This window comes from Triticum urartu, chromosome 5A (genome assembly GCF_056163025.1).
Source record: "Triticum urartu cultivar PI428250 chromosome 5A, HENAU_Tu73, whole genome shotgun sequence".
NCBI lineage: Eukaryota > Viridiplantae > Streptophyta > Magnoliopsida > Poales > Poaceae > Triticum > Triticum urartu.
Window position 1 is genome coordinate 167355865 of NC_141877.1, and position 288358 is coordinate 167644222.

Genomic DNA, 288358 nt, shown 5'->3' on the forward strand with positions numbered 1-288358 from the left:
GCCGAGCCGACTTGTGGGGGATCAATCCCCCCTCCACCAGGTCGTCGAGGTCGTCCTGCATGATTGCCGAGCGGATCCAGTCGCCCTGGATCCAGCCCGTCGGCAGGCTGGACCTTGACGAGGATCCGCCACTGCTGGTCCGCTTGCCCTTCGCCTTCGCGGTCGCCTTCTTCGCGCGTTCCAGCGCCGCTGTCTTACCCTTCCCCATGGTGGCAGATCGAGCTCGAGCGGAGGTCCGGCGACGAGGCAGAAGCGAGAGTGGCGGAGAGATCGGGAGAAAGAGAAGAGAGAATGGTGGTGTGCGGAGCAGAGGCCTTGCCCGAGACCTTTTATAAGACCTTCCGCCGAGTGGCTGACTAGTGGACCCAAGCGATCTAAACAAATCCCGCAACAGTCGCGCATGCAGTACGTGGCGAAAAAGGTGGCGCGGGGATCGAGGAGACTTACCTAATCCGTCCCAATGACCTCGTTTCCTCCCGTTTGGCACGCTTCCCAAAATTCGAATCCCGCGAGATCCGCAGAGAGCGGAACAACCTGTCAGACTGAAGACAAACACCCTCTACATCATCATTCGGAATTCAACCATGAAAGTTCACTCGACAACAACCAAGAATGGACCAAGGCGACTAAGAAAGGAGTCGACGTCGTCTCCTCAACTCATTGTTTCAGGACAAGGCATATTCATAGCACAAAGAGTGGGTCAGAAGTGTTCTCAACCCCTTCCTCATTCGAACCCTGATCCATTCGGGGGCTAATGATGAAGCTATGTACCTAGGGTAGGGTCATGGACCTGTCCAGCATACCCTCCCCGAGGACATCTTTACAAAGAATCAGAAGTAGTCAAAGAGAAAATATCATCCACTCGACCATGAAGATGTGCTCACTCGACTTCCTTGAAGACACTCGACCACCAGAAGACGAGAAGCCCTCCACTCTGCAACGGTCGCGACTTAAACCATAGCATTATGGGCATTTATAACACTTTATTGTAGACGTTACCAGTAACGCCCCACCTTTATGAACATTGAACCCTGTGTAACGGAGGGGAGCTGGGGTCCTGGCGCACTCTATATAAGCCACCCCCTCCTCTGGGACAGGGGTTCGCACTTTTGTAAACACACACACACATATAATCCAGTCGACCGCCTCAGGGCACCGAGACGTAGGGCTGTTACTTCCTCCGAGAAGGGCCTGAACTCGTAAAACTCGTGTGTACAACTACTCCATAGCTAGGATCTTGCCTCCTCATACCTACCCCCATTCTACTGTCAGTCTTAGATCCACGACAACTGGTACTGATGAAATTGAACTGCACAGTTCATACTTGCACATATAGAACATCACGTTGTGAATAACCGGAATAAACAAGGTATACTATGAACAACCAAAGATAGCATTTGAAACTGGACATATGCTAACTACAAACAACCTAACAATCAAAAAACTTTAAAAGAGGCATATGCTAGCTATAACAGGCTTAACAGCAAGCAAATATATGCATTCCTATTGGTATGTTTAAAACTGGATTGATGAAATGTACCGCACAGTAAATAATTGCGCATATAGAGCATCACATTGTGAACAACTGAAATAAACAAGGCATACTGCAAACAACCAGATATAGCAATTAAAACTAGACATATTCTCACTACACTACAAAAGGGACTCGACAAAACAAATCATGGGTTTCCCCCCTGTGAAGAGGCACGACAAAACAAATCATGGGTTTCCTCACTTGTCACAGATGGGCTCGTTCCCGTGGGAAGAGCACGGATGCTGGATGCGCTCCATGTTGTCATAGATGGGCTCCTTCCCCTTGGAAGAGCACGGTTGTAACACTACAAAAAAATACACTTCTAAATGATACATGTTTGTCACAGTAGGTCGCTTTTTTTGTCATGCATGTACATCCATGACAAATTTATGACAGAATCAAGATAGTCATACCTGTGCTGTCGTAGAAGTGTTCCATGACATTACCAAAATTATCATCACGGAAGTGTCCACTTCCATGACGATAAATCGCGCGTCACAGAAGTGCTTTCATCAAGGGTGACCGACACATGGCATCCACCGTAACGGAACACCGTTAAGCTATCGGATCGGGTTTTGGATCCGATAACCCGTTAACAGCCCCGACCAATGGGGATTTTCCACGTGTAAAATCATCATTGGCTAGAGGAAACACGTGTCGGCTCATCGTCGGGACAGATGTCATCCACTCACTGAATAGAAGGCGCCTATGATACGTCGACACGTGGCACGACCCAACAAGTTTAAATGGGCCGGCCCAACTAAAGGCCCACAAGATTTTGCGGACCAAAATGGGCCGGCCCAGCTAAAGGCCCACGAGATTTTGCGGACATTAATGGGCTGGCCCAGATAAAGGCCCACAAGATTTTGGGGGCCATAATGGGCCGACCCAGGTAAAGGCCCACAAGATTTTTGTGTGCCGCAATGGGCCGGCCCAGGTAAAGGCCCACAAGATTCTTGCGGATCATAATGGGCCGGTCCAGCTAAAGGCCCACGAGATTTCGCCAACATTAATGGGCCGGCCCAGCTGTAGGCCCACAAGATTTTGAGGACCCTAGTAGGCAGGCTGAGGGAGTCCTGGATTAGAGGGTGTCTGGATGGCCGGACTATACCTTTAGCCGAACTGCTGGACTATGAAGATACAAGATTGAAGACTTCGTCCCGTGTCCGGAAGGGACTTTCCTTGGCGTGGAAGGCAAGATTGGTGATACGGATATGCAGATCTCCCACCATTGTAACTGACTTTGCGTAACCCTAACCCTCTCCGGTGTTTATATAAACCGGAGGGTTTTAGTCGGTAGGACAACATACATAACAACAATCATACCATAGGCTAGCTTCTAGGGTTTAGCCTCTCCGATCTCGTGGTAGATCTACTCTTGTACTACCCATATCATCAATATTAATCAAGCAGGACGTAGGGTTTTACCTCCATTGAGAGGGCCCGAACCTGGGTAAAACTTCGTGTCCCTTGTCTCCTGTTACCATCCGGCCTAGACGCACAGTTCGGGACCTCCTACCCCAGATCCGCCGGTTTTGACACCGACATTGGTGCTTCCATTGAGAGTTCCTCTGTGTCGTTGCCGTCAGGCTTGATGGCTCCTACGATCATCAATGGCGATGCAGTCCAGGGTGAGACCTTCCTCCCCGGACAGATCTTCGTCTTCGGCGGCTTCGCACTGCGGGCCAATTCACTTGGCCATCTGGAGCAGATCAAAAGCTATGCCCCTGGCTGTCAGGTCAGATTTGGAAGTTTAAACTATACAGGTGACATCCGCGGGGACTTGATCTTCGACGGATTCGAGCCACTGCCGAGCGCGCCGCACTGTCACGACGAGCATGATCTAGCTCTGCCGCCGAACAGTGCCCTGGAGGCCGCACCCGCATCGGCTTCGACCCTTAATTCGGAGCCAACTACGCCGATCGAGGATGGATGGTTGGACGCCGCCTCGGGGGCCGCGATCCCAACGGCGATCGAGCCGAACACCAGCCCCACACTCTGTGAGACTCGTGACTCCAAGGAGCCGCACTCCTCTCCAGACTCCGAACCCTCTGCGCCCCTGCCGATCGAATCCGATTGGGCGCCGATTATGGAGTTTACTGCCGCAGACATCTTTCAGCACTCGCCTTTCGGTGATATTCCGAAGACACTGAAGTCTCTCTCTTTATCAGGAGAGCCCTGGCCAGACTACGGTCAGCAAGGTTGGGATTCAGATGATGAAGAAATTCAAAGCCCACCCACCACCCACTTGGTAGCTATGACGCCCCCGATTCAATCGTACACTAATCATACACGCAAACGTGTACGATCAAGATCAGGGACTCACGGGAAGATATCACAACACAACTCTACAAATAAAATAAGTCATACAAGCATCACATTACAAGCCAGGGGCCTCGAGGGCTCGAATACAAGAGCTCGATCATAGACGAGTCAGCGGAAGCAACAATATCTGAGTACAGACATAAGTTAAACAAGTTTGCCTTAAGAAGGCTAGCACAAACTGGGATACAGATCGAAAGAGGCGCAGGCCTCCTGCCTGGGATCCTCCTAACTACTCCTGGACGTCGTCAGCGGGCATCACGTAGTAGTAGGCACCTCCGGTGTAGTAGGAGTCGTCGTCGACGGTGGCGTCTGGCTCCTGGGCTCCAACATCTGGTTGCGACAACCAGGAAGAAAGGAAAGGGGGAAAAAGGGGGAGAAAGCAACCGTGAGTACTCATCCAAAGTACTCGCAAGCAAGGAGCTACACTACATATATATGCATTGGTATCAACTGGAATAAGGCTAATATATGTGGGCTGGACTGCAGAAAGCCGGAATAAGAGGGGGATAGCTAGTCCTTTCGAAGACTACGCTTCTGGCAGCCTCCGTCTTGCAGCATGTAGAAGAGAGTAGACTGAAGTCCCCCAAGCCGCATCACATAGAATAATCCTAACCGATGATCCTCCCCTCGTCGCCCTGTGAGAGAGCGATCACCGATTGTATCTGGCACTTGGAAGGGTGTGTTTTATTAAGTATCCGGTTCTAGTTGTCATAAGGTCAAGGTACAACTCCAAGTCGTCCTGTTACCGAAGATCACGGCTATTCGAATAGATTAACTTCCCTGCAGGGGTGCACCACATACCCCAACACGCTCGATCCCATTTGGCCGGACACACTTTCCTGGGTAATGTCCGGCCTCGGAAGATCAACACGTCGCAGCCCCACCTAGACCAACAGAGAGGTCAGCACGCCGGTCTAAACCTAAGCGCCCAGGGGTCTGGGCCCATCGCCCTTAGCACACCTGCACATTGCGAACGCGGCCGAAAGAAGACCTAGCCTAGTGGCCTTCCAGTCCAATCCGGCACGCGCCACTCAGTCGCTGACGTCACGAAGGCTTCGGCTGATACCACGACACCGGGATACCCATAACTACTCCCGCGTAGATGGTTAGTGCGTATAGACCAAATGGCCAGACTCAGATCAAATACCCAGATCTCGTTAAGCGTGTTAAGTATCCGCGAACGCTGACCAGGGCCAGGCCCACCTCTCTCCTAGGTGGTCTGAACCTGCCCTGCCGCTCCGCCTCAAAGATCCACTCGCGGGTGCTCCTCAAGCCGACCCGTCTTTAGTCACCACATGTATCCTGTATAAAATATATAGTATATACCCGTGATCACCTCCCGAGTGATCACGGCCCGATAGTATAGCACAGCAGACGGACAAGAATGTAGGGCCACATATGGAAACACTAGCATCCTATACTAAGCATTAGGATTGCAGGTAAAGGTAACAACAGTAGTAGCAAGGACAGGCTATGCATCAGGATAGGAATAACGGAAAGCAGTAACATGCTACACTACTCTAATGCAAGCAGTATAGAGAAGAGTAGGCGATATCTGGTGATCAAAGGGGGGGCTTGCCTGGTTGCTCAGACAAGGAGGGGTCGTCAACACCGTAGTCGATCGGGGTACCAGCAGCAGCGTCAGTCTCGTAGTCTACCGAAAAGAAGTAACGGAGGGGGAACAAAATAAATAACAGAGCAATCAAATGTAACACAAAGCAAGACGCGGCAATACGTTGTGCTAGGGGTGACCTAACGCAGGGATAGGTGATACCGGCGAAGGGGGGAAACATCCGGGAAAATATCCCCGGGGTTCCGCGTTTTCGGGCAGAGGAGCCGGAGGGGGAAAGTTGCATGTTTGCTATGCTAGGGATGCGTGGCGGATGAACGGGCTGCGTATTCGAATTCGTCTCGTCGTTCTGAGCAACTTTCATGTACAAAGTATTTTCATCTGAATTACGGATTAAAAGATATGATTTTCTAAAGATTTAAATCATTTTCTGATTTTAATTATATATTTAATTCCAACATTATCCAAAACAGTGTGTGATGACGTAGGCATGACATCAGAGTGATGTCAGCAGTCAACTGTGCAGTTGACTGGGTCAACTATGTGTGGGTCCCGCATGTCATTGACTGATTAGGCTAATCAGGGGTTAATTAAGTTAACTAGTAATTAGGTTAATCTAATCCTGATTAATTAATTTAATTAATTAATTAATTAATTAATTTAATAATTATTATTTATTTAATTATTTTTATTTTTATTTTTAATTCTTCTCTCTTTTTTTTATTAAAACATTTTGGGCATGGGGCCCATCTGTCATAGGCCCCAGGGGGCCAAACCGGAACGGGCGCTACTGGTAACGGGCGCAGGGGCGCCCGATAGGGGCCAACCCGGGCGCTGGCCTCGGGCGAGACCAGCGGCGCGACGGGGCCAGCCCGGCCGCCGGCGGCGAGGCAGGAAGGGGCGTGGGGCGAGGTCGGGCCGCGGCGACGGGCGACGGGATCGGGGGTGCAGGGCGACGCGGGATCGGCCCCCTCCCCGATCCAGAACCAGCCGAGCGTGGGGGGGTGCTGGGAAGGACGGTTGAGGAGGAGGGCGCTGGGCGGCGGTGGCGATGGTGAACGGCGGCGGGGCGATGGGGATGGCCCGATCCGATCTGGATCGGATGAGAGGGAAAGACGAGGGAGTGGGGAGGTGGTTGCGGTCGTGGGGAGTGGGGGCGTTAGGGTTTCGGGGCAGGGGGGTGGGGTGGCCTATAGGCCAGGGGATGGCCGGCTGGGCCACGGCCCAGTTGGGCCAAGGGGTCCAGTGGGGGGGTCTCCTTTTACCTCTTTTTTTTGTTAGTTTTCCTTTCTGTTTTTGTGTTTTCTTTTCCTTTTATATATTCTTTCCTGCTTTATTGTAGTTGCATTCTATTTTAGTAAAACATACACTTAGTATCTAAATTAGTATTACAACCTAGTCCATAGTCACAAAAAGTTTAGACCCCAAATAACTTAGTTTGACATTTTATTAATTACCGAAGTTATTCGAATAATCATTTTTACTACTGTTTTATTCATCCCATAGTATTTAAACATTTTATAAATGTGTGGTTTTCCCCCATAATTATCTATGCAATATTTGGTTCACTCCGAACATTTTAGTTTTAATATTTGAAAACTTTTATTGTTTGCCTAATTTTGAATTTGAATTTGAATCGGTTTCGAACTAACTGGAGATTAGCAACTATAAATGAGGTCACGTGGCATCATTAGCAGAGGATCACTGTAGCTTAATTACCCGGGCGTCACAATTCTCCTCCACTACAAGAAATCTTGTCCCGAGATTTAAGCGGTGGAGTAAGGGGGCGAAGGTGTTGGTAGCGAAAAACCTAACGAGTCTTCTCGGTCTTGGCTGCCCTTACTAAGAGGTTGATCCCTTTCGTTGATGTCTTCATTTCACTGCTTCAAGTCACCATGATCAATTGTCATCCTTTCTTCGGGATATCCATCGTACTTATGAATAGGTAAGGGGCAGCTCTACAACGATAGGATGTTATAAGGGAAAATCTTCTGGGGGGTTTCCCAAGTATGAACATATGAGTATCTCTCGAGTTGAACAAATGAAACACATCGAGAGCAAAGTAAGACGGTGCAATAAGAAGTTTCAAACGGATAGGCAATCGTTCATTGCCTGAAACAGAGTGTGAATGGGGTTCAGAGCAACGGGAATAAGTATTGTGTCCGATACCAGAATTGATCACTAGGAAGGTGGCTCGCAAATTACATTCGAAGTCAAGCTCTAGGAATAACTTTGGCAACAGGGTGTATAGGAGAGTCAGGTTTCGATCTTGTAGAACTGTGGGTTATGGGCCCACAATGTGGGTTAAAAGTAGGAAAAGCGTTGACGTCTTGCACCATCATGCAAGCAAGGCATGTCAGAGGATAGCCTATCAGTTATGTCGGCAACAATGTCGGTACCAAGGGTGAGGGACGAAGAGAACCATTTTCCTGCTCGTTGAACGAGGCGGACCAATAGGCAAGGTTCTCGTCCATCGGTGGCTACCAGAATGTCATCAACAATAGTAACAGGGTCTTATTGACAGAGTCGTACAACCGAGGTGTTTATATAAGCAGCGAATCATTACTGCTTAGATCATATAAACCACGAGAAATTTTAAACAAGACAATGGAAAGGAAAATGTGATCATCAGATTTAAACAGAACAATGGAAAGAAAAATGTGTTTAAACACATATGTCAGGGGTATATCCTTCGCAAAGTCAAGCAGAGCATGATATCCAAGACAGGACATAAGGTAGAAAACCCTTTAGGTAAGGGGAGAGAGAAATTTCATGACATTACCCATACAACAGTGTTTGAATAGTTGATAAAGGAAATTTAGCATGGTGCTTCAAAATGTGCAGAGTACCATAGACATGCTTCGAGATAGCATTGACAAGGTCATCAAGTAAGGTTCAGAATTTGGATGCACGAAGGATCCATCAGGAACAACTTGTAGAATAAGTTTTACAATTTCCGCATGGAAAGATCGCTAACCTTGCTTAAGAAGGGAGCTATGACAATAGGTCCTCCGGCCAGGTGTACTAGGCATGACACCACCTTACCAGGTTATATAAAGACCAATGTTATGACTCTTGGAAAAGGTTCCAACCATCATATCTGACCGAGATTCAGATCTGATTGGTGTCAGGATAACTCAGACTCGGGATGCCTGAGAAGAAATGTGTAACACACATTGTCGAGATGACATTGTAAGATTCTCGGGAATTGAACTATGGAAGCGAGTTCCGAAACAAGAGTTCTCCACTAATCCAAGGAGAGATGAGGAGGTGGCTGATGGATTCAGCAACATTTTGTCAAGATTTCCAAAAAATGAATTTCCACAATCAGGTGAACAAAGAGATATCATTTGTCGGATCAAATGATATAATGATGTATGCTTGAGGAAAACATACACAGTTAAAGGTGCACCCGAAATATGGGCTTACGTAGAATGATCAATGTTAGAATGGTGGTTCAACAACCAGTAGTCTAAGAATGAACGGCCGACCATTAACTTCAAAGCAATAGGGTTGCTAGAAGGAAAGAATCCAAACAACACCGTTCACTTGTTGGAATCAACACGGGGACCAAGAAATAATGGTGATGGTGAGAAGTATCACTATACCAAGAATTCTTAAGAGGTGGAGTAATCCTCGTGACATTCTTGTCATAAAAGATGGTAATACTCCAAGGTAAAGAAGAACAAATGCTGGATAGCAATGAACTCAAGGTACAACACAGAACACGGACAAGTTTGTGTTGGAGGGAAGGCAATAAAGTGGTCGATGACAAAACAACTCATCGAGGGCAAGGAAGGTATTTCTCATCATGAATTCAATTGATATCCTGGAAGAACTCGGAATGCTGATGATGATCACGACACATTTGTCGAGAGATTTCATGAGGATGTAATCGATCAGCGATGACATCAAGTCAAAGGAATGATGAAGCAAGAGGTCAATGGAAGCACAGATACGACACAACTCGAAATCAAGCTTGCTTTTCAAGGTGAATTGATATGACAAGGAAAATCGACGTAAGCTTAGCTCATCGTCGAAGTGGTGCTCCGAGAATAAGGTCCAGGTAGCACAGTTAAAATCACCACGACAATGATATAGCCATACAAGCTAGGAATGGTGTGGTCGGATACAAACTCGTACTTAAAGAAGATTATCAAGTGTCGTTGAACCGTTCTGCAGACTCGGTTCAGTTATCGGTGTTTTTGAGTGTTTATTGACTCAGAGCCCGTGGAAATTGGATCAGTGCGAATGTAGCACTTGATGAAGAACTCATAAGAAGTTATGTAGTTCCATGATAATCTCGAGATACCAGGGGGTAATACTCGAAGACGGATCAAAGTAGAGGTTGGATTGGGGTATTGCTCTATAGAAGACAAGTGCTTAAACTTGCACGAGAAATGGTATTTAAAGGAGAACATGGTCGGAACCACAATTGCAAAAGGCCAGATCCCAGATATACGATGAATTTATACCAAAGGAATAATTAACTTAAGAGAAGCTTTAATGATAAATCTACATCGTGTCCATGGGCATGAACACAAGGTTTAAGGTCGACTCCCACTTCTCCAATGCATAACCTTTCATTCACTTCTCGCTTTGATAAAGGCATTAGTGTTGAAAGTTTTACCTGGTGAAATACTAGATGAGTATGAATCGTGAAAACTTCCGAGTTCACACATATAAGGGAAGGCATAGGTTCAACCCGTCAGGGTATCGTGGAATCATATACCACAAATTTCAAGAATAATAACACAAGCTCGATAGTAGAGCATGCTTGAGAAAGCAGAGGATACAATTTACCAAAGGCATTATGTATCCGAGGAAAAGCTCACAGGCTTATTGAATATGAAGGATGCTGTCGGATAAAATGCAACAAAGGATCTGGTGGTCCACAAGGGATCTGATGTGAGCATCGGTACTCAACTACAGGAAGAAGAATGCAAGGATATCGGATTATAGAAACATCTGACTAACTCATAGCTCAAATACAAAGGAATTATGATTTCCAAATGAAGGGATCAGAAGCAAACGCTCTGATTAAGGATGGATAAGCTGAGCAGGCTTAGGGGTACAATCGATGGCGATTTGATTGGTCGAGAACTAGCCCATGTTTAAAATGACGTCTGAGCTGGAAGGATGAATTCTAGGACCTGATTGAGGATTGCGAGCCTTCGCAACTTGTCGAATCAATGGACTCAAAATGATAGTGTCAAAGGATGCCAATAAGATTACTAGACTTATGAAATTAACCATAATGCAAGCGAGCACGAATTTCAAGAACAACAGGCTGTTGAGGATTTTCTGAAGATTGAATGGTATTTCGAAGACTGATGTGAAATACTTGAAACAACTGTGGATGAGCAAATACTCAATAAGTGCGAGAAACTATTCATATGGGTATTCAGGTGGCAAAGAACTGCAAGGCAGTGGCACGAAGTATTCTCGGAACAATAGAGAATTTCGGGGTATCTTGTTATAACAAGATCAACTGGAAATAAAAGTAAGAATGACAAGTGCATGTAGCTATATATAGGGGTAGCGATGATAGGGAATTGCAAAAGCAATGCCACAAAGTCTCAAGAGAACATCGGAGAGTATCTTCGGATTCTTCTGGTGCAGCAGACGATCATCTGTAATAAGGGGCTCTCCGGGAGAAAGTATTATCGAGAACCTAGAGTCAGAGTTAGTAAAATTGTCTAACCCGAATAGAAGAGAGTTCAGAGTCCCAGAGTAAGGATCGAGGAGTAAAAGATCCTAATACCACCCAGATGGCGACGTGGGCCCGTAAGACACACAACCATGTTAGTAAAGGTTTTTTTTAAAATGTCTAGACTCAACTTCGGCCAAGGAGTGTGGAAGGGGGATTCCTACAGACAGTCGGCTCTGATACCAACTTGTGACGCCCCCGATTCAATCGTACACTAATCATACACGTAAACGTGTACGATCAAGATCAGGGACTCACGGGAAGATATCACAACACAACTCTACAAATAAAATAAGTCATACAAGCATCATATTACAAGCCAGGGGCCTCGAGGGCTCGAATACAAGAGCTCGATCATAGACGAGTCAGCGGAAGAAACAATATCTGAGTACAGACATAAGTTAAACAAGTTTGCCTTAAGAAGGCTAGCACAAACTGGGATACAGATCGAAAGAGGCGCAGGCCTCCTGCCTGGGATCCTCCTAACTACTCCTGGATGTCTTCAGCGGGCATCACGTAGTAGTAGGCACCTCCGATGTAGTAGGAGTCGTCGTCGACGGTGGCGTCTGGCTCCTGGGCTCCAACATCTGGTTGCGACAACCAGGAAGAAAGGAAAGGGGGAAAAAGGGGGAGAAAGCAACCGTGAGTACTCATCCAAAGTACTCGCAAGCAAGGAGCTACACTACATATGTATGCATTGGTATCAACTGGAATAAGGCTAATATATGTGGGCTGGACTGCAGAAAGCCGGAATAAGAGGGGGATAGCTAGTCCTTTCGAAGACTACGCTTCTGGCAGCCTCCGTCTTGCAGCATGTAGAAGAGAGTAGACTGAAGTCCCCCAAGCCGCATCACATAGAATAATCCTAACCGATGATCCTCCCCTCGTCGCCCTGTGAGAGAGCGATCACCGATTGTATCTGGCACTTGGAAGGGTGTGTTTTATTAAGTATCCGGTTCTAGTTGTCATAAGGTCAAGGCACAACTCCAAGTCGTCCTGTTACCGAAGATCACGGCTATTCGAATAGATTAACTTCCCTGCAGGGGTGCACCACATACCCCAACACGCTCGATCCCATTTGGCCGGACACACTTTCCTGGGTAATGTCCGGCCTCGGAAGATCAACACGTCGCAGCCCCACCTAGACCAACAGAGAGGTCAGCACGCCGGTCTAAACCTAAGCGCCCAGGGGTCTGGGCCCATCGCCCTTAGCACACCTGCACGTTGCGAACGCGGCCGAAAGCAGACCTAGCCTAGTGGCCTTCCAGTCCAATCCGGCACGCACCACTCAGTCGTTGACGTCACGAAGGCTTCGGCTGATACCACGACACCGGGATACCCATAACTACTCCCGCGTAGATGGTTAGTGCGTATAGACCAAATGGCCAGACTCAGATCAAATACCCAGATCTCGTTAAGCGTGTTAAGTATCCGCGAACGCTGACCAGGGCCAGGCCCACCTCTCTCCTAGGTGGTCTGAACCTGCCCTGCCGCTCCGCCTCAAAGATCCACTCGCGGGTGCTCCTCAAGCCGACCCGTCTTTAGTCACCACATGTATCCTGTATAAAATATATAGTATATACCCGTGATCACCTCCCGAGTGATCACGGCCCGATAGTATAGCACAGCAGACGGACAAGAATGTAGGGCCACATATGGAAACACTAGCATCCTATACTAAGCATTAGGATTGCAGGTAAAGGTAACAACAGTAGTAGCAAGGACAGGCTATGCATCAGGATAGGAATAACGGAAAGCAGTAACATGCTACACTACTCTAATGCAAGCAGTATAGAGAAGAGTAGGCGATATCTGGTGATCAAAGGGGGGGCTTGCCTGGTTGCTCAGACAAGGAGGGGTCGTCAACACCGTAGTCGATCGGGGTACCAGCAGCAGCGTCAGTCTCGTAGTCTACCGAAAAGAAGTAACGGAGGGGGAACAAAATAAATAACAGAGCAATCAAATGTAACACAAAGCAAGACGCGGCAATACGTTGTGCTAGGGGTGACCTAACGCAGGGATAGGTGATACCGGCGAAGGGGGGAAACATCCGGGAAAATATCCCCGGGGTTCCGCGTTTTCGGGCAGAGGAGCCGGAGGGGGAAAGTTGCGTGTTTGCTATGCTAGGGATGCGTGGCGGATGAACGGGCTGCGTATTCGAATTCGTCTCGTCGTTCTGAGCAACTTTCATGTACAAAGTATTTTCATCTGAATTACGGATTAAAAGATATGATTTTCTAAAGATTTAAATCATTTTCTGATTTTAATTATATATTTAATTCCAACATTATCCAAAACAGTGTGTGATGACATAGGCATGACATCAGAGTGATGTCAGCAGTCAACTGTGCAGTTGACTGGGTCAACTATGTGTGGGTCCCGCATGTCATTGACTGATTAGGCTAATCAGGGGTTAATTAAGTTAACTAGTAATTAGGTTAATCTAATCCTGATTAATTAATTTAATTAATTAATTAATTAATTTAATAATTATTATTTATTTAATTATTTTTATTTTTATTTTTAATTCTTCTCTCTTTTTTTATTAAAACATTTTGGGCATGGGGCCCATCTGTCATAGGCCCCAGGGGGCCAAACCGGAACGGGCGCTACTGGTAACGGGCGCAGGGGCGCCCGATAGGGGCCAACCCGGGCGCTGGCCTCGGGCGAGACCAGCGGCGCGACGGGGCCAGCCCGGCCGCCGGCGGCGAGGCAGGAAGGGGCGTGGGGCGAGGTCGGGCCGCGGCGACGGGCGACGGGATCGGGGGTGCAGGGCGACGCGGGATCGGCCCCCTCCCCGATCCAGAACTAGCCGAGCGTGGGGGGGTGCTGGGAAGGACGGTTGAGGAGGAGGGCGCTGGGCGGCGGTGGCGATGGTGAACGGCGGCGGGGCGACGGGGATGGCCCGATCCGATCTGGATCGGATGAGAGGGAGAGACGAGGGAGTGGGGAGGTGGTTGCGGTCGTGGGGAGTGGGGGCGTTAGGGTTTCGGGGCAGGGGGGTGGGGTGGCCTATAGGCCAGGGGATGGCCGGCTGGGCCACGGCCCAGTTGGGCCAAGGGGTCCAGTGGGGGGGTCTCCTTTAACCTCTTTTTTTTGGTTAGTTTTCCTTTCTGTTTTTGTGTTTTCTTTTCCTTTTATTTATTCTTTCCTGCTTTATTGTAGTTGCATTCTATTTTAGTAAAATATACACTTAGTATCTAAATTAGTATTACAACCTAGTCCATAGTCACAAAAAGTTTAGACCCCAAATAACTTAGTTTGACATTTTATTAATTATCGAAGTTATTCGAATAATCATTTTTACTACCGTTTTATTCATCCCATAGTATTTAAACATTTTATAAATGTGTGGTTTTTCCCCCATAATTATCTATGCAATATTTGGTTCACTCCGAACATTTTAGTTTTAAGATTTGAAAACTTTTATTGTTTGCCTAATTTTGAATTTGAATTTGAATCGGTTTCGAACTAACTGGAGATTAGCAACTATAAACGAGGTCACGTGGCATCATTAGCAGAGGATCGCTGTAGCTTAATTACCCGGGCGTCACAGTAGCCACTGTCGACGATTTAACTGACATGCTCGACTTTGACTCCGAAGACATCGACAGTATGGACGCCGATGAAGGAGACGATGAAGAACCAGCGCCTATTGAGCCCTGGAACGCCACCTCGTCATATGACGTATACATGGTGGACGCACCAAAAGATGACGACGAGGAGCGAAAGGACGCACCGAAGGCTTGTTACCTCGAAAAGCAGTCAAAGCGGCGACGCAAGCGCCGCCCCAAATCCCGCCTCGACAGAAATAGCGATCATACAGACCCAGCGCTGGAGCAGGGTGAACCGCTGCCGGACAACGGCAATCCGGATAATCAAACTGAACAAACAAATCTTATCAAGGATAATGGTCCGCACGACATAACACCGGACAGACACCCGGAGCAGCAGACTACCCGTAAAAGGCTTGTTGCCACCGCGAGGAGTCTGAAATAGCAGAAGCAAAGGCTCAAAGCCGCGCAAGACACACTCCAAATCAGATGGAGTAAAATACTCAACACTGCAGCAAGGTACGGCGACAATCGCCCCTCCAAGAGCTACCCAAAGCGGAAGCTGCTACCCGAATTCGACGAGGAGGCCTCAGAACCCCCACAACCAAATATCAAAGCAGCCACCTGGTCGGATAGACGACCCCTCTACCAACACAGAGCGGCATACAACGCCGTTCACAATACAATACGCGACCCATGCGAGGGCTCACACCCAAAGGACGGCGCAACAAGATCCATCTATGGACCACGCAAGCGCGCCCCAGCATACAATGCAACACAAAAAACATCCGAACAACGCGGTTCACCCAGCTACAGGGGTGCCGCACACCCCCTATGTTTCACCAATGAGGTGCTGGACCACGAATTTCCAGAGGGATTCAAGCCCATAAACATAGAGGCATACGACGGAACAACAGACCCTGGGGTCTGGATTGAGGACTACATCCTTCATATCCATATGGCTCGAGGAGATGATCTCCACGCCATCAAGTACCTACCCCTCAAGCTCAAAGGGCTAGCTCGTCACTGGCTCAAAGGCCTCCCCGAAAGCTCCATTGGAAGTTGGGAAGAGCTCGAAGACGCCTTTCGGGCAAATTTTCAAGGGACTTATGTCCGACCTCCGGATGCGGACGATTTGAGTCATATAACTCAACAGCCCGGAGAGTCAGCCCGAAAGCTTTGGAACAGGTTTCTTACTAAAAAGAACCAGATTGTCGACTGTCCGGACGCCGAAGCCTTGGCAGCTTTCAAGCATAGCATCCGTGACGAATGGCTCGCCAGACACCTTGGCCAAAATAAGCCGAGAACGATGGCCGCATTAACAAACCTCATGACCCGCTTTTGCGCGGGTGAGGACAGCTGGCTAGCCAGATGCAGCACCAGCGACCCCAGTACATTTGAAGTTAGAGATGGAAATGGGAAACCATGACGCAACAACAATAACAAACGCTGGAATAAAGAAGACAGCACGAAGGGCACAACAGTAAATGCCGGATTCAAAAGCTCTTGGCCAGGTCAAAAGCCGCCCCCTAAAGGCACCAAGGATGAATTGTCTAGCCTCAACAAAATTCTAGACCAAGTATGTCAGATTCATAGTACCCCTGGTAAACCTGCTAATCATACCCACAGAGAATGCTGGGTCTTCAAGCAGTCCGGCAAGCTCAACGCCGTACACAAGGGGGAGGATACACCAAGTGAAGACGAGGACGAGCCTCCCAAGGAAGACACGGCGGAACGAAAGAAATTTCCACCAGAAGTCAAAACAGTAAACGTGTTACACGTGATCAAGGGAAAAAACAACACGACACTCCTAGGAAAATATACCCAAGTGCCTGTCACCATGAAGTCCTGCCACTGGTCATCTCAACCGATCACTTTCGACCATCGCGATTACTCAGCAAGTATCCGACACGCAGGATGGGCTCCCCTAGTATTTGACCCAGTAATTGGCGGATATCACTTCACAAGAGTCTTGATGGACGGCGGCAGTTGCCTAAACCTAATATATCAGGATACAATCCGCGGGATGGGGCTAGACCCAACACAAATTCTCCATAGCAATATTACCTTTAAAGGAGTAACGCCAGGCCCAGGGGCTCGTTGTACGGGCTCCCTCCTACTACAAGTTATATTCGGCTCCCCCGATAACTTCCATCGCGAGCATTTAACTTTCGACATCGCTCCGTTTCAAAGTGGCTATCAAGCACTGCTTGGACGCGAAGCTTTCGTTCGCTTTAATGCAATACCACACTACACCTCCCTCACACTCAAGATGCCCGGTCCACGTGGCATCATTATAGTGCACGGAAATATCAAGCAATCTCTGCGCGCCGAAGAGAGTGAGGCTGCCTTGGCAGCCGCACACTAAAGGCGTCCGGACAAGCGAAAGCATCTAATAGGTCGTCAAGACCTCAGACACAACTAATCAAGTCCGGCGCCGCTATTTATACTGAATAAGTGGTCACACCCCTATTTGTCAATACAAGGGGCTCAACGCGCGCAGACAAGTGGCAATTTCATATCATCTTGAATTATACATGGTTTCTTTAAAAACTATCTTTTTGCACGACAACTTTTTCACTTAACTTCCTCTCTTTTACAGACGATCATCGTGCTACACCCATCCAGGATACGGCACAACGGAGACACAGGCGCAGACGTGCAGCAGGGACCCACTCCAAGGATTCTTTTTAGATTAAGACCCTGCGTAAACCTTTTTTACTGTCTCTTGTTGATGCATATCCACCGTTGAGAAGGATGCTGACGTCTTGGCATGTGGCCACGCCAGAACAATGCACGTACCTTGACACAAGGGGCTTATTACAAAGGCCATTATTTAGGCCCGGTTTATACCACAAAGACCGAATACCTTAGGGAGTGTTCAGCATCGCGAGTTTGGCCCTATATGCATCAGCTCCGAATCATTGTCTTTGGTCAAAAGTTGGGTTTGCCCGGCTCCTGTGTTTTGGTGCCTTACATTCCGCTTTACCGGCTAAGGTAGCACCAGGAGAACTGCTGCGATTGTGCCCTGCTTCATCCGGACGAGCACCTCAGTAGAGAAAGCCGAAAACTGACTGTCATGATATAGCGTGAGACTGGTCAACCACTCGATGACCTGTGGGAATGTTAGAATTCCTCTACCTTAACGAAGGGCCATTTTCCGGCCAGGCATGTACGCACCCCGGAAGCGGGAGAGTGCGGAGCCACTAGGGGCTATCTAGTAGCCCCACTGTCAAACTCCTATGGCTAAGTGAAAGTGCTAAAGCATTATAGTCCGGTTGCCTCGCTCGCTCTTCTATCACCTCCTTAATAGGACCAAGACGTTGGGTTAAGTGTGAACGCGTGTTTCTGCGAGCACCTCCGCATTATATGCGTGGGGGTTGAAGCCGACGACTGCAATCTTTTAGGTTATACACATGTATACGTAAACGGCCGCCCAGGAGGCATCATATTACTTTCAAGCAAAAGTATAAAAATAGCCTTATAAATTTTTTGTAAAAGCGTTTCGCTTACAATGAGATTACATATCACTCAAACATAATATTTTTTGAGCACTTGGTCTCTATCAAACAGGCACCCTCAAGAACTTCTTCAAAGTAGTGCTCAGCAGCCTTTCGATCTATGGCCGAATCCCGTGCTGCAACATTGGTAGCATCCATCTCCGCCCAGTATGCCTTAACACGGGAAAAGGCCATCCGTGTGCCCTCTATGCATGCCGACCTCTTCATCGCATTAATGCGCGGCACCACGTCAAGGAACTGCTGCACCAAGCTGAAATAGCTGTTCGGTTTTGATCTTTCCGGCCATAGCTGATCCACAATAGACCTCACGGAGAGTCCGGACAACCTGTTTAGTTCGGCCCATTCGGCTAATTGGTCAGTCAATGAAAGTGGACGCTCGGGAGAATGGAATTGTTTCCAAAACAGTCGGTCTACTTCACAGTCAGTCTGACCCTGGAAGTACTTGGCCGCATCGGCAGCGCTCGCCGCCAAATCCATATACACATCCTCTGAACTCCATAGCCGATCCAGAGGGGCATACCGTGGATCTCCGAACTTCCTCCGCAACATAAAGGATTTCCCAGCTACAATATCCCCGGCTTCCCGCAGCTCCTCCTTTGCCCTCATAGCAGGGCGGAGGTCCTTTTTCGTCGCAGCAGCCTTCTCAAGGTCCGATGCCTTCGCTTGGTTTTCCTTTTCAAGAACCCGGCAACGGTCGGCGGCGGCTCTTAATTCTATGGCCATCTTGTCTCGGCTCTCGCCATGCGCGACCTTCTCGGCTTGCAACTCTTCGGCCGCCTTCAAAGCAGCCGCATTACCCAACCTCGCTTGTTCCTTGGCTCGGGCAAGTTCTGCCCACAAGGCTTCAACAGTGGCAGCTCCATCTGCAGTCACAACATATTAAAGGTACTGGCATCATGCTGCTCTTCCTATGTGGCGTTTACCAGATAATGACACTTACCCTGTGCCTCGTCAAGCCTTTTGTTAACAAGCTCGATGTCGCGTCTGCCGCATCCAACTGCCGTTCTAAATGGGCAAACTCGCTAGTCCGGCTAGCCACCGGAGCTTCCATCACCTGCACATAAAGGCAGTATGGTTATTACCTGGGAATATGATCCTCTGTTCGTCGTTGTTTCCGATGACAACCAGAGTCTCAGGGGCTACTATCTACACAGGGCACACCTAGTATGTGCAGGACTATCATACATTCTTTTACGTACCTCAAAGCCTGTCAGTAGACTCATAAAAGCTTCATGCAATCCGCTTTCAGCAGACGATATTCTCTCCATCACCGTATTCATCAGCACATGGTGTTCATCTGAGATAGCCGCTCGCCCCACCAACTCCCTCAGAACATCCGATCGCACACTAGACGGCGCCAGACTCTTTTGTCTGCTCTCTTCGGGAGCCGGACACTGGGAGCTTCGGGGGCCAATGGGATTATCTTCTGGCCTCACCGGACTCGGAGAGGCCCTCCGTGACGACACTTCAGGGTCGCCCGCTTCCGGAGTGGAGGAGTCCAGAGGAGGCATTTCGCTCTCCATCATCTCCGGAAGAAGATCCCCCGAAGACGAGTTCATTTCAGAGGGGCTAAGGCCCGAACTGCAAAGACATATGCGGTGGTTATTTTCTCAAAAGAAAAAGATGGCATATCTGTACTATTAAAGTATTTCGGGTCACTTACGACTCGCGGGAGAATAGATCCCCCCGCGGACTTTGTACGGCAACAACGCCCCCCAAGGTAGGACCCTCCGTGGGAGACTTCTTCTCCCGTTTGGAAGCTTCAGCTTCTGAATCCCCATGCGCAGTCCTTTTCCTCTTCTGGTCGTCTTCCTTCATGGAGACGCTCGCTCCCTCGGTTAGAATGGGCAGCGCTGGGGGCCTGCGTCCGCCCGTATTATCCTCCACAGTATCTTCCTCCAAGGGCTCCAGGCGAGGTGCGGTCTGGAGCATCTTTTCCAATACCAGATTTTCCAAACCCTCAGGGAGGGGGGCCGAACACTGAATCAACTTCGCCTTTGTTAGCCAGTCCTGGTCAAAAAGAGAACCCTCAGAAATAACTTCGTAACAAAGGAGAGATAGTATGTTCGGCCGAAAGATGCCTTACCTATTCGGCGGCGCGGTTACTACTCAAGCCCACGTCCTTGGTGATTTCCGGACACTCCACCTAAGGTCCGAAGAATTACTTGTACATATCCTCGTGCGTCAGGCTGAGAAAATTTTGAATGACACGCGGTCCCTCGGGATTGAACTCCCACAGGCGAAGAGGCCGGCGTTTACAAGGCTGGACCTGACGAACCAGCATAAGTTGTATTACCGCAACTAAACTGAAATCTCCATTGAAGAGATCTTGGATGCGGCTTTGCAGTATAGGCACGTCCTTGGCTGGACCCCAGCTCAGACCTCTGCTGATCCATGACATCAGTCGTGGTGGAGGTCCCGAGCGAAAAACAGGGGCGGCCGCCCACTTGGCACTTCTAGGAGCCGTGATGTAAAACCACTCCTGTTGCCACAATTCAGACACCTCTGGGATGGAACCTTTGGGCCACGGAGCTCCCGTCATCTTGCGTATTGAGGCACCTCCACACGCTGCATGTTGCCCCTCGATCATCTTCAGCTTTACTTCAAAGGTCTTGAGCCATAGGCCAAAGTGAGGGGTAACCCGGAGGAAGGCTTCGCACACGACTATAAATGTCATGATATGAAGAAAGGAGTCCGGAGCTAGATCATGGAAGTCTAGCCCGTAATAAAACATCAAACCCCTGACAAAAGGATCCAGAGCAAGGCCTAGACCTCGGAGGAAGTGAGAGACGAACACGACGCTCTCGTTGGGTTCGGGGGTGGGGACGGCCTGCCCTCGGGGAGGCAGCCGATGCGAAATCTCGGCGGTCAAATATCTGGCCTCCCTCAACTTTTTGATGTCTTCTTCCGTGACGGAGGAAGGCACCCATCGGCCTTGAAGGCTAGATCCGGGCATGACTGAGGGTTTGGAGCACCTGACCTGAACTTCGAGCGTTTGAGCTTGAGGTGGGGGAAGGATTCGATTGAGCACGGGAGGGAAAAATAAAAGCCTTGTCCCCTTTATAAAGAGGGTGAATATCAAGCGTCCTCTCCGTGTCCGTTTGGACTTGCCTATAATCTAGGAGTCCCAGAAGCGGTTGGGTTACCCACGCCCGTATTGATGAGAATCCCTGAATAAGGGGACACGATCTCTGCTTTAACAAGACATGCCAAGGAAACCGCCTCGCATGAGGCGCTGAGGTGGGATAATGAAATGACTCGGATAAAGGCTTGGCCGTGGTGTGTCACACTACGGAACATGTCAGCAGATTAGATTTGTGTAAATGTTATTCTCTCTATGGCAATATGTGGAAACTTATTTTGCAGAGCCGGGCACTATCTTTGTGTTCAAAATCTTCAATGAAGTACTTGGAGGAGGAACCCGCCTTGCAATGCCGAAGACAACCTGCGCGCCGGACTCGTCATCATTGAAGCCTGGTTCAGGGGCTACTGAGGGAGTCCTGGATTAGGGGGTGTCCGGATGGCCGGACTATACCTTCAGCCGAACTGCTGGACTATGAAGTACAAGATTGAAGACTTCGTCCCGTGTCCGGAAGGGACTTTCCTTGGCGTGGAAGGCAAGCTTGGTGATACGGATATGCAGATCTCCCACCATTGTAACCGACTTTGCGTAACCCTAACCCTCTCCGGTGTCTATATAAACCGGAGGGTTTTAGTCCGTAGGACAACATACATAACAACAATCATACCATAGGCTAGCTTCTAGGGTTTAGCCTCTCTGATCTCGTGGTAGATCTACTCTTGTACTACCCATGTCATCAATATTAATCAAGCAGGACATAGGGTTTTACCTCCATCGAGAGGGCCCGAACTTGGGTAAAACTTCGTGTCCCTTGTATCCTATTACCATCCGGCCTAGACGCACAGTTCGAGACCCCCTACCCGAGATCCGCCGGTTTTGACACCGACACTGGCCCATTAACTGCTTTCGATGTTTTGGGCCAAATGCCGGCCCATATTTGATCCGGTCCATTATTGGCCTGCCACGCTCTAGGCCTAATAGTGGCCCATATGAGATCCGGCCCGTTAAAGGCCTACCACGTTCTGGGTCAAATTACGGCCTAGATCAGGTCCGGCCCTTTAAGAGGCTTTGGGCTCAATTATGGCCCATATCAGATTCGGCCCGTCAACTGGACACTATGCTTTTGGGCCCACTTGCTAAAGGCCCACTTAGTAATTCGGCCTGATATTAGTTTTGCCCTGTTAAGGGCCCGTTTAACATTTCGGCCCTATATTAATTTCAGCCCGTTAAAAGCCTGTCATATAGTTGGGCCTAACTACAGCCCGGTTTGCATCCGGCCTGCTCGCAGCCGATATCTGATTGGGCCAAATAAGGACCAAGACAATTTTTTGGCCAGTTAAAAGCCCGTGATTTGATTCACACAATCATGGGCCGGGGTTCATTTCGGGCTGTTGCCGGCCCGTGAGCTGTTCGGCACGTTTCAAGCCCAACCTACATCGTGATTGCATGACGGCCCGATTATGTACCATAATTTTACGGTTTGGCCGGTTTACTGCGAAGACAGGATATATATACAGTAAAATAACTGCAGCATTGTGAATAAGAAAAAAACCTAGACTATACAATAAAGAAATTATGGCATATTACATCCACTGGGCATCAAAGTTCGCCACTATGATAATAAAGCACACGAAGATAGCAAATTACATACACTGGGCATCAAAGATCGCCACCAGTGCAAATAAACACGCCGACAAAATAATATACAAAACCGACAGCACTTCAATAGAGTTCAGGAAAGGTTAGCCCTGCTGGGGAGTTGCAGCGCAAGCAGCTGAGCAAGATGATGAGACTGCGCTTGTTCAACACTTATATCTTCCTCACTCTGAAAGATAAACAAGCAGACATATGACATGTTTTGCACATAAAAGTATCAGTGCTGACAATTCATCACATTTCTTACTAACGAATAAAGTGACACACTTTCAATTTGCATTAACACAATATGGTATTGTTCAGGTCAAGACATGGCAGGAAATGACATTGTGAAGGAGTTGGCAGCTTCACGACATCACTGGATTATAGATCAAGAACTCATAAGTATCAATGGTTAGTGTGCTGTCAATTTATACCATTTCAGATTGGCAAATAAAGAGACGGTTTAAATAATAGTAGAATGATATGACATTGTTCATAGTTAAGACATTACAGAATATGACATTGTGCTATAGTGGGTAGGTTCACCACACCACTGGATTACGGATGAAGAACAGAAGCATACATGCATTGCAAAAGAAGATCACTTGCTTTGTATAGTTTAATTTACATGGTATGAAGAAGGAACTTGGTTGTACAACTGAAAACATAAATTGAGAAAGGACAAACTTTTGTTTATGAACTACATATAATAAACTTTAAACAAGAAATTTGATGCAAACACCAAAAACAAATAGCTGTTGCAGTCATGCCTAACCAAATATATACAACAAAGTTTGAAGGCTTGAGATGGACAAACTTACATTATTGGTGAAGACATGCTCTATAAAGGCCTTGTCCATGCTGATGGGGGGGGGCCAATTCAAGAAGTTTACCACAGAATCTTCTTCAAAAGCATTGCCTTTATTCTACATTTTGTTAAGAGTAAATATAGATGTGATAATATACGAAAAATGTAGAATATTTAAGATAAGATGAAGAGTGATGCTACATAACCAAGTAGCTATAAATGTAAGTGCAGCGATACAGGCAAAAGGTACAGCCAAGAGCAATGCATAGCTAAACTTCTTCAGTACCAACCTTATGGTAAGAGTAAATATAGATCTGATGTGTAGAAAATGGAGGGAAAAGGAAAATAAGCTGCACAGTGATGGTACATGAACAACTACCTGTCATTATAAGTACACTAATAAAGGACAACATGTACTTACAAGAACAATGCAGAGCTAAAAAAACATTGGCATTGGATATATTCCACACTAATGTAACCATTCATACAGATCAGATAATTTGGAGCGAACAATTGATAAGCAAGCTATCATGCATACTGCTGTCACATAATGAACCGGGTATGTATGCAAGTATAGTGATACAGGACAACAGGTACTAACAAGAGCAAAGCAGCGGGCAGCATATTTGCGATATCCTGTCATTCATGTCAAACCGTAATTCTTCCTCGAGCAGATTTCCTGCAAAAAAGATCCATAAGGCACATGCGGAAAAGTAGAAATTCAAATTGTCATGTGATTTCATAGACAATACCTCATCTTGGGAACGAGACCAGTGCATAACAAAGTTTTTCCATTCAATGTCTTCTAAATTTAGCACAGGAGACTTCACCAGAAATTCGTTTATAGACTTGCCATCAAAGTGTGATTTCCTTAGGTAACACCGATACTGCTGCAATGCTTCCTTGAAAAGCACAAGCAAGCTTTGCTCGTCATGACTATCCAGATTGACCCTCGCCTAGTTACAACAATGTAATGTAAATCATTGATGTGTTCAATCAGCAAAAAATAGGAAAATAATAACCATGAATAATAGCACTTACACGTAAGTTGGACAGGAAGATGTGAAAATGGTGTTTGTCTTCACAATAATCTTCCCATGATGGGAATATATGCACATAGTCCCTAACAACATTGAAAGCATTGTCTTTTAAACTGGGAATAAATGGAATGGGGTTCCAATCTGCAGGAATTGGCCGTCTCTGCAGTTGGGATAGGTCTTCGGCCGGTGGACTTGCTGTACTTTTTGCTGGAGTGGGATTTTTATGTGGTACAACTGGTGCTATGGCAAATGAAATCGGTACACCTTTTGCTGGAGTGTAGGTCCTGTGTGGTGGGGCTAGTGGTGTGGCCAGTGAAGTATGGGTACAGTCTGCTGGAGTCGGTCCTACGTTTTGTGTCACTGGTTGTACAACCAATATAAGTGGGGTGCTGTCTGATTTCTCCGGCACCACCATGTTTTTCAAGGACTTTGCTGGTGCTCCTTCAGGTTCGGCAATCACCCTCTTCCTTTTTGATGTATGATGCACAAGAATAACATTTGAGTGGAAAATCATGGTATGATGACATATGGAATATGTATTGATAATGGATGGGCATGGCATCTCAACATCTGTGATGAGTAAACTAAGTAGATGGCGGTCCAACAAAGTAGAAGAAATGCAAGACAACATATGCAAGATACACGCAATCAATAAAACCTTGCCAAATTAGAACAGGCACCTTGATGGGTGAACAGGACAGGCCATCTGCCTTTGACTCCTCGAGGTTAGAATAGTCATTAGGATGATATTCTGAACAAGAATCAACAGGTGGGGAGCTGAAAGTGCAACTATCCCTGGGTGGTTTTGGTAATTCCTAACAACATATAGCTCATTGAGCTAACATTATTCCAAGATTAATATTTCAAGAAAAGCTCAATGAATGGCATGGATGAGGAAAGTGGATCCCTAAAAATTCTAAGGACAAAAAGTTTGGCTCAAGCTTGAAGCTCAAGACTCTACATTTTATATTTTAGTGATCCAAGATCACATTGAGTCTATAGGAAAAGCCAATACTATCAAGGAGGGATGAGGTGTTGCTTAATGGCTTGCTTGCTCAAAATGCTTAGTGATATGCTCCAAAACCCTCAACTACCTTCTCACATCCACACATGACCTAAACCAAAAGTCAAATTCGGCCCCACCGATTCTTTCTATCCGGTGCCACCGAGTTTCAAATGTCATAGCCACTGCCACAAACCCTAGGCAAATTGGTTTCACCGATAGGGATCTCGGTCTCACCGAGATGGGATTGTAATCTCTCTGTTTCCCTTCGTAACGTTTCGGTCTTACCGAGATGAGCGATCGGTCCCACCGAGATTGCAATGTAAAATCTCTGTTTCCCTTTTGTAACATTTCGGTCTCACCAAGATGAACGAATCGGTCCCACCGAGTTTACCTGACCAACTCTCTGGTTAGCTTATTACCAAAATCGGTCCCACCGAGTTTGTGTAATCGGTCACATCGAGATTACGTTATGCCCTAACCCTAACCATATCAGTCCTACCAAGTTGCATCTCAGTCCCACCGAAAATCCAAACGGTCACTAGGTTTGCTGAATCGGTCCGACCGAGTTTAACCATTCGGTCCCACCGAGTTTGGCAAATTGTGTGTAATGGTTAGATTCTGTGTGGAGGCTATATATACCCCTCCACCAACTCTTCATTCATAGAGAAAGCCATCAGAACATAACTACACTTTCAATACACATTTTCTGAGAGAGAACCACCTACACTTGTGTTGAGGTCAAGATATTCCATTCCAACCATATGAATCTTGATCTCTAGACTTCCCCAAGTTGCTTTCCACTCAAATATTCTTTCCACCAAATCCAAATCCTGCGAGAGAGAGTTGAGTGTTGGGGAGACTATCATTTGAAGCACAAGAGCAAGGAGTTCATCATCAACACACCTTTTGTTACATCTTGGAGAGTGGTGTCTCCTAGATTGGCTAGGTGTCACTTGGGAGCCTCCGACAAGATTGTGGAGTTGAACCAAGGAGTTTGTAAGGGCAAGGAGATCGCCTACTTCGTGAAGATCTACCACTAGTGAGGCAAGTCCTTCGTGGGCGACGGCCATGATGGAATAGACAAGGTTGCTTCATCGTGGACCCTTCGTGGGTGGAGCCCTCCATGGACTCGCACAACCGTTATCCTTCGTGGGTTGAAGTCTCCATCAACGTGGATGTACGATAGCACCACCTATCGGAACCACGACAAAAACATCCGTGTCTCCAATTGTGTTTGAATCCTCCAAACCCTTCTCTTTACATTCTTGCAAGTTGCATGCTTTACTTTCCGCTGCTCATATACTCTTTTGCATGCTTGCTTGAATTGTGTGGAGATTGCTTGACTTGTGCTAAGATAGCTAAAATCTGCCAAGAGCTAAAATTGGGAAATGGCTAGATTTTTATTTGGTCAAGTAGTCTAATCACCCCCCTCTAGACATACTTTCGATCCTACAAGTGGTATCAGAGCTTTGGTCTCCATTTGCTTTGATTTCCATAGCTTTTGGTGGTCATAGCCTTGGTTTCACAACCTAGGAGAGTATGGCGTCTAGCGAGGGAAATTATCACCGTAGAGGTCCTTACTTTGATGGTACTAATTTTGCTAGTTGGAAGCATAAGATGAAAATGCATATTCTTGGACATAACCCCGCCGTTTGGGCTATTGTGTGTATTGGCTTGCAAGGTGAATTCTTTGATGGGAAAGAACCGAACCATGAAGCTACTGCAGAAGAGTTGAAGATGCTGCAATACAACGCTCAAGCTTGTGATATCCTCTTCAACGGATTGTGCCCCGAAGAATTCAACAAAATCAGCCGTCTTGAGAATGCAAAGGAAATTTGGGATACTTTGATTGATATGCACGAAGGTACCAACTCCGTCAAGGAATCCAAATTGGATGTGCTTCAAAGTCAACTTGACAAGTTCAAAATGAAGGATGGTGAAGGTGTCGCTGAAGTGTACTCTAGGCTTGCTCTTATCACAAATGACATTGCCAGCTTAGGGAGTGAAGAGATGACCGATAGATTCATCATCAAGAAGATCCTAAGAGCCTTGGATGGAAAATATGATACCGTGTGCACATTGATCCAAATGATGCCCAATTACAAAGATCTCAAGCCAACGGAAGTCATCGGAAGAATTGTTGCTCATGAGATGTCACTCAAGGATAAAGAGGAACTTCACAACAAATCAAGTGGTGCTTACAAAGCCTCATGTGAAGCCCCCACATCATCGAGTGAGAAACAAACCTTCAATGAAGAATTGAGCTTAATGGTGAAGAACTTCAGCAAGTTCTACAAGAGTAGAAGCAAAGAGAGAAGCTCCAAGTCAAGGTCCTACAATGACAAAAGATCTTCTAGTCGAGAGCGAATTTGCTACAATTGTGGAAGGCCTGGACACTATTCCGATGAGTGTACGGCCCCCTACAAGAGAAGAGAAGATTCTCCCAAGAGAAGAAGTAGAAGAGAAGAATCACCATCTAGAGAAAGAAGGAGTAGAGATGATCGTTATGAACGAAGACCCTCACGGAGAAGCAAGGATTCGGAAAGAAAGGACAAGTCATCAAGGAGCTACACAAAACGAAGACATCAAGCTCATGTTGGTGAATGGGTATCCGGCTCCGACTCCGACAACCACTCCGAGAGAAGCTATCACTCCGACTCCGAATATACTCAAGATGAAGGTGTTGCCGGTCTAGCACTTGTGACAACCAACTCCTACGACATATTTGACTCACCAAATGAAGGAGTTGGAACATGCTTCATGGCTAAAGGCCCAAAGGTATCACACCCTGAGTATGTTGATTTCAATAGTGATGAAGATGACTTGTTAGGTGATGATGATTTAGTTGTCGACAACTCTAGTGATGAATACTATGATGAAACGTCAATTAATCATGCTAATCAAGATAAAATGAATGACAATGATAAGGAGAAGATTGAGTCTCTAACTAAAGAACTAAACACTCTTAAGTTAGCTCATGAAACTATCTTAGGAGATCATCGAGAACTTTTAAGGACTCATGAGAAATTGCGCTTTGAAAAGCTCAACCTTGAGCAAGAGCATGAGTTCTTAAAAGCAATCAATGATGATCTTCGTAAGAAAAGTTCTTCTTACATTGCCAAGCGTTTACTCTTATCCACTTACATGCCTCAAGTCAAGTCTAGTAACAAGAACAAGAAAGATTCTTCCTCTAGTAGTAACAATAATCATGCTAAATCCAATATTGTTGCTTCTAGTAGTTCTCTTGATTCCACTAATGATTCTCTTAGCCAAGTTACACTTGAGCAAGAAAATAGCTTATTGAAGGGAATTATAGAGAAAGGTGTTTACAAGAGCCTTGCCGGAAGTAAGCAATTCAAGGAAATTGTACGCAAGCAAGGAAGGCACCGGAAGAATCAAGGTGTTGGTTTTGCACGAAAATTCAATGCCAATGGAGTTGAGTGGGAAGAAGATCAATACCCCAAGACGAAGTTTGTTCATCAACAAGAGAAGTATGATCCTACTTCTCTCAAAGGGACACAAGCTCAAGATGATCTTCCACCACAAGACCACAAGCAAAAAGGCAAGGACAAACTTCAAGAGGAAATTGATGCATTTGAAGAAGCTCCTAAGTCCTTGGTCAAGTGGGTTCCCAAGACTACTTCAATTTCCACTTCATCAAGTACAACTACAACACCGAGGATTCCCATCAAGATGGTGTGGATCCCGAAGAAGAAGAACTAGAGAGTTCTTGGGGGTGACTCCGCCAACATACTTCACTCTTATCATCTTGGCAAGAACAAGTGCAATCAACTTCCACATCTTGCACTAGTTCAAGGAGTCACAAACCCTCTTGTTGGTAAGACAAGGGACAAGGTAACCTAAAAGATCTCATAGACATTATCTTGTGTGTGCATCACTCTATGTCTATGGATATCCTTGTTTGTTCCTTGTGGGACTAACCCGTGTAGGTATTGAAAGTGCAACTCACTCCAATGGATAGCTCCAAATGATCTACATCAACATTGAGCATCCACATCTTCAACATCTACATGAAGTCATCATCGACAAAACCCAAGGTTAGTTCATCCCTCTTAGGGGGGAGCTCACATCTAGGGGGAGCTTTACTCTAAGACTTGAGCTAAAGCAACTCTAATGGTGTGAACACAACAATGCCTTATGTAAAAGTGGTAACCCCACTTGTGCTTAAACGATGAGTATGACCTATGATCAAATGTTCTCATTTGACTCCTAAGTCAATATACTCATATATAGATGACCTAGTCATCGCAAATTGTTTGATAGATGCTAGAATTGGTTGTGCATGCTCTGCCACATATTTCAATTGCCATTTTATTGTGTGAGCATGTTGATTGCATATTTTACTCATTCGAGGACATCCACTTGTTGTTTTGATTGATTGGTTTTCTTTTCTTTTGCCAAGTGGATGGACAAGAATGCCTAAGAACCCTCTCTAGCTATCTATGCTTTTATCGTCTCAAACTCTATTAATGCTACGTCACAAAATTTGATCAAGTCAGATTCGAACCACTCTGTGTGAGGAGCACTCGGAGTCCCAGATTCGTCATAGACTTAAACTTCCAAAACTTGTTTGTGCTTTTTGGTCTGACCGATTCCTCCATTTCGGTCATACCGAGATCACTAAGTCGATCTAGGTTTTCAATCTCGGTGCAACCGATTTGAACCTTTCGGTCACACCGAGTTTCAGTAACTGCTTGCAGTTATGAATCTCGGTGCCACCGAGTTGTTCCACTCGGTCACACCGACAGGGTCGGGCTATATATACTCACGGGCAAAATTTTGGAAATTTCTCCGAAACCCCTTCGCCCGCGCATAGCTCGCTCTTCCTCCTGGGTCTCCGGATCGTCCTCCTCGTCGCCAGCCGCCTCCCGTCGCTAGTCTCCGTCGCCGTCAACGGAATTCTTCCCCGCCGTTGTCGCCATAGCGAGTTCATCGCCGAACTAGGGTATGGACACGATCACAGTGCTATCCCCGTCCGATTCCTAGCACATTGTGTTCATTATGATTCTTACCACGATTCAAATGCTTCTATCCAGTCAAAACACTCCGTAGATTAGAGTTGAATTGAAAATTTAGGGTTAGGTTTCCGCCGAAACCATCTCGGACCATCCGAGTTGTGGAACTCGGTACCACCGATTTGGCTCAGACCATTGCACATGTAATTTTCGGTCTGACCGAGAGTTGCAAATCTGTGTGACCAAGTTCAGGACTTTGTGAAACCCTAGCAGTTTCGGTGCCACCGAACTGTGACTCGGTCTGACCGAGTTCACTAGTTTAGGTTCCAACAGCTGCTTCGGTATCACCGAGTTTACAAATCGATTGATCCGAAATGCTTTCTATGGAAAACTAAAACTAAATTTTTAACTCATTCTTTTGCAAAAACCTCTGCATTTTGTGATGCTCATCCACTCTATCTCATCTATATCTATTCACAGTGTCTGCTTTCAGTGTTTGCAATATTTCTGATCAGAGTGACAGCCAGAATAGGTCAGAGGAGCAGGTTCACCTGAGTGAGGGCACTAGTCCCTCTAGCAGTTCAGATGATGGTAGCAGGAGCACTCCCAGCAACTTGCCCAAAGCTGCCACCAGAATAAGGAAGAAGAAAACTTCAGAGTCTGAGGATGAAGACTATGTGGCAGTTGAGGATGAGGCCACTTCCAAGAAGAAAGTGGTTAAGAAGGAATATAGCACTGCTGCTGCCACCAAGCCAGGTCTGAAGACTAAGAGGTCAGCAGGGAGATAGACAATGTCTAAAGCCAGAACCTCCTCTCAAGCATCTTTGGAATCTCAACCCAAAGAGGCTGCTGCAGAAGGGAAGAAGAGGAAGGAGAGGATCAAAAAGACCACTGCTAGAGTACTTGGGAGATCCTCAATCATGAGAGATTCTAAAGAGGAAGAGGAAGAAGAGGTTGTTGCACCAGCACCTAAGGCCCAGAAGCTTATGGGTGATGCTATCAGGACAGGGGCTGCTTCATCAAAGCCCAAAGAAGCACCCAAAGCAGCCTCCAAGCCCAAGAGTGCACCTAAGAGGAATACCAGGAGTATACCAGCTGCTGAGAAGAACAAGGCCCCAGTGCCTGAAGTTGCTGCTTATGAAGATGATGAAGGACAAGTCCCGAGAAAGCTCAAAACCAAGATTCCAGACCATAATGATGCTCATCCTGTGGCTGAGAACATGAAGATCAGGAGAGACTCAGGGTTGAGGAAATGGAGAGAGTCAGATCCATATGCCACCAGGAGAAGGACTGCTGTTGATTACAGGTTCCACACAAAGGAACAGCAGGACTTCTATGAGACAGTGTTGTTGGACAAGAAGCCTTTAGTGTGTGAAATGAGGTGGGTCGACTGGAAGTATATCAAGGAAAATGAGGAACACTATCTTGGTGTGTTTGACAGCTTCCGTGCTTGTGGAGTTGCAGACTTTGTTGGGCAGAAGCTCACAAAGTGGAATGAGGAGCTCATAATGCAATTCTACTCCACAGCACACTTCTATCCAGATGGCAGGATAGTATGGATGTCTGAAGGTACAAGGTACCACTCAACTATTGAGGAATGGGCAAATCTGATCAATGCTCCTAAGGAAGAAGAAGATGACTTGGATGTCTATGCCAAGAAGAAGATGGATCACAACTCTATGGCAAACATGTATAAGGAGATTCCTGAAGATGATCTTGAGACTCACTAGTTTGGGTCAGTAAAACACTTGCTGTCAGGGCTGCCTACAATCAATTGGATCCTTAGGCACACTCTCTTGCCCAAGTCTGGTGATCACAGAATGATCAGAGGCCATGAAATTAACTTGCTACATATATTTGATGTGCCACATAAGTTCAAGGTCATGAGCCTTATAGTTGGGACTATCAAGAGGACTGCAGCTGACCAAAAAAGAAGTTGTGGATATGCCCCACAGATCCAGGAGTTGATAAACTCAAAGATGGGCACAAGCACATACTTGTTGGATAAGGAACACTTACCTATCTATCCTGACTTCGAGGACAATCAAGTTGTGATGAATGAGAATGAACCATCATCAGTACAAGCTCAAGAGAAGAAGGAGAAAGCAAAGAAAGAGAAGGCTGCCAAGATGCCAACTCAAGAGGAGGCATCTGAGTACTTTTTGAAGAGCAAGCAGGACCAGCTTGGTTACTTGATAGCATTAACTCTGAGGATTGAGAAGGGGTTGGCCACCCTGACTCAAAACCAGGAGAGCTTCGAAAGAATTGTGGAGCAAAAATTCTATGATTTAGATGTCAGAGTAACTAAGATTCAGTCAGCTGTGGAGTAGCTACAAGATGATATGCAAGAGAGGAAGGTCAGAACAACCACTGATGCATTTGCCAGAGTGCCTCGAGTCCAGAGATCAACTGCAGTGCCAGTAACAAACACCAGAGCCACTTCATCTGCACCAGCTACAGCTTCAGTGCCACCAGCTCCAGCACCTACTCCATCAGCTCCATCTACTTCGACTGAAGCCTTCGTTCTTGAAGTTCTCCGGACACCACCACCTGAAGACCAAGCCCGAGAGACGTTTTAGTGCTATGCATTTTCTATGAACTTTTTGGTAACTTGTTGCCAAAGGGGGAGAAAAATGTATAGATCATAGGCTTCGAGAGAGAGAGTTTGCTTTTGTTCTCTCTTGTCTTCTTGGTTGAACTTTGTTTGTCTTTTGATTGCTTGAGATACTATGCTATTATTTGTGAGACATTGATGATCATGTGGTTGATCATAAGCTACACTTATGCTTGTTAGATGATATTATCTTACTTATCCTTATATGATCATTCACTTTGCTTGGTGATGAGTGCATGTATTTAATTCTTATCATTTTGAGAGCTCCACCAAGATGTATGTGACATGGAAGAGTAACCCATGATCCTAACTCATTGTGCATTTGCAGTCCAAAGCAAATCTTAAGATATGCACAAATTTAGGGGGAGCTCTTGCTTTTCACATACTTCTCAAAGCGACAATATCTTTCACTCTTATTATCATTTGTCGAAGCTTTGATCTATATGTTGTCATCAATTACCAAAAAGGGGGAGATTGAAAGTGCAACTATCCCTGGGTGGTTTTGGTAATTCCTAACAACATATAGCTCATTGAGCTAACATTATTCCAAGATTAATATTTCAGGAAAAGCTCAATGAATGGCATGGCATGGATGAGGAAAGTGGATCCCTCAAAATTCTAAGGACAAAAAGTTTGGCTCAAGCTTGAAGCTCAAGACTCTACATTTTATATTTTAGTGATCCAAGATCACATTGAGTCTATAGGAAAAGCCAATACTATCAAGGAGGGATGAGGTGTTGCTTAATGGCTTGCTTGCTCAAAATGCTTAGTGATATGCTCCAAAACCCTCAACTACCTTCTCACATCCACATATGACCTAAACCAAAAGTCAAACTCGGCCCCACCGATTCTTTCTATCCGGTGCCACCGAGTTTCAAATGTCATAGCCATTGCCACAAACCCTAGGCAAATCGGTCTCACCGATAGGGATCTCGGTCTCACCGAGATGGGATTGTAATATCTCTGTTTCCCTTCGTAACGTTTCGGTCTTACCGAGATGAGTGATCGGTCCCACCGAGATTGCAATGTAAACTCTCTGTTTCCCTTTTGTAACATTTCGGTCTCAGCGAGATGAGCGAATCGGTCCCACCGAGTTTACCTGACCAACTCTCTGGTTAGCTTATTACCAAAATTGGTCCCACCGAGTTTGTGTAATCGGTCACACCGAGATTACGTTATGCCCTAAAGCTAACCATATCGGTCCTGCCGAGTTGCATCTCAGTCCCACCGAAAATCCTAACGGTCACTAGGTTTGTTGAATCGGTCCGACCGAGTTTAACCATTCGGTCCCACCGAGTTTGGCAAATTGTGTGTAACAGTTAGATTCTGTGTGGAGGCTATATATACCCCTCCACCCACTCTTCATTCGTAGAGAAAGTCATCAAAACATACCTACACTTCCAATACACATTTTCTGAGAGAGAACCACCTACACTTGTGTTGAGGTCAAGATATTCCATTCCAACCATATGAATCTTGATCTCTAGCCTTCCCCAAGTTGCTCTCCACTCAAATCTTCTTTCCACCAAATCCAAATCCTGTGAGAGAGAGTTGAGTGTTGGGGAGACTATCATTTGAAGCACAAGAGCAAGGAGTTCATCATCAACACACCTTTTGTTACTTCTTGGAGAGTGGTGTCTCCTAGATTGGCTAGGTGTCACTTGGGAGCCTCTGACAAGATTGTGGAGTTGAACCAAGGAGTTTGTAAGGGCAAGGAGATCACCTACTTCGTGAAGATCTACTGCTAGTGAGGCAAGTCCTTCGTGGGCGACGGCCGTGATGGAATAGACAAGGTTGCTTCTTCGTGGACCCTTCATGGGTGGAGCCCTCCGTGGACTCGCGCAACCGTTACCCTCCGTGGGTTGAAGTCTCCATCAACGTGGATGTACGATAGCACCACCTATCGTAACCACGACAAAAACATCCATGTCTCCAATTACGTTTGAATCCTCCAAACCCTTCCCTTTAGATTCTTGCAAGTTGCATGCTTTACTTTCCGCTTCTCATATACTCTTTTGCATGCTTGCTTTGAATTGTGTGGAGATTGCTTGACTTGTGCTAAGATAGCTAAAATCTGCCAAGAGCTAAAATTTGGAAAAGGCTAGATTTTTATTTGGTCAAGTAGTCTAATCACCCCCCTCTAGACATACTCTCGATCCTACAGGAGCGTACGAGTTTCATTGCTTCCAGAATGGCACTCAATGCCTTGCTGCCAATTTTGTAAGTCATTGCAGTGTTCCACAATATTCTTCTGATGCGCGAATTCTGATATTCACTGTAATTGCGTATAATATCTGAGAACCATGAAAACATAAATAGTTTTGAGATTATCTTTGTAATGCAGATGATATTCTAATATAGGGGCGCCCCTGTAAACACTTGTGTGCTATCACTGGATTCTGATGAGAGAGCTCATGTGTGCTGTAATATGGTGCGTGCATTTATATAATCTGGCACAAGTACACAAAAAATAGGCTCCAGAAGTAAGGATAGCTGGCAGATGATAGGTTCATAATATACTGTATAGAGAGTTTATTGCCAAACCATGATAACAAGAGCACACAGCAACTAGGCAGATCATAGTGTACATAACAGGGGTACACCATAACCAGGATATATAAATCAGGAAAGTGGAACTGGCTGGAAATTACGGTGTTGTATTGCCGCTAGTAATTAAAAGCCTATCGATCACGTACATGCCAGCTCTATCAGCTGTTGACTGCAGATGTCCCTGCTCCCCTTCCTGACAAGGAACATACTGTGCTTCCCATACAGAACACCGCACGGGCCGCCGGCCGAACCACCGGCCCCACCGCCTGTGTTCCTCCGCCACCCCCACCCCCGCCCCACCCGCGTCTAGTTTTCTTCATTCGACGAGGCCCCACCACCGCCCCCACAACCACCATTCCCACCCGAGCCCCTTCGATCGCACCGGTGAACTCCGGCGAGCTCTGAAAAATCGACTGACCCAATTTTGAAATTTAGTCTACTGTGATTTAACTAGTGTGGAATATAAAAGGGGAAACCATAAGCATTGCGAGTATGGTGTTGAGCGTGCCAGGGCAGATCTGAAGGTTTAAACCGGACAAAGGCAACTTCGCAACTAAGACAAGAAATCAGAGTAAAGCAGTGGCGATCTATTTTCTTGCTGCGATAAATAAGTTGGGCAGATACGAAAGAGTACCGCCTCTGGTGCGGCGCCGTGTACGCATCTGTTGAGAATTTGACGGTGCTGCGGTAACAATGGTTGTCGGCAGCGTGGAAGCTGATCTAGGAGGGTAGACAGTGACGGCGGGGCACGGTGGACGAGACGGTCGTAGGAGCGGTGCCGGCAAGGTGGACGACGGCGGGGATGAAGCGAGAGGACGGGATGTAAGGATCCCGGTCCGAAGCCGTGGATGAGAGAGGTCGATCTCTTGTAATGGACGGCGGCGTCGGGGTATCAGCTCCGGCATGGTGGAGGAGGAAGGCGGTGGATGTGGTGGCGGACGGCGGTGGACGGAGGAGGGTGGGGTGGAGAGGGTGTTTTGGCGCCCACGGAGTACGAATGGGGAAAAGGGAGGTAGAGAGGAAGGGGGGAACCATGTATTCAGGGCGCGCTTGTCTCAAATGCGAGGAAACTTACAAACTTAGCCCCCGTTTCATATTTCTACTACATCACAGCAACACTAGTCGGTTGGGGATAGGACGGTAATCTTGCATACACCGAATATTTGCCGACGAGAGTTTGTTTTTGGCGCCCACTGTGTATGAATATGAATCGGGGAGGGAGTCGATTTTGGCCGAGGACACACTGTGTTTTGGCGCCCACTGTGTATGAATCCGGGTCAGAGGTGGTTGAAGGAAATATGCGCCTAGAGGCAATAATAAAGTTATTATTTATTTCCTTATATCATGATAAATGTTTATTATTCATGCTAGAATTGTATTAACCGGAAACATAATACATGTGTGAATACATAGACAAACAGAGTGTCACTAGTATGCCTCTACTTGACTAGCTCGTTGATCAAAGATGGTTATGTTTCCTAACCATAGACATGAGTTGTCATTTGACTAACGGGATCACATCATTAGGAGAATGATGTGATTGACATGACCCATTCCATTAGCTTAGCACCCGATCGTTTAGTATGTTGCTATTGCTTTCTTCATGACTTATACATGTTCCTATGACTATGAGATTATGCAACTCCCGTTTACCGGAGGAACACTTTGTGTGCTACCAAACGTCACAACGTAACTGGGTGATTATAAAGGTGCTCTACAGGTGCCTCCAAAGGTACATGTTGGGTTGGCGTATTTCGAGATTAGGATTTGTCACTCCGATTGTCGGAGAGGTATCTCTGGGCCCTCTCGGTAATGCACATCACTTAAGCCTTGCAAGCAATGAAACTAATAAGTTAGTTGCAAGATGATGTATTATAGAACGAGTAAAGAGACTTGCGGGTAACGAGATTGAACTAGGTATTGATATACCGACGATCGAATCTCGGGCAAGTAACATACCGATGACAAAGGGAACAAACGTATGTTGTTATGCGGTCTGACCGATAAAAATCTTCGTAGAATATGTAGGAGCCAATATGAGCATCCAGGTTCTGCAATTGGTTATTGACCGGAGATGTGTCTCGGTCATGTCTATATTGTTCTCGAACCCGTAGGGTCCGCACGCTTAACGTTACGATGACAGTTTCATTATGAGTTTATATATTTTGATGTACCGAAGGTTGTTCGGAGTCCCGGATGTGATCACGGACTTGACGAAGAGTCTCGAAATGGTCGAGACATAAATATCGATATATTGGACGACTATATTTGGACACCGGAAAGGTTCCGGGTGAGATTGGGACAATACCGGATCACCGGGAGGTTATCGGAACCCCCCGGGAGGTATATGGGCCTTATTGGGCCTTAGTGGAAAGGAGGGGAAAGGATCAAGGGAGGGGGCATGCCCCCCAAGCCCAATCCGAATTGGGAGGGGGGCCGGCCCCCTTTCCTTCCTCCCTCCTTCCTCTTCCTTCCCTCTCCTACTCCTAATAGGAAAAAGGGGAGTCCTACTCCCTGTGGGAGTTGGACTCCCCCTTAGGGCGCGCCACCCTCCTTGGCCGCCCCCCTCCTCCCCTCCTTTATATACGGGGGCAGGGGGGCACCCCATAGACACAACAATTGATCATTGATCTCTTAGCCGTGTGCGGTGCCCCCCTCCACCATAATCCTCGATAATATTGTAGCGGTGCTTAGGCGAAGCCCTGCGACGGTAGAACATCAAGATCGTCACCACACTGTCGTGCTGACGGAACTCATCCCCGACACTTTGCTGGATCGGAGTCTGGGGATCATCATCGAGCTGAACGTGTGCTAGAACTCGGAGGTGCCATAGTTTCGGTGCTTGATCGGTCGGGCCGTGAAGACGTACGACTACATCAACCGCGTTGTGCTAACGCTTCCGCTTCCGGTCTACGAGGGTACGTAGACAACACTCTCCCCCCTCGTTGCTATGCATCACCATGATCTTGCGTGTGTGTAGGAATTTTTTTGAAATTACTACGTTCCCCAACAACGGTTACATCACGTTTGGGTGAAATTACAAACCTACCCCTATCGAAACCTATAGAAATCCAGCATATAGGCTTTGCGTGGCAGGGATAGGCAGTAGTGATTTCCATCTCGCAGATTTTGGTTTCGGGCGGTTACTGCGACTTTCCCTGCTTTGTTCAAATTTTGCAGAGTGCACGTTTACCGTGCCAACTCAATTCAAATCCCGTTTGTATTCTATTTTTTTCGGGCAGGATCCATTTTCAATTGGAATTACATTCTATATACATCATTTTTTATATACACTTTCAAAAGCACAACACCATTTATACATAAATATGGTTTACAAATGGCATGATCTCAGATTCATAAGGTTGTATCCATCAATTTGGATTTTCAAATATTTGAAACCACTTTATGTTGAAATCCGATGTATGCATTCCTCGCTAACTGTCTCCAATTAATGTGTGTTTCATGCGGTTTTTTTTACTTCTCAAACATGTATAATGTGTTTCACACACGCAACATATAGTGTAATCCCGTTTAGACATTAATTGCATATAAACCATGCATTGTTTGTAATTGAAGAATCTATGGATCACCAATATTGATAAACTATATAACATTACATGTGTGCCCAAATTCAAATGAATATGCATGTTTCATACACCAATTTGCGTTATGATATTACCGATGTCGTGATCTCTAGTTTAAATATTTGAATCCCCTTTAATCCAGATATTCGTCTCATATAGCTATCACTCATGCTTATATAGGACTATCTCTCTGGACCTATATGCGTTCATCGTCTCTCAGGTATCTCTCATGCTACCTGTATGTCGACAATGATCTTCTATCTTCGTAACACACTGATGGTACTCTCTCCCTTGACCTTCATCACTCTATCTCTCTCTAAGTATATCTCGCTCCCTGCTATGTGTCTCTAACTATGATTCTCCATGTGGAATCTCTTTCTATCACACAAACACAAAACTTTGTCTCCCGGGGTCTCATTTCTCTCTACTATTCCCATGTGTGCCACTCACACACCCCTCATACAGAGATGTCTTTCGCTCCTTAGATATGAGAACCTACGACTCTTCCTCTTCAATATCTCTTTCTCACACACAAACACAAACTCTATCTCCCAGGGTCTCATATTTCTCCATTGTTCGCTTGTATGTCGCTCACACACACCCTCTCTCCCTAGAGATATCTTGCGTTCCCTCGTATGTCTCTCTAGCTATCACTCTCGTTGTGAAATATCTTTCTCTCTCGCAGGCACAAAACTCCGTCTCTATGGATCTCATTTCTCTCTGATATCTGTTTGTATGTGACTCACACGCACCCTCTCTCTATCTCTCTCACACCCACACACATAACCAGCCTTCTGATCCACTCGACTCCTATCTCTAACGCACACTAGCTAGCATCTTTATCTTTCTATTTATCTGTTTCTCCATCAACCTTCTTTCTTGCCCTCACTCTTCATTCCTATCACGCACACTACATATGTTTCTCTCTACATGCAGTCAAGTGCCCTCTCACACACATATATAACTTCACCCTTTGAACCACCCGACGGTCATCTCCAACACCCAAACTAGCAGATGTCCCTCTAGCTAGCATCTCCATCTCTGTATCGATCTGTAGTTTCTCTGTCAACATTTCTTTCTCGCACGGAGTCTTGCTTCCTATCACCCACACTATATATGTCTCTCCATACATATGCATTTATAGGTTGGTCTCTTTTGCACAATCGTTGCGCCTCACTCCCTTTGCTCGCCATAGATGCATGCTCCAGCCCACGCCACTATCTCTTAAAGACAAAAACACATGCTCAATTGTCGGGACTTTTTCCATGCATTCTCACATGCATGCATATTGTCATACCGATCCGTCTCTCCCATGTCGTTGATCTTATGACTTATGTCTTCTTTCTTTTATCTCGATCATGCGCGCGCACACACACACACACATCCCACGTATACATGTATACCTCTCACACATGCACGTTCAAGGTCTCTATGTCTCCATACGTAGTTAATTACCCTCAATCCTAGCTCCACATCAAATCGTTCTCCTCTTTTGTGCACATAACTTCCACCTGGATGGGTAAAACACACACTCACACTTAACAGTCTCCTTCTAGCTACCCCCCGCCTCTCACACTTCCCCTATATCCCCGAAACCAATAAGACCATCCCTTAGTTTAATTCCCGCCTACATGCACCATCGATATATAGTAGTCTTCCTCGGTGTCTCTCGAACAAACACGTTCTCTCGAAGTCGACTCCTCTCACACGCACACACCTTCTCTTCCCTCTCTACAGGCATTTTCTCTCTCGCACCCCATCGTTGGTGGCCTCTGCCATACACATCACCTCTCTATGATGAAAGCCATGCACACTTAAATTACATCCGCCACAGAGGACCCCGCGACACACACACACACACACTAAGACTCCATCTCTCTCTCTCGCACACACACAAACACACACATGCAAGCACGCATGCCCGCCCCCCCACACACTAAGACTCCATCTCTCCCCCTCTCTCTCTCACACACACACACAAACTAAGACTCCATCTCTCTCTCTCTCTCTCCTCTCTCTTTCTCTCTCTCACACACACACACTAAGACTCCATCTCACACACACATGCTCTAGGCGGAGCATTTGTTCCTACCACCCTTCATCCAACCGTACCCGTATGATAAACAATCACCTTTATTTACTTGCATAACATGGACAAATTCCACTTTACTTTAGTACTCAGCAAACTTATCATCTGTACCCTTATAAAAAATCGAGTTGGTGGTGATGGTGTGCCTGCCATCTTGTAATACAGACCGTATGATCTATATCTGAGGATAGAAAGAAAACTATGATAATTTTACAAAAGATACCGGCACCTCTCTCCACATCATTATCTCCCGCAACCTCATTGCTCAGCAATTAAAAAAGGAATAAGTCTCTGGAACAATCTAGCATGCATGGTGGCCGCTGCCGCCTGCCGGCGCTGTCCATCCCCATGCCTCCGCCCATTCTGACCACCAGTCACCACCACGCTCCACTCCTCCTCGCCTTATCTCTCATCTTTCATTTTTTTCGATGACATTCTCGAGATACCAGTTTTCCGATAAAATTCTTGAGATGTCATTAGTTTTTACACATGGGATTACTCCTGCATGGGTCAATCACAACAGGTGTTCTATAAAAAATGCATATTGATGTTTCGTGCAATGCACGAGAATCTTGCTTGTAATTATATAACGCAAATCACGAGCAGGAAGTGACATTTTTTGACACAACCACGTTAACATGGCCACGTAAATCACTAGCTTAAGTAAATACCATTATACTTATATCCCGATGCAAAAGGTTGAGTACATGTCCGAAGAGTAGAGTCGCACACACACACTCTGTCTCTCAGAATCTCTCTCACACACACACACCAGTTATGTGAGGCCCACTTAAGCAGACACGTATGTTACAATTTGTGCACCTGCGGGTACACGTGATGCTGCGCATTTATTTAAGCCGGAAGGCGAACCCAAACAGTAGCTGCATTCATTCCCCTCCCACCGCCTCTTCTCTGGTCGCCGTCGCCCGGTAGCCATGGGCCGGCTGGAGGTAACAACATATGCCATACTCCCGCCGGAGCGGCGCTTTAATATGGAAATTTTAGTGGTCATGCATGCATCTTTTTGTGCTACCACTCCTATATAAGAGTTGACCGGTCGCTTCCCGCGGACGTGCGCGGGCGGTGGAAGAGGAAGGAGAAGGGAAGAAGGCTGTGGAGTAACGTTTTTTACCACAATTTCTTAGGAAACTGAGTGCAATAATTGAGTAGTTTTGCCAACTACCAGTACTACACCTGAAACAGTTCAAAAGCTATACTCCCTTGCCAGCGCGCGCTTCCAACGTGAAATGGTCAGCGTCGCCCTGGAGCGTCAGTAATGCCCGTCCAGAGCGGAGGCAACCTCTCACTGGCGCCGGCTTTGAAGTGGCGCGACGGCCAAGAGAGCACTGCTTCCCGGTGCACGCGACTGCTCCGCGTCGAGACTGGCCATAGGCCCTGTTTGGATCCATGGGTTAGAGTTAGTTTGAGCTAGTTGGGGCTCAAATAGCCCTAAACTATCCAAGTATGAGGGTTTAAATTGGAGCAAGTTGCACCGAACCCACCAAAAAAAACTATCCCACCCAAGAGGTGCTAACTGGAGATAGTTCTCATTGGGACCACTGAAAAATCACTTTTCTCTCTCCATGAAGTGCATTTATTGTCAATCTAACCCTGTCACCCAAACACCTCTTTGGCTACAGTTAGTTCAGGGTTAGTCATGAGTTAGTCTAACCTTTAGCTAAGTTAGAGTATCAAACAGGAGCAGTATAGGACATGCAAGTTGCTCAAAGCATATAGGCAAATTCGTACGTGAAAGGATTTTTTTCTTTTTGAAAACGGAACGTGAAAGGAATTTTTTTAGAATGCTCTTGGCATGTCGCTAACATGTGATAGTTAACCGACCTCAATAGACGGCAGAAATGCCAGCCCGCCGCACTCTGATAGAGACGAGGAGGGAGAAGCGATACAGGCTACTGGATTACTAGAGATAGGTGCCGCACGGAAGCCAAGAAATATGGTGATAGCGTGGGTTAGCCATGTACTAGTATGATACTACACTGGGCTGCCGTGTTTCATACTCTTCCAGTCCAATGTGGAGATGATTGGTTAATTTTATATCGCTGAATAATATTAAATATTATGAGTGCATATGCTCCATCACGAGGTTCCTTGCTCCTTCTCGGTCGTCCGGAATCTATGTTCTTCCACTCTATTTTTTTACGTGAGCTCTGTTCATCCTTTTGCCAACACACGAGACATCTAGCATCAAGGTGCATGTGTTATGCAAGGATCGTTCCATCTATATGAAGAACACGTGGGACTGGAACTATGAGACGAACATGTACCCAGGAGTGGACGTATGAACCTGAGTAATGTAGCGCAGTAAGTGAAGTAGAAAGGCACAAATGGTATGAACATGTGTGGCATATAGGGTGTGTTTGGTTGCGTTCTCATCTCAGCATAGTTGTTCCCTCTTCATGCATGCTCAACTCAACACCCCTCTTCATGCATGCTCTCTTCATGCATGCTTCTAGTGTATTTGTGCTAAACTAGTGTGGACTCATGCACCCTCCATACACTCTACCAAACACCCAAAAATAGGTCGAGAAGGGAACTCTTGGGCGGCATTTGTCTCTTACTACGTACTACCACTAAATGTTGTACGTGCAATGCATGGTGGTGTTATGGAGTACGTGCCTAAGTACTCTACTACTACTATATTAGTTGCAGGCACATATTAACTTTTATATTTGTTTACGTGTATGCCCCGAGACATTCCAACTAGACGTGTCTTTGTCTCCAGGTCGCACTTTGTATCATTCATACCACTAAGTACTACTACGTGTGGTCTCTGACCCAGAAGTGGAAGAAGTGGAGACGCTCTACCACGCTTTTTTTACGCTGGGCCCTACCACGCTGTTCATGTCCCACTCCTTTCGCTGGCGTGTGGGACATCCAGCACGTGCTGTGTTTGGCACCCTTCGTTGTAAGAGTTGAAATGCTAGCATTCATCAGAAATAAAAAATAATTATAAATCGGCAGTGATACTATTTTTTTGCGAACCAATCAGCAGTGATACTATACCACACGGTTTCCTTGCTCCTCGATATCGGAAAGAATACTTCCGTTGGCCAACATGTGGGACGTCGACCATCCTGGTCCACTTGCCATGCACGCAGAACTCCAAGGGAGTCACCCAGGTCATCGCGCCGCAGTAACAATGACTAATGAGCCGTCAAATCACAGGCCCACTTCTGTTGGGGAACGTAGTAATTTCAAAATTTTCCTAGGCACACGCAAGATCATGGTGATGCATAGCAATGAAAGAGGAGAGTGTTGTCTACATACCCTTGTAGACCGAAAGTGGAAGCGTTAGCACAACACGGTTGATGTAGTCGTACGTCTTCACGACCCGACCGATCAAGCACCGAAACTACGGCAGCTCCGAGTTCTAGCACACGTTCAGCTCGATGACAATCCCCGGACTCCGATCCAGCAGAATGTCGGGGAAGAGTTCCGTCAGCACGACGGCGTGGTGACGATCTTGATGTTCTACCGTCGCAGGGCTTTGCCTAAGCACCGCTACAATATTATCGAGGATTATGATGGAAGGGGGCACCGCACATGGCTAAGAGATCAATGATCAATTGTTGTGTCTTTGGGGTGCCCCCCTGCACCCGTATATAAAGGAGCAAGGGAGGAGGAGGCCGGCCGTAGGAGGGGGAGCGCCAAGTGTGGAGTCCTACTAGGACTCCCTAGTCCTAGTAGGATTCCACCTCCCATATGGAATAGGAAAAGAGGAAGGGAAAAGGAGAAGGAAGGAAGGGGCGCCCCCCTTCCCTAGTCCAATTCGGACCAGACCAAGGGGAGGGGTGCGGCCACCCTTGAGGCCCTTTTCCTTCTTTCCCGTATGGCCCAATAAGGTCCAATACGTATTCCCGTAACTCTCCGGTACTCCGAAAAATACCCGAATCACTCGAAACCTTTCCGATGTCCGAATATAGTCGTCCAATATATCGATCTTTACGTCTCGACCATTTCGAGACTCCTCGTCATGTCCTCGATCTCATCCGGGACTCCGAACTCCTTCGGTACATCAAAACTCATAAACTCATAATATAACTGTCATCGAAACCTTAAGCGTGCGGACCCTATGGGTTCGAGAACAATGTAGACATGACCGAGACACGTCTCTGGTCAATAACCAATAGCGGAACCTGGATGCTCATATTGGCTCCCACATATTCTACGAAGATCTTTATCGGTCAGACCGCATAACAACATACGTTGTTCCCTTTGTCATCGGTATGTTACTTGCCCGAGATTCGATCGTCGGTATCTCAATACCTAGTTCAATCTCGTTACCGGCAAGTCTATTTACTCGTTCCGTAATACATCATCCTGCAACTAACTCATTAGTTGCAATGCTTGCAAGGCTTAAGTGATGTGCATTACCGAGAGGGCCTAGAGATACCTCTCCGACAATCGGAGTGACAAATCCTAATCTCGAAATACGCCAACCCAACAAGTACCTTCGGAGACACCTATAGAGCACCTTTATAATCACCCAGTTACGTTGTGACGTTTGGTGGCACACAAAGTGTTCCTCTGGTAAACGGGAGTTGCATAATCTCATAGTCATAGGAACATGTATAAGTCATGAAGAAAGCAATAGCAACAAACTAAACGATCAAGTGCTATGCTAACGGAATGGGTCAAGTCAATCACATCATTCTCCTAATGATGTCATCCCGTTAATCAAATGACAACTCATGTCTATGGTTAGGAAACATAACCATCTTTGATCAATGAGCTAGTCAAGTAGAGGCATACTAGTGACACTCTGTTTGTCTATGTATTCACACATGTATTATGTTTCCAGTTAATACAATTCTAGCATGAATAATAAACATTTATCATGATATAAGGAAATAAATAATAACTTTAGTATTGCCTCTAGGGCATATTTCCTTTAGTCTCCCACTTGCACTAGAGTCAATAATCTAGTTCACATCGCCATGTGATTTAACATCAATAGTTCACATCACCATGTGATTAACACCCATAGTTCACATCGACATGTGACCAACACCCAAAGGGTTTACTAGAGTCAATAATCTAGTTCACATCGCTATGTGATTAACACCCAAAGAGTACTGAGGTGTGATCATGTTTTGCTTGTGAGAGAAGTTTAGTCAACGGGTCTGCCACATTCAGATCCGTAAGTATTTTGCAAATTTCTATGTCAACAATGCTCTGCATGGAGCTACTCTAGCTAATTGCTCCCACTTTCAATATGTATCCAGATTGAGACTTTGAGTCATCTGGATCAGTGTCAAAACTTGCATCGACGTAACCCTTTACGATGAACCTTTTGTCACCTCCATAATCGAGAAACATATCCTTATTCCACTAAGGATAATTTTGACCAATGTCCAGTGATCTACTCCTAGATCACTATTATACTCCCTTGCCAAACATAGGGCAGGGTATACAATAGGTCTGGTACACAACATGGCATACTTTATAGAACCTATGGCTGAGGCATAGGGAATGACTTTCATTCTCTCTCTATCTTCTGCCGTGGTCGGGTTTTGAGTCTTACTCAGTTTCACACCTTGTAACACAGGCAAGAACTCTTTCTTTGACTGTTCCATTTTAAACTACTTCAAAATCTTGTCAAGGTATGTACTTATTGAAAAAACTTATCAAGCGTCTTGATCTATCTCTATAGATCTTGATGCTCAATATGTAAGCAGCTTCACCGAGGTCTTTCTTTGAAAAACTCCTTTTCAAACATTCCTTTATGCTTTGCAGAATAATTCTACATTATCTCCGATCAACAATATGTCATTCACATATACTTATCAGAAATTCTGTAGTGCTCCCACTCACTTTATTGTAAATACAAGATTCACCGCAAGTCTATATAATACTATATGCTTTGATCAACTTATCAAAGCGTATATTCCAACTCCGAGATGCTTGCACCAGTCCATAGATGGATCGCTAGAGCTTGATATTTTGTTAGTACCTTTAGGATTGACAAAACCTTCTGGTTGCATCATATACAACTCTTCTTTAATAAATCCATTAAAGAATGCAGTTTTATTTATCCATTTGCCAGATTTCATAAAATGCGGCAATTGCTAACATGATTCGGACAGACTTAAGCATAGATACGAGTGAGAAACTCTCATCGTAGTCAACACCTTGAACTTGTCGAAAACCTTTTTGCGACAATTCTAGCTTTGTAGATAGTAACACTACTATCAGCATCCGTCTTCCTCTTGAAGATCCATTTAATCTCAATGGCTCGCCGATCATTGGGCAAGTCAATGAAAGTCCATACTTTGTTCTCATACATGGATCTCATCTCAGATTTCATGGCCTCAAGCTATTTCGCGGAATCTAGGCTTATCATCGCTTCCTCATAGTTTGTAGGCTCGTCATGGTCAAGTAACATGACCTCCAGAACAGGATTACCGTACCACTCTGGTGCGGATCTCACTCTGGTTTACCTACGAGGTTCGGTAGTAACTTGATCTGAAGTTACATGATCATCATCATTAGCTTCCTCACTAATTGGTGTAGTAGTCACAGGAACATATTTCTGTGATGAACTACTTTCCAATAAGGGAGCAGGTACAGTTTACCTCATCAAGTTCTACTTTCCTCCCACTCACTTCTTTCGAGAGAAACTCCTTCTCTAGAAAGGATCCATTCTCAGCAATGAATATATTGCCTTCGGATCTATGATAGAAGGTGTACCCAACATTTTCTTTTGGGTATCCTATGAAGACGCACTTCTCCGATTTGGGTTTGAGCTTATCAGGTTGAAACTTTTTCACATAAGCATTGCAACCTCAAACTTTAAGAAATGACAGCTTAGGTTTCTTGCCAAACCATAGTTCATACAGTGTCGTCTCAATGGATTTAGATGGTGCCCTATTTAACGTGAATGCAGCTGCCTCTAATGCATAACCCCAAAACAATAGTGGTAGATCGGTAAGAGACATCATAGATCGCACCATATCTAATAAAGTACGGTTATGACGTTCGGACACACCATTATGTTGTGGTGTTCCAGGTGGCGTGAGTAGTGAAACTATTTCACATTGTTTTTAACTGAAGGCCAAACTCGTAACTCAAATATTTTACTTCTGCGATCATATCGTAGAAACTTTTATTTTTGTTACGATGATTCTCCACTTCACTCTGAAATTCTTTGAACTTTTCAAATGTTTCAGACTTGTGTTTCATCAAGAAGATATACTCATATCTACTCAAATCATCTGTGAAGATCAGAAAATAATGATACGTGCCACAAGCCTCAATATTCATCGGACCACATACATCAGTATGTATGATTTGCAACAAATCTGTTGCTCGCTCCATTGTTCCGGAGAACGGAGTCTTAGTCATCTTGCCCATGAGGCATGGTTCGCAAGCATCAACTGATTCATAATCAAGTGATTCCAAAAGCCCATGAGCATGGATTTTCTTCATGCGCTTTACACCAATATGACCTAAACGGCAGTGCCACAAATAAATTGCACCATCATTATTAACTTTGCATCTTTTGGTTTCAATATTATGAATATGTGTATCACTATGATCGAGATCCAACAAACCATTTTCATTGGGTGTGTAACAATATAAGGATTTATTCATGTAAACAGAACAACAATTTATTCTCTTACTTAAATGAATAACCGTATTGCAATAAACATGATCAAATCATATTCATGCTCAACGCAAACACCAAATAACACTTATTTAGGTTCAACACTAATCCCAAAAGTATAGGGAGTGTGCGATGATGATCATATCAATCTTGGAACCACTTCCAACACACATCGTCACTTCACCCTTAACTAGTCTATGTTCATTCTGCAACTCCCGTTTCGAGTTACTACTCTTTGCAACTGAACCAGTATCAAATACCGAGGGGTTGCTACAAACACTAGTAAAATACACATCAATAATCTGTATATCAAATATACCTTTGTTCACTTTGCCATCCTTCTTATCCACCAAATACTTGGGGCAGTTCCGCTTCCAGTGACCAGTCCCTTTGCAGTAGAAGCACTTAGGCTCAGGCTTAGGACCAGACTTGGGCTTCTTCACTTGAGCAGCAACTTGCTTGCCATTCTTCTTGAAGTTCCCCTTCTTCCCTTTGCCCTTTTCTTGAAACTAGTGGTCTTGTCTACCATCAACACTTGATATTTTTCTTGATTTCTACCTTCGTCGATTTCAGCATTACGAAGAGCTTGGGAATCATTTCCGTTATCCCTTGCATATCATAGTTCATCACGAAGTTCTACTAACTTGGTGATGGTGACTAGAGAATTCTGTCAATCACTATTTTATCTGGAAGATTAACTCCCACTTGATTCAAGCGATTGTAGTACCCAGACAATCTGAGCACATGCTCACTGCTTGAGCTATTCTCCTCCATATTTTAGCTATAGAACTTGTTGGAGACTTCATATCTCTCAACTCGGGTATTTGCTTGAAATATTAACTTCAACTCCTGGAACATCTCATATGGTCCATGACGTTCAAAACGTCTTTGAAGTCCCGATTCTAAGCCGTTTAAGCATGGTGCACTAAACTATCAAGTAGTCATCATATTGAGCTAGCCAAATGTTCATAACATCTGCATCTGCTCCTACAATAGGTTTGTCACCTAGCGGTGCATCAAAGACATAATTCTTCTGTGCAGCAATGAGGATAAACCTCAGATCACGGATCCAATCCGCATCATTGCCACTAACATCTTTAAACTTAGTTTCTCTAGGAACATATCAAAAATAAAACAGGGGAGCTAAACACGAGCTATTGATCTACAACATAGATATGCTAATACTACCAGGACTAAGTTCATGATAAATTAAAGTTCAATTAATCATATTACTTAAGAACTCCCACTTAGATAGACATCCCTCTAATCCTCTAAGTGATCACGTGATCCAAATCAACTAAACCATGTCCGATCATCACGTGAGATGGAGTAGTTTCAATGGTGAACATCACTATGTTGATCATATCTACTATATGATTCACGCTCGACCTTTCGGTCTCCGTGTTCCGAGGCCATATCTGTTATATGCTAGGCTCGTCAAGTTTAACCTGAGTATTCCGCGTGTGCAACTGTTTTGCACCCGTTGTATTTGAACATAGAGCCTATCACACCCGACCATCACGTGGTGTCTCAGCACGAAAACTTTCACAACGGTGCATACTCAGGGAGAACACTTATGCTTTGATAATTTAGTGAGGGATCATCTTATAATGCTACCGTCAATCAAAGCAAGATAAGATGCATAAAAGATAAACATCACATGCAATCAATATAAGTGATATGATATGGCCATCATCATCTTGTACTTGTGATCTCCATCTCCGAAGTACCATCATCATCACCATCGTCACCGGCGTGACACCTTGATCTCCATCGTAGCATCGTTGTCGTCTCGCCAATCTTATGCTTCCACGACTATCGCTACCGCTTAGTGATAAAGTAAAGCATTACAACGCGATTGCATTGCATACAATAAAGCGACAACCATATGGCTCCTGCCAGTTGCTGATAACTCGGTTACAAAACATGATCATCTCATACAATAAAATTTAGCATCATGTCTTGACCATATCACATCACAACATGCCCTGCAAATACAAGTTAGACGTCCTCTACTTTGTTGTTGCAAGTTTTACGTGGCTGCTACGGGCTTAGAAAGAACCGTTCTTACCTACGCATCAAAACCACAACGATAGTTTGTCAAGTTGATGTTGTTTTAACCTACGCAAGGACCGGGCGTAGCCACACTCGGTTCAACTAAAGTTGGAGAAACTGACACCCGCCAGCCACCTGTGTGCAAAGCACGTCGGTAGAACCAGTCTCGCGTAAGCGTATGCGTAATGTCGGTCCGGGCCGCTTCATCCAACAATACCGCCGAACCAAAGTATGACATGTTGGTAAGCAGTATGACTTATATCGCCCACAACTCACTCATGTTCTACTCGTGCATAACATCAACGCATAAAACCTAGGCTCGGATGCCACTGTTGGGGAACGTAGTAATTTCAAAATTTTCCTACGCACACGCAAGATCATGGTGATGCATAGCAACGAGAGAGGAGAGTGTTGTCTATGTACCCTTGTAGACCGAAAGCGGAAGCGTTAGCATAACGCGGTTGATGTAGTCGTATGTCTTCATGGCCCGACCGATCAAGCACCGAAACTACGGCACCTCCGAGTTCTAGCACACGTTCAGCTCGATGATAATCCCCGGACTCCGATCCAGCAGAATGTCGGGGAAGAGTTCCATCGGCACGACGGCGTGGTGACGATCTTGATGTTCTACCGTCGCAGGGCTTCGCCTAAGCACCGCTACAATATTATCGAGGATTATGGTGGAAGGGGGCACCGCACACAGCTAAGAGATCAATGATCAATTCTTGTGTCTTTGGGGTGCCCCCTGCACCCGTATATAAAGGCGCAAGGGAGGAGGAGGCCGGCCCTAGGAGGGGGCGCACCAAGTGTGGAGTCCTACTAGGACTCCCTAGTCCTAGTAGGATTCCACCTCCCATATGGAATAGGAAAAGAGGAAGGGAAAAGGAGAAGGAAGGAAGGGGGCGCCCCCTTCCCTAGTCCAATTCGGACCAGACCAAGGGGAGGGGTGCGGCCACCCTTGAGGCCCTTTTCCTTCTTTCCCGTATGGCCCAATAAGGTCCAATACGTATTCCCGTAACTCTCAGGTACTCCAAAAAATACCCGAATCACTCGGAACCTTTCCGATGTCCGAATATAGTCGTCCAATATATCGATCTTTACGTCTCGACCATTTCGAGACTCCTTGTCATGTCCCCGATCTCATCTGGGACTCCGAACTCCTTCGGTACATCAAAACTCAAAAACTCATAATATAACTGTCATCGAAACCTTAAGCATGCGGACCCTACGGGTTCGAGAACAATGTAGACATGACCGAGACACGTCTCCAGTCAATAACCAATACGGGAACCTGGATGCTCATATTGGCTCCCACATATTCTACGAAGATCTTTATCGGTCAGACCGCATAACAACATACATTGTTCCCTTTGTCATCGGTATGTTACCTGCCCGAGATTCGATCGTCGGTATCTCAATACCTAGTTCAATCTCGTTACCGGCAAGTCTCTTTACTCGTTCCGTAATACATCATCCTACAACTAACTCATTAGTTGCAATGCTTGCAAGGCTTAAGTGATGTGCATTACCGAGAGGGTCCAGAGATACCTCTCCGACAATCAGAGTGACAAATCCTAATATTGAAATACGCCAACCCAACAAGTACCTTCGGAGACACCTGTAGAGCACCTTTATAATCACCCAGTTACGTTGTGACGTTTGGTGGCACACAAAGTGTTCCTCCGGTAAATGGGAGTTGCATAATCTCATAGTCATAGGAACATGTATAAGTCATGAAGAAAGCAATAGCAACAAACTAAATGATCAAGTGCTATGCTAACGGAATGGGTCAAGTCAATCACATCATTCTCCTAATGATGTGATCCCGTTAATCAAATGACAACTCATGTCTATGGTTAGGAAACATAACCATCTTTGATCAACGAGCTAGTCAAGTAAAGGCATACTAGTGACACTCTGTTTGTCTATGTATTCACACATGTATTATGTTTCCGGTTAATACAATTCTAGCATGAATAATAAACATTTATCATGATATAAGGAAATAAATAATAACTTTATTATTGCCTCTAGGGCATATTTCCTTCAACTTCCCACTTTGAAGTTGCTTGGACGAAGGAACCATCATGACTTTGTTGAATTCCGCTTCTTGAAGAAAACTACTGTACCAGCAGTACTGCTAGCTATAGTAGTTACTCCAACAGAGGCCTCCTTTCGTTCATAGGATAGGAATATGAGAATCATAGGAAGTGAGATGACATGCATCTCAATTCCTATAGAGAAAGAGATGCCATTTGATGCTTAGGATAGGAATTTTTCCATTTAGTCTAGGCTAATGTACTGGTAATTTGCTCTAAAAACTACAGTAGTAACTAGTAGTACTGGTACATGCTCGTACTCAGACACACACACACACACACTAACTACTAGTACTACTACTTTTCACATGCTGGCCAGACGCCATCGTTCTCCTTCCCGGCTTTCTCGGCGACACCCCACCGTGCTTGGGTCTCCGCCAACCTCTCCGCAGCAGCGCGTGCGTCCTTTTCTTTCTTGCGGCGGCGGGCCTCTCTTTTCTTGAGTGCTTTCTGACTTTTCTGCTCCCTGTATGCGGCTTTGGCCGCCTCTTGCTCTACCGCCCATTCGGCCTTGGCATCTTCAAATTCCTCCCACATAGTTGTGAGGTCGCGAGTGGCGATGAACTCGGCACGGCGGGATGCCATCGCTTCCCTACCATTTTGTGTGCGGTCGTGGGCGGCGAGGAACTCGGCGCGGCGGGATGCCATCGCTGCCTTACCGGTTAGTGTGTGGCGCGGTGGCATGAACGACGCTTGGTGAGAGCTCTAGGGTGGAGTGGCCGGACAACCGTATAGTGCATTGGTTTGTCAAGAGCTCAAGGACAAAAGACAAAGCAAATTTGGATTCCCCTTCAATCCTGGTCATTTATTACCGAGTAAAATGCATTGGCGGTCATCGAACTTGTCTTGATAGCTCACTTTGATCATTGTATACGAGATATGTTGATTATACGGTCACTGGCTCAGCGTATAGCTCCGTATTTGTCTGGTTGACCTGTCAAACAGTCCGCATGCGCCTCATCAGCTCGTGTTCTTTATCTATCTACGCGAGCCTACCTGTCAATGGAGAAATAAATACTGTAAAAACCAAAATTATGCTAGAGTACGGACCGCTTCCGGAGCCTGCTCTCACCGTCCTGGCCCCTCAAGACGCCAGCTGCCTGCTGCATGCATGCATAGCAAGTAGTACTCCTTATGTGGAGGAGAGAGAGGCATTGAGAAAGTCAAGGAGTGGGCTCTACAAGAGCCCGTCTCCACACGTGCTCCTAGGTATAAAAAAATAATTCAAAAAAAAGGCATAAAAACAATTGTGTCTTAAAAAAAGAAAGGTAAAAAACATTTGAGAGGAAATAGATAGAGAGAAAGTGAGAAAAAGCTGTAACCTGGGCATTACATGAGGAAGGAGGGAGTGGTGCACATGCCAAGTTCACTGGGCTGCCGTGTTTCACACTCCTACGTCGTAACAGTGGAGACAATAGCTTTCATCAAAAATAAACAATGAATACTCGTTGCTCGTCCTCTATATCGAAAAGAATACTTTCATTCGCCGACATGTGGGACGTGGACCATCCTGGTCCACCTGCCATGCACAAAATTATCCTGGTCCCTGTAAGTTGTTCGGACGAAGGAACCATCATGACTTCGTTGAATTCCGCTTCTTCAAGAAAACTTACTGTACCCGCAATACTGCTACCACATGCGAAGACTGGACGACACTGTACCACGTCATATCACTGAAACCCACTAGGGCAAACTGGCCCGCCTAGGTCATCTATTTTGGAACGGAGGGAGTATGTCTCTGCACTGCTATGATTTTGTGTTGCACGTCATATCACTGAAACCCACTAGGCCAAACTAGCCCGCCTAGGTCATCGATCGCTAAGCCTACAATTTTAGGAGCTAGGGCTATTGGTCGATCGATGAGGGATAAGTATAAGCGTACCATGAGGTCATCAGCCCCAACGTTTCTCTTCGGTGAGTGTTTTGCAAGTACTATAGCTCGCACAGTAGCTAGCCTACTAACACCAAGAATCATCAAACAAGCCCTGCTAATATGATAAACAGTTAAAACTTACATCTAATCATGCCATATATTACATCAAAAGCTGGTGAGGATACATCTGTTTCCATAACTCGGAGAGGGTTCGCATGATTCATTGCATGATTCACTATCAAACAAAAGTAGAAAGATCCGCCCACACAAGACAGTGCACTAGCCCTAAGATGGTTTGATAACACGCATCATTCTGGTAATTAAACACAGGGCAATGCAAACTACCCTGAAGGATTAGCGCGACCAACTATTTCTTGTCATCGATCTCTCGGGCAATGACCATAGCACAGACAGCGGCATGGGAATCAATTTCTGGGGCGATGTCCGCAGTTACTGACCGCGACATCAGAATCGATCTCTGGGGCGATGTCCACAGGATGGACAGCGGCATCGGAATCGATCTCCGGGGCGATGCCAACAGGACGAGCCACGACATCGGAATCATCAAGGACGTCCACCGACACCTGCACAACCCTAACATATTAGCAAGCACATTGCAAATAATCAAAAACCACAACTATGGTAATAAGCCATTATTTTTTACCTTGTGCAGCTCACCGGGGGATCTCATCCCTCCGGGGGCCATCTCCTCGTCCTCGATGGGGGCCATCACCTTGCCAGGGGAATACTGCTTCTCAACGGTGACTATCTCCTCAAACTCGGTCTTGAGCCTCACATAGGTGGCAATCAGAGTTCCTGGGGTAGGCACGGTGGGCCCTTGCTGTTCTTCCAACTTCCTTTGAGGAGTTCGTCCACCAACGTCCTCAACTCTTTGGCCAATCCTTGTTTCTTGGAGTTCTTCGTCTCCATGGGTTGGCCCGCCAACATGGTCAACTCGTTGGTCGGTGCTCGCTTCCTGGAGATCGCTGTCTCCAGTGGGTTGTCCACCGGCAACTCTTTTCTTAGTGCTCCAGGATCCATCAATGAACTAACAAACAAAAAGCAATCAAAAGGAAACCACAATCGCAATTGAAAACTGGAAAAGAATAGAATGTGAGAATCGGTCGGTGCTTCGCAAAAAGAAGATTCTTGGAATGAAAATATAGCAGCATAACTGTTTCGCCCACCTTTCCTTCGTCGCTACAGAAGAAAAATGTCAGAAGTGAGTAGCCTGGAGTGAGGTTTTCTTCAAGAAAGGGAAGAAAGGGCTTGAACGAGCGTTCCAGTGAAATGATGGTTGCTTCGTCCAGTCCAACTTGGAGGCCACCTTACCACTGCTGGTAAAGGTGTGGGTTTTGTGATATGACGGGTCATGACGGCCACACCGGGGTTATAGGTGAGTCTCGACTGTAGCACCTCGTTGTGATTTGGTGGATGGCATGCGGGCCCGGATGCTTTGAAATGTCCCGCATGTAGATAGAGCGGCTAGTCATATAGGAGTGCTCAATATTGTGCACCGTGACCAAGGCGGAGAGGAAAACAAGAGAACTACGTAATTAATGCATGAGTTTAATTAGGGTAGTTTTGTAAAGTACGAGATACATTCCTCCAATCGCAAAATGCCTTGGTTCATGAGATTTGAGATTTGAGCCCTATAAACCGGAAGGGAGGGAGTACTGCACACGGTGTAGTCTAGTCACTTGTTGAAATCTCTAGAAAGGCAAATGCTCCTTTCCGGTTTACAGGGCTATACTACTCCCTCCGTCTAGGTGTGTAAGTCATCTTACGAAAACCAAATAGTCCCAAAACACTTAGGCGCGATGCATTAACTTCTACCTTGTTTCTTGACATATCAACCAATAAGAGATGAGAGGTGTGCATGCTTTTAATGACTTGCAATGGCTAGTTCATTGCATGCAATGCTACTAATTAGCAAATAAACATTGGTGACCCCAGGAGGAAACGGTGCTAAGCGCGTGGACCTATGCAGAATGAGTATCAACCAATGGATAATGGACTACAAGGAACCGCACCACGCGAGCATTTGCGCTTGGCTCTTTGCTTGAGTACTGCCATGTTCGGGTTGCGCATGGCTCTTCGCCTCTTCGAGAAGACGAACAATAATGATGTTACTCCTACTTCTACAACATCGAATCCACTGCTGCATGTCCGTCCACCTCGTGCAAGAGGGATAGCGAAAGCTTCAACTTACTGCTCCTGCCTTTGCGCCCATGACAGGTGGGCCCAACAGGTGGTTGGCCCTCCTGTCATGCAGCCAAAGGCAGGTGCAGTTAAGGCACCGGAGCTCAGTCTGCGAGGGAGAGGGCGTTGTAGTAATCAAATTTCTCAGTATTGTACGAGTTGACGAAGATAGGGGTTGCTTGCTTGCTAGGGTTGTTCACTATGTATATATAGGCCGGAGCCTCCGCGCTTGCTTGCTAGGGTTGCTCTATTCACAAACTCTCATCCTCTCCAGATTTAAACAAGATAGGGGTAGTAACACTGTTTTTCTCCCTTCAAAAAACACTGGCTTTCTATCCTCACCGCTGGTTACAGATCCAGACGTATCCCCTCCGCCGGTGAAGGGGAGGAGGGGCAGTGTTTAGGCCGTCATAGACAGCGAGGGAGGAGACCCACTACCGGCTGCACTATTATCTCTGGCCGAGCGCCGGCGTGGGAGGTCCTCCGATCCCTTCGTCGTTGCCTGTGGGCGGATCCGGCCTCCCGCCGCCCACCTATCCACATCCCAACGACCTTTAGGTATATCTTCATTCGAAACCACCTCAGCTCTACTTCCCCAGCTCGCTACGTTGCTCCATGTGCATCATTTTCTACCTCTCAGCCCCTCTCGATCGGATGGTCCAACGTCACATATTTTTTTCTTCTATTGTTAGAGGTAAAGCTACTTCATGGAGTCGAATCTTGTACTCCCTCCATCCGAAAATACTTGTCATTGAAATGGATGTATCTAGATGTATTTTAGTTCTAGACACATCCATTTTGATGAAAAGTAATTCCGGACGGAGGGAGTACTTGGTTCAAACAAGAAATAAAGTGGGGGTGGGGGAATTTAGTATGTACATCGGACTTGGTACAAACAGGAAGGAAAGGGGGTGAAAGTAGTACAGACGGGTCATCCAACCAGTCTCTTGGTCGAAAAGGGAAATATAGGGGTAACGCTGTACACAGTGGTATGACCAGGACTAGATTTGCTATCCACACATTGGAGTAGGTGGCTAGAGTGAACAAAAATGGGACCAACCCAGATATGTTTCTTGGATGTTTGTTTCTCGGGGCAACAAACTATGAATCACCACTTTATGCCCCTGTTTACGTACATGGTGCTGGACTGCTGGTGCACCCACTGTTATAAGCCATGACAAGTTTAGCCAAATGTTTTTGCCTGTAATTGTTTGAGACTCTGACTATTTCCTCTGTGCCTTTTTGTGCAAATAGGGATATCCAATTCACCTGGTTGCTGTTGTGACCTTTTGGTGCACTGCACAAAACTCTTCTTAAAGAAGTGACTTTTGTGCTGTTTAACTGGAATGTCCGAATGGAACAGTTGGTTCATTTTGGTGGAACTGCACAAAGGGAGATCTGTGTTTCAATCCTCATCATGCATATTGGCGCCATAAACTTCCTTTAGGTAAGAATGATATTTAATGCATGTGTTCATCCCTATTTTCCGACTGCCATGAGAAAATAATGTTGTTTTTTACTAGTACACTTGTACTCCCTCACTGACAAAACCAATTCTGAATTAGAAGGCCACTCATGTACTTGGTTTCACCAACTGGTGAGGAGAAAGAGAAATAGAGCATGAAGAAGAAGAAGAAGAATAAACAGTGCCAAGGCGATCTTGCTGAAGCCAGAGGCCTCAGTCGAGGCCATTCAAGGGCTCCGGCAATGACTACCTTACATGTGAGATGATCCTCCAGGGAGCACTTCCACTTCTGCTGTCTCACTTAATTAATTAGGAGTACTTAAGTACCACTAATTTATTACTGCCTAATTTTCCTGTTGGAGTTAAACAAATCTTTAGTAGGACCCTATGCCGAATCATGTACGTGTGTATGTTTGTCTATGGAGGTGAATCATGTGGTGGAGCAGGGAGGGAATATTATTAGTGTCATGACATAATAGTGCTATTGTTTTGCATGTCAATTTATTGCCATTGGTTCAATGAGGCAATGTTTTGCGTATTGTCCATCATGAATTTGATGCTACTGGTTGAGTAATATGCTAATGTCTTCCTATCCTTTCTCACTAAGCTAATGAAGGTTTCACCTTGTTCCTACTTGTGCAAACAGGGATCATGTTGTGCCAATCATACATTAAATGGAACTACACAAGACAATACAATGAACTGTATCCCAGCCAGTGCTTTGACTCTGCTGGAAGTTCTTGATAATCTTTCGATATAATCTCAGCACTGGTAAACAAGAGTGATTTCAACCATACATTTGAAGTGCACAAAAATATATACTATTGTGTGATTCCAATGAGTGCTTTATCATCTCTTATGGGACTACATGAATAAGCTTTTTTTCTCAGGTTGGTACGGGCCTAAGGCCTTCATCCATATTAGTTTGCTGTCATCTCTATTTGTATCGTGCTACTGTCATGAGAAACTCCTTTATCTTTGCACGTTAAAGTTTTGCAACCTATGATAAATGGCAATGCTTTGAGTGTTGAGTTGAGCTAATTGGCACTGATTAAATAAACTAATACCTCTCTTTAAGCAAGACTACTATGTTGCTAACTTTACCCATTAAGATATTGAGGGTGCTTCTATTTGTTAGTGTATGTTTCATAAACTAGTCCCACTATTACAGTAATCTCACTCTCTCAATATATGTGCCAACAGGGATGCTCGATTTTGGTGGAACTGCACAAAAACTTTGGGTGCTTCATTGCCTCGACAGCTTCTGTCCTTTCCCGTCAGTCGCTAAACTGCGCATGCTTTCTTCCTTTGCTGTCAGTCGCTTGGCTTATCTCGGCTTCCAGTCAAAGGAAATAGTAATTGATATGCTACCTCACACAGGTTGGTACTCTTCTTTATCCTGATTATTGTGCCTGTCATATGTATTAGTAATTTGGTATTGTGCTACTGTTTGCCGATTTCATAAAGGAGTAATTTGGAGCCTGAACTCGCAGGCAAATCATTACATCAGGTGATTTCAGTAGAACTCCACAAAATGATCAGATGGACATGTACTTATGCTGCTGCTATGTACTCCAAAGTTCACTCAGACAAGCATCGATGTTGACAAGAAGTGCCTATATTCATTCGAGTATCAACCGGTGTCAACCAATTGTCAAACTCCAAGTGTGAGGAGAGTGAACACCAAAAATATTGCTTGGTGCATAGCCCAGAAAAACGCAGTCCAGTCTTTGGTCCCAACTTGTGCCTTTTGGTTATCGGCACATATGGTAGTGAACTATATGGCATGGAGTCTAAAGATTCCAGACAAGTTGGTTGACGCGTATATTCATCTGACACTTAATCAGTCTGCACGCCAAGGATGCTCCATTTTAGTTGAACTCCACAAAAAATTTGGGTGGTTCATTTTCTCAACCGCCTCCTTTCTCGTCTTCAATGTAGAATTTTGGCGACATATAGGACCAAGATGACCCAGTAAACTGGTTGGATGAAAGTAGTGGCCAAGTTGCTCAAACCTCCCTCGGCACGAGGCCGCTATTTGAGGATAAACCTACAAGCAAAGTTCAGATTGTCTATGCTGCCTCTTATGTACTTGAAAGTTTACTCGTACAAGAACTAATTTTAGCAAGAAGTACCTCCGATTGAACACCATTTACCAGTCTGTACCCTAGGTAATTAAAGTTCGTCCATGGATCATATTGGCTGTGATCTCAATCATTTGGATGCATAAACATACTGAACATGTGTATATCTGAATCTTTTTGTAAATTATGTATGAATATTGTCGTGTGATCTATCAATCATTTGGATGCATAGATATGCTGAGCTTGTGTATATATGAATCTTTTGAGTTGTTGATTGTGAATGTTGGCTATGGATATGAACGTGTCCTGTGAACCTGAGTTTGATATGAATGTTTGCCTTTTCTGTTGTATTTGTGTGTGAACTTGGTAGTATGCCTGCTGTGGGGTATAAAACGCTGGTCTCTTATAAAAGTAATGCTGTGTCCAATTTATGTTTTCCCTTCTAACCACATTATATATATTTATATTATTACTATTATCGTATATTTCATAGAGACTTATATATACATTATAAAAACATCCCAACTTATAAAAGTAAATGTTTAACGAAAGTTGGCAAGGAAAATCCTGGTTGTTTTTGACTCACAGGCAAGGAAAATCCTAGTGATTGCGTACAAAAGCTTGCGAAGATTTTAAGGACCAATTTAATAATAACGCGCTCATTTTTATTTTGAGCAAAAACTTGCTAATTTCTTAATTATATATATATAAAATGTGCCTCTCCGGTTTATTCTTTGATATTAATTGCTCCTTCTAACATAACATTATACTCCCTCCGTCCGAAAATACTTGTCATCAAAATTGACAAAAAGGGATGTATCTAAAACTAAAATACATCTAGATACATCCCTTTTATCCATTTTGATGACAAGTATTTCCGGACGGAGGGAGTATATATAACGAGCCCACCTAATACATGTATTTCAAGGAAGTGCAAATGGGCTGGGATTTCTTAGAAAATATAATTGGGCCTGATTGATGCGAAATTATTTGTTCACCCAGTCCAGCAAGTGGACTATACATTCTAGAAAACATGGGTTAAATATATGCCACATTTTTGCAGGCTAAAATGTGGGCCAATAGGTCGATGCCTACGCAGGGCGTTGTCAACTTGGTCAACAAATGATTGTGTCATTCATAGCCATTGGATTTATATCCAACGGCCGGCATGCACCTTCAATCTCTCGTCTTCTTCCTCTAGCATCGCCGGGACCGCATGGTCCGGCCTCTGGCGGCTAGCGGCTCTGCTTAGCACGCATCACTGCGAAGCGCTACCCCACCACCGGCCAGGCTATCCCTCCACCCCTCGACACCTCCTGTTATTCTCCACAGACAACAGCCCCACGCCGCAACAAAACCAGTTATAACCCTTCTCCTCCTCTCAATCTGTGACTCCACTACCGCATTTTCCCATCTCCGAGTCATTCCCGTCCGGGGCCTCGCCGTCGTCCACCGCCTCGCTTCGTTCGGTGCGGCGTGATCAACAAACGAGAGTCATCAGAAGAGGACTTTACGTGGAGAGCCTGACGGCTGGGACCCACGAGGTCCATGGTCGCACGCATGGAAAGTTCCTCCTTATTAAGCTGAGAAAAAATGTTTCCTCCACCTGATAGCTGGGACCCACCGGATGTATCTTCACACGGAAGGAAGTGCCTCCTTGTTTTGCGAAAAAATTATTCATCCCGTTGAAAGCTGGGACCCGTCAGATTTGGTGACTGACTTGTGGGCCTACTAAGCGGACGTGTACGCATGGTTTTGTCAACTTAATCAACAAATGATTCTAGCAGCTGGACCGTTGGATGTTAATCCAATAGCCGTGCTCCTTCTTCAACCTATGTTCTTGCTCCTGTCTCCCGTGGGTGGCACCGCGGCTGTGCTGCCGCGCACCCGAACCAGTGAAGTTTCCCACTCCTCTCCATCCGCGACTCCACTGCAGCTTAATAAATAGTAACGTCTTCGGTTTTAGCCTGGTTTTCTGTAGATTAACCAGGCAATTCTCTTCTTCTTAATTAATCGACGAGGCAATTCTTTTGCCTCCGTTTCGAAAATAAATAAATAGTAACGTCTAACTGAGCTAGTTAGTTAGATGCGTACACTTGGTGTAGTAGGATCTTTATTTAGTTTGATGCATACACTTGTTCTTTTTTGGTAGCCCTTTTGTAATGATGGCTGATGTTTGGTTTGGAAGAGAGAGCTGCGTCTTCACTCTTCTGGCCTGCTTACTACTTCTGTTGCACCGCCAGCCTTGGTTGCTGCTGTTGCTGTTTTCAATGTACAATCAATAGTATATTTCGTCTGTTGGTTGAATAAATGTGTTGTTAGAATGACAAACACAATGTTTTGTAAGTCGTTGCACGGTTCGACCCTTTAGTGCCCCGTACCATACGTAGCGCATACTATTTAGCATACGGAACATATTTTTTTGAAACTTGGAACACATTTTCCACTTGTTGATAACATGCAGCCCACTATTGAAGGCCCAATAGAGAAGCCCATAATTAACTGGAAGGGAGGCTCTCACATGAATCCGGCCCAGGTACATGCTCATGGTCCCCTAAACATAAATAAGTAAATAAATAAATAAAGCTAAATGCTCATGCACCAGTTCTTTGGGAAAATAGGTAGCCCAGTATTTCTTTTTGAAGAATACCCAAGCTAGGCCTATTTGTTTTCTCCGAATTACTGGGCTGCAAATCTTTCAAGACGAGGAGGGATGCATCCTGGCCTGGCTTAAGAGTATGGTCAATGTCTGTTAAAAGTAATATCAAAAGGGGTTGAAAATTCCAAAAAATTTATAGCAAATGGGATATAAGTTTCTTTTTTTGTTTTTGTTCTTCACTGATATCTTATACGCATTTCATTGCATTTAACATGACATAGTACTAATTTATTTTTAAATTTGTTTTAGTATGGCTATTAATTTTTGGATTAAGAATATTTCGCTCCCCAGCAAAAATTTGCGAATTTTCAAAATTTCCCACATATTTAGTTAATTTTTGGACCCTGGTACTGACCAGAAAATGGTCAGCAATTCTAAAAATGGAAAACGGGCTGCAATAAATTCCATATGAATTAGAAAATGACTAAAAATGATAAAAATAATAGCAAATGGGCTATACACGCCACAGATTTCGAGGCTGACTTGTTTACGCAAGGCTTTGTCAGTGAACACACGATTCTAGCAGCAGTTAGTGTTGGATGTCCATCCAACGGCCGACGTGCTTCTTCAATCTCTGATCTTCCTGCTCCAGCCGCCTAAACTAGCGCCGGCAGGACTGCCTGCTCCCTCCTCTTGTGGCCCACTGTGATGCCGCGCAGGCTTCCCCGGCCCACCCTACTCCCTCCACTGGCCTGGCCGCACGCAATCAACTGCCTCCTTATTACGCGAAAAAAATGATTCCTCCCACTGACATCTGGGGCGCACCGGTTGGGAGGCTGACCTGTGAGCCTACTAAGTTGACGCGTACGCAGGGCTTGTCAACTTAGTCAACAAACGATTCTAGCAGCAGTAAGCATTGGATTTGAGTCGAACGGTCCTGCTGCTTCTTCAATCGCTGCTCTTCTTGCACCAGCCGCCCAAACCAGCGCCGGGGAGACCGCCTGCTCCTGCCTCCAGTGGCCGACTGTGCTGCCGATGAGGCCTCATCGCCCCCTACTACTCCCACCGCTAGCCAGGCCCTGCGGCGACGGCAGCCTCACACCGCAGCCGAACCAGTGAACCCTCGTACTCCTCTACGCGTGGGCATCCACTGCCGCGTCTTCCCTGGCTCCGCGTCGTCCCCTTCCTAGGCCTCGCCGTCGTCCACCGCCCTGGTGCTCTCGGCGCGGCGTGGTCAACGTGGTCAAGGAACGGCTTCCATCGGATGTGGGCTGTACGTGGAGAGGCTGACAGCTGGGTCCACGGCCGCAGCAAGGAAGTGCCTCCTTATTACGTGCAAAATAATTATTCCTCCACCTAACAGCAGGGACCCACCGGACAGGCCACCGTATTTCGCCCCCCTGACTGCTGGGACCCACCAGCTACATATTCGCATGCAAGGAAGTGCCTGACAATCGGGACCCACCTAGTCGAAGCGTACGTAGCGTTGTCATTCTGGTCGCGAACGTGTACGTACATATATACTGGTGGATGTAGAGGCGTGCACGTGTCGTAGTAGAGGCAGCCAGGGTGCAAGAAAGAAAATACGGCCACATATGTGTACATACGGGCGGGGTCTCGAACGCCTACTCACGCATACGTACGGCTAGGGCTCATGTACATGGCTGGGTCGGAATGGAGAAACAGCATCGTCATCGTGTTCATGGGGAGGCAAAGGAATGCGTCGTGTTCATGGGGAGGCAACGGAATGCGTCGTGTTCATGGGGAGGCAACGGAATGCGTCATGTTCATGGGGAGGCAACGGAATGTGTCGTGTTCATCAGGAGGGCTTGGACAGAACAGGCGATGGAAACGAGGCCTGGCGTACCGCAGAACGGAGGAAACGACCTTGTGTTCGACCGGCCACGTTCAAAACAGGATCTTGTTCATCGGGAGGGGTCTGGCGTACCGCAAAATGGAGGAAACGGACCTCCTACGGTCGAAACGGGGGTCCTGTTGATCGGGAGGGGTGTGGCGTACCGCAAAACGTACGAAACAGACTTGTGTTGGAGCGCTATGGTCGAAACGGGGGTCCTGTTCATTGGGAGGGGTGTGGCGTACCGCAAAACAGGACTCCACGAGATACTGTTCATCTCCATCGTCGACCCCCTCCAGCCTCCACGATCTACTGTTCATCCACCGTCGACCTCCTCCAGCCTCCACCTGCGACTGTTCATCCACGGGCTCCTGTTCATCCAGCCTCCACCGCGCGCTACTCCACTGGCTACTGTTCAACCAGCCCTCTCCACGGGCTCCTGTTCAACCACCCCTCCACGTGCTACTGTTCATCCTGCCCTCCACCGTCTACTGTTCATCCTGCCCTCCACGGGATGGTCTGTTCATCCAGCCCTCCACGGGGTCCTGTTCATCCAGCCCCAACCGGCTCGATCGACCGGGGTCCTGTTCATCCAGAGGCAACACCATGGGGTCCTGTTCATCCACCCCCACCGGGAACTGTTCATCCAAACCCCCCAGCAATGCTCACTGTTCATCCAGAGGCAGTATCGATCGGCTTCAGTTAGCAGCAGTAGCGAAGGAATCGCTTGATCGGTTTCAGTTAACAGCCATCGATCGATCGCTCGGGTTCAGTAATGCGTAGCCTACAGTGCAATCGCTCGGGTTCAGTTAGAGCCCAACGCCTCGCTCGGGTTCAGTTAGAGCCAACGCCTCGCACACACGCGCGTACGTGTATGAGAGAAACGCGCATCTCTCGGCCCCCGACCTCCCACCGTAACCGGGAACTCCCCGAAATTTTCCTCGCCCTCGCTTCTACCACGGTTTTTTCCGTCGTGGACGGCCCAAAGAATGTCATCCAGCTGCGTCTCCGGCCCTCCCAGGACGAAAAGCCCATTTTCTGTCATGATTTTTTGTCATAGAAGTAGGAGCCCACCACATCTATGATGATACCGGGTTTTGTCACAATTATCGTCATAGAAGTGTCATATGTATGACAGAATTTTTTTTCATTCGGCCCAAAATGTCACGGATGTGTCTTTTTTGTAGTGTAGGGTGACCTCCCCGATGTCGTAGACGGGTGCTTTCCCCTTGGAAGAGCTGGTGAGGGTGCCGTCCTCGTGGTCGCCGGCGATGAGGTCTGACTTGGAAGCTGTGGATCCCAAGCCAGTGTCGTAGAACGTGTCCTTCAGAAATGACAAAAGGGGCTCGATGGCAATGTAGGATGGCAAATTCTTGACAGCGAGCCAGAGGAGATCAGAGATGGGGCCATGGATGAGACTGACGGTGGTTGAACCCGAGGGGTTGGGGGTGGGCCACTTAACCTTTGACATAGCCCGGCTCAGGTCGTCGCTGTCGATGGTCTCTATGTCGTAGCCGGCGTCCGCGACATACCCGCATACTCTAGCCCGCTGATTGAGTGTCTGCAGCCAGTAATGGTCGTCAGCTTCCTCGGCGACGTCGGGCGAAGAGACCGCAATACACCTCTTTTGGGCCAGTCGCTCCTCGAGCTCCAGGGAAAGTGATAACCCACAAGTATAGGGGATCGCAACAGTTTTCGAGGGTAGAGTATTCAACCCAATTTATCGATTCGACACAAGGGGAGCCAAAAAATATTCTCAAGTATTAATAGTTGAGTTGTCAATTCAACAACACCTGAAAGACTTAATATATGTAGAAAAGTATTTAGTAGCAAAGTAATATGGAAGTAGTGGTAACGGTGGCAAAAGTAACAGTAGTAGTTTTTGTAGTGATTGTAACAGTGGCAACGGAAAAGTACGTAAGAAAAGATCAATATGTGAAAAGCTCGCAGGCAATGGACCAGTGATGGATAATTATGTCGGATGCGATTCCTCATGCAATAGTTATAACATAGGGTGACACAGAACTAGCTCCAGTTCATCAATGTAATGTAGGCATGTATTCCGAATATAGTCATACGTGCTTATGGAAAAGAACTTGCATGCCATCTTTTGTCCTACCCTCCCGTGGCAGCAGGGTCCTATTGGAAACTAAGGGATATTGAGGCCTCCTTTTAATAGAGTACCGGAACAAAGCATTAACACTTAGTGAATACATGAACTCCTCAAACTATAGTCATCACCGGAAGTGGTCCCGATTATTGTCACTTCGAGGTTACCGGATCATAACACATAGTAGGTGACTATTGACTTGCAAAATAGGATCAAGAACTCACATATATTCATGGAAACATAATAGGTTCAGATCTGAAATCATGGCACTCGGGCCATAGTGACAAGCATTAAGCATAGCAAAGTCATAGCAACATCAATCTCAGAACATAATGGATACTAGGGATCAAACCCTAACAAAACTAACTCGATTACATGATAAATCTCATCCAACCCATCACCGTCCAGCAAGCCTACAATGGAATTACTCACGCACGATGGTGAGCATCAAGAAATTGGTGATGGAGGAAGGTTGATAATGACGATGGCGACAGATTCCCCTCTCCGGAGCCCCGAACGGACTCCAGATCAACCCTCTCGAGAGAGATTAGGGCTTGGCGGTGGCTCCGTATTGTAAAACGCGATGAATCCTTCTTCCTGATTTTTTCTCCCCGAACGTGAATATATAGAGTTGGAGTTGAGGTCGGTGGAGCCTCAGGGGGCCCACGAGATAGGGGGTGCACCCCAGGGGGGTGGGCGCGCCCCCACCCTCGTGGACAAGGTGTGGGCTCCCTGGTGTTGATTCATTCGCCAGTATTTTTTATAAATTCCAAAAATATTCTCCGTGAAGTTTCAGGTCATTCCGAGAACTTTTATTTCTGCACAAAAATAACACCATGGCAATTCTGCTGAAAACAGCGTCAGTCCAGGTTAGTTCCATTCAAATAATGCAAGTTAGAGTCCAAAACAAGGGCAAAAGTGTTTGGAAAAGTAGATACGTTGGAGATGTATCAACTCCCCCAAGCTTAAACCTTTGCTTATCCTCAAGCAATTCAGTTGACAAACTGAAAGTGATAAAGAAAAACTTTTACAAATTCTGTTTGCTCTTGTTGTTGTAAATATGTAAAGCTAGCATTCAAGTTTTCAGCAAAGATTATGAACTTACCATATTCATAATAACATTTAGGTCTCATGTTTACTCATATCAATGGCATAATCAACTAGCGAGCAATAATAGTAAATCTCGGATGACAACACTTTCTCAAAACAATCATAATATGATATAACACGATGGTATCTCGCTAGCCCTTTCTGAGACCGCAAAACATGAATGCAGAGCACCTCTAAAGATTAAGGACTGACTAAACATTGTAATTCGTGGTAAAAGAGATCCAGTCACAGTCATACTCAATGTAAAATAATAGTAATACAAGCAAATGACAGCGGTGCTCTCCAACTAGTACTTTTTAATAAGAGGATGATGACTCAACATAAAAGTAAATAGATAGGCCCTTCTTGGAGGGAAGCTGTGGTTTGTAGAGGTGCCAGAGCTCAATTTTTGAAACAGAGATGAATAATATTTTGAGTGGTATACTTTCATTCTCAACATAACAACCAAGAGATCTCGATATGTTCCATGCTACACACATTATAGGCGGTTCCCAAGCTGAATGGTAAAGTTTATACTCCCCCTACCACCAACAAACATCAATCCATGGCTTGTCCGAAACAACGGGAGCCTCCAACTAACAACAATCCTGGGGGAGTTTTGTTTGCAATTATTTTAATTTAAGCATGGGATTGGGCATCCCAGTTACCAGCCATTTTCTCGTGAATGAGGAGCGAAGTCCACTCCTCGTGAGAATAACCCACCTAGAATGGAAGACATTGACAACCATAGTTGATACATGAGCTATTCGAGCATACAAAGCAGAATTTCATTTGAAGGTTTAGAGTTTAGCACATACAAATTTACTTGGAACGGCAGGTAGGTACCGCATATAGGAAAGTATGCTGGACTCATATGGAATAACTTTTGGGGTTTATGGAAGTGGATGCACAAGCAGTATTCCTACATAGTACAAGTGAAGGCTAGAAAGAGACTCGGAAGTGACCAGCTAGAGAGCGACAACAGTCATGAACATGCATTAAAATTAATCAACACTGAGTGCAAGCATGAGTAGGATATAATTCACCATGAACATAAATATCATGGAGGCTATGTTGATTTTGTTTCAACTACATGTGTGAACATGTGCCAAGTCAAGCCACTCGGATCGTTCAAAGGAGGATAGCACCCTATCATACCACATCACAACCATTTTAATAGCATGTTGGCACGCAAGGTAAACCATTATAAACTCCTAGCTAATTAAGCATGGTATGAGCAACTATATTCTCTAATTGTCATTGCAAACATGTTTCATTCATAATAGGCTGAATCAGGAACAATGAACTAATCATATTTACAAAACAAGATAGGTCGAGTTCACACCAGCTTTCCTCATCTCAATCAGTCCATCATATATCGTCATTATTGCCTTTCACTTGCACAACCGAATGGTCTGAATATTAATAATAGTGCACGTGCATTGGACTAAGCTGGAATCTGCAAGCATTGAATACAAGGGAGAAGACAAGGTAATATGGGCTCTTTGTTAGATCAACAATAATGCATATGAGAGCCACTCAACATTTTCATCATGGTCTTCTCCTTTCGACCCCCAAAGAAAAGAAAAGAAACAAAACTATTTACACGGGAAAGCTCCCAACAAGCAAAAGAAGAACGAGAAATCTTTTTGGTTTTTTATTACTACTACTACAAGCATGGAAAGTAAACTAGCTAAAAGCTTCAACTAATTTTTTTGGTTTTTCTTAAGGTTTTTCAAACACACAAGAAGAAGGCTTAGAAAGAAAATAAACTAGCATGGATAGTACAGTGAAAAAGTATGAGCACCAACAACTGGCATGAGTGTGTGAACATGAATGTAATGTCGGTGAGAAATACATACTCCCCCAAGCTTAGGCTTTTGGCCTAAGTTGGTCTAGGGCCATGGCTCAAAGCTGCCCTCTTTGGTGTATGGAGGAGTGTCCTCTGGGTGCCACTGGTTGGCGATCTCCTCCGGATCCCACTTATAAACAAACTATCGATAAGGGTCAAGGGGTGGCTCTAGCTCAGGCTCTAGAGCTTGTGTGAGGCTCCAGTGTGCATGAACGGCCTCCGGCAAAATGAGGTACGTGCCTGAAAATATGTTAAACAAAGAGGGCGCAGGCAAGGTAATAACCTCATAGTAATTTTTATCAAAAATCAATTTATACTAAAGTATCTTCTTCTTATCTTTAATAATAAAATCATGTGCTACCATACTCTTATAATCTAGAAAAATAGGAGGCAACAACTTTTCCTCCTTCTCATAATGCCTAATAGGTATCCTAAAGTGTGCAGGAAGGCATGAAGCAAAGATGCCTCCGAAGATGGGACCCTTTGTACAGTTCAGATTTAATAATTTAGCAACCATAGCGCCTAAACTGAAAGTGGTATCACGAAACAAAGCATGGCGCAAAATAACAATATCAGGAGCACTGAGATTTCCACTGTTCCCGCGACCAATTAAGCATCTACTAGCAAATATTGCAAAGTAACGTAGAACAAGAAAATGTATGCTAGTAATTCTTGCATTGGAAACTTTCCTCATTTCCCCTACAGCAATCATATCAATAAACCCCTCAACATCATTACGATGTGGTTCCTCTATGCTGCCCGCAAAGGGTATCTCACAGGCCCGACAAAAATCATATAGTGACATCTCCTTAACCTCATCATATAAGTGAAATTCCACTGAAGGTGGTGATTTCTTAGCATGAAAGTAAAAAATTTGCATGAAAGTATTAGTGAGGAGGAGATACTGTTCGCGCTGGTCGTGGAGGAAGTCGATGAGGCCTGCATTCTTAGCCAAATAATAAAAGTCGTCATATATCCCGACTGCTCTCAAGAACTCATCACAAGGCCATTCGCACGGCCGAACCTCCACAGTGCGAGGGAGATTATATTTGGGCTTCTTATTCTCTTCACCTTGCTTATCCTTCATGCTTCGGCTCGAAGAGCCCCTCAACAATCTCTTCATCATTTTATTTCTCTTTACTACCCTTTTCTCTCATAGGTTTCTTTGCCTCTTGCATATCTTCAGGACTGAGAAATAGAATACCCCTTTTCTTCAGAGTTGGATTAGGAGTTTGTTCAGGAAGTGTCCAATCATTTTCATTACTCAACATATTATTCAATAGCAATTCAGCTTGATCAACAGTTCTTTCCCTGAAAACACAACTAGCACAACTATCCAGGTGGTCTCTGGAAGCATCGGTTAGTCCATTATAAAAGATATCAAGTATTTCATTTTTCTTGAGAGGATGATCAGGCAAAGCATTAAGTAATCGGAGAAGCCTCCCCCAAGCTCGTGGGAGACTCTCTTCTTCAATTTTCACGAAATTATATATTTCCCTTAAGGCAACTTGTTTCTTATGAGCGGGGAAATATTTAGCAGAGAAGTAATAAATCATATCATGGGGACTACGCACACAACCAGGATCAAGAGAATTAAACCATGTTTTAGCATCACCCTTTAATGAGAACGGAAATAACTTAAGGTTATAGTAGTAACTAATTTTTTCCTCATTAGTGAACAGGGTGGCTATATCATTTAATTTAGCAAGATGTGCCACAATAGTTTCAGATTCATAGCCATAAAAAGGATCAGATTCAAGCAAAGTAATTAGCTTAGGATCGATAGAGAAATCATAATCCTTATCAGAAATACAGATAGGTGAAGTAGCAAAAGCAGGGTCATATTTCATTCTAGCATTAAAAGAATTTCTGAGGGAGTCCTGGATTAGGGGGTCTCCGGATAGCCAGACTATATCCTTTGGCTGGATTGTTGGACTATGAAGATACGAGATTGAAGACTTCGTCCCGTGTCTGGATGGGACTCTACTTGGCGTGGAAGGCAAGCTAGGTAATACGGATATGTATATCTCCTCCTTTGTAACCGACCTTGTGTAACCCTAGCCCCCTCCGGTGTCTATATAAAACCGGAGGGTTTAGTCCGTAGGACAACATACAATCATACCATAGGCTAGCTTCTAGGGTTTAGCCTCTTCGATCTCGTGGTAGATGAACTCTTGTAATACTCATATCATCAAGAACAATCAAGCAGGATGTAGGGTATTACCTCCATCAAGAGGGCCCGAACCTGGGTAAACATCGTGTCCCCTGCCTCCTGTTACCATCCGCCTTAGACGCACAGTTCGGGACCCCCTACCCGAGGTCCGCCAGTTTTGACACCGACATTTGTGCTTTCATTGAGAGTTCCACTATGTCGTCATCATAAGGAAGATGGCTCGCCTCGTTATCAAGGACAACATCTCCTCTGGGGGAGCCTTGGCTGTAGACCAAACTCTCCGACTAGGCGGCTTCGTCATGACCGCCCGCTTGGCCACTGCGCCAACGATGACCTCTCGGGTCATCGAAAATAGCCTCCACATCGCCTCAAAATTTGCCGAGCAGATGGATCCAATGGAGCTCTCCTCTTTGAACGAGCTCTTGGATCGCATTGCCTCTCTGGGAGTCACTACGGACTATGATCGGATCGGGCTTAAACCCGACCAAAGGGAGATTAACTCTCCGCCGGTCACCATCAGATAGCGGTGGTGGAGGAGCAATGCGGCGATTCTCCCTCTATCCTGAGGACAAACTATGTCCGGATTCCCGAGCTCTCCGAACAGGATACTCGCTCACGGGAGGACACCGCCCTAACCCTGAATCCAGAATCAGGCCGCATACCGAACCCACAGGGCAACATCCCGGAGCCCGAACTTCCAAGATCGGAAACTCCCCTGCCCCATGTAACACCCACGATGCGAGACAAGCCGGCGACATGGTTCTCCGACGACAGCAGCACGAGATGAAGCGGAGGCCGGAGATCGGAGCGGGATGCGGATCCGGGACGGGGGACGCCAGATCCGGTGAATCCGAACGACGCCGGAAGCTGGGCGGCAGCGAGGAACTCTGAGCGGCGGCGCTGACCATGGCCATAGAGAGAGCAAGTTATAAGGGAAGGAGGACGAGAGATAGAGGAAGGGAGGAGAGGGTGGCCGGGAACGCAACCTGGGCGACGTCACAGAGCGGGGGTCGCCGACGATGAGGTGGGCTCCGGTGGCCGGCGAGTCTTGCGGGAGCATCGAGCGGCGGGCTCCTTGCCGATCCAGATCGGATCGAGGAGGTGCAGCGGGAGCGAGCAGGCGATGACTCGGGATTGGGCGGGCTTCCCAGGGCCCGATCCGGGTCCTGGAGGGCCGGTGGGCGACGCGGCGGTGTGGGGAGGCCTGGGGGCGACGTGGAGCGAGGGGAGTGGTGGAGGCTGGCTGGCGGTGACGGCGCAGCCAATGGCTGCGCGCCAAGTGGCGAGGTGGAGGTGGGGGGCGTTGGAAAATGAGGAGGAGGTGGATGGATCTGGCTGGTGGTGCGGTTTTCGAGGGGGATGCGGCGGCTGAGGGTAGGGGAAGGCTAGGGGCACCCAAAAATGGCAAGGGGGCTTCTTAAATAGGCAGGGGTCTAGGGTCAGCGGTTTTCATCCATTTTCGGACCCTCGGATCACGATCGGATGGCTCCAGACACGAGGAGGAGTAGGCTGGGCCTTGGTGGGCTGTGTAGAGTGGTTTGGGCTGGGGGAAGAGAAGACAGGGCAGGCCAGCACGCGTTTACGGAGACCGAAAACGTCCGACGAATAAACCGACAACGGTGCCGCTATGAATGGCGGTTGGACAGTCAAACGTCCTCCGAATGCGACGAAACTTGACAGGCGCTCTGTCTACACTATAATAAGACCGCATGCCAAGTTTCGACCCATTTCGAGAACATTTTTCGGCCACTCACAAAACGAGGTAAAAGGGGGCACCGGAGGACATAGGAGTGCCAGATTGAAAAACGGACAACGGGGAAAAAGCTCGGATGCATGAAACAAACAAGTATGCAAAATGAGATGCACATGATGACATGGTATGAAATGCATGACACACAAGAAAATGACAAGGTGACAACAGCGAATAACTGGAAGACACATGGCGCAACGGTCTCGGGGCGTCACAACACTCCACCACTACGAGAGGATCTCGTCCCGAGATCTAGAATGGCACCGAAGGGAAAAACGGAAGAGAAAGAGAAGAGGTAAATCTAAGTTGCTTCTTTGACAAACGAGTGAAACCAAAGAACCTTGAAAAGTTGAACAACTTGAATGGAATAAAACCATGGAGGTGATCGAAGCTGAAAAACACTCCATTAGGAACTAGGAACAAGGAAGAACAAATTAGGGCAGCACTCCGATGGAAAGGAGATGAAAAACTTGATAAAATGGAAGAACTTGAGCAGAGGACACAACACTCCGGTTAAATGGATAAGCAAAAGAAAGAAACATGATCTTGACAAAACAAGATGATGGGTCGAAGAGAGCAACATCACCATGCCTCTGGAAGAAATGAGAGAATGGAAAGGAATAAATGGAGGAGAAAAACAAGATCTTGGTAGAGCATGCTTACAACAGATGCTAGAACAGAGTTCTTGGAAAACCAACAATGAAAAGATAAGGTTCTAGTGGGCTTAAGGAGAACATTTCAAAATTATGAGGTGAAATTCTGCCACTCCCGGGAAAAGACTGGATTAATACGAACAAGAAGACAAGAAAACTTATTTCACCGGGTGGATAAATGGAGGACTTGGATCATTTATAAGCACCATAAACAGCAGCAATCCTTAGGGAAGGCTTTAGGTGAAATATAACCCAAGATAAATCCAAAGAAGAAATTGATGGATTTAAAATACCTCATTCTTGATCACTTGTGAATCATGAACCACGGAGGGAAATCATCAAGAATGACATAACACCATCTCAAAAGATAAGATAGAATGAATTGTACTCCGGATTGCAGGAAGAGGAATACTTGAGTTCCTTCTAAAAGAATCTCAATGAACAATTCGAGAAGGAATTAAATCCTTGACGAACCATCAAGTATAGACTCCGTGAAGATCTCCAGTAATCAAAATTATGACAAAAAGAAGGAGAAATTGAAAACACGAGGTGAATCCTTGCAATGATTTAGATGGATCTCCGAGATAATATAGTTGAGAGAGCTTGGAACTCCGGAAAAGAAAGATGAACGAAAGAAATCAAGAATTTTGATGAACCTCCAGAATAAGGAATTAAATCACTTGGATGAAACAAGAATAAGAATTACATTATGCTTATCCTTCACCAATTAAATTGATGACAAGCAACGGATTTGGCATACTACTTATTCTTGTAGAAAGTATTTAAGATAGATAGCGTTAACTTGGGAAAGTTTTCAACGATCCACCGGTAGGATTGAAACAATGAATGAATTGATATGATAGCAAGGAAGAAAATCTTGAACGAACCACCGTACAAATTGAAAATGAACGAAGAAAAAGATAAAGAAACACCGAGAGGAATTAGCAAATGAACGAAGATGCTTGAGAGAATTTAGATACAAGTGAGCGAATGGATCACAAGCTGATTAAAGAATACTTGAATGATGCACCAGTAAGATTTAGAGAATGATAGCTGATAGCTGGAATGGATAATCCCGAAATGATGGCCTTCGGATAAACAAACTGAAAGACTCTTGAAATGCTCCGGATGGATGAAAAGAATTCCCACAATCAAAACAATTATGAGATTATGGCCTCAAACTAGAACCACGAATCTCTAAGAAAACAGATAAGATATGGAGGAAAAACTCTTCTTCGGTCTTCAAATGTCGAGAGTGACGACGAGAAACACCACCATGAATTGTTGAGATACTCCAGGATGGCGAATAGAAAGGTTGAGCCAGCGGTGAAAAGAATTATAAAGATCTTAGAGAAAGACATTTGACTGAAGACAAAGCATTCTTACGTCAAACTTTATAAGATTTGAGAATAGCTCTGGTAAAATAAGAAGAGTTAGGTAAGATCCTGGGAAAAGACCTGTGGGTTAGGGCCCACTAAAAAGATACACCGTTGAACGATTACTTGAAAAGAAGATTGCACCGGTTGAATTAAGTGGCTTGAATAAGATAACATCCTCGAAAGAGCTTGAACGAATGCAGAGTGGAAACAGGAATCTTGAAGATATGTTCAGCACTCTGGAACAATTAAATATCAAGAAGTGGATGCTTAAGAGGTGCACCGGCATGAGAGAACATTTGGAACGAGAAAAGGATACAATCAACCCTGAAAGGCTTGAGTTGGAACCACCGGAGAAGGAAAAGAACGAAGAATGATGACCTTGAAGCTCCATTAGAATCTCCTTGAGAATCACCGGATAAGAATATTGAAAGAAAAGAATGAAGAGTCTTCACATGAATAAAATGGATAATTGAATGAGGAATCTTAGTCCTTGAAGAAAAAGGGTGGGTGGGTGGGAAAAACAAAGGCAGCTTGGGACGAATGAAATGAACACCATTGAGAAGAAATGATAAATGATCTTGCGGATGTTGAAATGGTCGGGTCCACTTGAAGAGAAGCACACCGGTTGAAAAGAAATTGAAATGACAAACTCGATGATTGAGAAGGATTAGTATTCACATAGAAATATGAGAACACCGCTTTGGAAAGGTATGGAATCAACACTTGACTTCGAAGCAACTCGAATACCACAACTCAAAACAAAACAAAGGATTGGCTTGCAAAATAAGCCAGAACAAACATATGATAGAGTTTTCGTCCGAAGTTTTCGTGGTGGGGCCTACACGGGCTCGATCGTACATCACCATCATGTACAAGGCAGTGCACTTGACATATGAAGCGTCCCCGAGTCAGCATAGCCAAGGACTCTTTAAGACACAACGAGACCACTGTAAAACCAACCGTGGATAGGCGGACCACTAGACGTCGAACCCCAATTTCATATCATACATCTGTCGGAAAGATATCCTAAGAGCTACTTGAGTTCCCACTTATAAACTCCCGAAACTTTCTAGTTATGCAATCAGGTGTTGGGGATACAGGGGAAGCATAATATCTCACCCAAAACTAACAAATCCTACATCCAGCTCTATCCATCCTTCAACACATAACCAAGAAACCTTCGGAAACCATTTACCTCAACAGTCGAAAAGCATCCGTTATACGAGTTATGGCAATACCCCCGAACTCCTGCCCCAGTACTGGGTGGCGTCGAGGTTATCTCACCAACAACTGCATAAAAGAGATTTTCGATGTCGGCGAACTCAGGTATTCCAGAACTGACACGATAAAATTGTGACGACAACACCTCGAAGCTCAACTCCCCGGGACACTGCCACAACCCCTAAATGTCAGGAGGCACCAAGAACAATGTTCTCGGCACAAAACTATCGGAACGATTCCAAGATACCCGCGGGATCCTAAATTTTTTTAGTGAAATTTGAGAAGAGAAGAATCAAAACTCTACGTTAGGATGCCTCACCAGAGCGACAAAGGGACTGAGGAGTAAAAAGAATCCTACTCTCCGATATATATAATCCTATAAGACTCAAAACATTTTTCCAGACTCAACAACGCCAGGGATTCGATCAAGCAGGGGGATGAAGCGGAGGCCGAAGATCGGAGTGGGAGGCGGACCCGGGGCGGGGGACGCCAGATCCGGCGAATCCGGATGATGCCGGAAGCTGGGCGGTAGCGAGGAACTCTGAGCGGCGGCGCTGACCATGGCCAGAGAGAGAGCAAGCTATAAGGGAAGGCGGATGAGAAACGGAGGAAGGGAGGAGAGGGCGGCCGGGAACGCGACCTGGGCGACGTCGCGGAGCAGGGCTCGCTGGAGATGAGGTGGGCTCCGGTGGCCGGCGGGTCTTGCGGGAGCATCGAGCGGCGGGCTCCCTCCCGATCCAGATCGGATTGAGGAGGTGCAGCGGGAGCGAGCAGGCGATGACTCGGGATCGGGCGGGCTTCCTAGGGCCCGATCCGGGTCCTGGCGGGCCCGCAGGCTACGCGGCGGCACGAGGAGACCAGGGGGCAGCGTGGAGCGAGGGGAGTGGAGGAGGCTGGCTGGCGGTGACGGCGCAGCCAATGGCTGCGCGCCAAGTGGTGAGGTGGAGGTGGGGGGGGCGCCGGAAAACGAGGAGGAGGTGGATGGATCTGGCTGGTGGTGCGGTTTTTGAGTGGGATGCGGCGGCTGAGGGTAGGGGAAGGCTAGGGGAACCCAAAATGGCAAGGGAGGCTTCTTAAATAGGCAGGGTCTAGGGTTAGGGGTTTTCATCTGTTTTCGGACCCTCGGATCACGATCGGACGGCTCCAGACACGAGGAGGAGTAGGCTGGGCCTAGGTGGGCTGTGTAGAGTGGTTTGGGATGGGGGAACAGAAGAGAGGGCAGGCCAACACGAGTTTACGGAGACCGAAAACGTCCGACGAATAAACCGACAACGGTGCCGCTACGGATGGCGGTTGGACAGTCAAACGGCCTCCGAATGCGACGAAACTTGACAGACGCTCTGTCTACACTATAATAAGACCGCACGCCAAGTTTCGACCCATTTCGAGAACATTTTTCGGCCACTCACAAAACGAGGTAAAAGGGGGCCGGATTGCAAAACAAACAATGGGGAAAAAGCTCAGATGCAGGAAACGAACACATATGCAAAATGAGATGCACATGATGACATGGTATGAAATGCATGACACGCAAGAAAATGACAAGGCGACAACAGTGAATAACTGGAAGACACCTGGCGCAACGGTCTCGGGGCGTCACACCCCGGGATCACAGATTGGGTCAATGTCTGTACTTAAATCCACCCACCCAGCCAGATACAAACGATCTTTCCGATATTAGGCAAGCGCCCCAAGAGACAGTACATCACTATTGGGCCGGATTCCTCCTTGTAATGAACAAGGTCAAGGACTGTCGCGAGGAAGAGGCAATTTCGTTCTTTTGCAACAATTGCACGGACAAGGGAGTCCTCAACGCCATAAGTCGCCGTGACATAGCACACTTCGCTGACTTGGCGGCCATAGTACGGAAATACTATGCGATGGGAAGTGCCTGGAAAACCCAAACACAATTTTGGGATAATCCGGCTTTGACAAAACCCCCAGTCCGAACTAAAAGGTTGCACTCTCATAAGTCGCCCGACTCAATTACAAAGAAGCAAAAGCCCACTACAGGGCATGGAACCATATTGGAGGGATGGCTCAATGGGCCCTGCAAAATCCATAGTACATCGGATACCATATCAACGCACAATCTTAGAGCATGTTGGGTACTCCGGCAGGTGGCCAAAAGCGGTGAGGATCTTCTCACCCAAAATACCTCAGAGCACCTTCCCACGGATAACAACACAGTATTAACGGTCTTTGAGACCTTCGCCTCAAATAATAGGCGTAAGCGAGCACTCCACAGCCTTGCCGAAGTCTGCCACATGGCAGCAATAAATCCATGGAGCGACACGGCTATCATCTTCAATGCCAGTGACGAACCTAAATTCCGAACAGCCCGAGCACCAGCCGCTTTGGTCCTCAGTCCAATTGTGGATGGCTTTCGGCTCACTAAGGTGCTCATGGATGGCGGCAGTGGATTAAACCTCATTTATGAGGAAACTCTCCAAAAAATGGAAATAGACAGCAACCGTATTGAGTAAAGCAGTACGACCTTCCGAGGAATCATCCCTAGTCGGGAGGTACGTTGCGCTGGGAAAATCACACTTGATGTGGTATTCGACACTCCGGAGAATTACATGTCTGAAGAAATTACATTCGAAGTGGCCCCGTTCAGTAGCGGATACCACGCCCTTCTAGGGCGGGAGGCATTCACGATTTTTCAAGCCATACCCCATTGCAGGTACATGAAGCTCAAAATGCCCGGACCTAAGGGAATTATCACTCTAGCTAGTGATCCGGACATAGCACTCCGCGCCGAGAACAAAACAGCCGCACTAGCCCTCGAGGCACTATCCGAAGCCCTTGTGGCGGAGGAGTTAACCGCGCTGCGCTCCATGATGGACAGGGACGACGTGATACTAGACAAAAGATCCAAGTCCACCTCCTTTAAACCAGCGGACGAAATAGTTAAATTCCATGTCCATCCAACGGACCCTACAAAAACAACATCCATTGGGGCACAGTTAGACCCCGCTGTAGACGCCGCACTACGAGAGTTTCTTCGCGAGAATTGGGATATATTCGCCTGGCATCCTTCAGACATGCCAGGAATCCCATGCAAATTGGCCGAGCATAGCCTTAATATTCTAAAAGGATTCAAGCCGATCAAGCAGACTCTTCGGCGTTTCTCTGAACCTAAGCGACAAGCCATGGGAGAGGAGCTGGCCAAGCTACTGGAAACCGGATTCATTAAAGAAATAAAACATCCGGATTGGCTAGCAAACCTGGTGATGGTACCAAAGAAGGACAAATCCTGGCGCCTATGTGTCGACTTCAAAGACCGTAATAGGGCTTGCCCAAAGGATCCCTTCCCACTCCTTCGCACCGATCAAATCATCGACGCTACCACAGGACATGAATCATTGTGCTTCCTCGACGCATACTCCGGTTACCACCAGATTAAGATGGCGGAGTCTGATCAAGCCGCAACGGCATTTATAATGCCATACGGCCCCTTCTGCTTTAACACAATGCCCTTCGGGCTCAAAAACGCCGGCACAACATATCAGCGCATGATCCAGACATGTCTGGAAAAGCAGATCGGTAAGACTGTGGAGGCATATGTAGATGATGTGGTCATTAAAACTAGACACGTCGACTCTTTAATAGACGACTTGAGGCTCACGTTCACCAATCTCCGAACATACGACATTAAGCTCAATCCGGAAAAATGCATTTTCGGCGTTCCCGCGTGAAAGCTCCTGGGCTTCATTGTCTCCAGTAGAGGAATTGAAGCAAATCCGGCTAAAATCCGAGCTCTGTCACAATTGGCTATCCCAACCGACCTCAAGCAAATCCAAAAATTTACTGGATGCATCAGCTTTAAGCCGATTTATCTCCTGATTAGGAGAAATGGCACTTCCCCTTTATCACCTTCTTTGGCGCACCGAACACTTCGAGTGGACGGACGCAGCCACAGCCGGACTGGAAGAAATGAAAGCCATCCTGGCCACCAACCCAATCCTAGCCGCGCCAACTATTGGCGAACCAATGCTATTATATATAGCGGCAACTCACCAAGTTGTAAGCGCAGTGTTCGTCGTCGAACGAGAGATAGACGGACATAAATTCCCACTTCAAAAGCTGGTATATTATGTATCAACCGTCCTCACTCCATGAAAATCACAGTACCCACATTAACAAAAGATAGCATACACGGTATTTACGGCATCCCGGAAATTACGACACTACTTTCAGGAGTGTTCGATTACGGTGGCCTCCGAAGTACCACTGAATGACATAATAAACAACCGCGATGCCACGGGCCGGATTGCCAAATGGGCCATCGAGCTCCTCCCATTCGACATAACATATAAGCCACGACGAGCAATTAAGTGGCAAGTACTGGCCGATTTCGTAGTCGAATGGACAGAAGCCGAACTCCCTAAAGAGTACGGCGCATACTCCAATTGGATCATGCACTTCGACGGCTCTAAAATGCTGGCTGGTCCGGGGGCTAGCGTCGTCTTGACGTCCCCCACCGGAGACATGGTGCAATACATGCTCCAAATACTATATACAGACTCCAATAACGCAGCCGAATATGAGGCCCTATTACATGTCCTCCGGATGGCAGTCTCCATGGGCATCCAACGCCTAGAGGTGCATGGGGACTCGAACCTCGCAATATCCCAAATAAATGGAGATTTCGATGCCAAGGATCCGAAAATGGCGGCATAACTCAATGTCATCCTCAAAATGTTAGCCCGGTTCGAGGGGCTTGAATTCCACCATGTGGCCCGGGAAAACAACCAGGCGACGGACATCCTAGCCTATATCGGTGCTAAACACGACCCTGTCCCACCGAACATCTTCCTGGAAAGACTGTTTAAACCATCCGTGGTATGGGAAGGGGACACCGGCAAAAATAGTCCAGACCCGACCACAACCCCAGATGCCGAACACTCTGACACAATCAGAGGCTCTGCCACCGAAATAACACCTTCAGCCCACGTGATAATGGCCGTCATCGCCCCGTGGACAGAACCATTCCTGGCCAACCTAACCAGACAGGAATTACCCGAGGACCAAACCGAGGCCCGCTGCATAGTGCGGCGATCTAAAGCCTACAAGGTCCATGAGGGAGAGCCTTATAAGAAAAGCATAACGGGAGTCGTTCAAAGGTGCATCTCCGAAGAGGATGGGCGGAAGCTTTTGGCAGAAATCCATGCCGGACTTGGCGGCCACCACGCCGAAGCCCGGGCCCTTGTAAACAAGGCCTTCCATACAGGTTTTTATTGGCCGATGGCCCAGGCAGATGCACAACATCTGGTACAGCATTGTGTCGGTTGCCAGCTTTTTGCAAACCAAAGCCACATGCCACCTACTGCCCTCCAAACAATCCCCATTACTTTGCACTTTGCGGTTTGGGGTGTAACGCCCACGATGCGGCTATATCTCCCACGTGTCGAAGCACGACTTAGAGGCATATCCGCATTGTAAGCAATGTCGCAAGTGAGGTAATCTTCACACAACCCATGTAATGAATAAGGAATAGAGGTACATAGTTAGCTTACACTCGCCACGTCACACAATAGCATAAATATCATTACATTCATCCAGATACAATGAAGGTCCGACTATAGAGCCAAAATAAAGAACAACCTCAAATGCGACAAAGTCCCCGATCGCCCCAACTAGGCACCACTATTGATCGTCTGGAAAGGAAACATAGTATCCTCCTGAGTCCTCATCGAACTCCCACTTGAGCTCAGTCGAATCTCCTGGAGCGGTTTCATCGGTCCCTGCATCTGGTTTTGAAGTAATCTATGAGTCATGGGGACTCAGCAATCTCACACCCTCACGATCAAGACTATTTAAGCTTATAGGAAGGGTAAAAGGTATGAGGTGAAGCTGCAGCAAGCACTAGCATATATGGTGGCTAACATACGCAAATGAGAGCGAGAAGAGAAGGCAAAGGCACGATCGATAAACTATGATCAAGAAGTGATCCTAGAACAACCTACGTTCAAGCATAACATGAGACCGTGTTCTCTTGCCGGACTCCGCCGAAAAGAGACCATCACGGCCACACACTCTGTTGTTTCATTTTAATTAAGTTAAGATTCAGGTTTTCTACAAGCGGACATTAAGAAATTCCCATCTGCCCATAACCGTGGGCACGGCTTTTTAAAGTTCAAATCCCTGCAGGGGTGTCCCAACTTAGCCCATCACAAGCTCTCATGGTCAACGAAGGATATTCCTTCTCCCAAGACAATCCGATCAGACTCGGAATCCAGGTTACAAGACATCTCGACAATGGTAAAACTAAACCAGCAAAGCCGCCCGAATGTGCCGACAAATCCCGATAGGAGCTGCACATATCTCGTTCTCAGGGCACACCGGATGAGCCAGACATCGGGTAGGCCAACCTAGAGTTGCCCCTGGTGGCACCGGACATCGCCCAGTTTGGACCAACACTCAAAGGAGCACTGGCCCGGGGGTTTAAAATAAAGATGACCGTTGAGTCCGCGGAACCCAAGGGAAAAAGAGGCTAGGTGGAAAATGGTAAAACCAATGTTGGGCAGTGTTGGAGGAGTTTTATTCAAGGCGAACTGTCAAGGGGTTCCCATTATTACCCAACCGTGTAAGGAATGCAAAATCAAGGAACATAACACCAGTATGACGGAAACTAGGGTGGCAAGAGTGGAACAAAACACCAAGCATAAGGCCGAGCCTTCCACCCTTTACCAAGTATATAGGTGCATTAAAATAGACAAGATATAGTAATGATATCCCAACAATAAACATGTTCCAACAAGGAACAAACTCCAATCTTCACCTGCAACTAGCAACGCTAGAAGAGGGGCTGAGCAAAGCGGTAACATAGCCAAACAACGGTTTGGTAGGACAAGGCGGGTTAGAGGTTTGACATGGCCATACGGGAGGCATGATAAGCAAGTGGTAGGTATCGTATCATAGGCATAACAATAGAGCGAGCATCTAGCAATCAAAGATAGAAGTGATTTCGAGGGTATGGTCAACTTGCCTGCAAAGTTCTCCGAGTTGACGTTAGCTTGATCCTCGTAAGCGTACTCAACGGGCTCCTCGATCACGTACTCATCTCCCGGCTGTACCCAAAGCAAGAACACAAGCAAAGAGAGACACAATCAACCACGTGCAATGCACAAACAACATGACGCAAAACATGGCATGATATGTGGGATGCGATATGCAATGCATATGCATGTTTCGGAAAGGAATGATTGAACCTAGCCTCAACTTGGAAAACCAAGAGTGCCACTGGAAAGAGGAGTTGATTTCGGTCGAAATCGATATAAAGATCACCGGAAACGGATGCACGAATTGCAAATGACAAGCAAAACAAATATGGCACCGGTCTGCGATTAACAACACAAGGCCATCTAAATGCATCAAGAACAAGCTACTGCACTCTAACATAGCAACAAAATACATGGCAGGGATCCACTCAAGATGCTTGACAAAAGATGAACACTGAGCTACGGCTAATTCACTCAATAGCAGGTTCAAACAAGCATGGCAAAAGTGCAAAAGATATCAGGTTACAGACTTAGTGAAAATAACATGTCAGGAATTTAACATCAAGAAGCAATGTTTAGAGCACGATAACAACATGCTACAAGAACATATCATGGCAAAGCAAGGCATGTCATGAAGCTACTCAAAGCATACAACAAAAGTCCCTTACTGACCACAAGCCAAAAGGGACCAGAAAATACAATGGCAACCATGTGAACATGGCAATTATCGTTAACAGATTCAGACTTAGTAGAAAACTGGAACATGGTAAAACAGAATATTAAGTAGGCATGTTTACGAGCTCGATGCACTCACCACAAGGCATTGCATGACAAACTAAGCATACACCCAGCAAGTAGACATGGCATAGAAGCTAAACATGGCAAGAACAATAACATAGCATGCATGGGTCAACTACAACAACCTCGACAAAAATGCTTAACATGTAAACATTCTGCCAGGAACATTTTATAGCAAAAGTAGAGCCCAATTGACTCAAGCTAGGGTGCTCCATAATTGCAAACAAAGACATGGATGGATAGAGCACAACAATATCTACAAAACACTGATCATGCTCAAAAGAGGCATGGATCACTCTGTAGCAACATGAAAACATGGCATAAAAATATTGCCAGGACAAAGACTTGGAAGATTTCTAAGTCCCTGAAATCAGCAACATTATGAGGGCTACTTTGCATGCTTGTGCTAGTCACCACAGAGATCACAAAAATACATGGCATACACCCCTGTAAAGATAGCATGGCATACTTCAAAACACATGTAGGGCTCAAGTTCAGAGGATGAACCCATTAATCATGGCAAAAATGACAAATGTCCAATTACTGATAAGAATCTGAAACTAATATAAACCAGCACTCTTGCAACAGCGGGCATCAAGATGAGCTCAAATTAACATGGTGCAATGGAATGAAATGAAGTACTCGTCGAGACGAACAATTCGATATGCTACACGCCCAAAACGGAGCCACGGTTGCAGAGTTATGACATGATGAAAATATGCAAAAATTACTGGGAGAATGGGAAAAAGTCAACCATCACGATCCAGATCTGGATCGGGCCGGTTCGGAGAACGAGGTTCGCCGGAGATGGGGGTCGCCGGAGGTCGGAGAAGAGGGCCGGTGAGTTCGGGGCGTCGGAGGGCGACCGGACGACGAGGTGGCCGCGGTGGGGCGGCGAGGTGGCGCCGGACGGCAAGGAGCGCGGCGCCTCGGGCGGAGTGGAAGCCGAGGCGGAGAGCGGCGATGTCGGAGGCGGGCGGCGAAGGGGTGGCGCCGGCGAGAGGAGGCGGGCGGCGCGGCGATGGCGGCATGGAGGCAGGCGGCGGCGCATGCGTGATGGGCCGCGGGGGCCAGCCGTGGGCTGATGGGCCCGCGGTGGAGGCGGCGATGTGGGGCGCGAGCGGCGAATCCCGGCGTGCCACGTGGCGGCGGCGTGCAGGTCGGACGTGTCCGGCCCGGCGGATTTCGTCCGGCGCGCGGAGGAGGAGGGGGGCTAGGTTAGGGATCCGGAATTTTCGGGGGGAGATCTATATTTATAGGTAGAGGGAGCTAGGAGGCTCCAAATTGAGCACGGTTTTCGGCCACGCGATCGTGATCGAATGACATAGATGATGGAGGGCGTTTAGGTGGGTTTTGGGCCACTTTGGAGAGGTGTTGGGCTGCAACACACATGAGGCCTTTTCGGTCCCTCGATTAACCGTTGGAGTATCAAACAAAGTCCAAATGGCATGAAACTTGATAGGCGGTCTACCGGTAGTTAACCAAGGCCGCTTGGCAAGTCCCGGTCCAATCCGAGAACGTTTAACACCCTCACACGAAAAGAGGTAAGAAGGGACACCGGAGGACATAGGAGCGCCAGAATGCAAAACGGACAACGGGGAAAAAATGCTTGGATGCATGAGACGAACACGTATGCAAATGCAATGCACATGATGACATGATATGAGATGCATGACAAAGACAAAAATAAAACAAAGACAAAAACCCGACAACGAGGAAATATCATAACTTAGTGCCATAAATGGCAAGAGTTGGAATACAAATATGGCAAGTTACATATGGGGTGTTACAACACTACACCACTACGAAAGGATCTCGTCCCGAGATCTAGGACAGGAAAAACTCCGGGTACTCAGAACGGAGGTGGTCCTCGCATTCCCAGGTGGCTTCACGGTCGGAATGATGTGACCACTTGACTTTCAGGAATTTGATAGACTTGTTGCGAGTCTTGCGCTCAGTTTCTTCAAGAATAGCAACTGGGTGCTCATGATAAGACAGGTCTTCTTGGAGATCAATCTCTTCGAAGTTGACGGTGCGGTATGGAGTCTTGAAACACTTGCAAAGCTGAGACACATGAAACATGTCATGCACTTTTGCAAAGTTGGATGGAAGCTCAAGTTGATAGGCGAGATTGCCTCTTTTGCCAATGATCTTGAAAGGACCCATGTATCTATGGGCAAGCTTCCCTTTGATACCGAAGCGATGAGTACCTTTCATTGGAGAGACGCGGAGGTAGACATGGTCTCTGATCTCGAAAGCCAAGTCACGATGCTTGCTATCATAGTAACTCTTCTGGAGCGATTGCGCGGCTTTGAGATTTTCGCGAATGACTTTGCACATTTCTTCAGCCTCTGTGATCAAGTCATTGCCAAGAAGTTGGCGTTCACCAGTATCTGACCAGTTAAGAGGAGTACGACACTTCCTGCCATAGAGAATCTCGAATGGGGCCTTGCCCGAACTCGCTTGGAAGCTGTTGTTGTAGGAGAACTCGGCATATGGAATACAATCTTCCCACTTCATACCGAAAGAGATGACACAAGCCCTGAGCATATCTTCAAGAATTTGATTGACTTGCTCGACTTGGCCACTGGTTTGAGGATGAAAGGCTGTGCTGAAGCGAATGTTGGTGCCCATGGCCTTCTGAAAAGAATCCCAGAACTTAGAGGTGAAGATCCTGCCACGATCTGAAGATATTAACTACGGAATACTGTGCAGAGAGACAATCCTGGAGGTATATAGCTCTGCCAACTGAGCTGCTGTGATAGATTCTTTGATAGGAAGAAAATGAGCCACTTTAGTGAGCTTGTCGATGACAACAAAGATAGCATCATTGTGTAACACCCCGTATGTAACTTTCCGAATTTGTACTCCAACTCTTGCCGTTTCTGGCGTTAAGTTATTTTATTTTCTCGGGTTCGGGTTTTTGTCTCCGTGTGTTGCTATCTTTGTCTTGAATCTCATATCATGTCATCATGTGCATTGCATTTGCATACGAGTTCATCTCATGCATTCGAGCATTTTCCCCGTTGTCCGTTATGCATTCCGGCGCTCCGTTCTCCTCCGGCGGTCATTTCTACCTTTCTTTCGTGTGTGGGGATTAAACCTTTTCGGATTGGACCGAGACTTGCCAAGCGGCCTTGGTTTACTACCGGTAGACCGCCTATCAAGTTTCGTACCATTTGGATTTCGTTCGATGCTCCAACGGTTAACTGAGGGACCGAAAAGGCCTCGTGTGTGTTGCAGCCCAACACCCCTCCATTTTCGCCCAAAACCCACCAAAACCCTCTCCATCTTCTAGAGCGTTCGATCATGATCACGTGGCCGAAAACCGCACCTCATTCTGAGTCTCCTAGCTCCCTCTACCTATAAATTAGTGCCTCCCCGTCCAAATCCGGACGAAACCCTAGATCCCTCTCCTCTCCGCGCGGCCGGACGTGTCCGCCTGCCGCCGGACGAAAAATCCCGCCGCCGCCGCCACGTGGCATCGCGCCATTCGCCCGCGCCCGGTCCCCAGATCACCGCGCCACCCGGGCCCGGGAAGCCCAAGGCCGGCCCCCGCGGCCCGCTCCCTCGCCCCGCCTCCTCGCGCACCGCCGCCCGCCGCCCGGCCGGTCGCCGCTTGCCGCCCGCACCGCCCGTGGCCGCCTCGGCGTCCGTGCCGCCTCGCCGCCTCCCCCACGCCGGATCCGGCCCCTCTCCGTCTCTCCCTCGACTCCGGTGACGCCCCGCAGCTCCGGCGAGCGCAAACTCCGGCGCCGGCCATCCTTGTAAAACGTGCAGATCTCAGATCCGGATTTGTCTCGGGTTGACTTTTTGCCCAAAACCCTAGTTCATTTGCTCCTGTTCATCGTGTCGTAACACCACATCCATAACTCCGTTTTTGGCATATATCATATCAAAATGTTCATCTCAGAGAGTACATCATTTCATTCCATTGCATCATTTTCATTTGAGTTCATCTTGATGCCCGAAATGTTGTTAGAAGAGGGCTACTTGAGATAATTGTCAGATCTGCTACTCCATTTAGATATTTGTCATTTTTGCCATAATTATTGTGTGCACGATATGCCCATGAGTTCTACATATGTTTTGTTAAGGGTTTTGCCATCTTTCCAGAGGTGCAATCCATGTATTTTTGTGATGTGTGTGGTGACTAGTACAAGCTTGCAAAGTGGTGCACTTGTTAGTCCTGATTTCAGGGACTTAGCATTTCATATGGCCATATGTTCATGTTGTTTCCTAGTGATCCGTGCCTCTTTTGAGGATGATCTGTAAGGATGTTTTGTTAATCTTGTAGTTATCTATCCATTCATGTCTTTGTTTGCAATTATGGAGCACCCTAGCTTGAGTCAATCGAGCTCTACTTTTGCTACTTTGTGAATCTGGGCAGATTGTCTACTAGTTAGCGATTTTGCCGAGGATGTTGTAGTTGATCCGTGCATGCTATGCTATTGTTCTTGCCATGTATAGCTTGCATTTTGTGTATTATTCATGGGTATATGCTTAGATTATCATGACTTGCTCCGTAGTGAGTGCATCGAGCTCGTAAACATGCCTACTTGATATCTGTTTTCAGCATGCTCCAGTTTTCACTAAGTCTGAGAACTGATTATGTTTTTTGCCATGTTCACATGCTTGCAATTGTATTTTCTGATCCCTTTTGGCTCAAGGTCACTAAGGGACTTTTGTTAAGCTCTTTGAGTAGATCCATGCCATTCTTTACTTTGCCATGTTCAGGTCCTGTAGCATGTAGTTGTGTTGCTCCGAAGTGTGCTACCTGATCTGAAATTCCAGACAAGTGTTAATTTCACTAAGTCTGAAATCTGTTCGCCATATGCATTTTTGCCATACTTGTTTGAACCTATTAATGGATGATTTGGCCATAGCTCAGTGCTAGACTTTTGTTAAGCATCATGAATGCATCCGTGCCATGTATTTTTATGCCATGTTTGAGTGCTGTAGCTTATTCATCTCATTGCTTTTAGATGGCTACTTGCTGTAAATCGCAGACCGGTGTCATATTTGTTTTGTTTGCCATTTCCAAACCGTAACTCCGATTCCGGCGTTCTTTATATCGTTTTCAAGCAATTTCATCTCATCTTTCCAGTGGCACACTTGGATTCCAAATTTGAGGCCAGGTTCATGCATCCCTTGTCAAATCTTGCATATGCATCCCGCATAGCATACCATCCTTGCATCCTATTGTTTGAGCTTTGCACGTGGTTGATTGTGTCCTTGTTGCTTGTTTGTCTTGTTTGGGTAGAGCCGGGAGATGAGTTCGCTAGCGAGGATCCCGTTGAGTTTGCTTTCGAGGATCTAGTCAACTCTGATAACTTTGCAGGCAAGATGATCATACCCTCGAAATCACTACTATCTTTGCTTTGCTAAATGCTCGCTCTTTTGCTATGCCAATGCTACGATGCCTACCACTTGCTTTCAAGCCTCCCAAATTGCCATGTCAAACCTCTAACCCACCATGTCCTAGCAAACCGTTGATTGGCTATGTTACCGCTTTGCTCAGCCCCTCTTATAGCGTTGCTAGTCGCAGGTGAAGATTGGAGGCCGTTCCTTGTTGGAACATTTATTTACTTGTTGGGATATCATTATATTATCTTGTTATCTTAATGCATCTATATACTTGGTAAATGGTGGAAGGCTCGGCCTCTTGCCTAGTGTTTTGTTCCACTCTTGCCGCCCTAGTTTCCGTCATATCGGTGTTATGTTCCCGGATTTTGCGTTCCTTACGCGGTTGGGTTATAATGGGAACCCCTTGATAGTTCGCCTTGAGTAAAGCTTTTCCAGCAGTGCCCAACCTTGGTTTTACCATTTGCCACCTAGCCTCTTTTCCCTTGGGTTTCCGGAGCCCGAGGGTCATCTTATTTTAGCCCCCCGGGCCAGTGCTCCTCTGAGTGTTGGTCCAACCGAGCGATGTCCGGGGCTACCAGGGGCAACTCTGGGCTGGCCTACCCAAAATCTTGCTCATCCGGTGTGCCCTGAGAACGAGATATGTGCAGCTCCTATCGGTATTGGTCGGCACATCTGGGTGGTGTTGCTGGTCTTGTTTTAACCTGTCGAAGTGTCTTGAAGAACCGAGATACCGAGTCTGATCGGAACGTCTTGGGAGGAGGTCTATTCCTTCGTTGACCATGAGAGCTTGTCATGGGCTAAGTTGGGACTCCCCTGCAGGGATTTGAACTTTCGAAAGCCGTGCCCGCGGTTATGGGCAGATGGGAATTTGTTAATGTCCGGTTGTAGATAACTTGAACCTTAACCTAATTAAAATGAATCAACTGAGTGTGTTACCGTATGGACACGGTGTTGGAGTAATGTTTGCGCAGGTTGCTCTCTAGTTTCTCGCTCGCGCTTTGCCTCCTCTTCTCACTCTCTTTTGCGAACAGGATAGCCACCATATATGCTAGTCACTTGCTGCAGCTCCACATATTTTGCCTTACCTTGCCTTGCTGCAGCTCCTGATTGAGCTAGCTCTTTAATCCGGTTCATCAGGTAAAGGACTTCTCCGTTGTCTTCCTCCTGGGGGCTCCGTGGGCGCCAGCTTCGGTGTTTCTTCAGAGGAGCATTGTTGAACTCAGGAAGACCCCACCGAACAGGGTCTGGAAGGGGGACGTCCTCCATATAAAACCACTTCGAAGGCCAGTCTTCGGACGTCCTCTTCGGAGTACCGGACAGGTATCCAGTTTTGGTGATGCGCCATATTTCGGCTCCTCCCACTTGATAAAGTGACCCCTTCTGTCTGCGGGGCACAAGGCAAAATAACCTTTTCCACAGCTCGAAATGAGCCTCGCAGCCCAGAAATAGCTCGCAAAGGGCAACATAGCCGGCGATGTCTAATATGGAAGTAGGGGTGAAATTATGTAGTTGGAGACCGTAAAACTCCAGGAGCCCGCGGAGGAATGGATGAATTGGAAATCTGAGTCCCCTTAGTAAGTAAGGAACAAGGCACACCCACTCCCCCTTAGAGGGGCTGGGGAAGCTCTTCGCTTGCTCCCCGCCATTATAGGTGGCTAGCCCGGCTCGGACGGGGACCATATATGCTGGAGGGAGAAATCCCTGAGTCTGCAGCTCTACTAATCGACTGTGTGGGACTGAACACCTCTCCCAATCACCGGGCTTAGGGCTACGAGGGCGGTAGGAGGAGCTACGGTGGTCGGCCATGTTGGAGTGGATTTTTCCGAAGCACGCTCCGATGGATTCTCGCCGTGGGAGGATGGTATGGATTGGATCTAAGAATCGCCATCCCTTTAATAGACAATTTATTTACCTGGCTAGGGGGGCGAATGTAAAAACGCCCTGGCTTCTCGTATTCGTTCGACGCATGGAAGATAGCCCTTATTGAGCACAGAATCCAAGAAGTCCAACATTTATGGGTCCAGACACTACTTAACAGACATTCAAGACTTGGAGAAGAACCCGCCTTGCAATGACGAAGACAACACTGCGCGCCGGACTCATCGTCATTGAAGCCTGGTTCAGGGCCTACTGAGGGAGTCCTGGATTAGGGGGTCTCCGGACAGTCGGACTATATCCTTTGGCCGGACTGTTGGACTATGAAGATACGAGATTGAAGACTTCGTCCCGTGTCCGGATGGGACTCTACTTGGCGTGGAAGGCAAACTAGGCAATACTGATATGTATATCTCCTCCTTTGTAACCGACCTTGTGTAACCCTAGCCCCCTCCGGTGTCTATATAAACCGGAGGGTTTATCCCATAGGACAACAGACAATCATACCATAGGCTAGCTTCTAGGGTTTAGCCTCTTCGATTTCGTGGTAGATCAACTCTTGTAATCGAATAAGCCTCCCCCAAGCTTGTGGGAGACTCTCTTCTTCAATTTGCACGAAATTATGTATTTCCCTTAAGGCAACTTGTTTCTTATGAGCGGGGAAATATTTAGCAGAGAAGTAATAAATCATATCTTAGGGACTACGCACACAACCAGGATCAAGAGAATTAAACCATGTTTTAGCATCACCCTTTAATGAGAACGGAAATAACTTAAGGTTATAGTAGTAACTATTTTTTCCTCATTAGTGAACAGGGTGGCTATATCATTTAATTTAGCAAGATGTGCCACAATAGTTTCAGATTCATAGCCATAAAAATGATCAGATTCAACCAAAGTAATTAACTCAGGATCGACAGAGAAATCATAATCCTTATCAGAAATACAGATAGGTGAAGTAGCAAAAGCAGGGTCATATTTCATTCTAGCATTAAAAGAATTTCTGAGGGAGTCCTGGATTAGGGGGTCTCCGGACAGCCGGACTATATCCTTTGGCTGGACTGTTGGACTATGAAGATACGAGATTGAAGTCTTCGTCTCGTGTCTGGATGGGACTCTACTTGGCGTGGAAGGCAAGCTAGGCAATACAGATATGTATATCTCCTCCTTTGTAACCGACCTTGTGTAACCCTAGCCCCCTCCAGTGTCTATATAAACCGGAGGGTTTAGTCCGTAGGACAATATACAATCATACCATAGGCTAGCTTCTAGGGTTTAGCCTCTTCGATCTCGTGGTAGATGAACTCTTGTAATACTCATATCATCAAGAACAATCAAGTAGGACGTAGGGTATTACCTCCATCAAGAGGGCCCGAACCTGGGTAAACATCGTGTCCCCTGCCTCCTGTTACCATCCGCCTTAGACGCACAGTTCGGGACCCCCTAACCAAGATCCGAAAGTTTTGACACCGACACTTTCCTTTCAGCTTAGCTAACAGCCTCCTAAGATCAGATCTATCATTGCAAGCTAAGATGTCTCTAGCAGTTTCTTCATCCATAACATAATCCTCAGGCACAATAGGCAATTCATATCTAGGGGGAGAACCTTCATCATCACTTTCATCCATATTATCAGTTTCAATAATTTCATTCTCTCTAACCCTAGCAAGTTGTTCATCAAGAAATTCACCTAGTGGCACAATATTATCAAGCATAGAAGTAGTTTCATCATAAGCATCATGCATAGCAGAAGTGGCATCATCAATAACATGCGACACATCAGAATAAATAGTAGGAGTAGGTGTCGCAAGGTTACTCAAAATAGAAGGTGAATCATGTGCAGAGCTAGATGGCAGTTCCTTACCTCCCCTCGTAGTTGAGGGAAAAAAGCCTTCCATCATGGCCAGTCCCCAGGCTCCTCTTCGCACCCCCATGGCCCTTAAGAGGGCGATTGGCAGAGTTGCTCGGTGCCTCATCTTCAGCTGAGTCGACTCCAGATGCAGGGCTATCTTCCCCTCGCAGATCTAGTCTCTGTTTGAGCAGGATTGGCCTCAACCGGCAACAACGTGATGGCTGGAAATTTCCCCAACCCCAATAAGGTGGATAGGGTGTGCTTCGTCCCATTCCTATTGCGGGGCCTAGGATTCCCAATCCATCCCTTCCTGAATTTTCCAACGCTCCTTTAAAGAAGCACTTCAACCGGCGTCCCGAAGTCCTAAGGAGGAAAACAGTGCAGAAATAAAAATGTTGGTTAGGAAGGCCAGATTACTCGCCCATACCGAGCTCTCGATAATCAAGGTTATGGCTATTGCAATAAAGAGGTGCGTCCAGCCTCTTCAATCCAGAGTAACTCCCTTATGGTGTTATAACGGAGAAGATGACGCGTCCCGTTATAGGCGCAAGGGTCCGGATACCCCTGCCAAACTGGCCACAATCTTGGCTGACCTATATAAGGCTGAAAAAGATGTTTTCCTCTGCTTAAATTGCCGAGAAGGCTATTCCATGTACAATCCTATTGAAGGGATAAGATTTTGATTGCATGTGCTGCCTTATTGCTGTCACGACATGCTAATCCAGTTTGTTTTCTTTATTAAAACAATCATGGCGGAAGATGATTGAGGACGTTCACTGTCCTTCCCCACAGCCAGAGGATCATAATCGCGATGGAGATCGTGACTTTCATGAGGATCCTAACATATACATAGAGTTTGATGATGGGGTATTTTATCAAGCGAGCCTTGACGGCTCGGAAGTGGCTATCACCGCCGACTACCCCCGCCCCTATCCCTTCTCCATCGTAAGTATTCAAAGGGATCTTAAAAGAAAGTCCCTACTTACATATTTGTCCATTATACTGATCCAGACTTTGATAGGATCGGCGCTCGGTGGACCGTACCTCCTCAAGGGCAGCTCATACGCAGGTTAATCATTCAAAATGAAAGGGGACCGGAAGTGCTGCAGAAACCTCACAGTCTTCCAAGCGGTATGTCCGCTTAATACATGCCTGGGTATGAGTTGGATTGTTTAAAGTCCCCTTTTATCCTTGATGTCAGGAGAAACATGTGGCAGACAGTGGGAAAATGCCCTGTTAGCCGAATATCCGCCAATCCGGTGCCGGACTTGCCAACTAGGACGAGATCCGATCCACTGCCAGTTCCGCCGCCTCATGAGGATTCAGATGATGTATCTATCATGAATTCCGAAGTGGACAGCGTGATGAATCACCGTCAATTGAAAGAGCCATACGTGCTCCGGCCTTTTCTGAGCAAGATTTTACTGCACTCAACTCGGTGGATGCTTATATCCGAGCCGCTCGAGACGGACTTGCCGGAGTCACCCAGTTGTTCTCAAAGGATATACAGGTAAAATTTTATGCAATTTTTGATAGTCGTATGCCAGTATCCCCCAAGACTTGAAGCGGCAAGGCAAACCGATTTAAGGATTTATATGACCCACATGTTCTCCAAGAGAAGAATACTGCGCTATCCCAGGAGTTGAAGATAAATCAGACGCAGCTGAATGCCGTCACCGCCGAACTGGCAGAAAAGAAAAAGGTCGCAATGAGCGTGTCCGGGAAGAAAAAACACAAGGAGGAAAAAGACAAAGAATCCGCAGAGATAGAGAGCTTAAAGGCTAAGTTATCGGCCACGTAGAAAAAAAATGAGAAGCTGAAGGGCGGCATGTTCGGTATGTCTTCCTTTCTTTTTTTAAACCACCCTAAGGGCTCATGTATAGTCCATAATTCAGAACGTCATAACTCTACTGCTGCAGATCTGTTAACCGGTCGACCGAAGGAAGAAGTATCCAGATTTCGAGGTGATGTGTTGAAGGAACTGTTTGTGGTACATGCTCGGGCCCGGAAAGCCATGAGGAGCATGGTCAAGGCATTATGGCCATATGATACCCCTCCGGAAAGTATGGAGGGCTTGGCAAACCTCTTTAGAGGTGCCCGGTGGTACGTCTCCAACGTATCTACTTTTCGAAACACTTTGCCCTTGTTTTGGACTCTAACTTGCATGACTTGAATGGAACTAACCCAGACTGATGCTGTTTTCAGCGGAATTGCCATGGTGTTATTTTTGTGTAGAAATAAAAGTTCTCGGAATGACCTGAAAATCAACGGAGAATATTTTTGGAATATATAAAAAATACTGGCGAAAGAATCCACGTCAGGGGGCCCACACCCTGTCCATGAGGGCGGGGGGGGGGGGCGCCTACCCCCCTGGGCACGCCCCCTGCCTCATGGGCCCCCTGACGCTCCACCGACCTCAACTCCAACTCCATATATTCACTTTCGGGGAGAAAAACATATGAGAGAAGGATTCATTGCGTTTTACGATACGGAGCCGCCGCCAAGCCCCAATCTCTCTCAGGAGGGCTATCTGGAGTCCGTTCGGGGCTCCGGAGAGGGGAATCCGTCGCCATCGTCATCATCAACCTTCCTCCATCACCAATTTGATGATGCTCACCGCCGTGAGTGAGTAATTCCATCGTAGTGTTGTTGGCCGGTGATGGGTTGGATGAGATTTATCATGTAATCGAGTTAGTTTTGTTAGGGTTTGATCCCTAGTATCCATTATGTTCTGAGATTGATGTCGCTATGACTTTGCTACACTTAATGCTTGTCACTAGAGCCCGAGTGCCATGATTTCAGATCTGAACCTAGTATGTTTTCATGAATATATGTGAGTTCTTGATCCTATTTTGCAAATCTATAGTCACCTATTATGTGTTATGATCCGTTAACCCCGAAGTGACAATAATCGGGATACTTACCGGTGATGACAGTAGTTTGAGGAGTTCATGTATTCACTATGTGTTAATGCTTTGGTCCGGTACTCTATTAAAAGGAGGCCTTAATATCCCTTAGTTTCTTATAGGATCCCACCGCCACGTGAGGGTAGGACAAAAGAAGTCATGCAAGTTCTTTTCCATAAGTACGTATGACTATATTCGGAATACATGCCTACATTACATTGATGAACTGAAGCTAGTTCTGTGTCACCCTATGTTATAACTATTGCATGATGAATCGCATCCGACATAATTATCCATCACTGATCCATTGCTTACGAGCTTTTCATATATTTATCTTCGCTTATTTAGTTTCCGTTGCTACTGTTACAATGACTACAAAACCAATACTGTTACTTTTGCTACAGTTACCGCTACTATTATATTACTTTGCTACTAAATAATTTGCTGCAGATATTAAGTTTCCAGGTGTGGTTGAATTAACAACTCAGCTGCTAATACTCGAGAATATTCTTTGGCCCCCCTTGTGTCGAATCAATAAATTTGGGTTGAATACTCTACCCTCGAAAACTGTTGCGATCCCCTATACTTGTGGGTTATCAAGACTATTTTCTAGCGCTGTTGCCGGGGAGCATAACTCTATTATTTGAGTCCCTTGGGTTATATCTGCTGATCACTATGAAGAACTTGAAAGATCAAAGAACCAAGATTTTTTCCTTGAACTACAAGGGGAGGTAAGGAACTATCATCTAGCTCTGCACTTGATTCACCTTCTCTTTTGAGTAAACTTGCGACACCTACTCCTGCTATTCATTCTTATATGTCCCATGTTATTGATGATACCACTTCTGCTTTGCATGATGCTTATGATGAAACTATTTCTATGCTTGATACTACTATGCCACTAGGTGAATTTCTTGATGAACAACTTGCTAGGGCTAGCGAGAATGAAATTATTGAAACTGATAATACTAATGAAAGTGATGATGAAGATTCTCCCCCTAGATATGAATTGCCTATTGTGCCTGAGGGTTATGTTAAGGATGAAGAAACTGTTAGAGACTTCTTAGCTTGCAATGATAGATCTGATCTTAAGAAATTATCAGCTAAGCTTAAAGAAAAATCCTTAAATGCTAGAATGAAATATGACCCTGCTTTTGCTCTTTCACCTATCTTTATTACTGATAAGGATTATGATTTCTTTGTCGATACTGAGTTAATTACTTTGGTTGAACCTGATCCTTTTTATGGCTATGAATCTGAAACTGTTGTGGCACATCTTACTAAATTAAATTATATAGCCACCCTATTTACTCATGATGAGAAAACTCGCTACTACTTATCCTTAAGTTGTTTCCGTTCTCATTAAATGGTGATGCTAAAACATGGTTTAATTCTCTTGATCCTAGTTGTGTGTGTAGTCCCCAGGATATGATTTTTTACTTCTCTGCTAAATATTTCCCTGCTCATAAGAAACAAGCTGCCTTAAGGGAAATATATAATTTTGTGCAAATTGAAGAAGAGAGCCTCCCACAAGCTTGGGGGACGCTTCTCCAATTACTTAATGCATTGCCTGATCATCCTCTCAAGAAAAATGAAATTCTTCATATCTTTTATAATGGACTAACCGATGCTTCCAGAGACTACCTGTATAGTTGTGCTGGTTGTGTTTTCAGGGAAAGAACTATTGATCAAGATGAATTGCTATTGAATAATATGTTGAGTAATGAAAATGATTGGACACTTCCTGAACCAACTTCGAAGAAAAGAGGTATTCTATCTCTCAGTCCTGAAGATATGCAAGAGGCAAAGAAATCTATGAAAGAAAAAGGTATTAAAGCTGAAGATGTTAAGAATTTACCACCTATTGAAGAAATACATGGTCTTGATAACCCGACACAGGTAGTAAAGGTAAATTCTCTCTACAGATTTGATAAAGGTGATATTCCTCATTATAAGTCTGCTAGCCAATGCTAAGATGAGTTTGATAATTTTACTGTTAAACAAGAAAACTTCAATCCTTATGTTGGTAGACAATTGAAACACAATGCTTATATGCTTGAGCACTTGGGTGATTATATGTCTAGAGTTAAAGGTGAACTTAAACTCATTAGTAAACATGCTTCTATGGTTACCACTCAAGTAGAACAAGTGCTTAAAGCTCAGAATGATTTGCTCAATGAATTAAATAATAAGAAAAATGATAATGCTGTTAGAGTTATGACTAGAGGGGGCCAGCCTAAGAGAATTGAGCAAGATTCTCAGAGAACTAATGTTGATGCACCTAGTTCTTCTAAGAAGAAGAAGGAAAATGATAGAACTTTGCATGCTTCTAGTGAATCTGTTGTTGACACACCTAAGAATCCCAATGATATTTCTATTTCTGATGCTGAAACACAATCTAGTAATGAACATGAACCTAGTGATAATGTTAATAATGATATTCAACCTAGCAATGACAATGATGTAGAGATTGAACTTGCTGTTGATCTTGATAACCCACAATCAAAGAATCAACATTATGATAAGAGAGACTTTGTTGCTAGGAAGCACAGTAAAGTAAGAGAACCATGGGTTTAGAAACCCATGCCTTTTCCTCCTAAACCATCCAAGAAAAAGGATGATGAGGATTTCAAGCGCTTTGTTGAAATGATTATTCCTATCTTTTTGTGTATGCGTTTGACTGATATGCTTAAAATGAATCCTTATGCTAAGTACATGAAAGATATTGTTACTAATAAAAGGAAGATACCGGAAGCTAAAATTTCCACCATGCTTGCTAATTATACTTTGAAGGGTGGAATACCAAAGAAACTAGGAGATCCAGGAGTACCAACTATACCATGCCCCATTAAAAGAAACTATGTTGAAACTGCTTTATGTGATCTTGGAGCCAGTGTTAGCGTTATGCCTCTTTCTTTATATCGTAGACTTGATTTGAATAAGTTGACACCTATTGAAATATCTTTGCAAATGGTTGATAAATCAACTGCTATACGTGTCGGTATTTGTGAGGATGTGCCTGTTGTGGTTGCAAATGTTACTATTTTAACGGACTTTGTTATTCTTGATATTCCCGAGGACGATAGTATGTCTATTATTCTTGGAAAACCCTTTTTGAATACTGCAAGGGCTGTTATTGATTGCAACAAAGGAAATGCCACTTTTCATGTTAATGGTAATGAGCATACAGTACACTTTCCGAGGAAACAACCTCAAGTCCATACTATTAATTCTATTGGAAAAATTTCAACGATCACTATTGGAAGTTTTGAATTCCCTCTTCCTACTGTCAAGAAGAAATATGATATTCTTATTGTTGGGGATATGCATATCCCCGTTGAGGTAACCTAGTGTTATTCGAAATTTCTCCGGTTTCATGTGATTCGGAATGAGTTTGTTAACAAGACTTGATCAACCTTGTTAGTGGATTTGTTTTGATGAGCATGAGATGGATGAAGTTAGAAAGCACAACTTTCTGTACCCTCTTTTTACTTTCCGTTATTTATCTTAAATAAAGTAAAAATAGTATTTTTTCTGTCTGTTTTCTGAATTATCCTTGCAATAAAAAATACCCCAAAAATAAAAGTTCTCCAAATTCCCTGAAAATGAAATATGATTTTTACAGAATATTTAAGAATTATTGGCACTGAGAACACACCAGGGGGCCTCACCATGTGCCCACGAGGGTGGAGGGCGCGCCCACCCCCTAGGCGCGCCCCCTGCCTCGTGGACCCCACGTGGGTCCCCTCCACTTATTCTTGCACCCACACACTTTGTCTTGCTCCATAAAAAATCATCCACCAGCTCAAACCCGTGTTCTAGCTCATCTTGCTGCCATTTTCGATCTCCTTGCTCAAAGCTCCATTCACAAAACTGCTTTGGGGGATTGTTCTTCGGTATGTGACTCCTCCAATGGTCCAATTAGTTTTTGTTCTAGTGCTTTATTTATTGCAAATTTTTGCTTCTTAGGTGACCCTGTTCTTGAGCTTGCATGTCAAATTTATGTGGCCAAAAGTAGTTTTAATGCATGATATAGCCTCTAGGCACTTGTAGGAGTAGTTGCTATCAATTTTGTTGAGTTTGGTTCACTTTTATTTTGAGTCACTAAAAATTTTCAGAAATTTTTTAGAGGAAGAAATATGTTTAGGAAAATGCACCAAGGTGGTTCCACAAGGAACCAAGGCCCAAGGCCCACAATACGCGAGCCGGACAATGAACTACCAAGGGAGGCTCACGTGCGGCCTTGTGAATGGCCGTCAGAGGATTTCATGGTTCATGCAGGCATCAAGGAAGAATTTGACGCATATGTGTGTAATGCTGAACTTGAGGGCTTCGTGTCAGATAAGTGCCCTCAGTACCACTACCTAACTGATTCCTTTGTGAGAAGGTTTAAATTTACATCATCACGCAATTCTCACACTGTCCTATTTGATCTTTATGATAAATCTTATACCATGGACTTAGAAGATTTTAATACTTCTTGTAAACTCCCGCATTGGGGTAGTGTTAGCGAACCTCGCAAATCTAAATTTAAAGAATTTCTTGCTAGTATCACTGTGGGGGAATCTAGAGAAATAACACAAGCTAGTATAGGGAGCATTCACTTTCCTGCCATACATTATTTTGCTCTCTTTATAGGTAGATGCATAAACGGTAAGGATGAGGCATGTCATATGTGTGTTCCGGATCTTAGTCTTCTCAAGAGTGCTGTATTAGGAGATAGACAATATAACTTGGGGGCCATTGTTGCACGTAGGTTACATAATAACAGTATTAATGGAGATTTTTTCAGTGGAATTTATGCAACCTGTTTAGCTGATTTTCTGGAGGTACCCATACATGGAAATGATGTGGAGTTGCCCCCTGCTTATCTAGATTATAATGCTATGGTTCATCATCAGTTTGTGTAGAGGAACGATCAGTTCCTCTAGTACTGACTAATCTTTGACAGACGACGCACCGTCCATGTTGCTCTCCCTGCTCCTGCTTTCTTTGACTTTCAGACAAAAGTGATATATCTTATAACCAGGGAGGAGGCGAACGAGTATGAGAGGAGGACGGAGGCAGCTCACCTCCAAGCTGCAGCTCATGAGGCAATTGCCGCTGCATCTCAGTACGACCCCGGCTACAACTTTGATCCATGGACATAGACCAACTTAGGCCAAAAGCCTAAGCTTGGGGGAGTACGTATTTCTCACTGACATTACATTCATGTTCACACACTCATTCTAGTTGTCGGTGCTCATACTTTTTCATTGTATCATCCATGCTAGTTTATTTTCTATTTAAGCTTTCTTCTTGTGTGTTTGAAAAACCTTAAGAAAAACCAAAAAAAATTAGTTGTAGCTTTTAGCTAGTTTACTTTCCATGCTTGTAGTAGTATTAATTAAAAAGAAAACCCAAAATGATTTCTCGTTCTTCTTTTGCTTGTTGGTAACTTTCCCGTGTAAATATTTTTGTTTCTTTTCTTTTCTTTGGGGGTCGACAGGAGAAGACCTTAATTCAAATGTTGAGTGGCTCTCATATGCATTATTGTTGATCCAACAAAGAGCCCATATTACCTTGTCTTCTCCTTGAATTGAATGCTTGCAGATTCTAGCTTAGTCCAATGCACATGCACTATTATTATTGTCCACACTATTCAGTTGTGCAAGAGAAAGGCAATAATGACAATATATGATGAACTGATTGAGATGAGAAAAGTTGGTACGAACTCGACCTCTCTTGTTTTTGTAAATATGATTAGTTCATCGTTCCTGATTCAGCCTATTATGAATGAAACATGTTTGCAATGACAATTAGAGATTATAGTTGCTCATGCCATGCTTAATTTGCTAGGAGTTTATAATGGTTTGCCTTGCGTGCCAACATGCTATTAAAATGGTTGTGATGTGGTATGATAGGGTGGTATCCTCCTTTGAACGATTCGAGTGGCTTGTCCTGGCACATGTTCACGCATGTAGTTGAAACAAAATCAACATAGCCTCCACGATATTTATGTTCATGGTGAATTATATCCTACTCATGCTTGCATTCAGTGTTGATTAATTTTAATGCATGTTCATGACTGTTGTCGCTCTCTAGTTGGTCGCTTCCCAGTATCTTTCTAGCCTTCACTTGTACTAAGCGGGAATTCCATAAACCCCAAAGTTATTCCACACGAGTCCACCATACCTTCCTATATACGATATCTACCTGCCGTTCCAAGTAAATTTGTATGTGCCAAACTCTAAACCTTCAAATAAAAGTTATATTTTGTATGCTCGAATAGCTCATGTATCAACTAGAGCTGCCTATATCTTCCATGCTAGGCGGGTTATTCTCAAGAGGAGTGGACTCCACTCCTCACTCATGAGAAAATGGCTGGTCACCGGGATGCCCAGTCCCATGCTCAAATCAAATCAAAATAATTGCAAACGAAACTCCCCCAGGATTGTTGTTAGTTGGAGGCACCCTTTGTTTCGGGAAAGTCATGGATTGATGCTTGTTGGTGGTGGGGGAGTATAAACTTTACAATTCTGCTTGGGAACCGCCTATAACTTTACAACTCTCGGTTGTTATGTTGACAATGAAAGTATACCTCCCAAAATATTATTCATCTCTATTTCAAAAACGAGCTCTGGCACCTCTACAAATCCCTGCTTCCCTCTGCGAAGGGCCTATCCATATACTTTTATGTTGAGTCATCATCCTCTTACTAAAAAGCACCAGTTGGAGAGCACCGCTGTCATTTGCATGTATTATTATTAGTTTACATTGAGTATGACTTGACTAGATCTCTTTTACCATGAATTACAATTTCCAGTCAGCCCTTGATCTTCAGAGGTGCTCTGCATTTATGTTTTGCGGTCTCAGAAATGGCTAGCGAGATACCATCTTGTTATATCATATTATGATTGTTTTGAGAAAGTGTTGTCATCTGAGATTTATTATTATTGCTCGCTAGTTGATTATGCCATTGATATGAGTAAACATGAGACCTAAATGTTATTGTGAGTATGGTTAGTTCATAATCTTTGCTGAAAACTTGAATGTTGGCTTTACATATTTACAACAACAAGAGCAAACAGAGTTTGTAAAAGTTTTTCTTTATCACTTTTAGTTTGTCAACTGAATTGCTTGAGGACATGCAAAGGTTTAAGCTTGGGGAGTTGATACGTCTCCAACATATCTACTTTTCCAAACACTTTTGCCCTTGTTTTGGACTCTAACTTGCATGATTTGAATGGAACTAACCCGGACTGATGCTATTTTCAGCAGAATTGCCATGGTGTTATTTTTGTGCAGAAATAAAAGTTCTCAGAATGACCTGAAAATCAACGGAGAATATTTTAGGAATATATAAAAAATACTGGCGAAAGAATCCACGGCAGGGGGCCCACACCCTGTCCACGAGGGTGGGGGGTGCGCCTACCCCCTGGGCGCGCCCCCCTGCCTCGTGGCCCCCTGATGCTCCACCGACCTCAACTCCAACTCCATATATTCACTTTCGGGGAGAAAAAAATAGGAGAGAGGGAATCATCGCGTTTTACGATACGAAGCCACCGCCAAGCCCTAATATCTCTCGGGAGGGCTGATCTGTAGTCCGTTCGGGGCTCCGGAGAGGGGAATCCGTCGCCATCATCATCATCAACCTTCCTCCATCACCAATTTCATGATGCTCACCACCGTGCGTGAGTAATTCCATCGTAGGCTTGCTGGACGGTGATGGGTTGGATGAGATTTATCATGTAATTGAGTTAGTTTAGTTAGGGTTCGATCCCTAGTATCCATTATGTTCTGAGATTGATGTTGCTACGACTTTGCTACACTTAATGCTTGTCACTAGGGCCCGAGTGCCATGATTTCAGATCTGAACCTATTATGTTTTCATGAATATATGTGAGATCTTGATCCTATTTTGCAAGTCTATAGTCACCTATTATGTGTGATTCGTTAACCCCGAAGTGACAATAATCGGGATACTTACTGGTGATGAACGTAGCTTGAGGAGTTCATGTATTCACTATGTGTTAATGCTTTGGTCTGGTACTCTATTAAAATGAGGCCTTAATATCCCTTAGTTTCCGATAGCACCCCGCTGCCACGGGAGGGTAGGACAAAAGATGTCATGCAAGTTCTTTCGCATAAGCACGTATGACTATATTCGGAATACATGCCTACATTACATTGATGAACTGGAGCTAGTTCTGTGTCACCCTATGTTATAACTATTGCATGAGGAATCGCATCCGACATAATTATCCATCACTGATCCATTGCCTATGAGCTTTTCATATATTGATCTTCGCTTATTTAATTTTCCGTTGCTACTGTTACAATCACTACAAAACCAATACTGTTACTTTTGCTACCATTACCGCTACTATCATATTACTTTGCTACTAAATAATTTGCTGCAGATATTAAGTTTCCAGGTGTGGTTGAATTGACAACTTAGATGCTAATACTTGAGAATATTCTTTGGCTCCCCTTGTGTCGAATCAATATATTTGGGTTGAATACTCTACCCTCGAAAACTGTTGCGATCCCCTATACTTGTGGGTTATCACCCGGTGCCGGTTTGAGCTATGGAAGACATCCGCCTACCGAGAAGGCGCACGAGAAGCCCGGGCCATGGTGAGAACAGGATTCACCAAGCTAGATCCAAATCATATGGCCCGAGTGTGACCACAGGGGCCAGACAGGAAATAAATTCCTTTGAATTTGGTGTATGACGAAGTAATGATAGCTGCGAAGTATTCACAGGAAGACTGCAAGTTAGACAATCTTATAGATGGAATAGATACGGAATAGGTATTTGATTCAATGTATTAATGTACTTTATGATCAACCTGTAACTTTATCCGAACATGTGGAAAGTTTGTCATCGCAGGTTTTCAGCTTTAACCTCCAAACCAAAAAGGTGGAGTGTTTCCGGATACTATTTGGAATGAAAAGAAGCATTCACAATGTCCGAAAACTAGGCAACCCAGTCATTGTGCTCGAACAGACGAAGAATTTTAGTTCGGGAGGTATGCTATATTACGTATGTAAGAAACATCTTCCAAGGATAACAGTTCTGTTAAGGGTTCCTTTCCTTGGGTCGGCATGCTGTAATTGTGCGTGCCTGGGCTTTGGTACGTTTGACGGGAAAACTGTCCCGCAGTGTTAGAGTGGTAGCAATAATGTAACAATTTGTCGTTTGGTTGCCGACCAATTATTCTCTTAAGAACGCTAGCTTTCGGCTTCAACCGTCTGAGGTACATGTCCGGATGACCCGGTTGTAACAATCACAGAGGTGGTCCCTTTACGCCATAGACGAACAATCGGGAATGTAGGGCATAAACACAGGAGCAAGGCAACCCATCTTGGCAAAAGCTTAAGTCATAGAGGTGCATATAACGGCAAAAAGGGTGTATATGAACAAATGACACATATATTGTGAGCTCGAGGCTCAGAATAATAATAAGCTTCGATTAAAGAAGCCCCCAGTCATGGTGGGGTGTATACATTTTATGATGTGTACCCCTTAAGTGTTCGGCTTATCTGAAACCATCCTGGAAATAGTATAAAAATGAGAAAACAAAAACAAAATGAAGAGGAGATAATGGAACGAAAAAGAAGTATGGCCGAACTTATGCGTAGAATCTTCGGAGCCGAGCAGCGTTCCATGGATTCGGCTCTAGGCAATTATCTGATGCATTACGAAGGTGATAGGCTCCTCCTATGAGAACTTCATCTATAATGAAGGGACCCTCCCATTTTTGTTTGAGCTTGTCCTTCTTCTTCTTTGGGAGGCGTAAAATGAGTTCACCCACATTATAAGTCCTGGCCCACACTTCTCTGCTTTGGTATCTCCGAGCATGTTGTTGACAGAATGCGGAATGGGCTTTTGCAATATCGCGCTCCTCCTCCAAGCCGTCTAGGTCGTCTTGTCGATCAAGCTCTGTCGGCGTTCTGGGAACGGGGGTCCCCAGACTTGCCTGCCTGCGGCCTGCGGCGTGGCTCAAAGGGGGGCCCAGCACGGCCCATCTTCATCAACACAGACCCAAGACCCTCGCGAGGGGCCAAGCCTCGCGGGGCGGACGACGCGGAGCTTCCTCAGGCACGGCCTCACCAGGCTGGCTCGCGAGGAGGCGGAGAGATCAAGGCGGGGTACCTCACGAGGTGCCCGTGACGCAAGTCATGACGACCAAGGGCACCAGGCGGGTGCCAGCCCGCGCAGTGTCCTCCTTTCCTCTTTGGCGCAAAGAGAGCAAGCGCAGCCGCGGAGTACCGAGGCGTCAGGCAGAGGTTTCCATTTCGGTCCAACAAGACCAAGACCAGGAGGACTGCAAGACGGAGGTCATTGTGGAGCCCAAGACGGCGTCACCACCAGAGCTTTGTGCAGGCGAAGACTACTTTTGTCAGGATAGCTGGTACTAGCTGTCCCCCTTCAAATTAGCCCGCCATTGTTGGCTCCCTTCCCGCTCGATATTTGGGAAGAGGACCAGGGCCTCTATAAATAGGACCAGCCACCCACAGGATCGGGGGGATCGAGATCAACAATTGTGAAGAGAGAGAGAGAGAGAAGGGTGACTGAACTCCTCCCAGCAGTTCATCGCCCCGGCCAAGAACAGACCCTCGCGAGGCTGTTCTTCCTTGTATTGCTCATCACCATCAGCCCAAGAGGCAATCCACCACACCACACACTGGAGTATGGTATTACACCACAACGGTGGCCCGAACCAGTATAAACCCTGTGTCTCTTGTGTTGTTCTTTCCATAGCTTAGACCTTCGCGAGGCGGAGGGGTGCAGGTAGGTAGAAGGCGGAATCTCCGCGCGCACCCCAGTGTTCGAACCTCAAGGGTCTGCCGGAACCCGAAATCCGACATTTGGCGCGCCAGGTAGGGGTGCGCCGGAATTCGTCTTCCACCACCCCATTCTCCTCCGACCATCGTGCCCATGTCTGACGTCGGGCCCGCGCCGAGCGCCGGGCCGCTCTCGCTTCCCACGTCGCCCAGACGGCTCCTGTCGGCGGGCGTCCTCGCCGTTCCCCGTCACCTGCCATCAACACCGCCACCAGCCCGGTGGGGGGCGAGCAGCAAGCATTGTCTCAGCATCCTTCCGTGCGGCAAGACGGCCGCACCGCTACTCCCTCGCTCACCCCAGCTAGTTCTTCGTCCCGCGCGCTCCGCGCGCCCATGGAGGCTCGAGCTGCGCTCATCGCGGCAAACGAGCTCCTGCGCTACCGTCCCGTTGACGACGTCTACGAAGAATGGCTCGACCGCGTCACCGAGCTCGTCCGCGCCGCAGGGGGCTCTCCTGCGCCGTCCGTTCCGCTGCACCGCACCCCGCCCCGCGCGGGCGACGAGGCTCTGGCGGCGCCCCGGCCGCCTCCTCCTCAAGAAGGCGCCATGGCTCCAAGGCGCGTGGCCCCTGGGCGGAACCCGCTCCGTTAGGTGCCAGCGTGGCAAGAGCAGAGCTGCCAAGAAGTCCCTCGCCCGCAAGAAGCTGCCCGGGTGCTCCCTGCTCCAGCAAGTCGCGACCATGCTCCTGCTCCCGCACGTCAAGACCCCGCGCTGCTCCCAGCTGCAGCGTGTGGGGAGATGCAAGACCAAGCTCTCCGTCACCCAAGGCCTCCCGTGGCCACAGTAGGCTGCCGTGCCTTCACCACCGAGCTACGCAGCGTCGTGTGGCCCGGCAAGTTCAAGCCAGACCTGCCTCCTCGTTACGACGGCACGGCTGACCCTGCGGATTTCCTCCAGTGGAACACCATGCTCCGCGCTGGCTGACGACACTGCCGAGGAGCGGCTATGCCCGTACACATACGGAAGCGCTATGCTCCGCGCTGGTGATAAACAACTGAGGGTGGCCCCTGGGCCGCATCAACCTCAGGGAGCCCAGAGCTCAGTGTCTAGCCTCATCGTAACGCCTCCCCTCGGGAGTGCCGCGCAAGGGGGCTAGGTACGGGGGCTGCGCCTGGGTCAAGCGCAGACGCACGCCGCCCAGCCAGGCCCCCCCGGGCCTGGTTCGTCGCGCGTCTCTCCCCGAGCGGAGCCAAGGTACGAAGGCCGTTTGAGCGTCAAGGGGGACTCCTGAGCATCGCGACTCAGGAGCCTAACTGGTCACGTAGCCCCTCACTCCTTAGTTCCTAAAGGCTAACGGCGGTTGAGGTATGCGCGCGGTCGGGCTCTGCAGACGTAGAACGGTAGATCCACCCACATCACACTTCCCTACTTGCTGTTCGTGCGCCAAGGGGGACTCTTGAGCTTCCCGACTCAGGAGCCTAACTTGTCATGTAGCCCCTCACTCCTTGGCCCCGTCCTGGTTTCCGGCCGGGACTAACGCTGGGTGAGGCATGCGCGGGGCCGGGCTCTGCCGGCGTAGAACATAAGCAATTAGGAAGGAAAAGCGCAAATTTCAAGGAATTCAAAAGCAAATACTACAATCCACACTGTTATCTCAATGCCAAACGCAAGTTAAACGCCTCCCCGAGGCATGATACATGTGCAGGAATTAAAGGCAGGACAGGAGCCACAACGGAGTCACTTGTCAGCGATGGAGCAGCGCGGAGTGGGTTCGCCTCATGGAGCAGTGGGGTCGGCAGCGCCTTGCTTCGGCTTCGGCAGCGGCAGCGGCACGCTCGCCGCTTACTGGCTCCAGCAGGCTGTCGAGGTCGACGCCGGGATCACGAAGGTAGATGTGGGTGAGAACCCGCGTGAGTGCTGCAGAAGACAGGACACGCGCCTCGGCCTCGGCCGTGGGGCCAAGGCCAAGGGCGACATCTTCAAGAGCACGAACCAGGAAGGGAAGAAGCTTGGCGGGGCCGTCCTTGGCGCCAGCCAGCGGGCTCTCCAGGCCGCTGTCGTAAAGCGTCCTTAGCGAGGAGCGAGCCTTCGCCTCCATCTCCGTGAAGGCCACGCGGTCCTCGGCAAGAACTAGGGCCTTGTCGTCTAGATCGGCCTTCCTCGCCCCCAACTCCTGCTCCAGCGCGCCTAGGCGGTCGCGGCGCTTCCTGAGCTTGACCTCCCTCTCCTTGACGGCCGCCTCGCGAGCCTTCACGCCTTCTTCCTGCTCTTGGCGAAGGTGGACCTCTTTCGCGAGCTGGTCCCGCAGGCCTTGCAGCTCATCCTCCAGCGCCTTGCAGCGACCACGGACGCCGACCACCTCCCCCAGAGCTGCGTCATGAGCAGCCTTCGCCTCAAGGACGACCTGCTTCTCCTTATCGCAAGCCGTCGAGGCCTGGACCAGCGCCGCCCGAACCGAAGCGTCGGAGCGAATCCATCCTGAAGCCATCTCTAAGCGCCCGGCCACCAAGCGAGGGTCGGCGCCAAGAAGATCCTGCCGTAGTCGGTCCATCTCAGCAGCAGCACGATCCAGAACGACAGGAGGAGTCCGAGAGACAGCAGCCGGTGGAGTAGGAGGAGAAGGCGGCAGCGCGGCCACAGCATCCTGAGGCGGAGTCTGCTGCACCCCAACGGCTGTAGTGGCGGCGGCAGGCAAAGGCACCTCGGGAGTCACTTGGGCCATGGGGGCTGAGCTCGCCCCAGCCGGCTCAGCCAGGCCTTGCGAGGGCGACCGGGCAGGAGAAGCCCGTGCGTCGCGGTCACCCTCCTTCGCGGGCAGAGGCGCTGCCACGGATGGAACCTCAGGAGCTCCCTTCAGTTTCTTTGCTGCGGGCGCCAGCCTATCCAAGAGATGCGGACGTCAAGCCTCAGAAGCAGAACAAGAAATAAAGACAAGAATCAAACGCTTACGGGTCGCCGCTAGTGAGCTCAAGCGGCCTCCGGCCAAATTTGAAGCCTGAAAGCCGGCTGGAAGGGTCAACCTCGGGAAGCTTGGAAGTGGATGGTGCGTCTGCGGTCCGCCTTGGGGCCGGGGCAGACCCGCGAGAGATCAGCCCGATCCTGTCCTTCTTCGAGATTGGGGGCTAGCTCCCGCCGTCCTGCTCGTCGTCATCCTCGTTGTCATCGCTTGGAGAGAGGCGGAGAACGCGGGACCTGCGCCGGGGGAGGGGAGCCCTCGACTCTCCGTCAGTCGCCTCGGAGTCAGGCCCTTTTTCCCGCTCCCCTCCTTCGTCCTCTTCGCTGGAGTCGTTGGAGGACACGTCCACCGATTCCCCGGGAGTTTCCATGGGCACGGGCCCGTCCCCGTTGAAGACGGGAATGGACTCCACTACCTGCTCCCAGTCATCACGGAGGAACAAGGGCGTAGGAGCGCCCTCCAACCTCGCCACATCACCCCCGACTAGAGATTGGAGGACCACAGCCAAATCGGAAGTGAGTACTGCCGAAGCGGAGCCAACTGGTGCTCCAGGAACTCCCTCAGCAGCGATGCGCCGGTCAGCTTCACCGCTGCCATGTTGGCCGGCCTCAGATCCGCGTCCATCTTCTCCAACACCAGCTTCGCGCGGGGGTCCGCGAGCTCCGCTCGACCCCAATCGCTGGAGCTCGTGGGCTGCTCCGTGGGCAATATCAGCCGAGGGTGGATGCGCCCAGCATCCGCCAAGACCCACTTGCTCCTGAAGCCCTCAATCCTTTTCCCGGGGTTCGAAATGGCAATGGCGCCATCGTACGCGATGAAGCTCGCGCACGCGGAAGCAGGACCGCGAGAGGTCCGGAGGTAGAAGTAGTGGCGCAGCAAGGCAACTGAGGGCTGCACCCCTACGTGAGCCTCGCAATAATAGGCGAAGATTGCCAGGAGAAGGACGGAGTTGGGGTGGAGATGCAAAGCCTGTAGCTTATAATGGCGGAGGATAGAGAAGAAGAACTCGGAGAAGGGAGGCACCAGGCCAGCAGCAATGGCACTTACGAAGAACGGATAGAAGGTGCTCCCTTGACCCTCAGGGGTGGCGGAGCCAGCCTTGAACACCTTCGCCCCGTCAATGCCCCGCGCCGCCGCCATCCGGCGCAACCGGGCGAGGCTCGCCTCCGACACGTTCGGCGAGTCCAGGGCAGACGAGTACCAAGCTACGGCCGGGGGCTGACGAGGTGCCATGCCTTCCTAGGTCACGCGGTCGGAGTAGATCTGGAAATTTTGGAGGAAGGAAGGAGAGGTGCAAGAAAGGGGATCTGAGCAGCAACCAGAGAAAGAAAAAAGCAAAGCCTAGGCAGATGCCGCTCCTTTATCAACTCGCGCGGTTGCTAAGGCGCTCACGTCCAATCAACCGCCATGCGGCGCCCAAGGCCGCAGGCTGTTAGGGCCCGCGACGCTTCGCTCTTGCCCTTCCGCCTCACTGCACGGCCAAGTCCGGGCGCTCCTTGGGCCCGGGGGCCACTGTCGGCGTTCTGGGAACGGGGGTCCCCAGACTTGCCTGCCTGCGGCCTGCGGCGTGGCTCAAAGGGGGGCCCAGCACGACCCATCTTCATCAACACAGACCCAAGACCCTCGCGGGGCGGACGACGCGGAGCTTCCTCAGGCACGGCCTCACCAGGCTGGCTCGCAAGGAGGCGGAGAGATCAAGGCGGGGTACCTCACGAGATGCCCGTGACGCAAGCCATGACGACCAAGGGCGCCAGGCGGGTGCCAACCCGCACAGTGTCTTCCTTTCCTCTTTGGCGCAAAGAGAGCAAGCGCAGCCGTGGAGTACCGTGGCGTCAGACAAAGGTTGCCATTTCGGTGCAACAAGACCACGACCAGGAGGACTGCAAGACGGAGGTCATTGTGGAGCCCAAGACGGCGTCACCACCAGAGCTTTGTGAAGGCGAAGACTACTTTTGTCAGGATAGCAGGTACTAGCTGTCCCCCTTCAAATTAGCCCGCCATTGTTGGCTCCCTTCCCGCTCGATATTTGGGAAGAGGACCAGGGCCTCTATAAATAGGACCAGCCACCCACAGGATCGGGGGGATCGAGATCAACAATTGTGAAGAGAGAGAGAGAGAGAGAAGGGTGACTGAACTCCTCCCAGCAGTTCATCGCCCCGGCCAAGAACAAACCCTCGCGAGGCTGTTCTTCCTTGTATTGCTCATCACCATCAGCCCAAGAGGCAATCCACCACACCACACACTTGAGTAGGGTATTACACCACAACGGTGGCCCGAACCAGTATAAACCCTGTGTCTCTTGTGTTGTTCTTTCCATAGCTTAGATCTTAGCGAGGCGGAGGGGTGCAGGTAGGTAGAAGGCGAAATCTCCGTGCGCACCCCAGTGTTCGAACCTCAAGGGTCTGCCGGAACCCGAAATCCGACAAGCTCAGCTTCTCTCTCTTCATACATGCGCGCTTGAGGTGAGTCATGAGTAATGCTGCAGGGCAGGACAACCTCTGTGCCGTACACCATGAAAAAGGGTGTGTATTTGATTCTGCGATTGGTCGTGGTCCGCAGTCCCCAGAGTACGGAATCAAGTTCCTTGACCCAATGTTTATCTGACTCCTGTAGGGATCGCACTAGTCTGGGCTTGATGCCGCTCATTATCAGGCCATTAGCCCGTTCGACCTGACCATTTGTTTGAGGGTGATATACAGAGGCGTAATCGAGCTCAATGCCCATGTTAGCACACCAATTTTTTACCTCATCGGCTGGTAAGTTAGAGCCATTGTCAGTAATGATGCTGTGCGGGACACCATAACAGTGTATAACGCTAGATATAAAGTCGATCACCGGCCCAGATTTAGCCGTTTTTACTGGTTTGGCCTCTATCCACTTAGTGAATTTATCCACCATAACCAGCAAATATTTCTTCTTGTGGCTGCCCCCTTTAAAGGGTCCGGCCATATCTAGCCCCCAGATCGCAAAAGGCCAAGTAATGGGGATTATTCCTAGGGCAGTGGGCGGCATATGACTTTGATTGGCGAAAAGCTGACATCCTACATAGTGCTGTACAAGGGCCTATGCATCTGCTCGGGCCATTGATCAAAAGAAACCTGTACGGAAGGCCTTGCTTACGAGGGCCCGAGCTGCGGCGTGATGGCCACCGAGACCAACATGTATTTCAGCCAAGAGCTTCAGTCCCTCCTCTTCGGAGATACATCTTTAAAGAACTCTAGTAGTACTTTTCTTGTAGATTCTGCCTTCGTGGACTTTGTAGGCTTTAGAGCGTCGAACTATGCGACGGGCCTCATTTTGAGTCCGGCGTTTCGGTATGCTGCCGTCTTTGGATCTTTTGCATCAAATTCTCCATTATTTGCGATATTGCAAGGTTCGAATCCCCACGCATCTCTAGGTGTTGTATGCCCATCGAAACAGTCATTCAGATACCATGCAGCAGTGCCTCGTATTCGGCCGCGTTGTTGGAGTCCGTATACATGATTTGTAATACATAGTGGACTGTGTCCCCTGTAGGGGATGTTAAGATGACACCAGCCCCCAATCCGGCTAACATTTTAGATTCTTCGAAGTACATTACCAAGTTGGAGTATGTGTTGTACTCTTTAGGGAGTTCAGCTTCCGTCCATTCGGCGACAAAGTCGGCCAACACCTGAGATTTAATAGCTCGGCGTGGCTTGTATGTTATTTCAAATGGTAAGAGCATGATGGCCCATTTGGCTATCCGACCGGTGGCGTCTCGGTTATTTATGATGTCATTGAGTGCTACTTCGGATGCCACCATGATCGAACACTCTTGAAAGTAGTGCTGCAGCTTCTGGGATGCCATGAAGACTGCATATGCTATCTTTTGATAGTGTGGGTATTGATATTTGCATGGTGTAAGGACCGCCGATACATAATACACTAGTTTCCGGAGTGAGAATTTGTGCCCCTCTTCCTCTCGTTCAACTACGAGTACGGCACTCACCACCTGGTGGGTCGCCGATATGTAGAGCAACATAGGTTTGCCAACACTTGGTGTGTCAAGGATTGGGTTGCTTGCTAACAAAGTTTTTGTTTCTTCCAATCCGGCTGTAGCCGCATCTGTCCATTCAAAGTGGTCAGTGCGTCGGAGCAGTCGATAAAGTGGCAGCGCCTTTTCTCCCAGTCTGGAGATAAAGCAGCTCAAGGCTGCCACGCACCCAGCTAGATTTTGGACCTGCTTTTGGTCTGTTGGCGTTGCCAATTGTGACAGGGCTCAGATTTTGGCTGGGTTCGCTTTGATTCCTCTATTGGAAACAATGAACCCGAGTAGTTTTTTGGTTGGAACGCCGGAGACACATTTTTTTGGATTGAGCCGTATGTCATATGTTCGAAGGTTGTCGAATGTGAGGCGTAGATCGTCCACCAATGATTCGACGTGTTTAGTCTTGATGACTACATCATCTACGTATGCCTCCATTATTTTGCCAATTTTCTTTTCTAGACATGTTTGAATCATGCGTTGGTCAGTGGCGCCAGCATTTTTGAGCCGGAAAGGCATAGTGTTGAAGCACAAAGGCCCGTACGGGGTAATGAATGCCGTTGCGGCCTGGTTAGACTCGTCATCTTAATTTGATGGTATCCGGAGTATGCGTCAAGGAAACACAATGAGTCATGTCCTGCGGTCGCGTCAATGATTTGGTCAATGTGGGGCAATGGAAAGGGGTCCTTTGGGCAAGCCTTATTGAGGTCTTTGAAATCGACGCAGAGGCGCCAGGAATTATCCTTCTTTGGTACCATGACCAAGTTGGCTAGCCAGTCTGGGTGCTTGATTTCTGTAATGAACCCGGCCTCAAGTAGTTTGGCTAGCTCTTCGCCCATAGCTTGTCGTTTGGGCTTGGAAAAGTGCCACAACGTTTTCTTGACTGGTTTGAACCCTTTTATTATGTTGAGGCTATGTTCGGCCAGTCGTCATGGGATTCCGGGCATGTCCGAAGGATGCCAAGCAAAGATGTCCCAATTTTCACGTAGGAATGCTCGTAGGGCGGTGTCGACCATCAGATCCAGCTGTGCTCCAATGGAGGTTGTCTTGTTAGGATCCGTCGGGTGCACTTGAAATTTGTCTGTTTCATCAGCTGGCTTGAAAGAAGTGGACTTGGGCCTCTTGTCGAGGATTACATCGTCTTTGTCCACTTTGGAATGCAGAGTGGTTAATTCTTCGGCCGCGAGGGCCGCAGATAGTGCCTCAAAGGCCAAGGATGCGGTTTTGTTCTTGGCATGGAGTGCTATATCTAGATCATTGGTTATAGTGATTATTCCGTTGGGCCCTGGCATTTTAAGCTTCATGTACCCGTAATGGGGTATGGCTTGAAAGCGTGTGAAGGCGTCCCGCGCCAAAAGGGCGTGGTATCCACTATTGAAAGGGGCCACATGGAAGAGCAACTCTTTGGACCTGTAGTTATCAGGCGTGCCGAATACTACATCGAGTTTAATTTTCCTCGAGCATCGTGCTTCTCGACTAGGGATAATACCTTGAAAGGTGGTACTACTTTGCTCGATGTGACTCTTGTCCATTTGCATTTTGTTGAGAGTATCTTCATAGATGAGGTTCAGGCCGCTGCCGCCGTCCATGAGCAGTTTGGTGAGTCGATAGCTTTCCACAATTGGGTTTAAGACCAAGGCGGCTATTGCTCGGACTGATCGGGCCCTTGGTTTGTCGTCGATGGTGAAAGTTATTGCCGTATCGTTCCAAGGATTTATTGCGGCTACTTGGTTAACTTCGGTGAGGTTGTAGAGCGCCCTTTTGCGTCGATTATTTGAAGAAAGGGTCTCGAAGACTGTATAGACGTTTAGGTCGTCATCCTCCAAAGAGTGTTTCTCTAGGGTGGTGTTGGTGAGGATAGCCTCATTGCTTGTAACGCCCAATATACGACTATACTCCATACATGCCGAGGCACGACTTGGGGTATAAGCGCATATTGGTATGGTCGCAAGAGTGGTTGTATCTTTGCTCATCTCATGTACTGAATAGATAGAATACAAGCTTTGGCTTACAATCGCCACAATGTCACACAATATCATCAAGTTATACAATCATTCGAGATGAACACAAAGTCCGGCTACGGACAAAGTCAAACAAATAAAAGACAACCCGACATGCTAAGTCTCGATCGACCCTACTGGACACCACTACTGCTCATCCGAAAAGGAAATGTAGTAACGACCACGGTCCTCGTCGAACTCCCACTTGAGTTCAATGGCATCACCTGCATCAATCTCATCGGTACCTGCAATTGTGTTTGTAGTATCTATGAGCCTCGAGGATGCAGCAATCTCAAAATCCGTGATAGCAAGATTATTTAAGCTTAAAGGTAAGATGTGATTATATGGTGGAGTTGCAGCAAGCACTAAGCAATATATGGTGGCTAAACTACGAGTACAGGAGTAAGGTGAGAAACTACGCAATGGACATAGAGCTAGAAGTGATCAAGAAGTGATCTTGGACTACTTACGTTCAATCATAACCCCACTGTGTTCACTTCCCGAACCTCGCCGAAAAGAGACCATCACGGTTACACACGCGGTTGGCACTTTTTAATTAAGTCAGGTGTCAAGTTCTCTACAACCGGATATTAAAAAAAACTCCCATCTGCCACATAACCGCAGGCACGACTCTCGAAAGTTTAAACCCTGCAGGGGTGTCCCAACTTAGCCCATTACAAGCTCATGATCCACGGAGACAATCCTCCATCGCGGGACCCTCCGATCATACTCGTAATCCCGGTGCACAAGACATTTTGACAATGGTAAAACAAAACCAGCAAGACCTCTCGACGTGCTGACACCTGATAGTAGCCGCGCGTATCTCATCTCAGGCCACGGCGGATGAGCTACGCGTACATGTGCCAAAAAATAACCCAAGTTTCCCTGGGGCGGCCCCGCATAGTGCTCTAGTTTGGATCAACACTCATGAGGAGCATTGGCCTGGGGGTTGATTAAGTATCCTCGGGTTAATTACTCCCTATGCAAATTTTAGTTGTTATTAGGCAAATGGTAAAACCAATGTTGGGCCTTGCTGGAAGAGTTTTATTCAAAGCGAACTGTCAAGAGGGGCCCATAAACCCTCACCATGTTAGGGACGCAAAATTGAAGGAACATAACATGGGTATGACGGAAACTAGGGCAATAAGAGTGGAACAAAACACCAAGCAAAAGTCCAAGCCTTCCACCCTTTACCAAGTATATAGATGCATGAATTAAATAAGAGATATTGTGATAACTCAACATATCCATGTTCCAACATGGAACAACCTGCACTGAACCTGCAACTAGCAACGCTATAAGAGGGGCTGAGCAAAAGTGGTAACATAGCCAAACAACGGTTTGCTAGGAAGGTGGGTTAGAGGCTTGGCATGGAAATAAGGGAGGCTTGATAACAAGTGGTAGGTAGCGCGACATAGCAATAGAACGAGCAACTAGCAAGCAAAGATAGAAGTGATATCGGGGGTAATGACCATCTTGCCTGCAATGTTCTCAGGGTTGTCGAAAGCTTGCTCCTCGTAAACGTACTCGACAGTTTCCTCGTTCACGAACTCGTCTCCTAGATCTACCCAAAGCAAGAACACAAGCAACGGAATAACAATCAATCATGGTGCAATGCGCAAGCAACATGATGCAAGACATGGCATGTGATGCAAGATGTGATGTGCAATGCATATGGGTACTCCTGAAGGGGAAAGATGATCATGGCATCAACTTGGCAAACCAAGCATGCCACTGGATAGGTTGGGAGATTTCGAATGAAATCATTATGAAGATCACTGGTAACGGATGCACGGTTTAGAAATGACAAGCAAAACATGATGCAATGCAATATGTCAAAAACAATAACATGGCAAATAAGATGCAAGGTTTAAATATGCTACAACAACCAAACATGAAAACACAATACATGGCCGTGAAGTATAGGTGAATCTCTACAAATCATGAACACCGAGCTACTGCTAGAAACCCCTAGAACAAGTCTAAAACAACATGGCAAAAATGCAAAAGTTAATAGTTTAACAGACTTAGCAGAAATTCTCCGAACATGACAGAAACAACATCAGGTTGCAATGTTTATGCCTAGTAAACTATATGCTACAGGAACATGTTACAATACAAAAGATCATGGCATGATAGTACTAAATGCACTTAATAAAACTCCCTTACGGAACTTGTGCCAAAGACCTACAACATTGATCATAGCACCAATACAAACATGACAAATGATATGAACAGATCTCAGACTTAGAAGAAATCCTGGCATGACATAAACAGATCCATGATAGCAACTTTTCAAGCTTGCGGCACTCATCCCCAGTGCACTTTATGGCATAGAATAAAATCTAGCATGGAGTAGACATGAAAAGGAAGCTACATATGTGCCAAAATACCACATAGCATGTTTGAATCTAATCACACAAAAATGACAACAGTAACACGATGTAAAATGACTTGGTGATGAAATTGCTCAAATGCAAAAACTAATGCCACCACTGGATTGGTGGGATTTTTCTACCCCAAAAACATATCTAATATGTTGGGGTCTCAATATGAAAAGCTCCTCAAATGCATAAATATAAGAACCTGCCTAAAATGCAAATATACAGAAATGGAAACACCCAAAATGGATATGTCCCGATCTGGACTTGCTAGATAAGGAAAGGCCCGAAGTAGAAAGGCCCAAAATGGACAACATGCCCGATTAGGTTTAAAACAACAGCGTGAGGATGACATGTGGGCCCGTGGGTCCACGTGTCAAGTGTGAGGGTGTGTGTCTGGTAGGTGGGGCTGGCATGTGTGTGGCTGACTGGTGGGACACGCCTTGTTAGAGGCTGAGCAGTGGATCCGGTGTGCGGATGAAGCAGAGCAGGGCAACACAGAGGCATTGCCGGCCGGTGGCGGGCACGACGGAGGACCTCAACGGAGTTGCTCCGGGGACCCTAAAGCACGGCAGAGGCGCGCAAAAGCGTTGGCAGGCGATCTTGCACACGTGTGTGCATTTTCCCACACCAAATGACGATTGAGGCGACGTCGGCGACGATGCACAGAGGCGGAAATGATGAGCGCGGACCCGGCGAATCAGAGGGCTAAGCGGGCGGTAGAGCGCACGGATCGAACGCGTGCGACGCGGGGGACCTACCTGACATGCTAACTATGGCGAGCGAGGTCGGGGTCCTCGCCGGAGACGAGGACCAATGACGGCGCGTTCGGGCAGAGATGGCGGCCTCGCTTAGAGCATGCAAATGAGGAGGAAAGAGAGATGGGGAGGATCAGGAGCTCACCACGAGCTCAGCGGTGGGCTCAATTTGTGGAGAGGTAGAAGAAATAGGTGACGGCGACAGGCGAATGGTTATGACCATCGGAGTTGAAGACGAAGAAGACGACGCTGCAGCTGGCCATCCTAGGCCTCCGTAGATGACGTTGGGGACGGAGTCAACATCGAGGAAGAAGAGGGACACGATCAGCGAGGCGGAGGGCATCGGTGAGCACACCGGCGATGAGCTTGTGCGCTCAGATGCGCTCGGGACGGAGGTGGCGCGACGAAACTCGTGGTTATGGTGGCCTGGCTGCGGTGGCAGAAGGGAGAGGGGAACCCTAGGCTTTCCCTGGACAAGGATGAGCGTATAAAGGGGGCTAGGGCAATGGAATGGAGCGGCGACGCTCTCATGCTCGCGGTCCCCATGGCGTGGGCGCGAGCTAGATGAAAAGGGGGCGCGCGGGTCGACTGTAGCCTGACACTGGCAGGTGGGGCCGGAGGCGCCACTTGGGCATATGGGCGTGTGGGTAGGAAGGCGGCTGGGTGCGTAAAGGAGGGAGAAGAAGGCCGCGTGGGTCCAGGTGGGGTGCGGGGGCGCTGGGCTAGATGGGCCGACCTGTTGTTGCTGCTGCTGTTGCTTCTCTTTTTTTTCTTCAAACAGAATAAAGAGAAAAGCAGAGGGGAAAATGAGAGGATTTCGAGAAATATAAAAATATCCCCATGATCCTGAAATCTTGCTCTATTTTACAAAATTGCTTTGGAGATATTTAAAGGAAGTAAAATAATTCAAGTTTGAATTAAGTTCAAACTTGAGCCATTTTAAGACCTAACCAAAGCAACTCCAAAATAGGTGAAACTTGGCATAGAGGTTTATGGCATGGTGACTCATTTGTGAGGAAGTTTTGGACATTAATGGAGTAGGGTATAGGTGCACTTGCAAAAATGAAAGAAAAGAGAAGGAGAGGTGGTGATGCAAGGAGGTGGTCATGCATGGATCACACATGGGTCAAGTAATAATATAACATGCATGAAACACACAATGCACATGATGAGGAAGAGAATGCAAGATGACACCAAGCACAATGCAGCATATGATGAGGCCATGATGCAACAAGATGATGGCATAGCAATGCAATAAATAAATAAAACAAAGGCAAACAAAAAGAAGCCAACCATGATAGACCCAAGGAATAGGATGAAGACCAAAATGGATATATTGCCAAAATTGGGAAAAGTTACATATGGGGTGTTACAACTCTCCTCCACTACAAGAGGATCTCATCCCGAGATCTAGGACTGGAAGAACTTCGGATATTCGAAACGGTGGCGATCCTTGCGCTCCCAGGTAGCTTCTCGGTCGAAATGATGAGACCACTTAACTTTGAGGAATTTGATCGACTTGTTGTGAATTTTGTGCTCAGTTTCTTCAAGAATGGAAACAGGATGATCATGATAAGACAAGTCTTCATGGAGGTCAATCTCTTCAAAGTTGATAGTGCACTCAGGCGTCTTGAAGCACTTGCGAAGCTGTGACACGTGAAACACATCGTGCACATTTGAGACGGTGGAAGGGATCTAAAGTTTATAGGCGAGGTCACCTATTTTGCCAATGATCTTGAAAGGACCCATGTATCTTGGAGCAAGCTTCCCTTTGATACCGACGGAGATAGACATGGTCTTCGATCTCGAAAACCAAGGCACGGTGCTTGCTATCATAGAAACTCTTATGATGTGACTTTGAGATTTTCACGGATGACTTTACACATTTCTCCAGCTTCCGTGATCAAGTTGTTGCCAAGAAGTTGGCGTTCACCAGTCTCGGACCAGTTGAGAGGAGTACGTCACTTTCTGCCATATAGAATTTCAAATGGGGCCTTGCCCAAACTTGCTCGGTAGCTGTTGTTGTAGGAGAACTCGACATATGGGAGGCAATCTTCGCACTTCATACCAAAAGAGATGACACAAGCTCTGAGCATGTCATCGAGGATGTAACGCCCCGAGACCGATGTGCCAGGTGTCCTCCAGTTATTCGCTGTTGTTGCCTTGTCATTGCTTGCATGTCATGCATTGCATATCATGTCATCATGTGCATTTCATCTGCATACATGTTTGTCTCATGCATCCGAGCACTTTCCCCGTTGTCCGTTTTGCAATCCGGCGCTCCTATGTCACCCGGTGTCCCTTTCTACCTCTTTTCGTGTGCGGGTGTTAAACATTTCCGGATTGGACCGAGACTTGTCATGCGGCCTTGGTTTACTACCGGTAGACCGTCTGTCAAGTTTTGTGCCATTTGGACTTCGTTTGATACTCCAATGGTTAACCGAGGGACTAAAAAGACCTCGTGTGTGTTGCAGCCCAACACCTTTCCAAATTGGCCCAAAACCCACCTAAGACCTCTCCATCATCTCAGTCATTCGATCACGATCGCGTGGCCGCAAACTGCACCTCATTTGGACTCTCCTAGCTCCCTCTACCTATAAATATGTGCTCCCCTCCGAAATTTTCGCGCAGTCTAGCCCTAGTCTTCTTCATCCTCGCGCCACCGGGCACGTCCGCGCCGAGTCGGACATGTCCGCCGGCCGCCGCCACGTCGCCCGACCAATCCCCCGCCGCCACCTCAGCGCCGCCGGCGCCCTCCACCACTCCTGCGGCGCCACTTCGCACCGCCCTGACCTCCCTGCACCTCCCAGCCGCGCAGCCCGCCCAGGCCCGGGGCAAGCCCGTGGGGCCATCTCCGCCGCCGCCCGATCCCGTGACTGCCGGCCCGTGCCGCCTTGGCTTCTCCCACTTCGGTCGCCGCGCCACCGCGACTGCCCCACCGGCGACCGCGCCTGGGAGCGCCGCCTCCTCCGACGGCCTTCTCCATCGCCGGCGCCGCCATCCGCCGCCGCCGACGGCAGCTCGGCCTCGCCCCGGCGCCCCTCCGCCGCTTCGAGCTTCTCCGGTGTAACACCCCGGATGTAACTTTCCCTATTTGTACTCCAACTCTTGCCGTTTCCGGTGTTAAGTTATATTTATTTCCTCGGGTTCAGGTTTTGTCTCCGTGTGTTGTTGTCGTTGTCATGCATCTCATATCATGTCATCATGCGCATTGCATTTGCATACGTGTTCATCTCATGCATTCAAGCATTTTCCCCGTTGTCCGTTTTGCATTCCGGCGCTTCGTTCTCCTCCGGTGGTCATTTCTAACTTTCTTTCGTGTGTGGGGATTAAACATTTCCGGATTGGACCAAGACTTGCCAAGCGGCCTTGGTTTACTACCGGTAGACCGCCTGTCAAGTTTCGTACCATTTGGACTTCGTTTGATACTCCAACGGTTAACCGAGGGACCGAAAAGGCCTCGTGTGTGTTGCAGCCCAACACCCCTTCAATTTGGCCCAAAACCCACCAAACTCTGCTCCATGTCCTAGAGCGTTCGATCATGATCGCGTGGCCGAAAACCGCACCTCATTTGGACTCTCCTAGCTCCCTCTATGCCTATTTAAACACCCCCCTTTCCAAATCCCGGGTCTCCCCTCGTCCCTAACCCTAATCCTCAGATCCGCGCCGGCCGGACACGTCCGCCCCAGCCGGACGCGTCCGCCGCCGCCCCCACGTCCAATCGCCGCCTGCCACGTGGGCATGCGCCCACATCCCCGCCGCCAGGCCCGGGAGGCCCGTGGCCGGCCCCCGAGGCCCACGCCGCCGCCCGGCTCCTTCATCCGCCGCCCGCGCCCGACCTCCTCCTCCGACGCCGGCGAGGCTCCGCCACCGGAGCCGCCCCGCTCCGGCAGCCCCTCCGCGCCGGCCGCCGCGAGCCCGCCGCGCCCCGCCGCCCGCGCCTCGCCACCGCCATCGCCGGCCGCCGCCGGACCTCGCCTCGCCGCCGCCCGCGGTCAACGGCGCCGGCAGCCGCGCCTCTTCCCCGCCCCGGCCGTCTTTTCCTCCTCCGGCGAGAAGCTCCGGCGAGCATCCGGTCAACCTCGTAGAACGTGCCCCGATCCAGATCTGCTACAGTAAACCCTAATTCGGGGTAGTTCTTTTCACTAAGTCCTCAGGATTTTTAGTTCATATGCCCATGTTCGCGGCCCCGTAACTGTGCATCCGTAGCTCCGATTCAGGCATATAGCATATCAAAATGTTCATCTCAGAGAGTACATCATTTTAATTTGAGCTCATATTGATGCCCGAAATGCTGTTAGAAGGAGGCTTCGTGAGTTAATTGTCAGATCTGCTAGTTCATCTTAGACTTTTGTCATTTTTGCCATGATTGTTGTGTGCATGATATGCCTATGAGTCCTACATATGTTTTGTTAAGGATTTTTTCTTCTTTCCAGAGGTGCAACCCATGCATTTTTGTGATGTGTGTGGTGACTTGTGCAAGCTTGCAAAGTGAGGCACCCGGTAAATCTGTTTTCAGGGACTTAGTAGTTTTCACTAAGTCTGGGATTATTTAGTTCATGATGCCATATGTTCATGATGTTTCCTAGTGATCCGTGCCTCTTTTGAGGATGATAAGTAAAGGATTTTTGTTAATCTTGTTATGCTCTATCCATTCATGCCTTTGTTTGCAATTATGGAGCACCCTAGCCTGAGTCAATCGAGCTCTACTTTTGCTTCATTGTGAATCTGGGCAGATCGTCAACTTGTTTGCGATTTAGCCGATGTTATTGTAGTTGATCCGTGCATGCTATGCCATTGTTCTTGCCATGTCTAGCTTGTATGTTGTGCCTTCTTTATGGGTGTATGCTTGTCTTGCCATGACTTGCAACGTAGTGAGTGCATCGAGCTCGTAAACATGCCTTCGTGAGTTATGTTTCAACAAGTCCCAGTTTTCACTAAGTCTGAAAACTGTTTATGTTTTTGCTATGTTCGTGTGCTTGTTAGTATATTTTGTGATCCCTTTTGGCTCAAGGTCACTAAGGGACTTTTGTTAAGCTTGTTGAGTATCTCCATGCCATGTCTTTCTTTGTCATGTTCAGGTCCTGTAGCATGTTGTTTTGTTGCCCCGAAGAGGGCTATATGATCTGAAATTCCAGACAAGTGTTAATTTCACTAAGTCTGAGATCTGTTTGCCATTTGCGTTTTTGCCATGCTTGATTGAACCTCGTAATGGATGAATTAGCCATGGCTCAGTGCAAGTCATTTGTTAAGCATCTTGAATGCTTCCCTGCCATGTATTTTGTTGCCATGTTTGGATGCTGTGGCATGTTCATTTCATTGCATTTAGATGCCTACTTGCTGTAAATCGCAGACCGTTGTCATTTTTGAGTCGCTTGCCATTTCCAAACCGTAACTCCGATTCCGGCGTTCTTTATATCGTTTTCAAGCGATTTCATCCCATCTTCCCAGTGGAATCCTAGGAATTCCTTGTTGAGGCTAGGTTCATGTTTTTCCTGTCATATCTTGCATTTTGCATCCCGCATCGCATCCCGCATAGCATATCATCTTTGCATCGTGTTGTTTGAGTTTGCACGTGGTTGATTGTGTCCTTGTTGCTTGTTTGTCTTGTTTTGGGTAGAGCCGGGAGACGAGTTCGCTAACGAGGAGCCCGTTGAGTTTGCTTTTGAGGATCCAGTCAACTCTGACAACTGTGCAGGCAAGATGATCATACCCTCGAAATCACTACTATCTTTGTTATGCTAGTTTGCTCGCTCTTTTTCTATGCCATTGCTACGATGCCTACCACTTGCTTGAAAGCCTCCTGAATTGCCATGTAAAACCTCTAACCCACCATTGTCCTAGCAAACCGTTGATTGGCTATGTTACCGCTTTCCTCAGCCCCTCTTATAGCGTTGCTAGTTGCAGGTGAAGATTGGAGGCCGTTCCTTATTGGAACATCTTTTATTTACTTGTTGGGATATCATTATATTTCCATGTTATCTTAATGCATCTATATACTTGGTAAAGGGTGGAAGGCTCGGCCTCTCGCCTAGTGTTTTGTTCCACTCTTGCCGCCCTAGTTTCCGTCATATCGGTGTTATGTTCCTGGATTTTGCGTTCCTTACGCGGTTGGGTTATAATGGGAACCCCTTGATATTTCGCCTTGATTAAAGCTTTTCCAGCAATGCCCAACATTGGTTTTACCATTCGCCACCTAGCCTTTTCTTTCCATTGGGTTCTGCAGACTCAAGGGTCATCTTATTTTAACCCCCCCGGGCCAGTGCTCCTCTGAGTGTTGGTCCACCTGTCAGCTACCGGTGGCCATCAGGGGCAACTCTGGGCTGGCCTACCCGTACCTAGGACAATCTGAGTGTGCCCTAAGAAAGAGATATGTGCAGCTCCTATCGGGATTTGTCGGCACATTCGAGCGGTGTTGTTGGTCTTGTTTTAACCTGTCGAAGTGTCTTGAGTTACCGAGATACCAAGTCTGATCGGAACGTCTTGGGAGGAGGTCTATTCCTTCGTTGACCGTGAGAGCTTGTCATGGGCTAAGTTGGGACTCCCCTGCAGGGATTGATCTTTCGAAAGCCGTGCCAGCGGTTATGGGCAGATGGGAATTTGTTAATGTCCGGTTGTAGATAACTTGAACCTTAATTAATTAAAATGAATCAACTGAGTGTGTTACCGTGATGGCCTCTTCTCGGCGGAGTCCAAGAGGTGGACACGGTGTTGGAGTAATGTTTGCGCAGGTTGCTCTCTAGTTTCTCGCTCGCGCTTTGCCTCCTCTTCTCGCTCTCCTTTGCGAATAAGTTAGCCACCATACTTGCTAGTCGCTTGCTGCAGTTCCACTCTTATTTTACCTTGCCTTACCTATAAGCTCAAATAGTCTTGATCGCGAGGGTGCGAGATTGCTGAGTCCCTGTGGCTCACAGAATACTATTACATCAGATGCAGGACCCGATGATTCCGCTCCAGGAGACGCGTATGAGCTCAAGTGGGAGTTCGGCGAAGACTCTCAACGATACTATGTTTCCTTTCCCGATGATCAGTAGTGGTGCCCAGTTGGGGGTGATTGGGACCGTGTCGCATGTTGGGTTCTCTTTTATTTTGGCGCCGTAGTCGGGCCATGATTGTTTGGATGATGTAATGTTATTTATGTTCTTGATTGACGTGGCAAGTGTAAGCCAACTATGTTATCTCCCCTTTTATTATTATATTACATGGGATGTTGTGAAGATTGCCTAACTTGCGACATATGCCTTCAATGCGATTATGTCTCTAAGTCATGCCTCGACACGTGGGAGCTATAGTCGCATCGAGGGTGTTACATCCGGCGACCCCGTCGCCCTCCGGCGAGCCCCGTTTGAGCCTGAGCTCCGGCCGCCGTCGTCGTCAACTCCGGTGAATAGGAGTTCCGCTGCCGCCTCGGGAAGCGTTGGTGAGAAAAGTTCTGGAATACCTGAGTTTAGTTTCGCCAACATCGAAAATCTCTTTTATGCAGTTGTTGGTGAGATAACCTCGACGCCACCCAGTACTGGGGCGGGAGTTCGGGAGTATTGCCATAACTCGTATAACGGATGCTTTTCAAAGGTTGAGGTAGACGATTTCTGAAGGTTTCTTGGTTATGTGTTGAAGGATGGATACAACTGGATGTAGGATTTGTTAGTTTTGGGTGAGATATTATGCTTCCCCTGTATCCCCAACACCTGATTGCATAACCGGAAAATTTCGGGAGTTTATAAGTGGTAATTCATGTAGCTCTTAGGATATCCTTCTGACAGATGTAAGATATGAAATTGGGGTTCGACATCTAGTGGTCCGCCTATCCACGGTCGGTTTTACAGTGGTTCGTTGTGTCTTAAAGAGTCCTTGGCTATGCCAACTCGGGGATGCTTCGTATGTCATGTGCACTGCCTTGTACATGATGGTGCTGTATGATCGAGCCCGTGTAGGCCCCACCACGAAAACTTCAGACGAAATCTCTATCATATGTTTGTTCCGGCTTATTCTGCAAGCCAATGCTTTGTCTTGTTTTGAGTTGTGGTAGTCGAGTTGCTTCGAAGTCAAATGTTGACTCCATACCTTCTCTAAACGGTGTTCTCATACTTCGATGTGAATACCAATCCTCATGATAATCGAGATTGTCATGTCAATCCTTTTCTACCGGCGTGTTTTTCTCTTCAAGTGGTTCCGATCATTTCAACATCAATAAGATCGATTATCAGTTCTTCTCAATGGTGTTTGTTTCATCCGTCTCAAAGTTGAATTTGTTTTTCCCGCCCTCCCACCCTTGTTTCTTCTAGGACTCGATTTTTTTTTATCGAGTATCCATCTTATTGATGTGAAGTCTCTCCATTGTTTTCCTTCAATGTTCTTATCCGGTGATTCTCATGAAGATTCTGATGGAGCTTCAAGTTATCATTATTCGTTCTTTTCTTCTCCGGTGGATTCAATTCATGCTTTATCGATCATATCTTTTTCTCATTTCAATGTTTTTCTTATGCCGGTGCACCTCATAATAATGCACATCTCGCTTTTCATTTGTTCCGAAGTGCTAAAGATATCTCAAGGCTCGTCTTGTCATTCGAGATCAGTTCAACCTATTTCGAGGTTGTTGTCTCATTCAAGCCTTTTAATTCAACCGGTGCAATCTCTCTTTTCAAATAATCATTTCAACGGTGTTCCTTTTGAGTGGGCCCTAACCCACAGGTCTTTTTCCAGGATCTTACCTGACTCTTCTCTTTTTCCTAGCGTTATTCTCAAATCTTGTAAAGTTTGACGTAAGAATGAATTGTCATCAGTCAAATGTCTTTCTCCAAGATCTTCCAAATTCTTTTCATCGTTGGATAAACCTCTCCTCTTTTAATCATTCCGGAGTGTCTCAAAAATTCATGGTGATGTTTCTCGTCGTCATTATCAAATTTTGAAGACCGAAGAAGAGTTTTTCCTCCATATCTTATCTGTTCTCTCAAAGATTCGTGATTCTGGCTTGTTACCATCCTCTCATAATTCTCTTCGGTTGTGAGATTTCTTTTCACCTATCCGGAGCAATTCAGGAGTCTTTTCAGAGTTATTCTTCTCAGAGTTATTCATTCTCAGCTTTCAGCTCTCGTTCCCCAAATCTTACCGGTGCATCATTCAAATATTCTCTATTAAGTTCGTGATCTATTCGTCCTCTTGTATCTAAACTCTCTCATATATCTTCGTTCATTTGCTAATTCTTACCGGTGATTCACCCCTACTTCGTTCATTTTCAATTCTTACGGTGGTTCGTTCAAGATTCTCTTCCATGGTTATCATATTAATTCATTCGTTGTTCCAATCCTACCGGTGGTTTGGTGAAGACCTTCCCAAGTTGACGCTATATCTATCTTAATCCTTTCTACGAGAATAAGTAGTATGTCAAATCTGTTGATTGTCATCAATTTAATTGGTGAAGGTTAAGCATAATGTAATTCTTATTCTTGTTTCATCCATATGTTAATCTTTTCTTCCGGAGTTTGTTCACGATGATTAAATTCTTGGCTTTCAATAGCTCATCTTTCTTTTCTGGAGTTCCAAGCTCTCGCAATTATATCATCACAAAGATCCAGCAAAATCATCGCAAGGTGGCACCTTGTGTTTTCAACTTCTCTTTCCTTCCGTTTGATCATTCTTTTGTTTACCGGAGTTCTTCATGAAGGTTCTACATGATGGTTCATCAAGGATTTATATCCCTTCTCCAAGTGTTCATTGAGATTCTTTTCTAAGGAGCTCAAGCATTCTTCATCTTGCTATCCGGAGTGCAATTCTTTCTTACGTATCATTGGTGGTGGTATTATGTCATTCTTGATAATTTGAGTTCATGTTCCATGATTCACATGTTGTTAAGAATGAGATACTTTAAATCCATCAATCTCGTCATTGGAGTTATCTTGGGTTATTTTTCACCTAAAGCTTTCCTTTAAGGATTGTCGCTCTTATGGTGTTTATCAATGACCCAAGTTCTTCATCTATCCTCCCGGTGAAATAGCTTTCTCGTCTCCTTGTTCATACCAATCCAATTCTTTTTGCTGTGAGTGGCAGATTGTCACCTCATAATTTGAGATGTATTCCATAAGACCATATCAAGATTATCCTTTTCGTTGTTGATTTTCCAACAACTTTGTCTGACCCTTCTCCTAAGGATGCCTTCTCATGCTCAATTGTGGCACAAGTTGGCCTTTCCTTCCCCATTCTTTTATTTCAATTATCTATCTTTTATTTCTTCCTTCTGGAGGCATTGTGATGTTGCTCTCTTCAACCCATCTTCTTGTTTTGTCAGGATCACGTTCTTTTCGTGCATATCCATTTAACCAGAGTGTCATGTTTTGATTCAAATATCTTCTCATCTTGTCAAGTTCTTATTCAATTCCTTTTCTTTTCAACCGGAGTGCTGACCGAAGTTGTTCTTCATTGTTCCTCTTTTCCTAACGGAGTGTTTTCTACTTCGTTCATCTTCATTATATACTTTCTTTCTATTTTATCAACCTCGCAAGGTTCTTTGGTTTCACTCGTTTGTCAAAGAAGCAACGTAGTTTTACCTCTGCTCTTTCTCTTCCGTTTTTCCCTCCGGTGCCATTCTTGATCTCGGGACGAGATCCTCCCGTAGTGGTGGAGTGTTGTAACGCCCCGAGACTGATGTGCCAGGTGTCCTCCAGTTATTCGCTGTTGTTGCCTTGTCATTTCTTGTGTGTCATGCATTGCATATCATGTCATCATGTGCATTTCATCTGCATACATGTTCGTCTCATGCATCCGAGCACTTTCCCCGTTGTCCGTTTTGCAATCCGGCGCTCCTATGTCACCCGGTGTCCCTTTCTACCTCTTTTCGTGTGCGGGTGTTGAACATTTCCGTATTGGACCGGGACTTGTCATGCGGACTTGGTTTACTACCGGTAGACCGTCTGTCAAGTTTCGTGCCATTTGGACTTCGTTTGATACTCCAATGGTTAACCGGGGGACCGAAAAGACCTCATGTGTGATGCAGCCCAACACATTTCCAATGTGTCCCAAAACCCACCTAAGACCTCTCCATCATCTTGGTCGTTCGATCACGATCGTGTGGCCACAAACCGCACCTCATTTGGACTCTCCTAGCTCCCTCTACCTATAAATATGTGCTCCCCTCCGAAATTTTCGCGCAGTCTAGCCCTAGTCTTCTTCATCCTCGCGCCACCGGACAAGTCCGCGCCGAGTCGGACATGTCCGCCGGCCGCCGCCACGTCGCCCGACCAATCCCCCGCCGTCACCTCAGCGCCGCCGGCGCCCTCCACCACTCCCGCGGCGCCACTTGGCACCGCCCTGACCTCCCCGCGCCTCCCAGCCACGCGGCCCGCCCAGGCCCGGGGCAAGCCCGCGGGGCCCATCTCCGCCGCCGCCCGATCCCGCGACTGCCGCCCCGGGCCGCCTTGTCTTCTCCCACTCCGGTCGTCGTGCCACTGCGACTGCACCGCCGGCGACCGCGCCAGGGAGTGCCGCCTCCTCTGATGGCCTTCTCCATCACCGGCTGCCGCGCCGCCGCACGGATTCCTTGCCGGCGCCGCCATCTGCGGCCGCCGACGGCAGCCCGGCCTCGCCCCGGCAGCCCGGCCTCGCCCTGGCGCCCCTCTACCGCTTCGAGCTTCTCCGGCGACCCCGTCGCCCTCCGGCGAGCCCCGGTCGAGCCCGAGCTCCGGCCGCCGTCGTCGTCAACTCGGGTGAACAGGAGTTCCACCGCCGCCTCAGGAAGCGTGCCCTGGATCTAGATCTGGAGTTTTCCCGGGGTTGACTTTTATCCCCCGAAACCCTAATTTTTGGCAATTTTCATCATGTCATAACTCTGCACTCGTAGCTCTGATTCGTGCGTGTAGCATATCAAAATGTTCGCCTCGACGAGTACATAATTTCATCTCATTGCATCATTTTCATTTGAGCTCATCTTGATGCCCGAAATGCTGTTGGAAGAGGGCTATGGTAGTATTTTGTCAGATCTGTTTCAGCAAATGGCATTTTGTCATTTTTTCCATGATTAATGTGTGCATGCTATGACCCTGAGCTCTACATGTGTTTTGTTATATGCCATGCCATCTTTACAGGGGTGTATGCCATGTATTTTTGTGATATTTGTGGTGACTAGCACAAGTTTGCAAAGTAGCATAATCGGTAATGCTGATTTCAGGAACTTAGAATTTCACCAAGTCCTTGTTCTGTTTTTGTCGTTATGCCATATGTTCATGTTGTTTCCTATTTACCCGTGACTCTTTTGAGGATGATCAGTAAGGGTGTTTTGTGAAAATTTTGGTGCTCTAGCCATCCATGTATTTGTTTGCATTTAAGGAGCAACCTAGCTTGAGTCAATCGAGCTCTACTTTTGCTATATCGTGAATCCTGGCAGATTGTTGACTTGTTAGCGATTTTGCCGAGGATGTTGCTATTGATACGTGCATGCTATGTTGTTGTTCTTGCCATGTCTAGCATCTATGCCATGTCTTGTTGATGGGTGTATGCTTAGATTGTCATGCCATACTCTGTAGTGGGTGCATCGAGCCCGTAAACATGCCTACTCGTTAATTGATTTGCATGCTCCAGTTTTTCACTAAGTCTGAGATCTGTTTATGTTTTTGCCATGTTCACATGCTTGCAATTGTATTTTCTGATCCCTTTTGGCTCAATGTCACTAAGGGACTTTTGTTAAGTGCTTTGAGTAGCTTCATGCCATGCCTTGCTTTGCCATGTTAAGTTCCTGTATCATGTAGTTTGCATGCTCTAAAGTGTGCTTCCTGATGATAAATTCCAGGCTTGTGTTAATTTCACTAAGTCTGAAACCTGTTATCATTTGCTCTTTTGCCATGCTTGTTTGAGCTTGCTATTGAGTGAATTAGCCGTAGCTCAGTGTTCATCTTTTTTCAAGCATCATGAGTGGATCCCTGCCATGTATTTTGTTTTCATGTTTGAGTGCTTTAGCATATTTAACTTGGTGCATTTAGTTGGTCACTTGCTGATTATCACAGACCGGTGCCATATTTGTTTTGCTTCCCATTTCCAAACCGTGCATCCGATTCCGGTGATCTTTATATCGATTTCAACCGAAATCACCTCACCTTTCCAGTGGCATACTTGGATTTCCAATTTGAGGACAGGTTCAATCATTCCTTTGCAAATCATGCATATGCATCGCATACCGCATCCCGCATATCATACCTTGTTCAGGTGTTGGTTGTTTACTATGTTTTGCGCTTCTTTCTGGTGTTGCTTCGTCGGGTTGGTTCTAACATCGCATTTGTGAGGACCCGTTCTACTACGTCCGTTTGTCTTCTTCATGGACTCGTTCTTCTTCCTTGCGGGATTTCAAGCAAGATGACCATACCCTCGAAATCACTTCTATCTTTGCTTGCTAGTTGCTCGCTCTTTTTCTATGCCTATGCTGCGATACCTACCACTTGCTTATCATGCCTCCCATATTGTTAAGCCAAGCCTCTAACCCACCTTGTCCTAGCAAACCGTTGTTTGGCTATGTTACCGCTTTGCTCAGCCCCTCTTATAGCGTTGTTAGTTGCAGGTGAAGATTGAAGTTTGTTCCTTGTTGGAACATGGAGATGTTGTTCCTAGATGGAACATGTTTACTTGTTGGGATATCACAATATCTCTTATCTAATTAATGCATCTATATACTTGGTAAAGGGTGGAAGGCTCGGCCTTATGCCTGGTGTTTTGTTCCACTCTTGCCGCCCTAGTTTCCGTCATATCGTTGTTATGTTCCCGGATTTTGCGTTCCTTACGCGGCTGGGTTATAATGGGAACCCCTTGACAGTTCGCCTTGACTAAAACTCTTCCAGTAAGGCCCAACATTAGTTTTACCATTTGCCACCTAGCCTTTTCTTTCCCTTGGGTAGGCCTGCCCAAGGGTCATCTTTATTTTAAACCCCCGGGCCAGTGCTCCTCTGAGTGTTGGTCCAACCTGTCAGCTGTCGGTGGCCACCAGGGGCAACTCTAGGCTGGCCTACCGGAACCTTGGACAATCCGGTGTGCCCTGAGAAAGAGATATATGCAGCTCCTATCGGGATTTGTCGGCACATTCGGGTAGCTTTGCTGGACTTGTTTTACCATTGTCAAGGATGTCTTGTAACCGAGATTCCGAGTCTGATCGGGTCTTCCCGCTAGAAGGAATATCCTTTGTTGACCGTGAGAGCATGTGATGGGCTAAGTTGGGACACCCCTGCAGGGTTATGAACTTTTGAAAGCCGTGCCCGCGGTTATGGGCAAATGGGAATTTGTTAATGTCCGGTTGTAGAAAACCTGAAGTTGACCTTAATTAAAATACATCAACCGCGTGTGTAACCATGATGGTCTCTTTCCGGCGGAGTCCGGGAAGTGAACACGGTGTTGGAGTTATGCTTGACGTAGGTTGTTTTAGGATCACTTCTTGATCATAGTTTCTCGACCGTGCTTTTGCCTTCTCTTCTCGCTCTCATTTGCGTATGTTAGCCACCAAATATGCTAGTCGATTGCTGCAGCTCCACCTCATACCTTTTACCCTTCCTATAAGCTTAAATAGTCTTGATCGCGAGGGTGTGAGATTGCTGAGTCCCCGTGACTCATAGGTACTTCCAAAACCAGTTTGCAGGTGCCGATGATACCGTGCAGGTGACGCAACCCAGCTCAGGAGGAGCTCGTTGAAGATCTTGTCCTTTGTGTTGTTTTGTTTCCGTTGATCAGTAGTGGAGCCCAGTTGGGGTCGATCGGGGATCTGTGTAGCATTTGGGGTAGTCTTCTTTTATTTTGGTTCCATAGCCGGACCTTGATTGTATTTGGACAATGTAATGCTTTATTCATGTAATTGTGTGAAGTGGTGATTGCAAGCCAACTATGTATCTCCTTCCCTTATGTATTACATGGGTTGTGTGAAGATTACCTCACTTGTGACATTGCTTTCAATGTGGTTATGCCTCTAAGTCGTGCTTCAACACGTGGGAGATATAGCCGCATCGAGGGCGTTATAGAGGATTTGGTTGAATCTCTTGACTTGGCCACTCGTTTGAGGATGAAAGGCCATGCCAAAACGAATGTTGGTGCCCATGGCCCTCTGGAAAGAGTCCCAAAACTTCAAAGTGAAAATGCTTCCATGGTCTGAAGAGATCAATTGTGGAATTCCGTGCAATGAGACAATTCTGGAGGTGTATAGCTGTGCCAACTGAGCTGCCGTGATAGATTCTTTGATTGGAAGGAAATGAGCCACTTTTGTAAGCTTGTCAATGACAATGAAGATTGCTTCATTCCCACGCTTAGACTTGGGAAAGCCAGTGACAAAGTCCATTTCGACATGATCAAACTTCCATTCTGGGATAGCAAGTGGTTGGAGGAGGCCCGTTGTTCGTTGATGTTCTGCTTTCACCCTTTGACAGACATCACATTCATTCACGAATTGAGCAATCCCTCGCTTCATTTGAGTCCGCCAATACGATTTCTTGAGGTCATGGTACATCTTTGAACTGCCCAGGTGGATGGAAGAAGAGAGTTGTGCGCTTTATTCTCTATGACCTTCCTTAGATCACCTTTAGGAACCACAAACCGGTCCTCGAAGAATAAGGTGTCCTTGTCATCAATGCGATAGCACTTGTATTTGGGCAGGCCCTTGGCAATACCATGTTTCACCTTCTTCACCATGGTATCAAGGAGTTGTGCCTCACGAATTTGATCTTCCAAAGTTGGAGTGACTTGAAGGTTGTCAAGAAAACCTTGAGGAACAACTTGGAGGTTGAGCTTGCGGAAAGCTTCACAAAGATTAGGTCGGAATGGCTTGAGAATTAAGCTGTTGCAATATGCCTTTCTGCTCAAAGCATCTGCAATCACATTACACTGGTACATCGACGTCCTAAACAAATGGTTTAAAACCCCTTTCCGCGACGGCATTTGGAACCATCACCAAGTGAGTGTGTGCGATAAGGTGTCCTTCCCACACGACCCAGAAATCGTCGGGGATAGGCCCTCCTGGGACCCAGGCTGGGGCCGTGTGCGATCAGGCGAGGCATCAAAACCAATCATTTCCGTAGGTATGTACATCCCACACGGTGAATCCCAGAAATCATTTCCGAGGGTATGAACATCCTACACGGTGAATCCCAGAAATCATTCCCGTAGGTAAGTACATACCACACGGTGAATTCCAGAAATCATTTCCGTAGGTATGTACATCCCACACGGTGAATCCCAGAAAATCATTTCTGTAGGTATGTACATCCAACACAGTTCTTTGTGTGGAAACGTTTGTGCAAGGTGGCCTTACACAAACAGTTCGCTGGCGGAAGCCGTGTGTGATTGTTAGTTGATCGAACATGCCTACTTTCTAGTAACAGTGCAGGTTATTTGAGTTCATCATCCATGGTGATGTCTGAGTAACCATTTGCAATAGAAAACCCTAATAAGCACGGTAATTAGCCTATTATTGATAATCCATGTACTAATCAAACTGATATTTCTTATAAAACATGCCAGATATTTCATATCCATATAAAAGCAAACATGATTTCATAATCGAATTACATCAGATAGCTTCAGCACTCAGTTATGCCATTACACAATAGCACCAAGTTTCACATGCAGCATGAAAAACGTTTGTAAAGTAGCATCATACACGGTAAATAGACAGATGAATCTCATCTGGGAAACTGCAGAAGCGGAAGGCAAATATTGAGCCTTGAGTGATGTTGAATGTCCTTGCAACTTTAGGCCAGTGGCTATGGATAATTGCCGACCCAACCTTCGTCCTCTTCAGCAAGACTTCAATATTGTACCATGGGTGTTGAATGAAGAACTTCCTCGCCTTTTGACCATGTAGGTGGTTTGAGAGGTAATCATCGGTGAACTACTTTGAAAAGTACTAAAAACAAAGCTATGCATAAATCGCTGTTGTAAACATTGAAATGGCGCAAGGGGTAAAAACAAGGTAAAAGAGTTGGTACCATCCTATAGTTGACTAATGTCTTCTTCATTGTGCAAACAAAGATCTTACTGATATTCATGGACATCTCATTTCCCCATGTGCAAAATGGGTTGAATAGTGGGTCTAAGCCTCTGAAAGCAGGACCTACATGTGCAAGAACAAATTGTAAGAAACCTAAATATTAGAATGATTCCTGCAACTGCACAAAATGTGCTATTAGCCAAAGGAACCTGCTTGAACAAACCTCGATGGTAAACCGTAGTGTCTCCCATTGTTTCCCTGCAACACACATAAGGAAGATCTTGATCAGGTTAACTGAGAGTTGCCATACTATCAGTAGAATATGTATTGAGTACAACCAAATTCGATTGGTGTCACATGCATAATAATACAAAATTGTACCATAGCAAATGAAAATCGAATTGGAGAACTGAACCAAACAGTTAAATGGACAACAGACCAAATGAACCCAAATAGTTAACTGAGCACGATATTGCAGAATAGAAACATGTACTAGAAGATAAGACAGTTAACAGAACAAAGAATGCTTGAGAACAGTACTATGAAATGTAGTAATTTTTGGACCAAAGTGTTAACTAAACATGACATTTCAGAGGACCAAACTTTTAATTGAACATCAGATTGCATATTAACATTACAGAGGACAAATCACAAGAAGGCACTGGCGGTGGCCTCGAGAAAACATCACCAACTGTATTTTAAAGTAGATAACCGCGCGACGGTGTCGGCGGTGGCCTCGAAGACGAGGTGCTCCTCCAAGATCTGGCGGTCGACACGCAAGTCAGCCATAGCGACTTCATTCGTGCGTGCGGCCGCATGCTACTCAGCTCAATGTTATACTGTGTGTGAAATGGTTGTGGGCGGCGCTTAATAGGAGGAGGGGGGCAGTGATTTCAGTGGAAAGCGTCGCTCAGTCAGTGGGGACATGTGGGACGGGAAAAGAGGAGGATGGTGTGGGTGGGGTGTGGATTACTTGACCATATTGACAAGGCCACGCAACAAGAAGAAGGGTCGGCGGTGAGGAGGCCGCGCAGCAAGAAGAAGGGTTGCCGGCGAGGAGGCGGCGCTGCAAGAAGAAGGGTCGCTGGCGAGGAGGCGGCGCTACAAGAAGAAGGGTAGCCGGCCAGGAGGCGGCGCTGCAAGAAGAAGGGTCGCCGGTGAGGAGGCTGAGCTGCCCGTAAGCAGAAGTGAAGGTTTGAACTTGGAAAGCAAGGAGGAACAGTGGAAATGTGGCTTTTGGTAGGAGGGAGGGGGCGGGGAGATAGATATTTCCGCTGTGGCAAAAAAAATTCGCTCGGTGCCACGAGAAACTGGCGCACAAGTGTGGTTCAAGCGTGGGCGGTGGACTGTAGACGACGAAGCTTCCTGCGTAAGCCAGGAAAAGATGGTGCGCCAAGATATTTTATATCACATCCCACACGATTCTTTCTAGTAAACTATTTGTGGTATACCTGATTTTTTCATTATGTTTTGAAAGACAAAATGATGTTACACAGGGAAAGGATGGTGTTGAATTGCTAGAACATTTACTTACAGTGAACATGCAACTAGTACATGAGTGTCGTGTTTAAATTTGGAATTATTCCGGGTTCGTTTGGCATTTTTCTGCATTAAATGATTTTTTGGGCATTTAATGTGCATAATTCAAATTTGAACTACAAGCACATGCTCCAATGCACCAAAGTTTGCTGAAAAATCACATGTGTGTCTTTGGGTGAATTTATAGGTCCCATGCAAGAAATGGGAATAAAATTCAAACATCTGGGTGTCGTGGATCAGCCGGAATGATTGAGAAACTTGGTTTTTTAATTCCTGTAAATCCAAAACACGGCTGAAAATCATGAAACCTGGCATGGTGTCCTGACATGGCACCAACATGCTGCAGTAATTTTTTTGGCCGAATTGGGACAAGCTTTGGTGTAAGCTTCTTGCAAAGTGGAGCTTCCCTCAAGAAGGCTCATGGTTCCTGGAGGGAACGTGTCACCTCCGTGTGCGAAACGACATACGTACACTGCCTTCTCCCGCCTTAATTTTTTTACACAAGCAGATTAGACCAAATAGAAGTATCGTGCTAAATTTTGGAATTATTTCGTGTTCGTTTGGCCTTTTTATAAATGTATTGAGTTTCTGCACATTTAATGTGTATAATTCAAATTTGAACTACAAGCACGTGCTCCAGTGCACCAAAGTTGTTTGAAAAAGCACATGTGTATCCTTGGGTGAATTTCTAGGTCCAATGCAAGAGATGGGAGTGAAATTCAAACATCTGGGCGTCGTGGCTCGGCCGGAATGATTGAGAAACTTGGTTTTTAATTTTTGTAATTCCAAAACACGCCTGAAAATCATGAAGCTTGGCATGGTCTCATGACATGGCACCAACATGTTGCGGTAATTTTTTTGGCCGAATTGGGACAAGCTTTGGTGTAGGCTTCTTGCAAACCGGAGCTTCCCTCAATAAGGCTCGTAGTTCCAAGAGGGAACGTGTCACCTCCTTGTGCGAAACGACATACGTACACTCCCTTCTCCCGCCTTAATTTTTTTACACAGGCAGATTAGACCAAATGGAAGTACCGTGCTAAATTTTGGAATTATTCCAAGCTCGTTTCGCCTTTTTTATACATTAATTGAGTTTCTGGGCATTTAATGAGCATAATTCAAATTTGAACTACAAGCACAAGCTCCAGTGCACCAAAATTGTTTGAAAAATTGCATGTGTGTCCTGGGGTGAATTTCTAGGTCCCATGCAAGAGATTGGAGTGAAATTCAAACATCTGGGCATCATGGCTTGGCCGGAAAGATTGAGGAACTTGGTTTTCCAATTCCTGTAATTCCAAAATACGCCTGAAAATCATGAAACTTGGCATGGTGTCATGACATGGCACCAACATGCTCGGTAATTTTTTTGCCCGAATTGGGACAAGCTTTGGTGTAAGCTTCTTGCAAACCGAAGCTTCCCTCAAGAAGGCTCGTGGTTCTGAGCGGGAACATGTCACCTCGTTGTGCAAAACGACATACGTACACTGCCTTCTCCTGCCTTAATTTTTTTGCACAGCCAGATTAGACCAAATAGAAGTGTCGTGCTAAATTTTGGAATTATTCCGGGTTCATTTGGCCTTTTTTATACATCAATTGAGTTTTGGGGCATTTAATGTGCATAATACAAATTTTAACTACAAGCACATGTTCCAGTGCACCAAAGTTGTTTGAAAAATCACATGGGTGTCCTTGGGTGAATTTCTAGGTCCCATCCAAGAGATGGGAGTGAAATTCAAACATCTGGGCTTCGTGGCTCGGCCGGAAAGATTGAGAAACTTGGTTTTTTAATTCCTTTAATTCCAAAACACGCCAGAAAATAATGAAACTTGGCATGGTCTCATGACATGGAACCAACATGCTATGGTAACTTTTCTGTCCGATTTGCGAAGGCGCACACATTAACAATGAACAAAGTCATTTTGGAACAAGTGCTGTCACGTTACAAATCGTAAATGCAACTATTATTGAAACCATGGGCGTTCGACTTACCAATTACGTGTGGCCATGCGTCCCATTTTTTATTGGCTAGGAGGTGCCATGCGGGGTAGCTATTTGAGTACGAGAGGCGTACGATTAGACCCTTGCGCGTGCTCATTAGGAGGAGAGACCTTTTGACCGCTACTCGCCGTGCACCTCCCTCCCAACGTCTCCATTAATGGCGCTCGAGCACCTGTTCTACGGCGTGGCTATATGTCTCACTGAAAAGAAAGTCTGAAAAGAAAGTTTTGCACGGATCTGAAAAGAAAGTTTTTCACAGATCTTGATGTAAGATCCGACGGACCTATATAGCATCGACTGTGATTATATCAAGCATGATGAATATAAGGACGATGACATTGGATAGTAATTGTCTTACATACTTGTAAACATAATTAAAAAAAGCCACATGCGGCAAGGCCCGATATACACAAGGGGAAAAAAAGAAGGAAGCCACAGCAGGAACTAGTCTCCATGGCGGTCGGCGACGAGCTCTTTCTTGTCCTCAAGATGCTGGTTGAGAGCATCCACGGATTCCTCCACCAGCCTTCTGCGCTCGATGGGCAACATGGCATTCTCGTCCATAAGTTTCTCGATGATGACGTCGGTCCTCTTCAACAAGGCAGTGGTCTGCTCCTGCTGCTCCGCACTTCCAACGATCTTCGCCCTAAGCAGGTCATGCTCGGCCCGGAGCTTCGCATTGCTCTCATTTAGTTGCCGGATGACATCGGTAGACTGTTCAAACGAGGCTTGCAGGTCATCCTACAAGCTCGCCCACCTGGAGATTTGATCCATCTGTCTAAGAACGAGGGCACGCATGCGCCTGTAAGAGTCCTCGCCTGCCCGCGAGGCAATTTCCTAGGCCGACACGGCGTGGGAAGACATCTCTGCTGCATTCGCAACACGGCGGGACATCTCTTCTGCTTCCGCGGCGCGGCCGGACCAGTCTGCTGCATCGACGGTGTGGCGGGTCCTCCGTGCTGCTTCGGCCGCGCGGCGGGACCTCTATAGAGAGATCATAGTTTCGGTCCAATAATAGAGAGGACCTTTGAAACTCGGACGGTCACACGGACAGCCCTTCGGGAGGCACTCTCGAACTAAGACCGAAACTACGATCTCTCTATAGAGTTGCACACATACGGTGTCATCTATCCGGCAGGGCTTCACCGTCTAGAACTAGTTCCTTCCGGAACCCAGACAGCCTTTTGGCTCTACGAAACTATTTCACTGGGAGGGACAGAGAGAGCCAGATCATGCATGTGAAGGAAATATGCCCTAGAGGCAATAATAAAATTATTATTTATTCCCTTATATCATGATAAATGTTTATTATTCATGCTAGAATTGTATTAACCGGAAACATAATACATGTGTGAATACATAGACAAACTTAGTGTCACTAGTATGCCTCTACTTGACTAGCTCGTTAATCAAAGATGGTTATGTTTCCTAACCATGAACAAGGTGTTGTTATTTGATTAACGAGGTCACATCATTAGTTGAATGATCTGATTGACATGACCCATTTCATTAGCTTAGCACCCGATCGTTTAGTATGTTGCTATTGCTTTCTTCATGACTTATACATGTTCCTATGACTATGAGATTATGCAACTCCCGTTTACTGGAGGAACACTTTGTGTGCTACCAAACGTCACAACGTTACTGGGTGATTATATAGGAGCTCTACAGGTGTCTCCAAAGGTAGATGTTGGGTTGGCGTATTTCGAGAATAGGATTTGTCACTCCGATTGTCGGAGAGGTATCTCTGGGCCCTCTCGGTAATGCACATCACATAAGCCTTGCAAGCATTGCAACTAATGAGTTAGTTGCGAGATGATGTATTACGGAACGAGTAAAGAGACTTGCCGGTAACGAGATTGAACTAGATATTGGATACCGACGATCGAATCTCGGGCAAGTAACATACCGATGACAAAGGGAACAACGTATGTTGTTATGCGGTCTGGCCGATAAAGATCTTCGTAGAATATGTAGGAGCCAATATGGGCATCCAGGTCCCGCTATTGGTTATTGACCGGAGACGCGTCTCGGTCATGTCTACATTGTTCTCGAACCGTAGGGTCCACACGCTTAACGTTACGATGACAGTTATTATGAGTTTATGCATTTTGATGTACCGAAGTTAGTTCGGAGTCCCGGATGTGATCACGGACATGACGAGGAGTCTCGAAATGGTCGAGACATAAAGATTGATATATTGGAAGCCTATGTTTGGATATCGGAAGTGTTCCGGGTGAAATCGGGATTTTACCGGAGTACCGGGAGGTTACCGGAACCCCCCGGGAGCTATATGGGCCTTAGTGGGCTTTAGTGGAAAGGAGAAAGGGGCAGCCCAAGGTGGCCGCGCGCCTCCCCCCTCCCCTAGTCCTATTAGGACTAGGAGAGGTGGCCGACCCCCCTCTCTCTCTTCCCCCCCCTCGAGGAATCCTATTCCAACTAGGATTGGGGGGGAATCCTACTCCCAGAGGGAGTAGGACTTCTTTGGCGCGCCCTCCTTGGCCGGCCGCCCCCTCCCCCTTGGCTCCTTTATATACGGAGGCAGGGGGGAACCCTAGGACACACAAGTTGATCCTTGAGATCGTTCCTTAGCCGTGTGCGGTGCCCCCTGCCACCATATTCCACCTCGATCATATTGTAGCGGTGCTTAGGCGAAGCCCTGTGACAGTAGAACATCAAGATCGTCACCACGCCGTCGTGCTGACGGAACTCCTCCCCGACGCTTTGCTGGATCGGAGCCCGGGGATCGTCATCGAGCTGTACGTGTGCTAAGAACTCGAAGGTGCCGGAGCAACGGTGCTTGGATCGATCGGATCGGGAAGACGTACGACTACTTCCTCTACGTTGCGTCAACGCTTCCGCAGTTGGTCTGCGTAGGTACGTAGACAACACTCTCCCCTCTTGTTGCTGTGCATCACCATGATCTTGCGTGTGCATAGGAATTTTTTTGAAATTACTGCGTTCCCCAACAGTGGCATCCGAGCCTAGGTTTTATATGTTGATGTTATATGCACGAGTAGAACACAAGTGAGTTGTGGGCGATATAAGTCATACTGCTTACCAGCATGTCATACTTTCGTTCGGCGGTACTGTTGGACGAAGCGGCCCGGACCGACATTACGCGTACGCTTACGCGAGACCGGTTCTCCCGACGTGCTCTACACATAGGTGGCTTGCGGGTGAGAGTTTCTCCAACTTTAGTTGAACCAAGTGTGGCTACGCCCGGTCCTTGCGAAGGTTAAAACAGCACCAACTTGACAAACTATCGTTGTGGTTTTGATGCGTAGGTGAGATTGGTTCTTACTTAAGCCCGTAGCAGCCACGTAAAACTTGCAACAACAAAGTAGAGGACGTCTAACTTGTTTTTGCAGGGCATGTTGTGATGTGATATGGTCAAATCGTGATGAGATATAAGTTGTTGTATGAGATGATCATGTTTTGTTAAAGTTATCGGCAACTGGCAAAAGCCTTATGGTTGTCTCTTTATTGCATAAGATGCAAGCGCCAAATAATTGCTTTACTTTATCGCTATGCGATAGCAATAGTTGCAAGAGCAATAGTTGGCGAGACGACCGTGTGACGACACATTGATATAGATCAAGATGATGGAGATCATGGTGTCATGCCGGTGACGATAGAGATCATGACAGTACTTTGGAGATGGAGATCAAAGGCGCAAGATGATGATGGCCATATCATGTCACATATTTTGATTGCATATGATGTTTATCTTTTATACATCTTATTTTGCTTAGTTTGACGGTAGCATTTTAAGATGATCTCTCAGTAATTATCAAGAAGTGTTCTCCCTGAGTATGCACCGTTGCGAAAGTTCTTCGTGCTGAGACACCACGTGATGATCGGGTGTGATAGGCTCTACGTTCAAATACAACGGGTGCAAAACAGTTGCACACGCGGAATACTCAGGTTATACTTGACGAGCCAAGCATATACAGATATGGCCTCGGAACATGGAGACCGAAAGGTTGAGCGTGAATCATATAGTAGATATGATCAACATAGTGATGTTCACCAATGAAACTACTCCATCTCACGTGATGATCGGACATGGTTTAGTTGATTTGGATCACGTGATCACTTAGAAGATTAGAGGGATGTCTATCTAAGTGGGAGTTCTTAAGTAATATGATTAATTGAACTTTAATTTATCATGAACTTAGTCCTGGTAGTATTAGCATATCTATGTTGTGGATCAATAGCTCGCATTGTTGCTTTCATGTGTTTATTTTGATATGTTCCTAGAGATAATTGTGTTGAAAGATGTTAGTAGCAAAGATGCGGATTGGATCCGTGATCTGAGGTTTATCCTCATTGTTGCACAGAAGAATTATGTCCCTAATGCACCGCTAGGTGACAGACCTATTGCAGGAGCAGATGCAGACGTTATGAAGGTTTGGCTAGCTCAATATGATGACTACTTGATAGTTTAAGTGCACCATGCTTAACAGCTTAGAATCGGGACTTCAAAGACGTTTTGAACATCATGGACCATATGAGATGTTCCAGGAGTTGAAGTTAATATTTCAAGAAAATACCCGAGTTGAGAGATATGAAGTCTCCAACAAGTTCTATAGCTAAAAGATGGAGGAGAATCGCTCAACTAGTGAGCATGTGCTCAGATTGTCTGGGTACTACAGTCGCTTGAATCAAAGTGGGAGTTAATCTTCCAGATAAGATAGTAATTGACAGAATTCTCTAGTCACCATCACCAAGTTAGTAGAACTTCGTGATGAAATATAATATGCAAGGGATAACGGAAACAACTCCCAAGCTCTTCGTGATGCTGAAATCAACGAAGGTAGAAATCAAGAAAAACATCAAGTGTTGATGGTTGACAAGATCACTAATTTCAAGAAAAGGGCAGAGGGAAGAAGGGGAACTTCAAGAAGGACAGCAAGCAAGTTGTTGCTCAAGTGAAGAAGCCCAAGTCTGGTCCTAAGCCTGAGACTAAGTGCTTCTACTGCAAAGGGACTGGTCACCGGAAGCGGAACTACCCCAAGTGATTGGCGGATAAGAAGGATGGCAAAGTGAACATAAGTATATTTGATATACATGTTATTGATGTGTACTTTACTAGTGTTTATAGCAAACCCTCAGTATTTGATACTAGTTCAGTTGCTAAGATTAGTAACTCGAAACGGGAGTTGCAGAATAAACAGAGACTAGTTAAGGGTGAAGTGACGATGTGTGTTGGAAGTGGTTCCAAGATTGATATGATCATCATCGCACACTCCCTATAATTTCGGGATTAGTGTTGAACCTAAATAAGTGTTATTTGGTGTTTACGTTGAGCATGAATATGATTTGATCATGTTTGTTGTAATACGGTTATTCATTTAAGTAAGAGAATAAATTGTTGTTCTGTTTACATGAATAAAACCTTATATGGTTACACACCCAATGAAAATAGTTCGTAGGATCTCGATCATAGTAATACACATAATCATAATATTGAAACCAAAAGATGCAAAGTTAATAATGATAGTGCAACTTATTTATGGCACTGCTGTTTAGGTCATATTGGTGTAAAGCGCATGAAGAAACTCCATGCTGATGGGCTTTTGGAATCACTTGATTATGAATCAGTTGATGCTTGCGAACCATGCCTCATGGGCAAGATGACTAAAACTCTGTTCTTCGGAACAATGGAGCGAGCACCAGATTTGTTGGAAATCATACATACTGATGTATGTGGTCCGGTGAATATTGAGGCTCGCGACAGGTATCATTATTTTCTGATCTTCACAGATGATTTGAGCAGATATGAGTATATCTACTTGATGAAACACAAGTCTGAAACATTTGAAAAGTTCAAAGAATTTCAGAGTGAAGTGGAGAATCATCGTAACAAGAAAATAAAAGTTTCTACGATATGATCGCAGAGGTAAAATATTTGAGTTACGAGTTTGGCCTTCAGTTAAAACAATGTGAAATAGTTTCACTACTCACGCCACCTGGAACACCACAATGTAATGGTGTGTCCGAACGTCATAACCGTACTTTATTAGATATGGTACGATCTATGATGTCTCTTACCGATCTACCACTATCGTTTTGGGGTTATGCATTAGAGACAGCTGCATTCACGTTAAATAGGGCACCATCTAAATCCGTTGAGACGACACCGTATGAACTATGGTTTGGCAAGAAACCCAAGCTGTCGTTTCTTAAAGTTTGAGGATGCAATGCTTATGTGAAAAAGTTTCAATCTGATAAGCTCAAACCCAAATCGGAGAAATGTGTCTTCATAGGATATCCAAAGGAAACTATTGGATACACCTTCTATCATAGATCCGAAGGCAAGACTTTTGTTGCTAAAATTCGGAAAACTTTCTAGAGAAGGAGTTTCTCTCGAAAGAAGTGAGTGGGAGGAAAGTAGAAAACTTGATAAGGTAATTGTACCTTCTCCCTTATTGGAAAGTAGTTCATCACAGAAATTTGTTCTTGTGACTACTACACCAATTAGTGAGTAAGCTAATGATGATGATCATGTAACTTCAAATCAAGTTACTACCGCATCTCGTAGGTAAACCAGAGTAAGATCCGCACCAGAGTGGTATGGTAATCCTGTTCTGGAAGTCATGTTACTAGACCATGACGAACTTGCGAACTATGAGGAAGCGATGATGAGCCCAGATTCCGCGAAATGGTTTGAGGCCATAAAATCTGAGATATGATCCATGTATGAGAACAAAGTATGGACTTTGATGGATTTGCCCGATGATCGGCAAGCCATAGAAAGTAAATGGATCTTCAAGAGGAAGACGGACGCTGATGGTAATGTTACTGTCTACAAAGCTCGACTTGTCACAAAAGGTTTTCGACAAGTTCAAGGGATTGACTACGATGAGACTTTCTCACCCGTAGCGATGCTTAAGTCTGTCCAACTCACGTTAGCAATTGACGCATTTTATGATTATGAAATTTGGCAGATGGATGTCAAAACTGCATTCCTGAATGGATTTCTGGAAGAAGAGTTGTATATGATGCAACCAGAAGGTTTTGTCGATCCAAAGGGAGCTAACAAAGTGTGCAAGCTCCAGCGATCCATTTATGGACTGGTGCAAGCCTCTCGGAGTTGGAATAAACGCTTTGATAGTGTGATCAAAGCATTTGGTTTTATACAACTTGAAGTGAAGCCTGTATTTACAAGAAAGTGAGTGGGAGCACTACAGCATTTCTGATAAGTATATGTGAATGACATATTTTTGATCGGAAATAAAGACTTCGGTGAAGCTGCTTACATATTGAGCTTCAAGATCTATAGAGATAGATCAAGACGCTTGATAAGTTTTTTCAATGAGTACATACCTTGACAAGATTTTGAAGTAGTTCAAAATGGAGCAGTCAAAGAAAGAGTTCTTGCCTGTATTACAAGATGTGAAGTTGAGTAAGACTCAAAGCCCGACCACGGCAGAAGATAGAAAGAGAATGAAAGTCAGTCCCTATGCCTTGGCCATAGGTTCTATAAAGTATGTCATGCTGTATACCAGATCTATTGTATACCCTGCACTGATTTGGCAAGGGAGTACAATAGTGATCTAGGAGTAGATCACTGGATAGCGGTCAGAATTATCCTTAGTGAAATAAAGGATATGTTTCTCGATTATGGACGTGACAAAAGGGTTCGTCGTAAAGGGTTACGTCGATGCAAGTTTTTGACACTGATCCAGATGATTCTAAGTCTCAATCTGGATACATATTGGAAGTGGGAGCAATTAGCTAGAGTAGCTCCGTGCAGAGCATTGTAGACATAGAATTTTGCAAAATACATACGGATCTGAATTTGGCAGGCCCGTTGACTAAATTTCTCTCACAAGCAAAACATGATCACTCTTTGGGTGTTAATCACATAGCGATGTGAACTAGATTATCGAATCTAGTAAACCCTTTGGGTGTTAGTCACATGGAGATGTGAACCAATCACATAAAGATGTGAACTATTGGTGTTAATCACATAGCGATGTGAACTAGATTATTGACTCTAGTGCAAGTGGGAGACTGAAGGAAATATGCCCTAGAGGCAATAATAAAGTTATTATTTATTCCCTTATATCATGATAAATGTTTATTATTCATGCTAGAATTGTATTAACCGGAAACATAATACATGTGTGAATACATAGACAAACTTAGTGTCACTAGTATGCCTCTACTTGACTAGCTCGTTAATCAAAGATGGTTATGTTTCCTAACCATGAACAAGGTGTTGTTATTTGATCAACGAGGTCACATCATTAGTTGAATGATCTGATTGACATGACCCATTTCATTAGCTTAGCACCCGATCGTTTAGTATGTTGCTATTGCTTTCTTCATGACTTATACATGTTCCTATGACTATGAGATTATGCAACTCCCGTTTACCGGAGGAACACTTTGTGTGCTACCAAACGTCACAACGTTACTGGGTGATTATAAAGGAGCTCTACAGGTGTCTCCAAAGGTAGATGTTGGGTTGGCGTATTTCGAGATTAGGATTTGTCACTCCGATTGTCGGAGAGGTATCTCCGGGCCCTCTCGGTAATGCACATCACATAAGCCTTGCAAGCATTGCAGCTAATGAGTTAGTTGCGAGATGATGTATTACGGAACGAGTAAAGAGACTTGCCGGTAACGAGATTGAACTAGATATTGGATACCGACGATCGAATCTCGGGCAAGTAACATACCGATGACAAAGGGAACAACGTATGTTGTTTTGCGGTCAGACTGATAAAGATCTTCGTAGAATATGTAGGAGCCAATATGGGCATCCAGGTCCCACTATTGGTTATTGACCGGAGACATGTCTCGGTCATGTCTACATTGTTCTCGAACCGTAGGGTCCGCATGCTTAACGTTACGATGACAGTTATTATGAGTTTATGCATTTTGATGTACCGAAGTTAGTTCGGAGTCCCGGATGTGATCACGGACATGACGAGGAGTCTCGAAATGGCGACACATAAAGATTGATATATTGGAAGCCTATGTTTGGATATCGGAAGTGTTCCGGGTGAAATCAGGATTTTACTGGAGTACTGGGAGGTTACCGGAACCCCCCGGGAGCTATATGGGCCTTAGTGGGATTTAGTGGAAAGGAGAAAGGGGCAGCCCAAGGTGGCCGCGCGCCTCCCCCCTCCCCTAGTCCTATTAGGACTAGGAGAGGTGGCCGGCCCCCCTCTCTCTCTTTCCCCCCCTCGAGGAATCCTATTCCAACTAGGATTGGGGGGGGGGGGGGAATCCTACTCCCAGAGGGAGTAGGACTCCTTTGGCACGCCCTCCTTGGCCGGCCGCCCCCTCCCCCTTGGCTCCTTTATATACGGAGGCAGGGGGGCACCCTAGGACACACAAGTTGATCCTTGAGATCGTTCCTTAGCCGTGTGCGGTGCCCCCTGCCACCATATTCCACCTCGATCATATTGTAGCGGTGCTTAGGCGAAGCCCTGCGACAGTAGAACATCAAGATCGTCACAATGCCATCGTGCTGACGGAACTCCTCCCCGACGCTTTGCTGGATCGGAGCCCGGGGATCGTCATCGAGCTGTACGTGTGCTAAGAACTCAAAGGTGCCGGAGCAACGGTGCTTGGATCGGTCGGATCGGGAAGACGTACGACTACTTCCTCTACGTTGCGTCAACGCTTCTGCAGTCGGTCTGCGTAGGTACGTAGACAACACTCTCCCCTCTCGTTGCTGTGCATCACCATGATCTTGCGTGTGCGTAGGAAATTTTTTGAAATTACCGCGCTCCCCAACAGCATGTCATTTGCATCAGAGCAAGAGTGTGTCTTTAGGCAGCCCCCTCCACTCCTATTTATAGGCCAAGCCCAAGGGTGGCTTCTCCAAGAAGCCAAGGGGGTAATACCAAAAGGCCCTCAAGGTGGCTTCTCCAAGAAGCCAAGCAAAAAGCACTTTCACTATTCATGACAACATTTTTCAACGTCGGTTCGAACATAAATTATTTATGTGCTCTCAGAACATTTCCAGTACCCACTAAAATAATTTTCAACGCGTTTCGAAACAATTCCAGTTTAGTGATTTTCATCTGCGAAAAGCAAACAAGAATGCGTTTTCACTATTCATGAAGACAATTTTTCGCGTCCATTAAATCCAAAAATATTTCTGTGGGTCTTAGAATAGTTCCAGTACCCACTAAAATGATTTTGGATTCGTTCTAAAACAATTTCAGATTAGTAAATTTCATCTGCGAAAAACAACCAAAGCGGTACCGGCAGCTCCGAAACATTTTCGGTTTTTATTCCCAAAAATTCCCAGAAGTTTCCAGAATAATTCTGGCACCCTCCAAGAATTATGAGGCGTGTCCCGAAACCAATTTGACTTAATGGTAGATCCCGAAACAACTTTTCGGTGTTACAAAACTATTTCGCTATTCTCTCACCAAAACTCTTCCATTGTCTCCGAAATTTTTTTAGCAAATTTCTCTCAGACTCCCTGTCTAGTATTCAGCAAATAGATGACCCTTAAGCGTGTGTCCCTATAGGTTCGGTGAAGCATAGATATGACCGGAACACTTTCCGATCAATGATCAACATCGGAGCCGTGGACACCCATATTGACCCCTATACCTACACGAATGAATATTCGAGTGAACCTCCAGTTGAAGTGAGCTATTCCTGTTGCTTCGCGATATGTCAAAAACACCCAAGGTGAGATTTATTGCATCCCCGTGGACGAACAATTTTTCCACCATGCAAGTTACCTCGTTACCGGTTTTGTTCTCTTTTCTCGCTTCCGTGTTCTGGCATCCCTGTGATCAAATCACACTGTGTCTGGCCAGATGATGAAGGATACCATAACACCAAGAGGGCCCGAGAATATCTCTCCATCGTCGGAGGAGCAAATCCCAATCTTGAGCTATCAAGTTACTTGACACACTTTTCCATGAACCCGTAAGCCGTCGTAATAGCCACCCATTTACGGATGACGTTTAACAAACCCCAAAGTTCATGAAACAAGTATGAAGAAACTCGATACTCCCATGGTCTAAGGAAATTATGCAAACATTAACCATCTATGTGTTATCAACCATAAACTTGTGACGAATGAATCTCATAGCATAACATCAATCCGGGTTGATTCAACACAAATGTCTCTTAACATTGTGCCCTCAAAGTTGCTGGCATTGACATGCCCATGATTAGGAAAACAGAACCATCATGCAACACTTGAGCTAGTGTTAGAGGCCAGACTAAGAATACTTCTTATCGTTTATTATTCCACACATGCATATGAGTCTTCCTCTGAGCCTCGTGTTATTGCAGACTCGAGAACCATAGCAGTTATAGCATGGAACATAAACATAATTATGAACTTGGAGATAAATAATATCATTTATTATTGCCTCTAGGGCATATCTCCTACAGACTCCCACTTGCACTAGAGTCAATAATCTAGTTAATGCTAATGCACTTTACACCTATGGCATACTCGTGTAAAAAATGCTTCGCATGTGGTATAGCCTGATGTCCATCGGATCTGACAACTTTAGCTCCGTGTGTATCTCTGCATATCCTCGCGTTTTCACGCTTTCACAAAATTCATATTTTGTGTGGACTTTGCTTTGTATATATGTGAATCATTGGTTGAAACCTGATTCCTCAGACTGAGTTATGGAGCAACTATCTGCAATAGTTTCCCATTGACCAAATGCTTCTTGGAACCATACTAAGTTCATGAATGAACTATATGATTCAACATCTTTGTCTTTGTCGCTTCTAAAGCAGCAACATAGTTCGCCTCTATTACAGAATTCGCCATAGTAACTTGTTCGGAACAATTTCCAACTAACTGCACCACCATATTGTGTGTTACATAATACCCTCAATTTAAATCGAAAATCGCATGGAGAAATGATGAAGATTGTATCGATGTAACCTTTTACAACGAACTCTTCATGATCTCCACTTGTGAGAAAACATGTCATTAGTGCTACTTTAGTACTCAATGATTAATCCAAACACAGGAGTGTGTGGAATCTCCATCATGTATTTTGTTCATCAGTGTTTTGGGACACCGAGTGTTGCAAAATCTCTTTCCATGTGACTTCGGCAAGAATCACTCCATCTCGATCTTAATGCTAAACGGTTTTCACATCTTATCAATATATATTTTTGCTCAGCCCTATTAGGTAAATCTATCTCCATAGATCATTATGCCTAATATCAAGGCTATTTAGGCCAAGCACTTCATCGAAAAACTATTTTCAAATGAAGTCCTAATTCGTGTCAAGAAATTTATTTCCAATTAACAATGTGTCAAGCACACAAGGTTTCCAGAAATATTATTATGCTCCCACTTACTTTCTTGAAACCACAAGCATCTTCGTTACCCATTGATGAAGTCAAGCCTCTTTGACCATTCCATCAAAAATGAAGATTCCAACTCCATTTTGCTCTCTTCTGTCCATTGCTGGAACTCTGAAGCTAGCATACTTACTAGCATCCTCTGGACCGACAAAATTCTTTGGATTGTATCACATACAAGTCCTAGGTTGTATTTCCATTTCATGGAAATTCTTTTGTCATCCATGTTTCATATCTCACGTTTTGAAATATGTATTAATTGCTAGTTTAACCCGAACTGACTTTAAGCATTGCTAAGGTGAGACAATCTCATTGTAGTCAACTCCTTGAACTTGTTATTGCAACAAGCCGAGCTTAATGGATAAAACATTTTTATCCATATCAGTTTATAGTCCCATTACAATCTGTTAGACTCCATGTCTTTCAGAGGGTTTATCAAGATTTAAATCTTGAATCATTTAATGAAACTATCTCGGATTATATTGGCTTTCAGCCAATTCCGGAGTCAGGGCCCATCAACGCTTCCTTTTGTATCATAGGTATACTGTTGTCTAACAACAATATCTCGTTTGCGCACCTGAGTGGTTTGCACGAGCTTTGCCTACGTTGTTCAGCTACAAGTTCGACCGAAGTCCATACATCTAATGTAGAGGCTTCCGTATCAGTCGCAGTAGGAAACTCTGGAATTACTTCCAAGGTTCCTTTCCTTTGACCTGATGACAAAGATACTTGTTATCTCGTCGAGTTGCACTATCCTCCCACTTACCCTTTTGCAAGAACTATTCTCTTTAAAAGTGTACCGTTTTATGGAAAAAATCCTTTGTGTCGGTGTCAAAACCGGCGGATCTCGGGTAGGGGGTCCCGAACTGTGCGTCTAGGCCGGATGGTAACAGGAGGCAGGGGACACAATGTTTACCCAGGTTCGGGCCCTCTTGATGGAGGTAAAACCCTACGTCCTGCTTGATTAATATTGATGATATGGGTAGTACAAGAGTAGATCTACCACGAGATCAGAGAGGCTAAACCCTAGAAGCTAGCCTATGGTATGATTTTGTGTTGTCCTACGGACTAAAACCCTCTGGTTTATATAGACACCGGAGAGGGTTAGGGTTACACAAGGTCGGTTACAAAGGAGGAGATATCCATATCCGTATTGCCTAGCTTGCCTTCCACGCCAAGTAGAGTCCTATCCGGACACGATACGAAGTCTTCAATCTTGTACCTTCATAGTCCAACAGTCCAGAGACCCCCTAATCCCGGACTCCCTCAGTAACCCCTGAACCAGGCTTCAATGACGATGAGTCCGGCGCGTAGTATTATCTTCGGCATAGCAAGGCGGGTTCCTCTCCAAATTCCGTGTACCTGTTGAAATAGTGTCCGGCCTCTTGTGAATGTTGCGCTCCTTGGCTTCCACGCCCAATAATGGCCACTTTCCACATGTCGAGCGAATGCGAAGAGCCAGGGTGTTTTTACATTTAGCCCCCTAGCTGTGTGAATGAGCTGCCTATTAAAAAGACGAGGATTCAGATCCAAATCACACCATACTCCCTTGGCGAGCCTTCATCAGAGCGCGTCCGACAGAGATCCATTCCATCATGGACGGTCAACACAGCTCCTCCTCTCGCTCCCCTAGCCCCAAGCCTGGAGATTGGGAGAGATGTTCCGTCCCGCACAGCAAATTAGTGATGCTTCAGACCAAGGGATTTCTTTCCCCAGCGTACGTGGTCCCGGTTCGAGCCGGGCTCGCCACCTATAATGGCGGAGAGCCTTCCTAATCCCTCCAAGGGAGAGCGGGTATGCCTTGTCCCTCATTTGGTAAGAGGGCTCGGATTTCCAATTCATCCGTTTCTCCGAGGGCTCCTGGAGTTCTACGGCCTCCAGTTGCACAACCTTACGCCTGCCTCCATATTGCATATCGCAGGATTCGTAGCCCTTTGCAAGCTATTTTTGGGCTGTGAGGCTCATTTCGCGCTGTGGAAGAAGTTGTTCTGCCTTGTGCCCCGTTCTCATAAGGGGTCAATATATCAAGTGGGCGGAGTCGAAGTGTGGCGTATTGCCGGGACTGGATATCTGTCCGGAACTCCAAAGAAGATGTCCGAAGACTGGCCTTTAGAATGGTTTTATATAGAAGATGTCCCCCTCTCGGATCCTATTCGAATCGGCCTCCCTGAGTTCGACAATGCTCCTTTGAAGAAGCACCGGAGCTGGCGTCCACGGAGCTCCCTGGAGGAAGATGACATGGACGTTCTTTACCTGATGAGTCGGATAAGTTTGTTAGCTCGATCCGGATTGACCATGATCAAGGTCGTGGCCACATGTATTATGCGGGGGGGTGCAGCTGCTTCAGTATAGAGGCCACCCCATGTGGGATTTCAACGGGGAGGATGACGCCACCCGCTAAGGCCGTAAAGGGTCGGGATCGGTTACTGATCTAATAAAGATCTTATCCACTTTGTACAAGGGAGAAGAGGAGGAATTCCTCCGTGTCAACCCGCATGGCGAATTTTCTATGTACAATCCTCCGAGCCGGATAAGCGGAGACTTTTTCTCGCCCATCCGTTTCATATTCCCATAGTTAAGTATTCATCCTAGCGATTTCAACGCAGGAGTTGCGCCAGGCTGTAAGGGAGATAAACAATGCCCCTCCACAGCCCGAGGACCCAGAATGGTCCCTTGACCCGGCCTCCCAGGAGGATCCGGACATATCTGTGGAGCTGATCGATGGGGTATTTTACCAATTGAGCAATGACAATGCCTTGGTGGCCATTACGGCCGATTACCCTGGGCTACTTCCAGCCTCACAGGTAACTGAGACCGAAGTCCCAGTACTTTGAAAAGGGATCCGTCCCTGCGTGTTTTTGATTACCGTATAACAACCGTGTTTTGTAGGGGAGGTCCTCGAGGCGGAAGGCCGAGCCTGCGGCGACTAGCCAACAAGGGGCCGCGAGGCCAGGCAGGCTGAAAAGACACGCAGTCCGGATTGAGACACCGGCGCATCGGTACGGCGCGCCGTCTTTATTCCAATACATTATTCTCGGAGGCATACTAACGCCCATGCCTTCTTTTTAGGAAAAAGAGCGCTCGCCGGACTATACCCGGAGAGGCTACTAATCGCACCTCCACCAGCCAGGCTCCAAGGCCGGATTCGGAGGCGGGAACGAATACGAGGCGTGCGCCGGGCACTCCTCCGACAGAGGATGCGGATAGACTGTCCGCCACCAATTCCGAGGTGGAAAGTGCCATGAACCACATGCGTTGCCGGACTGTTCTTTGTGATGCTTGTTTCTCGCAAGAGGCATTGGATGCCTTCAACTCGGGAGATGCGTACCTCCGTGCCGCTCAAAATGGTCTAGCCAGAGTCACGGAGCAGTATGTAAAAGACATACGGGTGAGAAAATTTGGTGGTTATATATATCAGTAGCCCCTGAGACTTGAAACAGTTAGAACAACTGATTTAAGGATCATTTGTTATGCAGGTTCTTACAGAAAAGAATACCCAACTGTCCCAGGAGCTGGAAGAGGGCAAAGCCCAACTTCAGGCCGCACTGGCCGCAGCAGGGGAGCCCAAAGAGACCCCCTCTGGTAATATATCCTTCGAATGATAAGTATCATATAGAGTGCGGCGTATATGCAGATCTTATGATAAAATTGCAGATGACGCTGGAGTAAATCCGGATAAGCAACAGCTCCTACGCCAGCTGAAGGGCGGTGAGAGTGTGCTTACGAGGGTGAGGCAGGAGAAGAATGATCTCCTAGATGCCAACACCAAGCTGGACATGGAACTAAAAGATGTTTGTGCCCAATTGTCGAACTCTGTTAAGGAGAATCAGCGGCTTCGACGCGGCATATTTAGTAAGTGCTTGAACGAACTTTGAGAAATAGTTCGGCGAGGAAGTTGGCTGACAGAGTTATGTCTATAGGTATGCTAACGGGTCGTCCTGCAGAGGAAATTCCCGGTTCTATGGGTGACCTTCTTCCCGAGCTCTCACAACTGCACGAACGAGTTCGGTAGGTGATGCAAGGTGTCACCCAGGCCTTGTGGCCATCCGTCTCCATGCCCGAAGGCCTTGGATAGCTTGTAGAGAAGCTGAAGGGAGCGCGGCAGCACTTTCGATTATGGAAGATATCGGCATGCCGTCAGGGCACCAGGGAAGCCTGGGCAATGGTGAAGACGCGGTACACGAAGGCTGACCCGAACCACATGGCCGAGGTCGGACCTATGGGGCCCGATGGGAAGGAGATCCCTGTGAGCTTAGTGTACGGCCAAGTAGAATTGGCCGCAAAGTATTCCCAACAGGACTGTAGACTAGATAGCCTATTGGATGGTATTGAAGAGGAATTCAACCAGTCAAATTGACTATGTAATTTAAAGTGACAGGTATAATGCCTTCTAGCCGGATTGTAGATCGTTTGTCGTGGCGGACCTTTTCGCTTCAATCTCGGGACCCGACGGTCCGGAGTGTATCCGAATACCCTCTCGGTTATGTAAGAACCGGGGCATGCGTGGAGACCAGGCGTAGGGGTCATTAGTGCTTTAACGGACAAGTGCCCAACTAGTTATGTTATATTACATGGTTAGTAAGAAACATCTTCCAGGGAGAATAGTTCCGTTAGGGGTTCCTTTCCCTGGGAGGCATTCCCTAAAGTGCATGTCCGGACTGCGAGAAGAGACGCAGAAAAAACATCTGGGGGCGCATAAATAAATAAGTGAAAAATCATCTTTAGTTCACCGACCGAATATTTCCTTAAGAATGCTAGCTTTCGGCTTCACCTAGTCTGAGGTACACATCCGGCTGAACCGACAGTAACAATCGCAGAGGTGCTCCCTTTATGCCCTAGCCGAATTAACGGGAACGTAGGGCATAAATACAAGAGCCAGGCAACCCAGCTTGGCCAAAACTTAAGTCATATCGATGCATATAATGGTGAATAAAGGGTACATGCAGAAGGATAACACATGTGTTGGGCATAAAGCCCGTATGAATAAGCTTCTGTTAAAGAAGCCTCCAGGTATGATGAGCGCAGATAGCGCGTCAGTTGCGTGCAAACAAGGCACGAATGGGCCCCTAAAGGTTGTGAGAGAAAAGAAAAGGAGAAGGAGGAAAATATAAGACATATAGTGTATAAAAAATGGACAGAGGATGGAGACGAACATAGAGTCCGGCGTTAGGCGTAGAATCTTCGAAATCGGGCTGCGTTCCATGGGTTCCGCTCGAGTCGATCATCCGATGCATCCCGCAGACGGTACGCTCCACCAGTCAGGCCTTGGTCAATGATGAAGGGACCTTCCCATTTGGGCTTGAGTTTGTCCTTTTTCTTATCCGGCAGGCGTAGAACTAACTCGCCAATATTGTATGTTTTGGCCCGTACTTCTCTGCTTTGGTATCTTCGAGCCTGCTGTTGATAGAATGCGGAACGGGCTTTTGCCACGTCACGCTCCTCCTCCAAGGCGTCCGAACTGTCCTGCCGATCGAGCTCAGCTTCTCTTTCTTCATACATGCGCACTCGAGGTGAGTCATGAATAATGTCGCAGGGCAGAACCGCCTCTGCGTCGTATACTATAAAGAATGGTGTGTATCCGGTAGTGCGATTCGGCGTGGTCCGCAGCCCCCAGAGTACGGAGTCGAGCTCCTCTACCCAATGCGTGTTAGATTCCTTGAGGGACCACACTAATCTGGGTTTGATGCTGCTCATGATAAGACCATTTGCTCGCTCGACCTGACCGTTAGTTTGTGGGTGATAGACTGAAGCATAATCAAGCTTGATGCCCATGTTTTTGCACCAAAGTTTTACCTCGTCGGCCATAAAGTTCGTGCCGTTATCAGTGATGATCCTGTGGGGGACGCCGTAACGGTGTACGACCCCGGATATAAAATCTATCACCGGTCCGGATTTGGCCGTCTTAACAGGCTTGGCTTCTATCCACTTGGTGAACTTATCCACCATGACCAGTAAGTATTTTTGCTTGTGGGTTCCTCCTTTAAGGGGTCCAACCATGTCAAGCCCCCAGACTGCGAAGGGCCAGGTGATGGGGATAGTTTGGAGGGCGGTGGGTGGCATATAGCTTTGGTTAGCAAAAAGCTGGCAACCAACGCATCATTGTACTAAGTCCTGAGCGTCTGCCCAGGCCGTCGGCCAATAGAAGCCTGTACGGAAGGCCTTGCTTACAAGGGCCCGGGCCGCCTCGTGGTGACCGCCGAGTCCGGCATGAATTTCAGCCAGAAGATTCCGCCCTTCCTCTTCGGAGATGCACCTTTGAAGGACTCCGATGGTGCTTTTCTTATAAAGCTCTCCCTCATGCACTTTATAGGCTTTAGATCGCCACACTATGCAGTGTGCCTCGTTTTGGTCCGCGGGAAGTTCCTGCTTAGTTAGTTAGGCTAGGAATGGTTCTATCCACGGGGCGATGACTACCATTATTACATGGGCTGAAGATGTTATTTCATTGGCAGAGCCTCCAATTCTGTTAGAATATTCGGTGTCGGGCAGTGCGGTTGGGTCCGGGCTGTTATTTCCGGGTTCCCCTTCCCATACTACGGATGGCTTGAACAGGCTCTCCAAGAAGATATTTGGAGGGACGGCATCGCGTTTTGCGCCGATGCGTGCTAGGACGTCTGCTGCCTGATTGTTTTCCCGGGCTATATGGTGAAATTCAAGCCCCTTGAACCGAGCTGACATTTTTAGGATGACATTGCGATAAGCTGCCATTTTCGGATCCTTGGCATCAAAGTCTCCATTTATTTGGGATATCGCGAGGTTCGAATCCCCGCGCACCTCTAGGCGTTGAATGCCCATGGATACTGCCATCCGGAGACCATGTAGAAGGGCCTCATATTTGGCTGCGTTGTTGGAATCCGTATACATTATCTGTAGTATGTATTGAACTGTATCTCCTGTTGGGGACATCAAAACGACGCCAGCCTCCAGACCAGCCAACATTTTGGAGCCGTCGAAGTGCATGATCTAGTTTGAATATGTGTCGTACTCTTTAGGGAGTTCGGCTTCCGTCCACTCGGCGACGAAGTCGACCAAAACTTGCGACTTAATAGCTCACCGCGGCTTGTAAGTTATGTCGAACGGGAGGAGCTCAATGGCCCATTTGGCAATCTGGCCCGTCGCGTCGCGGTTGTTTATAATATCGTTAAGTGGTACTTCCGAGGCTACCGTTATCGAACACTCTTGAAAGTAGTGTCGCAGCTTCCGGGATGCCATAAATACCGCATACGCTATCTTTTGATAATGCGGGTACCATGACTTGCATGTAGTAAGGACAGTGGACACATAGTAAACCGGCTTTTGAAGGGGGAATTTGTGTCCGTCCGTTTCTCGTTCGACGACGAGCACTGCGCTTACTACTTGATGAGTTGCCGCAATGTATAATAGCATCGGTTCACCAATGTTTGGCGCGGCCAGGACTGGGTTTGTTGCCAATATGGCTTTTATTTCGTCGAGTCCGGCCGTGGCGGCATCCGTCCACTCGAAGTGTTCGGTGCGCCGGAGGAGGCGATAAAGGGGTAATGCCTTTTCTCCCAAGCAGGAGATGAAGCGTCTTAGAGCCGCCACGCATCCGGTCAATTTTTATATTTGTTTGAGGTCCTTTGGGATGGCCAATTGTGACAGAGCTCTCATCTTGGCTGGATTTGCTTCAATTCCTCTACCGGATACAATGAAGCCCAAGAGCTTTCTGGCTGGTATGCCGAAAACGCATTTTTCCGGGTTGAGCTTGATGTCGTATGTTCGGAGGTTATCGAATGTGAGCCTCAAGTTGTCTACTAGAGATTCTACATGCTTGGTTTTGACGACCACATCATCTATGTATGCCTCCACTGTTTTGCCGATCTGGTTTGCCAGACATGTCTGAATCATGCGCTGATATGTTGCGCCGGCGTTTTTGAGCCTGAAGGGCATTGTGTTGAAGTAGAATGGGCCGTACGGTTGTGATGAATGCCGTTGCAGCTTGGTCTGGTTCTACCATTTTAATTTGATGGTAGCTGGAGTATGCGTCGAGGAAACACAATGAATCGTGTCCTGCAGTAGCGTCGATGATTTGATCAATGCAGCGGAGGGGGAAGGGATCCTTTGGGCACACCTTGTTAAGGTCCTTAAAATCGACGCACAAGCGCCAGGATTTGTCCTTATTTGGTACCATCACCAGGTTTGGTAGCCAGTCCGGATGTTTTATGTCTCTAATGAATCCGGCCTCCAATAGCTTGGCTAGTTCCTCTCCCATGGCTTGTCTCTTAGGTTCGGAGAAACACCGAAGAGCCTGCTTGACTAGCTTGAATCCTTTTATGATATATAGGTTGTGCTCGACCAGCCTACGTGGGATTCCTGGTATGTCTGAAGGGTGCCAGGCAAAAATGTCCCAGTTCTCGCGTAGGAACTCTCGTAGTGCGGCGTCGACATCAGGGTTTAATTGTGCGCCGATGGAAGCTGTTTTTGTAGGGTCCGTTGGATGGACTTGGAATTTGACTATTTCGTCCGCCAGTTTAAAGGAGGTGGACTTGGATGTTTTATCGAGTATCACGTCGTCCCTGTTCACCGTGGAGCGCAGCGCAGTCAGTTCCTCGGCCGCTAGGGCTTCGGATAGTGCCTCGAGGGCCAGTGCGGCTGTCTTATTTTTGGCGCGGAGTGCTATGTCCGGATCACTAGCAAGAGTGATGATTCCGTTGGGCCCGGGCATTTTGAGCTTCATGTACCCGTAATGGGGTATGGCTTGGAAGATTGTAAACGCCTCCCGCACTAATAGAGCGTGGTATCCGCTACTGAACGGGGCCACTTGGAGCATGACCTCTTCGGACCTGTAATTATCCGGCGTGCCGAACACCACATCTAGTGTGATTTTTCCTGTACAGCGCCCTTCCTGACTGGGGATTATTCCTCTAAAGGTTGTGCTGCTTCGCTCGATGCGGTTCCAGTCTATTTACATTTTTCAAAGGGTTTCCTCATAAATGAGGTTCAATCTGCTGCCACCATCCATGAGTACCTTGGTGAGTAGAAAGCCGTCCACTATTGGACCGAGGACCAATGCGGCTGGTGCTCGGGCTGTTCGGAATTTAGGTTCGTCACTGGCATTAAAAGTAATAGCCGTGTCACTCCATGGGTTTATTGTTGCCGCGTGGTAGACCTCGGCAAGGCTGCGGAGTGTTCATTTTCGCATATTATTTGATGCGAAAGTCTCGAAGACTGTTAATACCGTACTGGTATCCCTGGGCTGGTGCTCTGTGGCTTCTGGGGTTAGAAGATCTTCGCCACTTCTGGCCACCTGCCGGAGTATCCAACATGCTCTAAGGCTATGAGTTGGTGTGGCGCCCTCTGTACTGTGAATTTTACAGGGTCCATTGAGCCATCCCTCCAGTACAGTTCCATGCCCTGTAGAGGGTTTTTTGCTTTTGGTGTTTAACCCGGGTGTCTGGCGATAATGCACCCTTTTATTTCGGACTGGGTTTGTATTCAGGGCCAGATTATCCCAAAATTTTATTTCGGTTTTCCAGGCATTTTCCATCGCACAGTACTTTCGTACTATGGACCCCAAGTCGGCAAAGCGTATAATTTCGTGGTGACTTATGGCGTTGAGGATTCCCTTGTCCGTGCAATTATTGGAGAAGAATGAAATTGCGTCTTCCTCGCGGCAGTCCTTTATCCTGTTCATGACCAGGAGGAATCTGGCCCAGTAATGGTGTACTGTTTCTTCGGGCTCTTGCCTAATTTGGGATAGATCGCTTATGTTTGGGTGGGTGGGTGGAATTGAATCCAAATCCTCACCCAATCAGAGACTCAGGGGCCAAGGAGTTTTCTAACTAGGAAGTTTGGATTCTTGGATGTTTTCCAATGAATCTAGCCTGCTGCCTGACTCTAGGTTCAGGTCTTGAGTGACGTCCTCCCCTCCGCGGGTATCCGGCTCGGAGGGATCGGGAATCCAGACATAGCTAGTCCTTAAGATAGATGAAGGGTTGCCACATTGTTCCTCCACCAATGCAACGTGATGGGTGACCTGGGGAGAGTTGATCTCTCTCAGAGCGGGTTTAGGCCCAATCTGATCGTAGTCTGTAGCGGCTCCCAGGGCGGCGATGCGATCTAAGAGCTCGTTTAGGGAAGAGAGCTCCATTGGATCTAACTGCTCGGCGAGTTCCAAGTTGACGTGAAGATTGCTTTCGATGACCCGAGAAGTCATCGTCGGCGCAGCGGCCAAACAGGTGGTCATAAGAAAACCACCTAGCCGGAGAGTTTGGCCGACAACCAAAGCTCCCTTGGCAACAGTGCCATCTCTAAAGACGGGATGAGGCATCCTTCCTGATGGCGACGGCATAGCGGAACTCTCAATGAAAGCACCAATGTCGGTGTCAAAACCGGCGGATCTCGGGTAGGGGGTTCCGAACTGTGCGTCTAGGCCGGATGGTAATAGGAGGCAGGGGACACAATGTTTACCCAGGTTCGGGCCCTCTTGATGGAGGTAAAACCCTACGTCCTGCTTGATTAATATTGATCATATGGGTAGTACAAGAGTAGATCTACCACGAGATCAGAGAGGCTAAACCCTAGAAGCTAGCCTATGGTATGATTTTGTGTTGTCCTACGGACTAAAACCCTCTGGTTTATATAGACACCAAAGAGGGTTAGGGTTACACAAGGTCGGTTACAAAGGAGGAGATATCCATATCCGTATTGCCTAGCTTGCCTTCCACGCTAAGTAGAGTCCTATCCGGACACGAGACGAAGTCTTCAATCTTGTACCTTCATAGTCCAACAGTCCGGAGACCCCCTAATCCCGGACTCCCTCACTTTGCCTCGGTATAGTGGTGGGGGAATTCCCAATGACTTGGGATAACTTACAAAGCAGCACTTGTCTAATTTGGAATAGGTTTGTAACCTTTTACACAAGCAACATATTCCAAATGTTAAGAAAATATATAACATGGTTGGGCATACCATACCATGCCGTCATTTCAACAGACCTGATGGAGCTCTTTTTAGTGTGAAAGCCATAGTCTCTAAAGCATTACTCTTTAAAAGTGATAATGGCAAATTTATTTTATGTCATCTTTGATCTTACCATGTCATAAATTTGTTTGATTACATCTTCACAGACATTCCACTCATAGTGGTGTTCCGGGAGGTGTAAGTTATGAAACTCTTTTCACAACTCATCAGACATTCGCTAAACTTGTAACTCAGATGTTCCTTTCTGCAATCAAATTGTAAAAACATAATTTCCTTGTTACAATAACTTCTACTTCATTTTTGAAAACCTTTCGAATGATTTCAAAAGATCCAGACTTACGTATCATCAAGCAAATATCCATATATCTACTTGAGTCATTTCTGAAGATATATAAATCCACTACTTGCAACAACATTTATTGAACTACACACATCAAAATGTATGATCACCAATAAGTTTGTTGCTCATTCCTTATGGCCTGTGTAACGCCCTCGATGCGGCTATAGCTCCCACGTGTCGAGGCACGACTTAGAGACATAACCGCATTGAAAGCAATGTCGCAAGTTAGGCAATCATTACAACATCCCATGTAATACATAATAAAAGGGGGAGAAACATAGTTGGCTTACACTCGCCACGTCACATCAGAGTACATAAATAACATCCATCAAACAAACACTCATGGCCCGACTACGGCGCCAAAATGGAAAAGGACCCAACATGCGACAAGGCCCTGAATCAAACCCCATCTAGGCACCACTACTGATCATCGGGAAAGGAAACATAATAACGCTGAGAGTCCTCGTCGAACTCCCACTTGAGCTGGTACTCGTCACCTGGAGCGGAATCACCTGGACCTGCATCTGGAATTATAGCATCTGTGAGCCACAGGGACTCAGCAATCTCGCACCCTCGCGATCAAGACTATTTAAGCTTATAGGAGTGGATAAGGCAAAAATATGTGGAGCTGCAGCAAGCGACTAGCATATATGGTGGCTATCTTATACGCAAAAGAGAGCGAGAAGAGGAGGCAAAGCCGATCGAGAATCTAGAAGAGCAACCTGCGCAAGCATTACTCCAACACCGTGTCCACTTCCCGGACTCCGCCGAGAAGAGGCCATCACGGTAACACACATAGTTGATTCATTTTAATTAATTAAGGTTTAAGTTATCTACAACCGGACATTAACAAATTCCCATCTGCCCATAACCGCGGGCACGGCTTTCGAAAGTTCAATCCCTGCAGGGGAGTCCCAACTTAGCCCATGACAAGCTCTCACGGTCAACGAAGGAATAAACCTCCTCCCGAGACACACCGATCAGACTCGGTAACCCGGTACAACAAGACAATTCGACAGGTTAAAACAAGACCAGCAACACCGCCCGAATGTGCCGACAAATCCCGATAGGATCTGCACATATCTCTTTCTCAGGGGACACTCAGATGAGCAAGACGACGGGTAGGCCAGCCCAGAGTTGCCCGTGATAGCCCCGGACATCGCTCGGTTGGACCAACACTCAGAGGAGCATTGGCCCGGGGGGGGGGTTAAAATAAGATGACCCTTGAGTCTGCAGAACCCAAGGGAAAGAAAAGGCTAGGTGGCAAAAGGTAAAACCAAGGTTGGGCATTGCTGGAAAAGCTTTAATCAACGCGAACTATCAAGGGGTTCCCATTATAACCCAACCGCGTAAGGAACGCAAAATCCGGGAACATAATACCGATATGATGGAAACTAGGGCGGCAAGAGTGGAACAAAACACTAGGCGAGAGGCCGAGCCTTCCACCCTTTACCAAGTATATAGATGCATTAAGATAACATAGCAATATAATGACATCCCAACAAGTGAATAAATGATGTTCCAATAAGGAACGGTCTCCAATCTTCACCTGCAACTAGCAACGCTATAAGAGGGGCTGAGCAAAGCGGTAACATAGCCAATCAACGGTTTGCTAGGACAAGGTGGGTTAGAGGTTGACATGGCAATTAGGAGGCTGACAAGCAAACGGTAGGCATCATAGCATTGTCATAGCAAGAGCGAGCAAACTAGCATAGCAGAGATAGTAGTGATTTCGAGGGTATGATCATCTTACCTGCACAGTTGTCAGAGTTGACTGGATCCTCACAAGCAAACTCAACGGGCTCCTCGGTAGCGAACTCGTCTCCCGGCTCTACCCAACAAGACAAAAAAGCAACAAGAATACAATCAACCACGTGCAAGACCAAGCAATATGATGAAATGATGATATGCTATATGGAATGCGATGCGGGATGCAAAATGCAAGCTATGACAGGAAATGCATGAACCTGGCCTCAACTTGGAATTCCAAGGGTGCCACTGGATAGAGGGGTTGAAATCTCTTGAAAACGATATAAAGATCATTGGAATCGGAGTTACGGTTTGGAAATGGCAAGCGTTTTAAGATATGACACCGGTCTGCAATTTACAGCAAGTAGGCATCTAAATGCAACGAAATGAACATGCTACAGCCACCAAACATGACAACAAAATACATGGCAGGGATGCCCACAAGATTCTTAGCAAAAGACTAGCACTGAGCCACGGCCAAATCATCCATTATGAGGTTCAAACAAGCATGGCAAAAATGCAAATGCAAAACAGATTCCAGACATAGTGAAATTAACACTTGTCTGAAATTTCAGATCACGATGCTCTCTTCGGAGCAGCAAAACAACATGATACATGACCTGAACATGACAAGTAAGAACATGGAATGGAGCTACTCAACAAGATTAACAAAAGTCCCAAAGTGACCTGGGGCCAAAAGGGATCACAAAATATATTAACGGGCACATGAACATAGCTAAAACACAATCAGTTTTCAGACAGTGAAAACTGAGACATGCTGAAATATAACTCACGAAGGCATGTAAACAAGCTCGATGCACTCACCATGGTGCAAGTCACAGCAAGGCAAACATACATCCATTAAGAAGACACAAAATACAAGCTAGACATGGCAAGAACACTGGCATAGCATGCACGGATCAACTACAACAATGCCGGCAAAATCGCAAACGAGTTGACGATCTGCCCAGATTCACCATGAAGCAAAAGTAGAGCTCGATTGACTCGAGCTAGGGTGCTCCATAATTGCAAACAAAGACATGGATGGATATAGCATGATATGATTAACAAAACTCCTTTACTGATCATCCTCAAACGAGGCACGGATCACTAGGAAACAAGCTGAACATATGGCATCATGAACTAAAATATCCCAGACTTGGTGAAAACAACTAAGTCCCTGAAAACAGATTTACCGGGTACCTCACTTTGCAAGCTTGCACAAGTCACCACACACATCCTAAAAATGCATGGGTTGCACCTCTGGAAAGAAGACAAAATGCTTAACAAAACATATGAAGGACTCACAGGCATAGCATGCACACAATAATCATGGCAAAAATGACAAAAGTCTAAGATGAACTAGCAGATCTGACAATTAACTCACGAAGCCTCCTTCTAACAGCATTTTGGGCATCAAGATAGACTCAAATGAAAAGTATGCAATGGAATGAAATGATGTACTCGTCGAGACGAACATTTTGATATATCATATGTCCAAAACGGAGCTACGGATGCAAAGTTACGGGCGGTCAAAGTATGCATAAAAAACTAGGGTTAGGGACGAAAGTCAACCGAGATTCAAAATATCTCAGATCTGGATCCAGATCCGCACGCTTCTCGATGCACGTCGGAGTTACTGTAGCAGCTCGCCGGAGATGAAGACGATGCCGGGGTGGGCTGGCCGGCGTGGAGGCGGCGGTGGTGGCGCGGCCACCGGAGTCGGCGAGGGGCGGCGGAGAGGCGGCGGTGGTGGCGCGAACGCCGAAGGATGGCGGCGGCCGGGGCAGCGCAGCGGATGGTGCGGTGGCCGGGGCAGCGCGGCGGGCGAGGTCGGCGGCGGCGCGGTCACCGGACCGCGGGAAGAAGGCGGCGCGGCGAAGGAGCTCGGGCGGGTGGCGAGTGGCCCGCGGAGGCGGCGTCGGGGGCCGGCTGTGGGCTTCGGGCCCGCGGCGGTGGGCGGCGAAGCGGTCCCGCGCCGGGGACACGTGGCAGCGCGAGAGTGGCCAGGCGTGGCGGGGCGGACGTGTCCGGTCCGATCCGGACGCGTCCGGCGGCTGGAGATCTGTTTTTTTTAGAACTAGGGTTCGAGGAGGAAGACGAGATCCGAAAATGGAGGGGGTATAAATAGGCATAAGTAGAGCTAGGAGAGTCCAAATGAGGTGTGGTTTTCGGCCACGCGATCGTGATCGAACGCTCTAGGACATGGAGTAGAGTTTGGTGGGTTTTGGGCCAAATTTGAGGGGTGTTGGGCTGCAACACACACGAGGCCTTTTCGGTCCCTCGGTTAACCGTTGGAGTATCAAACGAAGTCCAAATGATACGAAACTTGACAGGCGGTCTACCGGTAGTAAACCAAGGCCGCATGACAAGTCTTGGTCCAATCCGGACATGTTTAACCCCCACACATGAAAGAAAGCTAGAAATGGCCACCGGAGGAGAACGAAGCGCCGGAATGCAAAACGGACAACGGGGAAAATGCTCGAATGCATGAGATGAACACGTATGCAAATGCAATGCACATGATGACATGATACGAGATGCATGAAAATGAAAACACCACACGGAGACAAAAACGCGAACCTGAGAAATAAATATAACTTAACGCCGGAAACGGCAAGAGTTGGAGTACAAATTGGGAAAGTTATATCTGGGGTGTTACAGCCTGTGAATGGTATTTCAGTCACTTCACTTTTCGGAGGGAAGTTGCAAGTGTCAGATGATTCAAAATCAAATGACTTCAAAATCCATCATAATGGAATTTTTCCATGCGGGTTTCTCCAATGTGACCAAATGCAGTGCCACACATGTGTGGTATTCTCATAGTCTTGCGACATTTAGCGTCAGTGTTATGGATGTATCATTTTTCCATCAATATTCATAACATACATCCCATCTTGGATGGAAGCATGGCCCTTCATGTTATTCATAATACTGAACATCAATTGTTCTTTTATGAACAACCCTTTTGCAATAAACATTGTGCAATGGGCTAGAGTGTAAGAAACTCTAAAATGAATTATGAAAGTAAACACAGAGGCAATATATTAATATAATTATTCATAACATACATCTCATTCATAACGAAAGTATGGCCCTTAATTTTTATTCATAATACTGAACATAAAAAGTTCTCTTATGAACAACCTTCTTGCAAGATACCTTATGCAAAGGGCTAGAGTGTGAGAAACTCTAAAATGAATTATGAAAGAAAATACCTAGGTAATACACCAATGGAAGGTATAGTAACTTTTACTATGTTCCCAACACGTATTAAAACCTCATTCCTGGCTAGTCTTTTTAGGCCATAGTAGCTCTTACATTGATTCGCAATAGAATGCAATCGAGCGGGTATCTTTTTGATTAACTCACAATACCCAAGGATTAGTGATTAACATGTTTAACCATAATTCCCAAGAACTATATCTTTGACCAGCCTTCTATACATCAAAAACTTGTATGACATTCATACATGAGCTGTATATTCCAGTCATGTTTCTTTCTTCCTTTATACTTCTAACAGTTTAGCGTTTAGTATTTCTCCTACTCGCAAAAGAAGCACCCAGCTTAAGAGTGTGTTAGCCCTGGACTTCCTAGGCGTTTAAGTCATACTAACACCCTTTGGATAGTTCCTTTCTCTTTAAGTTGTTGTTTTATTCACCTTTCATCATATGACAGGCGTTCTTCTGGATCCCTCTCTTATCAGTATAACGCATAGTAAACACTTTACTAATAATTTGCAAACAAACATTGCTTTGGATATTTTATATCATTCAGCCTTTGTTTGTATCTCAAAATTAATTTTCAGTTCCATGAATATCACATAACTATCCCAAACTTTCAAAGTTCAAGTTTCATGGAAGCGAACATATTGCACTTGACCGCAACGGAATTCTAGCTTTTGGATCGAAGGACGAGAGTCTCATCATCCATTGCATCTAGCGGGAGTATACGGAAGGCATGCGATAGGACAAAGTCCTTCTCGGCACTTTTGAGGACAATCCTCACATTACATTACCAATCGTAAAGTTTTAACCATATATATAATAGCTATTCAATTTTAACAGGGAAGGTGGAAACGCGAGCCATTATTCAACAACTACTTTGCAAGTAACACTTAGAAAGTGTTCATAATTAATTGCACTGAGAATTAAACAAGTTAATTTTACAGTGCGCTCCCACTCAAATCAATATCTCTCAAAATTGATTATGAGTGATACAAGACCCACATTTCGATTCAACGCCATTGATGTGGACATCACTGATGACGAGAATTTCAATTGGTAGGCAAACTTGGCGATCACATCTCCATGTGACTCTTGTTCATCTTTCGATGGGTGTGTTCCGAGCTCAGGACGATCCTGCCTGAATGTCAAAGACAACCAAGTGATCTTGCTGCAAGGTCTGACCTCACCTGCCTCATTCCTCTCGATTCGTTTGTACCCATGTGCACATGGCGCACCCTGAAAAGATACGAATTACAGACTGTGCTACACTTGGGTGAACACTAACTACTTTGATATTTTGAAGTGAGAGATCACCCTAATAAAAAGCGACTACCGTGCAATCAAGAAGGATGCATCATAAGGGATAAACATCTCAGGCAATTCATAATAGCATGATATGGTATAGCCCTTTCTGATGGAGAAGTATTTCATTTCTTCATCTTCGGCATTCGCGTCGGTGTTCACCTTCACGAAGATTGCCATCACCTTGTCGATGCATCAGAAAATATTGCTATCTCCATAGCGTATAAAATTAATGCATTCCTTAAGGTTGACACGCATGTCACTAAAGTGCAATCATATGGCTCCAGCCATCATGCCGAATCATGACACGCAGGTCATGTTAATTACATTATATAGTCATCTCATACATAATCAAATTATTATGAGCATTGCTATACCACATCACATGCACATGCAGACCCTCCTCAAGCCGAAGCTACCAACGTCCATCATCAAGTATGATAATTCAAGTCGCTAGATTAACTTTGTGGGGTGTATGAAGAACGAGATAATAAAATCTCGAACGCCATACTAAACTTTGTCATACGCATGACCCCCGCGCAGATCATATCTGCATTGCCATTTTGTCTGCGAAATTTCATCTTTCTTTCTAACTATGGTGGATTTCAACGAACTGTTAGCACTTCGTTGATCAATCAGGATCGCGGAATGCCAGAACATTGAAAATCCACCATACCGTTATCAAGATTAGAAATATGAAAATTCCAGGGAAGCAACAAGAACATCGAGTAACATGTTTCATCTGCTACCCGCACAAATAATTTTCAGTAATAGAACTCATCTACTACAAATTATATTGTGCAACACCCATACATCTCTATGTATTCTAGATCGCAACCTGCATCTACGCATAGCACAGATCATGATGCATTTTAGGGTAACGCAGCAGAAAACAAAAAATTTCGTACCTACACACCAGCCCATGACCACTATGGAGACTGCATACATGGTTTGATCTTTTTCGTTACCGACTAGTAGCGCAGCGAGAAGTAAAGTCGATGATGATTGGTGGTTCAGATCCCTGCAGCTAGGATTTACAACCTCCCAACCGCGAGGATGTATATCCTCATCTGCCCCTCGGACAGCCCTCCGGGAGGTAGTCAGACAGTTCCCCGGACGGTGTTACGAACAGCCCTTCGGGAGGACCTTCGAAAGTCGGACAGTCACTTGGACAGCCCTTCGGGAGGACCTTTGAAACTCGGATGGTCACACGGACAGCCCTTCGGGAGGCACTCTCGAACTAAGACCGAAACTACGATCTCTCTATAGAGTTGCACACATACGGTGTCATCTATCCGGCAGGGCTTCGCCGTCCAGAACTAGTTCCTGCCGGAACCCAGACTGTTTTTCGGCTCTACGAAACTATTTCGCTGAGAGGGAGAGAGAGAGTTAGATCATGCATGGCATTTGTATGAGAGCAAGAGTGTGTCTTGGCAGCCCCCTCCATCCCTATTTATAGGCCAAGCCCAAGGGTAGCTTCTCCAAGAAGCCAAGGGGATAATACCAAAAGGACCTCAAGGTGGCTTCTCCAACACTATTCATGACCACATTTTTCAGCGTCGGTTTGAACTGAAAATATTTAGGTGGGCTCAGAACATTTCCAGTACCCACTAAAATAATTTTCAACGCTTTCCGAAACAATTCCGGTTTAGTGATTTTCATCTGTGAAAAGCAAACAACAATGCGTTTTCACTATTGATGAAGACAATTTTTTGCGTCCATTAAATCCGAAATAATTTCTGTGGGTCTTAGAATAATTCCAGTACCCACTAAAATGATTTTGGATTTGTTCTGAAACAATTTCGGATTAGTGAATTTCATCTGCGAAAAACAACCAAAGCGGTACCGACAGCTCCGAAACATTTTCGGTTTTTATCCCCAAAAATTCCCAGAAGTTTCCAAAAAACCAATTTGACTTAATGGTATGTCCCGAAACAACTTTTCGGTGTTATGAAACTATTTTGCTATTCTCTCTCGGGAACTCTTCCAGTGTCTCCAAAACTTTTTTGGCAAATTTCTCTCAGACTCCCTATCTAGTATTCAACAAATAGATGAACCTTAAGCGTGTGACCCTATAGGTTCAGTGAAGCATAGACATGACCAGAACACTTTCCGATCAATGATCAACATCGGAGCCGTGGACACCCATATTGACCCCTATACCCACACGAATGAATATTCGTGTGAACCTCCAGTTGCAGTGAGCTATTCCTGTTGCTTCGCGATATGTCATAAACACCCGAGGTGAGATTTATTGCATCCCTGTGGACGAACAATTTTTCCACCATGCAAGTTACCTCATTACCGGTTTTGTTCTCTTTTCCCGTTTCCGTGTTTCGGCATACCTGTGATCAAATCACACCGTGTCTGGCCAGACGATGATGGATAGCATAACACCGAGAGGGCCCGAGAATATCTCTCCATCGTCGGAGGAGCAAATCCCAATCTTGAGCTATCAAGTTACTTGACACACTTTTCCATGAACCCATAAGCCACCGTAATAGCCACCCATTTACGGATGATGTTTAACAAACCCCAAAGTTCATGAAGAAAGTATGAGGAAACTCGATACGCTCATGGTCTAAGCAAACATTAACCATCTCTGTGTTATCAACCATAAACTTGTGACGAATGAATCTCATAGCATAACATCTATCCGGGTCGATTCAACACAAATGTTCTCTTAACATTGTGCCCGCAAAGTTGCTGGGATTGACATGCCCATGATCAGGAAAACAGAACCATCATGCAACACTTGAGCTAGTCTTAGATGCCAGACTAAGAATACTTCTTACCGTTTATTACTCCACACGTGCATATGGGTCTTCCTCCGAGCCTCGTGTTATTGCAGACTCGAGAACCATAGCAATTATAGCATGGAACATAAACATAATAATGAACTTGGAGATAAATAATATCATTTATTATTGCCTCTAGGGCATATCTCCTATGGCTCGCCTCTCCTTGCGGGCAATCTCTCGACCCAAAACTCACGCTAGCCATGGCGGACGCAAGGGAATGATGATGAATGACTTGTTTGTTTTTGAATTTTTGTGGATGAGGAGTTGAGGAGGAATGTGCAGTCATCTTGGAGTAGTAGTATCTATAACTGCATAGTAATACGCTCCTAAGTGGGAAACCGTTTAGGTTTTGATCGGTGTGAAAAGGTTTGCAATTTGGAATGTGACGGGACGCATGCTCATAATTTCCTGATGGTTATAAGTGCCACACTATTCCCGGAAGTCATAACGTGGGCACGTACATCTTTTGGGCCGCGTACGTGGCGTTTGCACCATAGGGTGCACCTCAATAGGCAATGTCAACACCATCGCGCATGGTTCTTTTAATTAGAATGTGTGTTCTCGTCTAGCGCACACACATTGATCTATGTAATTGTTTCAGTTTGTTGCGGCTGATCGCAAACAGTTCATCCATGTGAAGTGTATGCCATGAATCGCAGAAACTTTGATCCGGCTGACCCATTTCTGTTTTGTTGCCTAATCACAAAGAGTTAATCCTTCTAAAGCATATGCCCTCAATCACACACACCTTGATCTGGCTGACCGTTTCTTTTGTGTTGCCTAATCACAAACAGTTCATCCGAGTGAACTGTATGCTGTGTATCGCACATGCCTTCATCTGGTTGCCCGTTTCTTTTGTTCCTCCTCATCACAAACAGCTGATTGAACTGAAACGTATGCCCTTCATCGCACACGCAACTAAAACCTAAACCGTGTCTGATGCATCCTTCATTGCAAATGTTTTGTACATTTTTGACGGTTTTCATACACCACCATTTTTTATTATTGCATCGCACACAGTTTCTTGAAGGGTCTCTGATCGTAGTGTCCCATTAGAAGCATCCCGCAGTAGTGTTAGCCTTGCCTGGAGTGTACTCAATTCTTGGATTCTACTCTTGAATCATTTTGACCCAACGAGTTTGCCGGAGGAGGAGGTTGGGTTGAGAGAAGATATATTTGAGGCTCTTGTGATCGGTGAAAATGTCCACTTGCCTTCCCAATAAGAGATGTCTCCATGTTATTAATGCATGGACAACTGCCGCCAACTCAAGTTCGTGAGTGGGGTAGTTCCTTTCATTTGGCTTCAGCTGACGACAAGTACATGCCACAACTTTCTTCTCTTGCATTAACACAGCACCGAGACCTTGCAACAAGGCATCACAGAAAACTTCGAAGGGCTTGGACTCATCGGGAGGAGTTAGGACCGGAGCTGTGACGAGTTTCTCTTTGAGAGTGTTGAAAGAAATGTCACACTAAGGAGCCCAGGAGTACTTGACGTGCTTCTAGAGGAGGTTGGAAATAGGCTTAGCAATCTTTGAGAAGTTTTCCACAAACCTTCTACAATAGCTTGCAAGCCCAAGGAAACTGCGGAGCTGCTTGACATTCTGAGGGGGCTCCCAATTGACAATTGCAGAAACCTTCTCCAGATTAACAGAAATGCCCTTGGCGGAGATGATGTGGCCAAGGTAAAGAACTTCATCAAGCCAAAACTCACATTTAGATAACTTTGCATAGAACTGATACTCTGTGAGCTTGTCGAGCACCAATCGCAAATGCTTGGCATGGTCCTTTTTATTCCTGGAGAATACCAAGATATCATCGAGATACACCAGGACGAATTCATTGGTGTAGGGGTTGAATATGAAGTTCATCATGCGAGAGAATGTTGGAGGGGCATTTGCATGGGCGAAAGACATGACAATATATTCATAACAACCAAAGCTTGTTTTGAATGCTGTCTTTGGGATATCTTCTTCACGAATGTGAATCTGATGATGCCCCATTCGGTGGTCAAGCTTGCAAAACACCTTTGCACTTTTGAGTTGCTCGAATAACTCGTTGATATTGGGAAGTGGGTATTTATTCTTGATTGTCTTCTTGTTCAATGGTCGGTAATCGATGCAAAGTCGGTTTGTGCCATCCTTCTTCTTGACAAAAAGGACACCACATCCCCAAGGAGATGAACTTGGTCTGATCAAACCCAAACGTTCTTGTTCATCGAGATGTTTCTTCAACTCTTTCAGCTCTTTCAGCCCAAGATTGTATGGGCGCTTGTAAATGGGTTATGTACCGGGCTCAAGATCAATAACAAACTCGACTGGCCGGTGAGGAGGCATACCCGGAAGCTCTTTAGGAAAGACATCTTGATACTCACAAACAACTGGAATCTGAGAATTAGCGTTGATCTCGCCTTTCTCATTGAGAGAGAACAACCGAATGGTTTCATCACGAGTGGAAAAGATGATCACATCCTTAGAAGGACGCATCAATTTAATCTCCTTGGCAGCACAATCAAGAAAGGCCTTGTGCTTAGAAAGCCAATCCATGCCAAGAATGAGATCAATATCAGAATCGCCGAGTACAATTGGGGAAGCCAGAAATTTAAATTTTCCATCTTGATGGTGACATCCGGAACTAATACATTAGAGCTCATCAAAACACCCGGAGAAATGACACACAAAGGCTTCGGCAGTACTTGTGAAAACAAATCATGCTTCCAAACGAAAGGTCTTGAAATGAAAGAATGCGATGCACCAGAATCAAATAGAACTTTTGCAGGAATATCATTAAGTGGGAGATTACCCATGATCACTTCGGAAGAATCCTTTGCTTGAGCTGAATTCATCATGTTCACCATTGCAGACTTGGGATTGTGCTTGACGACTACATTGCTTGCTGACCTGAACGGAGGAGGAGGAGGCGGAAGGCGCTTCTGGGTGCACTTGTTTGTGCAATGCCCTTTCAAACCACACCTGTGACAAGTGACCTCTGAAAGCGGACGGAAAGGTGGAGGAAGGGGACCACCTGTCCTCGGATCCTGAGTCTGAGACTTGTTCTGATAGCCTGGGTTGGGTGGGTGGGAAGATCCACGACCACCTGAGTGCTTCCGCTGGTAGGGATGACAAAACGGAGGAGGTGGAGGAAGCCAAAACTTCTGTTGCTTAGCTGCCACTTGAGAGGAAGAAGACAAGTGGACTGCATCCCTGATTCTCTTCTTTCAAGCCTCACACTTGAGCTGAGCAGCTTCTTGCTTGAGGGCCATGTTGCAGAACTGATCGAACTGAGCAGGCTCAACAAGAATGAGAGCTAACTACAGATCCTCTCTGAGGCGACCCCTGAAGTGATAGATCATGCTCTTTTCATCAGAAACGTCTTGCCTTGCGAAGCGAGCAAGATTCTAAAACTCGACATTGTATTGATACATGGACATGCTTCCTTGCTTGAGATTGCGGAATTCCTCACTCTTGCTCTCGACAACACTTGTTGGAATGTGATGAGCTCGAAAGTCCCGCAGAAGTCAGTCCAGGTAACCACTCTTTGTACTATTGATACCAATCTGCCGCTTGGTCCTTCAGCTGAAAAGAAGTGTACTTGACATAGTCCTCAGGCCTGACATTGCTGCATTGAAAATGCTTGTTGATGTCCATGATCCAATCATTAGTGTACATGGCCTCGGCACAAGTGCTGAAAGACTTTGGCTGGTTTGCAAGAAACTGGTTGAGGGTAGCAAACCGAGGATGATTGTTGAATTTCCCTTGGCCTTCATTCCCTTGGTTGCCTTGACCTTGGTTACGCTCTTACAAGAGCTACAAAAGCATCTGGGTATTGGCGTTGGTGGCCGCCATCACATCTTGCCATGCCTCCTGAGGTGGAGGAGGAGGCAGAGGGTTGGACTGCTCTCCATCGGTACGTTGCGGATTCTGACTCGTTGGGGGAGCTATCCTGAAGAAGGCGACATCCGTTAGACTATGATAGACAAGCTGAATCAATGTATAGATATGTGCAACATATAGTCTTCACAATAAACATTTGAACAGAGATTGAACGATGCATTCCAAAATTAACATTACACGATCATTAAGGTGAGAAGCCACTTACACAAAGGTTGATGAATGAAACAACAAGGTATGGCTGGAACAAATAAGTGGTAAGGATCACCCAACCCCATACCAATTATTTGCCGGAAGAATAACTAAGAGCTACTTGAATTCCCACCTATTAACTCCCGAAACTTTTTCGTTATGCAATCTGGTGTTGGGGATACAAGGAGGCACAATATATATCACACAACTAACAAGCCCTACGCTCCACTATATCCATCCGTCAACACATAACCAAGAAAACTCCGGAAATCGTGTACCAAGATGTAACGCCCTCGATGCAGCTATATGTCCCATGTGTCGAAGCACGACTTAGAGGCATAACCGCATTGAAAGCAATGTCGCAAGTGAGGTAATCTTCACACAACCCATGTAATACATAAGGGAAAAAGATACATAGTTGGCTTACAATCTCCACTTCACACAATTACATGAATAAAGCATTACATCAACCAGATACAATCAAGGTCCGACTATGGAACAAGAATAGAAGAAGACTACCCCAAATGCTACACAGATCCCCGATCGTCCCGACTGGGCTCCACTACTGATCAACTGGAAACGGAACAACATAAAGGACAAGATCTTCATCGAGCTCCTCCTTGAGATTGGTTGCGTCATCTGCATGGTTCAATGGCACCTGCAAGCTAGTTTTGGAAGTATCTGTGAGTCATGGGGACTCAGCAATCTCGCACCCTCGCGATCAAGACTATATAAGCTTATAGGTAGGGCAAAAGGTATGAGGTGGAGCTGCAGCAAGCGACTAGCATATTTGGTGGCTAACATACGCAAATGAGAGCAAGAAGAGAAGGCAATAGCACGGTCGATAAAACTATGATCAAGAAGTGATCCTAGAACAACCTACGTCAAGCATAACTCCAACACCGTGTTCACTTCCCGGACTCCGCCGGAAAGAGACCATCACGGTTACACACGCGGTTGATGTATTTTAATTAAGGTCAACTTCAGGTTTTCTACAACTGGACATTAACAAATTCCCATCTGCCCATAACCGCGGGCATGGCTTTCGAAAGTTCAAATCCCTGCAGGGGTGTACCAACTTAGCCCATCACAAGCTCTCACGGTCAACGAAGGATATTCCTTCTAGCGGGAAGACCCGATCAGACTCGGAATCCCGGTTACAAGGCATTTCGACAATGGTAAAACAAGACCGGCAAAGCCACCTAGATGTGCCGACAAATCCCGATAGGAGCTGCACATATCTCGTTCTCAGGGCACACCAGATGAGCCAGATGTCGGGTAAGCCAGCCCGGAGTTGCCCCTGGTAGCCTCGGACATCGCTCAGTTGGACCAACACTTAGAGAAGCACTGGCCCGGGGGGGGTTAAAATAAGATGACCCTTGAGCCGGCCGACTCAAGGGAAAGAAAAAGGCTAGGTGGTAAATGGTAAAACCAATGTTGGGCCTAGCTGGAGGAGTTTTATTCAAGGCGAACTGTCAAGGGGTTCCCATTATAACCCAACCGCATGAGGAACGCAAAATCCGGGAACATAACACTGATATGACGGAAACTAGGGCGGCAAGAGTGGAACAAAACACTAGGCATAAGGCCGAGCCTTCCACCCTTTACCAAGTATATAGAGATATTGTGATATCCCAACAATAAACATGTTCCAACAAGGAACAACATCTCCATGTTCCAACAAGGAACAAACTTCAATCTTCACCTGCAACTAACAACGCTATAAGAGGGGCTGAGTAAAGCGGTAACATAGCCAAACAACGGTTTGCTAGGACAAGGTGGTTTAGAGGCTTGGTTCAACAATATGGGAGGCATGATAAGCAAGTGGTAGGTATCGCAGCATAGGCATAGCAAAAGAGCGAGCAACTAGCAAGAAAAGATAGAAGTGATTTCGAGGGTATGGTCATCTTGCCTGAAATCCCGCAAGGAAGAAGAACGAGTCCATGAAGAAGACAAACGGACGTAGTCGAACGGTTCCCCACAAACGCGACGCTAACGGAACCAGCCCGAAGAAGCAACACCGGAAAGAAGCACACAACATAGTAAATAGACGACACAAGGACATGGCATGATGCACAACCAAGTATGATGCATGTCCGGTTTAATGATACATGGCATGGCATGGCAAAGTGCAACAAACAACACTACAACTTAAGTGGAGCTCAATATGCAACGGAGTTGCATATTGAAGAAAACACCACATGACTTATTTAGTTCTCTCTTGTTTATGTACCCAACAAGATTAAATGTTGATTAACATGGCAAGAGGGTGAAGCATAATAAAACTACCTAACTAGGCAAGTTTAAATGAGGCCGGAAGCAACGGACAACAATTCCGGTAAATCCCCATATGCATGTATTAGGTTTGGTACTGTTCTGCCCTAAACACAATTTTAGAGTTGTTAAACATGCAAAGTGTTGCCACCATGTTAAACTAGGCATTTTTCTACCCCGTTTACATATAAAGTTTATTTAAAATGGAACTACGGTTATTTAGTTATGAATGAAAGCATTTTAACATGGCATAGGAGCAAATTTAACCAAACATCATTTTAAACATTTTAAACATGGATGAAAGTGGCATATTATGAAACTAGACAAAATTCTAAGCAACTTTCATATTAAGTTTGTTTAATTTGGATGCATGGTTTGAGAGTTATTAAATGCATGAACAGCAGGGGGTTTCCTGCAAAACTGCAGTCCCAGGATAAATACTAAGACGTTCAGAATTGAAAAAAACGACGTGGGCCGAAACTAGCCGAGCCAAAGTGCTTAGAGGGGCGGCCGCTCACATTAGGCCATGGGCCTTGCAGGAAGAGTGCAGCCCACGCAGGTAGCGAGGCTGCTCGGTCAAAGCCACCTTCATGGATATGTTCTTCATTTTGAAGTGTAGCTCGCAGTTAGTGTTCTCTATGATGTCATCCACTCGATAGCTATCCAGCAATGCGTCGCCCAGGGCGGAACCCATGCTGCTTCTCGGCATGGATGGGACGGTGCTATCCAATAGTGGATCATCCGCTAGCTGCTGAGACCCCCTTTGCTGGCTAAGTGAGTCGATCTGCTCCTGCTGCCGCTAGAATTTGACTGCCAAGTCCGCTTGTGCTGATTCTAGGCCTTCAAGGCGTTCATAGTCGAGCTTCCTCTGCTCCTCCTCCATCTTCCTCTTCTTCTCCTCCGCAATCTTCTTTCTCGCACGAGTTCTGAAGTCGGTGTTCCAGTCCGAAAACCCCTCATACCACGGAATAGCGCCCATGCCTCGTGTTCTTCCCGAGTGTCCAGGATTTCCCAGGGCACGCGTAAGCTCGTCATTCTCTCTGTTGGGCTGGAACACCCCCGATCGAGCCTCTTCTATTGCAACAAGTAGCTTATCTTTGGCTCCGTCCAGACATGCCTTCTTCGAAACTTTACCTGTCTTTGGGTCCAACTCCCCCCCATGCGCATAGAACCAAGTCCTGCACCTGGGGGGCCAGCTCAATGTTTCCGGAGTGACACCTGCATCCTCCATCTCTTTCTCAGACTTATCCCACTTAGGCATTCCCACCGCATAGCCACCTGGCCCCACCTTATGGAACTTATCCTTTTTTGCGGCATTGGCCTTGTTTATTCTCAACCGTTCCTTAGATAATTACGAATCCTTGAATTTCACAAAATCGTCCCAATGAGCACTTTGCTTCTCTAATGTTCCCTCGAATACTGGAGTCTTCCTTCCTCCCTTGACGTACTTGGCCCATTCACGGTTCTTGTTGTTTTTGAGTGCAACCGCCATCTTCCTAAGAGCAGCGTCCTTGACTTTCTCCACATCTGCATCTGTGAAATGATCTGGTAGGGTGAAATGTTCCATGAGCGTTTCCCAAAGCAGAAGTTTTTGTCTGTCGTCGACAAAAGTAACTCCTGGACGTGGCTTTGCTAGCTCTCTCCATTCTTGAAGGGAGATCGGGAGTTGGTCCTTCACAAGAACTCCGCACTAACGAATGAACTTGTCCGCAATCTTCTTAGGCGCTAATGGTTCGCCATTAAGTTTGATGGCCTCGATATTGTACTTTACGCCCTCCTTCAACTTTTTGTTAGGGCCTGAAGATTTGCTCGATCCGGATGGCTGAAAGAAGAAAGATCGATTTGTTAATATATCTTCAAGTCATTTAAAACATGTGATGATCACCAGATGCCTGCTTATATAAATATATATACCTCGCCGGTCTTTTTGTTTCAAGATCAACATTTTCTTCGTCATGTTCATAGTTCATGACTTCATCAATTCGGTCGTCGCGATCGAATATCATATCGCCCTCCCCGGTGTTGTTTAGATATTCGGAGCCGTCATAATCTTCTTCATTCTGATCATCATCTGGCCCGCGAGGATTGCGTATGATATTGAACAGGGCCTCTTCTCCCTCTCTGCAGGTATTATCCGCCATAGGTTTTGTTTAACTAATCCAAAAGAAATATATTCAAATTACAATGCATGGATGCAATCAATTAATAAGGAAAAATGGAATCAATCATAGTACATAATAAGCATCATCAAATATAATCTCGAATACGTCGTCTCGAATAATAAATATAATATTGAATACATCACTAGCTAGCTAGCAAGCTAATAAATATCGAATACTACAGAGTAATCTAGGCCACTCGCGGTTCTTGAGGTGCGGGCGGTGGACACCCAAAGAGAAGGAACCATCGCTGCATCATAGCTCGAGTGATCTCCCAAAAGAACCTGCCAGGTATTGGAGAACCTGACGTCCATAGTAGCCATGTAGCGATGGACGTGCTCGTCCTCCTCCCTGACACGGCGACGTACCACCTCCGGCGGGGCCGGCTCCCTCCGCACCGAAAGTGGCCCACGCGAACGCCACCACAGGAGATGAGGGTCGACGACGGGACCCGGGGCCGGGTTCCTCACCAAGCGTCGCGCCCCTAAAGGTATCACCTTCCAGTGCCAGCCCGGCGGAGCCCAGTCCCGGACATGGGTCCTCTGAAGTAGGACGTCGTCGCGAACGGGTCGACGGCGAGGATGCGGGCTGGGCATCGTCGACAACAAATACTATATGCCGCAAAAGTAAAGTAACATTTTTTAAATGATGGATTGTGATTTCATATATGCAAATTCTAAATTTTATAACTAAAACTAACATTTCTAATATTTCTATAACTAAAACTAACATTTCTAATATTTCTATAACTAAAAAACATTTCTATATAACTAACATTTCTATATAACTAACATTTCTAATATAACTAACATTTCTAATATAAATAACATTTCTATATAACTAACATTTCTAATATTTCTATATAACTAACATTTATATATAACTAACATTTCAATAACTAAAACTAACATTTCTAATAATTCTATAACTAAAAAACAGAAAGATTGCTAACAATTATATAACAATGTGTGTGTGTGTGTGGTTGGCAGCCGGGGCAGGAGCTCACCGGCGAGGCGCGACGACAGTAGGCGGCGACGGGGACGGGGACGAAGACGGAGACGGGGCGGCGACGACGGGGACGGGGACGGGCCGGGCGGGGACGACGGGAGGACGGGGCGAGGCGCGGCGATGGGGCGCGGCGCGGCCACGGGGACGATGGGGACGGGGACGGCGACGGCGACGGGGACAGCAACGGACGGCGACGGGGGCGGCGACGAGGGGCGGCGGCGACGGGGCAGAGGAGAAAGAAGCAGGGAGAGATGAGAAACTGACAATTTTTTTGAAGTGTTTCTTATATAGAACCCACCTTTAGTACCTGTTGGAGCCACCAACCGGTACTAAAGGTCTGTTTTGGCCAGGCGAAGCGGCGGGAACCGCACCCCCTTTAGTACCGGGTCATGGCGCCAACCGGTACTAAAGGACCCCCTTTAGTACCGGTTGGAGCCACGACCCGGTACTAAAGGGTGTGCAATGCCAGGAGAGGGGCGCAAAAGTTTAGTCCCACATTGCTAGCCGAGGGGCACTCGCACCTGCTTATAAGCCCCGCCGTCGCTGCTGTCTCGAGCTCCTCTCTTAAGCAGGCCTTCTGGGCTACCTCTTCTGCGATGCCCTGTTGGGCCTACTGGGCTAGCGGGCCTACATTCTGGCCCAACTAGAAATTGGGTTTCTAGTCGTATGCAGGCCGCTGTGGCCCAGTAGGTGGGCTTTTTTTCTTACTTTTTTTGCTTTATTTATTTTTGTTTTATTTATTTTTGAGTTGTTTTTTGCTGTATTTAGAGTTTCTTTGTGAATATTTTTCCTTTAGGTACAAAAAATTACAAACTTTCTGTTAGTACCGGTAGTTTACAAATTTGAATAGTTTAAATTTTGAATTATTTAAAATTTGTGTGAATCACTAGTTTGTGAATAACTTAACTTCGAAAATAGATTTTTCAGTGATTCTTTTTTCTTATGTTTAATATTAGTGTGTTTTATCATTATATTCAATTTGGTAATGCTTAGGTTATTTAAAAAATGAAATGCCTTTGTAACGGATGAGTTTTCGTCCGAAACCCTGATACTTCGAAAGAGATTGTCCATTTTGTACACGAAGTGCATCCAGTTTTTGCGGTAACCCTCTCTACTTTTTTGCACATGCTATGTGGGTGAAATTATGATACCATGCCAACTTTCAACCTTTTCTGAGTTCATTTCAAATGCTTTTCAATTTCAGGGTCATTTAGCTGAAAAAAATCAGTAAATGCATGAAAGAATTTGCTTGCACATGAAATTTCTTCGCGTTTCAAATGCCAAAACACATAACTAGCTACCCTAACTATTATAGAGATTCCCTCCTGGGTGTGAAACACAGAAGAAAGTGATGATAGTGAAGCCGATCACATCCCAGATCTTTGGGTGTGAAACTTTTTCTTCGCGTGTGTCCCTTTGCATCGTAGCCATGGAAAATCTTCATCATTTAACTGGATGCTCTGGTCAATATTCACTATGAATGGAGCAATTTCATATAACTTTTCATAATCTCCTGACATGTTTGTCTTGTCATCCACTCCCACGATGTTTCTCTTCCCAGAAAGAACTATGTGCCGCTTTGGCTCATCGTACGATGCATTCGCTTCCTTATCTTTTCTTTTTCTCAGCTTGGTAGACATGTCCTTCACATAGAAAACCTGTGCCACATCATTGGCTAGGACGAATGGTTCGTCTGCATACGCAAGATTGTTGAGATCCACTGTTGTCATTCCGTACTGCGGGTCTTCCGTTACCCCGCCTCGTGTCATATTGACCCATTTGCACCGAAACAAAGGGACCTTCAAACCACGTCGATAGTCAAGTTCCCATATGTCCTGTATATAACCATAATATGTTTCCTTTCCCGTCTTGGTTTCCGCATCAAAGCAGACACCACTGTTTTGGTTGGTGCTCTTCTTATCTTGGGCGATCGTGTAAAATGTATTACCATTTATCTCGTACCCTTTGAAAGTCATTATATTCGAAGATGGTAACTGGGACAACAAGTACAGGTCATCTTCAATAGAGGCGTCATGCATGGTATGTGTCTACAACCAGCTGGCGAAACTCCTGGTTTGTTCACGTGTAATCTAGTCATCCGACCACTCCGGGTGTTTGGAGCGTAGCAAATTCTTGTGTTCATCCATATACGGAGCCACCAAGGCGGAATTCTTTAGAACTGTGTAGTGTGCTTCAGTGAGAGAATGTCCGTCCATACATATTATTTGTTCCCCTCTTAGCGTGCCTTTTCCATCCAATCTGCCCTTATGCCGCGATTCAGGAACACCAATCGGCTTAAGGTCAGGAATAAAGTCAATACAAAACTCAATGACCTCCTCATTTTCATGTCCCTTGGAGATGCTTCCTTCTGGCCTAGCACGGTTATGAACATATTTCTTTAAGACTCCCATGAACCTCTCAAAGGGGAACATATTGTGTAGAAATATAGGACCCAAAACGTTAATCTCTTCACATAGGTGAACTAGGACATGCGTCATGATGTTGAAGAAGGATGGTGGGAACACCAACTCAAAACTGACAAGACATTGCACCAAATCATTCTCTAACCTTGGTATGATTTCTGGATCAATTACCTTCTGAGAGATTGCATTGAGGAATGCACATAGCTTCACAATGGCTAATCGAACGTTTTCCGGTAGAAGCCCCCCTCAATGCAACCGGAAGCGGTTGCGTCATAATCACGTGGCAGTCATGAGACTTTAGGTTTTGGAACTTTTTCTCTGCCATGTTTATTATTCCCTTTATATTCGACGAGAAGCCAGACGGTACCTTAATACTGAGCAGGCATTCAAAGAAGATTTCCTTCTCTTCTTTGGTAAGAGCGTAGCTTGCATGACCCTGATGTATGCCGTCTTTTCCGTGCATATGTTGCTGGTCCTCTCGTGCCTCAGGTGTATCTTTTGTCTTCCCATACACGCCCAAGAAGCCAAGCAGGGTCACACAAAGATTCTTCATCACGTGCATCACGTCGATTGCGGAGCGGACCTCTAGGTCTTTCCAATAGGGCAGGTCCCAAAATATAGATTTCTTCTTCCACATGGGTGCGCGTTCGTCAGCGTCATTCGGAACAGGTTGTCCACCAGGAGCCTTTCCAGAGACCACCTTCAAATCCTTGACCATATCATGTACATCAGCAACAGTACGGTGGCGAGGCTTCGTCCGATGATCCGCCTCACCTTTGAAATGCTTGCCTTTCTTTCTTACGGGATGCCTGCTCGGAAGAAATCGATGATGTCCCAGGTACACATTCTTCTTACAATTAGCCAAATATATACTGTCGGTATCGTCCAAATAGTGCGTGCATGCACGGTATCCCTTGTTTGTCTGTCCTGAAAGGTTACTGAGAGCAGGCCAATCATTGATGGTCATGAACAGCAACGCCTTTAGGTCAAATTCTTCCCCCATGTGCTCATCCCACGCACGTACACCTGTTCCATCCACAGTTGTAAGAGTTCTTCAACTAATGGCCTTAGGTACACATCAATGTCGTTGCCGAGTTGCTTAGGGCCTTGGATGAGCACTGGAATCATAATGAACTTTCGCTTCATGCACAACCAAGGAGGAAGGTTATACAAACATAGAGTTACAAGCTAGGTGCTATGGTTGCTGCTCTGCTCCCCAAAAGGATTAATGCCATCTGCGCTTAGACCAAACCATACATTCCTTGCGTCATCTGCAAACTCCTTCCCATACTTTCTTTCGATTTTTCTCCACTGCGAACCGTCAGCGGGTACTCTCAACTTTCCGTCTTTCTTACGGTCTTCTCTGTGCCATCGCATCGCCTTGGCATGCTCTTTGTTTGGGAACAAACGTTTCAACCGTGGTATTATAGGAGCATACTACATCACCTTGGTAGGAATCTTCTTCCTGGGGCGCTCGCCCTCGACATCACCAGGGTCATCGCGGCTGATCTTATAGCGCAATGCACCACATACTGGGCAAGCGGTCAAATCCTCGTACTCACTACGGTAGAGGATGCAATCATTAGGGAATGCATGTATCTTCTGCACCTCTAACCCTAGAGGGCAGACAACCTTCTTTGCTTCGTACGTACTCTCGGGCAATTCGTTGTCCTTTGGAAGCATATTCTTTATCATTACCAGCAACTTTCCAAATCCCTTGTCAGATACACCATTCTCTACCTTCCATTGTAGCAATTCCAGTGTGGTCCCAGCTTTTTCTTGTCACCTACGCAATTTGGGTACAACAATTTTTTGTGATCCTCTAACATGCGCTGCAACTTCTTCTCCAAATCACTTGCGCAGTTTCTCTTTGCATCGGCAATGGCCCGACCTAGATCATCAACGGGCTCATCTGATGCCTCTTCTTCAGCTTCTTCCCGCATTGCCGACTCAGCTTCTTCCCGCATTACCGGCTCAGCTTCTTCCCTCATTGTTGTATCATCGTATTCAGGGAACCCATGGCCAGGATAGCTATCGTCGTCCTCTTCTTCTTCATTGTCTTCCATCATAACCCCTCTTTCTCCATGCTTGGTCCAAACATTATAGTGGGGCATGAAACCGGACTCAAACAGGTGGATGTGAATGGTTCTTGACGTAGAGTAATTGTGACCATTCTTACAACTAGCACATGGACAAGGCATAAAACCATCCGCCCGCTTGTTTACCTCAGCCACAAGCAGAAAAGTACGCACGCCATTAATGAACTCGGGAGAGCATCGGTCATCGTACATCCATTGCCGGCTCAACTTCAATACATAGCACCGAAAACACCAAATTAATACAATACATAAAGTTCATACATAAAGATCATACAACACTTAAATGCAACAAACAAATAACTCTCTAGCTAAAGAATTTAAATGCAACAACAAATGCGATCAAGATCGCAACTAAGGTAACAATTGATGCAACAGCATAATGATACCAAGCCTCACTATGAATGGCATATTTTCTAATCTTTCTAATCTTCAAGTGCATTTTCTCCATCTTAATCTTGTTATCATCGACGACATCGGCAACATGCAACTCCAATTCCATCTTCTCCCCCTCAATTCTTTTCAATTTTTCCTTCAAATCCTCGTTTTCTCTTTGAACTAAATTTAACCTCTCGACTATAGGGTCGGTTGGAATTTCCGGTTCAACTACCTCCTACATACAAATATCTATGTCAACTTGATGGGCATAATTTTTCATAAACACGAAATGCAATGAATAGTTTTAAAAGAGAATATACCACATCCGAATCATAACCTGGACGAGGGCCAACGGGGACGGATATCAAAACCATGGCACTATGTATAACAAACAACGTATGGGTAAGATAATTATACGAGTAACTATATATCCAAATCACACAAACATGAATTTTTTATATAAAACTTCATGAACAAGAAGCTCACCACAAGGTGGTGCCGGCGACGGGACGTTGCGAGCGATCGACGGTGGTTACGACGGAGATTTAGAAGGTACTAAGTAAACCACACCTACATATGCAAACTAAGTGTTATTTTTGACCTCAAATTGCATATAAATCAAATACTAGAACATATATATAATTCCTCCCAAATTACTAAACTCAAAAATCAATCACTATATAAAGCATTGCACGAGCTAATCTATCAATGAGAGATGAAAGGACAAAGTTGCTAACCTTTGTGATCATTTGAATGGATGGGGGCCTTCAAATCTTGACAAATTTTGGGCAAAACGTGTGATGAGCTTGAGAGGAAGAGGGAAAAGAACAGAGAGGAGAGGGGAAAGGGGAAGAATAGAGCGAGCTCGGGTGGACGAAGGGTCTATGTAGGACGACCTTTAGTACCGGTTCGTGATATGACCCGGTACTAAAGGTGCTGGAGGGGCCCCGGACTGACAACATCCTGCCACCACTCACTTTAGTACCAGTTCGTGGCATGAACCGGTGCTAAAGGTTCGCCACGAACCAGTACTAATGAGAGCGGCCGGCTAGCCGTTGGAACCGGCACTAATGCACACATTAGTGCCGGCTCAAATTCAAACCGGCACTAATGTGCTTCACGTTTGACCTTTTTTCTACTAGTGGAGTACCTCGTCTTCGAGGCCACCGTCGACACCGCCGCACGGTTGTCTACTTTAAAATACAATTTGTGATGTTTTCTCGAGGCCACCGCCAGTGCCTTCTAGTGATTTGTCCTATGTAATGTTAATATGCAATCTGATGTTCAGTTAACAGTTTGGTCCTCTGAAATGTAATGTTCAGTTAACACTTTGGTCCAACAATTGCTACAATTCGTAGTACTGTTCTCAAGCATTCTTTGTTTTCTTAACTGTCTTATCTTCTAATACATGTTTGTACTCTGCAATGTCGTGCTCAGTTAACTATTTTGGTTCATTTGGTCTGCTGTCCATTTAACTGTTTGGTTCAGTTCTGCAATTTGGCTGTACTCAATACATATTCACTGATAGTATGGCAACTCTAAGTTAACCTGATCAAGATCTTCCTTATGTGTGTTGCAGGGAAACAATGGGAGACACTGCGATTTACATCGAGGTTTGTTCAAGCAGGGTCCTTTGGCTCATAGCACATTATTGTGCAGTTGCAGGAATCATTCTAATATTTTGGTTTCTTACAATTTGGTCTTGCACATGTAGGTCCTGCTGTCAAAGGCTTAGGCCCACTGTTCGACCCATTTTGCATATGGGGAAATGAGATGTCCATGAATATCAGTCAAGTCAAGGAACTCATAAAGATTGTTAGGATGAAGAAACTTGCGACGAATAACAGCAAGATCTTTGTTTGCACAATGGAAAAGACATCAGTCAACTATAGGATGGTACCAACTCTTTTACCTTGTTTTTACCCCTTGCGCCATTTCAAAATTTACAACAGTGATTTATGCATAGCTTTGTTTTCAGTACTTTTCAAAGAAGTTCACCGATGATTACCTCTCAAACCACCTGCATGGTGAAGAGGCGAGGAAGGTATTCATTCAACACCCATGGTACAATATTGAAGTCTTGCTGAAGAGGACGAAGGTTAGGCGGGCAATTATCCATAGCCACTGGCCTAAAGTTGCAAGGACATTCAACATCATTGAAGGCTCAATATTTGCCTTCTACTTCTGCAGTTTCCCAGATGAGATTCATCTGTCTATTTACCATGCATGATGCTACTTTCCAAAGGTTTTTGATGCTGCATGTGAAACTTGGTGCTGTTGTGTAATGGCGTAACTGAGTGCCGAAGCTATCTGATGCAATTCCATTATGAAATTCTAGTTGCTTTTATACGGATATGAAATATTTGGCGTGTTTTATAAGAAATATCAGTTTGATTAGTACATGGATTATCAATAATATGCTAATTACTCTGCTTATTGGGGTTTTCTATTGCAAACGGTTACTCAGACAGCACCGCGGGCGATGAACTCAAACAACCCACACGGTTGCTAGAAAGTAGGCGTGTTCGATCAACTAACAATCACACACGGCTTCCAGCAGCGAACTATTTGCGTTAGGCCACCTTTCACAAATGTTTCCACACAAAGAACTGTGTGGGATGTACATACCTACGAAAATGATTTTCTGGGATTCACCGTGTGGGATGTACATTCCTACGAAAATGATTTCTGGGATTCACCGTGTGGGATGTACATACCTACGGAAATGATTTCTGGGATTCACCATGTGGGATGTACATACCTATGGAAATGATTGGGTTTCGATGCCTCACCTGATCACACACGGCCCCAGCCTGGGTCCTAGGACGGCCTATCCCCGACGATTTCTGGGTCGTGTGGGAAGGACCCCCCTATCGCCCACACTCACTTGGCGACGGTTCCAAGTGCCGTCGCGGAAAGGGGTTAAAAACCGTTTGTTTAGCACGTCGTTGTACCAATGGATCCTATGTTCGGAGGACATGAGGTCTCTTAACGGTGGATATCTGGCTCGTAGGGCTTGGAAATCCGAACATAGCTGGTGTTTAATTTAGGGGGAGAGGCTTTCTCAGCTCGTTCCTCAACGATCGCTACCAGATGGGTGACTGGTGAGGACTTGATTTCCCTCTGATCGGGTTTAAGCCCAATCTGATCATAGTCTATTGCGATCCCCAGGGTGGCAATGCGATCTAGCAGCTCGTTCAAGGACGAGACATCTGCTGGATCCATCTTTTCGGAGTGTTCGAGGCTGACATGGAGATGGTGTTTGGTGATTGTGGGGGCCGCCGTTGGCTTGACGGTCGAGCGGGTGTCCATGGTAAAACCGTCGAGCTGGAGGACCTGTCCTAGAGTTAGGCCCCCTCTAGAAGTAATATCGTCATTAATGACAAGATGAGCCATCGATCCTTCTGGTGATGACAAAGTGGAACTCTCAATGAAAGCACCAATGTCGGTGTCAAAACCGGCCGATCCCGGGTAGGGGGTCCTGAACTGTGCGTCTGGCGATCAAAGGTAACATGAGAAAAAGGGGACACGATGTTTACCCAGGTTCGGGCCCTCTTAATGGAGGTAAAACCCTACTTCCTACTTGATTGTCTTTGATGAGTATAGGGGTTACAAGAGTTGATCTACCTCGAGATCGCAATGGCTAAACCCTAGATGTCTAGCCTATATGAATTCTGATGATCTCTACGGACTAAACCCTCTTATTATATATACACTGGAGGAGTATAGAGGTGGTTTACAAGGGAAGGAAACAATACATCCGGACTCCAATCGTGCCCTCCGCGCATCCAGGAGTCCTATCCAAATACGGGGAATGATCTTCCGTTTTATCTTCACGACCCATCAGCCCGACCCATGCTTGAATAGGCCGGACAACTAAGGACCCCCGAATCCAGGTCTCCCTTAGGGATGGGCATGGGGATCTGTGGGAAAGGGGGTGTTTGGCAGGCGTCATCTAAGAAACTCAGGGCGGCCTGGGTATGGAGATCAGCAGGTAAGCTGCAGGGGAAAACCGGCAGATGTTGACAATGGAGGCCTTGCGGCGGCGGCGGCGGGGACCTTGCTAGGGTTTCGAGCGAGGGAGGGTGTGTGTGTGCGCACGCCTGAGGAGGGTTTGGTGCATGTGTGTGTGTGGAGGGGGGGTGTCACATCCCTAGTTCTGGTATGACCTAGACTAGCTAGTCATGTGAGCATCATGTGTAAATTCAATTTAAATTTGAATTGGGGACATGTCAAAGCCTCAGAAATCATTTCTGGAAATGACCAACATAAAAATTGCTCCAAATAGGTCCAAGGAAATGTTCATGTTTCTCTTTGAAAATATTGGTCACAGGTAAAATTCAAAGCAATATTTTTAGGAGCTCATAAATATTTATTTTGGGCATTTGGAACTAATGCAATATTTATTTGCATTGGATATATATATATTTTATACATTTTATATATGTCCAATAATTCTGGGTAAATGTGAGGGGCTCTAAAATAATCCAAATAGTCCCTACAAAATTTTATTAGAAGAAAAGAAAATGATTTAGTGCCTAAAACTAAATCAAACAAATGTTAGAAATAGAAAAGAAAACAAAAAAAGGAAAACCCTTACCCGGGCTCACCTGGCGGCCCAGCTGTCCTAGCCGAGCAGGCTGGCCCAACTGAGTAGCAGCGCCAGTCACCCCCAACCTCTCGCCAGGAGGCCATGGCGTGTGGTCGCCGTGCCCACACACGCGCTGCGCCACCTCCTGCCTGCCTACCCCTCTCCCTCGACGCTTGGACGCCCTGGACGTCGCCATGCAATACCCCGGCCCCTCTCACTTATTCCCTGTGCTCATCCCCTCCTCTCCCTCGCTCTCTCTCTCTCATGGCCGAGCGCGCCCGTCGCCGCCACTCACTGCCACAACAGCCACCACCTCCCCCTCGCCCTCTGTTCGTGCCTGAGAGCTCCGCCTCATCGCCCGCATCATCCTCGACGAGCCAAGCAACCAGGGACGCGTCGTAATGCCGCCATCACCGTCGTATTCACCTCCGGCCGCCCGAGATCGTCGTCGCTGTTCCGCCCGCGCTGGACCTCCCCCGAGCTCGCTGACGCCTCCGCCGAAACAGCTGTGAGCCCCACCGTCGTTTCCCCCTCTTAGTTTCGTCGTTCGCGCGCTGTAGCCATGCTAACAACTGGACCCGAGCGGTTGCGCTGCTGTGTCCTCACCGACGTGGCCAGAGCCACTGCTGCTCGCAACCGTGCGCATCACCTTGCTCCTGGTGATGCCAGGATGCCGTACAACCCCTCAGCTCGCTCTCCCGTGGCCCGTAGCACTGGCGTGTTAACTAATCGTGTCACTACCCATGTTAACTAATCGTGTCACTGGCGTGTGGACCCCACACGTCAGGTTTCACCTGGTCAGCACTGTTGACTTGCTGATGCAGGCATGACACAGTGCTGACTCAATTAATTGTTTTCTGGATTTAAAATAATCTGGAAATTCTAGAAAATGTTCAAAACTTCAAAAAATCACAAAAATTCAACCGTACCTAAGATTGAAATAATTTATATATGAAAAATTATCAAAAACCTTCAATCTATCCATCTGTACCATTCTCATTCATGACAAACCAAGTTATGCCTGCTGCATATGTGAAAACACATTAATGGTGTTTAAAGAGACTTAAGTTATAGTTGCTTTTGAACCTTTGGTTCAAATGGACTTCTTCCAAGTGAAATGCTAGATGCATTAGCACAAACCATACCACATCTACAAGCCATGTTTGTGTATTGATTGCCGACACCGTCCTTCTCAATAGGTCCTGCTCCAGAGACCGTTCCAGAGTACCTGTCAGAGGATCAGTGCCCCCTGTTGATCTATCAGGCAAGCAAACCCCCTTGTTCATTCCGATACAACCCCACCCTCTTGCTCCTGCTCTATTTTCTTGCATTAGGACAACAACAATTCAACTCCTACTTTAAGCTGTGGTAGTTGAACCCATTCCTCTACATGACTTGTCATTGCCACAGTAAATAGTTGAAACCCACTAGCATGTGTAGGAGTTGGTTGAGCCATGTTGTGTTCCTACCATGCCATGCCTACTACTGCTTAGAGTTGTGTCAGGTCTGATTCATTGGGAATGAATTAGAGTGTTATGATATGTTCTGATGCTGAGAGTTAAGTGTGTGAACACGATTTGGTAATGGTAGCGATGAGAGGCCATGTAGGAGTACATGGTGGGTTGTCTCACTAGAACCGTCCCTAAGAACTGAGTTCTATGTATGTTGTCCAATGACTAGCTACTACCACACATTGGGCTCCGGGCGGTCCAAGCTCTCTTGACTTATTAACCGCCTTGATCTCTGTCCAGGAGTTGCAATTAGTTTCTGGCGTTTGTAGGTAGTGCTATTTTTCTACCGAGTGGCACCCGACAGGGTGAACTTAGGACATACTAGGCACCGTGGCCCGATGTACCGAGTGGCACCCGGATGGTGGGCTCGGGAACCCTGCACACATCGTTTGGGTCCATAGTGGAAACCTTGGCCGGACTCCCTGCGGATGGAACCCAAATAGGTGATCAACCTGGACTAGAGTCTTCCATGGTTAGTCAGGTCATGGCCGACACCCTCGCTAGGCTTTCGCTTGAAGATTGCCGAGATACATCACGTGTACATGGTGCTAAGTGGCGAGAGCATGTGTGATGAAGTGATCTATTCGAATAGCCGGGTCCATGGTTATGGACTTCTTGGATGCTTACATGGTACATAGACAACTTGAAGTGGATACTCTAAAATTCTCAAGACAAGTGTGAGTGCTATGGATGGCCTTCTCGTAGGGAGACAGGAATGAATCCATAGTAGTATATTGATGTGGTGATTAGTGGACTCGTGTGCGCATTCTCACCTCAAAGAAGTTACTTGTAGTCGTAGAACAGGATAGCCACTGAGTCAAAGATGGCTTGCTGCAGCCAAACCCCACATTGCCTTCTTGATACTAATGCATATATGATAGGATCTGATGTAAGTCTTGCTGAGTACCTTTGTACTCACGTTTGCTTTATTTATGTTTTGTAGAGGATACCTCGGTCTCACTAGTAGTTCCTCATGGATTTCGATGAGTAGTTTGTTACCTCAACTATGATCTTGTACCCTTGGGAGGGTCTTGTAGATATATAGTCAGGCTTCTCAGCCTTTTTCATTTGTAGTTGTCTGTACTCAGGCATGCATGTTATGCTTCCATTGCTTGTATGCTCTGAATGATGGGTCATGTGACCCCTGTTTGTAATATAAAGCAATGTTGGCTCTTCTGGGCCTTTATCTATATGAGTTTTGAGTTAAGTTGTGATGCCATGTTGTACAACACATACTTGCATGTTATGCGTACGTGCAATCTGTATTGCTATGTGTGGGATCCGACACCTAGTTTTTTATTCTTGGTAGCCTTTCATATGGGGAAATGTCTCCTAGTGCTTCCACTGAGCCATGGTAGCTTGCTACTGCTCCGGAACACTTAGGCTGGCCGGCATGTGTCCTTCTTTTTTCCCGTGTTTGTCCCTTTGGGGAAATGTCACACATTGTTCCTTTAAGTCCTTGTAGCTGCTACGACTTGGGTTCATACGTTGATGATCGACACGTTTGTTACTGGGTGATGTATGCATGTCCCTGTAAGTTAGTGCCACTTTGGATTCACGACTAGTCATGTCGGCCCGGGTTCTCTGTCATATGGATGCTAACAACACTATCATATACGTGAGCCAAAAGGCGCAAACGGTCCCGGGCCAGGTAAGGTGGCACCCGTGGGAATACCGTGCGTGAGGCCGCAAGGTGATATGATGTGTTACATGCTAGATCGGTGTGACTTAGGATTAGGGTCCCGACAGTTTTGGTATCAGAGCCTCACTGCCTGTAGGATTACTAAGCCAAACTGGTCGAAGTTGAGTCTAGAAATTCCTTAGTTATATAAGGGAATTGATTGTCGAAGGGAACGTAAGGCTCTTTTTACTCCTTATACCTTATGCCATTCTGATTTGAGTCATCCTATCTTCCTACGGGGTTAAGGAACTAGGCTTTCTCTTCCGTCCATCAGGATCACGAGTTACTTCTCCATAGTCTCTTAGGATTGGTTGATCATAGTCATATTCCAGTTTTCAGGTACTTCCAATGTAGTTGTTTAGTACTATCACAGAACCTTGAGTAATGATGTTGAGTATGGTACTACCCCATCGTTTGTAGGATGTCTCATTTTGAGCCTTTTACTGCCGTTATCCTGCCGGAATTGTCCTAGGAGTTCGGGAGATACTAATTTCCTTGTGCTACATTCTCCATCCTATAGTGGATGCTGATCCCGTCCTTGGTTTCATTTCCCAGGATGTCGTCAGTTAACCGAAGTTCTGTTGTTCGTAGCCGGTACGACAGAGATGGTAGGGATGAGGATCCTCCCGATCAGTCTTTTTTTTTACTATACATAGTAGGGCAAACCCCCACTACAATTTTTATATTATCTAAAAAAGAGAGGTCTAGCAGTACAAAGAGGCTTGAGATAAGCCAAAAACAAATAAGTAAAAAAAACTAGTAGCTACTAAATTACAGGACAAGGCTGTCAAGCCAGAGACAGAAAGCTCTAGCATAGCACTTCTTTATTCTAAACCTAAGAAAATTGAGTTCCTCCAAAAAGATGGCTTTCCATACCTGTATGCTTGGTTGTATGGATTGAAAAATGAGATTGTTCCTTGAGATCCAAATGGCCCAGGATGCTACGATGATGATTTCCATGAAGAAAGGCACAGGAAGTTTTAATTTTAGATCAGAAAAAGCTTCAAGCACTGAGACATTGGCTTGTCTAGTGGGACAAATCAGGTCCCAACACTTAGCAGCAAAAGGACATGTCCAAAAGAGATGTTGAAGTGTTTCCTCCTGCTGGCAATTATTTACAGCACAATTATAGTTGTCTAACTGAAGAGATTTCCTTCGAAGGAGATTCCTAGTATTGAGCCTATCATGTATGAGTCTCCAAAAGAACACCTTGTGCTTTGGTTGACAAGAGCTATTCCAAATCCAGTTAAATTGCTGGGGCACTATTTTAACTCACATCATCAGTTTATATGCCTTAGTAACTGATAATTGATCATTTCCCCAAATGTAGCTCTAGGTATCTCTGCAGTCCAGATATTCAGAACCCCTCAAAGCTATACAAATGTATTCCATTGCTTCAAATTCTTGGAATGCTTGCACTGTCAAGGGTAAATGAAATAGATCCTCCAGAAATTCAGTGTGAATAATGGTGTGCATAGTGGAGTTCCTATTCTTCACAAAAGAGAAGAGGTGGGGGAACATGTCCTGTAAGCAAGCTGAGTGCCATAGGTCAGACCAGAAAAAAGCACTTTTGCCATCTCCAATATGACATCTGGCCAAAGATTTGAAATTGTCAATGAGCTTAAGGTTTCACTTCCACCAAAATGATCCAATCCAACTATTGCCAGGCAGCAAATCACCACTATAATGTGTCTCCCAGATCAAATTTACCCATGGAATGTTGTGTCTGTTGTAAAACTTGTGCAGATTCTTAAGTAACAAAGCTTTGTTTTGGACAAAGATGTCCATCACTCCCAAACCTCTTTAGTCTTTTGGTCTACAAACAGTGCTCCAAGCCACCATGGCAGGCCTGTGATCCTCCAAGTCAGGGCCTCTCCAAAGGCAATGCCTCAACAATTTAATAGCTTGAGCTTTAATAGTGATAGGCACATCAAGGCATCCCATGAGGTAAATCGGCAGAGAGTTGAGCACAGATTTTACTAGCAACAGTATTCCAGCCATGGTCATGAAGGAAGATAGACCCATAAGTTTCTTCTGCAGCCTTGTGACCAGAGGTAAGCATTGTTCCACAGTTGGTTTATGGATACCCAGAGGTGCACCCAAATATTGAATGGGGAAAGATTCCCTTTTACATTGAAAAGTATTAGTCAAAATCTCAACTTTCTCCTCTGACACATTGAGTGGGATGAGGCTTGATTTAGAGTACTTAACTTTCAGACCAGTGGCATCTACAAATGTATTGAGAAGGCCTTTGAGGCAGTGGAGTTGCTTGGCATCTGCTTGAAGAAGGACCAAAGTGTCATCTGCATATTGTACTATTGGAAAATCAGGGCAGGAATTCACTTGCAAAGGTGAAGATAGTAAGCCCAGCTGCATGGCCTTGTTGAGGATTGATTGAAGAAGGTATGCGGCAAGCATAAAGAGGAGAGGTGACAGAGGGTCTCCCTGCCTCACTCCTCTCAGACAATAGAATTATTTACCAGGAACACCATTGAGAAATATGGCAGATGATGCAGAAGTGAACAACATTTTGATCCAGTTAATCCATCTATCTCCAAAACCTTTAGCTTTTAGAATGTCCAGGATTTCCTGATGTTCAATGGTGTCAAAAGATTTTTCAAAATCCAATTTCAACACAATAATCTCTTCCTTGGATTTATGGCACTGATGCAGATATTCATAGGACCAACACAAGCAGTCATGGATGGATCTCTCTTTGAGGAAGCCATATTGATTAATGTCGACCAACTTTAGGATCACTCTCTACAACCTTTTTGCCAACAATTTAGTGACTAGATTGAGACAACATATAAGGAGGGATATTGGCCTATAATCATTAGCTGTGAGGGCAGTACTTCCTTTAGGTATTAAAGTTATGAAAGAGGTGTTCAAACTTTCTAGAGAAATTTGTCCAGCATGAAAGTCAGAAATGAATTTGAGCACATCTCCTCTAATAATATCCTAACAAGCTTTAAAGAATTCATTATTGAAACCATCAGGGCCAGGTGCTTTGTCCAGAGGTAATTCTTTTACTACATCATTGATCTATTCCTCAGTGAAAGGCAATTCCAAGATATCAAACAATGTCAGATCTTGTCTCTGGCCAAACAATGATTCCAAATCAAAATGCATGGAAGTTTTGTGAGAAGTCCCCATTCTTTTCTTATAAGTATCCCAGAGTATAGCAGCTTTCCCAGCATGATCAGATATATCAACTTGAGCATCATTTTGTAGGATAGCTATATGATTGTGCCTGTGATTGATAGAAGCCTTGGTATGAAAGAATTTGGTGTTTTCATCCCCAAACTTTACCCCTTTATATTTTTCCTTCTATTTCCAATAAATCTTTTGGTTCCTCAGAAGAATTAGCAAATGTTCTTCGAGAAGAAACCTACAATTCCACTCATATGTGTCCAACTCTCTGAACTCCTCAAAAAAATCCCAAAGGAAAATGAGCTCATTGATTTTTGCAATTTGAGCTTTAAGAAAAGATAAAGATCTGGCCCACAACTTCAGAGCTCTCCTTAAGTTTTCAGACTTTGCATTCAAAGTTTTGACAGAATCAAGATTCCCCACTAGAATACTCCAAGCATGTAACACCCCGGATGTAACTTTCCATATTTGTATCCAACTCTTGCCGTTTCCGGTGTTAAGTTATATTTATTTCTCGGGTTCGGGTCTTTGTCTCCGTGTGTTGTTTTCTTTTTCGTGCATCTCATATCTTGTCATCTCGTGCATTGCATTTGCATACATGTTCATCTCATGCATCCGAGCATTTTCCCCGTTGTCCGTTTTGCATTCCGGCGCTTCGTTCTCTTCCGGTGGCCATTTCTAGCTTTCTTTTGTGTGTGGGGTTCAAACATTTCCGGACTGGACCGAGACTTTCCATGCGGCCTTGGTTTACTACCGGTAGACCGCCTGTCAAGTTTCGGGTCATTTGGACTTCGTTTGATACTCCTACGGTTAACCGAGGGACCGAAAAGGCCTCGTGTGTGTTGCAGCCCAACACCTCTCAAATTTGGCCCAAAACCCACCAAACTCTGCTCCATGTCCTAGAGCGTTCGATCACGATCGCGTGGCCGAAAACCGCACCTCATTTGGACTCTCCTAGCTCTACTTATGCCTATTTATACCCCCTCCATTCGGATCTTCTTCCCCGTCCAAACCCTAGTCTAAAAAAAAAAACTCCAGATCCACGCCGACGGACGTGTCCGCCCCCGGCCGGACAGCGTCCGCCGCCGCAGCCCGCCACTCGCCGCGCGCCACGTGGCGCGGACCACATCGCCCCCGCCGCCGGGCCCGAAGCCCACAGCCGGCCCCGCCGGCGCCTCCGCGGGCCACTCCCTCCGCCGCCCCGCGGCGCCGTCTTCTACCACCCGCGCCACCGCGGCTCCATCGCCGCCGGAATCCGCCATCGTCGCCGGCGAGCCCCGCCATCGCCGCCCAGCCGCCGGCCGGCGACCACCACCCCGGCCACCGCCCGAGCCGGCCCGTGCCAAGGCCGGCCTCTTCCTCTCCTTCCCCGGCTCCTCCTCTCCTTCCCCGGCACCGGCGAGCTCCGGCAAGAGCTCCGGCGAGCACGACCTCGACTCCGGCGATCTCGGGATCCATGCGTGAACAGTGCTCTCAGATCTGGATCTGGGAGGATCGGTTGACTTTCGTCCCTAACCCTAGTTTTTCATGCATACTTTGACCGCCCGTAACTTTGCATCCTTAGATCCGATTTGGGCATATTATATATCAAAATCTTCGCCTCGACATGTACATCATTTCATTCCATTGCATCATTTGCATTTGAGGTCATCTTGTTGCTCAAAAGGCTGTTAGAAGGAGGCTTCGTGAGTTAAATTGCAGATCCGTTAGTTCATCATGCACTTTTGTCATTTTTGCCATGTTTAATCCGTGCATGATATGCCTGTGCCCCTTTGGGATGAATTGTTAAGCATTTTGTCTTCTTTCCAGAGGTGCCACCCATGCATTTTTAGGATGTGTGTGTTGTCTTGTGCAAGCTTGCGAAGAGAGGTACCTGAGATTGCTGATTTCAGGGACTTAGTGATTTTCACTAAGTCTGGGATATTTTAGTCCATGATGCTATATGTCCAGCTTGTTTCCTAGTGATCCGTGCCTCTTTTGAGGATGATCAGTAAGGGAGTTTTGATATTTATGTTGTGCTTTATCCATCCATGTCTTTGTTTGCATATGTGGAGTGCTCTAGGTTGACTCAATCGAGCTCAACTTTTGCTTCGTTGTTAATCTGGGCAGATCGTCAACTTGTTTGCGACTTTGCCGATGCTACCGTTAGTGTTCCATGCATGCTATGCCTTTGTTCTTGCCATGTGTAGCTAGCATATTGTGCCTTCTTGCTGGTTATATGCTTGCCTTGCTATGACTTGCACCATGGTGAGTGCATCGAGTCTGAAAACTGATTGTGTTCGAGCTATGTTCGTGAGCTCGGTAGAGTATTTTGTGAACCCTTTTGGCCCCAGGTAATTTTGGGTGTTTTGTTAAGCTTGTTGAGTAGCTCCATGCCATGTTCTTACTTGTCATGTTCAGTTCATCTATCATGTTGTTTTACTGCTCCGAAGAGGGCTTCGTGATCTGAAATTTCGGGCTAGTGTTAATTTCACTAAGTCTGGAATCGCAGACCGGTGTCATATCGTTGCATTTAGATGCCTACTTGCTGTAAATTGCAGACCGGTGTCATATCTTAAAACGCTTGCCATTTCCAAACCGTAACTCCGATTCCAATGATCTTTATATCGTTTTCAAGCGATTTCACCCCCTCTATCCAGTGGCACCCTTGGAATTCCAATTTGAGTCCAGGTTCATGCATTTCCTGTCATATCTCGCATTTTGCATCCCGCATCGCATCCCGCATAGCATATCATCATTTCATCATATTGCTTGGTCTTGCACATGGTTGATTGTATCCTTGTTGCTTGTTTGTCTTGTTTGGGTAGAGCCGAGAGAAGAGTTCGCTACCGAGGAGCCCGTTGAGTTTGCTTGTGAGGATCCAGTCAACTCTGACAACTGTGCAGGCAAGATGATCATACCTTCGAAATCACTACTATCTTTGCTATGCTAGTTTGCTCGCTCTTGCTATGCCAATGCTACGATGCCTACCTTTTGCTTGTCAGCCTCCCAATTGCCATGTCAAACCTCTAACCCACCATGTCCTAGCAAACCTTTGATTGGCTATGTTACCGCTTTGCTCAGCCCCTCTTATAGCGTTGTTAGTTGCAGGTGAAGATTGGAGCCGTTCCTTGTTGGAACATTTATTTACTTGTTGGGATATCATTATATTGCTATGTTATCTTAATGCATCTATATACTTGGTAAAGGGTGGAAGGCTCGGCCTCTCGCCTAGTGTTTTGTTCCACTCTTGCCGCCCTAGTTTCCGTCATATCGGTGTTATGTTCCCGGATTTTGCGTTCCTTACGCGGTTGGGTTATAATGGGAACCCCTTGATATTTCGCCTTGATTAAAGCTTTTCCAGCAATGCCCAACATTGGTTTTACCATTTGCCACCTAGCCTTTTCTTTCCCTTGGGTTCTGCAGACTCAAGGGTCATCTTATTTTACCCCCCCCCCCCGGGCCAGTGCTCCTCTGAGTGTTGGTCCGAACTGGGCAGCCTGCGGGGCCACCTCGGGGAAACTTGAGGGTTGGTTTTACTCGTAGCTTGACCTATCTGAGTGTGCCCTGAGAAAGAGATATGTGCAGCTCCTATCGGGATTTGTCGGCACATTCGGGCGGTGTTGCTGGTCTTGTTTTAACCTGTCGAATTGTCTTGTTGTACCGGGTTACCGAGTCTGATCGGTGTGTCTCGGGTGGAGGTCTATTCCTTCGTTGACCGTGAGAGCTTGTCATGGGCTAAGTTGGGACTCCCCTGCAGGGATTGAACTTTCGAAAGCCGTGCCCGCGGATATGGGCAGATGGGAATTTGTTAATGTCTGGTTGTAGACAACGTAAACCTTAATTAATTAAAATGAATCAACTGAGTGTGTTACCGTGATGGCCTTCGGCGGAGTCCGGGAAGTGGACACGGTGTTGGAGTAATGCTTGCGCAGGTTGTTCCTTCTAGTTTCTCGCTCGCGCTTTGCCTCCTCTTCTCGCTCTCCTTTGCGAATAAGTTAGCCACCATATATGCTAGTCGCTTGCTGCAGCTCCACATATACTTGCCTTATCCTGTCCTATAAGCTTAAATAGTCTTGATCGCGTGGGTGTGAGATTGCTGAGTCCCTGTGGCTCACAGATACTACAACTCCAGATGCAGGTCTAGGTGTTTCTGCTCCGGTTGACGATTACGAGCTCAAGTGGGAGTTCGACGAGGACTCTCAGCGATACTACGTGTCTTTTCCGGATGATCAGTAGTGGTGCCTAGTTGGGGTTATCGATTCAGGGCCTTGTCGCATGTTGGGGGTCTTTTCTATTTTGGCACCGTAGTTGGGCCATGAGTGATTTGTATGATGGATGTTATTTATGTACTTTGATGTGACGTGGCGAGTGTAAGCCAACTACGTTTCTCCCCTTTATATTATTTATGTACATGGGATGTGTAATGATTTCCCGACTTGCGACATTGCTTTCAATGCGGTTATGCCTCTAAGTCGTGCCTCGACACGTGGGAGATATAGCCGCGTCGAGGGCGTTACAAAGCAGCATTAACCACATGCTTAAAATCTGAGTGATGCAACCAATAGTTCTCAAATCTAAAAACTCTTGCTTTGGGGATAGAAGTACCAACTTTGATGACACATGGTAAGTGATCTGATATTGGTTTTGCAAGAGTGTTTGGGAATGTGGTCATCCAAGAAGCAGAAGTAAAAAACCAATCAAGCTTGACAACAAAGGATTTTGCTGCATGTTACTCCAACTAAATTTCCTACCATGCAAAGGTAATTCAAGTAAACCTTGGTTGCTAATTGCTTCATTGAACATAAGAATCTCATTAACATCTCCACCAGGTGTATTTCTGTCTGATGGAGCCCTCATAAAATTGAAATCTCCCATAAGAATCCAGTCCACATCATCAGGCATGTGAATATTCAAAAACCACTCAATGAACTCAATTTTGTCCTGTGGGTCACATGGACCACAAATATTGGTGAGAATCCAGGACTGATTGGAGAGCAAACTTGTGAACTGAATGGAAAGTGAAAATCTATTTTGAGTAATAACTTCTCCAGCAAATTGAGAGCCATTCCAAGCCACTAGGAGGCCCCCTGAGACTCCAACAGATGGGAGGAAAGCAAACTTATTGATTCTATTGGGACAGAAATTTTGTATGTAAGCAGCATCAATATTCTCTCTCTTAGTTTCAAGCACAAAATGTTGCAGTCACTCTCATCTATTTTCTGCCTTAAGGCCAACCATTTATCCTATGAATTCATCCCTCTAATGTTCCAGTTAAGAATGTTCCAACTTATATTTGTGCTATTCATGGAAACAAAGATGTATACTGCACCAGAAACCAAGCACCAGCACTTGATCCACAATTAATAGTGAGAAAAGATCACCAAGGACCCTGAGCCACAACACATGACAAGAATAGCAACACATCCACATGCCATGCATCACAGAAGTTCCATTAAGATAGTACATCTCCAGAGGAAATGGTTGCTTAAAGTACCAGTATCCAAGGATTACACCATAAAAAGAACTATCCAAAAGAGAACATGGAGATCCAACCAAACTACCCCCAACCACTATGCCAATTGAGTCCAGCTATCATCATGTAGATGTGGAAGTGTTTTCCTCTCCAGTAGCCAAGGGCACCTTGACCAACTCATCATCAAGCTTTATTCTTGGCTTCTTGGCCAGCTTATCTTCCAGCTCCCTCTCAGCAACCTTATAGAAAGAGGCAGTGTGGTTTTTAACAACTGATTTTTGAATGACAGGAGGGACAAGATGACAAGGTAGACAGCTATTATTTGAGCAAGAGTTTCTTTTATATACATCATTATGTTTCCTAATTCTGTCACTCGTCCTTACCTCTGTTTCCACTAGGAGAGTTTTACCACTCCTTCTCTTCCTGAGGTTGTCAGGGCCAAAAGGCTGCAGTAAAGCCTGGGACTCCATATCTTGCATATTGGAAGCCCCATCAATATTCTCCTTGTCTTTGTCCTTTGCAATCTGTTCTTCCAGGACAATGGCATAGCAAATAGGAGCATGTGAAGCAGGACACTTATCAGGTATATGAAACAATATTGCTTGTTCCATGTTCTCCACAGCACAGAAAAGTTCCCACATTCCAGACTTATGCATGTTGACAGTCCAATCAAATTTATCAGGAGTCAAGAGAAGGTGGACAATGAAATTAAACCAACTTACAGGAATGTTGGCAGAGAAGGAGTTTTTGTTATCCACATACTACTCTTGAAAGTGTTTCTTCCACAGTAGGAGACCTTCTTCAGATACAATATGATCATTATTAGCAGTTGCAGCAATATACATTTCAAACCAAGAAGAGAGGGTGCCATGCTGAAATGCTCATTAATTCGATTTACCCAGTTACCTTGAAGACCAGACTAAGGATCCTCAATGTTTGTGATAGGCTCAAGTCCTCCTCTGGAGGTATTGATATGATCAGGACTGCAATGAATGGCCTGGTTAGAAGAAACACCAACTTGAGCGGCCAAGCCAGGCTCAGAACCTAGCACTAGATCTCCCTGAGGAAAGACATGAACCAAACTAGTCTCCAAAGCAGAACTCATATGCAGAAAAGTGGAATGAGAGCCCAAAACTTGAGCTTAAGGGCAAGCAACCACCTCTGCACCCCTAGCAGGGTTAATATCACCCATTTGTTGCAGCTGGCTTGCAATAACTTGAACAGGAAGGTCCTCAGCATCAATTGCAGCAACCACATTTTGCTCATGCAACACATTGGGCTCCTCATCATCACATTGATATGCCTTAATAATGTTCTGAAGGCCATTTGCAACCACAATGGCAGGAGGAGGTAGAGCAACAGGTTCATTATCTCTGAAAACACATTCCCAGCTAGCACCGGTGACAGTAAAAGGTTTGAATTATCTCCTTCAGAGAAAGACATGTCTGAAGATAAGCTGATGTTGCTAAAAGCAGGCAGTAACTCTTCACCATCTGCCCAAGCCATCTCTTCTTGCTGCACAACATCCAGAATTTCCTCAAGAGGTGCATTCAGGTTGTCTTGTTGTGGGATATTCCAGTTGTCCCCTTGCTCCTAGTTGTCCTCATGCTGAACATCTAAATTGTTGTTGTTGGGTGCAGCATTGTGAAAGCCAGCACCAGGCTCAGCATTCTCAGGTAAGGGTGTGGGTCCACGTTGTCAGGTGGAATCGGGTCTTCATCTGCTGGCCCCCACCAAGAAGCTCACTAGCCAAAACATCAATCAAAGAGGACCAGCTATCCTCTTCAAACTCGTCTCCTTCAGACCATCTCATACTTTTGGGAATGATATCCAGGTTCATAACACGAGCCTTGACCACAATAACCCATGTGGTCATCTTCCTTGTTCCAGGAGATCATGCGACCAAACTTGCTGACAGCACAGACCAAATCTTCAGTATTGCAAAAATCGAAAGGAACTCCTGTTAGCAGTAACCAAACTGTTCTATTGAAATGCACCCTCCTATGATTCCTGCCCTCATCATGCTTCACAAAAGAGATGAAAACGTCTCGAAATTCATGCAGACTATCAAGCACCAGCTTGTCCCTATCTCTAACCCTCGTCAGACGCACATACGCCTCTCCAAACGGGCATCGCTGGATGTCTCTCACCCCTAACTGCCTATGCTCGACAATAAATTCTTCGAGAACATCTCTTACATTGGGGAAAAGGGCATCGGCAGGGAGCTGATGGATAGTAGCAATAGCCCAATATTCATGGCGACGAGGACGGTGCGGGAGCACGACCCGAGCCACCCCGTTGTGGCCCGCAAGCTGCTGGATGGCGAACCCGTGGGGCACAAAGGGGCGCGGGTCGACCATAATGTTGGCCATCGGAGAAGCCGCAGAGGCGCACACCGTCACAGGCGAGCTGGAGGTGACAGGAGCAGAGTTTGGGTACTGTGGTGAAGCAGAGGCTGACTGTGGAGAAGTTGAGGAGGCAATTGCAAATCAAGGCTGGAAATTAGGAGAAGATCCCTTTGAAAGCTCGCTAAAAGAGGAAACCACCGGATGGTCGCGGGCTGGGCCAACTGACTTAAACCAATCCTGGACTGTGTCCAGGTTCCATGCCTCATTGGGAGGGCTGGCAAACGAAGCAAACCGTAGAAAAGGGAAAAGCCCAGGTAGCCGCTGCACGTGACACTCCCTAGCAAAGTGGCCCAGCAAACCACAAGCGTAGCACTGAAGCGAGCCATTTGAAAAACCCTGACAGCCGCCTTGAGTAACCACAGTGCGAACCTCTCCTGAGTTATTAAGATTCTCCATTAAGGACTCATTATTGTCCGAGGCCACATTATTGCTAGATCTCGGAATATTCGCGAGACGAGCAAAAACCGATGACCGGAGTTGATCGCCGGAGGCATTGGCGGCGGCAGCAGATTGTGCATGCGGAAAGCCAGGACACTATGCACGTGACTGCTCTCAAGCCAACTATGCTCCACCCCAGCCCGACAAGTCTATTGGTCGTGTTAAGCCATCACGCCAGATGATCAGTGTCAATTCAACTCCCACTGAACGTGAATGTGTGCATCATGTCTGAGCTAAAAACGCTCATGATGATCTGGATGTCATTCTTGATACACTCCTTGTCAATTGTCATCCAGCTTCGGTTCTATTCGATACCGGAGCATCTCACTCCTTCATCTCCGAAGGCTATGCTCGTTTGCATGACATATCATTTTGCGATATGCCAACTCCTCTTGAAATCCAAACTCCAGGGTCTAGATGGCAAACTACTAGAATAAGCCATGGTAATGAAATCCTTGTTGACAGACTTGTGTTCCTTGCATCACTTGTTGCTCTCAAGTCTTCAGATATTAATATCATCTTGGGTATGGAATGGAAGACAACTCATCATGCCAAGATTGATTGTTACACCAGGTCTGTTCATCTTACACACCCATCTGGCAAGATAGTCACTGTCTCCACTAGAGTTGCAAAGCGTCAGCTCTATTCTGTTAATGCCAGCCCTCTCCCTAACCTTGAAGATATCCCGGTAGTCCGTGACTTTCCTGATGTCTTTCCAGAGGAACTGCCAGGCATTCCACCTGACAGAGATGTAGAGTTTGTCATAGATCTTATCCCAGGAACGGCCTCAATTTCTAGGAGACTTTACAAGATGGCACCCATAGAACTAGTGAGCTTAAGAAACAACTTGATGAGTCCTTGCAAAAGGGTTTCATCCATCCTAGTTCTTCTCCTTGGGCTTGTCTTGTCCTCTTCGTCAAGAAGAAGGATGGTACGGACCGAATGGTTGTAGATTATCATCCCGTTAATTTGGTCACGATAAAGAACAAGTAGCCGCTCCCCAGGATCAACGACCTGTATGATCATCTCGATGCATCCTCAGTCTTTTCCAAGATGTATTTGAGGTTAGGCGACCACCAAATCAAGATTAGAAATGGGGACATCCCTAAGGCAGCTTTTTTCACTCGTTAGGGCCAGTACGAGTACACCATCATGTCCTTCAGTCTAACCAATGCTCTAGCTACATTCTCCCGCTTGATGAACTCGAACTTCATGGTGTACTTAGATAAGTTCGTCGTGGTTTACCTCGATGATATTCTTATTTACTCGAAGAATGAGGAAGAGCATGTCGAACATCTTAGACTTGTGTTAGAAAAACTCAAAGAGCACCGCCTTTATGCCAAGTTCTCCAAGTGTGAATTGTGGTTGCCAGAAGTGACCTATCTAGCCCACGTCATCTCTGGTAAGGGCATTGTTGTCAATCCTGAGAGAGTTCAGGCCTTTCTTGATTGGACTCCACCTGAAATAGTTAAACAAGTTAGGAGTTCCCTTGGTCTAGCCAATTATTGTCGCCGCTTTTTTGAGAACTTCTCCAAAGTGGCCAAACCTCTCACGGAACTTCTCAAGAAAGATAAAAAGTTTGAGTGGTCCCCACAGTGTGAGTACAATTTTTAGGAACTGAAAAGCCGCCTGACTTATGCTCCCATACTTGTGCCACCGGATTTCACTAAGACTAGGTTGCATTCTTATGTAGGATCGTCATGTGATTGCCTATGCATCTCGACAGTTGCATCCACATGAGGAGAATTATCCTACACATGATCTAGTGCTTGCAACCGTTGTCTATGCACTTAAGACATGGCGACATTACCTTCTTGGTAAGCATTGCGATATCTACACCGATTACCAGAGTCTCAAGTATATCTTCACACAACTAGATCTGAACCTTAGGCAAAGACGTTGGTTGGAGTTGATCTCAAATTATGATTAGTGATTACCTACACCCCAGGTAAGACCAATGTCTTGGCTGATGCACTAAGTCGTAAGTCCTATTGCAACAATCTCATGTTGCAACAGGTCCAACCATTTCCCCATCAGGAATTCTGTAAGCTTAACCTTCACATTGCTCCTCACGGATTCCTTTCTACCTTGGTGGAGAAACCTACTCTTGTGGATCAGATCATCTCTGCTCAGAAGCAGGATATGGGAATTTCCCAGATCAAGAGAAGCATTAATAAGGGAGTTGTTGGTTGTTTCTCTATGGATGATCGAGGTGTTGTTTTCTTTGGGAACCGCTTGGTAGTTCCTAAGAATCAACATCTTCGATAACTGATCCTTAAGGAGGCTCATGAATCTCCTCTCGCTATTCTTCCCAGTAGTACTAAGATGTATCAAGACCTACGCCAGAGGTTTTGGTGGACTAGGATGAAGAGAGAAATTGCACAGTTCATTGCTAACTACGATGTTTGTCATCGCGTTAAGGTGGAGCATCAAAGGCCTGCTGGCACCCTTCAGCCTTTAGCTATTCCTGAGTGGAAATGGGATAAAGTTGGTATGGACTTCATCACCGGCTTTCACAGGACCAAGAGGGGGAATAATGCTATCTTCGTAGTCATTGATCGTCTTTCCAAAGTGGCTCACTTCCTACCTGTTCGAGAGAGTATCACTACTAGTCAGCTCGCTGACTTATATATTTCTCGAATAGTATCACTTCGTGGTGTTCCACTAGAGATCAATTCATTCTTTGGTAGTCTTTTCACTTCTCATTTCTAAGAGAGTTTCCAGACTGCCATGGGAACCCCAGTACTGCTTTCCACCCTCAGCCAAGTGGTCAGGTGGAATGGGTCCACCAGATCCTCGAAGACATGCTTAGATCTTGTGTTATCTCTTTCAGTATGGATTGGGAGAAGTGCCTTCCCTTCGCCGAGTTTGCTTATAACAATAACTACCAATCCAGTCTTAAGAAACACTACAAAAAAATACACTTCTGTGATGATACGTGTTTGTTACAGTAGGTCACATTTTCTGTCATGCATGTACATCCATGACAAATTTATGACAGAATCAAGATAGTCATACTTGTGTTGTCGTAGAAGTGTTCCATGACATTACCAAAATTATCATCACGGAAGTGTCCACTTCCATGACGATAAATCGCGTGTCACAGAAGTGCTTTTGTCAAGGGTGACCGACACATGGCATCCACCATAATAGAACGATGTTAAGCTATCGGGTACGGTTTTGGATCCGATAACCCGTTAACAGCCCCGACTAATGGGGATTTTCCATGTGTAAAATCATCATTGGCTGGAGGAAACACGTGTCGGCTCACCGTTAGGACAGATGCCATCCACTCATTGGACCCAAAACGCCTATGATACGTCGACACGTGGCACGGCCCAACAGAGGCCCATTCATGTGAAAAGGCCGACCCATTTGACTTGGTCAAAAGGTGGTGGGCCGGCCCACGGCAAGCCTATTAACGGCCTGTTCGCATATAGCCCATTTACAGCTCGCTATCCCAGGGCCCATTTACGGCCTATCCGAATTAGGCCTAGTAGCGTCATCTGGGACGTCCAATATAATTCCAGCCCCTTTTAACTTCCGGCCCATGTATGGCCCATGACGTCTTTCGACCCATATGAGACCCTTAGTAACCCTCGGCCCCTTAACGACCCGTGGTAAAACTGGCCCATAATGAACATTGTATCTCTTTATACCCATTAACGACCCATTATTCCGCTGGGCCGTTTCCAGCCCATGTTATTTTTCGGCCTTCTCAGGGCCCATTTATTCTTGGGATCATTTCTAGCATTCGGTTACTTACGGCCCGTTACTGTCATTTTCTGCTTGTGGGCCAAATTCAGCCCGTGGTTACAGTCGGCCTGTTTGTGGCCCGTTAATACGTTGGGCCGTTTTCATGTCGAAAAAAACCCGTTGGGCTGTTTTCATAGAGTTATCAAATACGGCCTACTAACGACCCGTTATTGTCCATGAATAGTACGACCCATGATTGGTGAAATGATGATACGCCCCGTAGAAGGCCCATGGATCTACGACCCGTAAAAGGCCCATGGATCGTACGACTCGTAGAAGGCTAATGGATCCTACGGCCCGTATAGAAGGCCAATGGATCCTACAGCCCGTAGAAGGCCCATGGATCACACGGCCCGTAGGAGGCCCGTGGTTACAACAGTCCGTGTGTTGCCATGATTATTTTGGCCTAGTTTCCAAAAAAAGGTTATTGGGGCCACTAGAAAAACATAGAAAAAGAACTGCATTGACTACAAGCAAACAACTAAACAAGACAATAAGGAAATAAATAAGCAAACAATTAACGCTAGCCTATTACCGCTATTACACATATTACATCCACTGGGCATCAAAGTTCACCACCAGTGCAAATATAGGGAACAAAGCAGCATATTACATACACTGGCCGTCATAATTGGCCACCGGTGCAAATAAACGCGGCAACAAAACAAGAGCATAACTGAAACAACTTCAGAAGATCTCAAGAAACATGGTATCCACCATGCTGGCAATAAGCTTAGCAAGCTTAGTAGCTTTATCCTGTTTGGCGCTAAAATCCTCCAACGCTTGCTATTGCACCAGAAAGTATGCATCTGAATGCTCCAGGGACTTCCACAGTCCTTTCGCTTCTTGTCGCAGAACAACTGATCAATGTCTTTTAGCTTGTAGTTGAGACTCAAGAAACCGAACTGATTCAAACAGTGAGTTTGAATAGCTTGTGCAAGCGGTAGTGGCCAGTAACTCGAACACTAAACCAAGGCAGGACTTTGGGGTTGTCTCACTGTCTTCGAGATAGTCTTCCTTAGCTGTTTTACCAGCTTTCCTGGAGACCAACAAGGATGTGTCACTATCCTGAACCTTATCTGCATTACTTCCTTTACCATTGCTTAATAAGGCACTCTTCCCCAATGTTCTGTCAGCATTCTAAAAGAAGAAACAAGCAGACACATAACAGGTTTAGCATGTACTAGTATATGAAACTCATTTCGGTGAACCAGTTCATTAGTAAGGTGGACAAGATTAAACTACCAAGTCTTCTATTGCCAAGTACTAGTACATAATAAAAGCATCAAACAAACATATATCTATGTTCTATGGTCACTTCATTGTCTTGCCAAATCAAAATAGTGACACGGTTCAAATCATATCAGTTCAAGACAAAGCAGCAGTGAAACAATACAAAGCGTGGGAAACTACACGTCACAACAAGATTTCAGATGGGTACCATGAGTCTACATGTACAACAACACTATTGGCTCTGTTGTGATGCTAGTAATGTGCATGATATGATAAGTCAACTGTATACACAATTGAAATTGAAATCAACAGAGCTATTGATAAGAGCAAACCTGTTAAAGAAACATGCGTGAACATACCTGCTGTGCCATTGGAGTTTCGATTGGATCCTTCAATTTAAAAATAAGTTTGTGTTAGTAAATACAGTGATACAAGAGCAAATCAGTATGCACGATAGCAATCATAGTTTAAAAAGGCGCACCTAAGCGAGCACTTAAGCGCGCCTAGGCTCTAGGCGTTGGCGAAACGCATTGCGCATAACTACGCTTAATCTGTGCATAACTGCGCATAAGCATGCGCTTTGGTCAGTAAAGCGCAATGCTATGGCAAAACACACAGTTAATGGCTAGAGCTTTTTTGAACTATGATAGCAATGTAATCTTAAATTAGAACTGTTGTTCTTCAGGTTTAGGCACTTGTTCTACATGAACAGAGTACAGTAAGATGTAAGAAAATATAGTACTTAAAAATAGAAAATGAGCTCATAGACCTTACCACATTCTTGGTTCGGGACCAGTGCAGAACAAGGAGTTCCCAGTCATCGTCCAGTAAATGTGTCTCAGGAGAACGTAAGGGAATTTGATGAGTTTCTTTGCCGGTGAAGTACGTTTTCTTCAGCTAATTCCGATACTGCCACCAAGCATTCTTGAAGACAGCAGATGTATTAGCACAGGTTACCTCATCCTTAGTTTCCAAATCGGTCCTTCTCTATAGAGAAAATTGGGAAAATTTGATGTATTAGAACCATCATGGAGGTAGGATGTATGGGACAAAGCAAAGTAATTGCCATGAATATCATTACTTACACATAACTCCTGGACAAACACCTGCAACTGGCATTTTCCTTCTTACTCAGTATAATATTTGCAAGATGGGAAGATACGCACATACGATTTAAGAACAACAAATGCGATAGATGCTAAACTACGACTAGTTGGTTGTGCTTCCTCCACAGGAATAGGCGTACTAACTAGTGGAGTTGGGGTTCGCCGCGGTAGTACTGGCCCTTTGGGCACTGGAGCTGCCTTACTAACTACTCTTGTTTGGGAGCTCTGTGGTGGACATGGTGCTGTGTCAACAGGAACTGGGTTACTATTTGCTGGGGTTGGGGTTAGATTGGGTGAAGCTCGTTCCCTGTCCATCGCAGTAGGGGTACAATCTGCGAGAGTTTGGGTTATGTGTGGTAGGGCTAGTTCTCGTGCATGCACAACCGGGGTGCTATCTCCACCAAGCGGTAGCACTGTTTTAGCTGGTTCTCTGTCCCTCACAGTAGGGTTACAATCTGAGTAGGTTTGGGTTATGTGTGGTAGGGCTGGTTCTCGTGCATGTACAACCGGGGTGCTATCTCCACCAAGAGGTAGCACTGTTTTATTTGAAGACTATGTTTTTAGTCTGCTAGATGTTGGCATCACCCGCTCCAATTCAAATGGCTGATAAACAGGAAACATAGTTGAATGTACAGACATTGTATGAGAGACAGATGCAATAGATAGTGTGGAAAAAAGCGGGCATGAAATAGTTGACATGTATATTGTTTAACTAAAACGGATAGCATGACATAATTTCACATATATGATGTCTATCTAAACTAGATAGCATCGCATAACATAATTCAAAGATACGATGAATAACTAAATAGTGTCGCATGACATAATTCACCCACATGTTATCTAAGTAATCAGGATCGCATCATTTAATTCAGATATGTGATTTATATGCTAAACAAAGGGCATTAGATATGATGTCTGAACTAAGAACATGGTGTTGAATATTGTGTATATGATGTCTAAACTATGCAATGCAAGAAACCATATGCATGATATGAGCAGTATAACCGTGCAAGGTTAGAGCATACACCTCGGTGGGGGAATAGGACTGGTCATCTGTCTCTGGATCCATCTCTGAGGAGCTATCGGGACCCAACAAGAGATATGCTTCGACAGGTAGCACTGTGTGCTCTGAAGGCCTTGTTTTCACTCCAGATTTTTCAATCTCCCACCCAAATGGTTGATTCACAAGAATAGTAGTTTAATGTACAAACATTGTCGACAAATGGAAATGTAATGAAGAAAAGGATGGGCAAGATATCATTCAAATATATGATGCCTGGTTAAACATATGGCATTGCACATTTCACGTATATTATGGCTGGCTAAAAGATATGAGACTGCATAATTCCCATATATGATATAGAAACTAAACAGGTGGCATTACAGAACATGTCTAAACTAAGAAGATGACATATATGATGTCAAAGTAGGCACTTCAAGGTAACATACGCATGATATGACTAACATCATCATGCCAAGGTAGAGAAAACACCTTTGGGGGGGTAAATAGGAGTGGTCAGCGGCGTCTGAATCCGCCTCAGAACAGATATCTTCCTCTAGATTACACTCTGGAGAGGGGTGGGGAGGGTTTGCCATTGAATCCACCATGGAGCCATGTTTGCATGACAATGTATTGCCTCCCAAAACTCTTCTCTTTTTTCTCTACATGTTCAGCATGACTGTGTACAATATCTGACATGCATACGGAAAAAATATGGTGAGATTATGTAAGGAGAGCATGCAGAAATTTAGAGTGATGGTAACAACCAGTGGATGGATCTAAAAATAATGATAGCAGGATGATGATTGTTTAATTCAATAAAAAGACAGCTGACGATTGCTTTACTATTTGTCCCCCCCCCCCAAGATGAACAACATAGGCATACCCTAGGTGAACCAGATATTAGACAGAGATACTATTCATTGCTTCCTCGATATGTGCCCCACAACTAATTTAGAACTCAAGTTTGAACATTAATTTGGACCTGACTTGGAGTCCAAGAGGTGAACAGGACGATAAAGTAGCAGGTAATTTTAAGCAATGCATAACATAAGCAGAAACAAAAGAGTGCGACCTCTCTTGTGGACCCGTGTACTCCTCAGGTTCATCTGCGGAGTCGATGATGGTGATGTCGTTGCGGTGGGTGCCGGCGGCAGGGAAGGAGATCTGAGGTGGCGAAAGACGGTCAGGAGTCGTGATGTCTGGTTTGGTGGATGTTTCTGTCGATGGAGCAGCTCAGTTGAGGTGGACGACGTCGCGGCAGGAGCAGAACAAACCACACAAAGTTCCCTTCGACACCTACCTGTAACTGAAGTAATTCTTTAAGGGCTCATTTGCTTGCATGATTCTAAAAACGCAGGGATAGGAAAAACACTGGAATAGGATAGGAATGCATATGGTAAACAGCGCATTTGTAAACACAGGATTTCTGTCAACATGAGTGTTTGGTTTACAGGAATTGGAAAAGCAAAGGAATGCAAAGAAACATGGCCAAAATGAAGTGAAACCATATGAAAGCGTGTACAATTAGAATGTTATTCTGCCACTAATGCACTTGGTCTTGTTTTCATGCATAGGATTTTGAAAAGTAGGTCCAGGTGGATGTTTTGCTTCATTCCTTTCAACAAAATGCATGAATAATTGAATAGTAGAGTGCCATTGGAAAATTCCCTATTGCTATGTTTTTCCATTGAACCAAAATAGCCCTAATGGATCGACATGAATGTATAGTAATAAGTGATGCAACAAGTGTACAACCTCTTTGCCATAGCCGGGTCGACCTCAGCATCATTGGGTTGGTCGCTGAAGCAGTTGAGGCAGATCTGAGGAATCTGTAGACGGTGTCCAGGGCACTACTCTGTTGTGATGGATCGTTCTGTCACTGGAGCAGCCCCGGTGAGCCGTAAGACATCAAGGCTGAAGAAGCACAAGACATACATCGTCAATCTCAAGTGGGATTCTAATAGCATCTCCAATAAATGATGTAAAATAGATGTAAAATTTACATCACAAAAAACCACCTGACTACAACAGATGAGGTAAAAACTGTTGACTCTGAACTTAACTGTCGAAACTAAAATTTACTGTGGAATCTAAATGTTACTGTCGAAACTGAATGCAATGGTAGCGGAGAGGCACTTGACATGTAGTTTAGGGAGGGCCTGTAGTTCATCTTCAACCTACACCCCTGAGCCGCCAGCCACCACCGGCCGAACCGCCGTCCCCAGCGCCGCCTCGCCGCCCCGAAACAACTCCCCATCGCCTGTCCGCCGCTGCCCCGGCCAGCCCTATAGGCCCCCACCCCCACCCTGAACCCTAAGATAGATAGGGGGTACCTCTCCGGCAAGCCCCCATCCCCGCTGCGGGTGGTTCTTCCTTAATTCTGGCAGGCCCCCCACCCCCTGAAAATCGACTGACCCAAAAGTTGATTCTGTTGACTGAAGTGTAGCTAAATTGGAGCAGAGCAGCAGCAAGAGCGAGGGGGAGAGCACCAGCAGCAACGCAAGCGAGCGAGTGGGAGCCGGAGTAGCAGTAGCTGGGCGAGCGAGCAATCGAGCAAGAGCCGGAGCAGCAGCAGCAGCGCGAGCGAGCGAGTGAGATCAGGAGCAGCAGCAGCAGATCCGGCTGGTATGGACGCCACCGCCGAAGGGGCCTCGCACTGGGGGAGATCCGCCGTGGAGATGTCGCCTGCGGCGCCGGCTTCAAGGTAGCTGCTCCATGGGGGTGCGGGATGGAGCACCACCGGCGGCGGGAGGTCGAGCTAAGGAGAAGGTGCGATGCGATGAGTGTACATCCTCTTTGGTGGCGCCGAGTAGGCCTCGGCTTCGTCCGAGGAGTCGGTGAGGATGATGTAGTTCCGGTGGAGCAGGTTAAGGTGGCACTATGGGGATGGATAGACGAGGAGATCGTCGGAGAAGCTCCTTGGAGGTGGAGGACGGGGCGGCTGAACCGGCGGGATGATGAGATGGACGACGGATCGTCATCCGGGGAGGTGGACGAGGGACATCGAGCTATTGCGGTGGACGACATCGTCGGGGAAGAGGCTCCGGCTGGGCAGTGGTGAGGTGGCGGACAAAGGATGGTGGGGTTTCGCGGCTGGAGCGGAGAGGTTATGGCGGCCTGGGATTTCGAATGGCAAAAAGGAGGCGATGGGAGGGGGTGAACCATGACTTAGGGACGCGCTTGTCCAAAATGTAGGGTGTGTTACAAAAGTACCCCCCCCCATTTGAACTAGCGGCCCTTTCGCTCAGGGTTAGAAGGGGGATTTCGCGTGTCGGGATTTGGCAGCTGGAGGGAGTTTTCGCGCGTGTTGTAATTTCTGGATAGCAAGGCGTGGGTTGTGAAGGCGCCAATTTTGGGAGCACGATATCTAAATTTTCAGGATATAACAAGGCGCGGGTTGAATTTTAGGGACAAGCCTAATGTGTAATATTGTACTTGTATGTACCAAATCAATTCGCACTTCCCTCAACCAAAAAGAAAACAAAAAAAATAAAAATATTCACACAACAAAAAGAGAGAGTCTTGCCCCGTTTTACTATAAAAATGCTATTCAAAGCTACTCCCTCCTTCCATCCATATAGGGCCTAATGCGTTTTTTATGCTAACTTTGACCAAATATTAGAGCAATAATATATGACATGCAACTTACACAAAGCACACCATTAAATTCGTTTGTGAAAGGTTCTTTCAATGATATAATTTTCACGTTGTGCTTGTCATGTACTATTAATCTTGTCAATAGTCAAAGGCGGTCTTAAAAACGCATTACGCCCTATATAGATGGAAGGAGGGAGTATGAATCCATGTTATGTCCAATTAAATTTTTTTGCTTGCTGTATAATGCATGTAACCTACTCATACCAACATTTTAGTGCATTCCAAATGTCTATGCTACCGTTGCAATTCGAACTGAATTTGAATTCATTTCTCTATTTCAATAAGAATCTACAATCATGATTGTTGCCAACTTCAACCATCATTCGTGTATTACCTTAATAACACACCACATGATTACTATAGACATAGATATGAACTATGTGTACTACATGAACTCGAATTCTATTTTTTGAATACACTTGATGTTGATTCCAAATAATAGTACATTTGATGTACTAACTATATATTCATAATCTAAACCATGTTCCATACGTGTACACCGTGTTTATCACACATCGTATAGTGCCCCGCCCCCTACATTATGACAAGTATTTAGACCTGAGCTGCAAAAGCCACACATTAGCCCAAATTATGATCAATGTTCTATATATTATACGTAGTACTAGCAAGATGCCCATGCGTTCCACAGAACATCAACATGATCAAGGGGAGGCCTAATTTGCAAATATGGAGAGGGGTGTGGGTATCTTTTTTCAAAATTGCCATAGTTTCCTTCCTATCTGTCAGATATAAATCAGACGGCCTATATTGCAGGATGGCAGGCACACCATCATCAACAACTCCGCTTTTTATAAGAGTAGAGATAAAATATATTATATGTAGTATAACATGTTCATAACCACACCATGTGTATCACCGTTATATATATTCACACATGCGTCGGTTTAAAACACTATGATAAATTATTCAAATATCTGAATTCGCTTTTTATAATGAAGTATGATCTCTATTCGTCTTTTACACCCACACAATCCACTTATCTTTGTAGCTAGCTAGCGCTAACTTTCTCTCGTGCATGCACACGCCCGCATCCCTCTCACCCTCCCTCAACATTCTCTAGCTCCATCGTGCAAATTCGTCTTTTCACTTTAGGTCATTCACCCACGGTGTGTGTAGGCCCCCCAGCTTCTTCTTTACAGCACACATCAATCGATATGCCTCTCTAGCTAGGTGTGCCTAGCACAAAACACAAGCTTCCCCTCTTCTCTTATCACCGTCCATGCCTCACTCCCACCTCTATTTTCATCGATCTCGTACTCGCACACTCCTTCCCCCTTGATATAGTATGACTCTCGCACCACCTCCTAGATGCATCCCTCTCTCTCTATCCTTCTCCCCGTGCCTCATTTGCTTCTAACACACACATGCATGTATACCGATCTATATCCCAACATATACCTAGGTCGACTTTAACTATCCCCCCCATCGATCGACGTACCTTACAAGTTATGTCTCTCCTTTCTCTGAGAGAGGACGATTGATCTTCCTATGTAGTTATGTCTGCTTAGCACAGCCATATCACCCCCCTCATCATTCGTGCATGCCTCCTGACCCATATCTCACATGCACATGCACAGACAGGCAGCCATCCCCTCTCTTATTGATATAGCAGGCGTGCCCTCTGGTTGTCTAGCAAGCCTATCCCACCATTTGTTAGAAGCAACTCCACTACCACCCCTCCAACACTCTAGCTCTGTCTCTCTCCCAACCTTATTCCTCTCCTACACATATGCATGGATGCCGATCGATCTCCCTTAATACATGAGGTAGATCGATCTCCCTTAATACATGAGGTAGGCCTCTCTCCTCCTCCACACATATACCAGCCATTGTACCTCTATAGTTAATTAGGCCTCCCTCCCTCCCCCCACCACACACCGATAGTCGAGCGCTATAGGTAGGTATCCATGCCACAGAGACAAATTGCACTTGTCCCCTCTCACCTTCCAGTAGGCCAGCCACTCTATATCTTTAACGTGGGCACACACAAATTCGATGGCACTCTTTATCGATCGCGCGCGCACACACACACACATCATCCCTCTCTTCGATTCTATGGACACCTCAAGCCAATGATACCTCCACTCTCTTCTCGTGGATCGCCCCCTCTATATATATGTAGCGACCCGACCCGAATGGATCAAGTCTCTGTGCTTAGGTGTCATCCCTGGATCGGTATGCTGACACACACAGTACTCAAAGGATTTATAACAGAGGTAAATCACATGTATCAAGTAACGTAAATTCTATTACCTCAATCCAAATAGCGGAAGCAACAAGGTTGTGGATTCCCATCAACACCAACGGCAAAGCTGAGTGTAGAAATCGTAACCCTAACGTATCACTTACTCGTCGTAACATGATCCTGCAACATGAGACGTTGCAGCCCGAAACGGGTCAGTACATTGAATGTACTGGCAAATTCACACCATAGAGAATGATGAACAATGGCTATCACTACATGCATATATGGTTGGTGGAAAAGCTCTATGGTTATAAGGTTTTTGCGTAAAGCTAGTTTTTCCCTACTGCAAAGGAATAAATTTATTTAACTATTATGGTGGTTGTGAAACATTGAGAATGGTTGACAGCATTCTCAATCCCAATTAAAATTAATTAAAACCCAACAACATTAATTAGAAGTAACATGTTGAGATTCACAGGATATTCAAGTACTAGATACTCAAGTTGTCCATAACCGGGGACACGGCTAATCATGATTAGTTTGTACACTCTGCGGAGGTTTGCGCACTTTTCCCCGCATGACTCGATCGCCTCCGTTTGTTTTCTCGCACTACATGGTGTTTGAGAAGACGGATGATCGAGACATAGTCTTTCAGAAGCGCTAGCACCTTACTTGTGGGGTAGACAGTACCACCTACAACCCCTACATCTGCTAGTCCACCCCGTAAGAGTTCGCACAACTTAGTCAACTATGCCAGAGCCCATAGTAGCATGTGGCTGCACACGGAAGTTTCTAGCATGAATGATCTTATGATCCCTTTGAGCCTAGGTGGTGGTTCGAAAAAAAACAGGCAAGTCCTGATAGACATCAGGTGCCTCAATCCACCCAGATGTGTGTTTAAGTTGCCACCTTAGATAAACCATTAATCAAATATCTCACATCTGTCATGGATATCACTCACCCAATCCACGTCTACTAGCATAGCATGGCATAATAAGCAACGTAGAAGTAACTCCCAAGGGTTTCATAATAATACAGGTAATAGGTACTACCTCATCTACTTCCCATCCCACAATTTAATTAGATCCTAATCATGCAATGTGTGAGGATTGATCTAATGCAATAAAACTGGGTTGTAGAAAAGGTATGATCAAAGTGTTACTTGCCTTGCTGATGATCCGCGGGACCTAGGGTTTCGAAGTAACAAGCGGCACAATCCGGGTGATCTATCGCAGACAAACAACAAGCATACAATAAGTACTCATCTAATGCACAGGTAAAACTCGAACAAGAGAACGAACCAGATAGTTCAACTTAAGAACTCCGGTTGCAAAGAAAGAGCGAACCGAACAAAGAAACGGAAAAACAAACGGCGGAAGAAAACAACTCGGTTCTAGCAAAAACTTGTTCAAGTTGATTAGACGGAACGGCGGTTTCGAAACGAAACTCCAGGCGCTTGAATCACCTGATTCCGATAAACGAGCGAGAAGAAAGACTAGAACGAAGATTGGATCTGGGATCGCGATCGCGGAGTAAATCCGATGAAAAGAAAGAGACGAACGGTTAAACGAACGGGAGTTCGTTAACCTAGAAGAATCCGGTGATCATGTTCGTTAGGACGAACGGTCCGGCGAACGGTCCAAAGGCAACTAAATCGGAAAAGAAAACGAATCCGATCTAGGGTTTCGGAGAAGAAAACCGAAACGAAAAACCGATCTAGAAACCGGAACGGTTTAGAAAAGAATCGGAAAGAAAACGAATCGGAAGAGAAGAAAAGAATCGGAATGATTAGAAGAAAACGATCCGAGGAAAAGAGACACGGGGCAACCTCGGCGAGACTCCGGCGAAGGGCTCCGGCGGCGGCAGCGGCGATGTAAGGCGGCGGCGGCGCAAGGGCGGCGGCGGCGCTAGGGGTGGCGCGGCAGCGGTGTAGGGCGCGGGGTGGGGTGCGGCTTGGGGAGGAGAGGGGGTTTGATTTGATGGGTTTAGAGGGGGGGTGTGGGGTTATTTATATTGGGGAGGGGTGAGGAGACTTGGGGTAGGGGACAAGAAATAGACTAGGATTAGGAAAAAGAAAACAAAACAAGGAAAAGAGCTAGCCTAGAATCCTAAAAGGATTCGGCTAAGACGAGGCGAGGCGGCGGCCTGGCTGGCTGCTGGCGCCAGGCGCGCAGCGCACAGGGAGGCTGGGGGCGGTGGCCAGCTGGCTGGGCCTTAGGCCCGGCTGGCCTGGCTCTCTTTTTCTTTGTTTTTTTAAATAGTTTCGCGCGCAGAAAAACACAGAAAAGAAAATCTAAACGAGCTCCAAAAATTCTAAAGTAAATTTTCCCCGACTCCTAAAAATGAGCCGAACAAAATGAACTTATCTCCGGGCCTAAAATGCAATTTTTGAAAACGCGCATTTTTCCCTATCCAAATAAAATGCAAATAAAACTCCGGCAAACAAAAATTGATCTATTTATTAAATCTTCATTTCTCCTCAATTTTGGGAAAGTCATATTATTCCCTCTCTTATATTTTTTTTATCGGAAAAATTATTGAAGATGAAATAAATAAATCAGATGACCCTCTTTTCAAATTCGAGAAAACTCTCAAATATGAAAATAACGAAATCTCCAACTCTCTCCGAAGGTCCTTGAGTTGCGTGAAATTTCTAGGATCGACCAAAATGCAAGAAAATAGGATATGCATGAAGATCTAATGTATAACATTCCAAATTGAAAATAAATTCAAAAGAACTTTGAATTTAATTCTTTGAAACTCCCAACTCATATTTCATATAATTTGAAGAAGTCATTTTATCTTCTCTCGTGAAAATCATTGAGTTGCATAAAGTTTCAGAATTGAAAATATTTTCAAATGAAATTCAAATATTTTCAACAACCCTTTTCATTTAATTTAAATGGAAGAAGTCATATCATCTTCGCTCAAGGGTTTTGTGTTTGAAAAGCATTTGAATTCAAGGAGATCAGAAAGCAAATATGAAAGTTTGGGGAAGTCCTTTTATTCCCTCTCATTTAACTTTCAAAAGTTTCGAATTCACTCACTTTCAGACAATCAATCAAACAATCAGTCAAATCTATCTATTTATTATAACATTCCAAAATTTAGAATTTTGGGATGTTACAATATATGATATATCCATGACTCTATTTCACACACATTGCATATGTTACATTTTTTGATTGAACCCACCCCAAAAAAAACTCTCACAAACCCACACACTATACTATCTCTCTATGTTTGTATCTCTCTCACACAACCCCACGTAGGTGATGTACGTATACAAGAAGATAATAGGTGCACTGTGCACGTACTCACGCTTCGTGCCCAGCCACACCCGCGCGGGTACACGGTGGAGCTCATTTCTGTACGAAATGGCAGCCCACGTGCTAATTTCAACGCGTGTAGCAGTTGTTTACCTAAGGAGGTTGTGTACCACGTGTGCACGAAACAAAGTTCGACTTGATGCGTTGGCGCGTTATTTTTAAATAAAGTTATATTGCTCAATGGCACATACACATAATATAAAATGATTTTTATGGAGAAAAAGGTAGTCCGCTCCACTATATACAATGGAGCCTGCCTGCCTGGTTTGTCTCTCTTTAGAGTATCTCACACAAGGCTGCGGTGGCCTCTCTCTCTGTCTCACCGTTGGTCACTGATCCGGCCACATCCCGTCCGCTGGTGGAAAGGGAGGACGTGCATCGTTTCTCCGTTCGATGGCACCGAGGCAGCACGTCCCGATCTGCGATACATGCCGTTCTCTCTGACCAAGCTCCGGCGTGGTAGGGCCTACGCCACCTGCTCCCTGCCGCAATATGGGCAGATTCCGCCCACTGCCGTTCACCTAGTTACATCCCGACGACCTCTAGGTATCCCCTCCGGCCTTGCTCCACTGCCCGTCTTCCCACGTCGCTGCATGTGGATCTTCCATAGTTCTTTGCCCAAAACGTAGCTCGTCCGACATACTTTCCATATTGCAATCTCGTCCTCACACCGTTTTAGACAAACACAACCGTGTTGTTATCTTCCCTTAGGACAAGGAATATGCTTCTTTTTTGTCGTCGCATGTGTCATCAACTGTTATTGGCTGGTAATTGTTTCCTTTCTACCTCTTTTTTTGCAAACAGGGCTAAACATTTCACCTCGTTGCTATTGCCACCTTTTGGTGAACTGCACAAATCACTTTTTCTTAAGAGTGTTTTGTGCTGTTCTACCAAAATGTCACACGAGCAACATCTCTACATTTCAGTGCGACTACACAAAGGGAGATTGGTTTTGCACTATCCTCCTCATCCAACTCCGAGCCTAATCTTCTCCAACTACTTAGTCTTAAGAGAGACTACAAAGGTGACCGGTTTCTATTCGTGTGTTTATTGTTTCATCAGCAGTCCTCTATTATCGTAATCACACTTAATATCTTTGGAACAGGGACGATCAGCTCTATTTTAGTGGAACTGCACAAAATGATTGGAATGTTGCATGCTCCAGACAGGTACTTTTTCCCCAACATGCCTTGTTGATTTAGACAGAGCTGGGGGGACGTTGCTGCCAATGAAAGGATGTATCAATTTTAATTTAACACCTTCTCACAACTTTGTCTTCAGTTGTGATGTAAATATTAGATCTGATTAGCAAGGAAGTTAGTTTTTTATTGTTTCCGAAAGAGCATCGATGGCAAGACACACGAAACAAAAGCTGAAAGCTCACACCATTGTACAATTTCATGTCGCAGGAAAATTATTTGTATAGTACGTCAATTATGTAAACAAATGCTGGAAGCGTGATAGCATTGCCAGAAGCCTCTTTGGCGTCCTAGTCCATGTGCCATGCACAAAATTATACTCCTTCGTTCCTAAATATTTGTCTTTTTACAAATTTCAAATGGGCATATTTTAGAGTGTAGATTCACTTATTTTGCTTCGTATGTGTACTCCCTCCATTGCTAAATATTTGTCTTTCTAAAGATTTCAACAAGTGACTACATTCAGAGCAAAATGAGTGAATCTACACTCTTAAATATGTTTATATACATCCGTATGTAGTAGTCCATTTGAATCTCTAAAAAGACAAATATTTGAGTAGCCACTCATTGAAATCTCTAGAAAGACAAATACTCCGGAGTATATTTAAGAACCAAGGGGGTAGTGCACAGCCGCATGGGAGACTCAGACCGGTCATTGGGTCGCATTAATAGTGAGTAATGAGCAGTCAAATCATAAGCCCCACCTTTCCCACTGTAAGTTGCTCGGAAGAAGCAACCAACAATACGCTCTTCTTAGAATCCGCTCATACTACTCCATCCGTCACTATTTATAGAGCGCGCTTCAGAAAAAGAAAAAATTTCTGGGACCAAGGCGACTAGCGATCGGCCTGAAAATAGCATTGGTACTTATAGCACGGCGTCAATTACTAGAGGAAATAATGCGTACACACATGCATGCAATGCTTCCACCCCGGGTACACACATGCATGCACTTAGTCCACTCCGTAGTACTACATCAAGAGAAAAATGCGGTTACCACGCCCTAATTAATTCAGCATTAAACCAAACGCGTCTAAAGTCTCTCTGGTGGTGGAAATGCATTGAGAGAAATGCATCATAATGAAGTGCGCCCTGTAAACTATGATGGAGGGAGGAGTAGTATGCAGGTGCAAAACCAAGTACACGTATGGTCAGTTGGCCAATGCACCTCCTCTTGGCATATCACTGACATGTGGGACCAGAGTGTGAGCAAACCAATCTCAATTGACGGCAAAATGGCCAACCCGCCGTTCCTTGAGACTAGCCACAATGGAGAGTAACATACACTAGTAACATACACATATCCCTAGACTATATTACTACCTTCATAGGGGGCAGTAACATAAGTATGATAACATGCAAACCTTCATTTATTAGGTTATAGACTCATATTGCTTTGGGACATGTGATGTTACAATAACTAGCTAAGTTACTGTAACTATCTCTCTCCTCATTAACTCATCGCCACAAAAGCAAATTTGTTGAGTTGGACTCGATGTTACTGTTGAAGTTACTCCCACTGTGGCTAGTCTGAGAGAGATGAGGAGCGAGAACACACAGATGGGCTCACACGGAGGCCAAGATATATTCGAGCATGGTTGATCGATATCATCGTTACATGTTGGGCTTATGTTTTCCGCCCTTCTCCGGAATAAATGTGTACTTTATCAGAGATTAAAAAAAATAAGAGTACAAAGGCTCCACCATGCGGTTCTAGTAGTAGTACTACTCGTACTAATAAACCTTGCGCTTGGCTCTTCGCCTCTTCGTGAAGTCAAACAATGATGGTACTCCGCATGTTCGGTACTAGTAAAGTGTATGCCTCTGGCAATGTGACACCGAATGAACTGATGCATGTCCACCGCCTGGGCGAGGGTATGTTGCATTAGTTAAAAGGCGTAAGCGAGCTTCACCTTGTCCTGCAAGCTTCTCCTCGTTCTGCGAGTTGCCGGGACACACCAACAAGTTGTGCTAGTCCATAATCCCTCCATTCCGGTTAATATGGCTTAATATTTTTTGTGGGTAAATGAGAGGTTTTTATTCATATATAAGCATTCTTAGGACGATCAACCAAGACACTGGTCACTAGGAAGCGAGGTACCCCGCAAAAAAGAAGTAGGAAGCGAGGTGTTCCATCAAGCCATCTCTCGGCCACATTCAAAGTGCAGCAAGCACAATTCACACAAAGATGCGCCGTAAGGTTTGCTGACCTGTTTACATGCTGAATAACAAAAAAAGAGGAAATATTACCGAGCGCTCGTATTTTTAACGGGATATGATCCAGAATTAAGTGATAATTGTGGCGAGTGTTCCATGCAACCAAATTCCATTATCACATGCGAGAACCCTCGAAGAGAACCAAATGTGTTGAAGATTGCTTTATCACATTTTAAAAATATAATAAGAGTGCAGACGTACCTCCATTCGGTTCCTAGTACTAGTATAGTACATACCTCCATAGACTATAGTAGTAGTACTAGCACTAGTAAACTTTGTGCTTGGCTGTTCGCCTCTTCGGGAAGTGCAACAATAATAGTACTAGTATAGTGTATGCTTCTGGCAATCTGACACCAAATTAACTATTGCATGTCCACCGCTTGAGCGAAGGAGAGCTTGCATTAGTCAAAAGTTTCTCCTTCTCCTAGGAGCCACCACGCAAAAGCTTCTCCCGTCATGCAAGCTTCTCCTTGTTCGGCAAGTTGACGGGACACATTAGAGTAATGCTAGTCCATACTGCCTCCTCTCTGGTTAATATGGCTTAATTTCAAACGAGATAAATGCACTATCTGTCACTGTATATTTGTAAAAATACGGTTAGTGGACTTCATAATACGCTCGTTGTGCTCAATATATACATTTTCCGGTGTTTATACGGTCACTAGCTCACCCTGGCTGAGTATGTGTGTGCATGCACGTGTAGGTTGAGCACTTGAGCATGACCGTGTGTGTTTCGTCGTGTGCTCGGACATGCATGCATTAGGGCGTCGCGCACATTTTTGCGTCCATGTGTACGTGTGACTGTTGCATACACGTAGGGGGAGTATGTGTAGGGGCCACTAAAGGAGCAGTCAAATCACACAGTAAGTTAGTCAGAAGAAGCAACCATCATTTCACTCTTCAATGACACGTACGCAATATAAAATGGTTCATATGGAGAGAAAAAGAAAACCACTATATATACACTAGCAGGAGCCTAAGCTACAAGCCTGCTTACTTGGGTTGCTCTCTTCACAAGTATAGAACGACGGTGGCCACACCGCTGGTCACATATCCGGCCTGATCCCGCAGCTTGGGGAAGGGAACAATGTTCTGCGTAGACGCAGTCGACATCGGTGAGGGAGAAAATCCACAGTCAGTGCGTCCCAATCGGGGGTCGCCGTGGTATGGGCCGATGTCGTGTCCCAACCGCCCTTCCAGGTACAGCCCGACGTCCCAGGTAGTCCATCTTCCTTTTGGAGCCGGCTTGCTCCACTGTCACAGCTCCCCACGTAGCTCCATCTCCATGTCGATCTTTCTCTACTTCTACCGGCTTCTACTTGTGATGAGTTTATGTCTCATGAACTAGTGCTAGTACTATTATTCTAAGCACACTTCTTCAATATCTTTGCCATCAGGGATGCTCAGCTCGATTTTAGTGGAACTGCACAAAAGCATCGTATGATCCGAGGGTGCTAGCCGTCTTTCCTTCGACAGGTTCTACCTGGCCTGGAAATTAAATCCTGTTTAGGGTTTAGGGTTTAAGTCGTAGTGACCCCATCCGTAGTTTTTCTTTCGTACACGCTCTCACAACTTTTGTCTTTAGTTGTGAAGTAAATATTGGCTATTATCTGTGAATCATTGAGATGCATCAGCATGCGTGTTAGTTTTCCTTCGTATTTGATGGAATGTTGTAACGGGGCAACCTTGGAGTAGGAATGAAAATGGAGCGGAAAGTTTCCGTTTTTCCGGAGAAAAAACGGAAACGAAGAGAAACCAACGTTTCGTTTCGTTGGATCGCGCCATCGAGCAAAACCAACATTTAAATCACGTCTGTCGCGTTCGTGCTCACCATCCTCCATGGCTTGACCCCACACGGTCACTCGGCAAGCCACTCACTGCAAACTGAGTATATGATAACTTTGTCGCCTGCTTGTCGATGGATCTCGCCATGGAGTACTAGTACTACTGGAAGAGATTGACGAGTTGGGGGAGGACAACTAGCTGTAGCACAGACTCCCAAGAACTTTTTACATGCATGTTGTGGCCGGCTATTGAGACATTTGAACGCAGAGCAGTCGCGTGCACCAGGAAGCGGTGCGGGCGATGCTCTCTCGGCCGGTGCGCCGCTTCAATGTCAGCGCCAGTGAGAGATCACATCCGCTCTGGCCGGGCATGAATGCGGCACTGACCATTTCGGGCGGGAAGCACGCGCGGGTGATGAAGAGGGTTTGGGTTGGTGTAACGCCCATGATGCGGCTATATCTCCCACGTGTCGAAGCACGACTTAGAGGCATAACCGTATTGTAAGCAATGTCGCAAGTGGGGTAATCTTCACACAACCCATGTAATGAATAAGGAAAAGAGGTACATAGTTGGCTTACACTCACCACATCACACAATAGCATAAATATCATTACATTCATCCAGATACAATCAAGGTCCGACTACGGAACCAAAATAAAGACAACCCCAAATGCATAATGTCCCCGATCGACCCAACTGGGCTCCATTACTGATCGTCTGGAAAGAAAACGTAGTATTGTCCTGAGTCCTTGTCGGACTCCCACTTGAGCTCAGTCGAATCTCCTGAAGCGGTATCATCGGTCCCTGCATCTGGTTTTGGAAGTAATCTGTGAGTCATGGGGACTCAGCAATCTCACACCCTCGCGATCAAGACTATTTAAGCTTATAGGTAGGAAAAAGGTATGAGGTGGAGCTACAGCAAGCACTAGCATATCTGGTGGCTAACATACGCAAACGAGAGCGAGAAGAGAAGGCAAAGGCACGGTCGATAAACTATGATCAAGAAGTGATCCTAGAACAACCTACGTTCAAGCATAACACGAGACCGTATTCTCTTCCCGAACTCCGACGAAAAGAGACCATCACGGCCACACACTCTGTTGATTCATTTTAGTTAAGTTAAGTTTCAGGTTTTCTACAACCGGACGTTAACAAATTCCCATTTGCCCATAACCGCGGGCACGGCTTTCGAAAGTTCAAATCCCTGCAGGGTGTCCCAACTTAGCCCATCACAAGCTCTCACGGTCAACGAAGAATATTCCTTCTGCCAAGACAATCCGATCAGACTCGGAATCCCGGTTACAAGACATCTCGACAATGGTAAAACAAGTCCAGCAAGACCACCCGATGTGCTGACAAATCCCGATAGGAGCTGCACATATCTCGTTCTCAGGGCACACTATATGAACACTACATACAACTAAAACCAACCCTCAAGTTTCCCCGAGGTGGCGCTGCAAGTGGCTCTATTTTGGACCAACACTCAGAGGAGCACTGGCCCGGGGTTTTTAAAATAAAGATGACCCTTGAGTCCGCGGAATCCAAGGGAAAGGAGGCTAGGTGGCGAATGGTAAAACCAAGGTTGGGCCTTGCTGGATGAGTTTTATTCAAGGCGAACTGTCAAGGGGTTCCCATTATAACCCAACCGTTTAAGGAACACAAAATCAAGGAACATAACACCGGTATGACGGAAACTAGGGCGGCAAGAGCGGAACAAAACACCAGGCATAAGGCCAAGCCTTCCACCCTTTACCCAGTATATAGATGCATTAAAGTAGACAAGATAATATAATGATATCCCAACAATAAACATGTTCCAACAAGGAACAAACTCCAATCTTCACCTGCAACTAGCAACTAGCAACGCTATAAGAGGGGCTGAGCAAAGCGGTAACATAGCCAAGCAACGATTTGCTAGGACAAGGTGGGTTCGAGGTTTGACATGGCAATATGGGAGTCATGATAAGCAAGTGGTAGGTATCGTAGCATAGGCATAGCAATAGAGCGAGCATCTAGCAAGCAAAGATAGAAGTGATTTTGAGGGTATGGTCATCTTGCCTGCAAAGTTCTCCGAGTTGACGTTAGCTTGATCCTCGTAAACGTACTCAATGGGCTCCTTGATCACGTACTCATCTCCCGGCTCTACCCAAAGCAAGAACACAAGCATAGGGAGACACAATCAACCACGGTGCAATGCACAAGCAACATGATGCAAAACATGACATGATATGCGGGAGGTGATATGCAATGCATGTGCATGTTTCAGAAAGGAAAGATTAAACCTGGCTTTAACTTGGAAAACCAAGAGTGCCATTGGAAAGATGGGTTGATTTCGGTCGATATCGATATAAATATCACCGGAATCGGATGCACAGTTTGCAAATTACAAGCAAAACAAATATGGCACCGATCTGCGATTAACAGCACGAGGCCATCTAAATGCATCAAGAACAACAAGCTACTTCACTCTAACATATCAACAAATCACATGGCAGTGATCCTCTCAAGATGCTTGACAAAAGATGAACACTGAGCTACGGCTAAATCACTCAATAGTAGGTTCAAACAAGCATGGCAAAAGTGCAAAAGATAACAGGTTCAAACAAGCATGCAAAAGATAACATGTCAGGAATTTAACATCTGGAAGCAAAGTTTAGAGCACGATAACAACATGCTACAGGAACATACCATGGCAAAGAAAGGCATCGCATGAAGCTACTCAAAGAATACAACAAAAGTCCCTTACTGTCCACAAGCGAAAAGGTATCAAAAAATATAATGGCAACCATGTGAACATAGCAACTTACGTTAACAGATTCAGACTTAGCAGAAAACTGGAACACAACAAAACAGATTCACGTAGGCATGTTTACAAGCTCGATGCACTCACCACAAGGCATTGCATGACAAACTAAGCATACACCTAGCTAGTAGACATGGCATAGAAGCTAAACATGGCAAGAACAACCTCATAGCATGCAAGGATCAACTACAATAACCTCGGCAAAATTGCTTAACATGGAAACAATATGCCAGGAACATTTTATAATAAACGTAGAGCTCGATTGAGTCAAGCTAGGGTGCTCCATAATTGCAAACAATGAAATGGATGGATAGAGCATAACAACATCTCCAAAACATCCTTACTGAACATGCTCAAAAGAGGCATGGATCACTCTGTAGAAACATGCATACATGGCATAAAAATATTAACAGGGCAAAGACTTAGAAGAATTCTAAGTCCCTGAAATCGGCAACATTATGAGAGCTACTTTGCATGCTTGTGCTAGTCACCACAATGATCACAAAAATACATGGCATACACCCCTGTAAGGATGGCATGGCATACTTCAAAACACATGTAGGGCTCAAGTTCATAGGAGGCACACATGAATCATGGAAAAAATGACAAATGTCCAAATTCTGATAAGAATCTGAAACTAACATTGCATAGCACTCTTGCAACAGCATTTAGGGATTCAAGATGAACTCAAATTCACATGGTGCAATGGAATGAAATGAAATACACATCGAGATGAACAGTTTGATATGCTACACGCCCAAAACGGAGCCACGGGTGCAGAGTTATGACATGATGAAAAACGCTAAAAATGCTGGGGACTTGGTAGAAAAACGACCTTCGAGATCTTGGGTTCGTCCGAGGCACGCGAACCGAGGTCGGATCTCGAGCTCGCCGGAGCAGAGGTCGGCGGAGGAGGGACGGGGGAGGCCGGACCTGGCCGGATCCGGTCACTCGAGGCGCGCTGGTGACAGGGGGGGCGGACGGCGAGGGCACGGCTCCCACGGCAGTTCTGGCCGGCGGAGGCGGCGGGCGACGCACGGGGCGATGAGCGGCGATGGCGGCCGCAGTGGCCGGACTTGGCGATCGACGAGGAGGAGGAGACGGCGGCGCGGCGGAGCTTGGGCGCGGGCAGACGGGCAGCAGCGCGCGCGCGGGCCCGGGGGGGCCTGCCCTGGGCCTGGCGGGCGGGTGAAGTGGGGCGCGTGGGCGGGCGAATGGCGAAGTGACACGTGGCAGTGGCGGCGGCGGGATTCTGTCCGGCGGCGGGCGGACGCGTCCGGCCGCGCGGAGGGAGCGGGGGCTAGGGTTAGGGTTGGAGTGGATCCGGGATTTTTGGGGGGAGATGACTTTTTATAGGTAGAGGGAGCTAGGAGGCTCCAAATTGAGCACGGTTTGTGGCCACACGATCGTGATCGAGGGGGTTTAGGTGGGTTTTGGGCCACTTTGGAGAGGTGTTGGGCTGCAACACACACGAGGCCTTTAAGGCTCCTCGGTTAACCGTTGGAGTATCAAACGAAGTCCAAATGGCACGAAACTTGATAGGCGGTCTATCGGTAGTAAACCTAGCCTGCTTGGCAAGTCTCGGTCCAATCCAAGAAAGTTTAACACCTGCACACGAAAAGAGGTAGAAAGGGACACTGGAGGACATCAGAGTGCTGGAATGCAAAACAGACAACGGGGAAAATGCTCGGATGCATGAGACGAACACGTATGCAAATGCGATGCACATGATGACATGAAAGAGATGTATGACAAAGACAAAACAAACGAAGACAAAAACCCGACAACAGGAAATATCATAACTTAGTGCCGGAAATGGCAAGAGTTGGAATACAAATATGGCAGGTTATATGCGGGGTGTTACAGTTGGTTAGGAGCGGCCGTGGCAGCGGTCTGGACGCCCGCAAACAAGAGATGATGTACGTTAATATTGCCGCATATATAATTAACAATGTAAATAATGTGCCAGTTGGACAAATATGATTGGAGATGGAGATGGAAATGGAAGTTTACGTAAACACGGATATGAATGTCTATGTCTATGTGTGTGTGCGCGACGAATCTCGCGACCTGGAAGCGGGGGCATGTTTTTGATCAAGTTTTCTTTCTTGGTATGTTAAAAAATTGTCCGCCAGTTTTCGTTTCTTTTTTTCGGGAACGCGCATATTCTATTTAAAACCACTGCTATGGAGAGATTGTTTTACTCCATTATAGCCTCTTGTTTGATAGAGTTTCTCGCGTCTTGCTCTCTCAACCTCTCCATATCAAAACAAGATGACAATGTCCACACTATCTCTCTCCTCACCGGTGGTCACAGATCCGGCCGAATCCCGTCCACTGCGGGAGGTGAGGAGGTGCACCGTTAACGTTGTCGCCGTCGGCGATGGAGGAAGCCGATGCGCACTGTGCTCTCGGAGCCGGCGCTGGCGCGGACGAAGGTCCTCCGCGCCCTTGTTCGCTGCCGTCGTGAGGGAAGATCCCGCCCGCCCGCCTAAGCGACATCTCGCCCACCTGAGGTATAACTTCTTGTACTGGTCCAGCTCCCCAGGTTGCTGCATGCGGGTTTTCTTCTATGCGACCACTCCCCAACTCCCCATTTATAGTAGCTAGGGTTCGTCGGCTGATCCAACATCACCTACTATTATAGAGGAAATACCACTCAAAAGTTGTCCTGATTTATTCCTTGGTGGAGGTATACATGTTGTTTCGACAAAAAGTACATGGTGGTTGTGCGGTCATTGTCCATATGCTCCTATTGCTGCTGCTAATCTAATACCATCACTGGTTAAATGAAGAAATGCTTTTTTCTCGGGTATCCTGGTTTAGTTCCCATCAAGATAATCATGATGCTTCTGTTTATTGGTGTACTTCATAATTCTTATTGACAATTGAGATGTCATTGTTAATCTTGTAAAACAAAGTAACAACACTATATCCCTTTTTTATATTTTTGGAAACAGCGATGCGTATCTCCATACCCGGGCATGCCTCCCTCAATTTTAGTGGAATTGCACAAAATTGGATGGCCATTGTTGTTCCGCCTCACTGTCCTCTGCCACGTGGTTCTTCCTTCCTCGAGCTTGACTACTGAGAAGAAACAGACCACAGTGAGGATTTGTCAAACTTCATAGGTTCCTCACCCAAACTTGATGCCAAATGGATGATGCATCACCACGATGACCTATTGATGCTCATGGTTGCATCGGCTGGTGAAGCTGATCGATTTTCAATGAAAAACAAGTTTTCTTCCATCAGTGCTCTTTGCTTGTTACCCACAAAGATGATATCCTTCGTCAGTTCACCTTGGTTGCGTTGGAGACGCAGTCGTCTTTCACGTTGGTGCAATTTTATCACACAATTGGCTATGAACCAAATGTTTCCTCGAAGAAGGATCAACGTTGGTACTAAGAGCATAAGTTTTGTATTAATTTCTAAGCCTTCTTAGAACTTTGTCTCCAGCTCCCCTGTAATTATATTTGTCCAGCTATTAACTTTGATTAAAAAAAATGGTGCGGACTAAAAACCCGGATGGACGTAGTAGCCCTCCATTTTTATTTACTCCGCATATTAGATTTGACTGAAGTCAAACTTTGTAAAGTTTGACCAACTTTAGGCCGAACACAACAAACCATAATTATTAGAGAGGGAAAACTGTACATACTCTCAAACCTTTCCGATAATTGAAATTAAAATTCTTTATTTGTACACACTCTCACACGTTTCCGATAATTTCGCGCATGAGTGGTTGTTCACTTAAGGGAGGGTAGTGTACCGCACGTGAAGGACAGGAAGTGAGACCAGGACGCATGGACAATAGTTTTCTTCACTGGTACGTTAAATAAAGAGTTTCATTTCGTACTTACACAATTTAAAATGATTGTTATGGAGAGAATAAGAAAACCACTCTACTATATATTAGTCGTATACACGAGTACTATATGGAGACATCTTAATTGACTTTAGTGCACCTGCCTTTGGGTTTATGACAGGTGGGCCCAAAATGTGGCTGGCCCACCTGTCATACAGCCAAAAGCAGGTGCAGTTAAGGCACCGGAGCTCAGTCCGTACTATAGTATATATATATATATATAAGCTGGAGCATCAGCGCTTGTTCGCTAGGGTTTGCACTCTCCACACTCTCGCCGCACTACATATATATATATATACACACACGGTGGAGGCTCAGCGTCCCTTTGCTAGGGTTGGCTATATTCACTGTCTCTCACCCTCTTCACTAGATCTAAACAAGACTGCATTGTGGCCTCTGTCTCTCTCACCCCCTCAGAGCTGGCGAAGGAGGTGTCTGGATCCTGTCGCACCGGGAGGGGGAGGAGGTGCAGCGTTCACTCTATCGCCTTCGGCGACGGAGGCAATCCACTGCCAGCTGCACTTATCTCTTTCACCCAGCGCATGTGCAGGAGGGCTACCGACCCCTTCTTCCTTGCTGCCGTACGTAGTGTGGGCAGATCCGACCTCCCGCCGCACGCCTTGCCACATCCCGACGACCCTAAGGTATAAGTTTCTTTCAAACCGTCATTGGTCTAGATGCATGCTGATCTTTTTCGATTCTGTAGTCGAATCTAGGTCTTGGTTCAAAGAGGAAAGAAGGGTGTGGTGGGGTGGAGCATGAATCTAGGACGTGGTTCAATGAGGAAAGGAGGGAGGGAATGTAGTATACACTAGCTATCCAGCCGCTTTGTTAGTTGAAAAGGGAAAAAGGGGGCAACCCAGTACACACATCTGTAAGGAACTGAAGTCTTTGTTGAAAAGGGAAAGAAACTGGGGTGGTCGGGTAGTTTGTGTAGAACTAGATTGGCTGCCCTCACATTGGAAGAAGTTCCAAAGAGAACAAATATGGGACCAACGCAGATATGCTGCTTGGCTACATACTCTGTATCACCCATTTATACGTGTGGATGCACATGGTGCTGGCATGTCCCATGTCCCATCCACATGATCTTGCAGTGTGTTTTGAGATGTTGTGCTGCTTGTATTGGTACTGTTTTAAATAAAGGTTGAATTGAAGCTATTGTATTTTAAGCAATGCCACTCTCAGAATTAACTACTGAACTATTTTTAGAGAATTTTCTATTAATATGAATCAATGCAACTACTTTAGAAATGCTACTGTCCTATACTTTGTTTTCCATCAAGATAAGGTAGATGCTTCTTTTTGTGGCCGCATGTTTCATCCTCCTTTATTGGCAGTAATTGTTTCCTTTTTTGCCTCTGTTAAATCAGGGATATCTATTCAACTTGTCGCTATAGCAAACTTAAATGTCACACGGGCGACTTTACTTGATTTTAGAGTAACTGCACAAAACGAGATTGGATTTCCTATTCGTGTTGGCAGATTCATACGTGATCTTGTGTGCGTCATGACAGGTTGGTACTTGCCTTCATCCACATGATCGTGCAGTGTGTTTTGAGATGTTGTGCTACTTGTATTGGTACTGTTTTAAATAAATGTTGAATTGAAGCTATTGTATTGCTGTCTTTTCCCATTAAGTAGTGAGCAAAAATGGGACCAACCCAGACATTAGGCTTGTTGCTTTGTTACAACAAACTTTGCATCATCCTGTTTATAAGTAGATTGAAGCACATGTTGTTGTTGCACCCACTCTCCCCTGGAAATGTTTTATGCTTTTTGTTAATCTAATGCCGCTGGTAAAATTAAGGAATGCCACTCTCAGAATTAACTACTGAATCTTATTTCAAAACTGCAACACTTGTCAGGGATTGGCGGGAGTACCATTTTTGTGGCCACATGTTTCATCCTCCTTTATTGGCTAGTAATTGATTCCTTTTTTGCCTCTGTTAAAACAGGGATATCTATTCAACTTGTTGCTATTGCGACATTTTGCTTCGCTTAATTTTGGTGGAACTACACAAAATGAGACCGGATTTCCATATATGTGTTGAGATCTCTCTCAGGTCTTCCTCACGAGTTGTTTCAAATCTTGGTCTTGAAAGGTCAGTACCGACTTTCCTTAGAATTAACTACTGAATCTTCGTTCAAAACTGCAACACTTGTTAGGGATCGGCGGGAGTACCATTTCTGTTAGGGATCAGCTGGAGTACATGTTTAAGAAATGTATTGTTCAGATAATGTCTCTATTATTATATATCAGTTACAGTGTTTTACAAATGGTACTATCCTGCTTTGTAGTTCTTTCTACATGTTTAACCAAGGTATTGTTACGATAATGTCTTTGTTAAAATGAATTAGTCGCATTGTTTTAGGAATGATGCTTTTCTGCTTTGTCGTTCTTTATACATGTTGAAACAAGGCATTATTAAGATAATCTCTCAGTTAATATGAATGAATCACACTGATTGAGAATTGCTACTCTGCTGCTTTGTTTTCCATTAAGATAAGGTAGATCAGTAGATGTTTTTCTTCTGGGAGTACAAGTCATCAACCGTTATTTCTCAGTAATTCTTTCCCTTATACCTTTTGTTGCTTACAAGGATATCAAAATTAAAGCTCAGTTTTATCCCGACTTTGATTTTAGTTGAACTGCACAAAAGGAGCCAATGTGTCTAAGGCAAACTGCTGCATTACTGGGTCCAGTTGATCTTACCACTTTGTAGAAAGAAGCAGTCACTGTTTGCACTACATTACACAAGGAATGATCGAGAAGCTTTACAGAGTATTAGTAGACGCTGGTGAGATGACTAGTCTGCAGAGAGCATAGGAAACTCTACAACATGTGCAGTGCACTGGGCAAAAAGTGCCCAAACAAGTACAGGAAGCCAGGACAGGACTCCAAATCTATCAATGTCATTCTAAGCAACAATGATGGGGCATCTGGGTATGGTAATCTGTTTACCGTACTTTCAGTTTGTTAGTCCACCGATTGGTTGGTTGACACTGGGGCCAATATTCATGTGTGTGCTGTTGTGTCTTTGTTTTCTTGCACCATATAAATACGATATCCACATGGATGCTCAGCTTGATTTTAGTGGAACTGCACAATATGTCCAGATGGTTTGTGTCCTCCATAATACTTCATCATGCACAATACATCGAATGGTTCTCTAATCATTATTCATCACCTTGAGGCACCGGACTATATGTTTGAATGGTGCTGCCAGCGCCGGCCACTAAGAAGGGTAAGAAGAAAGACAAAAAGAGAGATAGCTGCTTTACTTGTGGTTCGGAGCAACACTGGGAAAACAAGTGCCCAAACAAGTACCAAGAAGCCAGGATAGGACTCCAAGTCTGTCAATGTCACTCTAAGCAACAATGATGGGGCATCTGGGTATGGTAATCTATTTACCGTACTTTCAGTTTGTTAGTCCACCGATTGGTGGCTTGACACTGGGGCTAATATTCATGTGTGTGCTGATGTGTCTTTGTTTTCTGGCATCATATAAATACGAAATCCACAGGGATGCTTAGCTTGATTTTAGTTGAACTGCACAAAATGTTCAGATGGTTCGTTTCCTCCATAATACTTCACATAATGCACAATACATCAAATGGTTCTCTAATCATTTGTCGTCACCTTGAGCCACCGGACTATCAAATGACAAACTGGTGACAAACCCTGCCCGTTCCACAATCAGAGGCATTACATATTTTGAATGGGAAAAGCTTGTCAAAGTTGACATTAGTTTAATATATTGGAATTGGAAAACATTGTCAATTTTTGCTCATTGATGTTAGCCAGAAGACATACATTTGATATTTTTGAGTGGGACGCCCTTTGCTGTGAGCAACGTTGATTGTTTTTTCCTATTCCTGTCTTCAGTTCAGAAGTAAATATTTACTCTGCTGAGATGCATAGTCACATGAATGTTGACTTATGTAAGATATTTTAAGAGTTTGTTCTAAATATTGTCTATGTAATGCCAGGCCTTATGTTCGATTGCAAAATTGAGCTTGGAATGTTGTGGCATGCGGCATCATGAGTTGTTCACCGTGCCTCCTGAGAATAATGCTTCGTATTGTTTTGCATGTTGATCTAATGCTAGTGATTTGCTTGTTAGGAAGATCATCCTCTTCTATTGTTTCCGTGCTTAAGAAGTTCATCGTCTTATGTTTCATTCATAGCCTATGCGACAAGTCAGGTAGGTTAGACGTGAAACCATATGATCTCCCGACCAACTCATCATCTTAAGCCCTGATTGGATCGTCGTTTTCCAACCAAAACCGCTTGTAAAACTGACGCTTGTAAATAAAAGCAGATGGTCTCAGGCGAAGCACTTGGTTGGTCGATTTTGACTAGTAAAATATACACCGGTCTCTCAAATTACACGCGTAACCCGCCGGTTTTACTTACAGACCTCGGGCCCTCTGTTTCATTACGCCTGTATTTTGCGCATTGTTTCCGATGACGAGTAAATTACACTTGTATCTTAATATAGGCGTGTAATAAACCAGAGCTCCCAAGCGCGGCCTTACTGTTTCATGCCGTCTTAGTCTCTCGAAGGTGCTCATAGGTGTCTGATGATCCTGGCTTCCTGAATGAGCAGCGGGTGCTGTATCAGACCATCCGTATGGCCCGCGAGGCCCTCTCCGTTGTCCTTCGAGTTGTTGCGCTCGCCATGGAGCCGAGCATTGTTAACATGGTCAATGAACATGAGGATTCAGAAGATAACTTTATTTTTACTGGATGACAGTAGGGACCCACTAGGGCCATAGCCATATGTACGCAAGTGCCTCCTTATTATGTACAACTATATTTTTTTGCTTCCTCCCGCTTTCCTGACATCACGGTCCGACACCATTGTCAACCTATGTAGTCAATATAAACGAGAGAATTGCACAAGGTGCGGCCGACAGCTGGGACCAAGCAGCTCGAATAGTACTTGTGTTTTTGGGGCGTGAGCACTGCAGAGTTTTTCTTGGCCATGTTTTCGTTGTTGTTCAGAGCAGAACATGGTATTAACTAGGTGGGCTCTAGCGCGTCTAGCCCAGGACAGATATCCAGCCCAGATATTAAATTTTTTCAAGATGAAAATGGCTAGCCCAGCTATACGTTTTTTGAGGAATACCCAAGCAAGGTCAACTTGTTATTCTCCGCCCCGCTGGGCTGCAAATCTTTCCTAGGAGGGAGGCATTAGGCTTAACCGGAAAATGAGCTTTAAAAATAATAAATGGGATGTAATTATAAAAATAGAGCAGTAACTATAAAAAATGCACCAAGCATGAAATTAGTTTATAAAATATTATTTATGGATTTTGGAAATCTTAATTTTTAATTGTTGCGCGCGCAATGTTTCGTTAGACTTTTACATAATACAAATTTATATTTAATCTGACTAGAAATTTTGGGAAAAAATATTTCGGATCCCATCAAAATGTGGGAAATTTTATTGAATTCTATCTTGAATGGTTGGTTGAAATTTGTAGTCGTTGTCCTAGCTAGAAAATGGGTTGTACTTTTAACAAACTGTAAATGGGATGTAGTAAATTCCATTAGAATTAAAAAATGGGCTGTACATTCTTACAAATCACAAATTGGCTATAAGTTTTCTACCACACACTTGTGGGCCTACTAAGTTGACGCGTCCCCTAAAAAAACAAGTTGACGCATATGCAAGGCTTTGTCAACTTATTATAGTCAACACACGGTTCTAGCAGCAGTGGCCATTGGATGTCCATCCAACGGATGTTGTGCTTCTTCTTCAATCTCGGATATTCTAGCTTCACCCGCCCACAAAACGATTCCTCCCCCTGACATCTAGGGTGCACCATTTCAGAAGCTGACCTGTGGGCCTACTAAGTTGACGCGTACCAAGGGCTTTGTCAACTTAGTCAATATGAACGATTCTAGTTGTTGTGACCGTACGATGTCCATCCAATGGCCGTAGTGCTTCTTCAACCTCTGGTCTTCTTGCTCCAGCCGCCCAAAGAAGCGCCAGTCGTGCCGCCTGCTCCTGCTTCCCATGGCCGGCTGTGCTGCCGCGGAGGCCTCACCGCCCCTACTACTCCCACCGCTGGTCAGGCCATCCCTCCACTCACCCACACCCCCTGTTATTCTATGGCCACGTCAGCCTCACACCGCAGCCGAACCAGTGAACCCTCATACTCCTCTCCGCGCGGGCTTCCACTGCCGCGTCTTCCCCGGCTCTGTGTCGTCCCCTTCCTGGGCCTCGCTGCCTGCCGTTGTCCACTGCCCTGGTGCGCTCGGCGTGGCGTGGTCAATGTGGTCAAGGAACGACTTCCATCAGAAGAGTACTGTACCTGGAGAGGCTGATAGCTGAGTCCACGGCAGCCGCAAGGAAGTGCCTCATTACGCGAAAAATAATTATTCTTCCACCTGACAGCAGGGACCCACCGGATGGGCCACCGTATTTGGTGCAAAAATGTTTCCCCCTGACTGCTGGGACCCACCGGACGGGCCACTGTATTTTGCGAAAAAACGTTCCCCCCGCTGTTAGCTCGGACCCACCGGATGTGCCTCCTTATTACGCACAAAAAATGAATACTCCCCCTGCTAGTTGGGTCCCAGCTTGGTGGGAGGCTGACTTGTGGGCCTACTAAGTTGACGGGGACGGAGTGCTTTGTCAACTTAGTCAATATGAACGATTCTAGCTCCAGTGACCGTACGATGTCCATCCAACAGTCGTAGTGCTTCTTCAACCTTTGGTCTTCTTGCTCCACCCGCCCAAAGCAGCGTCGGTCGTGCCACATGCTCCTGCCTCGCTTGGCCGGCTGTGCTACCGCGGAGGCCTCATCGCCCCCTACTATTCCCACCGCTGGCCAGGTCCTGCGGCGATGGCAGCCTCACACCGCAACCGAACTAGTGAACCCTCGTACTCCTCTCCGCGCGGGCCTCCACTGCCATGTCTTCCCCGGCTCCGCGTCGTCCCCTTCCTAGGCCTCGCCGCTCGCCGTCGTCCACCGCCCTGGTGCTCTCGGCGCGGCGTGGTCAACGTGGTCAAGGAACGACTTCCATCGGAAGAGTACTGTACGTGGAGAGGCTGACAGCTGGGTCCACGACGGCCGCAAGGAAGTGCCTCCTTATTAGAAGCAAAATAATTATTCCTCCACCTGACAGCAGGGACCCATCAGACGGGCCACCGTATTTCGTGAAAAAAAACATTTCCCCCTGACTGTTGGGACCCACCAGCAACATCTTCGCACGCAAGGAAGTGTGTCCGGGCAAAAAAAACGATTCGCCCCCCTGATTGCTAGCACCCACCAGCTACATCTTCGCAGGCAAGGAAGTGCCTGACAGTCGGGACCCACCTGGTCGAAGCGTACATAGCGTTGTCATTCTGGTCATGAACGTATGTGTACATACTGGTCGATGTAGAGGCGCACGCGTCTCATAGGAGAGGCGCGCATGTACCATGTACATGTACGTACAGCGGCCTGTGTGCAAGAAAGAAAATACGGCCACGTATGTACATATGGGTAGGGTCTCAAACGCCTACTCGCGCATATGTACGACCAGGGCTTGTGTACATGGCTGGGTCAGAACGGAGAAACAACATTGTCATCATGTTCATGGGGAGCCAACCGGCTGGGTCGGAACGCAATGCGTTGTCGTGTTAATCGGGAGGGCTTGGACAGAATAGCCGATGGAAACGAGGCCTGGCGTACCGCAGAACGGAGGAAACGGCCTTGTGTTCGACTAGCCACGATCGAAATAGGATCCTGTTCATCGGAGGGGTGTGGCGTACCACAAAACGAGACTCCACGGGATACTGTTCAGCTCCACCGTCGACCCCCTCCAGCCTCCACGGGCTACTGTTCATCCACCGTCGACCTCCTCCAGCCTCCACCTGTGACTGTTCATCCAGCCTCCACCTGTGACTGTTCATCCATGGGCTCATGTTCATCCAGCCTCCACCGCGCGCTACTCCACTAGCTACTGTTCAACCAGCCCTCTCCACGGGCTCCTGTTCAACCACCCCAACATGGGCTACTGTTCATCCAACCCTCCACCGTCTACTTTTCATCCAGCCCTCCACGAGGTGGTCCTGTTCATCCTGCCCTCCACGGGGTCCTGTTCATCCAACCCCAACCGGCTCGATCGATCGGGGTCCTGTTCATCCAGATGCAACACCACGGGGTCATGTTCATCCACCCCCACCGGGAACTATTCATCCAAACCCCCCAGCAACGCTCACTGTTCATCCAGAGGCAGCATCGATCGGCTTCAGTTAGCAGCAGTAGCGAAGGAATCGCTCGATCGGGTTCAATTAATAGCCATCGATCGATCGCTCAGGTTCAGTAACGCGTAGCCTGCAGTGCAATCACTCGGGTATAGTTAGAGCCCAATGCCTCGCTCGGGTTCAGTTAGAGCCCAATGCCTCGCACCCACGCGCGTGCGTGTACGAGAGAAACGCGCATCGCTCGGCCCCGACCACCGACCGTAACCAGGAACACCTTGATATTTTCCTCGCCCTCGCTTCTACCATGGTTTTTCCAGTCATGGACGACCCAAAGAATGTCATGCAGCTGCGTCTCCGACCCACCCAGGACAAAAAGCCCATTTTCTGTCATGATATTTTGTCATAGAAGTAGGACCCCACCACATCTATGATGATACCGTGTTTTGTCACAATTATTGTCATAGAAGTGTCATAAGTATGACCAAAAAATTTGTTCAGCCCAAAATGTCACGGATGTGTCTTTTTTGTAGTGAAAGCTCCTTTTGAGATTCTCTATGGACGAAGATGTTGAACACGTTTGAACTGGTCAGAAACCGGTGAAAGACAATTCTTTGGACCAGATATGATCCAGGAAGCAGAAGAGCAAGTTCGAATCATTCGTGAGAATTTGAAAACAGCCTAGTCTATTCAAAAGAGCCAGTATGACCGTCGTCATAAGGAAGTGGCTTATGAAGTTGGAGACAAGGCTTACCTTCGGGTTACTCCTTTGAAGGGTACCCATCATTTCGTTATCAAGGGCAAGTTGGCTCCTTGTTACATTGGTCCTTTTCGCATGCTCGCTAAACGAGGAGAGGTTGCCTACCAGTTGGAACTACCCCCACATCTTTCTCTAGTTCATGATGTCTTCCACGTCTCTCATCTCAGGCATTGCTTCTCGAATCCCATCTGCGGAGTGGACCACGAAACGCATGATCTCCAAGATAACCTCACTTATCGAGAGTACCCTGTCCGCATTCTTGATCAAGTAGAGCGTGTCACCCGACGTAGGAACATCAAATTTCTCAAGGTTTAGTGGTCTCATCACTCTGAGAGAGAAGCTACCTAGGAGCGAGCAGATTGTCTTCGACTTGAGTACCCCGCTCTCTTTCCAGCGACTCCTGAATCACGGGACGAGATTCTTTTGAGTGGGGGCGAGTTGTCACATCCCTAGTTCTGGTATGACGTAGACTAGCTAGTCATGTGAGCATCATGTTTAAATTCAATTTAAATTTGAATTGGGGACATGTGAAAGCCTCATAAATCATTTCTGGAAATGACCAAGATAAAAATTGCTCCAAATAGGTCCAAGGAAATGTTCATGTTTCTCTCTGAAAATATTGGTTAGAGGTAAAATTCAAACCAATATTTTAAGGAGCTCAGAAATATTTATTTTGGGCATTTGGAACTAATGCAATATTTATTTGCATTGGATAAATATATGTTATATATTTTATATATGTCCAATAATTCTGGGTAAATGTTAGGGGCTCTGGAATAATCCAAATAGTCCCTACAAAAAAATATCAGAAGAAAAGAAAATGATTTAGTGCCTAAAACTAAATCAAACAAATGTGAGAAATAGAAAAGAAAACAAAAAAGGGAAAACCCTTGCCTGGGCTCACCTGTCGGCCTAGCTGCCCTAGCCTAGCAGGCCGGCCCAGCTGATTGGCAGCTCCGGTCACCCCAACCTCTCGCCAGGAGGCCAGGGGCGAATGGTCGCCACGCGCACGCACGCGCTGCGCCACCTCCTGCCTACCTGCCCCTCTCACTCGACGCCATGGACATCGCCACGCAACACCGCGACCCCTTTCACTTCTTCCCCATGCTCATCCCCTCCTCTCCCTCGCTCTCTCTCTCACGGCCGAGCGCGCCCGTCGCCGCCGCTCACAGCCACCACTGCCACCCCCTCCCCCTTGCCCTCTCTTCGTGCCTGAGAGCTCTGCCTCATCACCCGTGTCGTCCTCGACTGGCAAAGAAACTAGGGATGCGCTGTAACACTGCCATCACCGTCGTCTTCACCTCCAGCTACCCAAGATCAGTGTCACCGTTCCGCCCGTGTCGGACCTCCCCTGAGCTCGCAGACGCCTCAACCGGAACCGCTATGAGCCCCGCCGTCGTTCCCCCCTCTTCGTTTCATTGTTCGTGCGTCGTAGCCGTGCTAAGCACCGGATCTGAGCGGTCACGTCACCATGGATCCCCACCGACGTGGCCAGAGCCATTGCAGCTCGCAACTGCGTGCGTAACCTTGCCCCTGGTGATGCCAGGAGGCCGTAGAGCCCCTCAGATCGCTCTCCCGTGGCTCGTAGAGCCAAACCTGCACGCCAGCGTGCTCCGGCTGCCGCCCCAAGCTCGTTTCCGGCGAGCTCTAGTGCCCCCGCAAGCTCTCGCTTGCTCCTATGGATGCGAACGAGCCCGGGCTACGCCCTGGTGCTCTCAGACGCCACCCCGTTGCCCGTAACGTGGACATCGCCGTGTCCCGTGGTCGCTGGCGACGACCTCGCTGGCCTAACAGATGGACCCCACCAGCCAGGAGATTAGTTTTGCCCTAATCCCCCCATAGAGACACTGACAATGGGCCCCAGCGCCACTAATCCTTCTAGTTAGGCTAACTACCCATGTTAACTAATCGTGTCACTGGTGTGTGGACCCCACACGTCAGGTTTTACCTGGTCAGTGATGTTGACTTCTGATGCAGGCATGACGTAGTGCTGACTCAATTAATCATTTTCTGGATTTAAAATGATCAAGAAATTCCAGAAAATGTTCAAAACTTCAAAAAATCACAGAAATTCAACTGTACCTCAGATTGAAATAATTTATATATGAATAATTATCAAAAAAATTCAATCTATCCATCTGTACCAATATCATGCATGACAAACCAAGTTATACCTGCTGCATATTTGAAAAAACATTAATGGCTTTTAAAGAGACTTAAGTTAGAGTTGCATTTGAACCTTCGGTTCAAATAGACTTCTTCCAAGTGAAATGCTAAATGCATTAGCACAAACCATATCACATCTACAAGACATGTTCATGCATCATATTGTTGCATATGTTTGTGTATTGATTGCCGACACCGTCCTTCTCAATAGGTCCTACTCCGGAGACAGTTCCAGAGTACCTATCAGAGGAGCAGTGCCCCCTGTTGATCTACCAGGCAAGCAAACCCCCTTGTTCATTCCGATACAACCCCCACCCTCTTTCTCATGCTCTCTTTTATTGTATTAGGACAACAACGATTCAACTACTACTTTATGCTGCGGTAGTTAAACCCTGCACCTGTCATTGCCACAGTAAATAGTTGAACCCACTAGCATGTGTAGGAGTTGGTTGAGCCATGTTATGTTCCTACCATGCCATGCCTGATATTGCTTAGAGTTGTGTCAGGTCTGATTCATTGGGAATGAATTGGAGTGTTATGATATGTTCTGATGCTGAGAGTTAAGTGTGTGAACATGATTTGGTAATGGTAGCGGTGAGAGGCCATGTAGGAGTACATGGTGGGTTGTCTCACTTGAACCGTCCCTAAGAACTGAGTTCTACGTATGTTGTACAATGACTAGCTACTACCACACATTGGGCTCCGGGCGCTCCAAGCTCTCTCGACTTATTGACCGCCTTGATCTCTGTCCAGGAGTTGCAACTAGTTTCTGGCGTTTGTAGGTAGTGCTATTTTTCTACCGAGTGGCACCCGGCAGGTTGGACTTGGGACAGACTAGGCACCGTTGCCTGGTGTACCGAGTGGCACCCGGATGGTGGGCTCGGGAACCCTGCACACATCTTTTGGGGCCATAGTGGAAACCTCGACGGGACTCCCTCTGGATGGAACCCGAATAGGTGATAAACCTAGACTAGAGTCTTGCGTGGTTAGTCAGGTCGTGGCCGACACCCTTGCCAGGCTCCCGCTTGAAGGTTGCCGAGATACATGACATGTACATGGCGGTAAGTGGCGAGAGCATGTGTGAAGAAGTACACCCCTGTAGGGTTAACATGATCTATTCGAATAGCCGGGTCCGTGGTTATGTACTTCTTGGATGCTTACGTGGTACGTAGAGAACTTGAAGTGGATACTCTAAAATGCTCAAGACAAGTGTGAGTTCTATGGATGGCCTTCTCGTAGGGAGATGGGAATGAATCCATAGTAGCATATTGATGTGGTGATTAGTGGACTCGTGTGCGCTTTCTCACCTCAAAGAAGTTACTTGTAGTCGTAGAACAGGATAGCCACTGAGTCAAAGCTGGCTTGTTGCAGCCAAACCCCACATTGTCTTCTTGATACTAATGCATGTATGATAGGATCTGATGTAAGTCTTGCTGACTACATTTGTACTCACATTTGCTTTATTTATGTTCCGCAGAGGAGACCTCGGTCTCACTAGTAGTTCCTCATGGACTTCGATGAGTAGCTTGTTACCTTAGCTACGATCTTGTACCCTTGGGAGGGTCTTGTAGATAGTCAGGCTACTCAGCCTTTTTCATTTGTAGTTGTCTATACTCAGACATGCATGTCATGATTCCGTTGCTTGTATGCTCTGAATGATGGGTCATGTGACCCCTGTTTATAATAGAAAGCTATGTTGGCCCTTCTGGGCCTTTATCTATATGAGTTATGAGTTATGTTGTGATGCCATGTTGTAAAACACATACTTGCATGTTATGCGTATGTGTAATGTGTATTGCTATGTGTGGGATCCGACACCTAGTTATTTATTCTTGGTAGCCTTTCATATGGGGAAATGTCTCCTAGTGCTTCCACTGAGCCATGGTAGCTTGCTAGCGCTTCAGAACACTTAGGCTGGCCGACATGTGTCCTTCTTCGTACCTGTGTCTGTCCCTTCAGGGAAATGTCACGCGTTGTTCCTTTAAGTCCTTGTAGCCTGCTACGACTTAGGTTCATATGTTGATGATCAACACGTTCGTTGCTGGGTCATGTATGCCTGTCCCTGTAAGTTAGTGCCACTTTGGATTCACGACTAGTCATGTCGGCCCGGGTTCTCTATCATATGGATGCTAGCGACACTATCATATACGTGAGCTAAAAGGCGCAAATGGTCCCAGGCCAGGTAAGGTAGCACCCGTGGGAATATCATGCGTGAGGCCGCAAGGTGATATGATGTGTTACATGCTAGATCGGTGTGACTTAGGATCGGGGTCCCGACAGGGGGCGGGGGTGTGTTCGAGGAAATGACACAGGTACTGAAAATTTTGCTACGTGGGAGTAAACGCGGGAGTGAAATGCTGGGGCTATTGAAAATTTTGATGACGGTGCATCACACACGGTCGGGAGATAACAACCGTGTGTTATGAAATAGAAAAACCCTTGAGGCGGGCACATATTTTCGAGGGATGCAGGCGGGATTGGGAAAAAGAAACATCACACACGGTTGAAACACAATAACCGTGTGATATCGAACAGAAAAAAGCTGCAGGCAGGTAGATATTTTTGAGAGGGGAAGCCTCCTGGAGCCCAATGCACACTGTTAGTTTGAGTGAACCGTGTTTGTTGCATCATCCGACTTGTCTAATGTTCATAAATTTGGCAAAAAATGATGCGGGAGAGGGTCAGAACATGAACACACTTGCATGTGGACCAAATTTATGTATGAAAAGGGTGGTTTGATTTTCAAATACCAAATGCAACTTCGATGTGGCACCTATCTCGCAAAGCGCACGGTATTTCTTGCCCCCACCCCCCTTGTGTCGGCACGAAGGGAATCCTAAGCTTTGAATGCATGCCCCCTCCCCCCCCAACCGAGATTCACCTAACAAAGTGCGAAGTAGCTAGCAGGCGCCCCACCCTTGTGTCGGCACGAAGGGAATCCTAAGCTATGAATGCATGCCCCCCAACTAAGGTTCACCTAGCAAAGTGCGAAGTAGCTAGCAGCCCCCCTCGTGTCGGCAAGATGGGAATCCTAAGCTATGAATGGATGCCCCCCAACCGAGGTTCACCTAGCAAAGTGCGAAGTAGCAGCCCCCCTCCACACACACACACTTTCAGTCGGCGGGCCAGAGAGGCATATCTCACCAAGAGGATTGTAAAACGGACCAATAATAATCCACCTTGGTCGTACAACCTGTCTCTTGTTGTTGGTTAAAGTGATGGCCGTCCATGCGATCCCGGAGATGGGCTAGCTCGCCAATAATCACGCAAGTAGCTAGTCCCCGAAGAAAACTACTACAGGCATGTGGCCCAAACATATGTATTGAGAGATGTGTTTTTGAGTACACAATGGAACAACTTTCATGTGGGACCGTGATTTCAAACTAGAAATCCCCACACTGAGTGAGTGTTAGGTTGATGATGCATATGTATGTTACACCACACTTCAGCCGACGACGGGGATTCATGCATGCATGCGTGCATAGTATATGCGCTCAAACTTAATTATGTCTGAATCTCACCATGACCTATACTACGATAACACGAACCAAATGAAGAACTCGCCATGGTAACCTATCTTGTTGCCGGTCAAGGTAATCATGGATGTCCACGTGGGCACACGAATATATAGGCTTGTCGCCGATAACCACGCGAGGGAGTGTACCGTTCAAAGGCAACCACTACATGCATATGTATGGAGGTGATGCGTGCATGCATGTTTGAATACGATTTCACAACATTGATGTGGCGCGTGCATCGAAAATCGTACACTCCCCACAGAGAGCGAGATCGGTCCATGACGTGTCATTCTACAAGCCACTTGACTCGATGGAAGGGATTCATGTCTACACATGCATGTGTGTGCTCAAACTGTATCATGCATATGTCATCCCAGATCATGACCGATATATATACTGTATTACAAGCAAAATAATAATAATCCCCTCCTAACTCAAATTAATCTCTCTCATGGTTAGGCAAAAAGTAGTGATGGACCAAGCGGGCCCACAGATGGAAAGCATCGATATTGCTGATAACCGCTTAAGTGGGTGCGAGGGGACAACCACCATCGCTTTGCATGTGGGCCAAACATATATCTGTTGAATACCCAAAATGCACCTTTGATGTGCCACATGCCTCAAAAACCGTAAACCATGCACCCACACAGAGCGAGGTTTATGAAGCGCACTACATATGATGGTTCCCATCCCCTCTCTTCGACGCATACTATATGCTCCTACCATAATATGTACAATCCAAAAAGAATCCTCATTGATTGTGAAATTAATTAATCTCTCCCGATGTAGGTCAAAGTCATGCATGCATTGACGATGGCCTCGTGGGCCCATAGATGGAAGCGTCACACGTGAGTGTCCTAGCTAGGATAACCACCGCCTGCATGCATGTGGCCCAAAGAGGTGTTGTGTGATGTTTGAATAGCCAATTTCATAATTTTGATGTGGCACGTGCCTCAGAAACCGAAAAGTCCCCACACTGAGTGAGGTGTACTTGTTCACGGACGCGTATGTATAGTATATATGCTAGTACCCTCCCACCTCTTCGACGCGTACTATATACCACCATAACACAAACAAAAAGATTCTACCTTACTAGTCAAATTAAGCTCACTGCTGGCTGTTCGTCAAAGTGATGGACGACGACCTGGCGGGCCCACAAAAAGCGTCACACGCAAGTATCGAGTGTCGTGTAGGACAACCATCGACTACATGTGGGTGTGTATGTATGAAAGGGTTGTGTAATGTTTTAAATAACGAATCCATGACTCTGATGTGGCTTCGGCCTGCCTAATAAAACGGCCAACCCAAATCGTGGCTCACAACTCGTAGTGTAATGCGAGCCACCCGTCACCCCCCAGATGCACACACCCACACACACACCGTAAATCCACCGCAACTACGATGCATGTAAATTAATTATCCCGCGGTGAACATATGTTACCAAAGGAGGGACGTTTTAATTTTGAAAAAAATAGAGGTCATTAAGACGTTTTAGTACATTAATTAATTGATTTTTAACGGGTATAATGTGCAAAAATCAAATTTGAGCTACATGCACACGTCATAGTGCCCCTAAATGGATTGCAAAAACACATGTGTATCACTGGGTGCATGTTTACTCCCCATGCAACAAATTTCAAACATTGAGAATGTTGATTTTTAAATACTAGTACATCCAAAACTTATTTGAAGTTCATGAAAATTATCGTGTTGTCATATGGACACCAATACAAAGTGGCATTGTACTTTTTTTGTCAAATTTGAGACCATTTTGATGTAATCTTTATCTAATTCCAAACAGAAGATTATTAATAATTGGGAACCAATATCCCAAACAGATTATTTATTCAAACCGTGAGCGTTAGACCAACAATGGATATGTGCCCTGCTATGGTTAAGAAATAAAGCGGCAACATTAATCATCCAAATAGAAAAACAGTATATGTGCCGCTGTGCGACCCGTGTGTCGTGCGAGCAGGCATGAGTTGATGGGGCGCATGCGAGCAGTCCGCCGCGCAGGCAGACTGGGAGGCGTGTGTGCAGGTGTGTGAATTGATGGAGGCATGCTCGCTACGCAATGTCATCGGGAGGCGTGTGAGTAGCTGTGTGAAACCATGGTAGGCATACCAGCAGTCCGTTGTGCAGGCTCACAGAGAGGCGAGGCATTGGTTAGACCGCCGCCCGCCTCTCTCCCACTACTCCCACTACTCCATATTAATGGTGCGCCCGAGCGGCCGCACCCCCCATCCTCGCCACACACACAATCCTCTCTCTCCGCTTGCATCCTCGACACCACTCTCAGTCCTTAAAGCCATTAGTGTATGAGGATGCCGCCGAAGCGCCCCATCGGAGGGAGTGGCAACATCGGGGCTGCTAAATCACAGGAGCATGGCGTGGAGATGGAGACAGAGGTTGACGTCGCCCCCGATGAGTTATCGCAGCACCCTAACATCGTCAACGGCGTCGAGCTTCCACAGCCGGAGGCAGAGTTCCACACCGACTCTAGTGACAACCCCGGCGACGACTCCGACGACCACTCCGACGACGACTTCGATGACGATGGACGGCTGGTTAGTCATCTATACCCATTTAGGTGTCAAACAGATCTTTGGGTTTCTCTAGTTACTCCTGCCTCCCTCTTTTTGGAATAGAAATCCTATGGTTATGTTCTCCCAATCCATAAAATCTGAGTATGTTTCGTTAGATCCTTATAGTGTATTAATTGTTTGAAAGGTACAAGTGATAAGTGATTAGTTGTTTCATCTGTGCAAATGATTTCTTCTAGTAATCTGACTAGGGTTAGTGTTCATGCTAATAATTCCTAGCCAGGACTTGACAATTGATTTTGAATGTCCTACATATGTTTGTGCCATTATTTTCTTCAAGATTTGTCTATACATAGACGACCGTGCTTAAAAATCGAACCATAATCTTTGGATATGTATAAATAAATAGCCATAAATTCCTAATGCTACTTCACGACATGTAAACATTGATTTGATGCCAAATTTGTTTTACTATTTGTATAGGTGCTGTCTGATGATGTGGACAGCGAGGATGAAGATGGCCAGAGGAGGTACAAGAGGCAAATCCTGAGGGAGCTTTATGCGGGAAAACATAACAGGTGTATTAGGACCTGGAACGGCGGCTATCGATGCCCATTTTGCAACCACACGCTTCATGACGTGTATCTAAGTGTTCTGGCGCATGCAAGAGGACGAGAAGTTGGCTCCTTCAAGCAGAAGTATTCTCGCAGGGTGGCGCACGGCGTGTACGCCGAGTACCTGGAGAAGCTTCAGGATCGTGCCAGCATGTGAGATGAGATGTGGGATCGAACTATGTACATTTGAGTATGCTTAATGACAGTTGAACTATGTACTTATGGTTAAACTATGCTTGTGTACGTGTACGGTTATTACCTATGTCTGAGTATGTTTAATCTATGTTCACTATGTCTAACCGTGGGATATGGATGCAATCAATTTGGTTGATGGAATCTACCTCCGTCTTAGTTTATTGGTCCCCTTTGTAATTTGTGTTAAATTTTGACCAAAGGTTTAACTAAAAAAATGTTAGTACAGGTCAACAAAAAATATATCGTTGGATGGGTATTTGAGCATAGTGTTCAATGATATATTTTTTAGTGACATGCATAAACATTTCTTAGTTAAATATTTGGTCAAAATTTGGTAAAAATTACAAAGGGGACCAATAACCAGGACGGAGGAAGTACGTCAATCACATACGGTTCCCAAAATTGGAACCGTGTGCAATGACTTTCATTTTGCTTGTTGTGTCAATCACACACGGTTGGATCTAGCAAATCGTCGCCTCCAAAATTCTTTGTTGGACAGAAAGCCCTCACCACACAATACAAAAAAGAAAAAAGAGAACCCTCTCCATCCCCACGTCACAAAAACCCTCACCCCGCTTGCCACCCCCTCCGGTCCCCATTTACACCTGCACAAGCTCGTCCGCGTCTATGCATGGCACCACCTATCACGGTGTTAACCACTTAGCTCGCCGCCTACCGCCACTGCCAGGCTGCCGGCAAAGCCCGCCGCATTTAACCACTTCCGCTTGCCGCCGCCTATCGCCATCGACTTTCTCGACATTGCTCGCGGTCTACCCAACTCTGCTCGGTTGGGGAATCTGCCATACTGAGGGTTCTTTCTCATGGACAACAAGGTAACTAATTTAATGAGATATTATCTCATCTCTTATCCGAGTTCATCTGCCTCCTTTAATCACCCGGCCGAAATCACCGTGAATTCATTTTTATTCGAGCTAATTTGAGGGTTTTCTTCCGTTCATAGAGTGTAATGTGCACGGACACATCAGGACTTTGCGGCCTCCACCAGACATTCCATCTCACCGTACCAGATGACTTGAGGATGCGCGTGGTATGTTCAATCTCACCCTAAATTGGCTGGCATGGCCTACTTTCCTGAACATATTCTAAATATTACTACATTTGGATAAAAGGTGCCACATACACCATATAAATCTAAGGGGATTCCCCCCCTCTTCTTTCTATATTAGGCAAATTAATGATGTATTGTTCTTTCAATTACTCTCATATTTCTATGACATCATGTTTACCCTATCTATTTAATTATAGATTTTTGTCCTTCGATTTCGACTACTTTATAGTTCTTTCAATTTGGGCCCATATTTGCATGGTACCATATTATCTTTAATAATCCTACCATTTTCTGCAGCGCGTCCCTTGCTATGCAACTAAATTTGTAGTGCACAATCTTTCCCTTTACATAAATCAAGACTGTAGGGATGTCATACTGCACACAAACCATGGATTTACAATTGTTGCTACTGTAAGACGTGATGAACATGGTGACTCCTATTTTTGCACCGGCTTTTGGAAAGAAATTTCTAAGTTTTATGAACTGAAAGCTGGCACTAGAATTGCACTGCACCTAAAAGGGCTTGGTCATGGGATATATGCTAACTTCCCTGACGATATCATTCGTCCAGACTTTGTTCGAAGTAAGTTTTCTTTTCAACTATCTGCATGTTGACTTACCCATCAATATCAAATGAATTGTGTAGTATTTAAGAAACCAATTGTTTTTCCCTTTTCTTACTATATTCCTACCTAATAACTTCTAGTTACCAATACACTTTTCTATTGCCTTATTTTAACTAAATATTCCCTGTACACCCATTTCTATCAGAAAGCGCCGCTGACACGGAGACTCCGGAGGTGGAGAACGGGGATGCCAACAAGCAGAGGCGATGAGAGCTAGAACCACAAGCGACTCCAGCAGGCTTAGACTTCATCAGCAGCCTCCCCGATGATATGTTGACAATCATCATCTCCCTCCTCCCAATCAAATATGGGGCATGTACAACCGTCCTTTCCTGGCGGTGGCGCCCCCTGTTGAACTCCAACCCTCTCGACCTCATCGACACCCACGAGCTCTGCCATGGTTATCGCAAAAGCTTGGATGCGTTCTCCAAGATCCTCGGCAGTCACCTTGTCCCAACCAGAGGCCTTAGAATGGGCAAGTTCCATTCCAACGGCAAGGACCAAGCTAAGCTTGATGACTGGTTCCGATCCCCCGCCCTAGATTAGCTCGAGGTGCTCACTTTTGATGATGGGCATATGCGCTCGCTGCCAATGTCCGCGCTCCGCCTCGCGCCGATGCTGTGCGTCGCCAAGTTTAGGAACTTCCATCCCCCCTTAATGATGCGCCCACTCTTATTCTACCATGACTGAAGCACCTCGAGCTCGTCGTCGTCTGCCTCTCAAATGGTGACATGGAGCGCCTGCTCTGTGGCTGGACTGCACTCGAGTACCTTCATCTTCGGGCGATCAATGGGTTGAGTACCTTCCACATCACATCCATGACTCTCCAGACTATTTATGTGTGTTGCTGGTGTGGCAAGAAGACATCACAAGATGTGTACCACGGTATGGTCATTGAGGACACACCTGCACTTGAGAGATTACTTGTAGTTGATCGAGAAGGTCCAACAAGAATCAATGTCATTTCTGTGCCGAAATTGAGAGTGGTGGGCTACTCGTCTGACAAATACTCCGAACTTGTTATTGGATCCACACCCGTTCAGGTACAACAGCCACCTTCTACCTCTCCTTCTACAAATTAACATTATTTCTAATTTTGAAGATGTTTGTTCGTCTGTCATTCAGAAAATGATTCCGACAAGCTTGACCCCGAAACTGCGCATAGTGAAGGTCTTGGCACTAGAATCTATCGGCCCCAACCTGGAGCAAGTTGTCAGTTTCATGAGATGCTTTTTGTGCCTGGAGAAGCTATATGTCGAGGTGATGTTCCTTTCCTGTTAAATGTTAACCATAAGGGAGTTCATTGTGTGACACCTTTTTCCAAGTTTACAATGACAATCTACTATGATTTCTGAAGGAATCTTTTGGAAGATTTCAGTACATACATCCCCCCCATATTGGTTGCTTGATCCATATGGTTACAATCAATAAGCATTTCTCCTTTGGATTCATGTGTACTAGTTTTCTTAGGGAACTTTTCATCCGCTCAAACCTCTTGTGAAGAAGGCTACATTTTTGTAGAATGTAATCAAATGCCCATGGTAATCATGTCAGATCGAAGATGGCATGTTAGTGCATTTTACAAATCCTGCAAACCAAATAGGCCTGTAGCAGTGTCCAAAACGGCATGTAGGCACTAACACGTTTTCTTATTTTGCATATAAGATTGATAATGTGATACAATATAACAATCAGGTCGAATGCCTAGATCTGCATGTCTCAGAAATTACTTTGAACTCCTACCAAGGGACCTTACCGAAGATTATATTTGCCAGGTTCTTTGTTTTCAGAGAAAGGGTGCTAAAGGTAATGAGGTTTTCCCTACATTTATCTCGCAAAAATGAATGGTTTGTTGATCAGCTCCGGCGCCTGCCGCTGAACGAAATAGGCTCCAAAAATGCTGAATTCATTTTGGAACTTCAGATGATAGAGTAATCGGAAGTCATCGTGTCAACCCCATACATGACTTCTCAGTGGCTCACCCCTTTGCCCAAATTGTGAGGTTTCAAACTAGACTTAGAAGTGGTAATATTAGTTTGAACCTCTCTGATATCCATGTTCAGCGGATCAGTGGGAGCGTTTGTAGCTGATGAGGTGAATTTCATTTCTAATATCAGTTTGAACCTTGTAATCTTCGAATTTGAGTCATATAACTCTAGAATTTGAACCTTGTAATATTTCAAGCTTTTGTGGTACAATCGTTGAAATGGCATCGTATGAGACTCGTATATTGGTAGCACTATTTTGACCTTAATATGCATTGGTCTTAGATTTTATTAACCATTCTCAAATTTTTTTACCTTGTCGATCTCACAGCACACGATCTGTATAGCTAACTCGACTGCGATCTTCGACATTATTGCACACAGTTGGTTTCTGATACGTCTCCAACGTATCTGTAATTTTTGATTGCTCCATGCTATATTATCTATTGTTTTGGGCAATATTTAGCTTTATTATCCACTTTTATATTACTTTCGAGACTAACCTATTAACCGGTGGCCCAGCCCAGATTTGCTGTTTTATGCCTATTTCAGTGTTTCGAAGAAAAGGAATATCAAACGGAGTCAAAACGGAATGAAATCAACTAGAGAAGTTATTTTTGGAAGGAAACACACCTGATGGACTTGGACCCCACGTCAGAAGATACGGGAGCTGCCCGCGAGGGTGGGGGGCGCGCCCCCTGCCTCGTGGGGCCCCCGTGGCTGCCCTGACGTGCTTCTTCTACCTATATAACTCCATATACCCTAAAACTTCCAGAATGGATATTAGATCGGGAGTTCCGCCGCCAGAATCCTCCGTAGCCACCAAAAGTCAATCAGGACCCTGTTCCGGCATGCTGTCGGAGGGGGGATCCCTCACCGGTGGCCATCTTCATCATCCTGATGCTCTTCATGATGAGGAGGGAGTAGTTCTCCCTCGGGACTGAGGGTATGTACCAGTAGCTATGTGTTTGATCTCTCTCTCTCTCTCGTGTTCTTGAGATGATACGATCTTGATGTATCGCGAGCTTTGCTATTATAGTTGGATCCTATGTTTCTCCTCCCCCGCTTCTCTCTTGTAATGAATTGAGTTTCCCCTTCGGAGTTATCTTATCGGATTGAGTCTTTAAAGATTTGAGAACACTTGATGTATGTCATGCGTGGGACAACCGTGGTGACAATGGGTTATTCTATTCATCCACTTGATGTATGTTTTGGTGATCAACTTGCGGGTTTCGTGACATTGGGAACCTATGCATAGGGGTTGGCACACGTTTTCGTCGTGATTCTCCGGTAGAAACTTTGGGCACTCTTTGAGGTCCTATGTGGTGGTTGAATAGATGAATCTGAGATTGTGTGATTCATATCCTATAATCATACCCACGGATACTTGAGGTGACAATGGAGTATCTAGGTGAGATTAGGGTTTTGGTTGATTTGTGTCTTAAGGTGTTATTCTAGTACGAACTCTAGGGCTGTTTGTGACACTTATAGGAATAGCCCAACGGATTGATTGGGAAGAATAACTTTGAGGTGGTTTCGTACCCTACCATAATCTCTTCGTTCGTTCTCCGCTATTAGTGACTTTGGAGTGACTCTTTGTTGCATGTTGAGGGATAGTTATGTGATCCAATTATGTTAGTATTGTTGAGGGAACTTACACTAGCGAAAGTATGAACCCTAGGCCTTGTTTCCTATCATTGCAATACCGTTTATGCTCACTTTTACCATTCGTTACCTTGCTGTTTTTATATTTTCAGATTACAAATACCTTTATCTACCATCCATATTGCACTTTATCACCATCTCTTCGCCGAACTAGTGCACCTATACAATTTACCATTGTATTGGGTGTGTTGGGGACACAAGAGACTCTTTGTCATTTGGTTGCAGGGTTGCTTGAGAGAGACCATCTTCATCCTACGCCTCCTACGGATTTATAAACCTTAGGTCATACACTTGAGGGAAATTTTCTACTGTCCTACAAACCTCTGCACTTGGAGGCCCAACAATGTCTACAAGAAGAAGGTTGTGTAGTAGACATCAAGCTCTTTTATGGCGCCGTTGCCGGGGAGGTGAGTGCTTGAAGGTATATCTTCAGATCTTGCAATCGAGTCTTTTAGTTTCTTGTTTTATCACTAGTTTAGTTTATAAAAGAAAACTATAAAAATTGAATTGAATTTGTCTCATACGCTTCACCTTTTTAATATCTTTTGTGAGTATGATGGAAAGGAAAATTGTGCCAAAGTGTTAGAAGAAGAATGCATTAAAATGTTTGGCACTAAATATTTGAATGATGAGCATGATTGCAATGTTGTTAGTCCGAATTCTTTGAATATCCATGATGCTAATGATGATTGCACTAGCTATGATGAAAATGTCTCCTATAAACATGTCAATTTTTGTGGAGTGCATTGGGTTTGTAAGTACACACCAAAGAGGGAAGATAGATATTTGCCGGGGCTGCTATATCCACGGGCACCTATGGGACCGACGGACCGGGTCCCTTTCGGTTCGGCAGGGGCGGAGGTCGCGCAAAGAGCAGATCGAGGCGAGTCACGCGAGCGATTTACCCAGGTTCGGGCCGCACGGATGCGTAAAACCCTACTCCTGCTTTGTGGTGTTGTATTGATTTCTAGCTCGGGAGCGCGGAGTGCTACAGTACACACCAGCAGCTAGCGAGACCGAGCGTGAGTGTTCGAAGTGGCTAACCCCCTCCCTCGTTGCACTCGGGCCTCCTTTTATATGCTCAAGGGGTTACCGACATAGCAACGGAGGTAAAGGGCAAAAATGGAAAGGTGCTTGTGGTAGGTACAGCTACCTGCTACAGTGTTATCATACCTAACCCTGGCGGCAGGGGACAAGGGCATTAATTGCCCATCTGTGTCGCCTAGACAGTACCGAAAGGGACCGCTAGGGATGCCACCATTTTCCACGGTGGTTATCTTGTCAGTGCCTGCTTGCCACCTCGCACCCCTAGCTGCACGGCCCCCTGCCACGTGTGCTCCGGAGGGCCCTAGAGCGACACGTTGGCAGGTGTGCTGGAGCACGGGCACGAAGTGGGGGTTTCCCGCGGGAAGCTCCTTGCCGCGGTCGTCGTCTTGGCGTGTCCGGGAGCTTGTCGCTCACCGGGCCTTGCCGGGACGCGTGGCGCGTCGCGGAAGGTTTTCTTGGTATGCCTTGAGTGGCCTTCCCGGCAAGCTCCTCTTGCCGGGGTCTTGTTTCCTTCCTGGCCAGCTTCTCTTGCCGGGGCCTTGGTTGGCCTTCCCGGCAAGCTCCTCTTGCCGGGGCCTTGTTTTGAGTACTTTGTTCTTGAATGGTCTTCAAAGTAGCCGCAGAGGGTCTTGGCGGCCACCCGGCAAGCCTTGCCGCGGGATGCTGCGGCTGCCCGTGCACAAGTTCTGGATACTAGGGTACCCCTACTCTAGTACACCGATAGGAGCCCCCGGGCCTGGGCCAGACACGGTGCCGAGCGCTGTTGGGCCAGGCCCAAAACAGTGCACGGGCACGCGTGGCCTAGGTCATGCCGCACATCTCTCCGCTTCCACCGCGCACGCCCGGAACGGCACGCGTCAAACGCGGCGTCGTGGGTGACGTGGGCGGCGTGCGCGGGGCTAAGCCCCGCGAGCATGCGTCAGGCCATGATGAAGGGGACGGTTCGCGCCCTCCTCCCTAAATGGAGGTAGGCGTGGGGGCGTGGTGCTTTTACTGGACGGGGCCGGTGCACGGTTTTCGAGGCATCCACTCCCCGCGATCACGGGGTGGGGTGAGGCCGCCTCATTCGTCGCCTTGGTTCTGCATCCCCGCCGCGCGGCTCCCATGCGCTTGGGGTCGCGGACGGCGGGAGCGGGAAACATGAGCAGAGGCAGCGGGCTGGGCCCGACTCCCTGCTCTGCCCGTGCCTTGATTCGCTGAGCGGGGCGGCCGAGCCCCCACCTCGCTCCTTTATAAAGAGCGGGAGGGGAGCACGGAAGCCCGCACTCTCTCATCTCCTCCTTTCTTCAGCTTCTGCTTCCCTTTCTCTCATTCGCCATGGAGAAAGGGAATCCTGGCCCTTCAGCGACTCCGAGAGAGGATCCCCAAGCAACTAGCTGACGAGTCGCGCGAGATCTGCGCAGGAGCCCTGGAGAAAGTGTTGATGAAGGTGGCCTTCCGCAATCCGGGCCTCCGCCTCACCAACATCCTCAGGTCCTTGTCGCCCGAAGCTGATCTGGAGGAGCTCAAGGCCCTTGTCGAACCCATTGTGGACAAGGTGAGCGGGATCAAGCGGGTCGAAGGCGATCGCGCAGATTAGGCCGCTCATTTCTTTTTTTCTTGTTGCTGCCCATTATGTCATGAAAACGATCCGTTAGGGCTGCGACAAGCTATCTTTGTAATATAACTTGATTTTGGGTAGCCATTGCAGTGTTATTCCCTCTACTTGACTCTTTTCTTTGTATGCTTTTACCCTACGCTTTTAGGGAACCTGCCGGCGCAGGCACGCTTGCCGCGAGTGCTGAGTACGGGACGTCAGCAGCCCGTTGGCGGTGCCGCTGCCGACAAGAAACCTTGTTGCAACTAGCTGCAGCTCACTTAGGTTGCTGAGCGGGCTCGAAGCAAAGTAAGGGCGCGGGTAGTTAAGCAACTAGTCGCAGCTCACTTACGTTGTTGAGCAGGCTCGAAACAATGCAAGGGCGCGGCTAGTTAAGCAACTAGCCGCAGCTCACTTAATGTTGTTGAGCGAGCTCGAAACAACGCAAGGGCGCAGCTAGCTACGAGTTGGTTCCTCCGCGCACAGGTTTTACATATAAAGCGCGGTCGTTCAAGGGAGATAACTTAAAATTTAAAAAAATTGATTGCTCAAAGTTTGGCGACTTAGCTTTTGTGTTGTTTGCTTCCCGGCAAGGCGAAATTCTTGGACGACGCCTGGTCCATACCCTTTTCTTCTCCTTTCCCCCCCGGCAAACTTGTGCGCGAGGAAGCCTTCCTTTCCTTGTGAAAAAGAAAGAAGAGAAAATACAGATATGGAACCTTATGGCTCGTTATTGCTCACCGTGGAGTAGGTGCTGCACAAAGTGTCAGATCATATATGCCCGAAAATAGAAAGCATAAAATTGACAAAATGTGCGGAGCACACGGGCTTTACTCATGCACGGGGTCTGCGCCCGGCTTTGTACAAAGGATTACATGCAACAGCGGCAAGACTTGTACAGAAGGGTGGTTGCCGGACAGGGTCCGACAACCGCGCCTTACGGGTGAAACTTACGAAGATGCTTGATGTTCCAGGAGTTGCTCACCGGAATGCCATCTTCGGTCTCAAGGCGGACAGCGCCAGGCCTAGCGACTCGTTTCACCCGCTAAGGGCCTTCCCACTTCGGCGTCAACTTGATGGAATTCTTGGCGGAATGAACGCGCCGAAGAACAAGGTCGCCTTCCTCACGTTACTCCCTTTACTTGATTCCTTCCTTTGTATGTTTTTGCCCTACGCTTTTAGGGAACTTGCCGGTGCAGGCACCCGAGCCGCTAGCGCTGAGTGCGAAACATCAGCAGCCTGCTGGCGGTGCCGCTACCGGCAAGAAACCTTGTCGCAACTAGTTGCAGCTCACTTAAGTTGCTGAGCGGACTCGAAGCAAAGTAAGGGCGCTAGCGGCTCACTTAAGTTGCTGAGCGGACTCGAAGCAAAGTAAGGGCGCTAGCAGCTCACTTAAGTCATTGAGCGGACTTGAAACGAAGTAAGGGCGCAACTAGCTGCGAGTTGGTTCCTCCGCGCACAGGTTTTACATACAAAGCGCGGTCGTTCAAGGGAGATAACTTGAAATTTAAAAAATCTGATTGCTCAAACTTTGGCAACTTATCTCCCTTACTCGTCAGCAGGTTGACGTGCATGGCGGTCCAGAGCGCTCCGAGATCCACCAGCTTGATCTGGATCTAGCGAACGCATGGTACCGTGAGTACTGGGACGCTGCCGGTCTCGCGCCTCCTGAGATGGGCGCGGTGCATGCACGGACGCCGAGGTCTTGGAGTGCGCCCAGTCATTGTGGGAGCCGGCTACGCCGCCGGTGGGCAGCGCAGCCTTGTCCTGGGACCTGGCAGCACCGTGAGTCCCCTCGTCGACGCGTGTTCTTCCGCCGGTGCCTGCCCCACCAACCATTTGCTCCGGCGGTGGCTGGCTCGGCGCGGACGGAGCAGCTGCCTCCGAAACTTTCTTCTTCGGCGGCATGTTGATGAAGATGATGAAGATCTAGCTCGCAAGAACGCCGGATCTGGTTCACACAACTTCGACGCCCCCTACCTGGCGCGCCAGAGATGCCGGGGCTGCTATATCCATGGGCACCTATGGGACCGACGGACCGGGTCCCTTTCGGTTCGGCGGGGGCGGAGGTCGCGCAAAGAGCAGATCGAGGCGAGTCACGCGAGCGATTTACCCAGGTTCGGGCCGCACGGATGCGTAAAACCCTACTCCTGCTTTGTGGTGTTGTATTGATTTCTAGCTCGGGAGCGCGGAGTGCTACAGTACACACCAGCAGCTAGCAAGACCGAGCGTGAGTGTTCGAAGTGGCTAACCCCCTCCCTCGTTGCACTCGGGCCTCCTTTTATATGCTCAAGGGGTTCCCGACATAGCAACGGAGGTAAAGGGCAAAAATGGAAAGGTGCTTGTGGTAGGTACAGCTACCTGCTACAGTGTTATCATACCTAACCCTGGTGGCAGGGGACAAGGGCATTAATTGCCCGTCTGTGTCGCCTAGATAGTACCAAAAGGGACCGCTAGGGACGCCACCATTTGCCACGGTGGTTATCTTGTCAGCGCCTGCTTTCCACCTCGCACCCCTAGCTGCACGACCCCCTGCCACGTGTGCTCCGGAGGGCCCTAGAGCGACACGTTGGCAGGTGTGCTGGAGCGCGGGCACGAAGTGGGGGTTTCCCGCGGCAAGCTCCTTGCCGCGGTCGTCGTCTTGGCGTGTCCGGGAGCTTGTCGCTCACCGGGCCTTGCCGGGACGCGTGGCGCATCGCGGAAGGCTTTCTTGGTATGCCTTGAGTGGCCTTCCCGGCAAGCTCCTCTTGCCGCGGTCTTGTTTCCTTCCTGGCCAGCTTCTCTTGCCGGGGCCTTGGTTGGCCTTCCCGGCAAGCTCCTCTTGCCGGGGCCTTGTTTTGAGTACTTTGTTCTTGAATGGTCTTCAAAGTAGCCGCGGAGGGTCTTGGCGGCCACCCGGCAAGCCTTGTCGCGGGATGCTGCGACTGCCCGTGCACAAGTTCGGGATACTAGGGTACCCCTACTCTAGTACACCGACAATATTGCAAGAAGCATAAGTACTTAGAAACCAAATTGTTGCGAGAAGAGCTAGATGAGTGTGCTGAAAATTTAAATTATCTTGGCCGTACTTGTGGACTTTGCAATGAAAGTGGTCATTTAGCTATCCGATGCAAATTGTTTCACGATCTAATCGTGTCCAAAAATTGTGATGACTTGATTTCCCTTGCACATTATAATGAACTTAGTTTGCTTATGGGTTATGAAGAAATGAAACGTTAAACTAATGATGTTCCAGAATTTGCCTGTTACAAACTTCTTGGCTTTGATCTAGAAGAAATTTATATGTATTGTGCGGTGAATTGCATTGAAAATCCTTATATTGCCAACTACATAAAGAAAAGAAAAGAAATAGAGGATGAAGAGAATGCTAATAAAAGGGAAGAGACTTCCCAATATCCTCCTATTATTTGTTATGATGAATCAGGTAACGAGAAGGAGCCTTCTATTCAACTAATCTCATTAATAAGGAGCTCAAAAAAGAGGATTGAACCCACACATGATGTGGTAAAGAACAAGAAAAAAGGAAGAGAGGTAAACATGTATCTCTCCCAAATAAAGTTGCTCCTATTATTGTTGTGCCTCATGAAAATGAAGATGATACACTTGATGATGATCTCGTTATGCCTATTGCTTGTTGTGATTATGATTGGGAAGATAATGATACTTCTTATGATCTTGAAAGTATTTTTGGCACTTTCTTGGAAGAATATGATAATAATGTTTGCTATACTATTGGTGCTATCCATACTATTAATGATGAGAGTGATTATGCTTATGATACGAAAAGGCCCAAGCTTGGGGAAGCTATGTTTCATGAGGATGACATATTTGAGAATATATTTGCTGCAATTAATGTTTGTCCAAGCTTGGGGATGCTATGTTTAATAATGATGATATTTTTAGCCTTCCATGTTTTGATATGCAATGTGATTATGATGAGAACAAAGTTGCTACTTATGATGCTTATTGTGATGAAATTTATTCTATAAAAAGTAGTGATGATTATATTTTTAAAACTTGTCATGATTATGGTTACCCCTTTTCTGAACATTACTCTTTTAATGTGGAAACAATTTATAGTATCCAAGTCTCTTATGATACTCCCACTATCCCGAATGAGAAGAATTTTGCTTACGTGGAGAGTAATAAATTTTCTATGCTTGTAGATCATGAAAAGAATGCTTTAGGTGCTGGTTATATTGTTGAATTCATCCATGATTCTACTGAAAATTATTATGAGGGAGGAACATATGCTTTTAGGAATTGCAATAATATCAAGTTTCCTCTCTATGTGCTTAAAACTTTGAAGCTATGCTTGTTTTACCTTCCTATGCAAGATGATTCTTGTTCCCATAAGTTGTTTGAACACAAACTCCCTATGCATAGGAAGTGGGTTAGACTTAAATGTGCTAGTCATATACTTTGTGATGCTCTCTTTATGTTTCAATTCTTATCTTTTATGTGAGCATCATTGAAATCATCATGCCCAGCTAGGGGCGTTAAACGATAGCGCTTGTTGGGAGGCAACCCAATTTTATTTTAGTTCCTTGCTTTTTGCTCCTGTTTAGTAATAAATAATTCATCTATCCTCTGTTTATATGTGGTTTTATGTGTTTAATTAGTGTTTGTGCCAAGTAGAACCTTTGGGAAGACTTGGGTGAAGTCTTTATGATCATGCTGTAAAAAACAGAAACTTTAGCGCTCACTAGAACTGCTGCCATTTTTACTTGGAGAGTGATATTTAGTTAATTCTTTTTTAATATTATTAATAGATAAATTACTCAGGTCCAGCAATTTATTTGAGAATTTTATGAGTTCCAGAAGTTTACGTTTGATCCAGATTACTATAGACTGTTCTGTTTTTGACGGATTCTGTTTTTCATGTGTTGTTTACTTATTTTGATGAATCTATGGCTAGTAAAATAGTTTATAAACCATAGATAAGTTGGAATACAGTAGGTTTAGCACCAATACAAATAAATAATGAGTTCATTACAGTACCTTGAAGTGGTGATTTATTTTCTTATACTAACGGAGCTTACGAGTTTTCTGTTAAGTTTTGTGTTGTGAAGTTTTCAAGTTTTGGGTAAGGATTCGATGGACTATGGAATAAGGAGTGGTAAGAGCCTAAGCTTGGGGATTCCCAAGGCACCCCAAGGTAATATTCAAGGACAACCAAGAGCCTAAGCTTGGGGATGCCCCGGAAGGCATCCCCTCTTTCTTCTTCGTTCATCGGTAACTTTACTTGGAGCTATATTTTTATTCGCCACATGATATGTGTTTTTCTTGGAGCATCATTTTATTTTTATTTTTTTGCTTTCTGTTTGAATAAAATACCAAGGTCTGAAATTCTTAAATGTTAGAGAGTCTTCACATAGATGCATAATTATTCAACTACTCATTGATCTTCACTTATATCTTTCAGAGTAGTTTGTCATTTGCTCTAGTGCTTCACTTATACCTTTTAGAGCATGGTGGTAGTTTATTTTGAAGAAATAGATGAAATCTCATGCTTCACTTAGATTATTTTGAGAGTCTTAAATAGCATGGTAATTTGCTTAAAATCCTAATATGCTAGGTATTCAAGAATAATAAAATTCTCTTATGAGTGTTTTGAATACTAAGATAAGTTTGATGCTTGATGATTGTTTTGAGATATGGAGGTAATAATATCAAAGTCGTGCTAGTTGAGTAGTTGTGAAATTGAGAAATGCTTGTGTTGAAGTTTGCAAATCCCATAGCATGCACGTATGGTAAACGTTGTGTAACAAATTTGAAACATGAGGTGTTATTTGATTGTCCTCCTTATGAGTGGCGGTCGGGGACGAGCGATGGTCTTTTCCTACCAATCTATCCCCCTAGGAGCATGCGCGTAGTACCGAGGTTTTTGATGACTTGTAGATTTTTGCAATAAGTATGTGAGTTCTTTATGACTAATGTTGAGTCCAGGGATTATACGCACTCTCACCCTTCCATCCTTGCTAGCCTCTTCTATCACACATAAACCTCCTTATATCTTCCTCAAAACATCCACCATACCTACCTATTATGGCATTTCCATAGCCATTCCGAGATATATTGCCATGCAACTTTCCACCATTCCGTTCATCATGACACATTCATCATTGTCATATTGCTTTGCATGATCATGTAGTTGACATCGTATTTGTGGCAAAGCCACCATTCATAATTTTTCATACATGTCGCTCTTGATTCATCGCATCCTGGTACACCGCCGGAGGCATTCATATAGAGTCATACTTTGTTCTAGTATCGAGTTGTAATCATTGAGTTGTAAATAAATAGAAGTGTGATCATCATCATTAATAGAGCATTGTCCCAGAAAAAGAAAAAAAGGCCAAATAAAAAAGGGAAAGGCCAAAAAAAAGAAAGGCCAAAAAATAGGGACAATGCTACTATCCTTTTTCCACACTTGTGCTTCAAAGTAGCACCATGATCTTTATGATAGAGAGTCTCTTGTTTTTTCACTTTCATATACTAGTGGGAATTTTTCATTATAGAACTTGGCTTGTATATTCCAACAATGGGCCTCCTCAAGTGCCCTAGGTCTTCGTGAGCAAGCAAGTTGGATGCACACCCACTAGTTTATTTTGTTGAGCTTTCATACATTTATAGCTCTAGTGCATCCGTTGCATGGCAATCCCTACTCCTCGCATTAACATCAATTGATGGGCATCTCCATAGCCCATTGATTAGCCTTGTTGATGTGAGACTTTCTCCTTTTTGTCTTCTCCACATAACCCCCATCATTATATTCTATTCCACCCATAGTGCTATATCCATGGCTCACGCTTATGTATTGCGTGAAAGTTTATGAGTTTGAAATTATTAAGGTATGAAACAATTTCTTGGCTTGTCATCGGGGTTGTGCATGATGAGAGCATTCTTGCGTGACGAAAATGGAGCATGACTAAACTATATTATTTTGTAGGGATGAACTTTCTTTGGCCATGTTATTTTGAGAAGACATGATTGCTTTGTTAGTATGCTTGAAAGTATTATTATTTTCATGTCAATATGAACTTTTGTCTTGAATCTTTTGGATCTGAATATTCATATCACAAGTAAGAAGAATTACATTGAAATTATGCGAACTAGCATTCCACATCAAAAATTATCTTTTTTATCATTTACCTACTCGAGGACGAGCAAGAATTATGCTTGGGGATGCTTGATACATCTCCAACGTATCTATAATTTTTGATTGCTCCATGCTATATTATCTACTGTTTTGGGCAATGTTGGGCTTTATTATCCACTTTTATATTACTTTCGGGACTAACCTATTAATCAGAGGCCCAGCCTAGATTTGTTGTTTTATGCCTATTTCAGTGTTTCGAAGAAAAGGAATATCAAACGGAGTCGAAAGGAACGAAATCAACTAGAGAAGTTATTTTTGGAAGGAAACACACCTGATGGACTTGGACCCCATGTCAAAAGATACGAGAGCTGCCCACGAGGGTGGGGGCGCGCCCACCACCCTAGGGCGCGCCCCTGCCTCGTGGGGCCCCCGTGGCTCCCCTAACGTGGTTCTTCTGCCTATATAACTCCATATATCGTAAAACTTTCAGAATGGAGATTAGATCTAGAGTTCTGCCGCCAGAAGCCTCCGTAGCCACCAAAAGTCAACCGGGACCCTGTTCCGGCACACTACCAGAGGGGGGGTCCCTCACCGGTGGCCATCTTCGTCATCTCAGCGCTCTCCATGACGAGGAGGGAGTAGTTCTCCCTCGGGACTGAGGCTATGTACCAGTAGCTATGTGTTTGATCTCTCTCTCTCTCTCGTGTTCTTGAGATGATACGATCTTGATGTATCGCGAGCTTTGCTATTATAGTTGGATCCTATGTTTCCCCTCCCCCTCTTCTCTCTTGTAATGAATTGAGTTTCCCCTTCAGAGTTATCTTATCGGATTGAGTCTTTAAAGATTTGAGAACACTTGATGTATGTCTTGCGTGGGATAACCGTGGTGACAATGGGTTATTCTATTCATCCACTTGATGTATGTTTTGGTGATCAACTTGCGGGTTTCGTGACATTGGGAACCTATGCATAGGGATTGGCACACGTTTTCGTCGTGATTCTCCGGTAGAAAATTTGGGCACTCTTTGAGGTCCTATGTGTTGGTTGAATAGATGAATTTGAGATTGTGTTATGCATATCGTATAATCATACCCATGGATACTTGAGGGGACAATGGAGTATCTAGGTGACATTAGGGTTCTGGTTGATTTGTGTCTTAAGGTGTTATTCTAGTACGAACTCTAGGGCTGTTTGTGACACTTATAGGAATAGCCCAACGGATTGATTGGAAAGAATAACTTTGAGGTGGTTTCGTACCCTACCATAATCTCTTCATTCGTTCTCCGCTATTAGTGACTTTGGAGTGACTCTTTGTTGCATGTTGAGGGATAGTTATGTGATCCAATTATGTTAGTATTGCTGAGGGAACTTACACTAGCGAAAGTATGAACCCTCGGCCTTGTTTCCTATCATTGCAATACCGTTTACGCTCACTTTTACCATTCGTTACCTTGCTGTTTTTATATTTTCAGATTACAAATACCTTTATCTACCATCCATATTGCACTTGTATCACCATCTCTTCGCCGAACTAGTGCACCTATACAATTTACCATTGTATTGGGTGTGTTGGGGACACAAGAGACTCTTTGTCATTTGGTTGCAGGGTTGCTTGAGAGAGACCATCTTCATCCTACGCCTCCTATGGATTGATAAACCTTAGGTCATACACTTGAGAGAAATTTGCTACTATCCTACAAACCTCTGCACTTGGAGGCCCAACAACGTCTACAAGAAGAAGGTTGTGTAGTAGACATCAGTTTCTTCCACCGTGTGCCCTTTAGAGCATAGAATTAATTATCGCACTTGAGTGTCCATCATCACCCTTGTGTGTAACTTTGACCTCATCACCCACGGGTAAACTTATGACCGAAGTCATTCCACACACTTCGTTTTTACAAAGCTTTTTGCCAATAAACACCCACGATTTGTCCGTCTTCTAGCCGACGCGTTGCCAAACTAGCTGGGTGGGAAGCTTGCACGGTAAACTGCGTGGTAGCATGGGAATAGGCTCACCGACGATACATTTGGCACCTCTTTGAGCCACGCGTGTGGTGCGGTGTTGCCAATAATGCACTGGAATCCTCCGCTATGAATGCCGTGACAAGACGTGACGATTGCAGGCCGGCCGGCCCCCATTTATTATAGCGGCCATTTAACCCTTGTGTCTCTTCAACCTTTCAATCGCACCCCACCATTGCAAGAAGCACACCCACCACGAGAAATTCTTAGAGGGTATCCTGCGCGGCTCCAATGGCGCCCCGAGTGGCTGCCAACAACGAGCAGCAGTTCACCATGCGTGCCGTGGTGGACACCCACAAAAGGTTCATGGGCCTCTCAGTGGTGTACACCAATGACCCGGTTTGGATGGAGCACTCCATCGACATCATGGAGCTGTTGCTTGCCGAGGAGAAGTACAAGCTGGTCGGGTTCAACCTCGAGTACACCCGCGCATGTTCCAGGTCTCGTCCCAAGGTCGCCGTCGCCTAGATGTGCGTGCGCCACCACATCCTCGTCTACCACTACTGCCTGGCCACAAGGCCTTGCGAGGGTTTCAACAGGTTTTACGACAGCCCCCACTACATGTTTGCTACAATGGACATGACCAACGATGTAAAGGCGCTCGAGAATTCGGGCATCGCCTCCCAGAATCTTGTCGACATCCAGGGCCAATACAAGATCTGGGGCAGCAAGGAGCATGAGAAGGACTCACTGGTTCACCTCGCCGATGCCATCATCGACTCCTACTACAGAGACATGAAGGATTCGTGCAACAAGGACAAGCGTGTCTGCCACTTAGCCTGGATGGAGAAACTCGACAAAGGTCACGTCGTGTACGCGGTCAAGGAGGCGTACACGAGCTACGACATGTACAGGTGGATCGTTGATATTAGGAAGTGCCTCCTTCCCCAAAACGGTCAGGGATCCAGCCGGAAGCAGAGCAATGCCAAGCGTTGTCGCAACAATAAGTAGATCATTAGATCCTCATTTCTCCTAGTTCAGTATGCATGTAATTGCTTACTTTGGTGTGTGGAAATGTTATGTGTGTAGTCACTTGTGTAATTGTATGCTTCATTTGGTTATGCAATGCTGCATTTTTAAGTATATATGTTGATGCTCTATAGACAGAGCGTAGATGTTGTGCGGACAAAGAAAATCACATCGCACACAGACTAAACAACCCATCGGTGATGTTTCATCAATCACTCACAATTGTATAAGAGCAATCATTTGCTCACAACACACATGGCTTGTTAGCAGCATTCATTTGTGTTGTTATCGGTCTTCGCACACGTTTTCGATTACAGACCTATTTGTCGCGTATCACACATATCTTGTTAAGTTAAACCGTTTCTATTCTCTTGTATCAAGGCAAACAGTTCATCCGAGTGGACCGCATGCCGTATATCACACACACCTTGATCTGGCTGACCATTTCTTTTGTGTTGCCTAATCACAAACAGTACATCCGAGTGAACCGTATGCTATATATTGCACACACCTTCATCTGGCTGCCCGTTTCTTTTGTTCCTTATCATCGCAAACAGTTAATTGAACTGAACCGTATGCCCTACATCGCACACGCATGTCACATCCCTAGTCCTGGTATGCACTAGGCTCGCCCTTCATGTGTGCATCATGTTTAAATTTTCAAATGAAATTGAAATGGGGGATGCTCAAACCCTAGCATAAAACGGAATCCACCAGGTTCAACTAAAATATTTTTTAGTGAACCTAAATGGCCTTAAAAAATGTTCATCATTCTTGGAAAATGCTGGAAATAGCAACCAGAGGTGATGCACATTTTTGCATGACATTTTAGATTGTTGAATTAACACATATTGTATTTTGAATTAGAGAAAATAAAAACTATAAATACTTTATTGCTCCAATAATTCTGATTATTGTTGAGGGGCTTTGGAATAATCCTTTTAGTCCCTGCAAAATTTATCAAAAGCAACAAAATTAGTTTGGTTCAAAAACCAAATAAAAACAAATGTTAGAATAAGAAAACAAAAAATAAAAGAAAAAGGAGACCTACCTGGGCTTACCTCCTGTGCAGCCCACCTAGCAGTCCAGCCACCGGGCCTAGCACTGTTGGCCCAGCCCACCAGCGCCACCGTCCTCAATCTCCTGCTAGGAGGACGCCGAGCGCGTGCTAGCCACGCGCACGAGCCACCTCCTGCCTGCATGTCTGCGTCCCTGACACCCTGGACGTCACCACGCGATCCCCCTCGATCCCCTCTCACTCCCCCTCTCTCCCTGGAACACCTCCCCTCCTCTGTCTCTCGGCCCCAAGCGAGACCGAGAACCGCTGTCGCCGCCGTTCGCCATAGCCGTAGCCTCCGCCTCCCCTTTGCCTTGCCACCTTGTCCGCGAGCTCTGCCTCATCTCTCTCGTCATATACGCCGAGTCAAGCGACCCGGGGTGCACTGCAGCATCGTCCTCGATGTCTTCATCAACCTTCGGACGCCGGAGATTGTCACCGTCGTACGCCGTCGTCAGGCCTTCCGCGAGCCTGCTGGGACCTTCTACGGCTTCACTGTGAGCTCCCACGCCGCCCCTCTCTCTCCCCGTGCTCGATTTCACCGTGTAGCTGTTGTTTCTGTCGAACCCGAGAACCCATCGCCGCCGGCCGTGTCGCCACCATGGCTAGAGCTCACACGCGTCGTGCCCAAGCACACTACCATGCTCAGCACATCCCTAGCAACCCGCTGACACCACCATCTCGCCCAGAGACGCCCAGTAGCGCCAATCCGAGCACGCCCGTAGCTCCGGCCGCAGCAGTTGTGGTCGTCGGCGTTGATTTAGGCAGCCCTGTGATGCGCCACTTGCACCACCCGATGCGGCTCGACGCGCTTCTTTCGCAGAGGCCAGCCGCTCGAGCTCTTGTCGCCGGAGATGGCCGGACAAGGAGCGCCGCCGCATCCTTCTTAGCACCGGCGGCTAATTGCCGTTTAGCCGATGTGGCTGGTTTAGATTAAGTGTTAAGTAACCCCCACAACCGCTGATACGTGGGCCCGGTGCCCCGCTAATTTTGATTAGTGCTAAAACTAACTTTTTAAGCCTGAGTCACTGACCAGTGGGACCCCCCGCTCAGGTTTGATCCTGGCCGCCCAGTTGACCCATTGATGTCACTGTGACGTAATCCTGATGCAATAAAGCATTTTCTGGATTTAGTTTATTTTAAATAACCAGGAAATTCCAGAAAATGTTATAAACTTCAGAAAAATCATAGAAAATAATCTGTAACTCCAAATGAAAAGATTTATATATGAAAAGTCATCAGAAAAATCCAATCTTTCCATCTGTACCATTTCCATGCATGTTTGAGCAACTTATGCCTGCTGATCAGGTCAAATCAATTAAATGGCATTTGAATAATCACATATGGAGTTTGAATTTGAATCTTGTATTCGAACCAACTCCATTTAACCTGTTGCTAGTTGCATTAGCTCAAATCACAGCATATTGCCATGCCATGATCATGCATCATATTGTGGCATTGCATTGATTGTGTTCTTTCTCTGTTCATAGTGGTTGTTTCCCTCAGAAGACATATGTTCCGACGATCAGATCGATGACACTGATGAAGAACTATACTATCTTCAGAAGTGCCAGGCAAGCGAAACCCCCTTGTTTATTCCGATACAATCCCACTCTCTCACTCCTGCTCTCTTTTACTGCATTAGGACAACAATGTTTCAACTGTTACATGTTGCGGTAGTTGAACCCCTTTCCTTTGCATGACCTGTCATTGCCACAGTAAATAGATGAAACCCACTAGCATGAGTAGGAGTTGTTTGAGCACTAATGTGCCTACTCATTCATGCTTGTTTGTCATGCCTGCTACTGCTTAGAGTTGAGTCAGGTCTGATTCATCGGGGATGAATTGGTATGTGGTGAACATGTCCTACTGTTGAGACCTAAGTGTGTGAACACGATTTGGTAAAGGTTGCGGTGAGAGGCCATATAGGAGTACATGGTGGGTTGTCTCATTGCAGCCGTCCTCAGGAACTGAGTTCTGTGTTTGTGATCCATGAACAGTTACTACCACGCATTGGAATGCTTAAGTGCCCCTCTCGACTTATTAATCAACTTGATCTCTGTCCAGTAATTGCAACTAGTTTCTGGTGCTTGTAGGTTGTGTTAGTAGTCTACCAAGTGGCACCCGGTACAGGTGGGCTTGGGACAAACTAGGCACCGTGGCACGGTGTAACAAGCATAGATCCATCTGTCGAGGTGGGCTTGGGAACCCTGCACACATCATTTGGGGCCGTGAGAGACACCCCGGCCGGATCTCCTTGCAGATGGAACCCGAATAGGCGATTAACCTGGACTAGAGACTTGCATGGTTAGTCAGGTCATGGCCGACTCCCTTGCCAGGCTTCCGCTTGAAGGTTGCCGAGATACACGACGTGTACATGGTGGTAAGTGGCGAGAGCGTGTGTGAAGAAGTACACCCCTGCAGGGTTAACATCATCTATTCGAATAGCCGTGTCCACGGTAAAGGACTTTTGGGTTGCCTGTACAGTTCATAGACAAGTGAAAGTAGATACTCTAAAATGCGCAACATAAGCGTGAGTGCTATGGATGGCGTTCTCGTAGGGAGACAGGAGCAGATCCATAGTGGTGTACTGATATGGTGAATATGTGGAATCGTGCGCGCCACCTCAAAAGAGTTACTTGCGGTCGTAGTTCAGGATAGCCACTGAGTCAAAGCTGGCTTGCTGTAGTTAAACTCCACCACCCTCTTTGTTGATACTGATGCATATGTAGATAGTTCTGATGTAAGTCTTGCTAGGTACATTTGTACTCACGTTTGCTTAATTTATGTTTTTGCAGAGAGAGTTCAGCCTCACTAGTAGTATTGTGTGGACTTCGACATTTAGCTTGTTACCTCAGCGACGATCTTGTACCCGTGGGAGAGTCTTGTAGATAGTCAAGCTTCTCAACCTTTTTCATTTTTAGTTGTCTATACTCAGACATATTTATGCTTCCGCTTGTTGCTTGTATGCTCTATATCTTGGGTCATGAGACCCATGTTTGTAATACTTGGCTCTCCGGAGCCTAATGAATAAACACTTGAGTCATAGAGTTATGTTGTGTTTGCACATATGGAGCATATTGTGTGTATGTTATTGAAATGCTTGGTATGTGTGGGATCCGACAACCTAGTTGTTTATCCTTGGTAGCTTCTCTTACCGGGAAATGTCTCCTAGTGCTTCCACTGAGCCATGGTATCTTGCTACTGCTCCGGAACACTTGGGCTGGCCGGCATATGTCCTTCTTTGTTCCTGTGCCTGTCCTGTCAGGGAAATGTCACGCGGTGCCTACCGGAGTTCTGTTAGCCTGCTACAGCCCGGATTCACCCGCGGATGACCGACACATTCGTTGCAGGGTCATGTATGCCTATCCATGTAAGTTAGTGCCACTTTGGGTTTATGACTAGTCATGTCGTCCCGGGTTCTATGTCATATGGATGCTAGCGACACTATCATATACGTGAGCCAAAAGGCGCAAACGGTCCCGGGTCAGGTAAGGTGGCACCCGTGGGAATACCGTGCGTGAGGCCGCAAAGTGATATGATGTGTTACATGCTAGATCGGTGTCACTTAGGATCGGGGTCCTCACAACGCAACTAAAATCTGAACTCTGTTTGATGCATCCTCCATCGCAAATGTTTTGCACCTTTTTTGATAGTTTTTTACACCACCATTTTCGATTATTGCATCGCACGCAGTTTCATCGAAGGGTCTTTGATCATTGTGTCGCGTTAGCAGCATCCTGCAGTAGTGGTTTCATAAAAAAAATCAAGGAACATGTAAGCGACCACTAACGATTATTGATTTGGATCATTGTGTATAACGTGAAGATGAGTCGGCCCATCATTGGGTCCGGTGGGTTTCATCTATCATCCATTCGCTAGACAGTATTACGGCGGCTCAAGCTGTTCTAGTTCTTGAGAAGAATTGTTGTTTCTTTCCTCTTAAGCAGAAGCTCGGGTGACTCAAGTGTAGGTGCCAGGATATGGGTGACCTTATGAATTCTGTCACCAAATATGAGGAATCTGATAGCACAAAGGACCCCGGTGCTGATGATGAGGATAAGTCAAAAAAGGCAAGAAAAATGGCGGTGCTAAGGGCTTGTAGCAGAGTATGGCTTGGCACAATGGCAATAACTAGGGCAATGGTGGGAAGCGTAGGTACCCCGATGGTAGGTCTGATCTGGTGGCTAAAACCAACACTGGCTATAAGAATCAGCGTCGGGATGGCAATGGCAAGCCGCCTTTCAATCCATGAAGGTCACAGAGTATTGAGGACATGCTTAATGGCCCTTGTTCCAATCATAGTTATCAAAATAAGCCGTCTGAACATGCTTGGAAGGATTGTTATGTTATGAAGGAGTTAAAGAATCAACGACTTTCACGGCATCACAATAACGACAATGGGCCGCCCGGCGGGTCAGGCCCCAGTTCGTAAGGAGCCCGCTTTGGTGGCGGTGGCTCATGCTCTAATTATCAGAACCAAGGAAATCAACAGTCTGGTCATGGGAACCATCAACAAGATAACCAGTCTAGGTATCAGAATAACCATAAGCAGCTCAATGGTGGTCAATACCACGTCTTCACCACAAGTCTCTGCAAACAGGGCCAGAAGGTTCATAGGCGGGTGGTTCATGCAGTAGAGCCGGCCGTTCCACAATATTTGAGATGTTCTGAGCACACGATAATGTGGAGCAGGGCAGATCACCCGCCACGGGTTGATAACCCGGGTCACTTAGACCTTATGGTGGCCCCCTAGGTGGGTGGTTATAAATTCATCAAGGTGCTTACACTACAAAAAAAAGACACATCCGTGACATTTTGGGTCGAACAAATTTTTTTCTCTCATACATATGACACTTCTATGATGATAATTGTGACAAAACCCGGTATCATCATAGATGTGGTGGGCTCCTACTTCTATGACAAAAAATCATGACAGAAAATGGGCTTTTTGCCCTGGGCGGGCCAGAGACGCAGTTGCATGACATTCTTTGGGCCGTCCATGACGGAAAAAACCGTGGTAGAAGCGAGGGGGAGGAAAATTTCGGGGAGTTCCTGGTTACGGTGGGAGGTCGGGGGCCGAGCGGTGCGCGTTTCTCTCGTACACGTACGCGCGTGTGCGCGAGGCGTTGGCTCTAACTGAACCTGAGCGAGGCGTTGGGCTCTAACTGAACCCGAGCGATTGCACTGCAGGCTACGCGTTACTGAAACCGAGCGATTGATCGATGGCTGTTAACTGAACCCGATCGAGCGATTCCTTCGCTACTGCTGCTAACTGAAGCCGATCGATGCTGCCTCTGGATGAACGGTGAGCATTGCGGGGGGGGGGGTGGATGAACAGTTCCCGGTGGGGGTGGATGAACAGGACCCCGTGGTGTTGCCTTTGGATGAACAGGAACCCGATTGATCGAGCCGGTTGGGGCTGGATGAACAGGACCCCGTGGAGGGCTGGATGAACAGGCCCACCCCGTCAAAGGCAGGATGAGCAGTAGACGGTGGAGGGCAGGATGAACAGTAGACCGTGGAGGGGTGGTTGAACAGGAGCCCGTGGAGAGGGCTGGTTGAACAGTAGCCGGTGGAGTAGCGTGCGGTGGAGGCTGGATGAACAGGAGCCCGTGGATGAACATTCGCAGGTGTTGGCTGGAGGAGGTCGACGGTGGATGGACAGTAGCTCGTGGTGGCTGGAGGGGGTCGACGGTGGAGATGAACAGTATCCTGTGGAGTCCCGTTTTGCAGTATGCCACACCCCTCCCGATGAACAGGACCCCCGTTTTGACCGTAGCGCTCCAACACAAGTCCGTTTCCTCCGTTTTGCGGTACGCCACACCCCTCCCGATCAATAGGACCCCCGTTTCGACCGTAGGAGGTCTGTTTCCTCCGTTTTGCGGTACGCCAGACCCCTCCCGATGAACAGGATCCCGTTTCGAACGTGGCCGGTCGAACACAAGGCCGTTTCCTCCGTTCTGTGGTACGCCAGGCCTCGTTTCCATCGCCTGTTACATCGAAGCCCTCCATATGAACACAACGCATTCCGTTGCCTCCCCATGAACTCGACGCATTCTGTTGCCTCCCCATGAACACGACAACGACACTGTTTCTCCATTCCGACCCAGCCATGTACACAAGCCCTGGCCGTACGTATGCGCGAGTAGGTGTTCGAGACCCCGCCCGTATGTACACATACGTGGTCGTATTTTCTTTCTTGCACCCTGGCCGCTGTACGCACGTGTAAATGCTACGTGCGCGCCTCTACTATGACACGTGCATGCCTCTACTACAACACATGCGCGCCTCTACATCGACTAGTATGTACATACACGTTCGCGACCGGAATGACAACGCTACGTACGCTTCGACCAGGTGGGTCCCGACTGTCAGGCACTTCCTTGCCTGCAAAGATGTAGCTGGTCGGTCCCAGCAGTCAGGGGGCGAATCATTTTTTTTGCCCGGACACACTTCCTTGCGTGTGAAGATGTAGCTGGTGGGTCCCAGCAGTCAGGGGGAAATGTTTTTTTCAAGAAATACAGTGGCCCGTCCGGTGGGTCCCGCTGTCAGGTGGAGGAATAATTATTTTGCACGTAATAAGGAGGCACTTCCTTGGTGCGGCCGTGGACCCAGCTGTCAGCCTCTCCACGTACAGTCCACGTCCGATGGAAGCCGTTCCTTGACCATGTTGACCATGACGGCGAGGCCTAGGAAGGGGACGACGCGGAGCCGGGGAAGACACGACAGTGGATGCCCACGCGTAGAGGAGTACGAGGGTTCACTGGTTCGCTGCGGTGTGAGGCTGCCGTCGCCGAAGAATAACACAGGGTGTGGGTGAGTAGAGGGATGGCCTGGCCAGCAGTGGAAGTAGTAGGGGGGCGGTGAGGCCTCCGCTGCATCGCAGCCGGCCACGGGAGGCAGGAGCACGAAGCACGACTGGTGCTGGTTTGGGCGGCTGGAGCAAGAAGACCAGAGGTTGAAGAAGCACTACGGCAGTTGGATGGACATCGTACGGTCACTGGAGCTAGAATCGTGCATATTGACTAAGTTGACAAAGCCCTCCATCCCCGTCAACTTAGTAGGCCCACAAGTCAGCCTCTCACCAAGGTGGGTCCCAGCTAGCAGGGGGTATTCATTTTTTTGTGTGTAATAAGGAGGCACTTCCGGTGGGTCCGAGCTGACAGCAGGGGGAACGTTTTTTTCGCAAAATACAGTGGCCCGTCGGGTGGGTCCCAGCAGTCAGGGGCAAACGTTTTTTTCGCGATATACTGGTGGGCGTCCGGTGGGTCCCTGCTGTCAGGTGGAGGAATAATTATTTTCCGCGTAATAAGGAGGCACTTCCTTGCAGCTGCCGTGGACCCAGCTGTCAGCCTCTCCACGTACAGTATTCTTCCAATGGAATTAGGTCGTTGACCACATTGACCACGCCGCGCCGATAGCACCATGGCGGTGGACGGTGGGGAGGCCTAGGAAGGGGACGACGCGGAGCCGGGGAAGACGCGGCAGTGGATGCCCACACGGAGAGGAGTACGAGGGTTCACTGGTTCGGCTGCGCTGCCATCGCCTGCAGAATAACAGGGGGTGTGGGTGAGTGGAGTGGAGGGATGGCCTGGCCAGTGGTGGGAGTAGTAAGGGGGCGGTGAGGCCTCCGCGGCAGCACAGCTGGCCACGGGAGGCAGGAGCATGCGACACGACCGGCGCTATTTTGGGCGGCTGATGTAAGAAGACCAGAGGTTGAAGAAGCACTACGGCCGTTGGATGGACATCGTACGGTCAGTCAAGCTAGAATCGTGCATATTTACTAAGTTGACAAAGCCCTTCGTCCCCGTCAACTTAGTAGGCCCACTATAGTGGGTCCCAGCTAACAAGGGGAGTATTCATTTCTTTGGGCGTAATAAGGAGGCACTTCCTTGCGTGCGAAGATATCACTGGTGGGCCCGAGCTGTTAGCGGCGGTAACGTTTTTTTCGCGAAATACAGAGGCCATTTTGGTGGGTCCCAGATGTTAGGTGGAGGAAATCATTATTTTGCGCGTAATAAGGAGGCATTTCCTTGCGTGCGGCCGTGGACCCAGCTGTCAGCCTCTCCACGTACAGTCCACTTCAGATGCATGTCGGTCGTTGACCACGCTGACCATGCCACGCCGAGAGCACCAGGGTGGTGGACGACGGCGAGGCCTAGGAAGGGAACGACACAGAGGCATGGAAGACTCGGCCGTTGTTGTTATTTCCCACGCGGAGGGGAGTACGACTTTACGAGGGTTTACTGGTTCGTCTGCCGTCGTCGGAGAATAACAGCAGGTGTGGGTGAGTAGAGGGATGGCTAGGCCAGTGATGGGAGTATGGTGGGGCGGTGAGGCCTGCGCGGCAGCACAGCCGGCCGCGGGGAGGAGGGAGCAGGCAGTCCCGCCGGCACTTGTTTGAGCGGCTGGAGCAGGATGAGCAGAGATTGAAGAAGCACGACAGTCGTTGGATGGACATCCAACAGTATACAGGCCATCTGTCGAAAGCCTCAAATCTGTGGAAAACAACATATAGCCCATCTGCCATTATTTCAAATAATTTACAGCCCATTTGCTAATTCTTACGGGTTTTTTTGGAGCCCATATTCTTTATGTTAGCATTACAGCCCATATTGTGGCCACGGTTTAAAAATTATATGAATTTTGCATATGTCGGTGCGGTCTGAACTATTTTTAATCCCGAAATTTCGAGTCACATTCAGACTGATTTTAAAAATAAATGTGTATCAATATAAAATCCAATAAATTGTCCATGCATAAAAATCAATGCAATTTAAAATCTCGAAATGAAAAAAAGATATTTGAAAATAATTGCCGGTTTGATGTGTTTTAAAAATGTACAGCCCATTTCTCATTACTGATAGGCCATTTTCTCGGCCAGCCGAATGAAGCTCTCCTTGTCTTGAATGATTTGCAGCCCAACAGGCATGATAAAGCGACTTACTTGACAAATCACAAAAGAACTGGGCCAGCCATTTTCAGAAAGAAAAAAAACTACTGGGCTGTTTTGTGGTAAACATAAAATAAAAGGCTGTCGAGACAGGCCAGAGTGTCCCGCACAGCCCAGTTGACACCCTGCTTCCGTCTGAAAAACAAATTAGATAAATGCCACTCCAATTATGGAGATTCATAAAAATGCCACTGCAATTTCCAAACTTTGAAAAATGCCACTGCAATTTTTGCAAACTTTGAAAAATGCCACTGCAGTTTGCAAACTTTGAAAAACGCCACTCCAGACTTCGAAAAATGCCACTAGAAATGGCATTTTTCAAAGTTTGGAAATTGCAGTGGCATTTCTCGGATACACCAGATTTGGAGTGGCATTTATCAAATTAACCCAAAACAAAAATAACTGGGCGAGCTGCTGGGTCCCTGGTGTAAGTCGCTCGTTTTGCAATTCTCTCGTTTATTGACTACGTTGACAATGGCATGGGACCCAGATGTCAGAAATCCACTAGGAGGAGCCTTTTTTTATTGGCTTGAAATAAGGAGGCACTTGCTTGCGTACTGCCATGAACTTGGCGGGTCCCTGCTGTCATCCTCTCCACGTACAATCATCTCCTGATTGTGTACGCGTCAACTTGCTAGGCCCACAAGTCAGCCTCTAAACCGTGGAGGACAAATACAACCCATTTAAAAAAATAACAGCCCATTCCATATGTTCAAACAGAAAGTTCAACATTTAGACCAAAGTAACAGGTCTGATCCACATATAGAGTACTGAACTTCCACGTTGACAACCATCATAGCCAAGTTAACTATCTACTCCCACTAACACTCTACTAGCGTACAAGTACTAACTTACTCTTAGCTAACTAGACGATGCCGGCCGCCATCTCCTGTCCATGCTAAACGCCGGCACCGGCGTCCTCCGCCTCACCTCGGACTTGCCAGAGGTGCGATAGGGCGCATTGCTCACGCGCGTTGGCCCTTTCCATGCCGGCGTGGTCCACCGAGGCTTCGGCTTCCAAGCGAGAAACCCACTTGACGAGCTGGTAGTAAAAATCAGCGTCGTGAACGCGTGCGTGACCGACAGCCTCCAGGGCTATTTGTCGGGCGCCGGCCTCCACATAGTCGGCCCAGGTGCGGGCGCTCTACTCGCGACTCAGAGCGTCGGTGCGCTACTGCTCCATGTCCTGCTGGCGGCACAAATCGGCGATACGCTGCTCCTCCACCAGGCGGTCGCACTCCAACAACTCCTGCTCCTCCGCCATGCGGTCGCGCTCCAACAACTCCTCGATCTCTGCATTGCCATTTAAAGACAGATAGAATGCCTCCTCCCTCCGTCTGCCTTCCGGTGAAAACCCGAACACTAGTTCCGGCGGTGACCGCCTCCGGCGTCCCCTACCGCGGACGGGCAGGGGCATGGCGGACGTGGCGAGTGACGTCGGGCCGGTCGGGGCTTATGAGGATATGGCAAGTTGGGTCACGGTGGCACCTGAGAAGGCCGGGAAACAGTACTTATAGGAGGAAGGTAGCGCGACGATCATCGGAATTCAATGAATAATGGCTTAGCGCGCCAGCTTGCCGTGGAAAACTAGAGAAACTGAAATTATGACTCTGCCGTCCCGTCCCATCTAGGTCGCACGCCGGCATGGCGGTCAAACGAGTGAACTCGAATCATCTCCCTCCTTGTCAATAATGATGCCACGGATTTAAAGCGTATCTTTTTTCGCATCAGTTAGCTGCCTTAATTACGGCCGGTTGCATGTAGGCACTCAGAATCGCTCGCAGGCAGTACGCGAAGAAGCATGCAATGAGTCGCAGCCGAGGGCACGCATGCAACCACTTAAATCGCTGGAATTAATTAGGCTTAAACTTCTGCATGCCGTTAATTATTGCCATGCCTTGGTCTTACTGCTTTGCTCACAGGACTAATAAATCCCGGACAGAGGGAGTACCTTGGTTGGTGAGAGGTTTGAATTAAGCCTGCAAACCGGAAAGGAGGTACTCCCTCCGTTTTTATTTAGTTCGCATATTAGCTTTGGTCAAAGTCAAGCTTTACAAACTTTGACCAAGTTTATATACAAAAATATTAAGATATACAATAACAAATCAACAACAAAAATATTAAGATATATAATAACAGATCATATACAAATATGTAGCTCCAAAAGCAGAGATCTAGAAAAAACATCTGTTCTTCCTACTAACATGTATGCTTCTCTTGGCCAACATTCAGTACAGACTGAAAGACAAATTTTTTTGTGAAGTCTACAATTCCTCTTGCAAACGTAAGTGGTTTCATCAACAGCTGGAACCATGAGAATGAACCACACATGATGGAGGAACATCCACTGCAATATGATTTGGTCTTCTCTCGATCACACCGCGAGACTATTTTCGGAATACAAACTTTAACTTAGGCAAAATGATGTCCATTGTATAGTCAGACCAAAGCAATGAAGCACCTAGTGTTGGCCAATAAATAGTATAATACTACTTTTCTGCAGTCTATGAAGTGACTATCCAATCTTTCTGTGTCTATTTTCAAATGGCACTGCATGCAGTGACTATACTATTCTCTTGTGTAGTTCAACCAAAATTGCGGACACTTTGTTTGTTTGCCAAATAGCAACGGGCAGACATCTCTATCTGCACAAATATCAAGCAGCTAGTAAACATATACCACACCTTGTATTTTCGGTTTAAACATGTCTCTTCCGCTTAGCATCTGTCATGTTCTGCACTGGACAATCTGATACAATTATGTTTTGCCCTGGACAATTTCATACTGAATTGATTTGCTGGTTCAGAGCAGAAATATAGCACCTATTCTTCATCAGACCAAGGATATCCATGTTCACAGTGATGGAAGAGGTGAAATCAATACAACCGAAATTGAGCATCCAATCATTGAATCCTGTCCTGCATCTCCAATGTAGGTCCACCCTGCCAATAAATTCACATGAAAACCACTAGTATTACTATCTAATGACAGTACAAAAAGAGTAGCAAGATAGTAGCAAACCATGTACCTTCGTAATGAATAGCTCATAGTGCCACCAATTGGATATAAAGGTTTGGAAAAAAACATGCTCCTAATGTTGAACCAGTTGGACTTTTTGTGCAGTTCCACTAAAATCGAGCATCCCTGTTTGCATAGATATTGAAAGTGTGATTACTCTAAAAGTGGCACTAGTTGAAGCATAGACTCAAAAATATAAGCATTCCAATGTCATAATGGGAAAAGGTAGCAAGATTGTTTCTAACCACCTGTTTGAAGGAATAAATAAAGCAACAGCGGCTGATGTCAGGAAGGCATACATAGTTTTTTCTGAAAAACTGAGCCATTCCTGAGCTTTCCTCTTCTTTTAAGCAAATTTTGTGCAGTTCTACTAAAATAAAATGCCACCACCGCCTTGACAATTCAGTGACACTGTACAAAAGGAAATGACTTAACATTACATCATGATGTCAGGTACACAGTCGACAGGCATTAGAGACAAACATACATACCTCCTTCGATAACATAATGAACATTAATTTTAACAAAGGTGTGACTAGCTTTACTGGGATAATTTGAGTGAACTCTACACCCTTTGTTCCTTAATATAAGACGTTTTCGCGGTTCAATTTAAAGCACGCAAACGTCTAGTATTTAGAAAAACAGGTAGTAGTTTTCTTGAGCACATATCTGGGAAAGCTTGCCACACTTGATTTATGTCCATACGCTAATGCAACACCATTCAAATACTACAAATATACAATAATCCAGTGGCTAGTGCAATAGTAGATTAGTTAGTTTATTATAGTGTACAGTACAATGGTTTTACTGAACAGATTTCAATAAACTCTAGCACTGGAAGGTTTCTATAAGAATTAACAATACAAAATGTAAAGGTAACAAGTTTCACATTGGTATACTAGTTCTGCATGAGCATTAAACCAAATACAAAAGTCTGAAGCTAACTAGCATTATTAACTAATGACAGTATAAAAAAATTGCAAACCATGTACCTCCAAGGTAAATATCAGAACTCGGGGGGACCTTAAAAATTGCTATCCCAATCTTGATAATCGATCAAACCACTACTAGGAAAAGGGCTATAGATATGATTGATACTAATGGCGCACCAGGGAAGCAGTGCGCCACTACTATATACTAATGGCGCACCTGTTGGTGATGCGCCATTAGTGTGGTCACTAATGGCGCACCAGAAACAGGGTGCGCCACTAGTATTAATTTTTTTTTCCATTTTTCAATACATACTAATGGATCATCAGGTAGACAATGCGCCATTACTAGTTCTAACTAGTAATGGCGCACCTGGCAAAGAGTGCGCCATTACTGTAATTTTTTTCTTATTCTTTTTTTTTGCAAAACTACTAATGGCGCACCGTTTCATAGTGCGCCATTACTAGTTTAAACTAGTAATGGCGCACTATTATGCGGTGCGCCATTAGTATATATATTTATATTTTTTACTTTTTTGCAAAACAGTAATATTTTTTGAACTCATGCATGAATATTTTTAAATTTCATGGGCACGTTTTGAATTCATGAATATTTTTTCAAATTTGATGATATTTTTTCATATTCATAAATGTTTTACCAATTCACAAATGAATGCAACTAAAAATCCAAAAAAAAAACAAATTTGATGATATTTTCAAATAACAAATTTGATGATATTTTTTCATATGCATAAATATTTTCAAATAACAAATTTGATGATACTTTTTAAAAAATTATTACTATTTTTATAAAAAATTATTACTGTTTCATATTCATTTTGTAAAAACTTATTCGATGCAAATAATAATAATAATAATAATAATAATAATAATAATTACTAATGGCGCACCGCTGGGTGGTGCGCCATTGAAATACAAAAAAAAATAGTTACTTATGGCGCACCGCTGGGTGGTGCGCCATTGCTATCCAAAAAAAAGTTACTTATGGCGCACCGCTAGGTGGTGCGCCATTGCTATCCAAAAAAAAGTTACTTATGGCGCACCGCTAGGTGGTGCGCCATTGCTATCCCTCCCCCGACTAAAATCCCCAATCCCCATCACGGTAGCCCCTCCACCATCCTCTGCCGCCCCAACAACCACTCCACTACTCCCGGCCACCACCGTCGTCGCCCCACTCCAAAGCAGCGCCGTCGAGCACCCGTTTGACAGGGAGCACCACCGTCGTCGTGGAGCCACTCCACCGGCAGCCACCATCCTCGCGCGCTTCCTCCTCGAGCAGGCTCCTCGCGATTTAGGGTTTGCTGGCGCCGCCGGCCACCGGCGCGGCCCCTCCTCAACCACCGCCACGGGAGCTCCCACCCACGCCCGCCTCCTCTTCCGCCTTCTCTGGCCGCTGCCCAGTTGCTCTCCACCGGCGCTGCCCCTCGTCGACCACCGCTAACGGCCAACGCAGGAGCCTCACCGCCCCCGGGTCCGCCTCGAGCAGCAGGAGCTCCACCTCTGCCCGCATCCGCCATCCCCATCCACGTCGAGCAGCAGGAGCACGCCTTGAGTCTCTGCTCTTCCCCTCCTCCCTGTAACCAGAGGTAAAGAAGCAAACTTACTTGCATATGCTGCTTCTATGTTTCTGATTCTTATGGATAAATCCCAGCATGAAAACATATGTGTAGATTCGTATGTTGTGTGTGTCCTCAACATGCATTATTTCCTGGTTATGTTGATACATAGCAGCTTGTGTGTGAAACATGTACTACTATTACTTCCTGGTTATGTTGATGTGAAGTGTGTGGAAGTTTACCTTTTATACATGCTTGATTGAAATTTGTGATGTGAAATGGATGAAAAAGAAAAAGGCAAATTGGGATATGCACACCACATAGCCATTTTATGCCAGTATATGCAAAGAAGAGGTTGAAAATCATAACAGGCCAGGGGGAGGTTTGAACCGTAGAGGTTATGATAAAAATCTTGGAGAGAAGTTCTTGGCTAGGTTCTTTGGTTACTAGCAACTAGCATTGTTAGATGAGTTCTTATGCTATCTTGTGATAATTGTAGTAGATTATAGCTTGCTTCAGTTTGTCGTCATAAGTTGGTTAATTAGATTTTAGATTTATAAGAAACAGGGTCACTAGGTGCACCCTATAGCTAGCAGCTCTTGATTGAGGAGATTATGTAGCCACCAAGATCTGTGACTGAAGTTAGTCCATAGTTCATCTGGTCCTTAGTTACCCATGAAAATGAAATTTTTTGCTTGCTGTAACAAGATGATTGGTGAATGTGGATGATTTTTTTTATCCTATGAACTCATTGTACTGCTACAAGAATTTGGTATCATCACGGTGTAATTGACTGCTTGAGAAAACTGCGTAATTTGGCAGTAGAAGCAACTATTTTTTACAGTCAAACAGTTCTTGATGCTTTGGTGCTCTTAGCTAGCTTAGTGGTGTGTCCCTTGGTGTCAGGCTGTGCTATCTATACATTCATGCCCTTTTTGTATTGTGATGCTGCTTGATAATTTGGCAGTAGAAAAAACTACTTGGGAATTTTGTCAACTTGTGATGCTGCTGTTGTACCCCGAGAGGCCCTTGAGTTTGCTGGAATGTCGATTAACTTCTGTTCCGGCAAATTCGGGTACTCCATATGTCCTATTTTCAGCAAAGTTCATGCTGAAATTTTCCGTGAATTTTAGCATGACTTTGCTAAAAATCAGACATATGAGGTACTTGCTACTAATGCATGCGCCGGGGTATCTTAGTACTTAGTTAAGTAGGATCAACTGCCCCTTTATTCTTGCTGCATTAAATCATAGGTGGCAATAGAGCCAAGTGATTAGTGCCAAGTGATTAGGCCCAACCTAGGGTGCCTCGGCATCGATAAACCCTAAATGATGAAAACTTAACTTGGCTGCCCCGGATGCCTCGGTGTCGATGAGAACCTAAATGATGTACGCTTAGGCTTTTAG